Source organism: Mixophyes fleayi, chromosome 3 (assembly GCF_038048845.1).
Source record: "Mixophyes fleayi isolate aMixFle1 chromosome 3, aMixFle1.hap1, whole genome shotgun sequence".
NCBI lineage: Eukaryota > Metazoa > Chordata > Amphibia > Anura > Limnodynastidae > Mixophyes > Mixophyes fleayi.
In genome coordinates, this window is record NC_134404.1 from 264688066 (window position 1) to 264976423 (window position 288358).

The window sequence follows — 288358 nt, forward strand, 5'->3', positions numbered from 1 at the left end:
TCACATGACAGGGGATGCGGCCGCGTCATCATTGACGCGGCCACATCCCCTGTAATGAGATGCCTGTGTGCCCCCCTGCCTGCAGCATCCCAGCCCGCGCCTGGTCCCATATCTGGAGAGAGAAGAGAGTGGTGGGTGGGAGTAGAAAGAATGACGGGTGGTGCTTGATTGATATCTACAGTAGGGTGTAAGGTGAGAATAGGTGCAGGAGATTGGCCTCGATATTGACCCATAACCTCGTTGAGGATGGGGAATGAAATAGGACTAGTTGGGTCAGGTGTGTGGCAATGTAGTATTTCGAGATATTTGGAAGAGCCAACCCTCCCTCTGAGGTTTGGCAATGAAGCGTATAAGCTTGTACTCAGGGTCATCTGCCTGCCCAGACAAACCGGGCGATTTGCTTCTGAAGGGCCTGAAGTGCGAGTGAGGGTACTCGAATAGGTAGTGTCTGAAACAAATAAAGAATCCATGGTAACAGATTAATTTTCACCACTGTTAAGCGACCAAGCCAGAACATGTACAGCCGATCCCACTTCTCAAGGTCCCATTTAAGCGAGTTCAAGAGTCAGGAAAAGTTAGCAGCATATAGTTGATTATTGTGACCCGTTAAGTAGATCTTTACTTTACATTTCTATAAAGTGAGCAAACTTTTCATGTTCTAGTACAAACTGAAAACAGTGCTGTCATCAATTTAATTATTTTACCAATTAATTATTTTATATAGGTAAATGACTATTAAAAGACAATGTTCCACCATAGTAGAAAGTAGCATTATACGGTATCTAATAAAAATGTATCTATTAAAATGAAAAATGTTACAAGTGTAAAAATGTGTGTTACATTGGTGAAACTAGTCAAAAGTTACAGATGAGGGTGAATCTGCATGGACATGTTATAATATGATGTCAAGAATAATTGCTGTACCCCTGAACTAGATAACACAGCTAAAAACATTAAAATCATTGGTTCTGAAAAGGTATTTCAAAAACTCCCAATATAGGATCATTTGAACAGAAAATTATTGAATTATTTCACAAACAACTGTGGTCCAAATAATTACATTGGATTTCTCGGTGGTAATACAAGCACTTTGTTAAACTTTTTTTTGTTCTTTTCTCCCCCTATACCAGCCACAGTAATGTATCTTCCTCCACATGGCTGTATGTATACTAAGATTATACTACCTGTTTATTGTTGCCCACACAGCCTCGGACTGACCTGCCGGGCAGCCGGTCTAACCACTGGTAGGCCCCGCCGCGATTAAGCTCTGCCCCCTCCATTCTTAGGGCGGAGCTTATAGAACAGACTAACACTTGCTGCGACGGCGGCGGGGACATAGCCGGATTAAGTGGGGGGGGGCACGTGGAGCTGATTGGAGGCTGGCATCTCTTCAGAGACCAGCCTTCTAATTACAGGCGCCGGGGAGAGCCGCCCGCTGTGGACTTTGGTATTTTGTAGGGGCTGGTCCATGATCGTCGGGGAGCAACAGGCAACCAATCGCAAGGCTGCCTGTTGCTGAGTGGGGTGGGAGCTGCTGACTAATGATAGTAGCTGTTCCTGTCAGATGAGGGAGGTCAGCGGCGGGGGTGTGCTACAGGAAAAGCACGAGTTCCACTACAGGTAAAAAAAAGTTATAGGGAATATGGGAAGATGATATGTGACATGAGGGGCACTATGTATGTGTGACATGAGGGGCACTATGTATGTGTGACATGAGGGGCACTATGTATGTGTGACATGAGGGGCACTATGTATGTGTAACATGAGGGGCACTATTTATGTGTGACATGAGGGGCACTATGTATGTGTGACATGAGGGGCACTATGTATGTGTGATTTGGTGAAGTATGCAGCAAAATCTCTTGAAAAAGTATTCGTTATTGATGCTGGAATAGGTTTGTTCATACTTCGTCATGTACCTCTGGAAGCAGGTAGCTTCTCTCAATGCGAGTGGTATTTTGTGCAATGTAAAGAAGACATGACAATTAAGTCGATTTAAAAGAAAGATGGTCACTACCATTTATTTTCTTCTGTCATCATCTAGAGACAAGGTTTATAGAATGACAGTTTCAGGATTTTGCAGACACTCCAGGTGCTACAACACCTGCAGTGCCACAGGTTAGCCAAGCCTGGTCTAGTGGGACAATCCCGATTTTTTTGGTGACTGTTCTGCCCAATCTAAGGGGCAGGTCAAGACTGTGTACTCTTTATACACACTGCATTCTTTATATACTACTCTATGGTGCAAGCTGTCCTTCGTGGGCTGACCACTCCCCCTCTAGTATCTGGTCTCGCCTCTATGATGGCTGGCCACACCCCCTCTGGTGGGCCCCTAGCGTTGCAGTTTCCCGGTGGGCCCTTCATGCCCCAGTCCGACACTGTGCCCACACATGCAGCAATATTGGGCAATTTGCAGCGTGCATAGCAACAAAATTGAAACGTGTGTGGCAAACTTACCACTTGCTCTTTATGTTGAAGTCATCTAGATTCATAGTTTGTTTAAATAATCTATATTTATTACTGCTGGACATAAGGATAGGAGAACATCGTTTGAAAGCTTACCTTAAAAAATGATCTGTTAGTCCAAGAGAAAAAAGGAATTATCTAGCAGTGTAGTATTCATCTTTGTACATTTTACCTCCCTATAAACCTATATAATTAGGGGGGAATTCAATTGTCCGTGTTACTTGCAAAAGTAAAACAGCGTTAAAACTGTTACCGTTATTACAGTACCTTTAATGCCAGCTTGCAGCTCGCAGCTCAGGGTGCTGTGAGCTGAAATCCGGCTTAGAATTACCGTAATAACGGCAATAGTTTTAACGCCGTGTTACTTTTGCAAGTAACACGGACAACTGAATTCCCCCCTTAGACTTACATCTATCCACATGCCAATGACATACATTTATTACAATTTATCTATATCACAATGGTTCAGAACTTAAATGGTAAATTCAGTGTGCTTGTTTACAGGGTCACTGTTGCTAGTATTTTTAAATGGGGCATTAATCATTTGTGGAGAGAAAAAAGCATACTGGGGATTACTCACTTCTCTGTTCAAGCGGGATGGAACCCTGTTCACAATACTGGCTTCTTATACTGGATACATGAGGACTTAATGTGCAATTTCAAAAACCTGAATTTTTAAAATAGGAGCCCTCCAGAATTAGTCTATCAGTAGGAAAATATATATAGGTCTTTAGTTCTCTTTAAATAAAGATTCATGTGTTTGATGTTAACATGAATACATAAAATGAGCATTTCTTTTTAACACTCAAAATATCAAGAGATGTTGCTCTAATTGTGTCTGGTGCCCATGTATTCCAGACCAGCATTTGTGTAGATAGAGAGGGTATTGGCCCATGGACCCCAACTACTGTGGGGCCCTCTGGGCCAGCAATTGTTCTCATTTCAGTGTAAATTTCATGTTCTTATAAATATCCCTGATCATTAACATATGTATCACTGAGCTGAATAATAAATATTACATAACTGTTTATACTAAACTAAATATGTCAATCAAACTGACTTTCACTTAATTGAAGCAGGTTACCATGCTGAGGTGCCTTCAAATATGCATAGATTTGTTTTAATACAATGCATTCAAATGTAGAAATATTTATTCTGCATTTTATATGCTTTTTTAATGCACTTTTTTTTAAAAAAAAAACACAGTTATTTATTGAAGCCATTTTAGAATTGTGTGTGATTACATAATTGTTTCCTGGTTAACATTTTGATTTTCATAGTGATCAAGATGTGTTTCACTTTGACCAAAATGCCTTCTATGCCAATGATTATAATACCATTTACTGTGTTCTTGATGAGGCGCAGAAGGCAATGTCAACATTGGGTGCACTTTCTGTTTTTCTATTGTCAAAGTCGTATAATTGGATGAACGAAAGTATATTGGTTTAATATTGGTTTACCGTGCGTATTGCGAAGCGTACGCCACGTGTTACGTGACGTGGTGCGTTCGCACGGTAAAATACGCACGCACACACTCGCATTACAACAGTTAGTTATTTATATAATTTCATATTGGTTCTGTTACACTGTAATTCAGGAGCAGATAGTATTCGGTTTATTATTAGTCTATATATATATATATATATATATATATATAGATATATATATATATATATATATATATATATATATATATGTTGATTATATCATCATCATCATCATTTATTTATATAGCACCACTAATTCCGCAGCGCTGTACAGAGAACTCACTCACATCAGTCCCTGCCCCATAGGAGCTTACAGTCTAAATTCCTTAACACACACACACAGACTAGGGTCAATTTGTTAGCAGCCAATTAACCTACCAGTATGTTTTTGGAGTGTGGGAGGAAACCGGAGCACCCGGAGGAAACCCACGCAAACACAGGGAGAACATACAAACTCCACACAGATAAGGCCATGGTCGGGAATCGAACTCATGACCTCAGTGCTGTGAGGCAGAGGTGCTAACCACTGGGCCACCGTGCTGCCCCATTATATGTACATTGTAGTGTTATTAAAGGTTTAGGTAATAGGAAAGGTGTCATGCCTGATATCATATTGAAGTCCTAATCATCAGCAGCTGTCCGCTGCAGTCGGCGAAGAGATCGCACATTGCATACTTTAGTTATTGATATTAGAGAGTAAACCTTTGTATGATACTGGCTATGAAAAGGAGCAGACCCCCTGGACAGAAGACCCCCACCTTTGGATTCCTTAGATTGAATCAACCTATTACCTGTCTGGCCTGGACCCACCCAACGTCTGGACCTATAGAAACAATCTACGTCATCTCTATTGTTCACAATGAAACATTGACTGTATATATTAGCTGCATCCCCCACCAGGGTCTCAGTCTACTCTGACCAGTTATCTAACAGATACACTGTTCCATTGGGACCCATGGAAGCGCAGCGATTGCAGCGGTATGTATGTATGTAACTTTTGGTATTGGCTGTGCTGTACTGTACTGTATCATAATATAATAATGTATTGAATTGTTGACTATTTACATCTGCTAAAATAAACCACCATGTGCTTTGGACACACATACAATTGATTGGGCAATGCTTATTTTAAAACGATAGAATTACTTTAATACTATTGGTTGAGAAAGGATCAATTTGAATGCCTCGATACTGATTACCATTGTTTGACATATACATCGAGCCGCCACAACATTAAAGCCACTGACATATGAGGTAAACACATTGATTACCTTGTTACAATGGAACCTGTCAAGGGATGGGATATATTAGGCAGCAAGTGAAATGTCAGTTCTTTAAGTTGATGTGTTGGAAGCAGGAAAGATTATTCAGCTCAGTTATACATATGTTATTGTCAAATAGTGGCTTTACTTGCTGTTTAAGATGGCAATCAGGAGGCTGGAGATAGAGTTAAATGGTACCTGACTAGAAGTGGTGGTCTGTGGAAGACCCAAAACTTCTTAGAATGGTACATGGAAAAGAATAAATGTAGTGTGTGTAGTATAACTTGTATAACCTATATAACTTAAAAGCTATCATGAGGAAGTGGGAAGGACGCCCACAGAACATGTAGGACTGGCTCATTAATTTGAGAGGTTCACAGCCTGCTTTACACTGGACCAGCTTTTTTCATTCATCTTGGAGTTTTCCGCTGCAGAAAACTCTGTGTTTCATGTTAAAGCACAGTTACAAATTTTGTAACAAATTATGTATGTGCTTTTGATACTTTTATATGTACAAAACTACCCAATGAATGTTACATAATAAAGATGTTAAATACTGTCAGGAAATGGTGAATATCACATCTTTGCAGAGTGCTCAGGGTCCATTTAGTACATCTGCATGGTTAATGTGTTTCCAGTCATACACATATATTTATTTATTTTATTCTGAGAGCAACTTTGACAAGGGCCAAATTGTGATGGCTAGACGACTGGATCACAGCATCTCCATAACGACAGGTCTTCTGGGGTGTTTCCGGTATGCAGTGGTTTGTATCTACCAAAACTGGTCCCAGGAAGGAGAACTGGTGAACCAGCAACAGGGTCATGGGTACCCAAGGCTGATTGATGCACGTGGGGAGCAAAGGATAGCCTGTCTGTTCCAATCCCAAAGAAGAGCTACTGTAGCACAAATTGCTGAAAAAGTTAATGCTGGCTATGATAGAAAGGTGTCAGAAAACACAGAGCATCGCAGCAGGCTGCATATGAGGTCAGACCAGTCAGAGTGCCCATGCTGACCGCTGCTCCCCACCAAAAGCACTAAACAACAGGCAAGTGAGCGCCAGTACTGGACCATAGAGCAATGGAAGTTGGCCTGGTCTGATGAGTCACATTTTCTTTTGCATCATGTGGACAGCCAAGTGCATCATCATTTCCCTGGGGAAGAGATGACACCAGGGTGCACTATGGGAATGTAACGATCTGCTTACAGCTTGCTGCTTGTATTGGCAGCTCCTGTGTCCTGGAGTTTTGGACTGTATTATTGTGTTTCATTTTATGTGTTAGCAGCAGTACCTTTGATAACCAGAGGTGCTGCAATTGTGCCTGCTTCTTGGGTTTTAGGAGTTAACCTTTCTGTTAACTCATTATCCCATGCACCTGGGTGTGTTCCATTTAAACCTGTCTCTCCCAGCAGTCATTGCTGGTTATTGTTGTCCCATCCTGTTGTTCCTTCCCTGTGCTGTGCTTGTGGTTTCATGCTGCCTGGATCTCTCCATATCACTGCCTTCCTGCTATCAGGGATCGCTCCATATTACCACTTACCTACATCAGTCATCTACCCGGTATTTATTCCTGCATTTTCCTGTATATTCAGTATTACATCATCAGATTGTTATTCCAGCAATAAACTTTGAGTGTTTTCAACTCATTCCTGGCTCCTGAGCTGCACTTTGTATTTGAACCTTGACAGGGAAGAAGGCAAGCCGGCGGAGGCAGCGTGATGTTGGGAAACCTTGGGTGCTTTCATTCATGTGGAAGTTACTTTGACACGTACAACCTACCTAAATATTGTTGCACCCCCTTCATGGCAACGGTATTCCCTGATGGCAGTTGCCTCTTTCAGCAGGATTATGCGCCCTGCCACACTGCAAACATTGTTCAGGAATGGTTTGAGGAACATGATAAAGAGTTCAAGGTGTTGACTTGGCTTCCAAATTCCCCAGATCTCAATCCTATTGAGCATCTGTGGGATGTGCTGGAAAAACATGTCCGAGCCTTGGAGGCCCGACCTTGCAACCTACAGGACTTAAAGGATGTGCTGAAAACATCTTGGTGCCAGAAACCACAGGACACTTTTGGAAGTCTTGTGAAGTCCATGCCTCACGGGTCAGTGCTGTTTTGGCAGCACAAGGGGGACCTAATCAATATTAGACAGATTGTTTAAATGTTGTGGCTGATCGGTGTATATCTGTGTGATGCCATACAAATATTTGTGTGTCTGTCGTACTCTTTCTCTTTCTGTAACCACAGGGAATACAATCCATTTTAGTATATGCAAAATAATTACCTAATGCATTAAAAGCACATTGATCTTTATGTACATGTGGCTTCAATGTGGTTTTTAATCCCCTTATTATAAAATGAAGGCAAGTTCGCACATTAAAAACACCTGAAAGCATTGGTGTAAAAGGTGCTACTGAAAGCAATGGAAACTATTTTTGAAGCACTAATTAGCGCACAAATTGCCTGATTCAACAAGGAATGCCATTTGTGTTTTTCTAAAATGGACGGAAATTGTACTTATGTACACCTGTATTTATGTACAAGCGGATCTCAAGAAACGTTTCCATTTCAATACGGGTATAAGTACATTCTGGCTATACGGCACTTGCCGTAGGCAAATAAACACACACCCTACAGGATACGCACAATCAATATGAAGTTCCAGCAGAATGCAGAGAAAAAATAAATAAATACATCAACACCTGTTAATAATATAATCAGTAATAAAAATATATTTAAAAAAACAATTTTTTTTTAACATGAAAAACATATATCAGGATGTTATTAATGTCTATTGTACATAAAAAGCATTTATACAGTTGTTCTTAATTGCAAATACATGTTCTGCCTGTAGCTGGTGCAAGTGATACTGCTAAAAATCATGTACCTTAGAGATGCAAAGAGCTTCAACTGGACGTATGTACATGTGCTAGACCGAGGCACACCCTTACTCTGCATTGCCTATATCAGTGGATCCCAAACTTTCTCAGTTCGAGGTCTCCATAATTTTATCAAGGCACCCGTAAGATAAAATAATTACTAAGTAGTCCCACACCTTGCTTACCACCAGCCCTGTCCGTGGCACCCCTGTGAGATTGCTGAGGCACCCCAGGGAGCCACAGCACACAGTTTGGGATCCACTGGCCTATATGCATAAGCCCCTTCCCTCCCCCATTCCACTCTTCAAACTGTAGGTTGACGGAAATGTAATTTGAGTTCGGACTTGAATTGCATGCACCTGAGTTCACTGTCATAAATCTGTATCTGAGTAAGCACAGAGCAATTTCACGCAAAGGCCGCCAGGCAACGGGACTTGCGTTTCTTAATGAATAAGACCCAAAATGTGTATTTACAATGGAGTAGTATGAATGAGCCTTTAGATGGTGCTTGTCAAACACAGCATGCCTCACTTACAAAGCACAGAACGGCTAAAGCGTAGTGCAAAATGTTGATTGGTGGTGCTATTCACCTTCTTTTGTGTAAGATTGGCGGTGATAGTGGAGAAGCAGAGGTTTGTATCAACTGCTGGGAGGAATTTGACGGAACTAGGGCGTTCCCTGCAAATACAGAACAATTTTACCAGGCAATTTAAAAAACAGATTTAAGAGCAACATTATGAAATACATTATAAAGAATTGGAGAGAGTGCATTTAAGGGCATGCCTTCCTTCCAGAGGGGCTTATTGCTATTTTTATCTGATTTTTGCTTCAGGACTGATCGGGCTGAGATCAGGGGGAATATTTACTAAGCGGCGGTTTCGACAAGCCGCCAATTCTCTTTGCTTTGCCATCATTTTTTAAAATAGCTATTTTGTTAAAGACAAATACCATTAGGTTTTGTTTTTAATAAAACTGGCGTTTTTAAAAAAAATGATGGCAAAACTCCAGGAATCGGCGGTTCGACCGAACCACCACTTAGTAAATATTCCCCCTGTTCTCGGCCTTATAAGAGCAGCAGCAAAAATCAAGGCCTCTTGCAAAGTAAAAATAGAATAAGTAATTTAATTCATGAGCTAAAATGAGCAGCAGGGAAGTAATTAGACATTTGTAGGCATCAGGGTAACATTTTTTAACTGCCCCCATGCAACACTTAAGCAGTGTCAGACTGAGGCAGGAAGCGCCCACCTGGCAAATGTTCATAGAGGACACCTTCAAACTTTGACACCTCTGTGCACACCTAACCACATACTCCACCACCACCACCATAAAAAGGTGTCCGCACCTCTTCTATCAGTGTACTGATTCTAAGTATTGAAATGCTGACAGGCATGTAATTATATCATATTTCACCCAGCCCTCCTGGTGGAGGCTTAACCAAGAATAGCTTTGAAACCTACACTTTTAGGATAAGCTCAGCACTATCGTTATGAAGAACAATGCTCCTTTTACAATGGGCGGGACGACAATAACAACACTTGCAGTCAGTCCGGGCGTGTCTATATAAAAAAGTGGGCGGGGATTCAGTGAAAGGCCCTATCACTAGCGAGGAGTGCATACACTGCTGGCGGTGAGGGCGTTCCCATATGACGACATTAAGAGAATGGGTCTGCTGGGCGTGTCACCTGTCATCGTCTCACAGAATGGGGTGGGCGGGGAGTGACAGCTGTGTCTGGTGTAGTGGGCGGAGCAGGTTGTGCCCGGTGTTATGGCGGCGGCTGCGGGCGCTGTGAATGAATTCTCCGGGCGGAAGAGGAAGCAAGAAGAAACCGGTGACCCCAGCTGCAGACACAGGTCCCGGATCCCCAGCACCCTCCCCTCGCTCGGAGTCACCAGTCCAGAGCCCCCCGCCCTCTCTTCATAAGCGGAACCTGTACGTCTTCTCCTACCCCCTGCTCGCCGCCTTCTCGCTTCTCCGCTTCCTGGCCCTCCAGCTCGGCCTGCTCTTCGCCTGGTGCTGCGAGCGGCTCTCCCGCAGGGTCATGGCGGACAAGAAGTACCCGGCGGCCAGGACCTCTGTAACGACGGCTGGTGCTCGGGACAGGCCTGATCCTGACGTGGTGCGGGGCCATCACCAGCAGGCGTTCTCCTACATCTCTATGGCCTTGCGTATCGACGAGAAGGAGCCAGGTGAGAACTCGCAACATATGACGTCATACTGTTTGTAAACCACGGCCTGACGTCAGAGCTCCCCTGAAAGCTGCGCTGACGTCACTATACAATGTTTGATAACAACCAGTGACGTCTGCAGGGTCCCCGTCATTTGGTGCATATTTCGTAGTGCTTATCAATGATTATTGTGCTGTCATATTGCGCAGTGAGCTGGAGTATTATATGTTATATAGGGAATATTCCTGCATGGCTGTGGTCATCCTCATGCAGTTATTAGACAGGTGCACCTTAGTATGGGGTTTGGCAGTTATATATTACCACAACTGGTTTCATTGGCTGGGGTGAGACTACAGATGGCATTTGCTCTTCTGACATGATGCTTGGTTATCAGGACCATCCAGGCTTTTTGTTTGTGCTGATTCAGATCAGTAGTGAACTGTCAGCATCTCTTAACCAGTTGGTATTACTTGTTTTAGGAATAAACAGTTGCTTTAGCTCTTGTTGGGCTTTCCACATGACTAGGCACCTGACTGCACCGATTAACACTGTGTTTCTTACTTGTGCATTTTACATGTTTATGGTTTCTTATCCTTTGTTTTTTGCATATTAAAAAATAAAGTTACTGTGCATTTCCTCCTATAAAATAATAAAACTACTATTAATCATAAAATGTTTTGGCCTATTTCTAAAAGACTCTTTGCCCACAAATTCAGTGACAGCGGTAATTTTTCATAAGATTGCTACCCCTGTGTCTATAGTTCTTTCTATGGGTGCAGCAAAAAAGGCTAACATACGAAGCTCCAAAATGGTTAGGTGTGTTTTGTTTTTTTTGTTTTTTATAAATACTAATGCCGTCTGAGGATTGAATGAAAAGCCATGATGGCAAGTATGGGGAAGAATTGGTGTACGCGCAGACTTATGGTCGCGTATGTGCAAAGTATACTCCCTTGGACAGAACCTGGAAGTTAGTTTTGAAAGGGATATCTCTTATGTTTTTTTCCAGGGCAGCCGCTTTATCAGAGTGTAGTAATGGCAAAACTATATTGAAGCGTCGTTAGCACTTCTGCCTCACAGCGCTGGGGTCATGAGTTCAATTCCCGACCACGGCCTTATCTGTGTGGAGTTTGTATGTTCTCCCCGTGTTTGCGTGGGTTTCTTCCAGGTGCTCCTGTTTCCTCCCACACTCCAAAAACATACTGGTAGGTTAATTGGCTGCTATCAAAATTGACCCTAGTCTCTGTCTCTGTGTGTGTATGTTAGGGAATTCAGACTGTAAGCTCCACTGGGGCAGGGATTGATGTGAATGAGTTCTCTGTACATCACTGCGGAATCAGTGGCACCATATAAATAAATGGTGATGATGAAAAATGCTTCTCTTATCGCTGCAATAAGAGATGTTAAGCTAGGTCCCATCATATATAGAGATTTTTAGTGCCGTTATTAAGTCAAATGAAACTGCAATGTTCTTTGATACAATTAAAACACAATCGTGAGAGCGTACACACTAAATGCAATATCGAACCTAACCTTCATTTATCATGTGATTGGTACGGTAATCTGTTGAAGAACCTGTAGTGTGTACCCAGCTTTACTTTAGGGACTAAAATTGCAGATAATAAACATGCCCCTTAGAGTAACAAGTTATGCCAACACCATGAACAGCGTTGGCACCAAGGATAATAAACTATTGTGTTCTCCCCAGAAAATTTTGCCAGTCAGGTGGCATTAAGAAGTAGCCAGGTGCGGGCAGTTGTAATACTTTGAAATAATGAAAAATGTTGGAGGCTATTACCCACACCTGCTATGACTGGTCAGACTGATGGTCAGTGGTCTAACACAGTGCTCGAAAACTAGTGTGCCATGAGATGTTTGTAAGTGTGCCGTGGCACATTGCTTCCAAGAGGAGAAAAAGCACAAGATTTATGGCGATACATGCATCATACTATGGTTAACTATGAATGTATTGCGTATGTGTGACGTTCCTGCAAGTGTGTTCCTTATCTCTCCACTGCTGTCGCTGCTGTGCATGTGAGACGTGAGAACTGAGGTGGAAACAATAGTTATGCATTGAGAAAATATTCGGCAAGTGATCACATCAGCTATCTGTTGTCTTGCTGTCTTTTCTTATGGGAGTATTCTTTTGTGTTTAAAAACAATATAGATTTTTTTTTTTATTTTATTTTTTTATATTTTTGCTTATGTTGTGCCGCGGAGTTCGGTGAAGGGCTTGGGTGTGCCAAGGGTGAGAAGCGGTTGCTATGCATTGGTTTAACACACACTGTGGGCATTAGTGCTCACATGGTGCCTATTATAAAAGGAGAAACAATGGCTTATTCTATTATAATAGGGCTCTGTTGGGCTTCAAGGGCCATGGGGCAAGTAAAAACAGCCAGGTAGAGCACCATGGAAAAAGGTGCTCTATATTCCCTGCTGTCCATGCTGTTTGAAATATTATTAATTTCACCATTACTTAATTATTTTGTACCAGACTGGTTCTTCACTTGCGCAACTTATTAATATACCTTCTTCTACACTAGAAATCACCAATATGATGTACATAATTAAGAGTCAGAGCTGAATCTCAAACATAATGTGATCTTAGATCACTGATCTAGATGAAAAACATAGTCTGTATTGCATTAACCTAAATATTTTAAAATTAATTCCATTGGCATCTTGTGAATATAAGGAATGCCTTGTGTAAAATCTTCAAGCAAAATAAATTTAAATGAAAATCAACTTGTGGCTGCAATGTAGCCATTTGTTTTATTAAACCCATAAAATACAATAAATATTTACAGGTATTGTAAAGTGAAGCAGTGCAGCTGATGGGCTTCTAGGCTTTTCTCTACCCCAAAGCTTTCCTAAAAACTTCCAATCGGCATTTTTTTATATAAACTATTTTGTTAAATCTGCTGGTATGTTTGCTGCATGTGTTGAGCAAAATATTAAGAGCAGTGCTGAAAGTGTAATGTAAAGTATTTGTGCTATCAGCTGGCAAATATGATGAATACTTCTAAGTTTGGTCTACCGTAAGTTTCATGTGACATGGTCAAATGTACTGGAAAGGTGAGTTTGTTTTTTGTTTTTAATGCCAGTTCTGCCCTGCACTGTAATTGAAAATGTTGGGACACAGAACTGATTTGTTTTGTGTGCCACTCTCTCTCGATAACATAGCCCCTCTAAGTACTTATCACCTTGACGTCTCGCTGGACCATTATTTTATTACTGTTTTTTGTTTTTTTTGTCCCCAATTGTAAAGCGCTATGGAATTTGCTGGCGCTATATAAATGACAATTGCTGTGTTTCCCCCCCAATTATAAAGCACTGTGGAGTATGCTGGCGCTATTTAAATACATGTTGATGATAATTTATGTATAACTTGGTACAGGGCAGATAGATATATAAGCAAATTCCATGTCTTTGGACAGCCTGCACGTGATGTAGCAATAATTCTCAAACCTTTATGGTAACATTATAAAGGTTTAATATGTGTTTGCTAGATTGTATGCTGGCTGTTTTCAAGGGACCCAAAGAAAAACAAAAGGCAAGTTGCACTAGAACAAACTGGGCATTGTGTTCGAATATTCCATCATGCAATTTGTATAGCAATGCTGGCCTTTCCGTAAAAATATATATGTACAGTAAAATCTGAGAAAATATACAGTTTCGTATCTTAAGTTCAGTCTTCTGTTACAAAGACATAATTTGCACTGCACAGAATACTTATGATAATGCACAAAATAATTATTATGCAGCACCATGTTAGTCGAGAATATTATGTCTGGGTAAATTATGTGATATTCTGGAAAGTTAGTGTAAAGTCAGGGAAAGGGGGCCCTTTTACTGAACTAGGGTTTGAGTGCAAATTGGGAAATATTAAATGGGGGAGGGGTGTCATACTTTTTCTGATATAAAAGTAAAACAATATGAATGTAATATGTTTCTGTTGACTGATATGGAAGCTTCATTTTAGCTTTTGCATTTTTGTTAATGCCCCCTGTGCACTTGGCACTGCAGGTTGGTTGTGGCGCATTATAATATTAGTAGTGGAGTCCATTGTCAATGTTGCCTTTAGTTTCTAGAATTAATAAATCATTAAATCAAGCACACATGAAAGCCCTGTCAAAACCAATTATATCACTTTTATGGAGTGCGTCATAAATACCCTGCTGCTGATTCTTGATGTGATGCTGATGTGTTCCAATCTTTTGTTGTACCTAGAAAATTGTGAACCAAAGCCATATGTTCTGATACCAGCTTTTGAATTATGTGTTTAAATGTGTAAAACACCAGACAATTGAAGCCCATTCAACCAAAAAAACATTAGTCCTCTTTTAGTATAAATTAGTAACGTGTCTTCAAACAAAGTGAAGTCCAGACTCTGTATACAGGTCTTTCACGATCGGTCTATGAAAATGTTATTGCCCAGACTTGATGACATTTTACAATGCTACTAGCTTATTCTCTGATTGGCATTTACTTTACAAATGTACAGATGTTGTCATTTTTTTCTCCCCCCCCCCCCCCCCCCCCATGTCTGTAAATTATATTTGACTATATGTACATTAGGAATTTTACAAGTTACTAGATATTTTACAAGCATGCATATGAATATAAACTAAGAAAGGTCTTTAGAAATGTTAAATGATTGTGCGTTGGTCAGCTGCCCAGTAGCTGTCTATATGCAGATGTCAGCAGGATTTGGACAATGACGCTCCTTCAAATGCTATATTCTTGTTTGACCTCAGGGGAGCATGGTCCAGAAGATTAGTTTACTGTGTAGTGATGTTTGTAATTCAGCAGCATCATATGAAGATTTCCATTTTAATGTACACCTCAATAGATAATTGTTTTGGGTTTTTTTAGATCACCAAACAGTGTAGCTTTAAAAAAACAAAACAAAGCAAAAAAAAAAAAAAAAAAAAGATAAAAGGGTGAAGAGCTGTTCCCACAGTGATGTATTAATGAGCGTACTGACAATGCTCCATAAACTTGAAGCAAAAGGAAAATGTCTGTGTTCATGCTTGGATTACCACACCCAGCTGAAAGCTGTCATTAATGGTATCCACCCTTATTCATCTGCTCCCTTTAAAATTAATTTTAATGTCTTATGTAACTGCAGTTAACTGAAATAATATTGATATTTTTTTTGTTAGCAAAATAATTCTTAATTAGCCACATTGGTAGGTTACAGTTCTATTTTTGCTCCAAAATGTATTTATTTTGTGGAGCAGGTTGCATATGTGTGTCCTTGGAGCCAGTGTATAGATTGTAAGCTTTCGAGCAGGGTTCTCTCCACCTCTGTATGTATTACCCAGTATTGTCTTATTAATGTTTGTTCCCAATTGTGAAGCGCTACGGAATTTGCTGGCGCTATATAAATAAATGTTGATGATGATGATGATGTTTGTCCATGAGCCCCCAACTCATTGTGTGAAAAAAAAAATCTAATGTTTTGTGCAGTACAGCTGACAAGTATCAGTATCTCCTTGTTTGGCTGGCAGTAAACTAAATTAGATGATGCTGTGAATACATTCCCCGACCCAACGTTTTAAGTCACTATGGGATATTTTAAGGACTCAAAGGGTTAACTTGTGGTGAGTTTTGAATACTAGAACAAGCTTTTGGCTATAAAAGTGCCTTGGTTTACATGACCCTTCACATATTTTAGGGAATATTGCAATTGTTTTTGTTTTTTTTTGTTTTTTTGTCGGTCCGGGGGGGGGGGTCAGCATTCCAGGATGTTTAGTGAATTTGTTAAACCCAGTTGATTAAGGTAGTGTATTTTTAGTACAGCTCCTGATTGGAGAATATTGTGCCACCCAGAAATATATCTGACCACAATCGCATCTGCACTTGTGCCTAAGCATCCGTAATACTCTAGCAAATCAAAAGCAAACCCTTCCGCATCCATGATGGCTGCTGTGGTGATTTTTGTTGTTTTGAATAGATTCTATCCCTCAGTGCAGCTACTTCCTATTTGTGTTCCTTACCTGTTGTACTCACCATATGCGTGTGTGTGAAACACAACTTGATAGATTAGTGTCAAAATTGCTTCTGTACATGACTGTGTGTATACTTGATTAGTATATCTCAAGTTATCCTGTTGAATGAGGTACATTACTAGTTTTCTGCCATATGAAATGGTTGCATTACATTGGTAGAACGGATGTGGCTATTATAATTTCAAGTAGGTCACTATTATGCCTGAGGTGTGCGATCTCCTTTATGATTATGTATGCAAGCTCGGTAACCATTGTACTTTTATAACTGTGAAAAAAAAAAAAAGTGTTGAATTATCAATAAAGAATAAGCAGCTTCACATTCTGTAGTAAAAGTACAATAACAATTCCTCCAATAATGCAGCATAAGGGAACTACACAATGTCCATATATAAACGGGGGGATCACTCGCATATCTAAAGAAGGGTAAAAAGACACACACCTATTTCAGAGGGTGATGATGCTTATGATCCCCAATGGTAATGCATTATGATAATACTAATGGTTATCAGCAAACTTAACATGTTACATTTATTGGAAATGCAACTAAAATGTATAGGTAATAGGTAGTTTAGAAGAGTACCTTACTTCTTCGGCTATTTTCCGCTATTAAGGGTCATGAGTGACAGGATTATTTTCAATTGAAGTAATTCAAAGGTTAGGCGTTCTAAGTGTCCCTGCAATGGTTTCCTTGCTAGTGTAGCCAACGGGCTGCTTATGTCTTGGATAGACTAAACTGATAAAATAATTTCAATCTATTTTCACCTTGCGTGTCCAATGTCTAAGCATCTACATTTCCTGTTGTGTTAAATGTGAACTACCACCTAGGGAAGAAGCAGATTATTATATTTTTTTGTTAATTTCACAACCTATCTGAAAACCAGAGCAGTTTCGCGTTTGGTGAGAGGACCAATCAGAAGCCACTTTCGCGGACAATGCAGCTTCTGACTGGTTCTCCCACTGATGCTACTGTTCTATCACCATTTTTAAATGGTTAACAAAGATGTTTTACCATATTAAATCATTGTCTTCCATCCTATGCAAGAAACGTATAGAAGAGGGGATGTCCCTGGCTGGTTATCGCACCAAGCAGCTGCTCCAGATCATTGATTGGCTGTGAGCATGGTGCTCCTTTAACGCTCTTGTTGTGCTGCACATGCTTACATACTGACAGGCTGTATATAAGGATATTTATCCTTTTAGAATGCTCCTATATTTAGATGCAGCCAGATCAAAAATAGTGTCACTAGCACTGAAGTGTAATACAAATGATATATCTTAAGACCAACTGGCGCTCTTACTCAGTAATCTCAGGGATCAGCAGTTATCCTCTAATTAAATGTCTAGTGAATTATGTAAAGACAGCCCAAATAATCTCTCCATTCCCAGATTTTTCCTTTGGATGATGGGTGTCTAAACCTGGTTAACACCTATAATTGAGAGGATAGAAGGCTGTCAGAGAATTAATACAGATGGGTCTTGGATATATAATTTATATTACTGCCAGTCAGTGACCCAGAGCAACAGCATGGTGTGTGACATTAATCGGAAATATCCCTGTCTCTATCCCCCTCTTGTATAGGAGGTAAGAAGCAGTGGGGTTTGAATTATAGTAGAGGGCTGTAGGGGAATAACGAATTGCAGGAGAGGGTGATGGTCAATTAAATTCAATGGGGAAGGTGGTTGGAAATGATTGGAGAAATGAATCACAGGGAGGAATGCTTGGAAAGGGAAAGGAGTTATAGTAATGTAAACTGACTGAACTAACTGGGATGACCCCGAAAAAAACAAAAAATAAACAAACAATTACATGCCTTGGTAGCTATTCTGTGCCAGGGAGTGACCACTTCATTTGCATAAAAGAGCAGGCAGCTAGTATCATAGTGTGGTCTCTATTATTGTTTGCTTTTCAATTAATTTTACTTTTAACTTGTAGATCACAAGGATCAAGCTGTGGAATGGTACAAGAAAGGTATTCAAGAGTTGGAGAAAGGAATTGCAGTGCCAGTGGAAGGACAAGGTATTTAAAGTGCTCTGTATTTCATTTAACGTAAAAGTCTATTGTCTGAAGAATCTATTTGAGTTTCCTTGTTTTGTGTTTTTTTTTTTTGCACATCTTTTATAATGGTAAGGGATTTCATAAAAGAGCATCAATTAAATGGAAAAATGTTGTGTTTTGTGTGACACTCGACCAAAGGTTGTGGGATATGTTGCTTTTTTCCTTTTTCCTCCAGAATACATTAAACAAAATGACAGACAACCTAATACAATATTGTGTATAGCTTCTTTTTAATCACCTTTATTTTCATCCCTGTGCTCAGCCTATATGCCGGACTTCACAGACATAAATACTGGTACTATATTTTCTGGGCAGTACCCACACAGACCAGACTCTGTTTTTTTTTTTTTTTTTGTGTTTTGTTTTTCATGAGACCTTGCGTTTCAAAAAATACTATTTGATTGCTTTATAACCCAAGAATATATACAGCAGTTTGTGAAAAAATGGTGCAGAAGCTGAAAATAAAACCTATTTATTTACCACAATAAAGTTCGGCAAACAGTTGAAAATAAGTGATTGTCACATCTGTCTGTATAGCTACTGGTCTCCCTGTAAGAATGGTACACCATTGTTTGGGTTGATCTAACAAAATTAGAGGAGGGGGATCCCCTCTTTTAAACAAGACTGCCCCCTTTTTTTTTTTTTTTTTTTTTAAGCGCTATGGTGGACAAGGATACTCTAAATTGAAGGAGGGGATTTCCCTGTTTAAAATGAGACTGCTCCTGTTTTTTTTAAAACACAAGAGGTAGGGGAAGTTGGATCAAAGATACTTATCTATTTTATTCCCTGCTGATCAGAAGTAGACAGGGGCTCCTTTTGTTTAAACAAGGGTGCTTTCCAGGTGATGGTGTCTTAAGTTTTTCTACGCTAGCAAGAGAGAGAATGAAGACTCACACACCACCTATGGTGTTTCCACTGGTCGTTGCTGATTGGGCGCCTGTACGTCATGATGTATGCGCATGTGACCAACACATTAGACGGTAATAAGTGGGTTTTCTTGTAACCCCTTTGCCCCTACATGCTCCCGCTTGTCCAGCAGTAGTCATGCAGGGGCTAAACGTTATAAAAATTACGTAGAAGTAGAAACTCAACTGTATCGGCCTGAAAACATATGGCATCCTTGTGAACACCAGATCGGACAGGAACCTCCGATTTACTGTATGAGCCTTATGAAGAATAAGGAGTTAGAATTGTTGCAACAAGATAACGTGTGACTAAGAATATGAAGTCATGTACCCAGTTTTGTATGTGTTTTTTTTTTTGTTTTTTTAATCTGATTATCACAGTCGAATAAACTAATTGGAAGGAAAAGGCTGCTATTTGTATTTGACCAGAAAAATGTAGTTTTGGCTGTAGTAATTTGTAAACCAGGCTTCTGTCAACATCAACTGTGCTATTTATTACACTGCCTCCTATGTTTAATTAACTATTCAGAAATTGCCTATCCCATTTAATTAGTTATCAGTGCTTATTAACCCCGCAATCTGTTTTTGTTTTCTGTTTGTAGGCGAGCAATGTGACAGAGCACGCCGTCTACAAGCAAAGATGGCAACAAATTTACTAATGGCAAAGGATCGATTACAGCTGCTTGGTATTATTATTTTTACTTTTGTATCTAGGATAGACCATAATGGTCCTAAGTTATTTGTATTGTTTAAAACTAGCTTTTTATATATATATATTTAATGAGCAGATGACATGAGTTAGAATGATCTTGAATTATTTATCATTGTAGTAAGGGCAATTTACATTAAGAAAATAAAACCATTCTATGGAGCCTGAATTGAGTTTAGCCATCTTAGAATTTGTACCCACTGGTGGTAAAATTATGTGTTTTTAATAAGTTCAAGAGCATTTAAATTTATGTCAATAGTATAATCATTGCAGCAGATGGGCCTCTATATATTTGTATTTCTACATTAACATAGTGTGCTATTGTTTACTACTTCTTGTTCTGGTTCAGTGCATCTGATGCCTGTCAATATAGTTGAAAACTTTAACATTTTTCTCCATATGAGTGCATTGTAAATATCGTCACATGTGTTTGGCTTGGACAAGGTAACTTACTGTTTTGCTGTGATGCATATTTAAAAACATGGATTGAACGCACTTGTCAATGCATCAAATGCATACAGAAATGCAATGCAGGTTAATGAGTTGGGGTTTTTTTATTTCCATTTTATTGCAAATTCCAGTATGTACATATACTTACTCTATAAGATTATTAATATCTTCACATACATTGTATGTTCTGTACAAGGCCCTCATTTAAACCATTTTTTTTTTTTTATTTTTATTTTTTTTAAATCAGATTTTATTAATGTTAATGCGTTTTCTAGGGTTCCTCAATGTTCTGTAACTTGTTTATTCCAAAATAGGTGATAATGCATTCTTTTTTGCCTGTGCATCGGCAATATACCCATAGTCCACAAGATACCCATAGTCATTTCAGCAGGCCAAATTGTATAGATATGTTACAGCAACCGGCCACTGTTCGTTTCTCTATTTACAAAATAAATAGGACTGAACAGTATGTGATCCTAAGTATGTTACGTAAACTGTAAGGGGAGGGAATAGACTAAAAAAACAAAACTGTTATTCTAAATATTCTAAAGACTCTGTTTTAAAATTTCAAGTAGTAGAAATAAAAATGTGGGGCCTGATTCATTAAGGAAAGGAAAGCAAAAAAAATTAGTAACTTAAAATGTTAGTTTTCCATGTGATAGAAATGTGTGCTTTATTACCTTATCAAATAAAACGTTCACTTCTCATGTGCAGCTTTGCTACTGAATGAATGCATTGCTTTTTCTTCTAACCCATTGCTGTAAAAGGAATCTGTCATGGAAGTGTTTTAGCCTTGTAGCCGATGTACATTTAAGATTTCTACAAGTTGAGAATTAAAAATCGCCCTCCGCAGTTTGGTAACGATTCCAGAGAGAAAAGTTTAAAAAATAAAAATTGTTGTTTAAAAGGACTATTATGTTGCCATTGACGGATTCCATTTACTCTGGCTGCATGTGGTCCTTGTGGCACTGTTTTACCATAAATATTTTGATGGCTACAGGGATTTTTTTTTTTTTTTTTCTTCTGTCATGTACTCATGGTTGTAATGCTTCCAGGGATTTCCCTGATTTTACAAGCATGTTCAGTCATTGCTCTAGCAGGAGAAGATGCACTGCCAGTGGATTACACACAAATGTGTTCCAAGCAAGATGAGTTATAAATGTATGGAAGTGTTAACATATCACCAACTTTACCATCCAAGACATTGATAGGAACTTTGCTATCAGTGTATTTGGCCTGGATGATTATTATATATTTTAAGTTTTTATCCCTCTTCTAAATTTTGCTTGATGTCAACATGGCTCATCCACTTTAGGAAAGAATTTGGCACCTCTGCTGTGGGTATGGTGGAAGAATATTAGAACGCCACTGGTAGATACTTCTACATGTATGCATATCTGTGACCTTTGCAGATTGTTTTTGTGTTAAGGCTAGGCTACATTGACATGTGATTGCTCGCATGTGTCTGTCTAGAAAATATGTAAAAGATGGTTAACACTGTAGTATACTCCATGTCTCCTATGTTCCCAATGCTGTTGGAGAGTGACTGGTATCATGCAGTTGGTGCTTTGGACAAAAAAGTCTGAAGGAATGCGGGCTTAAACTGCGGTCACGTGTGAATGATTAAGTACGCCAGCGAAAATCTTTTGAAGTGCAGGTGTGTCAGTTGTGTACACACCTGCTCATGTTATGCCACACAATAGTGCCCCCAGTTCCTGTTATACCTTGTACTTGCTCTGGAGTCAGCATCTTTCGTTCCACGGGAGCTGCTTCACTAAAGCAGCCAAAGATAACTGAAACTGAGCTGCTGCAGATGTTGCCAGATGGTCCACGTGCCGGAGGTTGCCGAACCTTGTGCTAGAAAATAGTTTTGTATTTACCTTTTAATGTTTCATTGCCTGCAGACCTATACCCCCGGGAGATGAGTCAAGCCATAAGAAACCTTTTTATTGTAGTCATTAAAAGGGAGCGCCACACTTTTTGGCAATAGTGGCAGATTCAATTTAAAAAAACAAAACAAACAATCGCTGCGTAGTCGCGGAATGGCTGTGAGACACTATGCAATTTTTTTTTTTTGTTAATGAAAGTACTACTCCCTTTTACTCACACCCCATAGAAGTGTGAGCAAAAGTAAGCATTGCTTTTTACCGTATAACATTGTGGCCAATTGAATCTGCCCCAAAATGTTTTGCAATTTGATATTTGTTTCTGGTATTTTGTGATTTGGAGAATCGGGTTTTTTCCCCCCTTTGGTATGAGTCCAGGTTTTTACCATCTCCCTTCCCTAGTCAATGTAATAGTTTTATTTTTTAATTTGTAACAGTAATTAACCTTTGGTGCTGCAGATATGTTGACAAGTTTTCAGCCATAAATTGACATAAAAAACTTTATTTATTAAACCTAAATTTGGTGATATTGAGAATATACATTTAAAACCGAAAGATGCTCCTTATGCCATTCCACATTCTTCTGTAATACAGAAATAACTGCATGCTTTGCCATTCTTTTTAGCTCCTTACTCTGCCTATTCTAAAATCTGTACATTATTTTTATTTTGCTTATAACCTTTTCTACATTGGTATTCGAACACAAGTTTAGGCTGCATAAAATGCTTTTGTTCATAGGACTGCATGACTTTACAATTGGGTATTCTGTACTAATTTCACAAATTCCCTGTTTGGAGTCTGCTTAATATTTTGAGCACCTACTCTGTGTGGGAATCACTGGTGTATTGGGACAGGTTTGTGTTTAACAATACCAGGTTCACATGCCACAAGAATGTAGGTTTCCTAGAGGAAAGGAGTTCGTTCAGTGTTCTCCCCAGCACCTATTTCCCGGGTGCTCCACTGCTTTACATCGGTTAAGCATGATTGTCCAACTTTGGCAACAAATAAAATGTGCATATTAAGCTTATTCTCAGGTTAGTTATAGCAACGTAGTGTTTTGTTCACAAGCGTCATCCAGGGAGTGAGGATAAGATGATGTTTTAGCTTGAATATTCCATCACATTTTCTTTTGTACATTCTATACCTGTTCTGTAGTCTTCGGGAGAATAATTCTATGAGTATGTAAGTAAAACTTCTGGGTAAAATAAATCAAATAACATAAAGGGGTTTACATCAATTTTATATATCCCTGTCAACATGTGTAAAGTTATTTAGGCACCTGCAAACATGTTGCTGCTATCACCAGATCAATTTATTTTTGGTAGGGGTGTCAGGTTTGTCCTAAATTGACCAATTTAACAGACAAAATCGCATAAATGACAAGTTATAAATAAGGAGACTTCTATTTGTTCTGCACCTTGTAAGAAGATGTATTATTCATAGCCTTTTCTCCCTTTGTGTTGCTAACACATTTGCATGTGCTATACTTTATTTAAATGCACATTTTCTTGAGTTGCACATTTGTGGAAGGATTTCCTAGATATGTCATGAAAGTAATTCAATCTAAAGAAATGTAAATGGTCTGTACAAAAATGCCCTATTCTAGTAAACTAGGAGTTACACTACATTTAATTATTTTATTCACTGTTGATCGGGGTTCCCATATGCAATATGGGAACCCCGATATAAAACAGAATTTTTTATTGTAATGTTGTCTTACCATTTCACCTCCATAATCTCTGAGCATTGTCTTTGTATTAAATGTGATGTCTGTCAGATTTCCCCCAAAACAGACAAATCTACTGACCTAATAAAATATGTATTCAAGAAATCCTAAACCTAGACCCTTAAACCACAACAAAATGTAAGAAAAGTCTGAGGAAGTCTGAAATAGTGACAGTGGGAAACTATGCATTAATTACAACCTGTGCAAGTGTTCCGTCCTCTCCTTCTAGTTCATTACTACCTAAAGCTATTCATTTACCTTCACAGTTCTATAGCCATCACAAACATTGGCATAATTAAAGATATTTGGAATGTAATTGGCATGCAATTTTGCTCTATTTTTAGCACACTGCAGTTTTGCTTAAACATACATTATCCTGTTTCCCTTTTTATGAATAGCTTTCAAGATTTTTAGATTATTTAAGTCAGATCTTAAGTGAATGTCAAAGGAAAATTAAGTTTGCATGCTTTTCAGTACCAATAATAAGAGCAACACCCATATATCCTGCATTTACTAAAGTTTTTTAAGTACCTGTTTTGGTATGTTTTTTTACATGCAGAAAACTTTAAACCAAAACTGAACATCTCAAATCCTGTTCTGCAATAGAAAAAATAAATGGCAACAGAATTGAGAATTACAAGGTGCAGACACTATTCGTCTTATTGTACTCTGTTATTTTATAATTTGCAAAAGCCCAGCAACTGGAACAATTCCTTTGGGGTTGAACTAAATTTAAAAATACACTCTTCATGTAAATCTCCTGTGCGTCACTGAATCGCATCCCCTTTATAATCTCTGACCATGACCTTTTCATGGTCTCTAAGTGTTTGTTACTTTGTGTGTATCTATCTAAATTACATACCATTTGGCACAAAAACGTGAGTGGTTTAAAAAAAAAAAAAAAAGTGTAAACTGCCAACATTAAGTTTTAATATTGGCAGTGAAGGAAAATCACTGTAACTTAGTGACTCAAGGTCCTTGTCCCCACCAAAATAATTACTTTACCACCCTTTTATTTTAAATGAACTTGTGTGTTAGATTAAGTTGAAATTACAGTGGCAGTAGTTTGTCTGTTTGATCACTTTTTGTTTTTTGTTTTTTTGGTTCATTTTTATTTTCTCCCCTTTTCCTCTGTTTGCATAGCAAAGCTGCAAGCAGATATGCAAGGTCAGAAAACGCAAATGGAGTTGTGTAATGACAGTACTAACCTACCTTGCCGCAATGGACATCTGAAGCCAGGTGGGTTTAGTTTTACTGATGCCATGTTTTACTTACAAATGTTTTTTAGATTTCCCTTCACTTCTGACCTGTAACAAAACTGGTAACCCGTATCTCCCTTCTTGCAATAGTGACATTCTCTAAATAAAAAAAAATCTAGGACCGCAGTATTCTGGATGTGCTCGTTGAGTCCCTTTTATATAGGGGTGGGATGACTTTCAGGGTGGGAGTGTAGTTGCACCATCCATGGTAACGCACTGGAATACAAGCCCGTTGCTCCCACATCGTATGTGTTTGCTCTCCGTTTCCGCCGTACTTCTGTTCTCAGCCTACACATCCTTATTCTCTGCAGAGCCAGACAGTACGGGAAAACTAGTATCCATAAGTGGGTAAATACATGGGAGAAGTCTTGTATGCGAGGTGAGAAGTCTTTATCGGAGACTAAACGAGTATCATGTTGGAGGTAGATATAAGAAGGACTTGAGGGTAGAAATTAAATGAAATCCTGGTGGATTGGGGTGATGTTTTAGGAAAATCAGACTTTGCGCGGAATTTAGGACTGATGTGAAGCTGGAATAGGTTGGTGAGGCTATTGTTAGAGAGTAGACTTTGCTTTGAGTAGATCACTGGTCACTTGTGATGGCAGTCTCCATGGAATTTTGGAGGCAAAAGCCCAGTTGAGTAGAGTCGAGTGAGAGGAGAAGGTTAAATAGGTGGTTATACACAAGTCAGTAAAGTCGTTTTGGAGGAAGGGGAGGAGAGAAATAGCCTCGCTCTCCAACTACCGCTCTAAGTCAAGAGGTGTCTGCTGGATCCTGTTTTCCTGTGCAGGAGCACTTCTTCAGGTAGCAGGCTGTGTAAAGGATGGCTGGAGCTGCATTGTGTAGGGCTGAAGTGTTAGAGGCAGCTAGAATAGTTGCAAATTTCAACTTTGGCAACACAAGTGGTGCCAATCGGCAGTCATGTACCACATGACTGTATGCCATTATATCTAGCGAACTGCTCTTTCCATTGTCTCCAACTGTTGATTCCATATGGGACTAGCTCCGGGTGTTCTGCCATGCAGCTGTTCGACAAAACTGTAGTCGGAATGTTGCACGATAGCAACCAGTGACGCCTTGTCCCACTGGGAACTAGCATCCACTGAATGAGGAGATATGTGAGTAGCATTAGTGCCCTTGTGGTCACATGTTACACTGTCGTCATTATTGTCAGTTTAGGCCTAAACTATACACAAAGATTGTGTAAATAAATAGTCAAGTACTGCATGTTAATATTCTCTGCACCTCTTGTTTTATTTATACAGAATTCACCTGTGTGGAAGGAGGTATACGGATGGTCTCTTAATATTAGTGGTGCTGCTGATAGTTTGGCCCTGGTTTTGTACTCTGTCAAAAGATCACAAGAAGAGTTCTGATAAAGTCAAACTAAGCATTAACATTTGTTATTTAGCAAGATAATCTATTGCGTTCTCTGAATAATTTCCTATACGTAATATATATCCTCATTCTTGCAGTATAATACCCTAGATCATGTACCTCCATATTGTAATGGTAAAATACCCTGTATTTCATATTACCACACAGTGAGCTAATGTTATCACACATAAAGGCATCCCTGTCTCTACAAAATCCTGGTTGAAGCAGTGTCTGCTGCTAGGAGCTGGAGCCGCTTTTGGTAAGGATGCTGGAGCACTTAACACAAGTTATCTTGCTGCATCCTGTCTCAATATGGGTGTCACCCGCCAGTGAGTTAGTGATAATCATACCACTCTTTGGCTATAAAAAAAACCTCTTAAAAATATTGAGGACAAATTTTACTCCACAGAAGAAAAATGTAGTGGCGCCACTGGCTAGAAGTGCATTTTTAGAGGCAGTTAACCATGATTTTATACACAGACATCTGACTGTCTTGTTACACAGCAAATCTTGTGAAGTTTCATTTGTTTGGTATATCTGAAGTATGTTAATTGTTGGATGCTGCAGACTGTTACCATGAAAATAATGGGAATTGCCTGCAGTTTCCTGTGGGAGGCAAATGTCTTAAAAAATAAATATATATATATATATATATATAATATTTATTTTTTTTTCTATCTATTGTGATACATGAGGCATACAAACATTCTATATGTTGAATTAGGTGGGATTTCTTGTCATCTCTGGAGTTGGCTACATTTTAAAGGGAGTTTTACACTTTAATATTACTGTAACTAGCCCACCTACTGTTCCCTTTATAAATACTTTACCATTTGCTACGCTTTTAGAACTGGTTTGGCTCTCTGGATCTGATTTTTGCAGCGTTGTTAATGAAAGCCAGCTGCTGATTAGACGGGCCACTGGTTTTGATGGTGAGGGTCCCCCGAAAATATAAAAGACCCTCATGCCTCTGTTAAGTCTGCATGTGTGTCTCACAGGGGTATAGTAGGAGAGAAACACATCTGTGAATGTGTGTTCTGTTTTTTATTTTTTTTTTTATTTTTTTTTTTTTTTTTTTAGTTCTCATTCAGAAACTGTGGCTTACTCCCCGTATAGTCATCCAGCACAGTAGAATTGGTCTGCTGCCCTCTGGTAATGCTGTGAGCAGTAAATTTGTGCAGCACTGCTTTTCCTTCTGTGGGATTATTCAATTAGCCACGGAGTGTCTCTGGAACAGTTGCAAAGGCACTGCACTGCCAGGTTACATCGCAGGGTTTTCCTTTGTTAGCAACTGAAATTTACACTTTAGGTCACATTTGAAAGTAGACTTTTACATATCTTTAATAAAACATAGTATAAATATTTTAGTTTGCTGTATAATGCATTTATTTTTATGGCTTAGCATATATAATTGATCTTTCCATACTTTAAATACCCCCATTAGGTCTTTTGATACAAATCAGGAACTGTTTTCGAACCCAATAGCCATGTAAAGAACAGAATCCTGGACATAAAAAAAGATCTTGTAGTAATGTGATGTTCTCAACATATTAAATTGCTGTAAAAAGTACAATGTGTATTGTGTAGGGGGGGATGATGAACTCTATGTTCATGTAGTGTACATTTGTTCTTAATTTGTGGTAAACAACAGTGTTCTAATTTTTGCCTGCGTACCATATATGATTTATCTCGTGGCGGACAGCAGTCCACACCTGTTCTACATATACAATGGATTCAAAAGCTGAGGCTATATGTATTTAAGCATCGCTTTCTGCTTTTCACCATGTAAATATGCAAAACTGAAGCTTTCATAGGGCTCCTTGATCTCTGACAAAATGTATGTTGCAGCAAGTGGGCCTTTTTCTAAAATGTTTGCAGCTATATATATAAATACCCTTTTGTGAGCATCAATTTTGCCTCCATTCGCCTGTCAAAAGATGGCTAGCAAAAGTAAATAAAAGGATGCTCACGTGTTTCCTTTTCTGTGGAATAGTAGTACTTAAATGAGGAGACTAACACTATTCTCTAAGTTTTTCCCTTCAGTGTAACTGGTCTTACTGTAATGTTTTCAGGGCTTTGTATTTTGAGATATTGAATTATTAAAAACAAATTATAGGAGACAATTGTGGAAGGATGGCTTCACTACTTAGGTGAGGGGAGGGGATGATTGATTACATTGCTTCCACCTTAGACTTTTATTCATCCCAATGTGTACTGTTCTACTTGAAATTTTGTCATTTCACTTTAACTATATCTTATGTTGCAGTAATTGTAGCTTCAAAAAGAATATGCATACAATTTTTTTTGTTTCATTTGTGTGTGTGACCATGGTAGTAATGAGGAGGTATTGGAGAGCTTTACATATAGCTGGAATATTTGTGGTATGTAGAATTAATGTGTGTGTGTGTGTGTGTGTGTGTGTGTGTGTGTGTATATCTATATTTTTTATTTTTTTTTCCTTTCAGAAAAAGGTGCAGTTCCAAAAAAGAAAGACTCCATTACCAGCAACTCCCTCCCTCGGGCAAAGGTTCTACACAAAGCTGTGTCCTCGGGTTTCTCAAATCCACCTAGGATACCAAATTGTACGACTCCATCCTCTTCACATAGGCAGCCTGGTTCCCAGACTTCAGCTAACAGGGTATGCGAGAGCTGAAGTTGTATGTGTTTAATTCCTCGTTTAATCTGTGCACTTCATAAACTCACTGCTACTGGGGCTTGTTTTCCATTACTAGAAGCAACAGTGTAGAATCTCTACTATACACATACAGATGTGCAAATGGCACTAAAGTACAGATTAACAATAAGGAACTAAAAGGAAAGCATGCACAACTAATAGTCTTTTGGTAAATGTTCACAATGTGGCACCATCGCTCTTTGTGTCACTAGTCCAAGTACTTTATTAATTACCTTCAAAGCGTGTAGTAGACCAGAATAAAGGAAGAATTAGTATAATCCATATAATACATTCAAACCAGATAAATTGCCTAACTTGTCCCAATAATGTGTGCATGCACCCCACTGAACTGAAGGATAATATCCCAGCTGAAATAACTGCATGCAGACACGATGAGGTATATGAAGTCTTCTATTAAGTCTCTTAATGTGTTTCCTCAATTTTTTTTAAATTTATTTTAGAGTTTTTGCGAAAAAACCCCCCACAACAGAATAGTGTAATATAAAGAATACAGATATATATGGCCGTAGACCAAGTAATCAACTTTATGTAATCTTTGTAGATTTTCTCTCTCCTATTGAAACGTTCTCAGGGGGAATTCAGTTGCACACGTTACTGCTGAAAGTAACTGCCTGTGCACCATTAATATGGTCATTTTAAACCAGATTTCTGCTCGTGGCTACCTGAGCTGCTAGCAAAAATCTATGTTGAAAATACCGTGCTAACGGTAATAATGTGCACTATTGCCATGGTATCGGTAATAATGTGCACTATTGCCATGGTATCGGTAATAATGTGCACTATTGCCATAGTAACGGTAATAATGTGCACTATTGCCATAGTAACGGTAATAATGTGCACTATTGCCATAGTAACGGTTATAATGTGCACTATTGCCATAGTAACGGTAATAGTGTGCAGGCCGTGTTACTTTCGGCAGTAACTCTGTCAATTGAATTCCCCCCTCGGAGTCCGTAATGAAAAGGATACCCTCTGTCATGCATAATAAGGAAAAATAAAACCATTTAAACTCCACCACCACCTTTTAATATAGAATGCTTCACCGATTTGTCATCCTTGTGCAGGGGCCATGCTAATATTCTCCTTATTGTTCCAATTTCAGCATATGTGCTGCTGAGTCTCTACCAGTAGTAACTGTTTATGTGAACTGGGATGCAGAGCCTTCACAGTAGTTGTATATTGTTACTGCATGCGCCAAATAAAGTTAGTTAGGTCTTTATTCATCTTTATATAACACCTACATATTACGCAGCACTTTAAAGCGAATATTTAATCATTTGCATCACGCAATGCTCCAGTGGAGCTTAGTCTATTTTCTTTCACACACAAACACACACTATGGCTATTTTCATCAGAAGCCAATTAACCAACCAGTATGTCTTGAGTTTGGGAGGAAACTGGAGCACCCGGAGGAATCCCGCGGCAACATGGAGAGAACATACAAACTCCACAGAGATGGTTTCCTGGTTGGAATTGAACTTGTGGCCACAGCACTTTGAGGCAGCAGTGCTAACCACTATATTCGTGCTTAATTTATTGAATTTCTTTTGCGATGTTATAAATTTCTGTAGAATCATGCATATTAAAATGTTTAATAAGCAGTAATTTGTACTATACCAGGATATAGACACTTGTGAAAATTTAGAGCTTTTTAAATTTTAAGGAAGACCTAATTTAACTCGGATCGAATTTTGAGCAAATGTCTACACTTTTACAGTTTTATTGTTTAGCTTTCTGAAGAAGCGTGTGTGGTCTCTATAGCTTACTCTCTTCATAGCAATATTTGTTTTATATATATTTTCTTGTTGTGCTGCCCATATATTTGGTTGCTTTGCTTTCATTAATTGGCTTGTTTTTAATTGACCTTTTGCCTACAGTCTGGTAATGGAGTAAGCATTTTTTTTTCCTCCTTCCATTTAAAGGCAGCCGCAGGAAAAATTACTCGACCAAGCAATAAGCCAACAACACCAACTACAGGACTCAGGAAAAAAGATATGAAGAATTTAAAAAATGTAGATAGCAATCTTGCAAACCTGATTCTCAATGAAATTGTAGATAGGTAAGTGCATCTATTTCTGTGCCAAGTAAGCATGTATGCAATATATTTCATATAAATCTACTATGCCCACAGATTTGAGTCTTGATTTTTGTTCCACTTTTTTTTTTTTTTTTTTTTTTTTTTAAATAAATAAAAAATGCCCTGGACAAACATAACTCAAACACCAAATTACAGAGCGATATGGCAAACCTTTATTTTTGTTTTTCATTCGTGAATGTTTTATCGCTGGATCTTCATTAGAACCATTTGAAAACGTTGAATATCTATTGACCACTTGCTCGTTGTCTTGTTAAACTTCGTAATACATGACAATATGAAATGAGGGACTTTGCATGCCCGTTCCCAACGCCAGACCTCAGCCTGTGTCCAGCAATGGGGCCAGGAACAAAGCGCTGTCATATTGTGATTTGAAGACCCATTCCCGTCACTTGGTTGACTTCTTTGTTCTAGACAGACCAAGCTAGGTTCTTACATGGAGTATCTTTCCCAAGGGTCTTCTATCCTATGCAAGGCATTACTAATGGATCCATATGCCGTACTACTATTTTAGTTACTTTTCAATTTTCTGGAAGTGTTAGTGATGAAATGTCAGAGACCTTTTTAAGCCTCTGGTAGAGGTTTCTCCTGTATTTTTGTTTAAAAAAAATAAATAAATAATGGGGAGGACGGGACATTCTTCGCCCTAATTGTTGTCTGCCCAAATTTAAAAATGATTTCTGGTGTAACGAACATGGAAAAAGGTCTGGCCATGGAGCTGTGAACCACCTCTAGAATTGTTTAGTTCTTCCACTAAGACTAATGAAGAGGTGCACTATAATGATACATACAATTTATAAACTAATTTTATCGTTTCATGGTTTATTTTACTAAACATATACTAAAAGTGATATCTTGATGTTTCCTTAAGGCGTAACTACTTTGGCATTGATTAGTTCTAGTTCCCTTTGATGTACCATAGACTAACATATGCATGTGGGGACATGTTTGCGTAGTAGTATTCTTATACTGAGCTGTTGTGTCTTTTTAGTGGACCATCTGTCAAATTTGCAGACATTGCTGGACAAGATTTGGCCAAACAAGCCCTGCAGGAAATTGTTATACTTCCCTCTATTCGTCCTGAGGTACTGACTGCTTATTTTACTCTTCGATTGTTAACTATGACCGGATATGATTGATTTCGTTCCTACTACCACCACACTCCTGCACCCACTGTAGTGTATGATCCTATTCCACAATTAAGGCATACGCTCAGTGTGCTGCAGCCATGGTAACCAACGGTCGGTCAATTTCACTGACCTTAAATGGATGGTGAAAATCTTTAACAATAACATTTAACTGGCGCTGCAAAATGACATGTTGCTGGTATTGTTCCATAAAGTGCTGTACATTGAGGGGATCATGACACAAACAAACTAAATATGATGACCTGAAACAGAAGGGTAAAAATGATACATGGCTATGCTTGTGTGTAAATATAGTTGTGACTGTGCAGTGTTTTGTGGTTCTTCCCTCTAGATTATTGTATCTATGAGGCACATATGTATTACTAAGTTACCCTCTGACAGGAAAACATTATTATTTTTTTGCCAAGTCGTGCAGAGAAAGAGGGGCAGATCTGTACGTATTATATGCTTTGACTGCTTCCAGCTTATACCTGTACATGTCATGAAAAGAAAGTGATTTACAAACGTTTAAAATGCTGGATGGAATCTTTTTGGTTTATTAAGCGATTATTTTGAACTGTTGGCCAATGGCTTGAATCAAATTTACACATCCTTTTCCCCTTGCAATATAGGCTTTAACATCTGTAATTTGACAAGTTTTATATAAAGCAGAATGGTAATGGGTAAAACACCCCTTGACAAGAGTACAGCTAATTCTGTGCATGGTTCCACTGTACATAACATCATTTTATACAGCTAGGTTTGTTTTCAAGGTGTCCGTTATGTAAATGTTTATTTCAATGGATAGTCATGGGCTCTTATCTAGCTATGACTAAGCAGAGAACGGGTTAGTAATGCATTTCTGTGGAGGTGATTTAAGTATAAAAAAGCTCTAATTATGTACTTTGTTTGCTTTTAGCTATTTACTGGACTAAGAGCTCCTGCTCGAGGGTTATTGCTGTTTGGCCCTCCTGGAAATGGGAAGACTATGCTAGTGAGAAATATTACTTTATAATCTTTCTTGTAATACTGTTTCTATTTTTTTTAAATTATTCTTTTCCCTTGTAATCACTTTATATAACTTTTTTTTTTTTTTTTTCCCTTCTCAGGCAAAAGCTGTGGCAGCTGAATCGAATGCAACTTTTTTTAACATAAGTGCAGCCAGCCTCACTTCTAAATATGTAAGTGCCACTCTCCTGTTCAATCTGTACTTCAAAGCTGGGTTACAATATCGTATAGACTGTAAGCTTGTTATCAGGGCCTTCTCACCTCTTTGTCTGTATTACCCAGTATTGTCTATTATTGTTCCCAATTGTAAAGCGCTACAAAATTTGCTGCCGCTACATAAGCAAATGATGATTCTTACCAAAGCCAGCATTTGCCAAACCCCTCTTCAAATACCATCAGCAGGCATTATTTTAACTAAGCATAACTGGGTGGATGAATCGTGTTGTTTTAGGAAATTCCTAAAACCCTGACTTGCTCTGGGACAGATTAAATTCCCCACATTGTTCCGAACAACAATGCAGGTGCGTATAATTACCATTACTACAGTAAAATCTCAGTGGATTTTATCTCCCAGCTCTGTCTGCAAAATAAAATCGCATAGATTTTCTAAAAAGTTCCTCGGTCATTTTGTTTTTTCGGAACAATGCAGGGAATTGAATCTGCCCCATGTGTGCATGTCAATGTACATGTTCTGAACACCATGGCATTCAGTGAACGTTCGGTTATGTTGAAATTTCAACATAAGGTTCCTACTGGTGTGTGGAGGGGTTTGTGCCTCCCTAGTTATAAAGGACCTACAAAAGGAGAATTAAAAACTGCTAGATTTTGTTAGTAATGTAACTGAATTGCTTGTTGGTATTTGATTGCAAGCACACCAATGTACACCAAATCCGTCTACCCCTCATTCAGTTTTTGACCAATAAGCTGTGTGCCATAACCAAATCTCTATAAAGATCAGGGCCGGATTAAGGGAATGGAGGCCCCTGGGCTAAGGGGGCCTCCATTCCCCCGTGGGCCCCCCCCCCCCCCCGTGATCCAAGCCACCACCCCCCCCCCCCCTGGTGAGCCGAGCCACCCCCAATGCACCTACCTCCTCCTGGCATTGCAGTCCTTCCCCGGCGCACTGTACGCTCTTTACTGAGGAGATCTCGTGAGAGTGAGACTCACGAGATCTCCTCAGTAAGGAGACTACAGCATGCCGGGGAAGGACTGCAATGAAAGTGCTCAGCAGCATTGATTGCGCCGGGGGCACCCCTGCCCCCGACCGATCAATACTGCTGCTGAGCACTTTCAAGGGCCCCCTGGATGCCCGAGGCCCCTGGGCTGTAGCCCAGTTAGCCCTATGGTTAATCCAGCCCTGATAAAGATCAACAGTCTAAATGAGCAACTGTGTCTATTCCAATTCCTTCATTTAGTGTTTTATGTTTTTTTGTGTTGTATTTTAAGGCAAGACTGAATAAAGGTATTTGGGCACACAATGGCTGTTTGCTCTTGTAAAATATTTCACTGTTTAATTATTTGCAATATTGAGGGTTCGTAATAGATAACGCTTCTATTTTGGTTTGATATTAATGTCTGTTTATTTTCAGGTAGGAGAAGGGGAAAAATTAGTGCGGGCGCTCTTTTCTGTGGCTAGAGAGCTGCAACCATCTATTATTTTCATAGGTAAGAATAAGTTTAGAATTTTGGTTAGCATTTTACATCACATTCTTATTAAAGGGATTTCCAACCTTTAGACAGTCCCTACTATTTAGGGCAGTGTTGGCTAACTTGTGACACTCCAGGGGGTAAATGTATCAATCTCCGGTTTCATTGATACATTTACCCCCAGGTGTTAAACTACAAGTCCCAGCATACCCTTCCAGCAATAAGCTGCTATATATATTGGCAAAGCATGCTGGGTCTTGTAGTTTCACAACACCTGGACTGTCACAGGTTAGCCAACACTGATTTAGAGATTTATCCACCTCCATGCCAGTTCTCACTATTGTTAGACTGTAACTGTGTGCTGACAATCAGGAGAAGAACACACTGGCAGTGGAAACTTTATGAAAGGGCAGGGACTGATCAAAGCTGGACAACTCATGGTAAATGTGATCTACCCTGACCGTTTTCAGTCTTAAATTTGCTTTGAACAGTTTTGTTTTGGACTTGCAATAGTCTAATAATATAATCTTTTGAGTTTTGTTAATGTCAATTTAAAGGACGGTTGAACATCTTTTTTTATATAGAAGTGCTGCTAGTAACATTGTACAGATATGTATGTAAAGGTTGTAGTAGAATATTTGCGCTGTGGAATTAGTGGCGCTATATAAATAGCTGGTCTTGATATTAGAGTTCAAGATCTCTGAGATGCAGTGGGTGTGTGGGATTTGTTGTTTTTTGCAATCTAGACTTCCTTAATTTGTCAGAAGAATAATACAACCGGCCTCCATGAGGATCACTGGCTTGCACTGTAAATGTGTGACTAAATTGTTGATCTTGCTGTTCAGCACTCAGGCTCTGTAGTTGAATCCCTTCCATTACTAGGACCTCCTAGTGCAGTCAGGCTTCTTACTATCAAATTTACCAGTGAGTACGTTCATTATCTGATATTGTGGTCACTTTGGGGCCACACACAGTGATATCGAGCCAACGTCCCCTTCCCTGAATATCACAACATGTGTTGCCAGCACTAAATGGCCCCTAAGACAACACTAGCTTGCACTTTGGCTTGTTGGAAATGTAAATGCCATATTTTAGGTTTTAAGGCTTTTTCTCTATAACTTGAATTTTTCCATCTGTTACATCAATGATTCGCATATTTATTCACTTGTTGGAATTGGCACCATGTGTTCTAAAAAACCTTTTTGATATTTTTAGCTTGAAACTCGAACTCAAATCGGCTATACAGGTTTTAATTCTAGCAAAGCCTTACATTGGCATGTACCCTTTTATCTAGAGGCCTTCATGTGATTGTCACTGAAAGGAAATAAATAAATATGCTGCAGTGAATTGTACTTATGAAAACATATTTTATATATTGGCCCCCAGCCCTTAACTTTAAACAATACTTGAGACTCGGCGACTGTAATTCTGTTAGGCGACTATTTTCTGTCCTATTGTATAATAGCAGAAGACGATTCATTTGCATGTGAGACCTGACAAGAGAAACTTCCTTTACACAAGAACTTAAAGTATGTTTTCCCCTTACAGATGAAGTAGATAGCCTTTTATGTGAAAGAAGAGAAGGAGAGCATGATGCAAGCAGACGATTAAAAACTGAATTTTTAATAGAATTTGATGGAGTAAGTATTAGTGTCTCACTTGTTTTTTCTTTTGTACAGTATATTTAAAGCTTCCCATGCTGATGCAGACTTAGAACACTGTAGATATTGGGCACTGACTGCCATATTTCCCTTTTTATACATTCCTATGGCCTTAACTGTTTGGGCATTGAAGGCATGTTTCCTCTTATACAACTGTGAATTTTTAAACTTGGCAGTTTACAGAAAAAAACTTGACCTTGCTCTCAGTTTTATTTTAGAGATCATTTTTTGGTATTTTTGATTGTTTGTTTTCATATCCTACATACAATTGGTAAAATTAAAAGTTATGAGCTATCCATTGCAAATTCTAAATACTGCCAATAAGGCATTTCTCTAAGCTTAATGACATTTCAAAATTGGGCTTTTTTTTTTTTTTTTTTAACTATTTAGTAGATATTGATTTTTTTTTTTCCTCTTGTCCTTTATTGACTTGAAGGAGTCCCACACTACACCTTACGATGACAAGTTATAGCTTGTTTCTGGAGGTAACAGTACTGCAGCTATTTTGCTGTAAAATAACAGTTATATATACAGTAATGCAAACACTATACGTATGTGTGGTGATATGGCTTGAGTTGTTTTGCAAATGTACACCCGCTTTTTCAATTTGAAGTTTAAAAACCCCAACTTAAAGATTGCTGAATTTAGCATTTGTGGTTGAAAGAAATCCATATGTCTCTTGGTTGGGATGACGGCAATAATTTTACTCCTAGGTATATTTATTTTTTTTCCCCTCCATTTCCTGACTGTTTTGATTGGCTTAACACTGTAGGTACAGTCTGGAGGAGATGACCGTGTTCTTGTCATGGGAGCAACTAACAGACCTCAGGAGCTGGACGATGCAGTTCTCAGGTACCCAATATAGTGCAACTATTTTCATACCAGAATAGAGGCACATAATCGCCTTTTATGTGTCCACACTTTTTTTTTCTGCGTTTTTATAATTTTTTTTGTATCTCCAAAAAGTTACTCATCATGTTAGACTCTCAATTTACCCAAACTTAAATTAAAAACATGTCCAGATAATTTTAAAATAAAATAATTTATCTTGTTGATATGTGTGACTTAATTCTGGATCAGGGCATTGTCTAGTTCAGGGGTTGGCAACCTTTTCTATCAGTGTACTGGCTAAAATCTAGGCAAGCCCAGGTGTGCCAGTGTGTGTGAATATATAGGATATATATATAGAGGGGGAGACACTCTGGTCAATATATTTATTGTACAAATATTGTATTAAATATATTTATTGTACAAATAAATATGGTTCCTAATTTGCTTGGCAATTCACAGTAGTCTGGCAGTAGAGTCTGAGAACAATCCAAGTACAATAATAGAGAGGGCGCAAATAAAAAGTGACTTCGTATAATGTTTATAGCTCTTTCATGAGAAAGTAAGTAATGGATGCACACGGGCAGTTACAGTTTTGCAAATAGCGATAAGCCAAATGAAAAAAAAACCTCTTACCCTACAATACCCTAGGGAAGTCCCGGGACTTGGTGCATTTGTGTCCTCCGTGATGGCTGTAATCTTTCCTCCGTGTAGAATGTGTTAGCGGCGTCCCGCTGCACGTCTAATGCGGGAGTTCAGATTCCAAGATAGAACTACGGTGGCTGTGAATACGTAGTCACTTTTTATTTGCGCCCTCTCTATTATTGTACTTGGATTGTTTTTAAGAGGTGCTGCATATATTTAAGAGAGCGCTTTCCCCTTTTTATTCTAACAGTAGAGTCTGAGAGCCATAGGCAGGGCCGGATTAAGACACTGTAGGCCCCTGGGCTAGGGGTACTGTGAGGGCCCCCATTTGTCAAGCGACGTATGCCCAATGCAATATTACTGGGGGCCCCCCAGTAATATCTGTTTGGGCATATGTCACTTGACAAATGTTTAGTTTAATATACCCACTCTGTATTTTCAAAAAACAAAAAGGATATCTATGGATTAATGTACCTTATGTATGTTCAACAATTTGTAGGAGTGCAATAGTTTGAAAGCAAATGATTTTATTAAGGTTAAAACAATGCTAACTGGTTTTAGCATAGGTAAATAATAAATGGTTGTTACAATTATAACCAGTTAGCATTGTTTTAACTTTAATAAACCACTATTTGTTTTCAAATTGTTGCACTATTGCACAGCGTGTGGGCAATAAGCACTAAGAGACCAGCTAGGACCATGCACGGCATCTTTGGAACTAGTTTCCACCACATCCAGACACTGTTAGTCTCCTAGTAGAATTTGTCATTTGTTTTCACTCCCATTAAAAAAACACTAACACAACACCAGTAGGAACCTGGCCTGTATCTTTGTATTTTTATAAAATACAATTTTGATTAAATTAATATTGCATAGTAAGGAATATCATTTAATATATTAATGTAATCAAAGACAACATTTAGTCTTTATAATATAAACATGATATTGTTAGCACTCTCAATTTTTATTATATTATTTTTTTTTATATTATAAAACATTAAATAGTACTTTTTAAGAAATAAAAACACAATTTTCATTACATTGTATATTAAGGGATTTTGGTTAGGAATAACATACATGCACACAGACACACATGACTGTACTTTATGATGTTTTTTCTTCTATATTAGAGTGCTCTGGGACCCTTCTTTGTACCAATGTCTTTCTCCTTAACATATACAACTTACTTTTCAGACATTGCAACAGGAACAGGTCTGGTTACTTCCTGTGTCACATTCTGTCTGCTGTCTGCCTCCAACAGCTGCACAGGGAGACGCTGCTTCAAGTGCCGGGAAGGGGGAGGGGGACTACACACTGTTCCTACCAGGGGGCGGTGATTGGCAGCAGCAGAAACCAATTAGGGAGTTGCACAGTGACATCAGTGACTCCATAATTGGTTGCTTTTCCGGGTACCAGGGAGACAGAGGAAAAAAAAGTTTCTACAATAAGCTATACATCTTCTGGAGTGCCAAAGCACCAACGGAGCTGGTGCCCACGCTGACCCCTATACCGTCCCAAAAAAAAGAGAGGAGATGCAGTCTCTACATTGATACTGCCATGTCTGTAATGTACACACGTACAGTACAGCAGGCTGCAGTATGCCAAAGTTTTGGTCCGTGGAGGAGGGGTGCCTTCACTGACAGCGATCGCCGGCAGTATGAAAGATATATATATATATATAACGCTGCCGGCAGATCTTAGGGGCCCCCCAGCTGCCTGAGGCCCCTGGGCTATAGCCCATAAAGCCCTTCAGTTAATCCGGCCCTGGCCATAGGTAAGAATCCTTGGCTTAACCCTTGAAGCTTCAAGTTCAATATAGGTTAATCCATTTTGAATGCTTGTTCTGTAAGGATTGCATCTGCACAGCTATTAAACTCTGTGTGGTCTTCTATTGTGCTGAAATAGTTGACCACCTTATTTATATCACTTGGTGAACTAATCCGACACAAGTGTAAATTGTAGTTTTTACCGCTGGATTTCACATTTCAGAATGAAAAGAAGTCATAGTTTTTATGTATTCATGACAGACTGTAGTTATCTATACTTTTTAAATGTAATCATCATACAAAATTACTAATGCTAATTACGAATTATTTCTATTTGCAGGCGATTCACTAAAAGGGTTTATGTATCCTTGCCAAATGAAGAGGTAATATAGTTTTTCTTACTCTAAGATAAGTCATCAGAAGTATGGTTTTGATCAAGCCGTACAGTGAAAGGCAGGCTTTATAGATACAAAAATAGTTTTACCTGCATTTACCTAACAGTACAATACTGCTACAGCACATTTATAAACAGGGGTAGTTATGAAATCTGCCAGACAAATTTTGTAAACTACACAAGGAGTCTCTCTGTTGTCAGCGACATATATGAAACCAGTGCAAAAAACATTGTGGTTCTGTTTGTTGTAGTGTTGGTGTCCTCCTCGATCTCTCCCTCGCCATGCATGATCCTTGTGTTGGAAAAAGCCATAAGAAATTGGTTTGGCTGCTTGTGCGTTGCGTTATATTTACAGTGTAACCATGGTGTCTGCTGGAATTTTCAGCAGAAAATTATGTAAAAATGACCACCTGCTCCCAAAGTAGTATAGAAGCTGTGCCATGTTCTACAGATTATTGCTGAGCGTAGTGTTGCTTTACTGTTTTTATTCTGAGTAATATTTATAGAACACATTGTTTTGTTTTTTTAAAGTGTGCAAATTTCCACCTGGATTTTGCAGAACATACACAAGTTCATCAACCATACTAGTTTAATATATGTTCCTTGAGGACACTTTAAAGAAACCCTTGTATAGACCATCGTCTACACATCATTGTGGAGGCATCCATTTTGTTTGCTAAACTAATACTTCTGAGAATGTAGCCTAGTTATTGACGAAGATAGATTTTGGATGAAGCCAATTTAATAACATGAAAATATTTACGTTGTTTTATCTTATTTTAGTATATCATTTATATTTGATTTGGTTTTATTATGTCTATTGGATCCTTGTGTGTGAGCTGATGAGGGATATGAGCTGAAATTAAGGAGTTAATTCAAAGAACAGATGTTTCTAATCAGATTTGGTGAACAAAGAATTTGCAAGAATTTATCCAAAATCTCCATTGTATACTAGTGAGCCTAAAGGACCAAGACAGGCCTATATGTCGTCTCAGCCAATTGTAATATGACATTTGTGAACTGTATTACAACTTACTTTTGTTAATGATAAAAACTGTTTGGTCTGTGGAAAGGCAAAATTTCAGAGATTGAAATCTGGACTGATAATATTATCACAGCACAAGCTTTTATTTTGTAAATAAACAATGATATAATTTTTTATTTTTAAAGTAATAATTGAATTTCTTCAGCAAAAGAAACTTAAACAAAATTGGAGGCATTCACTGAGATTTCTCAACATATTTTGATTTGGAAAAGGACATTTGGATTTCTAATGTTGGAATGTATGGTGAAAAATGGACATTTTCTCTTTTATAAAGGATTGTAAGTTATTGGCAATCCTTTTGAAATAGAAAAAAAAAAATATACACCGTAGATTGCAAACTGGTTATTTTGTGTCTTTTTTTTTCCGCTGAAATTTGTGTTGCAGAAATGTGAACTTTTAGCTTATTATTTTTGTTTATAGTAACTGTTTTAGAATTTAAAAGTTAGAGTTTAAAGTGTTAGATTTTTCTGTCTGCCACTATGCTAAACAGTATGTCATATGTATTTCTGTTATTGGAATGTAGGAAATATAAATAATTTCCTGAGTTCAGGGGAAGCTGCTTTGTGAACTGCTTATCTGAGTATGAGTGTGTGTTAATGAGTGTTGAAAAGTTAAGAGATAAAATAGAGGTAATAAATCTACGTAGTCACTGAATACAGTGTTGAGATGGAGGCTATCTCTCAGACGTGAGGCCTAATGGACTTTCTGGATAGTGGAACTGCGGGGGCCACTATCGATTGATTGCGCACTGCGGGACGCATTCAACTGAGAAAATTGGACTTGCGTACTGCAGGTTCCAGTTAAATCGCTCATTTTATATATATATATTTTTTTTTTTTTTATGTACTGCGGGGGATAAATCCTCAGTGAAGTATAAGAAATAGATTGTCCATAGGTTTAGATCGAAAAAGAAGTTATATGTTTGTAGAACTGCGGGGCTACAAAACAAAAATATGTTTTGAGTGATTTGTGTAAGGCTCTATGAATAGGACTAATCATTGTGATAAGCAGTTTCCAAGTGCAGGGTCCTTTTGATAAAAAATATTTTGAATAATGTATAAACAGAAATTGAAAAATCAGAAAACAAAGTTATTTGTATACTGAAGTATTGTTTGACAAAGTGAAAGGGCTAAGAACTGACAAGGCCTAAATCTGATCTAAGTGATTCTGAAACAGATATGTCTGAAAAGATACAAATAATACAATACAATATAAATAATTTTAATAGGGAGTGGCTGCAATACCAGAAGTAACCAAAAGATGACGCAGGGGCTGCTTTAGTATATCAGAAATGGTTAACTGTAAATTTAATAAAAAAAACAAAAACCCATATTTGTTAGGTTGTCAGAAATTTAATATGGGTATTGGAAATTCCCATGCCTGAGGGACATTGTTCAATTTTGTGATAATAATAAATGCTGTGCATGAATGTCATTTTTAATCATACTAAAACTACTAATATTTGATATAATTGTGTAGCTAACTATGTATTTTCTCTGTGAGTTGATTAATACAAACTTGTCATGATTAAGCTAAAGAATAGTAAATGTTTTAAGGATTATTATGTATAAGATGTGGTTAAAATGTCACATTAGATGGGTGTAGGTATGTTATATATATATATATATATGTTATTTATATATATATATATATTATGTATATGTGTGTGTGGGGACATAGCAGAGCATTGATAAATGGCTGTTAAAGTTTGCTGAAGTGTTAGCAGAAACTTTGAGAAGAATTCTTCAAATTGCAACCCTAGAGTTGATCATTAATCATGATATATTAATATTAGTAAGAAAAAGGAAGATTTGAAGCATACATTAACTGTTCAATTCAAATCCCTGAGACAAAAATAATTAATAGCCCAATAATTTTAAAATATTCAATATGATTGTGAACCACACCTAGAAATGGCTGGTAACTATTTTACATGTCGACAAGAATTATTCCTAACATTGTTTTTTTGTTAGGACAGAAAAACACAGACCCATCCCCCACACCTTTCACTCGTAGTGGAATGACCCTTTGTGTCCAGCAGAAAGAGAAGGAAAAAAACACATCTGCAGATTTATTTATTTTTTTAACAGTCTTTGTAGACACTAATTTTAGCTGTTAGCATTCCTATATCAACATGGTTGCACGGTTTCCAGAAATAAGCTGCAATCTTGCCAGAGTCAGGTTAAGTATTTGGGTTATTGCTTGACCCAAGGACTGACACATCTTTTCTCAAAAGAGTGCAAGTTATTCTGCATATAGACTAGTCTCTAAATAAATCACAAGTGCACATCTTTCTAGGGGTGTGTAGCTGGAGTCTACATGGAAACTATCAAAGACCTATTGTTTATTATAGTGACGAATTTACACATAGATGCTCATTCATTGTCAATCTGTTCAAAAGTAATTGCAACTGTAGCATTATTCATTGATGAAGCAGAATATCTAGTACTTGGTCATGAATTATCCCTTTTCATACCGTAAGCTGTCATGGTCTTGATGAATTTTGCACAAACCTGCCAAGGCTTCACTGCCAGATTTGTAAATTGGAAATGAGATCTTATGGCTCTTCTTCATCTTACCATTTGTTGGTGTACAATCTTTAATACTGCTAGATTCGTATTTAGTGTGCATAGGCATGCACAAAGGGTGGATGAGAGTGCTGATAAGTATATGAAATTTTTGATGCAAAAAATGCCTATTTATGACTGTATGGAACTTTTGGATTAGAACCTTTACTGCTAGATCTGACATTGAGGATACACACTTACTAGAAGCAGATATAATTTTTTATACAGATGGTAGTTATTATATATGAACAGAGACTGGAAAGTTATGTATAGGATATGCAAGTAGCACTCACAGCAGTGTGTGAGTTGGCGCAAGGCAAAAGTGTTAAACATCTACACAGGTAGTAGATATGTATTCGGTGCATTGTGGTGGTTTAGAGATCGTCTAACTGTAGTAGGTATTTGGCACATTTTCAACATGTGAAGAAGATGCTATTCAGATGTCATTGCAGGCAGTGATTAAGTGTTAAGATCACACAAGTAATACTGATCAATTGCATAAGGTAATAAAAGGACAGATGAAGTTACAATAGGAGTAATAAGTCCATTACCAATTAACATTTCTTCACAGGACTTGAATTTGTTTCAGTTAATTACTGATCAGAAATTAATCAGAATGTAAAAGTTTTGTTATTCACAGGAATTGGCCCTCTGGTAGTTGAAGGGATGTGTACAAGATACCAATGGTACATGAAAAGATGGTAAAGATAGATCAGTGGCCTCAAAGGCTTACCTACCACCACTGGTAGAAGTAGCCCATGGTCTGACTTATTTAGGCAAGGATGATATGTGTGGACTTGAGGCCTATTGGTGTGCACCTGGCTTCTCTCATACAGGTTAAAAGACTGGTTCATGCTTTATTTGCCTGAGAAAGAATCCAGGTAAAGCCATATCTGTAGAACCATCACATATCCCTTCTGCAGAGACCTATTCCAGATAATATAAAATTGACTTCATCCAAATGCCAAAATGTCGTAATCTAAAATATATACTAATGTTTGTGCACATGTTTTCTAAGTGGGATAGAAGTGTAATACAACTGCAAGTTCTACTGCAGTATTTACAGCAAAGAAATTGGTATATGAATTTGTGTATAGTCGAAATCATATAATTGGATGAACGAAAGTATATTGGTTAATATTGTTTTATTGGTCGATTGCTACACGCGGCATACGGCGATCGCAAGGTAAAATACGCACGTACACACTCGCATTACAACCTTTAGTTATTTATGTAATTCATATTCATATTGGTTCCGTTACACAGTCATTTATGAGCAGATAGTATTTAGTTTATTATTAGTTTATATAATCATAGTTGCACCCCCACAAGCCTCGGTCTACTCTGACCACAGTATTCTAAACAGATATACTGTTCACTGGGGCCCGTGGTAGTGCAGCGGTATGTATGTATCTTTTGGTATTGGCTGTACTGTACTGTATCATAATATTATAACGTATTGAACTGTTGACTATTTACATCTGCTAAAATAAATCACTTTGTGCGTTAGAAACACAATACAATCGCTTGTGCAAGGCTTATTTGAAAACGATAGAATTACTTTAATAGTTTAGATAGATATGGTATATCACCAATCATTGAGAATGACAGAGGTACACATTTCAATGTGTAAGTTTTTTTTTACAAAATGTATTTTACTAAGAATAAAAAATAAGTTATTGAAACGATTTAATGGTATATAAAATACACTGAGTAAAGTGATGAAGAATACAGGGATGATTTGGTTAGAGGTTTTATAGCGAATATTTTCTAGTATCAGAACCACTCCCATTCAATTTTTTTTCCCCATATGAGATTTTGTTCTGAAGACAACCCAATATTATCAGCCCACAAGAGACTTTAAAAATGCATTCAAGATGTAACTGTTCAGTACCTGAATGAGAGGAGTAAGCAGTTACAAAAGCAACAAGAGACTTTGAAGCTGATTGTACTACAAATGCCTATTGAGAACTGTCAGTATATACAACCAGGAAAATGTTATGGTCAGAAGTTTTTAATGTTCTAGTTATTTGACAGATTGATGGGAATTACCACAGCATTGAAAGTTGCTGAAATAGATACTTGAATTCACTTATCCCACTGCAAGAAGGTAGTCGATCCCTCAGTGACCTGGAAAGATGCAGAGACTAATAAAGTTTTGCAACCAGATATAACAATTTAGTTTCAGAATTTGGACAATGATGTGGTTCGGGAAGAAGAATCTGACCCAGAAGTCGAAGGAAAATATCCTTATTGTTGTCACCGCTTTAGGCATGATTTTTTTTGTTATAACTTATATTTTAATTTTTATATGGCAATTTCTTTGAGGACCTGATGGTAAGATCCAGTAGTGGTTTTGAGGAAATGGGGGCATATAGTCGTAAAAAATACAGAATCAGAACTGTCTTCATCATTCTTTCTACTCATAACTAATAACACATTCAATAATGACACATATAAGGAAGAATTTAAAGATAAGTAATTGGAGATGAACCTGCAGATTGTAATGAGAGACTGTCAACTGCAATGTGTATATGTCAATATTGTAATAACCCTCCTGAAAATGTGTACAATGGTATGATAGGATCAATTAAACTAAGTGTTGGATATTTACACACACACACTACATAGACACCAATATATTGAATTGTTGCCAGAACCTTTAAATTTTACAAAGTTGCTCAATTTGCCAGAGGAAAGACCAGTTGCTGGGAAATATAATGAAACACGGCCTCTTTACTTAAAATGGCTGCCACATGTATTGACTGAAAGTGTTATATGTATAAATTTTACTATTAGACCTATAGATGATAGAAATGAACATTTAGGTAAAATTGGGAAAAGTCCTGCATTTAATAATAAATCTAAAATTTATATATGTTGGACCAAAGAGATCTTTGGGAATTATAGCATTAAAATACAATATTATAATGTTACAAGATGGTGATTGTAAAGAACAGTTAGAGGATAACATGTATGGAAAGTTTATAGATATTTTATACATGGATATATTACATGTAGTAATATCATGTATTTTATTAGATAATATATTACAAATGTGGAAGTAAGGCATAGAAGTGTATACCACTGAATTAAGGTAGAGTATGCTATCTTGGTGAGGTGATTCCAGTTGTTAATGTATTTACACATAATGATTTAAAGGAAATTGTATCGCAAAAGTATTTAATAGATAATTGACTATAAAAAAAGAAAAGAAGTGATGAAAAGAGTGAACAACCAGTATCACAACTTATTAGTGAATCAACTGGTGTACAAGTATGGATTACATTAAAAGTTATAGGCATTGCATATAGAAATATGAATTGGTTTCATATTCAAGGTTTAGCTACATTGATTGATAAAATACCTAATGTGTATGATGGAACCTTTTGTTATGTTGCAAAAGAGCATCAAGTTTTCAAAGTATAGTTAATAGAGCATAGATTGGTCTTAAATTATTTTACTGCACAAACGAGGTCATTGTGTAACATTACAGATGAAGTATGAAACATAAAGTTGTATCTTTTTGACAAATGAAACAGATAATCTAGAAAAGATAATTATATGGATGAAGTCGTAAAAGTAAAGAGATTTTGCAAACATATATAGAATGACATTATCTTCAGTAGATACAAGGTTTTCGTAGTTGGAGTAAAAAAAATATAATTTTTCAGGGTTTGGTACATGGTTTCAATCATTGTTGCGTTCATTAGGAAGATTTCTTCTCTTTATATTAGCAATACTATTGATTATTTTGAATTAAAATGTATACCACTACTGTTGACATTTTGTAAGAAAACATTGATTAGAGAAATTAAGAGTGAATAACACAGGGGAAGAAATTTATAGAACTGGATGAACAAATAAAACCTCATAATATTGTGTGAAAGTTTTAGATAAATATCAAATCGGGGAACTGTCCAAGATAGTTTTTGGATGAAGCCAATTAACATGAAAATATTTACATTGTTTTATAATAAAACCACATCAAATATAAATGATATACTAAAATAAGATGTCTATTGGATCCTTGCGTGTGAGCTGATGAGGGATATGAGCAGAAATGAAGGAGTTAATTCAAAGAACAGATGTTTCTAATCAGATTTGGTGAACAAAGAATTTGCAAGAATTTATCCAAAATCTCCATTGTATACTAGTGAGCCTAAAGGACCAAGACCAGCCTATATGCCATCTCAGCCAATTGTAATATGACATTTGTGAATTGTAATACAACCTACTTTTGTTACTGATAAAAATTGTTTGGTCTGTGGACAGCAAAATTTCAGAGATTGAAATTTGGACTGATATCACAGCGCAAGCTTTTATTTTGTAAATAAACAATGATATAATTTTTTATTCTTTAAGTTTCTTTTGCTAAAGAAATTCAATTATTACTTCAACATTATTCACAAAAAATCAATACCCCATTAATATAAGTGAAGCCACATGAATATCATTCAGGCAGTTCCTCCATGACTTCACTGGTTTACTGTCCACAAAACGGATGCCTCTACTGTGTATAAATGGCGACGCCTCCACTTTAGATCTCTAACATTTTCCAGTGCACCCTTACTTTTGCCTGTGCCATAGGCCCGCTATACTGGAAACCAGTGGTGGGCTTGCTATAATTATGAAGTCAGTACACTAAGCCATATAAAAGAAGGGGTGCTGTTGGTGCACGGACATGCCAGCAGCGAATATAATCCTGAATGTTAATATGCATTATGTTGGAAAAATCCTGAAACTCTATATGTTGACATGCTTTTCCTACATTTAATAAATGTTCTGATTGATAATTCACTGCTATGTATATCTTAAGTGTAGTGCGAAGCTCTTGTAACTTTACTCGGCATTGTCTGCTGTGCTGGGGTCAGGGTAGACTTGACAGGCAGTAAAAGCTCTTTCTTGACTTGGAATGTATTGTGGTTACGTTGAATAGATATCAAACATTGTATAATTGACTGTCCCTTAGCTGTTTTCTGAAAATTATAGTAATCTCTTGCTTTTTAATATACATTGTTGCTATATTAGTAACAACTTAACATGGCTTAATCTACATTTTTTTTTTCTTATAGACCAGGCTTCTGCTTTTACAAAATCTTTTAAGTAAACAAGGGAGTCCACTAACTCAAAAAGAATTGACACAATTGGCTAGGTAAGTCTTTTGCCTTAATTTGCATGTTGTAGTTTCACACAAGCCAATCTTTGTTGTTGGTTTATGATTCCAACATAATAAACCTAAAAGCAATTATGTACATTTCATGCTCTGACCTCTGTTTAACTGGTCATATTGGTTATGGTTAAGGAGATCAACTAAAATATTTATTAATTAGTGCAATTAATACTAGTTTGCTTGCTCCTAGGCCATGTTCATGTATGCGTAAGTGCCCTACTGATGTGCAGGCGGTAGAATTGTCTGCCTGGGAATGATTAAAAGGCAATAAATGAAATGTTCTCGACTTGGAGAACCCTGTTTTGTTTTTTTTGTTTTTGTTTTTATTTTATCCCCCTCTAAGTACTAGGCGACTGCTTAATGTTGATCTATCATCAATGTTAATCTGAAATTATTTTACATTTTGATGCTAGACTTGCAGAAGGATACTCTGGGAGTGATATTACAGCACTGGCAAAAGATGCTGCCCTTGGACCTATAAGAGGTAGGTAAGAGGTGTGGGTATATTCAGTACATTTTGCCAACGTTGTTAAGTAATATAAAATGCTCTCTAAAGTGAAACTAAACATACACTCAAAACATAAGTAAAAAAAATCTTCACATAGATAGCGAAGAAATCACTCTAACTCTGCATTCACAACAGTACAAAGAAAGCACTGCGAGCATGGAAGTCTGATGGTAATTGGGTGGGGAAACCTCATGTATATTTATACCTGCCTCACATGGCTCCTGTCACTGTATCCCGTGCAGTCCTTTAAAGGTGATTGTAAAGAAATGGCAATGTTTTGTATCCAGCAGCTAATGAAGAAATAAAGTATTGCATAGTCTGTTTACTGTTTAGCTGAATATAAAATGAGTGGCTCTGCATTTAACACACAGCATGCTGACAGCATTTTATCTCTCGTGACATAACACACAATGGGGGGGGGGGGGGGGGGAATTCAACACGTTCCGTGCACTATTACCGTCTGTACGGTAATTTTAACATATTTTTACTCGCGGCTTACAGAGCTGTGAGCAAAAATCGGCGTTGAAATGACCGTACTAATGGTAGTAATGTACGTTATTACTGTAGTAACTGTAATAGTGCGCAGACTGCATTGTTCTCACAAACAATGCGGTCAATTGAATACCCACCCCCCAATGACAAGCATTGCATTTGCGATTAAATTTGCACTAAACTATAGTAACCAAATGTTTTTTAGTGGAAATCAAATAAGTGATCAATCAACTAAGTGATTTAAAAGAACACTCTTTGGGGGGTATTCAATTGTTAGCGAGAACCGCTTAAATCCCGCGCTCGAAAAATATTATCGTTAATACGGTAATATTGCGCGTAAATACCATTAATACGGTAATTTACTCGCTGGATTTCAGCTCGGTAATATTTTTCGAGCGCGGGATTTTAACGGTTCTCGCTAACAATTGAATACCCCCCTTTGAGGCATATTCAGTTGGGTCCTGGGATCATGGTAATGCACCTCATCGGGTTGCAAAGGAAAATCTGCGTTATTGTGGTACCATATTATCTTCGACATTACTGCGATCATGGAACTTAACGGAGTATGCCCCTTTGTATTTTTTCTCCCAGGGTGTGTACAGTGGAATTTCCATACTCTAAAATTGCTTATGTGCATGAGCCCCATTTTAAATATATTCATTCAATTATAAGATTTGTGTTCGTGTTATATTCATATTGTTACTGGCTTAAGAACTTTAGAAGTATGCTGATATTGCAGAATTTTTAATTGTCACAATTTTTCCAGTTTTGTAAGGGAATTTGAAGTTAACTGCTAAGATTTTGTAGTCTTCAATATATTTCCATAAGACTTCAAGACCTTTTAAAACCACAAACCATTTATTTTTCTAGCATTATTTTTCTAGCTATATGTATTGTTTATCCCTACACTTTTCTGTTTCCATTTCTCATTTAACCCTTTTGCTGCAAGAGATGTCAGCCAAGCTTGTTCCCACGTTGTACCAGACCATTTTTCACACTCCTATTATGCATTGTTTTTTGTCGGGAATAACTTCATTTTTCTTTCTAAGGGTTGGGGGGCATGTAATGGCTTTCTTTTGGTATCTTCGTCCAATATAGTTTTAATTGGAGGCATTATATAGGGAAAGTAGGGAGAAATGTGAAAACAATCCATTAGTCTTACCTTAATGACTTAAACCCACAAAATATCTCCCTAATCTTATTTTCCATATACTACTGTGCATACTTCTAGAGGCTTAGCAAGACATAAGTTGTATGTAAATATTCTTATTTTTTTTTTTTGTCTTTTTACATTTGTTTAATCGAACAAGTTTTTTTATTTGCTAGAGCACGTGTTGGCTGCTGTCATTGACCTCGAAGTGTATGTTAAAGCATGTATATATGCTTTAACATAGACTTGGGTTTATTACATGCATTTATAAAACAAAACTATAAGACCGACACATGGAGCTACCACTGCCGCTAAAATTGACTTTTTAATGCTGTGCTAGTGAGATAAGAAAGATGTTTAATATGTCCAGAAGATGCCAAACCATATGTGGACCTCAGTTGCAGGATTATTAGATTCACGTCAGATGTATGCTTCAGTATATGTCTTCCAGTGTATCTGTAAATGTAGTAATTTTTTGGTCTTGTTACAGAACTGAAACCGGAGCAGGTGAAAAATATGTCGGCTAGTGAGGCAAGTCTACTACATGTTAAGAAATATGGGAGGTTCCTATCTGGTCTCGCACACAAATGTTAAATTGTTGAAATCAAACAATAGGAAAAAAAAAAATCTGCAAACCTTTTCTTAATCACATTTTGAACTCGTGGCTGCTGTCAGGAGAATTGGGAAGAATGCTCGAATTTCGAATGCTTAGGACAGCATTTGCGATTAATTTGGTGGGAGCTTAAACATAGAGGGATATTCAATTGTCAATGCGGACACACAAAAAAAAAAAAACTCGCCAGGTCATTTTAACGCTGTTTTTTATCATTTTTTTAACAGGTTACCGTTTCCCGCGTTTTTTTCATGAAACGGTCCTCTCGCGCTCCAGTAGGAAGTTCTATTGAAAGTATAGGGTGTGTGAGAGGCAGCCGTGTTAAAAGCTATTCAGTTGTTTTTAAAAAACACCTCTAAAAAAAAAATTAAACTTATGTTTATCACTAATGCCTAACTTGTAAAAGTTGCTTTTCTTGTGAAAAAATGACATAAAATAAACATAAAAAAATAAATAACATAAAATCACTAATTTATATTTATGTATGTTTTGGGTACAAATATGAATGTAGTAATGTGTTTTGACATGGTATCGATCGGGCCTGTCCAACCTGCGGCCCTCCAGGTGTTGTGAAACTACAAGCCCCAGCATGCTTTGCCAGTAGACAACCTGTTGATAGCTGGAAGGGCATGCTAGGACTTGTAGTTTCACAACAGCTGGAGGGCCGCAGTTTGGACAGGCCTGGTATAGATGATTCAATAGTTCAATTAAAAAATATGCTAAAGAAAGTACTGTAATGTAGATATTATTAATGTATAATGCAATCGAATGTATGCAAAACCCTTTTTTTTTTTTTTTTTGTGTTATACATGACCGCATTAAAACTCTGGGGGCAGCGTTCCCTCTTCCAATTGTACTGCACGAGTTTCCGCGCCGCGCTAACTCAAAACGGCGCTATTGCAGTTAAAAACCCGTGGGAGATTATTATTTTTTTCTTTGTCTTTTTACACTGCGGGCGGAAAAAAAACTTTTGTAGAATTGAATACCCCCCCCTCCATAGTGCGCAATCTATTTTGATAACTATAATGAACATTTGCAGACTTGCAACAATCTAGAGACGTGGTAGACTATTTTTAATCACGGTGAATTAAGGTAAAACTGTGCATTTAATCAAAGAAAAACATCACTGTGTAACAACATATCAGCAGGTCTAATGTGAGACAAACAAATGTGACGGGTCTCAAGGAATGAACTAGTGGACTGCAGGTGAAGGATCTGAGGGCTATCTGTTGCTCATCACTGATCTAGAGTCTTTGTAAAGCAATGCCATATGTGTCTCTTCTTCACGTTTGCAATTCATCACACTGCAGAGCATTGTGATATTAAAAACAAAAAAAATCCTTCAGCTAATACCAATATATCAAATAAAGATGTACGTGATTAACCTTTTACACTACAATGTTCTCTCATTCTGTATATTAAGAAGTTTTTTTTTTTCTCCCTGTTATTGCTAGATGCGGAACATCAAATATGCTGACTTTCTAAATTCCTTGAAGAAGATAAAGTGCAGTGTGAGTGCTTCCACACTGGAATCTTACATTCGATGGAATAAAGAATTTGGTGACACCACAGTGTGAAAGACAGAACTGTACATCCAGTCAGTCTTCAAACCAGCGTGCTAAAAGGCAGATTTCATTCTGGAAGCCTTTGGAGATTGTTACGCTTTCAAAAGGAGAAAGAAATGAAATAAAATCAAACCTCAAATGTGTGCACTAAACGTAATAAACAAGCTGATGAAAATGAGAACTTCTACAAATGGAAATTTGAACGAGACGTTTTTATGGGCCAGAGTGATTTTGGAAGTTTTTCACTTGCTCATCAATGACCTTAAACTGGGTAGTGGCAACTTTTTTTTTTTTGTGCTGTGTCATGAGCTCATGTGCTCTAACAAATTGGATGTAGGAAGACTTGTGCCTTGAGTTCACATTCCAGCATCTTTTTTTTATGCCTGCCCTTCTTAATAACTTGATACCTTATACTACTAACACTTGACTTTTTGTAAATGTGTATCTATTCCTGTTGGGAAAGAAATGGCTAAGGGTAATGATATGATTTGCAGAAGTAGCTGTCTTTTTGATAATGTGCCAAAGGAAACATTTTGGTGGCACATAAGATAAAGGTGATTTTAAAAGCACATGAACAAATTGTGAAGCAGCTGGTTTGCTGTGTTAATATACTTCCACCGTCTAGTCCTCTGTCATGTGAATATTTAGCCGGAAGCAATTGGTGGAGTGTCTTAGAGATTTTAATACTAGCCTCTTGGAAACCATGCATGAGACATTTGGTGCCCAAATATTTTGAACATAAAGACAGTTAATTGCTTCACAATTAGCTTCTAAAAATGTAACGTATGTTGTTTGTTTTGTTTCTTAAATTTATATTTGTTCAGTTTTTAATAAAACTTTGTTCTGGAATTTTAATGCCTAACTTATGCCCGGGGTCAAAATTTGGTTCTAGGTAGAATGCACTTCTATTATGCATATATTGGGTCTGTAAAGGGTTAAATAAACTTTTAGGAAGCCAAAACTTGTTTGTATGTTACTGCAGTTTCATTGCACTATGCGGACTTCTGACTGTGATTTGGTCTTTTTTATTGCTCTATATACTAACCTGAAAAAGAAACGTATTACACTGGCCAAAAAATTAATCTTTAGTTGGTTCCCTGGCAAGCTTCATACATATATTCCAGAAGGATGCTTAATATTTTATCTTCCAAATCCATCTTTAGCAAATATTTAATGTTCCTTTATTTATTTGGGATTAATACAATTGTGTTGTGTACTGTGTTTTTCATCACAAATTCTAGGATCAATTTGTCTGTATAAATTAATATATGCAAAATTTGGTAATACCGTTTTTGCTTGTCTAATGTAGCCCCATACTGGTCTAAGATCTGCCGACATTTATCAGGAGGGTTTAGAATAAAGGAGGGGGAATCGGGGAAATTAAGGTTTGTTTTTTTCTACTTTTTGAATTCTTAAACTAGAATTAGAGTTGGCTAATATATAGAAATCTAGCTTAATCTGTAATCACTGACTCTCAACATTCTAGTCATTGTGTGACTAAGCAAAGAAATATGTATAGTACACATAGTGGTTGAAGTGGAAACTTATCAGTGGTGGTATGGAAAATAAGTGGGTGGAATTTGATCGTTTTGCAAAGAAGGCACTATAAGTGGTGGTATGGCATACCACCAAATACCAACCCACTTCGACCACTTTGTATGTGTAATATAAAGCTGGAACAAGGCTAATTGGTTCATTGTAAAACCTGTCGTATTCCATTCACTTATTCTCATTACATATTTTATACCACCACTTCTAAATTTCCACTTTGACCACTAGGAAAGACTGGTAATTTGGTTGGTAGTGAATCCTTTATCAAATTACCAGTAAATAAACATGTAGTCTTGCCTTATTAAGAATATGATTGATCCAAAAAGACATTTCCTATAATGTTCATCTGAATGTTGGAATAAAAAACATTCTCTTTACCGATGAGGCAAGATAAAATGGTGTTTTTAATGTTTAGGTTTCACTAAATCATTATATTTTTGTTTTGTGCGACTGGTTTCTCATTAGTAATTATTCAGAACATCTTAATTCAAATCGGAGTTCCTGATCTATGAGGTCACTTTTTTTTTTTGCTGGTACTGGCTATTAAAATTTGATATGACCTAAGAAATAAAAAACCTATAAGACCAATTGTTTTTGCCTATTTGTAAACAATGTTTGTAACTATTCATGTATTGTTTTTATATATTCTCTTCTTGGGTGCTGCTGGATGTAGATTGTGTGATGGCAGACAGCAATTCAAATTGAATGAACACCATTTATAGCACACCGATTTGTGGGAAGAGTGAAAGTTCTCCCTGTGCGTAGGAAAAATATTTCTGGAATGGCACTCAAAATCTAAATTATTCAGCATTTGAGTTTGCTAATTATAATGCAAAATAAAAAAAATGATATGATATAGTTTACATTTAAAGACATTGCCGTTTTAAATTTGCCCTGCAAAGTCGCCAAATATCCACAACTTGCATAAATCGCAGCATAATACACTTGCCCCCTGATCTCAACATCAGATCTGTCTCCACTCAGATGTTTTGTGTCCCTCTCACTAGTTATGGGTCATCACACAATTTCGCTTCAGTTTTACTCGCTAAATAAGTTCACTAGATAGTTTCTATAAGCTAGCAGTCTGTGAGAACGTGGGATAGACTTCTTCCTAACAGAAAACAGACAACAGATCTACACATATTAGTACATACTGTAAAGGTCCCACATTAGGAAGTTGGATGAAGTCAATATGTTTAACCTGGAATGGGGGTTCTGTAGGTGGGAGATGAGAAAGTTCTGTGTGTACTAGTCTGCTTGGACTGCTACTCAGACACGAGTCAATCCTCACAAGGTTTACCAGCAAATGTGGAGAATCCAAGGGCATACTAGTAGATCTTTATCAGACTTGCCATGCCCATCTTACCTACATGGATTAATCCATATGACAGTTCAGTCAGTGCAGGTAGGAGGGACTTAGATGATACTGGCCAATCTTTTGGCATCAGTGATACATCTCCCATCCTTCCATTGAGATACTTCCTGTTGAGAACAAGCTGATATCAAAGATATTAAAAAGTCTGTTTGTCAGGTACAGTAACAACATCCTTTTGAAATGTGGCCTTGTCCTGAATGTGTTTGACATTTAATCACTGCTATTTGCTTAGGTAACTACAAGACTTCTAAGAAGTGTTATTTTGCTATATGCAACAGTGGTACCAGGTTCAGTACATCTGTGGCAACTACATCTAACATATAATGTCAGATTTATCGCTCTACTATTTGTAAGCAGTCTTATTATTATTATTATTATTATTATTATTATTATTATTATTATTATTATTATTATTATCTTTGACTTATAGGGCGCCACAAAGGGTCCGCAGCACCGTACATTACATATACAGAACCAAGACACAACATGATACAAAAATATATACAAACACAGGTTACCGGGTAAAGCAAATCAGATTATATCTGACAGTGAAAGGGATGGTAGAAATCAGCGAGAAGAAGGCCAAAGCTTAAGAAAACAAGGCTAGCGAAGCAGGCCAAGAGGTACAGAGGGTGAAGAAACAGAAGGAGCACACAAGGAAAGAGGGCCCTGCTCATGAGAGATTACATCCTAAAGGGAAGGGGAAGACACAAAAAGGGTGGTACTAACTGGGGGAGGACTGATAGACTTGAATAAAGAAATGAGTCTTGAGGGAACGCTTGAAGCCTTTGAGAGTAGATGCTAACCTGATGGAACGTGGAAGATCGTTCCACAGCAGGGGAGCAGCCCGGGCAAAGTCCTGAAGACAAGAGTGAGAGGAGGTGATCAGTGAAGTAGTGAGGTGTTGGTCACAGGCAGAGCGGAGTGGGCAGGTAGGAGTGTAGGTACAGATGAGATTTGAGATGTGGGGAGGGGAGGATTGACTAAGAGCTTTAAAAGTGAGGGTGAGGAGTTTAAATTTAATTCTGTAGGGTATGGGGAGCCAATGTAGTGACTGTTGGAAGGGAGACTGCAGATACAGAGCGGCGGGAAAGAAAAATGAGGCGGGCAGCAGCATTGAGGATAGACTTAAGAGGATCAAAGCGAGAATCAGGTAGGCCAGAGAGAAGAAGGTTACCGTAGTCAAGTCGAGAGATAACAAGCGAGTGAACAAGGGTTTTCGTGGCTTCCGTGGTGAGGGACGTATCTTAGATATATTACGAAGGTGGAAGTAGCAGGATTTTGAGAGGGACAGAATGTGAGGGTTAAATGAGAGGGAGGAATCAAGGATGACCCCCAAGGCATCAGTCATGTAGTGGGTTATCTACTCTCTCCCTCTCTAATACTGTCCAGCATCATTAATGGTCATAAGTGTGGCAGGGTTCAGTACATTGCTCACCACGCTGTAGCAGCAGCGTGGTAAACAGAAACTGATGTACATGACAGAGCTTCCATTAATATGATAGAAACGAGGTCTAAGAAAAAATTACAGGATTGCGCTCAAGGAAGATATTCTACATTATAGAATACCATCCAACAGCGCACACACGCATCAACAATAAGCCATGATCTAATGCAACAGTCATAGTGTGTTTTAAACGCAAGGCATACAAATGTTAATTAAGCACATATAGTTATTTAGTAATCTTATTTTATCAAAAGCATCTTGACCACACAGTGTCTCACAAAAATAATGAAACATTCACACACAGCTGCAATAGAACCAAGCCTCCGAGTTGGAATTCTATCACAGTGTATACTCACATGTCATTGTCCACTCACTAAAACAGGGAAAAAAGGTAACTGATTTGACTACAGCTATCCCAGCATGCTTACAAAACAAATACATACTGATCAGATTCAACTTAAGCTCTTGTTGGTAGTATTCCAGAGACATTTTAATTACTCTTGAATTATTGATTCATACATGAATTTTCTTCACATTGTTCCACATACAACAGAAAATTCAACTTACAAATTTTTTTTTTCCTGTACATTTTCTGTCACAGAGCACAATATTTGTTAATGAGAGGTTCTGCAGCATCAATCTCCCACACAACCCCACTCCTTTCTAACTGTTGCGAGCCACGGCGGTACGCCACATCCTGGGGTGATCTAACAGCCGGGCACGTGCATTAGTTACAATGCACTGTTCTTATTCTTTGGGTTATCTTTGTGGTATGGAGTAGGGGGGTGTAGGGACATCCGCCAACTCCAGGGGGAGCTCTTGTATGATTTTAATTTTTTTTATATATTTATTAGAGATGGGTGGGCTCGGTTCCCCGAGAACCGAACCCACCCGAACTTTGCCTATCCGAGTACCGAGCCAAGCAGGCTCGGTACTCTCCCGCCCGCTAGGATTCCAAATCGAGGCCGAACGTCATTGTGACGTCGTCGGGGCTCGGTTCTCGCGATACTTGAAATTTTAAATTAATTAGATTGTACGCTCCTCTGAGCAGGGCCATCTCTCCTCCTGTTTCCACCACTTCTAACTCTGCTCTCCAGCTACTTACCCCTCCACCCCATGTACACTCTCGCTCCCTCCTTCCCCCTGGGGGTCTCCCTGTCTTCCGCGCCCTCCTTCTTGGGCCCTGTCATTTGCGGATCCTCCCTCCCCCTTCCCCGCCCTCTCTAGCTGTGCATTGAGCTTATTGAGTTACTCTGCTTACTGTTTACTGTACTGTGCTGTCTCCCATTGTATTGTAATTTGTTTGTCCCTGTACAGCGCTACAGACACCTTGTGGCGCCTTATAAATAAATAAATAAAAATTAATAATAATAATTGTCTGCCTCCATCGCCATTTGACAGAGGGAGAGAGCAGGGTGTATTCACAGGCTGATTAGAGCAGGGACAGAGAATACAATTCTGATTACAATTGATAGAGAGGAGGATAGAGGAGTCTTTTTTTTTTCAATATCTGGCACTACAAGTGCTTTTGGGGTGTCCCCCATTCTTTTGCATTAATATTTCTGGCTGTCAAAAGTAGTATCTGTCAGCAGTATCTAAAACAATTTGTAGCACTACAAGTGCTTTGGGCTCAGAATGAATTCAAAGCAGTCCACCTATGAGCAGAATGAGCAACCAGGTTCTGTCACCAGTCCTGATGGTAGTGTTCCCAGTACGTCATCTGGGCAAGGCGATGTCAAGCTGCACAGTATTTTGAAATCAGTCCAAAAAACACACCCCAAAATTTTTTACTGTGTTGAAGCGAAAAAGAAATGTAACTGAGGAAAAGCTAACTGCCGATAAAAAAAAAATTGCCAACATGCCATTCTACCCACGCAGTGGCAAAGAGAGAATGAGGCCTTCACCTTTCTCTATTAGTGACAGATCCAAAAATGTTACCGAGCCTACAAGTGGTGCACAACTACTGTTACGCGTCAAAGCCGAGCTGCAAGATAACAGTAAGGCATTAGAGGATAATGTTTGCTCTGAATCACAAATGACACCAATCCCTGTGGAGAGTCCATCCAACAGTGGGATGTCTAATCGTGAGCATTCTGTTAGTGTACTCATAAAGAAGGGCCCTTTCAGCAGTTCTGCTGATGTGTGCCTGAACAGCCCGAGTGTAGCCAGTGATACACCAAGTGATGATGACACTTTGTCTTTAGAAGAGGATGTGGGGGAGATTTGGGTATCCGACGAGGGCGCTGATGATGATGTGGTTGATTGTGTAAGTCCTGCACCAGAGGCAGCAGTGTTGCACCAGTGGCAGCAATTCTGGTACGTGAGGTTCTGGCACCAATTTGCACTTTCCAAACACAAGCAGGGATGACGCAGATGGCAGACCACAACAGTTTGACATCGGGGCTGGTTTGAAGGGTTTGTCAAAAAAATGTGTGACCTTGACCATAACTCCAACCAATCCTACTATTACCATGCAATTGATGGTGGAGGGCCTATCAGGGATTAAACTGTATTTTTCCTAATTTGCACTAATAATGTTTGGGTGTAATATACACCCAAAAACGAGTGCTCATTTGCTAAAAGTCATTGAGGAAGAGGAAGACAAGCAGGCTTGTCTGTAGAATTTGCAGCCAAATTGTGCTGCGTTATATAGGGAACACCCAAAGAGAAGAGCTCCATTGTTCCATTGCTAATTGTAATTGCTGAAATAGAAATAATAGGGCTGACAGTCTTGGTTTAAATCTGCAGTTACATTTTATTGTACCATTGCTCACTCCGAAACAGGAGAGGTGGCAGAGTTTAGTGATAATCTTCCTCAAACAATACTAATTCATCCCACCATCATAGAAGTCTGTGTAGTATGATGTAATTGCCGATAATGGCCTTCCAAATGGAATTACTAGTTGATTTTAGGGCAGAGCTGTCACGATTTGTGGGCAATTCTTTTACAGCAGAGCAAATATCCAAATGTTGTGCGGACTCATCTGCATCACCACTAGGTGTCTTGGGAAAGCAATTTTTTTACAACAAGCAGTTGCCAGAGAAACTGAAGGAGAAGACGTCCAAACAAGATGTTGATAAGTCTGGGATCCTTGCGAAGAAAATTAAGTATTTAATCTACAATTAAAATATAGTTAGCACATTTACTTTTGTTTTATTTCACATTATAATTTTCTGTAGCACCTTTTCAAAATGTATTAAGGCAATCACTTGACTCAAGCTAACCGTGTTTGCACTTTCTTCACAGTTAACTACTTCGCTGGACTGAAGTATATTCCCCTCAAATGCTAGTCTTCTTGCAGCTGCTGCATTCTCTTACATGTTGATGCAGAAACCAGAAATTTACCCTAAATGTTTCTGGACACAAACAGCATCTCCTGCATGTCATTTTTAAAAAGTTCTGTAACAACAAGTTGATAGTGTGTGCAAAACAGGAAATGTGATGGAATTCAACCCCGCTGTAATGCTTGACCAATATTGGGGTCGTAATCAGAAATGACATATCCTCAGGAGAGTCCAAGCAGGATTAGCCATGTTTCAATAACATCCCTTAGTTTTTGGAACAGATTGTCAGCTGTATGCCTCTTAGTGAAGCTGCTGATACACAGAGTAGCCTACTTCTCAAAAATGTGACGTACCTGGGTACATGCTGCTGCTGTCCATGCTGGGGAAGGCGAATGACCAACCCAGTGGGCTTTCACAGTCATATAATCTTTAGTTTGCCCAGTTCCGCTTGTCCACATATCTGTGGTTAAGTGTACAGTGGGTAGAATGCCATTTTGTCGCCCAATAATTAAATTTTTAGGAACTTTCCGGTACAGGAGAGAATTAGCTTTTCTAGTAAAATGGTATAGTGATAACATTTGCGAACAGGGACAGAACACCTCAATTAAATGTCTTAAAACAACTGTATTAATAGTGGACATTGGACGCAGATCTAACACTAGCATAGTACCCAGGGCGCCTGTGATCCACTTTGCGACTGGGTGACAGCTTTCATTCTTGCTTCCTCTTGTAAAGGATTGTTTAACTGGCAATTGTTGGCTCAGGGGATATTGATTATGAAGGTGTTGGAGGGGAAGATTGCAGGTGCTGGGATGTAGATGAGAGAAGGAAGGTAGATTATGCTGGACTGCTTGTTGTTATTTTTTTTAACCTAAGTTTCTGATTTTCCCAACAGTTTTCCAAGAACTCGCTGAAAAATTATGAAACATGGATGAGGATCCCAGATGGTATGGGTCCCTACATCTACTGAGTGTGGCTTTAAAAACACTACATATGGGTAGACAACTCTTGCCAGGATTTGTGTAAAAATAATTCCACGCTTAAGAGGTGGATTTTTGGTCTTATGCCCAGGAATGGCAATGGCCTTTTTGTTATCACTGGCAAGAACTACCGCAATTTTTCATTTCAAGTGTATGAAAATCATATTGTGACATAGGAGGTGGTCAAAATTGAATAAAAAAAGACTGGAAATTAGTGTTACTGAGGTTAATAATAATGTAGCTACAAAATAATACTTAAATTATGTTATTTTAGCACAAACAAATGTAATTTTTTTTAACAAATTGCAAAACAAAACCAAAAAACCCCAAAACCAAAACGCGCAAGGGCGGTTTTGCAAATCCAAAACCAAAACACGAAGGTAATCCAGATCCAAAACCAAAACCAAAATACGGGGGTCAGTGAGCATCTCTAATGCTAACAAACTTATTAAGGACTTTTTTAAAAAGTATCCTGGGAAACCTGGAGGTCGGGGTGCCTTGACCCCTCCTCAAGGGGGGCTACTGTTACGAGCCGCGGCTCCCTGACGGGCCGCCGCGGCTCACTTCCAGTTCCCCCAGGCTACCCTGCCGTACTCCATGACGACCGGGACGTCACTTCCGCCCTTCGCGTCCCGGTTGCCTGGGCAACAACCGGGATGCTCTGTCTCTTCTGCTGCAGCGCCCGCCCAGCGGTCCTACAGCCGGGTGCATGCGCGCAGAGGTAATTAACTCTTTTGTTTATTCCCTGTTTATTTTTGCATGGCACCTTTTTGTATTAGCTGCACGTATATTCTTCTTCCTTATGTCCTTTATACAGGGCATTATGGCCTTACATAGGGGTTATTGGAGTTAGGGAGGAGTCTCGCTGGCACTCTGCTGCTATTGGTGTTCCTCCCTATTTGAGGCAGTGAGAACAGAGCCTCACTGCCAGTTATAGTTCCCAGTGTAGCTAGGCTCCCTGTTCCTGTTCCCTGCTCCTTGACTGTGTTTGCTAGACCTGATCTCCCGCAGGGCCATCTTTTCCATTGGGCACGATGGGCAGCTGCACGGGGGCCCCACGGGCAAGGGGGCCCCATAGGCACGGCTCTTAATGAGAATAAATAATCCTGCAAAAGAAAAAAACCTGCAAAAAAACCCTACAAGGGTCACTGAGCAAGTACATCTATCTATCTATTTATATATCTATATCTGTATCTCTATACATCTATATATCTATATCTAGGTGCCCCGATGCTCTGCTTTGCCTGGGGGCCCATAATGTTGTTAAGATGGCCCTGATCTCCCGTGTTTGACCCCTGGCTTGTTTCTGGATCCTGTTGTATTGCCTGTGACCTCGGCTTGTCTCTGGATACGTTGTCTGCTGCCGGCCCTCGACCCTTGCCTGGATTTCACTCTGCTCTTTGCCTTTACACTCTATTTCTGGGTTCTCCCCAGTCAGTGCACATCTCACGACCCTCTGTTTGTCTGCAGCCAAGTATGTCCCCACCACTAGGGGCTCCAGTGAACACCAGACTTTCAGAGCAGACTCCGGGTTTTGATATACTGGCTGGAGGGGTTCCCAACAATAAATACCACAAAATATGGTCCAATTGGAATTCTGCACACTATAGACTTTGTATTGATGATTCCAAGTCACTCTCCTACACCATAGGTTTTATTTTATTTTTTTCCTCTGTATACTCTGCTGGATTCCTGGATCGCCTGTCCCTGCTCGCCTCTCAATGTATTGATTCATGTATGCTATTTTAGTTATGACATGGATTCTCTGGGGGGCGGGGGGGGGGAATTCAATGAACAGTGTTACATGTGAGAATAACGTGGCCCGCGCACTATTACCGTTAGTACAGCAATTTTAATACAGATATCTGTTCACGGCTCTCAGAGCTGTGACCAAAAATCCGCGTTGAAATGACCGTACTGACTGCAATATTGGAATACCCGCCTCTGATTGCTAATTGAACTTTTTTGCCGTCTGAAACTGCACGCATGTTATTTGATTACCCCTCAACTTACATATCTGATTATCAGTTTCTGGATAAATATTATGCTGGTTGTATCTTTAATTTTTCTTTTCTCTTTTCTGCACAGTACATGACCACATGTAATCAGATAAGGAAGTTAATTTGAGCCCTCATTACAATAAGTTATGAAAGGTTTTCTTTTGTTTTAATTTATCTTATTTGTGTGCTTAACTTAATAAAAATATCTTGATTTTTAAAAAAAAGATGGACATATTCTGGAAGGCAAGATCCATGGGGGTTTTCAATTTTTAAAGTGACAGCCCAGACTTCTCCAGACACACATTGAACATGAGAAGAACTTTGCAACACCTTTTTCATCATTATGGAAAAAAGCTTCACATACTGAGCGAGATTTATGTTCTGTATTTGGATGACTAAAGTGTAATCTTTTGCTTATCACCTAAGTATGTTCCTGGAGGTAATATACTTTGACCAGGCAACCGTCATAATTTTGGCTACATTTCCAAAGAATATTTGGTGCTCCAAATCAGTGGTTGGAGTTTTAAGAAGATCAGAGGTGGATTAAGACTCCAAGCGGCCCTAGGTAAGATATTAGTTTAAGCCCACCTGAATTGTAATCTAAGCCTCTCTAGACACACTGCGTCCCCTCACCATCACACAAGAACACTAATATATATATATATATATATATATATCTAAATATATACTATACATGTCTATAAAATGAAAAAGTGAGGCTATAAAGTAAAGCTACAGAAAACAGAAAATGTATTAAACAGATATTTATTATAGTAAAAGCACACACACACATATTTATTTTTATTGCATTGTGAAGACCCATGTCTGGAACATGTCTCATAGGGACACATCTTTCCTAATGCCATAACAACAGGACAATAAAATGGGTATGTTTAAGAGCTGTTTGTCACCACAGTTATCAGTTGAGATTTTCAGCTTGTCCTAGACCAAAAGAATGACATTTCAATGCCATGTGGGGACAGTTTCATGTATCCGGCTGTCTGAGGATATCCATAAACACACACACACACAGACTCACACACACACCGTCACCTAGCCATGACTAGTCAAAAAGATTATAGTCATGGTCAACCACTGTGTATCGATTCAACTATGTTTATTTCTCTTTATAGCGGTTATTGAGTTCTTTATATAGAATTTCACACCAAACCAGTTTAGATCTTTCAGTGTAGATGGCTCATCCGTGATGCACGTGACACAGTCATGTTTTCTGGGCACCCTGAATGTCTGAATAAACTTCATCATGTGCTTCCCCACAGATTTGACCTCCTCACAGACCCAAGTTTTCTTCTGCACTTCATTGTGATCTGAAAAGAAGCAGAATTGACCATTAATGATTAACCTGTGAAACACAGAGAAAACAACATGATTTGAGTAACAAAATATTGTGCTACACCAACAATTGGAAGCCTTGGTTGTGCTTTGGTCCCATGTTGTTGAATCCTTACATTATCTCCCTTCTGAAAAGAAAGTGTTGAGTGTATGCATGCCTACTTGCCCCTTTGGTTCATCCTTTGACTCATAACTATGTAACTGGACCGGTTGAAAAGAAAAATGGAAATATAAACAACTGATTTAATAATCAGATCTTATATCGAAGATGAGATTCCAAACCTACCATCTGGATCAATGTTCATCTCTTCAAATTTTTGGCTTTGAATTCATCCAGTCTTGCCTGTACAGCCATTACAATTTTGCTGCTCTTGGTTAGTTGGAGGGTCCTTTCTGGGAGGCAGTAATGTTGCTGGTGCACCCAGATGTTGTGCCCAAGGAAGTCTGCCAAATGGTCCATTTCTGTGTTTAGGCTGACAACTTTTGAAAGATTACCAACATGCATTTGCAACTTTATGTAAGACAGTGTTTGTTGATATTTAGATCAACATTACTAAGCAAAAAGGCTTTTACAATCGGAACCTCTGAAATGTGACAAAGCAGCTGGTCTTGTAAACATGTAGACATTTTCAGTGACTACTCCACATTCGTAATACTTCTCTGCATGAAGTTTCATCATACTTTGCATTGCTGGTGTTAACAGGATTGTAACTTTGTAGATTTCATTCCTTGTGAAGTGCCTGCAGAGCTTCTTCTCAAGCTCAGAAAAGGGCAACATCTTTATGGAGAGCTAAAGTATCTTTAGAAGAAAAGGTAGTTAACAGTATCTTGGAAACCTACCCTTTCCATCTTCAATTGAATAAGATCACCTGTGCCAGAGAGACCTTTGCGAGCAATGCCCAGTGTTAAAGCAATAGTTCGGTGAATGAATTGCTGTGGCACATCTGCTGTTTCTCATTGGGATACAAGTGGATCCTTTACACACCTTCAGTGACAGGTAAAGGTAGATGCATGTTCCATTTTGAATCCTTCAGAGTTTTTAGGCCAGCCAATGGATTTAGCCCATTCCATCATGTCTCACAGATCCTAGTGAAATTGCAGGCATTTTCCACTATAGCAATGCAGCCCTCCATCACTGCTCAGCATTCCACAATACTTAAAATATTTTGGAAGCAATGGCCAACTTTCAGCGAAGGTATTTTTAATGTACTGATTTCATTGTCAAGTATATGTTTCACAGCGTTTACTACATACAGAAAATTGAATGGAATGGTAAAGTCTGATTTTCTCCAAAGTGTAGGTCTTCTGACATGTAACAGTAACCTTCTTATTTATCGAAGACGGATGTACTAATGTTTACTGACATCTGATGAGACATGATTGTAGATATGCTGCACCATCTGCATGATGCATCTGTCATTTTCAATTGTGAATAATAATAAAATTATGCTTAAATATTTTATATATATATATATATATATATATATATATATATATATAAAATTATATATATATTAGTAACTCCACTGGCCACAACTTTTAGCATCCCCCACATTTAATTAAAAAAAATAAAGAGCCGCCCTATAACATTAATAACCCCATTTAAATAAATGCCCCCACCAAACCCCACATAACATTAATGCCAACCCTAAATATTATAAATAACACCCCCACCCACCTTCATAACATTAATCCCCTGTTACTGACCAACATACTTGTATTACTGTAATCAGGAATAGAGACCCAGCCAACTGGAGGCCGCTTCACCATCCAGCATCCTGGTGCATAGATGGGAACAGGTAACTATAGTAAGCAAGATCTGGTATGTGCCCATATCCTACACACTACCGAGCTGACTGAGCAGGTAATAAATACAGGCCAAGTGCAGGTCAATAGTAGACAGGTTCAAGCAAAAATCTGTGGTCAGATACAAGACAAAATCTAGGACACAGGAATTCAGATCAGCAGTGGTCAAATGCAAACTGAGCATGCTCATGGAGTTAGTCTCTGAAACTGCTATTTTCTATAGATATAGTAGGCTTATTGACTGGCTCTGAAAGTTAGGTCCTCCTCTTGCAGGATTTCGATCTGTGATAAGATTTCACAGACAGTACGAGCCTGACAGTATCACCTTACTTTGAAGCTCATTCCAGATGCTACTAGGAATAGAATTTCTATAAGAATCTCCATGAAGGTGAGCTGAAGGAGTAATTTCACCAATAAAAGGCAATAGGTCATCAGTTTTAACTAACTCTCAGAATGGGAATCAAAGTCCAGGGTTAGAATAGGGTTCTTTCTGTAAAACACAGAGTTGAGATGAGTGATGGTCTTTATGGTACGAAGTTTCACTGGTTGTTTATGAGATGCCAAATCGTCAGTAGTGGCTATGAAACCAGCAACCAAGGTCGGAGACTGCTTACACTGGTGGGATGCAGAAAAGGCCTTTTTCTTTGCAGTTTCCCTTTAATAAGAAGCATATTGCAAGGTAGAGAAATAGCACAGGGGTGTGCTACTTGCCAATATAGATGTTGGCACAGGAGTAGGACCCTGGTGCGCACACAAGAGCAGCAGGAATGTCTTAATGTGTACCGAGTGACATTAAACCAAGTATCTGAAGAACTGCATTAATGAAAGCAGTGGAGATGTATGGAGTACTTAGTTTCCATGAGGGGTTTTGCCCATGCCATTGCTTTCCCCGTTAAACTCTGCAACATTGTGGCTATATGATTATATGAAGTAGCATCAAATTCAGGTGCAGCGTAGAAGTTGTCAAGACTTTGTTGTAGAAGAGGAACAAATTGACTTAAGTCTTAACCATCAAAATCAAGTGAAGGACCCTTCGCAGAATCAGGAGCAGAAGGCAGGGACCGACCACCTACAGAGGTTATCTGGAAAAGGGCAGGTCATGTTGAAGACCTCAGGCAGAGCAGTCCTCTCAAATAGACCTCAGGCACACAGGCTATGGTAGATGATTTGTCCTCAGAGCAAAAGCCAGGATGATAAATTTGTCCTCAGAGATGGAGGCCAGGGCAGAACGTTTGACAGAAAGTTGTCCTCATGCCTGGATGCCAGAGCAGCACATATGTCTTCACTCTCAAATGCCAAGGCAAAAATCTCAAACACCTTTCACTGGGCAGTCATCTCAGACACCTCAGATTGAGCAGTCATCTCAGATACCTCAGACTAAACAGTCATCTCAGACAGATTGAACAAGGCACTCTGGCAGTCAGCCAGTGACTGGGCACTCTGGAATTGAGTCCGTGTATTCTGCATAAGCCATATCTTTCTATATCTTTCCCTTTTGTACCCCACAAAACTGAGCTATATACTAATCTGAGCTACAAATGCATGAAAGCTTTACAAGCCTCTCCCCTAAGCCTACCCTCTCGCCCTGCCCATAGTACCCGGCCTTGACAGGTCCCCTTTTCCTTTTGTTCTTTCTTTTTCTCATTGGCACTTTAGTGGACACCAGAGAAATCTGTGTTATCTTTAGCTTTACACTGTTGATGAATTGGTCTGATACTTAGCTTTGCCTCAATTCTGTGGAAACTTAAGTTTTTGCCGGATTTAAGGCATAGCAACATTTCATAAACTGGCCCCCAAGAGTTATTACTTTTGCAAAACAGACAATACATATGGTAATCCAATCACAATTCAAATAACAATAAAAATTAAGATAGTATTAATAATATTGGTAGATATTTAAATATACTGTATATATTAGTAAAAAAATATAATTTAGATTTTAATGTCCCAGCCTCCACATACCTTAAATAGGCAGCTAATCACACTCCTTTTTTAAAATGTATTCTATAATATCTATGTAATATCGAACATCTTAATATCTAATATAATTACAAAACTAATATTGGTAGATATTTAAATATACTGTATATACTAGTATAAAAAAAATGTCATTTTAATTTTAAAGTCCCGGCCTCCACCTCCCCTAAATAGCCGGCCAATCACACTCCTTTTTTTAGAATTAATTTTATAAATTCTATATTAAATCTAATTTGAACTTCTTAATATTTTAAAAAAAATGCAAAAATAATATTGATAGACATTTTAATATACTGTATATACTAGTAAAAGAATGTTATTTAAATTTAAAGTTCCGGCCTCCACCTCCCCTGAAAAGCCGGCCAATCACACTCCTTTTTTAGAATTCATTCTATAATATCTATGTAATATCTATTCGAACATCTTAATTTCTAACTTCTAATATAATTACAAAAATAATATTGATAGACATTTAAAAATGCTGTGTATACTTAAATAGGAAAATGTAATTTCAATTTTAAAGTTCCAGCCTCCACCTCCCCTGAATAGCTGGCCAATCATACTCCTTTTTTCGGATCTTTTTTTAGAATGTTTATCTTACTATTAGTATTATTATTAATAATAATAATAATAATAATAATAATATCAATATTAAAAATAATAATATTTTATCTTAATCTTATTAATAATATTAATAATAATATTAATAATAATAATAACAACTATTCTTAACCTTAATAATAATATGTAATCTTAACTTTAAAAATAATATTAAAATAATAATAACAGTAGTAATAATAATAATAATAATATTAATGATATCTAAACTTGATAATGATAATAATAATAATAATAATAATAATATTATATAATATTATTTATAATAATATTAATAATAATAGTAATAATATATTTAATGATAATAATAATAATTATATCTAATATTAATAATAATAATATATAATTTTAAACGTAATAATAATAAAAATAATGTCTAATATAATTTTTTATTAATAATAATAGTAATAATAATAATAATAATAATGATAATAATATAATGTTAATAATAATAATATGTTATTTTTATAATAATAATAATAATAATAATATAATCTTAATAATAGTAATAATAATAATATCTTATTTTTATAATAATAATGATAATAATGATACTAATAATATATAATATTAATCTTAATAATATCAAATCTAATTTTCATATCTAATATATTTACGATCTTCTAAATGCCATCCCTCTCCTCTTCATCCTGGGCTGTATTGTAAGCAAAACGAAAGAAAAGTTATTTTATGTAAACATTTACAGTTTGTTTTCCTGAAGAAGCAGGCTAATACAACTATATAATATTAACAATAATGGTTCCTATGAGGTTATTATATGTACAGTAATTTGTTACACTGTGAAATGAGTTATTAGTAAGAAATAAGGGGGCCTCTGCTTTACTATAATGGTGGCTCACTATTCTCATAAACACTTTTATAGTCATCTTGTTTCTGCAATCCAAAAGATGTTGTTAGTGAATTAAAATAATTGATGATAACCGATGTCCTCATACTAACATGCTGGCTTTAGCCACAATTGCATCTGAAGTCTGGTAAGTAATTTTCACCACTCACCACAGGGGAGGTGTACTAAACAGAGTGGTCATTAGACTGTGATTTTAACCATGGAGGTATTGGCTATTAGTGGGAAAAACATCAATGTGGTCTGTTACTAAGGAAACCCTATGAAGGTAAGCCTGTTACTGAAATGTGACATGTACACCAGTGCCTTTGGTAATGTCACAACTATAAACTTCAAAGGTGACATTGAATGTCAGACCATGGTTTCCCCAGTGTCATTGGGGGTTGGATTATTGCTGCTTTCCAGAAGCTGTTGATCTACAAGTACTACAAGTACTACAAGTACCATAATACCCTCAACTAGTTACAAGAAAAAACTCACCCTCTTTTTATGAGTATTCAATCTTGTAATATCGTTCAATTAATTTTTACACACACCCATCCCCCAAAAAATAATAAGAGAATTGTGACACTAAGATGAGCTCTGAGTTCCCATCTTTCAGATACAGCAGAAGGGGTGGGAAAATACTTAGACTTTTTCTAAACTCTATTAATGCTGCAAGGAAAGTCCATATAAGAAACTGATCTGTGCTTTGGAATAGAGGGTGGGTTTCTGTTTTCTTTTTCTTTTGAAAAAGTGGTTCAGATTTAACTTAGTGAGTTCAATCTGTCAGTTCAAGATTGGTCACACATAGATCAAGGGTCGGTATAACACACATAAGATAACACACAACACTGCTATATAAAATATTATCACATAATGCAGTGGTTCCCAAACTTTCTCAGTTCAAGGCACCCTTAGGGTCACCATAATTTTTCCAAGGCACCCCTAAGCAAAAATAATTACCAGGTAGTCCCGTTTTTTAAGTATTTGGGTCAAAATGACGTAAGATGTATTTAGAGCCCTTCACTATCACATTGTGCCTCTTTGTCACTGCGCCCCTTCGCCATCTCACACACTGTGTCCCCCTCTTCGCCATTTCACACCCTGTGTGTCCCCCCTTCAGCGTCTCACTCTGCCCCCCTCCTTTAGCGTCTCTCTCTCTGTCCCCCTCCTTCAGCATCTCTCTCTCTCTGTCCCCCTCCTTCAGCATTTCTCTCTCTCTGTCCCCCTCCTTCAGCGTCTCTCTCTCTCTCTCTGTCCCCCTCCTTCAGCGTCTCTCTCTCTCTCTGTAACCCTCCTTCAGCGTCTCTCTCTGTCCCCCTCCTTCAGCGTGTCTTTCTCTCTCCCCCTCCTTTTTAAGTGTCTCTCTCTCCCCCCCTCCTTCAGCGTGTCTCTCTCTCCCCCTCCAGCGTCACTCTCTCTCTCTGTTCCCCTCCTTCAGCGTGTCTCTCTCTCTCTCTGTCCCCCTCCTTCAGCGTGTCTCTCTCTCTCTCTGTCCCCCTCCTTCAGCGTGTCTCTCTCTCTCACTGTCCCCCTCCTTCAGCGTGTCTCTCTCTCTGTCCCCCCTCCTTCAGCGTGTCTCTCTCTCTCTGTCCCCCCCTCCTTCAGTGTGTCTCTCTCTCTGTCCCCCCCCTCCTTCAGCGTGTCTCTCTCTCTCTGTCCCCCCCCCCTCCTTCAGCATGTCTCTCTCCCTCTGCCCCCCACCTCCTTCAGCATGTCTCTCTCTGCCCCCCCTCCTTCCTTCAGCATGTCTCTCTCTCTCTGTCCCCCCCCTCCTTCAGCGTGTCTCTCTCTCTCTCTCTCTGTCCCCCTTCACTCACCTTCATTCTTCATGTTCCGCTGTCTTCTGTCCTCTCTGCTGCCGCAGAGGGGTGAGAGCCAGGAGGTGCTGGGAAAGGGGGTGAGATAGCCAGGGGGTGCTGGGAGAAGGGGTGAGAGCCGGGGGGTGCTGGGAGAGGGGGTAAGAGCCAGGGGGTGCTGGGAGAGGAGGTGAGAGAGCCGAAGGGGGTGCTGGGAAAGGGGGTGAGAGAGCCAAAGGGGAAGGGGGTGCTGGGAGAGGGGGTGAGAGAGCCAAAGGGGAAGGGGGTCTTGGGAGAGGGGGTGAGAAAGCCAAAGGGGAAGGGGGTTCTGGGAGAGGGGGTGAGAGAGCCAAAGGGGAAGGGGGTGCAGGGAGAGGGGGTGAGAGAGCCAAAGGGGAAGCGGGTGCTGGGAGAGGGGGTGAGAGAGCCAAAGGGGAAGGGGGCGCTGGGAGAGGGGGTGAGAAAGCCAAAGGGGAAGGGGCGCTGGGAGAGGGGGTGAGATAGCCAGGGGGTGCTGGAAGAGTGTGGAAGAGCCATGGGGTGCTGGGAAAGGCGGTGAGATAGCCAGGGGGTGCTGGAAGAGGGGGTGAGAGCCAGGGGGTGCTGGGAAAGGGGGTGAGAGCCAGGGGCTGCTGGGAGAGGGGGTGAGAGCCAGGGGGTGCTGGGAGAGGGGGTGAGAGCCAGGGGGTGCTAGGAAAGGGGTGAAATAGCCAGGGGGTGCTGGGAGAGGGAGGGAGTGCCAGGGGGTGCTGGGAGAGGGGGTGAGAGCCATGGGGTGCTGGGAAAAGGGGTGAGAGCCAGGGGGTGCTGGGAGAGGGGGTGAGAGCCATGGGGTGCTGGGAAAGGGGGTGAGAGAGCCAAAGGGGAAGCGGGCGCTGGGAGAGGGGGTGAGAGAGCCAAAGGGGAAGGGGGCGCTGGGAGAGGGGGTGAGATAGCCAGTGGGTGCTGGAAGAGTGTGGAAGAGCCATGGGGTGCTGGGAAAGGGGGTGAGATAGCCAAGGGGTGCTGGAAGAGGGGGTGAGAGCCAGTGGGTGCTGGGAAAGGAGGTGAGAGCCAGGGGGTTATGAGGGTATAAAATAATTAATAGTTATTAAGATGGTACCCCGACAGGGTGCTGGGAGAGGGGGTGAGAGCCAGGGGGTGCTGGGAGAGGTTGTGAGAGCCAGGGGGTGCTGGGAAAGGGGGTGAGATAGCCAAGGGTGCTGGGAGAGGGGGTGAGAGCCAGGGGGTGCTGGGAGAGGAGGTGAGAGAGCCGAAGGGGGTGCTGGGAAAGGGGGTGCTGGGAGAGGGGGTGAGAGAGCCAGGGGGTGCTGGGAGAGGGGGTGAGAGAGCCAAAGGGGAAGGGGGTGTTGGGAGAGGGGGTGAGAGAGCCAAAGGGGAAGGGGGTTCTGGGAGAGGGGGTGAGAGAGCCAAAGGGGAAGGGGGTGCTGGGAGAGGGGGTGAGAGAGCCAAAGTGGAAGGGGATGCTGGGAGAGCGGGTGAGAGAGCCAAAGGGGAAGCGGGTGCTGGGAGAGGGGGTGAGAGAGCCAAAGGGGAAGGGGCGCTGGGAGAGGGGGTGAGAGAGCCAAAGGGGAAGGGGGCACTGGGAGAGGGGGTGAGAGAGCCAAAGGGTTCGAATTCTTAAGAATTCGAATGTCAGGGATGCAGCTATCATAAAACACAAGTAATAATGAAGAATGGAAATGCACAGAGGGGACAAGTGTTAAAAAAAATAAAAAATCAAGCCTTCATACTCCATTCACTTATATTTTTTATACCCCCACTCCTAAATTTCTGCTTCGACCACTGCCCTCTATTCCTGCTCCCGACTGCCTGTGTGAGCTGACAGCTGCTGATCCCTTCTCGCCCAGCACGCCCAGTAGGAGAACAGAACACAGGATGCCATAATCAGGTAAGTTCATATATTTTCTTGTGTGCAATATGTTTTTAACCATCCTTTCTTGAACTGGGGACACTACAGTGTATCCAATAATGTTTAACACTATGTATTTATGTATAAATATGTTTATCTGTACAGAGATTTTTAATTAAGAGGAGAAAACATTGCTTGTCATAAATTTTATCTGTAATTGTGTCAATATATCTATTTTTGTTTGCATTGTAAATGATGTATTAAGCTGCTCTTGGGACTCACACTTAGTATCTGATATGCTGTACCAATTTTTTTTTGTGAATGAGTTTTTGTCTGAGCTTTACTAATGATTTGGGGGCACTACTATGGCATAATGTTATTTGGGGTCACTATTGTGGCATAATATGATTTGTGGGCACTACTGTATGGTATATGTTTTGGGGGCACTACTATGCCATAATATGATTTGTGGGCACTTCTGCATGACCAAATATGAATTGAGGGTAATACTATGTGGCATAATATGAACTGGGCACACTACGGTGTGGCATCATATGAACTTCTGCCAAAGGCAAGTCTTTCATTGTTGAATATGATGGGAGCCCAAAGAAGTTGCTGTATCGGGGCCCAAAATTCCTCTTGTCAGCCCTGCCTGTGAGTCAAGGGGGTAGACGTCTCCAGGTAAATAATCTAAATGTTTCCTATCTAATCAAACTGATGGATCACATCCAATTATTTCTCACCCACCTCCTCTATCCCCCTTAATTTATATACTGTGTTATTTAAAATTAATAGAAAAGACGCATATCCAATTACTGTAGTAAAGCAAAAATATTTTTCTCTGACATTTTGCTGTAGATGGAAATACTTTTAATGTGGCCGTGTGGGTTCAACTGATCATTCAATAGTTATGTTTTTTTTAGATGTATGTTTTATTTCATGTAGAATGGAAAATTCTGCCATTAATATTTAATTGAGGGAAAAGGGTACCTGTTACCTATTTGTGTGTGTAAGTACTCTGTTTGTTGTTGCTATTTTGTGGGAGATTTGAAAAAAGCAAAACATTGTTTCCTACAGTGGCGTCTGTATAATTGGTGGTATTGCTGTAGTATGGGGTGGCGTGCTGGTGGCAATGTTGTAGTGTGTTTGGTGCTTAGTATTGCTAATAAGTAGGAGAGGGTATTGCTATAATGTGGGGGGTGATGCCGGTTGCTGTAATGTGGGGGGTCATGCTGGATGCTGTAATGTGGGGGGTGATGCTGGACGCTGTAATGTGGGGGGTGATGCTGGACGCTGTAATGTGGGGGGTGATGCTGGACGCTGTAATGTTGGGGGTGATGCTGGATGCTGTAATGTGGGGGGTGATGCCAGTTGCTGTAATGTGGGGGGTGATGCCGGTTGCTGTAATGTGGGTGTGATTATTGTAGTATGAGAGTGTGGGGGGGGGTTATTTATTGCTGTAAATTGGGTACTAATAATGTATTGTCATGGTATTTATTGATGTAATTGGGGTGTTAATAATGTAATGTTGAGGGTCATTAGGAGAAATAAATACCCCCCCCACACACACTCATACTACATCATGTTGTACTGCGCCAGCATCAGTGTGCAACAATATAGTGCATGGAGCCCACAACACATGGGCCTGTGTGCTTTAAATGCCAGGGCTGATTTTTAGTCCCAGTCCGGCCCTGGCCCTCCCTGTAATATAGTCACTTGTACCTATATAATTATACAGTATACAACGGCTGAATCAGGCCGCCCTTGGCTAACATTCTCATATCGCCCCCCTAATCTATGACGCCAGGCTAATGGTAGAAACAAGCACGTCCTTAATTTAAATCCAGCTTCCTTCACCAGCCCCCACAACCAATGTTGTGAAACTACATACGATGTTTCCATGAACAGAAAAAGAACACGCAGCAAAGCGAAACATTCTTTACAGATAAAACCCAAGAACTCAAAGCTGAGGGCAGCACAAAATATTAGCAGACAACCTGTAAAGAGATAACACAGAAAGAAGAAAGATTTGTTTGAACTTACTGGTGGAAAACTGCAATATATATAATTGTTAATTGACTTACTTTCATAATCTACTGTCTTGTAATTGGTTGTTAAGCATATATACCCCAAAACTTTTATGTATAAATAAAGACGCTGAAGCGGTCTCAGATTGGAACAGAATCAGAACTGCTCAGTATTATATCATACAGGTGTTGAGTGTTTTTCTGTTCTCCAGTCGAGTAGATTCAAGGAAGATCTGACTGATATTGAAGGTGATTGATAGAAGTATCTGTGAACCCTGGTACCCCAATACCACTAATTTACATCTTTGTCTTACACAGTCTGTAAGTGTCCCAAAATTTGCAGATCGATGATGCTGTGTCCATTTAAGAGGGCTTTCTACTCACTCCATATTATACAACCACATGTGTACATGCTCTGCTCTCTGGGTCAGTGGGCGATTCTGAAAGTAGGTGACAAAATTCCCTAGATAAGGTCGTTCACTGGCTCCTCATGAGTCAGGATAAAGGTTTTTCCTCATTTTCCATACAAACACACTCCTTTCTGGTCACATCAGGGACCTCCTTTCATTCAACTGGTGGTTCAACAATGCAAGACTTATAGTTTGCATTGGTACCTTAATAATTGCACAAACAGTAATACAGGTATCTGCTGTAGTGTACTAATAAAAGATCATTTAGATCTTACCCAGAGAAATCGGGGTCATTTTCCAGCTAAGGCAGCACCTCTCAAAGTCAACAAAATTTCTTCTCATTACACATGAAGTGGATAAAAAGCCAATAAATCTCACCTTTTTATTTGCGGCTGTAATCAATTGATGTCCTATGATTAGGAGTTATTGTTTTTCCCAACGAGCTGTATGTGGAATCTTGGGTTTCAGCACAAAGCTGTTATAGCTCAGATTTTACCAAACTTTGGGTAAAAAATCATAAGCTAAAGATCCAAATGTGAGATTTATTCAGGCATGTAAACATTGGTGCAGCATTCTAACAAGAATGTGAACAACAAATAATGCATTTACACAGTTTCATATACCTTTCTTGTTACTGGGCAGATTTTAGTAACCCACATTGTCTTGGGACTCCCCATTTACAGTGTTTGACCTTGCAGGGGTCCACAGTATCTCTGGTTTCATCTGGTTTCTCTTGTGTCTTGGAACACTCAGGTACAGGAATGCACCTTATCTCCCTCTTTGTTAGAAACCAACTTGAGAAGTCTAGTCCTTTTGCATACTATTAACTGTTATTAACTCTTTAAGCATATGCATATGTACACATTTAGTATTTGAATTTATCCAAGTTCCATGAAATTCATAAAACATGGCTCTCCATCCAGCAGTTTTGATCCAGAGTAAGTGGTGAGAAAATTTCAGCCACAGTCACCAGTAAATATGTGCCTGCAGAAGCTACACATGTGCCTTGTGCTAGCAGTGACTAATTTCCATAACTGGTGGAACCAGTGTGCAGTTGCTGCAGTTTGGAAGTGTCTGGTGGCCAAAAGGCACATGTAGCAGTGGTCAATAAAGGCAGGTTACTGATGGTAAGAGGAAACCAAAGACAAATCTGAAAAACCAGCCCACTCACGGTGGTAAATAATCCCCCCGTGACACAGTTGCATTGTATTTGATTTATAGCTTTTCAAAATAATTTTTCATGACTGGCTGAAACTAGATACAACTCTGCCCTGGTCACAGAGAAGTTATTTTAGTACAGTATAAATAAATAAGTGATGTTTAATATTTGTCCTGGTCCATCAGGATTGAGGACATGTCCGGGAGAAGTACCCAGGATGCCCCAGGCAATTCTCACTTCTCAGGTGCTTTAGTTTTGCTCCTCTGTCAGACTCACAATTTTTCACTGACATAGAGTAGCTGCAGCCAATATTATCACAGGTAAGAAGAGCACTGTGGGGTATGAAACAATGCAAAAACAAAAAACAATGATTAACACCGTCACTCATTCAGTGTTGTTTTAAATGAGCGCCAAAGCTTGGTATCCTAGATTTGTCTAGTGTCAGTGCTCTGAATGTGGGCTTACCATTAAACTTCTTAGCAATGAGATGGACTCTAAATAGTCTCTCTCTCTCAATTTCAACAAAATCTCACCTTTCTGAATAAACCGCACCAATCATATTATTCATGGCTCCACTAACAAACAAGCTCTTTCTCTGGCCTATGCAGTAATGCATGACTCAATATTATTGTGGAGGATTTATTTTTTGATCACTGCATTCCATTTTTTTCATGAACGGTCTTTGTCTAAGCAAATATGAATTTGATTGTAAGACCAATTTCCAGGCCTAACAAGTTTATTAATTAGTTACAAGTTAATTGCTATGTTTTAATGCAATTGTTCAATAAGTTTTTATTTGCTAAATTGAGACTTTCTTGTCTTAGTCCTGTGTTAGACTTTAGATTATAATGGTATTAATGTATGTTTTTACCCACATTCATTTAATGTTAGATGCTCTGTAAGGATTTAGGTGGCCTTTCTGTGTTTTATTCTATGTTAGGATATATGTGGCTTTTCTCTGTTTTATTCTATCTTATTTTTAATCTGCCATATCAAATCTATAAACAAAATAATTTGAGTTACATATTTTTTAGGTTTATACATTAAATTAAATTTACTTTTAAATTTCTAGTGCTGGAAGAATTTTCTGCATGTGTTCTACAACTGTGTTGCTCCAGGGGAAAGGCAAAATAATGTTAGACATTTACGAATAAAAACAAAAAAGACAGATAAAATATCCTGACCTCCTACATGGCAGTCAGATTCATTACTTGGATCATTCAGTAGTCCCTGGATCAATCAATGCTGTTTGTAGCAAGAACATTTCCTGTAAGAAATGCATCCAATCAGTTTGAAGTCCATTAATGAATCTATCACCTCATTCCTAGAACAGAACAGAAACAATAGTAATTTAGTAAATAAACCCTCCAATGTAGAACATCTGATTGGGAAACACTCCTTACTACAGTTGTATATTTGTATTGTCCCTGTCTACATTTTAACATTCATGTCACTTCTTAAGCTCCTCTTTTTTCAAGTGTAAATCCATTTTTAATAATGTAATCAATCTTCAATCCTTAACTTACAGACATTGCCTGCATTGTACATTGTCAAGGATTATTGGCAATTCCAGAAAACTTTTATAGAACTTTAAACTGTTGTAGAACTTTGCTGGAAAGCTGAATAGCAAATGTGGAAATCCAAAATTAAAAGGCAAACCATAGGCAAGATCAGTTAAGAGGTTGAAGTCGGCATCAGGAAAGTAGATGGAAAGCAAAGAAAAGATCAGTGAATAAGAATCAGACTCCTGTAATACAGATGAGGAACAAAGGAGCTAATCATAAGGGAATATAGCCCAATAATCTCATTTATGCTCTTATATTGTATTATTATATATTATAAGCGTGCTGTTGGAAATAATTGGTCAGGCTGAATGCCAGTGACAGAGTCGGCGAAGCTTGAGATCCCCACTTCTTCACCCAGCACAAGACCTTCCAGGGCTTAATTGGGAATATTCCTGGAGAGGGCCCATGAGAATTGATATTCTAGCCAGAGCAGGAAGAGGTCTGACACTACTATGTTTCTCGAGGTGTGAATTCCAGGTGCTCGAGGTTTGCCATAATTGCAAGTATAGAATTCAGCAGTTAGTCGAGCGTCATGAACCCTAGCAGCATGCTTCCACAAACGCTGTTCTCAATTGTAGCCCTTCCATTTAATTAAGTATTTCAGTGTGGCATTGTAGATCTTGGAGTACATAATATTTATGCATAATATTCCAGAGGCTCTGTTTTACAGCCTGAAGTACATCTTAAAGAAAAAAAATTGAAAATTGGGATGGATCCAGTTAAATTAAATGCAGTAATTGGAGCTGGAACATAAATGATGAGGTCTACAATGATTCAAAAAAGCCAGGTGATTTATTCAATTGCTAATTAAAGTGATAGTCTTTCCAAGTGGAGATCTTTTAGTAGAGAGCATGTTGCTAATAAGCATCTTGTACCTTTCTAAGGGAACAAATGAAAAATAACTACTTCTAACATGTAGCACTTCTGGGGTATTCCTAAAAATAGTGTATTTTTAGGGATCCGATACTAAGTCTTCACATTGGACTGGAAATGTTTTTTGAAATAAACTATAACTTTTTTTTTTTTTTTTGCTTCAATATTTTTATTAAGTTTTTCCAAAGGTATATGGGGTACAGAAAAAAAAAAGGAGGAGGGGAAAGGAAATACAGACATAAGGAAAAACACATAGGGAATCCCCGCGCAGGGGGAGAAGGATCACTAAATTAAAATAAGGCACACAGTATTAACAGTATACATTTTAAAATAGAAAAATGTAGCAAGGCATCTCAGCCTACATTTTGGCATTCTGGAGGTGTCTCAACCATAAATGGACAACCGGGATGCGGGCTGATCAACTGGCAGGGGGGGTTCTATAAGAACCGCTGGAGAGTGAGCTGCTGGGAAACCAGAAATATCCTGAGGAGACCCAGGGCCGTCCGTAATATACACCTGCCACCTAAACCACTTCATGGTGGGAGCTGATGCAGATGAGGCATAGGGCGTGTCTGTTGTTTCCATCTCAAAGCTGTACTGTATCTTTGAGATGATACGAGCAGTGGTAGGGGGAGCCTGAGACTTCCAATTTTGTGCTATTGCTGCTCTAGCAGCAATCAAAATGTGAACCAATATGTAGTGATCGTGCTTTGGAATAGAAGTCAGGTAGATGTGGAGGAGAGCTAAAGCTGGGTCTGGAGCAACAGGAGTCTTCAAGACTGAAGAAATCAAAGCAAACACCTCACTCCACAGCGGTTGGATCACTGGACATAACCAGAATACATGGAAGATATCTGCTGTGGCTTGGCCAGAACCTGTGTAATCATTCCGGGGTAAGGTATAACCGGTTGAGGAGTTTAACCTGCATCTCGGTATGGTTAATGCATTTAGACATACGGTAGGAAGTTACATAAATTCTTTCCCATTGTCGCTCAGTGAGCACTAACTTCACATTCGTCTCCCACTGGGTTTGTGCAGATGTTTTAGTTGGGGGGGATCAGGGAATAAATGTAATGGTACCAGAATGTTATTCCGCCTCACCCTTCGTCAATCTATCAATGACAGGTGTTGGGAGTGAAATAAGAGAGTAGGGGGTCCTAGACACAGTTCTGACCCAGTGACTGATTTGCAAGTACCTATATGTCTCTGAGGATGGCAAGCTATAATGAGCTTGGAGCTGAGAAAAGGGAAGAAAAAGGCTTTGGGCAAATAAATCCGACATGGAGGAAATCCCTCTAGCTTTCGAAGCAGCAAGATTTAGATCTGGAATGAGCTGACCCACTGCCTGGAGAGAGAGATTACGAGACGGGAGTACAAAGTTTAGATGCAACCCAATAACTCTATCCCACACCTGCATGGCATCCAAAATGGACCGTAGCCTGCATACAACAAATGGACGGACCGGCCTGGGTGTCCAGAGAAGGTCCAACAGCGGGTAGTTGGGGCACAAGGCTCTCTCCAAGTCCACCCATGGCTTAGAGGTGGGGGGGAGCACCCAATCCCGCAGATGGCTCAATATCCAAGCTTCTTGATAACTAGATAGGTTAGGGAGCATCAGTCCCCCACGTTGTTTAGATAGGGCCATGCGTTTATGGGAGAGCAGAGGGAGTTTCTGCCGCCACACATAGGACATCAGTAACGTATGGAAGCGGGCCATCAAGCGCCTAGGTACAATATAGGGAATAGCACGAAAAATATACATCAGTTTGGGTAATAACATCATTTTAAAAACAGCTATGCGACCCAGCCAGGAGACCTCGAAGTTAATTTATTAACTTAGTTTATTATTTATTATTAGTTTATTCTTTGCTAGGGAGACTATAACTTTTATTTTGTACCCATAAAAATAAAATTTAAATGTTTTTTTAAATGCCTAGGCAACCGGGGCGCTTGAGGTTTCCTGCCGCCGCGCCCGACCAGCTGTCAAACAGACGGGCGCAGGTCTGTTTAGGCTCAGCCATACTTGGCTGATTAGCTTAGTGTTGCAGTGTGACTGATTATGCAGCTGGAAACTGCATCTTCATTGGTCGCCAGTGCTATTAGTTATTTAGGCAGGTCCTGGGGATACTTTCAGGGCTTTGCCCTGATTGGCTCTTAGTACTATTTAAGGCAGTGAGGACTGAGCCTCACTGCTGGTTATAGCATTCTGTTCCAGTTTGCTACCTGCTTCTGTGCTGTGTTGGTGTAAAACCTTGGATTGCTTTTCCTGTGTATGACCTCTGCCTGTTTCCTAGACAATGAACCTTCTCTTGTTGCCCTAACCTTACTGTCTGTACCCGGACTCTGAACCTTTGCTCTGGCCCTGACCTTCTGCCTGTACCCGGACTCTGAACCTTTGCCTGTTGCCCTGATCCTGCATGTACCAGATGTCTCCGCATGTGCTCTGTCAGGCCAGTCAGACATTATCATCTCTGTCCTGTCCGCAGACCTCTGGTCTGTCCCTACTCCGTGTATTACCTCCCGTTCCTGTGTGCCGCTGTGTGACCATAAACTTGTACTACATTGAATGTAAGACCTGGGGGCATCCAAATACCTGTGAGCATAACCAGTCTCTACGGGAAAGACCTCTCCCGCTAGTTCTACAAGTTTATGATGCACTGTTGGCCATAGCAGGATGTCCTTAATTTCATACGGGCTAAAATATAATATTGTAGTACTTACTGTAACGGTGTAAATTAATAATAATGTACGCTATGATTCTGAAAGGCAAATGTAGTAAAAAAAATATTATTAATTGAGGCTAAGTTTGAAACCAGGAAAATTATTATTAATTGAGGCTAAGTTTGAAACCAGGGTCTTTTGTTCTGTAAAAACTTTTTGTTATTACAGTCCTTGTATACTTTTAGTGTGGTTTGCAATGCTCAAAGTGGGATGGTACGTGCCGATATGACATCTAAAATTAATTTCACACCATGAAAATCCCTAATGCTTCTGGGGGCCTAAGTGGTCCTCAGTCGTTCATTTAAAATTTCGATACCAGCACTTTAATATATCAACACTTTAAATAGTTCTTGGTACAAAATTGCTTTACGCTATCATCTGGATAACTATACAATTTTTCTTTAAGTCAGAATGGCGCTTAATGTCCATATAAACGTGCACACTTCATTTAAGTTTTGGTAAAGGGAGAACTGCCAGCCAAGCAGCCTGTGTAATCCATTGCATATTGGCTGATTGCTCCTTATACAATATCCTCAGCCTCATCAGGAAACCATAAGCTATACATTGAAGTAAACGTAGCTTCTACCTAGGGTTGTATCTACATCATCACCATTTACTTATATAGCGCCACCAGGCACGGGCTGGCAATTTCAGGCCAGGGGGCGCACAGGCGGCCGCATCACATGACACAGGATGCGGCCGCGTCATTGATAACGCGGCTGCATCGTGTGTCATGTGAAGCGGCCGCCGGTAAAAGTCGGCGATATTGCATCTGGGGGGTGGTCGGCTGGCCCTAAGAGCGGTGATTCTGAGGGGCCCAGGGGGCCGACACCCCCTCCCCCCTGGCCCAGCCCGCCCCTGAGCGCCACAGATTCTGCAACGCTGTACAGAGAACTCATTCACATCAGTCCCTGCCTCATTGGAGCTTACAGTCTAAATTCCCCAACATACACACTCACACAGACAGAGAGAGAGAGACTAGGGTTAATTTTGATAGCAGCCAATTAACCTACCAGTATGTTTTTGGAGTGTGGGAGGAAACTGGAGACCCCGGAGGAAACCCACGCAAACACAAGGAGAACAGCGCTGTGAGGCAGAGGTGCTAACCACCGTGCTGCCCACAGTTAAAAATATTGTTAAAAAAAACAAACTTGTGCTGTCTATCAGAAAAGCTTTGATCATCTCAGATGTAAAAATGCAGCCATTACTTTTTCAGGCTATAAAATACTGTCTCCACCTTCCTATATATAATGATAAGAAACTCATACAAAGCAATCCAGGATGGAACTGACAAGTAATAACGGCAACTTTTACTACATGCATTCCTTTATTGTTCTTTTAGCCATGTATTTATATCTGCAAACAGGTGGAATAGCTTTAGTTTTGTTGCCCTGTGTTATGATAAAGCTAGACTATGCTCCCTACATTACATAATTGTAACAAGCTAAATACATGGCTATAAAAATAAAAGCAAACTAGAAAGATACAGCTATCTATTCAGTAAAAGTTGCAGGAGGGTGTGTACAAACCAATTAATGAAAGGCATATTTTGGAGAAAAGGGTGTTTTTAAAGTTTTTTTTTTCTTCCTTACAACAGCTATGGAATTTTACACCTTTTTATACAGATACTATGAAATTGTTGAAGAAAAATTCTTATTGTTCTTTCTTGAGCACTTATATTCTCAGCAACTTCTCACCTATAAGATATATTTTTTTTCAATTGTGCTTGAGTTTGAAAAATATACTGTGTTTTAATAGAGTTTAAAGCCGCCACATTTTTTCCATAGTCGGCTGGACCAGGTGTTACACTAGATGGCACCCTCTCTCTTCCAATGGATGCAATACATCATTTCCTTCTGTACAGAACAGAAAAAGAATTGCAAAGGAAAGAACAGATGAAAAGGGGAAAGGCTGAGATAACTTCTGGATGTATTATGAGTAGTGTCTGGTGCAGTTCCACAGAAGGAATTTCTTGCATCTCGTCTTAAGCTCACTGTTCTCTGTTGCTTTCTCTTTTCCTGCCTGCATTCTCCCAACTTTCTTTGGGTGTTTCATGTCAAGGATGGCTCAAAGGAATAGGACCAGCCGAATGCCTGCTTTCCTCTCTCTCCTGGCTCTTATGCTGCTGACTCTTCTAGATTCATCAGCTGCAGCAACAGGTAAGACACAGAGACTAATTACTTTTTACATATTTTGTATGGTCATTTACATTTTGTAACTATGTTAGAATTTATAACCTGTTACTAAATTCTGTCATGTAAACAATGCTGAAGCAATATAGTCAGGAGATATCTGAAGTTACATTTCTAAACGTGCAATGTGCAAATTCTGCATAGACTGCAATTTGTCTCCATTAGTACAATTAGTACACTGACATATTATAAGGTTCATCAACACACACAAACACACACACATACATATATATATGTGCCATAGAGTAATATGTTCATTTTTGTGTCTTGATAAACTTCCCCAGGCATATAATAGACACTCAGCATCATGTATTCATGAGCGAATATTCTGCAATTCATCAGTTTCCCCCAAACCATATAATTTATTGGAATTTTGTTTTTGGATAGATTCCAAAAAAACTAATACAATGCTGTCAGGCAGAGACACGGAGGGGGTTGATGATTCTTGGGGAATTTTGTTTTTACCTATTCTATAAAGTAAGAGAGCAGAAAGTAAAAAGAAAAGTGACACTCCTTTACTTTTTCAAAATGAAGAAATGTGTTTTGTATGATGAATATACTGGATTAAAATGATGACAGCCTGTCTGGACCCGTACAGTCACTTCTAATCCAATTTCTAGTAATAAAGCAAATCTTTAGTAGTTTCTCCTAGACACCTTTGCTTGTCTGTGCATAAAGATACCAAATATCTTTCCATTATGCCTATCCACATACCTATATAATATGGCCTCTAATCACTTATCATGTCAAGTTACATTAATATGAAAATGGTGATAAAGCTAAAAGTTGTGTTTTTATGTATATTAAAATCGATTTTAAATAAGACTCAGTTCATCAACGAATAATAAAAAGTAACCCCTCATTCCATCAAGAATTTTTTTCTTCCCTGGTTTCATCTACTTGCATACAATGGAAAGACAAATTATAAACTGATTAAACTGTGCATTATTAAAGAAACAATAATTATTGTATGCTTAAAATGAACTATTAAAATTGGAAAGTGTTTTTTTGTGTTAGATAAAGTAAATGTACCAACAGAATGCTTTCAGCATAAGCAAGAGCGAAGAGGAGGGCAGGTGTCTGCACCCACTCTCACTATATCACATATCCATCGAGCTTGGTGATACTGAATACGTTGTTTCAAATATAAAAATGGACAACCATTTGTAATCCAGGAGAAGGATTTGTAGTCTTTTCATGGACAAAACAAGTTACTTACTAGTATAAAAGTCACATTTGTACAGAAAATATTTTGACTTTTGAACTAGGTAAAAGACAAACTCCACTGTGTGGAAAATCTGCTGCTTTCCACTATACAGCAATGGCACAGTTGCCAACCTTTTAAAATAGTTTCCAGAGGCACTTTGCAGCCGAGTGGAGGCATCAAATCAAGTCACGAGTTTACTTTGGAGCACTATAATCTCCATCAAGCCATTTTACACTTTTTCATTTTAAGTAGTCCTTTTATAAAAATATTAACCTATAAAAGTCACAGAATAAGGCTATACTGTATGGTAAGAATTGCCTCTAACATGCAGAAAGAAAGGCTTTTGTGTTGAAGTTGATCACTCCTGAATAATAGGGACAGACGGTAACTATGCAATGGAAACCATTTTTGTAGCTTTGCCATGTTATGATGCTTCATAGGAAATGAAGAGGAATGGAGATGGACTAGTGGCACAAATGGCTAGTCCTGACTCACTTATCGCCCTTTTTAATTTGACACTTTAATAACAATACTAGTCCCCTCACAGTGATATTAACTTACCACCAAGTCCACCAAGCATGGAGTATACTTAAAGAGCATGTGACTGTTAGGAACTCCTCTAGCCAGTACTGCACAACCTGGAGTCTGCTCTGCCAGTCAGGTGTTCATTGGAGCCCCTAGTGGTGGGGACAGACTTGGCCGCAGACTAACAGAGGGTCGTGAAGTGCGTACCGGCTGGGGAGAACCCAGGAAAGCGGAGTGAGGTCCAGGCAAGGGTCATTGGCCGGCAGCAGACAGGGAATCCAGAGAACAAGCCGAAGTCAAGGGTCACGAGCAAACAGGAGAGTCGATAATCACGCCAGAGGTCAGGGTCACAAGAAACACAGGCAGGGTCCAAATCCAGGCAAGGGGTCATACACAGGCAATCCGATAGTAATATCCACAGGACAGAACTGGGAACACAGCAGGTCAGCAAACTGGCAACAGGAAGCTATAACCGGCAGTGAGGCTGCAAACCTCACTGCCTTAAATGTACAGGTGGGCCAATCAGAGCCTAGCTCTACAACTACTCCCAGGAGCTGAATGATTAAACAATTAGAGCCTAATAGCCACCAGGCTATTGAGTACCTCTGCGCACGCGCCCGGCTGTCCCCTATTGCCGGGACGCGGCGCTATACTGCAGGGCGTCCAGCCGTTGCCTCGGCAACGGTCGGGAGTTGGGAGGAAGTGACGTCCCGGTCGTCATGGTTACGGGTGGGACGCCGGGGAGGACAGGAAGCGAGCCGCGGCGGCTGTGAGTACCGCCACGGCTCGTGATAGTGACATCTATGTGCAATGGAGGCAGCCATTTGTTGGCTGAGCCATTAGTCACTGAAAAGAGGACTACTGTGCTTCAAAGTCTGTGCTGTGTTAAGAATAATGTACCCAGGGGCATAACACTGAAATGCCAGTCCGCATAGCAAAATATGGAGGTGGGCTGCCAATACTGGTCCATCTGCTTCAGAGGACTCTGCTCTACTTTTCTGTGCATTTGCAGGGGCTGTCTTATGCGATGTGAAGCTCTGTTTGGACTTTCAGTTCCGCCACTGGCTATACTCCATGTTATTTCAGGAGTTTACAGACAATGGTCATGAATATTGGTTAATCCCACAAAATTTGCTGCCTGTATTGTGTGTAGGCAATATGTCTAATAAGCAGACAAACTACCCATTCAGTCAAGTTTATTTCTAAGACAGATTTGATTCTATTCATTGTGCTTGGACATGACACAGATAAGCTGAAGTCTGTGTATTGTTAACAGTTGTATGTAGACTGTACTCAGTAGATTATTTGCACAATTTAAAGGCAATGAAATGAAATAAATCTGCCCAGGAGGCAATTTTGCCTAAATTTAGATTTCCCTTTATGTTTTCTGGCCTTTTTTATGCATGCTGAATTTAGAACTAAGTACAATAGTTCTGTAGATAGGAACAATCAGATTTGAGGGAGGCCCACAGGCACCCTCAGGCCACTCCTCCAGTATACAGGGCCTGCCATGGAAGCCAGGTGGTGTGCTGCAGTTGGTGACTACAAGTTTGATTGGCTGGGAACTATATAAGTTGAGTTTGTGGAAATTCTGAATAGTGTTGCTAATAGTAGTGGAATATTAAGATAATCAACTGACCCATGGAGGTTCCGGGGCAAACACAAACTGAGATTACCAGCTGGGACTTTGTCTTCTGCCCCCTCATGTTGTATTATGTTTGTGCAATTAGGATGGATTCTGTCAAATGTGTATGATGTACAATGTCGGGAACCAATGGTACAGTGATATAGTGTGTGGAAGGCATAATGCATTACTTATAGCAAAGTTAATAGATGGTATAATCTTTTAATCTGTGCAGTGAAAAGCTTTATAGTTGTTTAGTTGACTGAATACATAGCTGGGAACCTATGGAGGTAGTGTATTACACTTGCTGAATAGAGGTAGGGCTTGAGCAATTATGCAGCAAACAGCTGGTCAACAACATTGGAATCTTTTGCAATTACCTTAATAAAACATGTGCTATTACTTGTAATTTTGACTAATGTACCTGCCCGTTAAATATGAATTATTTTGAATTCCTAAAACTTTCAATAGCCGTTGAATATTGTGGAGTCATGATGTTTCTGCGGGAGCACACATTTATTATCTGTGAGGAGTTTGTATGTTCTCCCCGTGTTTGCGTGGGTTTCCTCTGGGTGCTCCGGTTTCCTCCCACACTCCAAAAACATACTGGTAAGTTAATTGGCTGCTAACAAATTGATCCTAGTCTGTGTCTGTCTTTGTGTGTGTGTGTTAGGGAATTTAGACTGTAAGCTCCAATGGGGCAGGGACTGAGTTCTCTGTACAACTCTGCGGAATTAGTGGCACTATATAAATAAATGGTGAGGATGATGATGATAATGTAATACTGGTGTACAGAGGGCTTAAAAACATACTTATCTACATTTAGGACCTCCCCTTCAGTAGGGGTTTAGGGAGCAGTATAGAGATTCAAGGAGCAAGTGCGGGTCACCCCCTGTTGCACAGACATGATTAGCGGAGGCCTAAATACACCTACATACATGTGTATGATGTGAATCGCATTATCAAGGCCCACGCAAGTCACAAGAAAGAGTTGACAAGTATGTCTAAAATATATTTGTCTCGTACAAAGAGTGGAGGGAGCCATTTTGTGGCTGACAATATTTATGATATGCTAGGCAGGAAGTGCCACAATGATGTCACTGGTTCCTAGTAAATTGATGCATTGTTCAAACAGGTACCATATATTCCGTCAGGGTAATTTGCACACTTCCTCCATGCACTCTTTTTATGTTTTTGCATACAAACCAGTCCACTAGCCTACATGATATTGTATTATTATATTTATACTTAAAGTAAATTAGCATTGCTAATATCATTAAGCTCTTAGCATTTCAGTTTGTTATTTCATGACTCACTGCAAAACATTAGAATCTCTTGAGTTGGACCAAAATAATAATAATGTGTAGCAGGTGTTGGACATTGCTGACATTTTCCAGCTGTCACCACATGTTTAGTTTTTCCATAGGTAGCAGAGAAACTAAGTACTTGCTATGCTGTTAAAAAGAAATTAGCTTTCATGCTAATGGAAACATTTTTTCAAAAAAAAAAACAGAGCAAAATGTTTGGAGAAAATACAGAAATAAGCACAACCACTTACTAATGTCAGCAGGTTATGACTAGGAACAGGGCCGGACTGGGACTAAAAATCAGCCCTGGCATTTAAAGCACACAGGCCCACCTCTGTTGATTAGCAGGAAAAAAAAATGCATGCCGCAGTGCAGTGGCGGTGCCGCCAAAGGCGTAGCTACATTATGTTGGGGGCGTGGTCAAAATAGTGCGTTGATACATACATTATAATAAAACATTACATTTATCAGACCCTCCCCATCCACATTACGCCAGCCCCCCAGATACATTATGACACCCCCAGCCCACTGTACTTATCTATACTTCTGATGCTGCTGACATTCCTGTAGAGTGAACAGGGAAGCTCTTAGTCTCATGAGATTAATAAATCTCGTGAGACTTAGAGCTCCTCGGCTTGCTCTGCAGGTTGTGCCCTGTCCAGAACAGAGCACAGATCCTCCTGCTGACCAACTGGATTAAGGCTCGGGGGGCCCGGGCACTTAAGTCAGGGGGGCTCCTATGATGTAATTTGGCTATTAGACACATTTTTGACAAATACAAAGGCAATACAGTGTGCACTACTGTTAGGTGCACGCAGTTCTGCCTTAACAAGCAGTACAGTGTGAAGCAGGACATATCTCCCAACTGTCCTTGTAGTCAGACCAAATCCTGACTAAGTGGGACAGTCACCCACCAAATTTAGAACAGTTGGCAGACTGTCCTGGTCTCTCCTACCTGTCTTGTCATGGTCACCACTTGTGGCTGCTGGTGTCTTTAGATCAGTTGCTGCTTGTCTGGATCCTGGAATGTTGGATGCCCAATTTGGAGAAAAAAAATGAGCAGATGAAATTTAGCCCTGGTGTTAAATCAATATAGCATCCATGTTTTAAAATTAGGCCTCACTGCAGCCACAACATTAAAATACTAGTATTCACATTTGATAAATACATCTATTTCCCTCCAACTAGCCCTGACATTAAATAGTATTCCCATTTAATAAATAGAACTATTTCCCTCTCTCCAAAGCACCCCAGCATTAAATTAAAAATCCAATCACCCCATCTGAAATTCATAGGCCCCACTATTAAATTGCCCCCACCTTCACCCTACAAATAGAATAGCACCCAATAATTAACCCCCACCTGCAATTCCCTATTAGATTAACAGCGTACCTCCCACATTATATATAGAGCTACCCATACACACATTATTGTCATACACCAGCCCTCACACACACACACACACACACACACACATTATGGTCATACGCTGGCCCTCACACACATACTATAGTTATACTGTTACACACATACACACTAACATCATACCCTGTCACACACACACGCTATAGTTATACTGTTACACACATACACACTAACATCATACCCTGTCACACACACACTATAGTTATACTGTTACACACATACACACTAACATCATACCCTGTCAAACACACACTATAGTTATACTGTTACACACATACACACTAACATCATACCCTGTCACACACACACTATAGTTATACTGTTACACACATACTGTCACACAAATAAATAGATCCACTGTCACACAAACAAATAGATCCCCTGTCACACAAATAAATAGATCCCCTGTCACACAAACAAATAGATCCCCTGTCACACAAACTACCCCCCTCCCTCTTACCTTGTGCGCTCCGCGGCGTTGTGTACAGTCTCTCCTATCACATGGGACGGCACCTATCACATGGTACAGGTCCCATGTGACATCTCCAGAGCCATTCATAGGAGCGGAGGGGAGGAGGAGGGAACGCGCGCCACCAGGAAGTAAGTGTAGGGCCGACCCCCACCGCTCAGCGCACAGACTGTCATGCCGAATTCTGGCATGACAGTCTGTGTGCTGAGCGATGGGGCCGGCCAGCTAGCAACCGGCCCATCTGGCCATCGGCCCTTCTGGCATTTGCCAGAAGTGCCAGATGGCCAGTCCGGCCCTGACTAGGAAATAACATCAGTCCAGTTGATTCATATCCAAACCTTGCATTGCTTCCATAAGGACACATGGAGATAAACTCAGAATCTGCTTTAAAGGAGTGTCACATTATGTAACAAACAAGGTAAAATATGGGGGTGTAGTTATGCAAATCAGTGGGTGTGGCTATCCCAGACTATTTGGCAGGTACGACATAGCCGAGTGTCCTCATTTTGAGTAGATTTCTCATAAAGACACACCTAGATCCATAGGTTTGTATGTTTGATACCATGTCTGCGAAGATCCACAGTATGTTTCGTTTGGCTGTTACATGAAGCAAATCTGTCTTTGATGAACCTAATCCTTGGCCTTTAAAACAATGTGCGATAATGAAATGTTTTGCTATGAAATAGCAGAAGACGACTTTGTAAACTTACAATGGCTTTTCCCCTCACTGTACTTCACTGAATTTATGTTAAACGTCCAGATGGAGCCGAATAAACATTTGACTATTTGGCAAGAAGTACAAGTTTGATAAAAATGAATAAATACATATTAATTTTCTTGGAAGCGATTTGTGGGATTTTGGTGTCTTAGCTTCAAGATTTATTATTACTGTGTAATAGCACTGTATTTATAATTGAAAAGCCATTTCCAAAATGACTCTGTGCCATCCGAATGAAGATGAGGTATTATTAAGTAAGAAATTTGATGCTAGGTTATTTGTTTTGGGATCGTCAGAATTCTGATCAGAATATCTTCCAATTTTTTGCTTTGTACTTGGATGCATATTAAAGTTTAAAAGGGACAAACTAAAACAACTCTGAGTTCTTGGAGATGCTGAGCTTTCATTTCAGAAAGTGAATGCACTGTTTGGAAAGTTCTTCATTAATTGGATGTGTATGAGCACCAATCAGCCAAGGTGCAAAGCAAAATCAGCTTTGGTCCTACTGTGTGCCTCAATTTGTGTCTGCCGAGATATCTGCCAAATCACAGGGAGCAATTTAGCGACATTTGGGGAGGAGCAGAGGTTTGCACAGGCTGAGGAGAGAAATTGGTTACAGTTGAAAGCATACCTCACAACAAGTCAGTCCATGGCAGCTGGACATGGGGCTTGGCAATGTCAAGATAGGGGTGTGGTCATGTCACAATGGGGGCATGGCCACACCCCCAGAGGTCTGCCTAGCCCTGTAAAGCGTTAGGCTGCCCATTAGATATATCCCTTCCCCCAGCGTTCACACCTGCAGAAACATGTCCCCCTGGCAGGACAGTGGTACAGAGTCTAATCAGGACAGTTGGGAGGTGGGGTTGAGGGTGTTCCTTGTGAAGTATAGCATAGTAGTAGGCACTGCTGAGCTTATGTTTGCAGACCAGTTCATAAATTTCATTTAATTTTGTGGATCGGGATTAAAATTAAAACAGGGTGGAAAAGGTGCATTTCTAAGGGTATTCATTACTGTGCAGAAGGGTGTTTGGCAGTTGTCACTATACAAAAACAGGGGAATTTTACACCAGCTCAGAGAGGGTGGTCTTATGCTTTTAATTGGACCCATTTTGTGACACATGTAATATAAACAGTCCTGATAACACCTCATTTCCATGTTTAATTTAAGCCATAATGAGACTAAACTAAGCAGTATTTTAAAGCAAATGATAAAAACTTTAATGATATAATTGGTTCTATAGTAATAGGAGGTTGTTATGTTAGTTATGCTTTTGCACAGTGTCCCTCATGATATCTTTCTTCCTCAACACACATCTAATTTGGGGGGGCATCCCCCAAAAGTGTGAAATAGATATACACCTTGATTTGCAGTCAACGCACCATCCAGCCTCACCGATGCAACCAAGGGTTTTGCAGCGGGCTTTGTAAATGAGACTCACTGTGTCTGCTGCATATCAAATGACTGTCACTGTATGTAATAAGCTTCTTCCATGTACCGATGATGCGAGTAAATGTAGTGAGATTTATAGATGTTTCCATGGCAGGAAATATTATTTACTGTATAAATACCATAGGTGTACAGTACACTGTGGTTTAGTACAATATCAAAGTGAAGTGAAAAGGCAGAGGAGGAAAACTCCTTATGAAATCTAATTACAGATATGAGATATTTTATCTGGAATGCTTAGGACCTGGGGTTTTCCGAATAAGGGTGTTTTCCATAATTTGGAGCACCATTCTAAAAATATACTAAACTGCACGTAAAATTATGCCTGACTTTCTCCACACTGTCCTTGGCATCCCCTTCCTGATTAAATTGCATTACATAGCTTCTCACCACAACCATAGCAAAGCAGAGTGAGACGTACAACAGTTTGCGTACAGTATTTTGCGCTAAAGTGCGGAAAGTGAGTGAACCCATATGCACCCATGTGAACTTGCTCAATATTGGACTTTACGACCGTCTGCATCTGGAAAGGTAGAACGAGGCAGAAAAGGGTCGTATTAATATAGGTAAACTGCAGTAAAGATGTGTTTACACAAATGCAGGTCATGTAGACAGACTATATGGTTCTGTTCAGTGTTACTCGACTGATTAGGCCTTTGCGCACTACTGATCCCAGCATGCTCTTGAATACACTCTCTGCACCACTGTGTGGCTCCCACTAGAAACACTGCTTACTGTCTATTGATTGCATCTCTTGCTTGTGTTTCTACTTGCAGACCTTGGCTCAGAGTACCTCTGACCCAGCAATCAGACACAATCAACACTATCCAGCTGGTCTTGAAACTTGAACGCAACACAGATTTTACCATACTTGCCAACTCTCCCGAAATTTGGGTCGGTCTCACGGACTCCCGGGAGAGCTGGCAAATCTCCCGCATCCCGCAATTGCGGGGTTAAAATGACGCGATTCACTGTGTCCTGCCCCCTCCTGCACTCTAGACACGCCCCTCTCCCGGATACGACTTGCCAAGTATGGATTCTACTCATATTCAAACTCCCAGAAACATAGTTTGAGTAGGATGTTAAACTACTTGAATTCAAACACCCGCACCTGCACTTCTATCTCCACCTGTGAGGATTACTCACATCTTGGGTTAGCACCCAGTCATAGTCTATCACCCTCTGAAATGTATAGGCCATTTTTAGGTTTTTCGATCCACTGAGGTGGAGCTGAGTCACGTATACTAAGGGGTGCTTTCACTAAGCAAAGTACAGCCTAAAGGGCATTCCAGTGGTAAATGAGAGAAACATTATATTCAAAGCAATAGACTTGATTAAGGTTGCCAGCCAGGGGCTGGCTGGGCGCATGGGAAATCTGCCCCCCAGACCAGTCCCATAGTGGCCTACCTTGGGCTGGGTCACTAGGCTACCTGCATTTTGTTCTTTAAAATGTTCCTAATAGGCGGCTGAGCCGAGTCTGAAAATGCAGTCATTGAATGTATAGATCACAATCAGTATTACTTCTCTAACATTTTTCCATCATGTGTAACCTTGGTGATAGATGAAAACAAATCAAGAGGTGGGAATCTGATACACAGAGAAAAGACAGGAAAGAAAATTATTACTGTATATTCATAAGTTTGCAAACATACAACATGTTTTTGACATGCAGACTTTTTCCTTTTAGTTACATGTTAAGCTAATATGATATGTAGAAGACTTCACATGCTTTCATGTTATATTTACTGTGAGCAGAAAGGACCAGTTGGTAGAAATATGTACAAATGGTTGTAAAAGAGTGACACAAAAACAGTTGGGGTGTCTATGCTAAATAGTGGGTGTTGTATCTCTGGGCAGTTTAACAGTGAAACATGTCTGTGAGCCTGATCATAATAAAGATATTGTATATGAAATATTCTTCTTCAACAAATCATCGTATCCCACGCATGATAGGACATAACTAGCAGATTATATGCATAATAGATAAGAGCAGTGCTCCTGTTTTGTGAATCAAGGTAAAAACAGACCCTAGGAATTGCATTTAGCATACAAAACGGTAGAAGTGGTACTATAGTGTTGTCCATACACACAGAACATAGACTGAGAATTGCATCCACCATAAAAACAGGATGTTGATACTGGCTAGATGTCCATAAATACGGATTACAAACAGATAATGATAATTGCATTCAGTACACAAAAATGAGTGTCAATCATAACAGTGTTTTAAAGGTTTTTTGTTTTATGAGAGGTCAAAATGAACCAAACAGAATGCCATAGTCATGTAGCATGTACTATATAGAAGTAAAACACACCCAATCAATGACTTAACATTAGTTACAATATTTTTAGATATAATGAATGACAGTTACATGGATGACGTTTTTGGGCACATCAGTTCCAAAGCATAACAGGTCAAGCAGACAGTCAGTGGACTGGAAATCAGAGATTCTTGCACGACATACCCTCCAACAGGGACTCTCTTCTACTATCACATCCCAATATCCAGGGACTCTCCTCCATAGGCGCAAACCATCCCCTACACCAGGGACGCTCTTACTCACAGAACTCTGTTACTGGCAACACTACCCTCTTGGAGGAGTTATTCTAGGCTGCTTCTTAAGACCATCCCCAATATCCAGGGACTTTTCTGTCTATGGTAGCCACACTGCCTTAATGCAGTGATCCCCCCTCATAGTATGGAGCACTTTACAAGGAGGTTCTCTCTCTGTCCTCAGCATGGCCATGCTGCCCAAATGCAGCAACAACTCCCCCTCACTATGTAGGGGCACATTGCAAGGGGTCTCTTTAACCAGAGGCCTCCTTCCCCCACTTGCTGGACTCCTTCTCCCCCCTCTTTGCAAATATGAGTTATGGGATATAGGGGCTCTCCTTCTCTCTTAATGGGGACACTTTTACTTGCCGTGGCTCAGTCTTATTACTGACTCCTCTCTTCTTCTCACTGGGTGCCGGAGCACCCCTCTCAAAACTCAGGCTCTCTCTCAGTGTTACTCGAGGACATGCTTTGCTGCAGTCTCTGAGTCTCCCTCTCGGAAATCATATTTACTCACACTTGTCACTCAGTGGTTGCACTGTCTCTAGCCCAATGTCTGTCGTATGGTATTTGGGTAAAGAGTTTATGTCGGAAGTGAAAGGTTTAGACTCAAATGGAATTTCTGAAACCAGAGAATGACAGAAACTGTCTATAGTTTCATAGGGTTACATACACTCCTAACCCTCAAGCATGACAATATGTCCATCACTGTCCACCATATTACACAGCGTCACCAACTCCTACACTAAAACCTTTATGCAAAGTTATTCTCCATATATTAGACCCACTCTCTCTACTATTATTGCTATACACAATCATATTAGACAGATACACATTACACTATGCTCCTACTGTTTAATATACCCCATAACATTATTTTGCAACTGCAGTCCTTCATCTGAGTTGTACATCTGTGCCGCACAAAACATTGTACTTCATCCCTCCTTCAATGATAACCTGTCAATTGTCATGGTTTGTCATATTCCAAACTCTCTTCTCACCAGCTGCCATGTAACATTCACAGCACTTCAAATATGTCAGCTCACCAACAACTCGTTTACTAAACACTCTGCTTCCAAACTCTTATGCCAGTGGCAATGATTAGTTCACTTTTGTTAGTAATATAAATCGATCACAAAAAGTGTGACACAAACTGTAAAAAACAACTAATAAAATTGTAAAAACAGGATGATAGATGGAAAAGGAAATCTCTGCTGACCGCAATAAAATGTAAAAAAAAAATCATGAGATATTTTGCTTATGATGTCTTTGCTTTGTGTTGATTTCACAATGGAAATATTTAGATGTGGATGAATATTTTTATGGGCAGCATGGTGGCTCAGTGGTTAGCACTTCTGCCTCACAGCACTGGGGTGAAGAGTTTGATTCCTGACCGTGGCCTTATCTGTGTGGAGTTTGTATGTTCTCCCTGTGTTTGAGTGGGTTTCCTCCGGGTGCTCCGGTTTCCTCTCGCAATCCAAAGACATACTAGTAGGTTAATTGGCTGCTATCAAATTGACCCTAGTCTGTGTTTCTGTCTGTCTGTGCATGTTAGGGAATTTAGACTGTAAGATCCAATGGGGCAGGGACTGATGTGAATGAGTTCTCTGTACAGCGCTGCGGAATTAGTGGTGCTATATAAATACATGATGATGATGATGATGATGATGATATTTCATGGAGGCCCTATGTGGTCAAATGTCCACTACTGGATCTTCTTGACTTGACTATTACTTACCTAGGGGTATATTTACTAAACTGCAGGTTTGAAAAAGTGGATATGTTGCCTATAGCAACCAATCCGATTCTAGCTATCATTTATTTAGTGCATTCTACCCCAGACTTTTATCCAGCAAAGTGTTTTTATATAATCATTTTTATTATTAGTACTATGTATTTATTTAGGTTCCTAGCGTCTTTTCATTTCTGTTGAAATTCTGTCTACTAGGTTGTTTCTGCGTACCCAGACTCTTAAAATGTTCCTTGTTATTCTCTCATCACAAAACACCTTAAAAGTTCCTTTATGCAAAGGTATCACATTTAACAGCTAACATTTACTTCAGCACTTTTCTTAAAGTAGTTAAATTGCTTCACTTCTCTCTCCCCCACTTTATATTGAAGTAGTATAAAAATAAGAATAAACATTTACACTGCTGTTAGTGGGAATTACTGTGAACTTGATTGGTGCCTCAGGGATCATTGTAAAAGAAAATACCAGACCTCCCATAACATCACTTTGCAGACTAAAGTCTAACAGTTGCAATGGGCCAACCCACATCATTTGACAGTTTTCTGGAAGGTTGCTTGAGGGTTTCAATAGCTGTTGGCAAAGCTATCAATACTTTATTGTAACCAAAAAAATATGTGAATATGTGCCATTTCAAATTATATTATTACCGAATTGCAGTAATAATATTTAAAATCTAATTGTCAATATTTATTTCCAAAACAGATTAACACAATGCTATTATTATTTGACTTATATTCCAAAGCATCACTAAACATCTCACAATAGCGTTTATACGGACTTCCAATGATTTGTCGCTCTGCAGGTCAGTTACCAGATTTATATGATTTTCATTGGTGGTATCACTTATCATTCAGCCACCTAGTTTCATATATGTTTCATATATGTGGGGAGGCTGGGTGGAGCAATGTGGTTTTTCATTTGGGCCCAATAATATCTTAAATGGGCATGAATGTAGCAGCACGGTGGCTGAGTGGTTAGCACTTCTGCCTCACAGCACTGGGGTCATGAGTTCAATTCCCGACCATGATCTTATCTGTGTGGAGTTTGTATGTTATTCCTGTGTTTGCGTGGGTTTCCTCCAGGTGCTCTGGTTTCCTCCCACACTCCAAAAAACATACTAGTAGGTTACTTTGCTGCTATCAAGTTGACCCTAGTGTCTCTCTCTCTCTCTCTCTTTCTGAGTGTGTGTGTTAGGAAATTTAGACTGTAAGCTCCAATGGGGCAGGGACTGATGTGAATGAGTTTTCTGTACAGCGCTGCGGAATTAGTGGCGCTATATAAATACATGATGATGATATTGCCTTATTCCATAGCACAGCAGTCCAGATATCCTTATTATTACACAATGATCCTTTGTGTAGTCTTTACAATGCACAGTCTGTTCAAAACAAATCTATAATTGTATCTTTTTGTTAGCCAAATAAGGATGTTCTACATGTAATGAGCATTTTTGCCAAGATTATCATTGCTCTGTTTAATTACTTAAAATGTTGCAATTACACATTCATGTGAAAATTGTGTTCTCTGGCATATGAATAGGCTTATTTAAAACAATAATCTCCATTGCACATTTTAATTTATTCAGCATTTTTCTTATATCCTGAGGGTTGGAATCATGAATTAAATTGTTTGTTCTCTAATATTGGGTTTCATCACTTGAAGTAATCTGTCTCCTCTTGAGACTGTAAATACTTAATATTTTTATGGGAAAAGTGGCAAACAGTTTGTAAAAAATTATTTTTGAGGTGCATTCGACTAGGCTTAGAGCACCCCTTTCATCTCCTGCTCACCTGTTGTTCCCTATGCACTTTTCAAGTGCATGGAAATAAAACAACCAGATGGCAGATTACTGGAATGTTCACAGCAGCAGCAGTAGATGAATGTATGGTTCTTGTGGTAAGCAGTGACCTGTCCACATGTGGGATTATGTTAATGAGAAGAGGGCTACATGTGTCAGGTGCAGTGTCAGAATGTGAGGAGAGGAATGAGGGAAACAGGAGGCCACAGACTGAGGATTAGAGTGTAGAACGAGCAGACTCCCAAACAGTACAGAGTAGTGAGACAAGGATCCTGTCTAACTGATTCGGGAAAATTTTGATGTCAAATGTACCTCTCTGTGAAACAAACTTCCTACATTTATATGTTATACTGGTATAGGTTTACAGAATAAGCAAGGGGTTTAATAAGGATGATAGCCATTGTATCCTTATGTTCTGTATTGTATTCTTGTCAGTGAAAGAACCCAGTTAAAATCTGAAGTAGCTATTTTTACTGACTATTTTTATCCTTAACTGGGATCTCCATACAAAATAGAAAATACAATGGATCAGTGCTTCTGGAAATAATGAACTCTTGTCAGTGGCAGAACAAGGCGTGAGATGTCAACCAATGACTTTCCCTGATAATTCAGAGACCTCTGGGAAAAAGGCACGTTCACTGGTATTTGGTCCTCCGTTAAAAATACAGAGAAGCAATGAAACACTAGATCAAAATAATATTATTGTTTTCCTGCATTATAAAATGACAGCACGTTCTGTATTACTGTACAAATCAATGCTTATAATTCTTGGGATTTAAAATGTGAATGAAAAGGTATGAAAAATTACTAGATCAAGAATAGGCAAAGTTCAAAAACAGTGTGGCTTATTGTGGATGGTCTATCTTTTATAGCTAGCCTCCAAGGAATTTATTTTGACTAGCATTCAGGATGTTAAACTGTGGTACCCCAAAGCCCTGTTGAACAGCACAGAGAAGTGCATAAACGCTTTTAAAACGCAGGGCTACAAGGGGTTAATTGTGCTCCTGAAAACTTGTGTCCAGGAGTGATTGACAGGAGGAGGATGAAGGCCCTGATTGGCTGGGGGAGTAACAGGAAGAGGATGTGCAGGAAGGAGGAGAGAGAGAGAGCAGCATGGTAGAAGGAACAAGGGGGAGGATGTGCAGCCGAGCAGAGAGAAGATAAGCTGCTGCCAGAACTGTGACATTGCCAGCAAAGCGGACGGAGAACAGCTGGGGACACGCAGCGGGGTGCCAAAGACAGTCTCCACTAACTGCAGAAACGTCTCAAGGTAAAACCCTAGCCTGCAGTGTACTGCACACACCCCAGTGTCAGAGGGAAGAGTGATGAGAGAATCTATCCAAAACTGACATTGCATTCTTGTACAAGGAAGGATTGTGAGGGCTTTTCCCCCGGATCATACCTTTGCACAGGCTGCAGGGAACAATTAAGACGGTCGTTTCACCTATATCCTGTGTGTGTGCTGATATCTGGACATTATACCCTGTTGCAGAGCACATGTGCTGATAGAGATTCATTGACTGTTGAGAGAACAGCGCCATCTTGTGGCTGAAATGAGCAACAGCCCTGCTTTCTACTATAATACTTAACCCTTGATGGAAACCTCTGCAGGACATTGGAACACTACCAAATTCCTGTGCACAGGTCAGCCCAGGACTGAGTGGAAAATATGGTAACGTTACCGGGGATAATATTGGTCCACCAAATGTTTTAGATGATGTTAATGTTATGTGATTTGCCTAAGAATTGATTTATTAATATTGAAGGTGTGACATTCAGTTTTAGTGGTACCGCTGCAATTCAAGTTAACTCAGCAGTAGATGCTAAAAGTGGGGTGCCTGACCCATAGGGAATAGCACGGTACCCCAAACACCTGAATAAGAAGTAGCCCTCTAGTGGGCGCGGTAGTGACCGTAAGAGTCTTGATGGGTTATTATTGATGATTATTGCATCATCACCAGTCAGATATTGTTAACGTGAAAGTAGTAACTGTGATTACCAGTGTGCCTTATTAGACAATGTGCATTGAAGATGTTATCGTTATTCTGCCTTATACTCACCAGGTGTGTGTCATATGTTAAATGCTATTGTGCTCTATGCTGATCAGACACATTATTTTGTCATTACGATTGAGCTGAAGGGGTCAGTGGTGCGGTGTCTTACCGAAACTATCCTTACCTATTCTCAATAAACCCAAGTTGTTTGACCAATCCTTGTCCCTTTCATTGAAGTATTTATCTCCTGACCACCGGATATCCGAACAGAAAAGAACCTGACTCGTATCTGGAAGACAAGGTAAGGGAAGGATTTCCCATCAGTACTCGACCACCACAAAACTGTCCTTGACTAAGTACTTTTAATAAGTGTCATTTTGATAAAACTGGTCTAGTTCAACAGTTGCTTGCTGGAACTTAAACCAAACATAATCTCAATCCTTCATCCATTCTTTTAAGAAACAAATATATGATAATGGTGTTACCCTTTATATTTTGAAATGGAAATCAAATAAGTCACAAATAAGTAATGTAAACACTTATTGCTGCAGGAATCCATTGCATGTAAAACCTATATAGAAAATGAACTTAATTATGATTCTGCCAGAATTAAAGAAGCATAGCTGGAAACAAACCCCCCTTTTTTTAATAAGTCAAATATTCACTACAAGGATTGATGGAAAAAAATATGTTTTTGAAGTAAATCTGCCTTATGTGTTTTGTCCCTCTTGGTGACTTCTTCAAAATCTTATGTCCCCCCGGACTCCTTCAATGACTTACTGAGAAAGTTCCTGAGCCAGTCCTGCTCACTGATATAAATCTTTCTGGGCTGAGGCATTTGGATACTGAGTACAGCTTGGACAATCCATCCACAATACACTTCTACAGTTCTTTTCACGGGAACAGGCTTCTATCCAGACGAGAAGAGGTGCAGTTGACATGACACTACATTCCCAGAAAAGATTTAACTGCAATAGAAGATTGAGGCAACCTTTTTCCTGCCATTGTTTTCAGTTGTTGCTAACACCAAGAACAGAAATGAGTTATCCATTCAAAATCCCTCTCCATAGTCCTAAACTCTCTTTGTGAGCTTTTATGTTTGTAAGTGTCACATTTCATTGTTTTTGTTTTCCTGTTTCCTGCTATGTTTATATTTACTGCTTACTGTGTATGTATATATATATATATATATATATATATATATATATATATATATATGTACATTACATGTATTGCCCATCTGTTAATAAATAAATAAATAAATATATATATATATATATATATATATATATATATATATATATATATATAGTGGTCTAAGTGGAAATGTAGAAGTGGCGATGTGCAAATTTAGGAGTCACGGAATGAAGGAATGAAAAATATAATGGGAATGTAAGTGAAAGGAATTTTATAGTTTTTCAATGAATGCAGTAGGGGAAGTGGACAGTATGGCACCGTATACACCCCCATTTCGACCACTGTGTATATATATATATATATATATATATATATATATACATATATATATATATACATATATATATATAGAAACAGCTTGACAATAGTAAATGAACATTGCCATCAGTGCTTTTGTTAATAACTGATCTGATATATAATTTGTAATTATGTCTTCCAGCTATGGTCCTGTAATTCTAGTGACATTCATTTTAGTAGTATTGATCTTAAATCTACTACCAGTACTAAACGTTCTCTGATACAATTGTGTATATATATTAGTTACATATTTGTAGTACTTTATAAGACCCACCTTTATCTCCAGAACTACTTGAATTCTTATTGGCATGGACTTAACAATGTGCTGGAAGCATTCCTTAGAGATTCTGGTCCATGTCAACGTGATAGCATCATACAGTTGCTGCAGATTTTTTGGCTGTGCCTTCATACTGTGTATCTGCCGTTCCACCATATCCCAAAGGTGCTTTATTGGATTGATATACAGTGACTACGAAGGCCATTGGAGATCACTGAACTCATTGTGATGTCCATGGAACCAGCTTGAGATGAAGTGTGCTTTGTGATATGGCGCGTTAACCTGCTCGAAGTAGCCATTAAAAGATAGATATGATTTGGCCATAAAATAAGCACATGACCACAACAATATTCAGTAGGATGTTGCATGTAAACAACAGCCAACTGGTATTAAGGGTATTAATGTGTGACATGAAAACATTCCTCACACCATCAGCACAACCACTGGCTGTACGGTTGACACATGGAAGGATGGATCCATGGATTCATGTTTTTTTATGCCAATTTCTGGCCCTACCATCTACATGTTGTAGCAGAGATCGAGATTCGTCAGGCCAAGCAATGTTTTTCCAATCTTCAACTATCCAGTTTTGGTAATCCTGCACCCACTGTAGCTTCAGCTTCCTGTTCTTAGCTGAAAGGAGTGGAACCTGATATGGTAATTTGCTGCAGTAGCCCATGCTCTTCAAGGATCGATGTGCTGTGTGTTTAGAGATGCTCTTCTGCCTACAACTGCTGCAATGGATAGTTATTCCAGTCACTGCCGCCTTCCTGTCAGCTTGAACCAGATTGACCACTCTCATCTGACCCCTCTCATTAAGAAGGCTATATATATGTATATATATGTATATATATATATATATATATATATATATATATATATATATATATATCTACTATATAACTGCCTAGTGGCGTGTGTGAAAAAAAAACCCAACAAGCTGCAGCGCCACCTGCTGGGCAGAGTTATACACTGACCTATATATTTCTTGAAGGAGAAGTGACAGTTGGGAGTGGTTGGTGGTTGCCGGGGGTGACAGTGGGGAGTTTTTAACACCTTAAGTAGCTTGATGAAGGATGTGGCGATGAAGATGAAGGATGAGGTGATGGAGAAAAATGATGAGGTGGTGACATGTGGACAAAACCACGTTAAAAAAGGGCGTTTGCGTCGGGAAGTAACGCTCTTCCCCTGAGGAGGCCTGGGCTAGGCCCATATGCATGACAAGAACCTTTTTAACACCTTAAGTAGCTTGATTTGACTAGAATGCATGAGTATCATGCACAGGTTAACTTGTATATATATCTATAATATAAATGCTTAGTGACGTGTGTTAGTCTGTCTGTGTGTGTGTGGAAAAAATAAAACCAAGCAGCAGCGCCACCTGCTGGGCAGAGTTATACACTGACCTACTAAATTCTTAGTCTGTGTGGAAAAAAAAATTCAGAAAGGGCTGAAATTTGGTATATTATGATGTTTTTAATTTGTTCATTTAATTTGTTAATTGTTAAAAGTGTTTATAAAGATTTTAAAAAAATTATATATATATTTCTTGAAGGAGAAGTGACAGTTGGGAGTGGTTGGTGGTTGCCGGGGGTGACAGTGGGGAGTGGTTGGTGGTTGCCGGGGGTGACAGAGTGAGAGGAGTGTGATACTCAGGACCGCTGAGAGAGATCCCTGTGTCTGGATAGACATCTGGATAGATGTGGCGATGAAAATGAAGGATGAGGTGATGGAGAAGAATGATGAGGTGGTGACATGTGGACAAAACCACGTTAAAAAAGGGCGCTTACGTCGGGAAGTAACGCTCTTCCCATGAGGAGAACTGGGCTATGGCCCAAATGCATGACAAGAACCTTTTTAGCTCCTTAAGTAGCTTGATTTGACTAGAATGCATGAGTATCATGCACGTGTTAACTTCTATATATATATATATATATACTACTAGCCTGAAATAAATAATAAGTACCATAGTGGGTAGTATTATAATCTCCTACACAACAGAGCATTTTCTCATTTACTAGAGCACAGTGTGCTGAAAATCTACCACTAGATTGCTGTGTAACTACATTTCAGTGTGTTGAAGCACACCTGATAAAAGTAATTTATATCAGCAAAGGTACAAACCCTAAGACATTAGCAAATACTAAAGGCTCAATATTGTATTCCTATTGGCTCTTAAAAGTGAACATTGTTATGGTAGCATGGAGGACTCGCATAACCCTATATCTGTGCTTTTAAACATTCCCATTGATACAGCTAACATTGAGAGTTGGAAGAATAGATAGATGTGCTTTGTACCTCTGCACAAAGACTTAAAGCATCTATGATTGTTATGGCACACATTTGTTGTGTGTTTGTAGTGAATCGATTACTAAAATGTCAGCCAAGACAATCTTCCTTTATATTTTGCTATTTTGCACAATATATACTTTGCCGACTTCTCCTTGATGCATGACATATTATTTAAGAAGTTAAAGCTCAAGAAAGATGCCAAACACTATAAAATGATCTAATGCATAACATAATAATAGTTGCTAAGGTTCCCAGCAAAGGCTTGCTGCATCCAAAATCCCTTTTGGATCCCATCCTGTCTGCAGGACCAGGACGGATTTGAACACATGGGAAGTTTGAGTTGCTGTTTGGGGAGATCATAGTTCATAGCATTCCATTTAGAACCAGATGATAACTTGTCTCCTGGCCCTTAGGTTTAGCACTTTATATGGTATCATGACCCAGGATGAATGCTACATAACATAATGACTCTGGTAAATGGTCATTGATCTTGTAAATACTTGACTGAACAGCTTAGTTAATTACAGTAAGTTCCATACATTTACAGCACAAAGTACTACAAGTCTCAATGCCTTAATTTTATTTTTGAAACAATTTTTTTTTTCATTGTTTTAATATGTTATTTATAGTAACTTCAGAAAAAAAGAAATAAGTGATAAGTCATAGCAGTTCTCACCTCTAGTTGAGGATCTGAGTGTGAATCATTTCACAGGTATTCGTCAGTAATTGGGAAAGTCTGTGAGAAGCACACTCTACGGGTCTTTCAGTACACTTCAGCACAAAAAGACACTTAATACAATATTTAATAAAATCATATGAAAAACACTTTCCAAGATTTCAAATGGACAAAGTTGAACACTTAAGATCAATGTAATTAGACATACACCTTTGCACACACCTTGCAGTCTTCAAAGCACAAAAGAATATGTAACAGTGATTAAAATACAAGGTCTCAAACTCATACAATACATATTATATATTGTGTGGTAGAAAAATTGGTGAATATTAATGTTATTTGTTCTATTTACTTGTGAGCTCGTGATTTCACCAAACATATTTCAGTGCACATCACCCTTCCTTGTTCACTACAATATTTTGTTGCAAGAATGTTTCAGATCATTGCACTGTGCAATTTGCACAACATTTAGTGGGGAAAATCAATTCTGGGACCCGTGATGAATAGGGGCTTAATTATGCACATTTTTGCTCTCAGAGGTATTTCACTAATTCTCCAAAGTGCGTATGATGGTCATACACTCTGAGGTGGCTACACAACCACATGTAACATTAACTGACTTTATTTTGCTTAAATTGACCAAACTGGTTGATATAATCTCTGAATGATGATAAATTTAATTTTTTTCAACATCAAGAATGTGGATGGTGATAATGCGCGAACTACAAATCAATCTATGATCAATATGAAACAGGAGTTTTAAATAAAAATAGAGTGGACATCTCTTTTACCATTTCCATTTTCAAAATATGGATCTCCCCCTGCAAAATTGACAGCCTTTTGTTTCAGTGCTTTACCCACTGGATGTTAGAGTCTGTTTTGCCTTTGTCAGGATTCCTCAGTGCAGGATAGGATATTTTGGTAAGAATGCAAACCTCCATAGTTCTAGTTGCACAGACACAATGAGAGGCATTAAGGAAATGTTTAAGATACTTCCTAGGCACAATATACTAATGTGGCTACTTTATAGAACAGACTTCTTGACAATGTTATTTCTGAAGAAGTCTCCCATGCTCCTTACCTCTCCAACCTCATCTCCGCTCATACTACTTCTCGCCCTATACGGTCAGCCAATGACTGCTGGCTCACCTCCCATCTGGATACCACGTTACAGTCCCACATTCAAGATTGTTCCTGTGCTTCCCCCTTCTCTGGCACAATCTCCCTCGTTCTATCAGGCTATCCCAAAGCCTGCAAATTTCAAACAATCCATTAAAACCCATCTGTTCAGGAAAGCCTACCCATTACCCATTCCACTATCTAATCTCTCCCCTGCCCTCCTCTACTCCTCTTCAGGATCCTTCTTCACTAACTATACCTTACTCTCATTCTTTTTCCGTTCCTCTTACTACCATTTCTTTTCTCAGAGCTCAAGTCCCCTCACCCTATCTCCCCATTTTGTATTTCCTGTTAGTCTCCCCCTCCCTTTAGATTGTAAGCTCCTATGAGCAGGGCCCTCTAATCCTCGTGTCCTCCTCCTTCTGTTTCCCTGTTTCCCTTTGCCTTCAGCTACCCAGCCTCATTTTTACACCTCCACAGTTGATATCTTGTTTCGCCTCTTTCGCTTGCCCTCAAATCTCCATCATTGCCTTGATCCTATTAGTTGCTCCCCACTTTACTCCACCTATTTCCTATTTTCTCTTTTTTCTGTAGGTCACTTATAACTCTTTGCCCTGTGCACCTGTTCTCTGCTGAGTTTGTATTTTATTGCACTTTGGTTTTTTTACTGCCCAGTATGCCATGTTGTTTTATGCTCTAATTACGGCACTGTGGATCCTTTGTGGCACCTTATAAATTAAAGATAACAATAATAATGGGGCAACTCTTTCAGTGACTGGGTTACCCGGAAGGTGCAGAAAAATACCAAAAAATAAGCAGAGGAATCATAAAATTATTTATTTTAAGCACACTTTTCATGTCTTTGCGTTGATGATAGTTTCATACTTCCATACTTCCATTGAAGTGAATGCTTGCGTCTTACAAATAATCCAGGTTGTAATATAGGTTACTATCTATGTCATTGATCATTATTGCGATTACAGTACATTAAAAAAACCACAATGCTAGATGTCAGATTTTTGCTATGTATACTTCTGTGGCTTTCAATCTTGTCAATAGGGTAACCTGCTTTCAAGACATTGGCTGTTATCTTCTATCCTTGGAAATCATGTTTTCATTCTGCCCAAAAGACTTTTTCAAATGGTTGATGTTGAAGTAGGCCAGAAGCATTTTGAAAGCAAAACTCCAAATAACAACAGGAGCTTTATTTACATTATAACCACTATGTGATACAGTCATTAGTTTTACATTGCTATATAATTCAATACTGAGTAGCAGTTTTTCTTTCAGAACATCCTGTGCACTTTTTATTACAAAACATGTGTATTGATATGTGTTATTAAGAATCCTTGAAATGCATTTTTTTCAGCTTAAACCTTTATAGCAAAGTAGATTGTGAAACTGTAAAATGCAACCACAACAATATTATTATCACTGCAGGGCAGTTTTCTGAGTAGTAGTATTAGCAGTAATCCCTTGCATATGGAAATATGTTTTCTCATCATCTGCTTGTCATTTATATTTATATTAAAAAGAAGCAGAGATCAGTTATCTAGAAATGTTCTGTGCGTGAGACATGTATGTTAAGTCTACACTGGGCATATTGTAATGTTAAAAAGCTTTATTTTAAGACATAGCAGTATGGCTATTATAGTTACAGATTCCTCTTTTACATACAGCACATGTTAATATTTTTAAGGCAAAGTTGTGACGTAAAATGCTGATCAAAGGAAGCTGCTGTTAATTTTTTTTATGTTAAAATAGTATAATACCACTTATACCCCATTCATAGTGCACCAAAATCCCGGGTTTTTCCCGGGGCGAGCTGAAACGACCCGGGTCTTGGTGCAGTATGAATGGTAGAAGTGAAAAATCCCGGGTGTAAAAACCCGGGTCTTCAACCCGGTATTTATCGAGGGGTAATTCCCGGGTCGGACCCGGGATGCCTGGTAATTCCCGCGTCAACCCGGGATTTATCGAGGGGTAAGTTGCCTGCACTGTGAATGGTGCAACCTGGGGGGCGGGGGGGGGGGGGAGAGAGAGAGAGAGATATTTTTTTTTCATATTCCAGCTTTCAGACAATGAAAAGTGCTCTGGTGATGACTCCCACAAATTGCCAGGGCACAGACTTGTGGTATTACATACTGCCGCCCCGGCAATATACCGGGTTTTTCAAGCCGGGTTTTTGCAGGGGCTCTGAGCGTCCCAGCTCAGAAACACCATTCATACTGCACCTCGGACCTGGGAATTTCCCGGGTTGACCCCATTCATACTGCACAAGTCTGTGCCCTGGCAATTTGTGGGAGTCATCACCACAGCAGTTTTCATTGGCTGAAAAATGGTGATGTCATTGAAAGGTGACTGGTTAATGCTGGAACACAGCATTTATATGTCATAATCTGGGGATGTGATGATACACGCAATCAATATAATAATGTGTATAGTATTTGGGATCTAAGTACCTTTCTTCATCACTCAGCGACTAAACTTATCATTCGGATTCCTGCACAATATTTACAAAAAGGTATGGTAAGAAGGTGTGACCAATGTGTAGACTGCAGCAGAACATACTCTCAGGCCAGCCTTCCAACACGCCTTGACAATTCATTTTGGCAAGATATTGTGATTTAAAGGTGCAGGGATAATAACTATTGGTGCTTAGAATTTAATTTTACTCTATGGTAATAAAACAAGGCAGCAACTTGACATGTACATTGAGCTTTCTTCTTTGTGACCCCTCTGTGGCTGAAGAATGAGCATTATACAGCTGCAGGGACTGGGTAAATGACCTTTAATTGTTGATGACCTTTATATACTACTTATATTCCAAATTTAGTGTACTTGTAGCTCTAATCTGGTTGATGTTCTTAATTTTGTCACAATCCAAACCCAATTACTACATTTTACTCTTTCCCCTCTTAATAAAGAATAAAGAAAACTGAGAGGTCACCTTCAGTTACAAAAAATGTATGTACACAGCACAGTATAATCACTGTGAGATATGCTGCACAAAGATCTGTACTATAAAACATACCCCTCACCATTGCCCCACAGTTCTTCATGATTCACTGACAGGCAGACAGCCAATCATCTTGTTTTCTGTGCAACCCGGGTTGAAAAACCCGGGTTGCACCATTCATAGTGCAGGCAACCCGGGTCCGACACAGGAATTACCCCTCGATAAATACCGGGTTGAAGACCCGGGTTTTTAGACCCGGGATTTTTGACTTGTACCATTCATACTGCACCAAGACCCGGGTCGTTTGAGCTCGCCCCGGCAAAAACCCGGGATTTTGGTGCAGTATGAATGGGGTATATATAAGTATATATAAGTAGTGTTGGTAGCAAAAAAACTATCAAGAATAAAGAATAAAAAATGGGTTAGCACGTCAGCTGGAGGCCAAACTAGTTTCATGCTTCAATGGTATTTCTTAAGAGGCACCATTAACTCATTATAGTAAATGGATATATATACCATATACTAGACCCACCGGTCATGGGTGCTCATGAGCATCATGTGGCGGTCACCTGTCCTACTCCAGAGTCCTGTTTAATGATCACTAATGCCACAGAATGCTGTGCGTGCGAGTCGAAAATCAAGGGCTCCAAAATGAAATCTGCTCACAGGGAAAGGAAATCTGAAGTTCCCTTCCTCTCTATCCAGAAAGTGGCGTGGAATGGAAGAAGAGGAGGAGATGATCAGCCATGAAGGTAAAGGAGGGGGAGGGGAGAGGTGTCCTTCACTATAAATCTTGGTGGCCCCATCGAAAATTAGTTCTGGGGCCAACATACCCAGGTGTACTCGCATGTATTATAAACAGATACTATTGCTAATACACTAAGCCATAGCAAGTTGAATGTTAAAGACTATTTTACTGTAAAATACCTCTCTGAATGGGTTGAAAAATGGGACATTTCACGTCATATCTAAAGGCTTGTCGGATGTAGATCCAATTCTGCGTAGAGTTATTACATAGAGGTGTGATAATAAAGTGAGGCAGCAGGATTTATTGGGTAAGCCAAATGTAAAAAAAAATTATGGCAGTTTAAGTAAGGGAGGAGAATGAAGCCATTTCAGTTACCACTTTAGACAGCAAAATTATTATTACAATATACATGCCTAGTCTACCTAATGTGTTTTCAGTATTTTTTTTCTGATAAAAAAAGCAGTGTTTTCATTATGTACTTTATTGAAACCATTGATTTTGAAGGGCTCAGAGTTTCCCACTACTACATTACCTTCTAGATATATATTTTTAGATTCTGTAGTCTCTCTGGCATGCACAGCTTCTTAATGCAAACCATACTTTTTTGTCTGTTTTAGAAGGATACTTGATTATTTCAGGTTCTGTCCTATTTGGATTCTTTTGACTCTCTTTACTGATTAATATCATACACAGGTTTTCAAAGTCATTATGGAAATTGTAATATAATATTATTTGTGAATTCTGATAATAGTGCTTGATAAATTTAATTTTAAACTGAGAAAGGGCTTTATGTATGTTTATCTTTGGTGTTTTCTATCTGCTTATCATATTCCCTTCACTAAAATTGGTGTTGAATTTTTGACTATCTGCTGTCAGCCATTCTCTCCTTAATATTCTGTGTTTATGTGTTTCCCTTAGCTTGCAAACCCCCTTCATAATTTTGTCTCTCTGTGTTATTATATGGAAAATCCCTGTATCCAGTGGTTGGAGTGTGGGGTGTATACAGGGGAATGCCATACCACCACTTCCCATTATGCCTTTATTGCAAAACTATAAAATTACATTCACTTATATTACCATTATATTTTTCGCCACTTCTAAATTTCCACTTCGACCAATGCCTGTAACATGATTCCAAAGTAATCGGAGGCAAGTATAATTGAAAGTTATAAACAAAGCACATTGCAGATTTACTGAATAATAAATTCATACATAATAAATTACTGAATAATAAATTTGTTTATAAATTACATAAAACTTTTACTTTTCATAGTTGCATAAATTTTCTTTAATTTGAAAATGCAATCATTAACATTTCTATTATTCATGTATCACTCTGTTAGAAGACTACGTAATGCCCTTATAGCATTTTGTAATATTATTAATTAACCTATAACTCATATCAAGCAAACATATTCTGTAGACCTGTATAAATACATTATTTTATTCTGGTACATCAGTTTCTGCCCTAACATAAATTAAAATCTAAGGGGTCTATTTAACATTGGTGGCTAGTGGATGTCAGTAAGAGGAAAGAGGAAGTGACCGCTGTGTGGCTGTTGAATATACAACACTATGGTGCACATGTGCATAGTGATGGGACCCCGTGATGGATCAACAACAGCTTCTCTGGTGGTGCTGGAGTCTTATATACTCCATTGAAAAGCTAAGCTAACCCATTAGTTTTCTAAGGCTTGCTAAATTGGGTCACATTGCAGTCACCAGTGTAAAATAGGTTAAGGCAGGAGAACTCTCTGATTTATCCCCTTGATAAATGGGAAGAAGAGCTGCAATGACCACTCTCCAGAGAAAACAGCTGTGATGAGCCAAAAATCTGGAGAAAACAGTTGCTTATCCTATCTTTGGACTGTAGGGAATAATGGCAGCTAGGTTAAGTACACAGTCATACAAATAAGCAAAGGGTTTAAGCAGAGGCGTAGTTAAGGACAATCCAATGCCAGTACACAAATAGTGGATAACTGGAGGCAGAAATTCAGCAACAACAATAGGAACTAGATTTCTGGCAGGAGCACAATAATCTGGCAAGGACAACAGGAGCAGGCAAGGTTTTTCTAGGAAGTCAGGGGGTGGGGCTAGAACGTGCTGAAACATCAGGAGAACATTAAAACTGAGCTACAACTCCAGAGTAAAGAAAGGGAGCAGTCCAGCAAACAGAATAACTCAGTCAGCAGAGCAGCATTCTCCAGAGGGAGAAGATCCGAATTCAAATCCTGACAGTAGTCCACTAGTTCCCGAAAGCAGATTTCACATTTCAGGAGCAGTCTTGTTCAGATCTCTTATATGGGACTGCCTAGGTAATCTCTACATAAGTATTTTTTTCTGGACCATATCACCTCCATTTCATAAGATATTTATTTATGTGGATTCTAGAGTCCAATATCTTCTCATCCATAAATTCTTCTTCTCCTTCCACAATGACTGGTGGCGATGGGGCCTAAATTCTACCAGGAAAGGGGTTATCATGAAATGGTTTAAGCAGAGAAAGATGAAATACCCGTTGTATTTTCATTGAGGCTGGAAGTTCTAAGCGGCAAGCAACTTGGTTAATTTGTGATAGAATCCTAATCGGTCCAATACATTTTTGACCCAATTTTGGAGAAGGTATCTGTTGTTTGAGATGTGTGATGCAGTGTTCCGCAACCTTCTCACCCTCGGCACAACTAAGCCCTTCCCAGAATTCCATGGCTCACCAAAAGCAAAAATATATAAAAAAAGCAGGAATTACAAAGTGCATACTCAGAAATTACATTTGTTATTTTTTATGTGATAAATTTAACATCGCAGTCAATAATGTTTTTTCTTATAACTAATATTAACTATGTTAGCTTATAACCATAATCAATATTAACTTTTAACGTGCTTGTTTCAATGAACACAATTGTTTTATATTTGGCTCGATATTTGACACGCAAAATGACTACCTCCACTGTGTCTAAGGGACAAGTCCACTACAATTAACTACTGAAATTAAAATTTCAGACAGCAAATTATTTTAGGCTTGTGGTGTACAATTCATGCATTAAACTCCAATAGACATGGCTAAAAAAATGTAATTACAAACTACAATACATGGTAAATATGTTCAAAACACAAGACATACGTATCAATAGTTTTCATTAATTCCCAATACTTTCTCTAATGCATACTTGTGTATGTAGCCTGCAGGTTTTGTATGGCTATTTATACGCAGTAATAGCTGGAGACTCACATGCAACTGGTAAGTGTGATTTAAGTGATTGTCAATGATAATTGTTATACCATTATCATGATTAGATATGTTTTTTCCAATTAAATGAGATTATCTATGCAAAATAACTTTCTAGCAAAAGGATTAAATAACAAGACCCATGTTGAGATAGGTTACTAACTATAGTCTGTCTGACAGGTAAGACATGGCAACCAACTAAGTTCCTTGCTTGTGGTACCATTAATTACACAAATGCATGAAAATGTATTGATATTCTACAACTAGCATAAATATAGTACATTCTAATTAGCTGGACAACAGATTATTTGTTCTGTATAAAGTAAAAGACATGGTTCCCAAAAACAATAATATTTTATTTTGATTATTTTAACAGTGCCTAAATGATGATGATGATGATGAACTTCACGGGTCATTTCAGGCTGAACCTAGTTTATATAAACTCTGATAAGTACACCAGTTTCATTGCACAATATGAAACATTCTATAGGAAGTGACTGCAGACTTCCCTGTTCCGAAGAGCTAGCACTTTAAGCTAGGGGACACAGAGTGCTGCTGCTTGCCGATGTTGTTGTGCTGTTGGAGTTAATGTGAGAGAGAAAGAAAGAGAGAAAGAGAGACTGCTGGAGGGAAGAGACGGCGGAGATCAGTGGTTATAAGAGAGAAAGTCATATGAACATAAACTCACCAAAACGGGATAACCACAGCAAGTAACAGGAAAGGGGCAGTGCTAGCTTTATACCCAGGGAAAGGATAAGTAGGGAGGAGGGCGGGACTTCTGGGTATAGTGGGAGGGGAAGTTGGGAAAGCAACATACATGGGAGCGAGGAGGGCAGAAATTTTGGAGTGTCTCAGACTCTCAGACCGTACCTAAAGCAAGCGTGAGACAGACCTGAGCTCAACACACATGTAACTCTCCCAATAATCTGCAACCCTTGACTTGCAAAAAGACAAAAACTCAGCGTCCTTGTTGGAAGCTCGCGCCGCAGCACACTTAGAAACATCTCGTGGGACACCGATGTGCTGCAGCACACTGGTTGAGGAGCACTGGTGTAGTGGATAGCCAGCTTTGTCTCCAATCTGAAAATTGGGTACAGCTCTACGGTATCTGTATGCAGCCTGTTTATAATGTTCTTCAGCTTCTCTCAAAGTCGTAATTAGCCTCTCTTGAGTTTCCTTTTAAAATTGTGACTCAGTCACAGTTGGAATTGGTGTGGAAACTGGGAGATTCAGAATAAATGTTGAATAAAATCAAAGTTGTCAATGAAAGTACTTTGGGAAATTCATCTGTGTTCAGAGTTGTATGAAAATTCAGCAATGGGTAGAAAATCCATTCAATCATCTTGAAGGTAACTAAAAAAACATTGTAAGTGTCTGATTAGTCCTTTTAGTTTGCCCATTAGACCGTGGGTGGAAAGAAGAGGACAGATTAACCTTTACAACAAGGGCAGTGCAGAACCTCTTCTAAAACTTAGAAGTGAATTGAGCACCTCGATCAGAAACTATATCATCTGGGATGCCTTGAAGCCTCAATATTTCCTAAATCATAAGTTCTGCAGTCTGTTCAGCAGTGGTACCCCTTTGGCAGGGATAAGACGATACACTACAACTGGATTGTTGTCATCCCTTTTGAAGGAGGTAGATCGACTATGAAATAGATAGAGATAAAACTCAACTGATGATAAGGAATAGGAATAGGTTGGAGTAAACCCAGTGGTAAGTTTCATGGAGTTTTGTTTCAGGCATATGTCTGGCATGATAAAACGTATCTCTTGACATCCCCTTTAAAATTTGGCGGTGAAAAGGAACGTGCTAACAATTCTTGAGTCTTATATACTTCTAAATGTCCACCAGGTTTGGAATCATGGACTAATTTTAATACTTCTACTCGTACTGACTCAGGTACATAAAGGCGATGAAAGCCATCATGAAAAGTTAAATAAACATCTGTAGAAGTATTTCTGAGGAAATGATCAGCGTCATAACCATTTTTCAAAAGAGAGAGTAAATCCATAGAAACAGCGGCACTAAGAAGTTGTGCTCAGGTAGAATCCTTTCTTCAGATTCTTCTTTTTTATGGAACTGAGAAAACATTCTAGAGAGTACAAATGCTTTGCCATTCCTGGATTCAGGTTGGTAAGAAATGATAACAGTGAACTGGTACAACAGCACTCTCTGCGATATGACAAAATTATGTAGAGATTTGTGGATACTACTTTAAATAATTTTATTATACAACATATAAAACATCTAGGATAGTAAGAAATGATGAAGTTAAAACAAGAGAAAAATATAGTCCTTCTGGCCTGTCTAGAGAAGAATTGTTTAGCAGTGCCTAAAAATTCTAGATTTCTGTGATCGGTAAGAACTGTTACTGGATGGACAAAACCGTCAAGAAGATGTCTTCATTCTGAAAAAGCACAATTGATGCTCTGTAATTCCTTGTTTCCAGTGTCATCATTCTTCCCTGCTAATGTCACCTGGGAAAATAAATAAGAACAAGGATGCAACAACATCTTCTCACCAATACGTTGAGAAAGAATTTCTCCCACTGTGGAATCAGAGGCATCAACTTTGATAACAAAGGGTAGTTCAGGATTCGGATGTATCAAAATTCATATATCAATATCAAATAACCTTATGGCAAGAGATTAGCACAAGTGACAGCTTGCACTGATTCTGTTTCTGAAGTATGGAATCATACACTAGTAGCGTAATGAGCGAAGTTGTTTATTTAAATGTTTTGTCCACTATTCCTTTTCGAGCAACCCCAATTCTGCATTGTGGTGAGGCCCCAAACTCCACCACCTGCCATCTGTATAAAGTGAAATATGGATTTTGTATGATGACAATGCTTCACTACCCCTAAAATATACATAACATTTCAAATAAGAAATACAACTAAATTCAAAACAAAACAAACAAGCAAGGAAATAACTAAAAACTGTGGTGGCGTACATTTCTACAATATTGCTAACCTAGGCCCAAGCCAATGTTTTCTTTTCACAAATCTAGGCTGGTATGTGCATCTGGGACATAAATAATAGATGCAACAATGAAGTGCTAATTCTGGACTTCAATTACTGATATTTGACAAAGTCAGACTGTATCTTTGCCGTGCAGCTAGTAGTCAACCAAGACTCTTGTTTCATTTATACCTAATAATGCTCATTTTGCTTAGTTTATGCCCATATGCCTAAGTCAGCTTGCCAGCAGCAGGTGGCACTGCTGCAGCATAACTAGCATCATGCACTATCTGTGCATCATATATAGTGGACCTGTCTGGACCTCTTCATTTATAGTGTTGCTGCCAGCAGAGGAATCGTATAGAGTCACTAGGCTTGCCCAGTGTCAGATAGCAGTGCAGGCAGTCAAGACAAACTGAAAGAAATAAAGTCAGGGGTCAGTTTTGAAAGTTATCAAACACTAGGAACACACAGTAGCTTAATACAAAAGGTTTGCTCAGAAACACTAAGGATTACATTGACATGTGAGTCAAGAGGGAGTGTCCTGAAAGGAGCATCAATAAATCTTGGCCAAAGATGCATGCAAAAACTTTGGTTAGATGCAGTGACCGTGAGTAAGAATGTTATTGAATAAGTGCACGACATTAGGAACAGTGCATTTGGGACAGCAGCCATGGCCCACGCACGTAACAGAGAAGTGTTGAGTTTTCTACCTAATAGGATAATTGGATTTTCAAGTGTGGTGCCCTCACCACATACTGGGCCCTGTCACATTAGAGAAAGGGATTAACATTGTTTGATGTAACAGTTATTAGACAGTGGTACTTCTACAGTGTCCCAATTCACTAAAGATTACACACACACACACACACACACACATATATATGTATATATATATATATATATATATATATTGTGATAAGGGACAGCATTCATTGGAGTCTCACGCAGCTTGGCTGAACCATTTCACTGTTTATTGGCAGTTGTCAGGATGGCTTAAACAGCATCACAATTCTCACACAACTCTACGTCTGATTAAACAGCAGTTAGTTCCCTCACTACTAGCCGGCCACTAACTGGCATCAGTGGCCCCACCCACAAATACAAATAGTGTGTTTATCCTTCACCCCAGCAAACAACAAATTGATTACAGCCATGTGGAACACCTGTGTGTGTGTGTGCTAACAGTAGTGAAAATTGATTGTCTCCGGTTGAAGTGGGGCTGTACAGTGGGTTGCCCTGGTATGCCTTCGCCTTAAAAATTAAAATTGGGTAAAAGGTTGTGGCTATTTTCTCGCTACTGTTTGTGTGATGTCTTTTATTGTATGAGTAATGGTTGCCTGTTTGGGGGAATGAAGAAGCAGATAGTATCCCTGTCTCAGGTCATGATTTCCTAAAGCAATCTCTAAAATGCACTATAAAAATAGAGCTGGCCAGTTTCTGTGTGCAGTATGCAACAACATACAGGATTTGCCATAAATGCATTAAAAAGTTTGCATTTGCACCCCTTGGAATTCAGAATGGTTTGCTCTGCTTTAAATTCTGCATCAGGACATTTCAGACACCTAACTCTAAATCTGCCCCTTTGTGTGCTTAAAGATCAGTATATTACAGATATTTGAACAATTATTGGGGGAAGTCCTGTTAAACTTTGGAAAACTTTATTTCTTTTAATCTTATGTTTAAAAATGATTGGTCTGTTTGTTTGTCTGTCTGTTTATGCATTTGGACACCCCTGCACCGATTAGAATGAAACCAACCCGAGATGGTCCAGTTGGATCCTGGATAGGTTTTAGTGGGGTTAGGTTCCCGGTCAGACCTTCCGTTGGTGTATGCTGGGCAGAACTTTGACCTGGAGAGCCTGTTCTGAGCCTGCATTCAGACACCCCTGCACCTCTTGGGATGAAACCAATGCGAGGTGGTCCAGTTGGATCCTGGCCAAGTTTTAGAGGGTATAGGGTTCCGGTCGTACCTCCCGTTGGTGCACGCTGGGCAGAACTTTAAACCGGGGAGCCTGTTTTGAGCCCTCCAGTGGATGGATTTGGATGAAAACTTCATAGGCTGATAACATTGGATCCCAGAAGACATACTAGGGGGTCGAGGTCCTGGTCGGACCTCCTATTGGTGTACACTGGAAAGACTTTTGACCCAGGGAGCCTGTTCTGGGCCTTCCACTAGATGTATTTGGATTACATTTAATATAAAAACAAAAACAACACTGGGCAGCCACCTCCTTTGTGTGTTGGAAAAGCTGCTAAGCTGCTAATTATTTTTAAAAGGTTGACAGTTACATCCATCTCATTGATAACATAATAGCTTGAAGATTTAAATCCAGGCAACGCCAGGTACTTCAGCTAGTCTTTTATATATATTAATGAATACAATCAGACATAATTTGCATGCCGAATTTGCACCAGTTATTTAGTTTTTTGTCATGTTTTCATAGTAACCAACAAGAAAACCGAGGAAAGAATTATGAGCGAGCGAAGTGCTATTAAACTTACCAAGGGAATTGCAATGAGAGATCAGCACACTGATTAATATTGACAATTGTGAAGATTGTTAAATACTTTAAAGAGACTGCCTAAATTGAACATCACCCAGAAACAGGACAGAAGCAAAATTTATCCAAGAGTCAAATTAGCAATGTAGTTAGAAATGTTGAGAAATACAGTTTTCAGTAAAATACAGCAGATGCTGGATTAAAATAGAACCTTGCAATCCATAGTACAGCTCAGACTGTGAAAAATGTCCTTTATAAGTGTGACTTTACCCAATAACCCCAATAACAATGTCAACACCAGTCTTCTATACTAACGCCCATACATCCAAATCAGTGTTTTCAGGCATTTGGTTTTGTTTAGTGATAAAAGCAAGTTTCACTGATTTGGTAGTGACAGCCACATCAAGGTGTGGAGTTATACCAGAACACATCAGATAAATTGTGACGCATTGAGGAGACTCTGCTATGCTCTAGTGCTGGTTTACAGCAAATCAACATTTTCCGACCTGTTTTTGTGCATTCTACTAGTGTTAAAAACATTAGTACAATGCATGAAATTAATGCCAGTTGGTATGAGGCCTAAACTTACTGCTATTTAAACAACGTCAAATTGTAAAGCATGTTACTCATCGGGCTTATTTGAGCACCTAAATGTATTATAGATTGTGATGAGCCTCATATACATTTATTTTACATTGTATTTTGATTATTTTGGAATGTGAGCTGTAAACGATCCGACTTGTTTTCCTTCACAGTGAAACTGACAGTAATTAGATGGGTATTCAGCTTGGCACAAAATGCATGCGTCAACATGAAATATATTCAAGTGTCTGATTAGATTAAAGGTGCCTAATTTTCCAGTGCATGTTCCAAACAATAATTCACAGAGCAGCTGGGTAAAAAGCTTTGGGTAAAGTAGACCTGTACTTACATATTTTTAGTACTCATCGACCACATTATGAATAATTATTACGCATTTTCAAGTTAATTGGTTACATTTTTATATATATATATATATATATATATATATATATATATAAAACCATATATATATATATACAAGTTAACCTGTGCATGATACTCATGCATTTGAGTCAAATCAAGCTACTTAAGGTGTTAAAAAGGTTCTTGTCATGCATTTTGGGCTAGGCCAGGCCTCCTCAGGGGAAGAGCGTTACTTCCCGACGTAAGCGCCCTTTTTTAACATGTCACCACCTCATCATTCTTCTCCATCACCTCATCCTTCATCTTCATCGCCACATCCTTAATCTCCATCGTCTTACTGTTCTAAAACCTCTCGATACACAACGTTTCTGCTAAACACCTTATTGCTGTGCTCAATCAGTCTTCCTTGAAGGGCAGTATTCATAACCTGCACTTTCACATCACTGCTTCTCCGTACTCGTGAAAATGCGACATACAATTGTCCATGACCAAACACAGGCTCTGGTAAATAACTACCCACACGGTCAAGAGTTTGAGCCCTCAACTGGTAAATTTAGCCTTTACTACCCCTCCCACGGGGGGAAGGGGGGATGATGGAAGTTAACTGACTTCACTATTATAATTTTTTTGTCAAATAATGTCAGTATACCAAATTTCAGGTCAATTGGATGAGCCCTTTCTGAGAAAATAGTTTTTTCCACACACACACACACACACACACACACACACACATGCCGCTAGGCTTATATATATTAGATTGCAATATGGTAGTTTTAAGAGGAAACACAGAAACTGATGTAATATTATTTATTATGATACTTTAAGGGTAAGATTTTACAGCTCACATACTACATGCCATGAATATTGAATTGGATTTATTCACAAGTTTTTCACAATGACACTATGGGGGAGATTTACTAAAGTGCGGGTTTGAAAAAGTGGAGATTCTAGTTATCACTTATTTAGTACATTCTACAAAATTTATTTAACTTCTACATGCATGGAAAATGCCCTGAATTAACTGCTGATAACAGTTTATGGTCTCAGGGCAACAGTAAAGTAAGTAGCTTAAAAAATATGTTAATTAATGAATGGTTTACCATAATCATCATCATTTATTTATATAGCGCCACCAGTTATGCAGCTCTACACAGATAATCAGGGCCGCCTTCAGAAAAAATCGGGCCCAGTACGGGCCCCCGTGCCACCCGGGCCCCCCCCCCATGAGCGCCCCCCCCATGAGCAACACATACTTACCTGGGGCCCGCTGCTGGTCTCCGCTATTCTGTCTTCAGCCTGGCTGTCACCGTGACAGCCAGGCACCAGGATCCGATCGCAGGGGTGGAGGATTCATTCCCCCTGCGATCATGTGCTCTGCCTGTGACAGATCACATGATCGCAGGGGGAATGATTCCTCCACAGCTGCAATCGGATCCTGGTGCCTGGCTGTCACGGTGACAGCCAGGCTGAAGACAGAATAGCGGAGACCAGTGGCGGGCCCCAGGTAAGTCTTTGCTGAGCTGTTGTACCAGGCCCACTGGTGAGCCCGGGCCCGGTACAACAGTTCCCCCCGTACCCCCCTGATGGCGGCCCTGCAGATAATATTTGTCACTCGCATACACTGAGTGAGACCAACTTTCTTAAACTTTATTTGAACATGCTAGTATCCGTCTGTCCATGAACTTGGCGATACAAGGAACAAAAGTAGTAAAAAGTACACCAAAGTCCATAGTTTATGCAAAATAAGGTGCATCAATTGTGGAATAAAGTTGAACCCCTTGTTTCATCATACTGATGTGAATGATTATCCTCTGTAAAGCACTGCATATTATGTAGGCACTATATAAATAATTCTTAATAAATAACCCATTAACAAATGGTATAGCAGATTGAAAGACCCATGCTTTCTATGAAAACACCATATAGACAGTGGAACAGAAAGAAGTCTAACTTGCAGTATATTAAAATATTAAAATCAAGGCAGAATCTACATGTTACAAATGAAAAGTGTACCAAGTGGGAAGCTCATGCAAAGGAAGAAATTCTGGTGTGCTGCAGGGAGAGTAAACATGAAAATGTAGTCACAGTAATCCCCAAAGTTTTTATTACCTGTTCTCACTGTGACATCCTTCTGTTAGATTATACCTATTTAAGTCACTGAGTGAACATATGCTCTCTGCTTGACTCGGGCACCACTCCCTGTTCTCTAATTGTTTATTTACATTTGTTACGCAAATACTTGATTTTGTTGTGAGTTTTAGTTTCACTAACTTTAAATTTTGCAGTGTTAAATTTTTCAATGTTTTCAATTGTGAACGGGGGTCCCGTTGGTGCCCGGACAGATGTCCCATGGTCTCCTTTCACTGATTGGGTCTGAAAATTTTTCTCTAAGCATATTACACCGTGGTCCATCCTTCGGGGTACGCCGCAGCTCCTCTATTGGCTCACTCCCTGATGTGTGCCCCCCTCAAGGTTCAACATATTCCCTTACCTTTTATAACTTGTGCATTTACACTTACACTACACCAACACTTTGGTTGTTAGCCACTTCCTCTGCAAACCCCTCTGACACACAGGATGTGTCCTACTGACTCCGGTGTTCTGGAGGGAGGCCTTCTGCACCCAGGACACCTCCCCACCTACATTTCCTCCACCTTACTAACATCTCCATTATTAATCCTCCTCACTTTCTTCTTCTCTTATCGAGTTCTCTTGCATTTCATGCTCCGCCTCCCACCTCATCTGCCGACATAACTATTAAGGTTGTATCACTGAATGTGAATGGGCTCAACATCCCATAGAAGTGTACCATGGCGCTTCAACACATCAAGCAATTAAACGCTCATAAAATCTTATTGCAGGAAACACACTTTACCCATGCTCACCCAGGTCTCACAAACAAGACCTTTCCTCAAGCCTTTTATTCAACATCCCCCTGAAAGACTGTGTGTATTGTGTTACTGCAATTCTAATTCACTACTCGGTTCCTTTCACTGTGGACTCCACGGTTCTCGATGACCATTGCAGATATACAATTGTAAATGGATCACTATCCCAAACACCTGCCATGATTGCCTCAATGTATGTGCCAAAATCGGCTCAAGGTCTTCAGTCTGCCAGAGAGCACATTATTCTTGGTGGAGATTTGAACACCATACTAGACACAAAATTAGATCACTCTCCAGTTCCTCCTCCCTCTGCACGCCCATCTAGAGAGTCACGTCAGCTTGCCTCTTAAGCTTCATGACTTCAATGACACTTGGCGGGTCTTAAACTCATCATGACGTGCCTATACTCACTTCTCTCACACATGTATTGATATGATATTAACCAATAGGCTGACCAGCCCTTATTATGCTCCTCTGACATTTTACCTATACCCTGGTCTGATGACTTAGCAGTGTCATTGCAATTGGATATTGGTGTTATCTCCCCTCCTCGCTGCTCTTGGCGTCTTCAAGACAGTTTCTTATCTAAAAAAGAAGACAAACAAAAATCATGTAGGCGCTTATGGAGTTCAGAGAATTAAACGATTCCCAATATGTCTCACATTCTTTTGTCTGGGAGGCCAACAGGGCCACCATCCACAGACTGCTTATTATTATGTCCTCTGCTGTTAAAAAACCTCCAATAAATGGCATTCGCGAACTGAAATCCTCGTTAACTATCCTCACAGAGAAACATAATCGTTACCCAAAACGTAAGACCTACCTGAAGATCTTAGCCCTTAAAGATGAACTACATCAAATTCAGTCCTCTAAAGCTGCCAGCAGCCTACAATGGCTCTGCCAGAAATACTATGAAAATGGTGTTAAAGCGGACTCCCTGCTAGCCCACTGTTTGCGCTCTAAAAGAACGCGCAGTAAAATAGTCTCAATTGACAATGCGTTGTTCACTTCATAAGGAAGTTGCCCACTGGCAATGAAACACACAAGAGTGGTTACATATGTCCCTTTGTGATCGGATACTCAGTAGGCTGTTTTAAGAGTCTGGATACTTTAGGAATCGTTACAGTAATATCAACATCTACATGAGGTCTCAGATTGAGTAGATCGCTACACTAGTAGCTAATCTGGAATCCCTGACAAGTGCTGCAGAGTTATATCAACGGAGCTTGAGGAGAAACATCACTATATAGGGAACTGCCATATGATTTTTGGTAAGCTCTTCGGTGCTCTTTATTGGAATTACTTTTGGCAACACTGACCAGCAAGTACTCACAGAGTACCTGAGAAAACAGATCGGATGATCCACTGTTTATTCCAGGAATCTTGTAAGAGAGTGCTTTCAATGCTATATCTTGTGGATTGTCATCCCTCCATAATCGGCTATTGCCCGCTCCAACATTATAAAGCCTTGCTAGCCCAGGATCATTATATATCTCACGTTCTATTGATTGAGACCATTTTTGTATGAACTGTTTATACAAGACATTCCAACACACCATCGGATTTTTTGGAAGAACTGTAATAAGCTTAAATAAAAATGTAACATAGGTGCACCTATATATTTTTGTGGATTCTCTATATATAGACATTTTTAATCTGTATTGTGAATATATTGAGCAGCGATATCACATTTTTTAAGTATATACTAGTTTTAATAAATGTATATCTATTTTAATCATCCACAGTGCAATAACAGTTTTTGGTGACTTGAGGATTCATTGCAATATTTTTTTGAAACTTTAGTTGAGACCTGCCTCACACAAAGCACCTCGAAGGTGGAGAAAGGTCTAGTTTGGAGGAGGGAACTGTGAGAAGAGTAAAAATATTGAATTTAATAGAATTGACAAAAAGTCTTTGTGCGACAAGGTCCGAAAACTAGGTAAACAAGTGAAACAGGTTTCATAGGAAGAATTATGTAGAGTTAGTATTTTTTTTCCACTACTTCTGGGATGGCTCTGTAGCTTCCAGTGGGGCTAATTTTTCTATTTAGGTCTCAAATAGAGCAGAAAAACATTGTGTGACTGAATGCCATCTGGTCAAGGATAACTGTTGTGTCCTAAAATCACTAGTGGGCCCAGTTAAGAGATTCCACTGGTGGGCAGCCAAAACTTTTGCTTAACACACAAAATTGATACCAATGGACATCTTGTTAAATATTACATCTAAGGAGCGTCTTGCTGGACATCAAAGCTTTTATAGAGGATTTTACCGGGCATTACTATTGTAGATATTGTAGATTGCACATATTATTGGATGTAACTGCTATTGATGGGCCTATTACTAGATATTAGCATTTCACTGGACATTACTAATAATGTGTAAAATAGTATGGATAAACCAGCGCTTCTAATCAGAAAAGTGATCATTTATAGTAAAAAAGAACTATAGATAACCCACGTATCTCTGCCAAAATAACAGCAATGTATAACACAATCAATAAAAAAGATGTAGTATATTTAAGATGTGCACATATAAAAAACACATTTAAGCCAATTTCAGTCTTGTCATGACGATAATATCTTGCACGTGCCAGTACAATAAACCTGATAAAGCTAGCCAAGACCATACATATGACCAAGACCTCCAATTGGAATATGGACCCAAGTTTATAAAAATGTGTATAAGTCAGTCTGAGTTTGAAAAATGAAATGCCCCAATCTCAGTGGCACAGGGTTAGTTGGTAATGGCAAACACACAAGAACAATAAACAAATCTATTAGTACACGAATATGTGTACTACTGCTATTGATAGACACCTTACTGGCATTATAGTGGCTATTATTACTGACATATAAGGCCCTGGTATTATCATTGGAATATTACATCTTGCTGGTTTTATGACTGGTAAATTATTTATCATTCTTGGCATTAATACTGACATTGTGTATTATGCTGGTATCATCGCTGCTATATTTGATTTTATTAGATTTTCCCATTGGTATATTGGATGTAGTTCATTTGAAATGGGCTCAATTAGAAAAGTTGTCTAAAAAGACTTATAAAAAAAGTAAAAAAACAAGTTATTTATATTATAAATGTGTTCTTTTTATTGTTATGTTACCTTGTTTGAAATCATTTGAGCTACAATTTATATGAGAGAGAAACATCCTACATTTGATTTCTCACATTGATTATTATAGTATTTGCGAGGACCCCATCAGAATAACTGAAAAGTTGATCCTTAAATGCTTTAGAATATAAATCCTTTAGCATCAAAATCATATTTTATATATACAAACATGACAGAAAAAAATTCACATTATAAAACAGCCATGCTCTGATTCACCCAGCTACAGCCCTATTCTCTCAACTAGTTTCCCATTTAACTATGACCCCAAAGCAGAAAATTTCACCCTTTTGGCTACATAACATCTGAGTAATCTCATGAAAAAGGTAGGACACTGGGCAGAGACGGTGCTGAGAGCTCTGGTGCTCCGTATGCCTGTAGTTGGCGCATACGCCGTGAAACCTCTTTGGCACTCTACAGTGCATGTGGGAAAGTGGCTTCACTGCACATGCTTTGCTCTTCCATACCACAACGCGTGTTCCAATGCCTGCTCTGTTATCCACAGAGCTGGGTCTCAGAATTTAGGGTGCCACGTATTCTAGTGCGGCCCCGGTAAGCAAGGCGCCATCCTGCTGTGCTTATTGGGCTTACTGTGTTCCACTGGCCCTGCAATTGAGAGTATAAATATTTCAAAGACTGAATCATTTCAATATAATAGTTTGAAACAATCACAGATTATCTGACATGTGTTTCTAGTTAATTAATGCAAAAATTTATGAATGTATGAATATATGATTTCTCTATGTCTTAAAATAGGAGACATTAATCCATATTATTTAAACCCAATGTTTTGCCAAAGCCCTGTGCTATACATTCTTTATTAGCTGTTATGGTATAAAAACAGAAATCATACCTTCTTTGTTCCTAGAGAAGTTGGGAACTCTTAGTCATTGGTTTGGATCCTTCTTTTAAATAGCCAACTATTAAAAATACTAAATAATCTTAACAGTTAGCATTCCCATCTGTTTCTTATTGGAAGGAGGTAGAACGGAGAGAGGTCTTTTACTGCCACAACAATCTGCAAGTGGTGATCAACCAAATAACAATCTCATTGAATAATTAGAAGAAAATCTATGATTCTAGCATCAGGCTGAATATAGAGTGCAGGTATATAGTTGAAGTCTCAATGTTTGATCTCTCTAGGGTCCAATGTAATACTGTCACAAGAACTAAAGAAGAATTGTGACTAATTTTTAGCTGGACAAATATTTAAACTTGTCACCTGTAGTTGGCTGCACTCCAACCGCTTAACAAGATTCTTTATTAACATGATTTATAATCTTTGAAAATGTAATGTGTAATATAATTTTATTTAGTTTTGCTTGACTCTCATTTTGAGCAGCAGGATTGGCCCATGTGTGCCCAGTTTGTGGTTCTTGAGCTTACTGCCCTATATGAGGAAGAAATTAGCAGCAACTGTCTGGAATGGGGATTATTGTAGCAGTCATTGAATTATTCAATAACTGTTTGATAAACCAATGTCCCTAACAGGGATATTTTATCGTTTTGATATTAGTCCCTCCAAATAGTCAGTTACACTGTGGAAATCTCTGGGTAAAAAAATTTCACTTATGTTAATGGACTTCTTACAGGTAATAGTTTATGAGAAGTGGAGAAGACTTGCAATGTAAGTTGGGTAAGTGACTTCCTGACTGACACAGCAGTTGGCAAAGTGCTAAGAGAAGCATGCTACATGTGGGAACTTCTCATCTGTAGATTTTGGCAGTCTTCTAGGCATTTGGAGGCACAATTTAATAACCAAATTAATTATTTTGACATTGGGCTCACATTCATTGGCTTTCATGATAAGCCTCACCCTCCCCTGTGTGCTGTAAATCACTTTGATGTTAATCTCTTTGGGTGAGAATTTATTCTGTAAGTAACAGATATTCTTGTGCACTTTAAACTTTTGGGTCACATACCATAAATATATTGAGCATTGCTTTCAGTATACAGAAAACAATGCCTTTAGGTGTTTGTTTAAATAATAATAAAAAAAACATTTCCAGAGAAGAATCTTTAAAATATGGGATGACTACTGCAAAGTTGAAATAACTGCGACGGGAGATGAAAAATGTTGGTTGATGGGCAATATCACATTTTCACAATATCATCATGATCACATCTCCCATCTCCTTCTGGGAATCATCATATTATACATATTCTTGACATTTCAGGTGAGGAAGGCGTTTTATTGAGCGCAATATGCATTTTATTACAATGCATGCTGTACTGGAATGTATTGGATGATTAATATTATTAAAATCTAACTGTGCTATTTGTGAGGGACTCAAGCAGTGGGATGATAGGAAACACATGGTTTTGTAGATTTGAACATTACACTTTTTTGGGAATCTGATTATTATGTATGTATTCTAAGTGTTATATATGTCCTTCTCTTTGTGTGCTTAAAGATTACATTTTGTTATATCTCAATAAATCAGTATATCCAGGTAGAGAGACAATGGTTTAGAGCAGGGGATGGAAACATGGACCTTTTCCTAATGCCTTACTAAAGCAGCCAAAGATTGCTGAAACAGAGATGGTGCACATGCGCAGCAGCTGCATTTTGGTCATTTTTAGCTGCTTTAGTGAATGAGCTCCAAGGTTCCCATGTAGAATGAATGATGTGCGTGCTGAGACTCCAGAAGGTACGTATGAAACTTAATATGATCTGGGGGCACAACTTTGTGACACAATATAATCTGGGATCACATCTATGTAGCACAATATAAACTGTGGACACAGCTATGAGGTTTAATATAAACTGGGGACACATCTATGAGGTTTAATATAAACTGGGGACACATCTATAAGGTTTACTATAAACTGGGGACACATCTATAAGGTTTAATATAAATTGGGGACACATCTATAAGGTTTAATATAAATTGGGGGCACATCTATGTGGCATAATATAAACTGGGGACACATCTATGAGATTTAATATAAACTGGGGACACATCTTTGTGACACAATATAAACTAGGGGACACATCTATGTGGCACAATATAAACTGGGGACACATCTTTGTGACACAATAGAACCCAGGGACACATTTATGTGGCACAATATAAACTGGGAACACATCTATAAGGTTTAATATAAACTGGGGCCACATCTATAAGGTTTAATATAAACTGGAGACACATCTATGAGATTTAATTTAAACTGGGGGCACATCCATGTAGCACAATAGAAACTGGGAACACATCTGTTGTTTTTTTTTTTTTTTTGCAATATTACTACAACTGACACACCTGGGGGTAAATGTATCAATCTGCGGGTTCTTCAACACCCGCGTGTTCAGCCTCTTCCGCGATTAAATTTCAAGCGGCGCTGCATTGTAAAGGGAAGTTAACCCTTTACAATGCAGCGCCGCTTGAAATTTAATCGCGGAAGAGGCTGAACACGCGTGTGTTGAAGAACCCGCAGATTGATACATTTACCCCCTGGGCTTGAAAAGATCTTTTTTTTTTTTTTTGCACACTGATAGAAAAAGTTTGCCTAGTTTAGAGTAATATAGTATATACTCTTAGATTTCTTAGGTATAAAGTTCTTATTTCAAAACTGCACTGGAATTTACTGCAAAGGAACATTAAAACTTTGGCAGCCACCAAAAATAAGATCACTTTGCTTTGGAGATCAGAATCTTTAGATTGTAATAAACTAAATTGTTTCCTATTCAGTAGATCTAAAAATAATTGGGATATTGTGCACTTTCTGTCCCACTTATACAGAAGTTTATTGTGTCCAGCAATATGTATCAGAAATTATGCTCAAGGTATATTGATACCGGCAAACCAGTGCAGAGACAAGGTATTTGGCTCCCCAGGCCAATATGTCAAATTGCACACATTCCTGTATTCCTACTTGAGGGCTTAAAATTGTATCCTGCTGTTCGTTGGCTTAAATTAATCTAAGAAGCTAAGAAAATTCAGTGTTTCTTGTTTGCTGACAATGGTGAGGTGCAGACTTCTCAATGAAGTCACAGTTCTGCTGCTGACACTCAGAAACAAGAAACAATCATTGAACTCAATGCTGGACATGTGATGCCAATTTTTGTTACAATAGAGTCATCTGCCTTTTCTGGCCACCTCTCATCCAGGCCATTTGCAGACTTCTTATATAAATTATTATATAATTAACTAGCTAATATATGCACTAATGGTTTCAATGAACTATACATGATAAATCCATGATTGCCCATTTGTAAGCAAATGTATTGCGCACGGTCAAAGGAAAGGTAACTATTCAAACTCCGAGATGTTCCTTTCCTCTGCGAATTGCCACTGAGCTTCTCAGGCAGGCTGAACGGTTACTCTGTCCAGAGGTGAGGTAAACCAGAATAAGCTAATAATAGGAACCTCTTAAGTACTCTGACTGCCTCTGGTTTACATTGTATACAGTGTAAGTGAAGCTCAAACAGGACACTCCCATAATCTACTTGCTTCCCGAGTTGCTTAATTTGAATCCAAGGATAAAAATGTCAGAAAAGTCCTATACTATGGCAATACTGATCTAATGAGGTGGTTGGGCAAAAAGGATAAAGGAAGTCAGTGCTAATACTAACTTTGCAATGTAGGATGCACACATGTTCTTAGGACAAATAATTCACTAAAATACCTCTCAACATTCTTGTAATTACTGTGACAAGGTAACAGGATTAATGCATGAAGGCAGGTATATATCACCAAGGTCCCTAACCTACTTGTTTTAAAACCCCATGAAAATTTCTGTGAGCTGCTGAAGGGTTACAGGCCTGTTGAAAAGGCAGAAAAGGGTCCTGGGGTTTATGGCTGACGAGAGAGGGCGGGCTCCATCCATTACGCCCATTAACCTGGTCTTCCAAGTTACCAGTGATTTCGCTGGTAATCAACTGGCTCAGTCTGTTGCAAATGCAGTGTTAATAATGGCCACTTCATTTCAGTATCTCCACATATAGGGGGATTAAATACCATCAGGATATACTTTAGATATTGCTCAAGGACCTTACAGTGCGCTTATGAATCCTTGGATCTCTACTAACTGTGAGTCTATGTCAGCCTAAATTATCTACCTCCTGGACACTGTTATATGACACTGCTGGGTTATGCCCGGACCATGGATTTGTTTGTTTTGTGCCTTGCAGACGTTTTTAAACTTGTAGATACAGCAATACATTGTGACATCAACCTTTTCCCTTTGCAGATTTGTTTCAGTCTAGCCCTTTGTGAATTGGTTTGCTCTGTTTATTTCATATTATATATATTTTTTATTTGGCTATTTGTCATTATTCATTATTCATTATTGTAGTCAGTGACTCATCATCATCATCATCATCATTTATTTATATAGTGCCAACATATTCTGTAGCGCTTTACAATTGGGGACAAACATAGTAAACTAATAAACAAACTGGGTAAAACAGACAAAGAGGTGAGAAGGCCCTGCTTGCAAGCTTACAATCTATGGGTAAATCATGTGGATTTATTTAATTGTATCCGGCGCTATTGCGGCGCTGCGGAAACCTTGTGGCGCCTAACAAATAAATGATAATAATAATAATAATAATATCCATATATTTAAAGGTCCGGACCTTGTTATTGTTCTCTATTTTAGCCCTTTGGGCATGTTTTAATAAATGTCTATGTTTATTATCATCTGTTCTATATTGATCATACTCACTTTTGCGCCTGGGATTATTTGTTTTTTTTGGTATTTAATATTATTTGGAGAAGAGGACTCGCCTTCATATCACTATTCCCTTTGTGGCTGCATTTTACATTCTTATTGGGGAAGCGCGGGGATTCCATTTTCATTCGCTCTACTTCCAGACTTGACAGAGGTGCCATCTCAATAGCGGATATTTTGGAGACTGGCTCTTGTATCTCATTAAGTGATCTACAACATAACTTTTCATTTGCGGAGGAAGTCCTTTTTTAAAACTGCAGCTGGGGAATTTAATTACATCCACAATAAGACCAACTACCACAGGCAACTTGACCCAATTTGAGTCATTATTCTACTGTAGACCCATAACAAAGGGCATGATGTCTAATCTCTACAATTTTCTGTTAGCTGCAAAACAACCCCCCACTCCAAAATTTGAGCTTCAATGGGATCTGGTCCACTATAGGGGTAAGAGTCTCAACATCTTCAGTATCTACTCATTATCAAGGAAAATAAATACAAAGTACATTATAGGTGGTACCTGTGTCCTACCAGACAACATAATATCTACCTCCTTCCTCCTATGCCTCCCTGTGGACAAGCAACAAATTTGCGGTCCAAATTATCAAAGCTGCCAAATGCTTGGTAACCATCCATTGGAAGTGCCCAGATGCTCCATCCCTTGCTCATCTGCAAATTCTTGCACCTGCCTGCAGTTGAAAACATTACAGCCTACCTCAGTAATAAATACAATTAATTCTCACAATGTGGTGCCCATGGTATTAATAGACCTCTCTAACAGATTACCTCAACCCAAGAACTGTCAGACCTTCTGTCATAACACTACTTACAGAAGATTTCACTAAGATTCTTATAGTATAGACAATGCATTAATGCTATTGTACTCTTCAGACTTCCCGTATCCCCAAATCAGGGCTCTCCTTCTTAGTCCCCCACTTACTCACATATCTTCACCTTCCCTCCCTCTCTCCCCCTTACATTCTTCTTAAATCATTTGCCATTTTTTTGTGTTTTCTCAACATTTTCAGAACCACCATTGTTTTACTGACATTATTCCCTTTCTTGCAACTGAGATCTAACCCTACAAATAAGGACAAGAGACTCGTGACTTGTGCGTAAAACAAAAGTTAACCTATTGTGTCAATCTATGGAGTGCAAGGGACATGGTAGAGAAGTGCCAATGGCTAAACAATGAGAGTCCAAGTAATAAAGCTGCCAAAGTGGACAGTACACATTTACACTACTACGAAAAACAACACCCGTGAGGGTCTACATCATTATAACCTCATTAAGTAATTAGTGTTATATTCTCTCACTCATCTTAGTAAACTCTCACTCACCAGAAACCTGGGCATATCTGGCCTGTAAAAATATGTGAGCGTTGCATTCTGTGCTTTCTCATATCTCATTGTTGAATGAAATGATGTATGCAGCCACTGTTAGCCATGACCTGTCAATCCCTTACACCGTTGCGTATAAGGTGAGTAAAGAGCAGCAACGAATTGTATGTGTGATATATGTCATGAAACAAAAGTCATAATTTGACAGAAGGATTAGCATTCAGTGCACATTCTAAGGTGCAATACTATGTCACAGATAGCAGAAAATGCATGAAAATGTTTAATGAGTCGAGTGTTGTTTTTATTTGCACTCCAATTGGTAAAGCAATCTTTCTTTCTTGTGCCAGTAGATACAGTTCTATCCCTCTCCCCAAATTCCATATCCCCCCATGTCTATTTTTTCTGAAAATAAAATAGATTATTAATATATAACAAAAAGAAACACTTCTATTTTTTGCTTCACTCTCCAACCGTGTAAAAAGAGAAATGTGTTTTGTATTTTCATTTCACAACCCCTATACCATTCCTGGATTTCAACCTTCTCTTCCATAGTGCTTAAAATAAATTCAGGTAAAATAAATATTTGATTTGGGGTCTTTCTTGGAAAATCTTGGAAACGTATTCTATTCTCATAAATCTTCTATGATGTTTTCACCTGAACTGCATCTTAAAATGCTAAGAATCACAGGCTCTGTGAATTTTATCCAACCAACCATATAAACTGGGTTTAACCATCTGTGAAAGAATGTAGCTCGGGGTTCAGATTGTACTGGACAAAGAGACATATTAAGACTTACTCTCAAATCCTTATATATTATATCTGTGTGGTTGGTAGCTTAGTGCTTCATATTGTCTCCTCTTACCAAGAAATGGTAGAATAAACATGGACAAAGGATATGATTCAACTATGCCTTTGTATTTATTTCAGATGTTTGAGGGATAAACCCGCTTCAGAAGTATTATAAATGTGGTATTTTCATTTCTTCTGAGGCAGCAAAGAAAACATTAATTTTTCATATTGGCAGAAAACATTATTTGTTAGACATATCCAACTCGAGGCTTATTTTTAAAATGCTGACCTGACAACTATCGTGAGGATTTTGGATCCGTGTGATCATCTCATTTTCTCTGATCACAGATTTGATGACTTTTCCTGACTTGACCACAAGAGTTGGAAGAATTTACTGACCACTGGGGGCATCGCTGCCCTTAAACAGCAAAAGAAAAATTCTCATTCCATAATAACATCTAGGGCTAGATTTACTAAGCTGCAGGTTTGAAAAAGTGGGAATGTTACCTATAGTAACCAATCTGATTCTAGCTGTCATTTTGTAGAAGGTACTGAATAAATGAAAGCTAAAATCTGATTGGTTGCTATAGGCAACATCCCCACTTTTTCAAACCCGCAGCTTAGTAAATCTAGCCTTTTGTCCTATAATGAATGCAAGCTGATATATAATTGAGGAACAATTTATAGTACAAATAGATGCATCATTACAAACCAACAGCATAATGGAAATTGTAAAGGAATTTTATAGAAGTGTTTGTTAATAGGGACCAGCAAAAATAAAGTATACTGATAATGGACTCCTCTTATTTTCTGGGCCTGGAGTGTAGTGTGGGTATTTTAGCTTATGAAGAAAAAATGCAATTGGAGGTAATACAATATACTCACATGTATTATGATATAATTTCTTTATAACTATCAAATTCAATATTCAGTAAAGTGTTAAGCAGCAAAATGCTATTGTTTTTATTCACAAGAAGATCCAACTTGAGTTTTGCAGTACACAGACACATATGGAAGCTGAAATATGCTTATGTTGATATATATACTGTATATATTTTCAATATGAACATATATTAACCTGATGCAAGTATTGCACACCTTTTTTCTATACAAGCCCTATGTTAGGTATGGCTGCTTAAATGATGTAGTAACATGACCAATGCATATAAATAGGTTATATATGAATGATGCTTGATATTGTTTGATCCAAGTTTCATTTATTTTTGTCTTGTATTTTTTAAGAAAAGAAGGCCCCAAGCAGAACATTTCGGGTGCGAGCTCGCTCCTCAGATGACAGGTCACATGTACCCCAGTTAGCTGGAACGAGAAGTGTACGCAGATTTCGGGGTAATCCTTCCAATCCAGGAGAGAGTACAAGGAGGGTTAACTATGCTCCACTGAAACCCATTGTTCGAAATGAGGAAAATAAACACAGAGGTATGTTAAAATGCAATTACGTAAAGATTATTTCCAGTGAAAACAAAAAATATAATGTTAAATGTCTTGAAGTATTTTCCTTGGTGCTGTTGATTGCCTAATATTCACAGGGTCCTATCCTCTATGGACTTCATTTAGAGTCAGGAGCAAATCCAGCTAAAGGGTTCAAATTGTAATTGAAGGCTACTTATATACTTATGCACAAATACTTAATTTTTTTATTTTTTAAAAAAAAATCATATGAACACTGCAATTGTTGAGCTAAGATGCTTTACCCCAACTCTAAATCTGTCTCCAACTCTGAAATGTTTATCATCTTCCCCCTGGAGTACAAAATGGCTTTGCCAAAATTGCATCTTTTATTTGGATTTATTCCTAACTCTAAATGGAAAATTCAATTCTGAGCGAAGTCCCGTCGGAGTCTCGCGTGATGAGTCTCTGCAGGATGTTAGGGTACTAAAACACTGCTGATATTTGCTTTGCTAAGAATTTAATTCCCCCTAAATGAGGCCCTCTATTTTGCTTATGTAGAATACCGCTCACCCGATTCAAACAGGGAATAGCGGTTGTCGTTGCCGCTGCTCTATTTAGGGCTCCTGTCATTTTGAAATGAATGCTAAGGCACTTAGGTGACATGAATTTTAAGGTTCTAAATAAGGTAAAACAGTTACATGAACCTAATCCCATTTATTTTGTTAATCTAGGTGAAAGAGAGGTCAATTTATGTTTCAGTGGAAAAAATGGGAAGTGTCTTGTAAACACTAGGACACAAGGGTTGTCTACTTTGATGCATGTGCCACAAATGAAAGAGTGACAGTTACACTGGGTTTTATTCTTGCCAGATAGAATGGAGGAATCCAAAGCCAAGTGTATGGTAGTTACAGTTATGTCAAAATCACAGTGACAAATCATAAGGCAAAAGTCACATCATTTTTAAAGACCTTTGCACAGTTGTTGTGATACCATTACAAAGTGGTCTAACAGTCACACAGCCAGCTTGAAATGACCACTGAAATTACCAGAGACTCAGAGGAAGAACTAGTGAGCAGAGAAGCTGGGAGGAGGGAACCAGGGCCCACAGCTCCCTAGTTCCCCTTGCGGCGGGCCCCATTATCTCCATGCACCAATGGTAGTATCGCCCCTGCAGAGGGCTCCTATGGCATGTTTCATACAAGCCATACATTGGACATGGGATATTATTGCACAGTAATATCACAAAATCGTTTAACACACATGCAAAAACTGTAGATTATTGTGTATATGGTGTAAAATGTATAAATGCACAACATGAAACATATTTTGATGCAATAGTGGGACCTATAATTGGATTGACTGTAGACCCTGAATACCTAAATATGACAATGTTCAGAGCTGCAGATATATTACCATAAGGGAAGCTGTAAAGATGAAAAAGATAATCTAACAAATGTCTATAAGATCTCTGCAGCCCAAGTAAGGATAAACAAAGAAAACATGATAAAAAATATTGGCTCCTCTGTTGGAGTTTACTGCATAATTTACATGCAAAAAATTAGGACATAAAAAGAGTGTATATGCTTTCATATGCCGAGCACTCTTAGGATCCGTGCAGGTCGGCAGATCGACACCAGTAGCATAAGTGCCCGACACAGACACTTACGTCCTACTTGAGCCCATAGTTTATCCATTTGTCTCAAGTATGAAAAAAACAAAACTATTGCTTAAACACATAAACAAAAACATAATATGGGCAGGGCCATCTTTACCTTTGTTTTATGTATGTAATTTATGTCAAGATCAACTATATATAGTGCTGCATAGTATTTCAGCACTTTATAAATAAAATAAAATATAATAATAATAATAATAATAATAATAATAATAATAATAATAATAATACTATATGCCTGCATACAGCTAATTACAAGCGATATGCTAATGTAGGAGACCGTCGTCATGGTCATTCACTATTTGCACCTGACTTTCTCAGGGGTATATTTGTGTCTTTTAGCTGGTCTGCACTCTTTTGCAATTGCACGAACATGCCCTTACTGTGCTCTGACTACATTAACATGTCCCTATCCTGGCCCACCAGGCAGAGGCTGGTGTGAATGACAGAATCATGAAAATCTGCATGGGCATGTATTCATGTGCCCACTTTCTGGGCATGAACAGAGCGATTTCATGCACGATAAGCTACGAAAACCAGCATAGTACTCACTCTGCCCGATCCCCGCTGTGAGAAATTTCTATGTGTAGTTACTGATATATTGATATTGATTTACAATGCTTTTGGCTTTAGCTTTAATAGATTTTTATGTAGCAAACATAAAAAGGCATAAAATAAAGAAATAGAGTATAAGATAACTTACTAAAGGCAGATGCTGAACAATTTGCTTGTAAATTGTTGTTTTGCAACTGCTACATATTAGTGATACCATTGCATCTATAAAAATATATGTGATAAAATATTCAAGGTGGTGGCTCAGATGGAAGCAAATAATATGTAGCCACCATTGCAATGATATATTATGATGTTTAGTTCTGCTGCTTTTATTGGCCTTGATATCAGCTATAATTATGCCATTAAAATCCTTTTATTTTTTTCTTGCAGCATCTGAGTCTGTACATGTGGTCTCATTGCATTCAATGAATCCCCAAGGCAAAAGTCAGCCAGTGTATCGGCCAGCTGTTACAAAGCTTAAAATTCCAGGTATGAAGCTTGCTTACTTTGATAACTGGCCAAACAGTAGCACTAAGGCTAAATAATGAAACACAGAACACTCTGAGTTAAAATACTCAAGCGTTAAGGATTACTAGAAAGAAAGTTCAGATTGACATGTGAGTGTAAGATGTCCGTTGCTTTTTTTTTTAGTAGCATTTTTCAGTCTATTTCATTTGATACCCAATGCATGCAATAATAAAACTATGGGGAGATTGGTGAGCCAATGTGGTTTTTAAAATTATTACTTTCAAATTTATCTGTTGAACCATTTTTTAAATAGAATCCTTAAAAAACTGTGTTTACTTGTGGAATAAGACACTTTTTTTTAATGCTTTATAGACCATTGAATGATCAGAGATTCCTTTATTGAAAACAAGGCAAAGATAAATTCATTACAGAACAGTATGGCATATAGATCCCATGCCATGTTAAGATAGTTCTCTCCGTGCACCTAAAATGCATGGGTTATATATCTTTACAAACAAATATTGACATGTGCAGTACATCTTTAAACATTTAAACTTTAGCCTACATAATGAAAATAAAGAAAACAACATACAATTTAGCTTGCCCAGCAAATACTAAAAGTATGATTAAAAAACAATATGAATATATAGAGAATAAAGGACCTGTTTATGTGTAGTTCTCACATATTACAGACACTTGGCAGATTATTTAGTATAAATAACACATCTGTTTTGTAGCTATACCTTGTGTTTTTATGTGAAGTATACAATATAAACCAATTTGGTAAACTCACTGTAGGTTGGTAAAATGCATTCTGTATTATTAAATACAGGCTAAGCGGGTTGATGGAGCTATCAGTGAAGGCTAGTGCTGCAGGCACAGGTTTGTAAGGTCACAGAATTACATATCTCACTGTAAGTTTCTCCCACTAAAGCAGACCCTATGAATTACAAAAGAAGAGGGCAATTAGTTATGTACAACCAGGTTGTGCACCACAAAGTCTGGTTATGGGTAAATTGTTGTGACGCTCAAGCCAAAGATGCTAAACAGGACCCCTTCTATCATATGATATCATTATAGGATGGCTGCATACTAAAAGTATGAGGCCACAGTTTTATTCTTGCATTGTCTATTAGTAAATGAATCGATAAGGCATGAGAAAGCAGGCAATATGTAGCAGATAGGAAACTTAATGTGTTCAGTTCTGAATGTAATAGTATATCTACAACCCGACCTGATCTGTAACCGTTTAGTCCTATTATGATATGTAACTACTCCACTTTATAAATATATTGGATAACAATGAACTACCAACATATTCTTTCATCATATAGTAGACCTTATATGTTGTTTGCGGAATATATATGGAAGAACCTACCTTCTTAAGCATTCTGCTCTTTACTACAGTTTTATATTGTTTTAAGATGTTGTGTTTGATGTCTCTGGAAATGGCTTTAATGCTTATAATTATAATGCTAAGCATTATCAAGAATTGCATTCAATTGCCTGGTTTGCTTGATCCTCACCCACTGCAGGGGAGTATTGATGTCTGATGAACTCCAGGCAATATATTCTCAGACATTCTTTTAAGAAATAGTTTTTCTTACAACTTCTAGGTTGACAGGCTAATGGTAAATAGCAGTGCAGTGTCTACATTTTTTTTATATTCGACATTGAACACTGAATGGACTATTGCGTCATTCAGGATCTGTGCAATAGCTACAAAGAAGCTCTCCCAGATGACCTCAGCTTAAAGGACATTCATTTGAATTTCAATAACAACATATTTCAATCTAGTTTTATTACATGATAGCAAAATGTTATGATTCAAACTTGCCATTGATTTAAGGCAACATTATATTGAGAAACATCCTTAATGATCTTACATTTTACACAATAAATTGGATCTACAATAAGAACTTAGACATTCCACATTTGGATGTAATTTATTTAAGAGAGTTGAATATAATGTAAAACTAATTTAAGTAAATTAAATATTGGTAAGTATAATCAGTAATGTGTCCTATTATCTAGTCAAACATGAAATGACAAATTTGAGCATATTTTATTTTGGCAGCTGTAACATCTTACCCCTCCCCACCAATGTAAAACAGTTTGAGCATGTCTGTACTTCACTGACAAATCTGTATCTGTTTTGTGTTTCTTAGTAGTAATGGATAACATGATAATGGTTGACTGCTTGTGATGAAAACATGTATTAGTGAAACTGCATACACTATAATACAATACATCTACTTGTCCTCTCTCAACTGATCTGCTGTGTAGACCAAAGCATTTACATGTCATCCCAACATGTGTATTCATGAAAAGAATAGTAAATAATGCACAATGCTATGAGATGTATAAACTTCTGTAAATAATATCTGAATAAAAAACAATCAGTGCTCATGTCATAACTTATAAGTGGCGTGTTATGAAATCGCTTCAATGCTCATTAGGAACGCTTGAGTTTTATAAGGAATAATGCGTACTCTGGATGTTGGAAGCCACCTTTGACCTGTATAATAGTACTGAAGCCTACGGGCCTAAACTTATATATACTCACAGAACGCCTTGGGATTTAGAGTAGGGAGTGTGGTAATCTAAAAAAGGCAGCATATTTTATACGGGAAGGCCATGGCCTAGTACGTCAAGTTGATAACATATGTGGGGGTTGCAAAAGTTTGCCCATTCTGATGGGAGAAGCTGGGTGGATCAGGAAGTTCCTAGTCAAATTTGCCTATATGCACTTATGAATCTTTTGTACCTCCTTCATACAAAGATGAGGTTTCACTGAAATGAGCTTCAAGCGGTAGTGACTGCATTTTCAGGTGCACAGCTGAGTTCTCCTACTGCAAAATGACCTACTTTGATTTGGTTATGTGGAGGTGTTGTTAATCTGGAGATGTTCTATACTATCAGTGGCACACTGTAACAAGTAGCTTTTAGTGCTGCCTCTCACCAGCTCCCTACACCGTTCTCAATAAGAACGTACCTTCTCTTCATCTTTGCTTATTTGCTACCACATCTGTCTTCTCATATTCTTCTTCAGTCTTCATATCCACTCAACATCAACAGCTTCCTTGTGGTGCAATCCTGGGGGTCACGATCTGTGGGTGCATCACCATGAAACACATCAACCTCTTGCAGGGGTCCTGGTAAAAACACATTTTGCAATTGCCATGCAGAATTGTGGGAAAGTTACTTTTTAGACACACAAATATCAATGTAAGAAAAATAAAAAAATATTAGAGTACACACATTAATTAAGAGGCTGGCCCAAGAGTGCAAGTAGGCAATATTTTCATAAGAAGATTTTACTTTTGATGATGTTTGTATTCTGTAATGGAGAACACACTTGTGATAAAATCATCCTTGCAGACCAACATAAAAAGTGGAATTGGGTATGTGATCCAATGTATGTACTCAGCAGACAAATAGCCATATGTGATTAAAAATGCACTACTCCATGGGCTATTATACCCAAAGCACATTACTGATTTTCCGTTATATTTAGAACACCATGGTCTGATTAGTTTGTTTTTCTCTTGTGCAGTTGACCTCTTACAGGAAACCAGCATTTATTTTTTTTTACAAATAACAACAATTGTGTTTGAACCTTTAGTAATAAATTACCAGTCAGTTACCCATAGCAAACGATCAACAATAAGCTATGTTTAGTCTAGTACTAGATAGACCAATGAAAATGAATGCCTGATATGATTGCTGCAGATTTGCATTTTTAATTTTACCTGGTCTCCCCTTTCAATGTCTTATAACAATAAGTACAGAAATATTCTGTATCCTTATTAGTGATGTTCAAAAGAGTCACAATTCAATTGTTGAACCAATTGGGCAAACCAGTTCTAAAATTCATATTCTCACTTACACTTCTGAATTTGTTTAAACCAGTTTAAATAATTGTCAAAGTTGAACAGGATTGACACATTTGACAGTTCCTGTTAAATTTGAATAATCTTGGAGATTTTTTTTTTATTGCAAACAGTGACCTTTGAACACAAACCGCGATCCTCGAACGCAGACTATGAACACAGTTGTGTTGGCAGTTTGATTAAAAAAAATATTACATGCAATAAAATCAAAATAATATTGATTGTGTTTAAATTTTGTATTGTGAAAAAAAATCTCTAATTTTATGAAAATGGGTAAAGAGAACCTTGAACAGCAAACCTAAAAATTTAGAGGTGAATGTGAAACTGCAAGTTTGAATTGAGGTCCATTTTTACCACAAACATGTTTGGGGTTGCTGAACCAGTGAAATTTGATAGATTTTCAATCCAGTCAAGATTTGCAGGCGACTCAATTCCTAATAAGCACACACTTAAACTTAACTTACAACTCACTGTTTTTATGATTTTGCAGGGATTTCAAAATCTCCAGGGTTTTTTCTTTTTAATGAGTCCTCTTTTGATCTTTTAAGGCAAGACTCTAAACGTGATCAAGAACATTGGTTCACTTAAAGACGTTAGTGTGGGCAAAAGGCAAATGTTACAACAGTTGGCTCCATGTCCTTTGTACAAAACATGTAGGGCCTGATTCATCAAGGCACGTATCTGCCAATTTTGAGTGTTTCAAACGCAAAATCACTCTATGCATGCCCAGAGCCGGCATATACATGAATGCAGGCCTGTTGCCCATGCGGCAGTGTATGCAAAGGACAGGCACTATAATGCCCATGTTCAGGGAGTGTCCTTGGCGGGGAAGGGACATTTTGCCGTAGGCAATTTATAGTAGGGGCATGCCAAACACGCATACAGCCACAGCCCTATCCAGCTTTACGGTCATAAAAGTTACTTGTTTTACTGATGTATCTCTTACACCAGCTCTTGGGTAAGTCTAAGTTCAGCCAGTGGGCTCGGCGGCATTGCACCTGCTGGACCCGTAGGCTCTATACTGTTAAAAGAAAGAATTTGCATGGGTCCCTCCCTCCTAACGATATTATCTTTTGTGCTGCCAGCCTAGTACTGGCAGTTGCAAAATCCGGGAGTCCCCCCGATTTTATGATAACGAGCACTAGACAAGCCAGCTGGGGGTGGTGGCACTATGGCACTATAGCAGGGGAACCAGCAGCGTGGGGTCCCCTTGCCATAATGACGCACAGCCCCAGGCTGTTCAGGACAGGACTGGAGCCCCTCGAGAGTTGGGGTCCGCAAAAAAATGTGCTGTCTCCCCCAGGGATACCCAGCACCTTGCTGAAAGCACTATGGCTCCTCCCACACCACTAGGGGATTGGTGTGTGATAATAAAGTGTAAAAAAAAAGAAAAAAATGTTTAAGACACTATTTTAGTTTGTGGAACTACAATTCCTAGCCAGCTCGGGCAGCCATTAACAGTCTGGGCATGCTGGTGCTTGTAGAACTACAAACACCAGTATACCCATGGCAGCCAGGGCATGTTGGCACTTGGAAACCACAAGTGCCAGCATGCCTTGATACCTAGGGCCCACTGAGCCATGTAGTACCACAAAGTAAAATCTGAATTTAAAACACATACCTCTTTTAGACCACAATGTTTTAATAAAAATAAAAAAATTGCCTAAACTAAAATGTAAATAAATCACACTCCTCGTTTAAACCACATAATTTTGTAAAAAATAATAAAATCCCAGAAAAACTTACTATATGTTGTCTTCATCTGTAATGGATCCAGTCTTGTTAGCTTTTAATCTTTAATCTAGAATCCATAATAAAAATCAAAACATTCCAAGGTCCTGTCGGTGTCCCAAAAAAATCACATCCAAGGTCCTGTAGTTTTTCATTTAAAAAAAACAAAACAAAAATATATTCCATAGGAAGTGGAAATCTTCTTTTCTTCTTTCTTGAAGAAACCCAAATAATCCTCTAGCTAGTGCTTGGCAAAATAAAAAAACAGCACAAAGTAATCTTTGTTCCTCTACGGAGGAACACGCACCAGAGAATTAAATATTGAAAGGTGCAAGGTCTATTTATAAGCTGGAGGGTTTCCTGAGAATCTTCTTAGCTTACAAATGAGTACCTACTGCTGTTTTTCATAAACTCAGGGTCACCCCTTCCCCCCTCCCCCTGATTTTGCAACTACTAGCAGTAGACTGGCAGCACAAGGGTTAATATTGTTAGAAGAGGAAGACCCAACGCATTTTTTTAATTTCTATCTTTTAACACTGTATAGAGCCTGGGGTTCTGGTGGCTGTAATGCCACCCTGCCTGCTGGTTTTGCAGGAGCTGACAGGTATGCACGGGCATGCATCATCCTGTGTAGTAGAGCCCAGCAGCCCTGCACATGAATTCAACAGGGCGTGTGTCTTGAAATCCGTGCCTTTATGAGTCAGTTCTGTAGTGTCTTGCAACTGCCAAGATACTGACGCACTACTTGACCAATACACCCTGAATAAAACGGCTCTATGTAACAATCAACAGGTGCTCTGTATATAATAGATCATTGGCACTTTGTAATGGCAGGAGCAGTTGGCTAAACAGGAGATACAGATGGTTCTCACATGCCACGACAGGGAACAAACAGAAACCTGCTACACTGACAGTGTATTGTGGATGAGAGAATCAAGCAGATGCAAATGCTAAGTAATGACTAATAATGCTTACCAATAAATACATTGGCTTATTATATTTCCTTTTGTTTGAATGAAACCTTAGAGAAAATTAGTATTGTATCATTAGCACTACGTACATTATGGAACCTAACAGAAACATTACATTGTGGTTGGCTTTATTATGCTATCTACTTTTGTGTATTTTTACCATGAAATGTATTATTTCAGAGGATGACTACCTCATGGAACTCAAGGAGGTCAGTGTCAGAGTCCTGTCTTCGCAGTCTGTTCTAGTCACGTGGGAGGACCCGCTCTATGAAAAGTCTGGAAAGGTTGGCTCAAACAGGTAACCTATTGGGATCTGAGCATATGTGATGTGAAATGATGTCAACATTTATATGCCTAACATTAGTATCATATGAGATTTCATCTAATTATACTTGAATTCATAGTTTTAGTTTGTTTTGTCAAACTCAGAAAGCACCTACTGTGGTCACCTGATCCATCCGGGTGTCAGCTTCCAACTACTAAAACATACCATTGTGGGAAGAATAAACACTTTGCAGATCATTTATGAAGCAAACAAGGTGAAACATTATCATCATCATCATTTATTTATATAGCGCCACTAATTCCGCAGCGCTGTACAGAGAACTCATTCACATCGGTCCCTGCCCCATTGGAGATTACAGTCTAAATTCCCTAACATACATATATATTTGTATGTGAACAAATGCACCATTGCCATTCCACTCATTCCACATTTTCATGGTCTGACTCATCAGATGCTTTGCACAATATTTGTGGATGTTTGGATTTATTTAACCGTTAAATAACTCATAACATCAAAATTAGCATAAGGCTGTCTTTCTTTCAAGTGTTGCAATCTCTCTGTTTGAAGCAAAAGCCATCCTACTGAAAGCATCAATACCTGCCACCAAGTTAGTGGTCATTTTGTAGCCCTTTAGAGGTTCTGTGGACACTAGCAGAGTCAGTCACTAAACTGAATTGTTTCCTCTTTACCCATTGCAAATCAGTGGGACATGTCCTCAATTTAATATGAACTGTTTGGACAGAAAAAAACCAATGCCGTCATGTTGCATTTAACAAAGCAATGAGAAAGGCAAGTCAGATGCTTGGTTGCATAGGGAGAGGAATCAGTAGCAAAAGGAAAGAAGTAATAATACCACTGTATAGGTCATTGGTACGGCCTTCAGAACTGTGTTCAGTTCTGAAGGCCATAGGAAGAAATTTAAAATGGTCCTTTAAACCAGGGATTTTGATTTAAATATAATCAATTTTAGAGTCTCCAAATTTTGTGTTATGTGCCAATGTTCTATACTCCAACAAACATCATCATCATCAACATTTATTTATATAGCGCCAGCAAACTCCGTAGCTTTTTACAATTGGGAACAAACAGTAATAAAACAATACTGGGTAATACAGACAGAAAGAGAGGTAAGAGGGCCCTGCTCGCAAACTTACAATCTATGGGACAATGGGAGTTTGATACACAATGGCAAGTGCTACATCATATTGCATATTTTTCAGCTAGAATACAAAGAAAAAAAGTATTGAGTGAGTTGTATGATCAGTCACACAGCAATGCTGGTCACAGGGTTATTGTCTTGTGTTAGCTGTGTAGAGAGTTGCAATAAGGTAACCTAGGGAGATAAAGATGGTGGTTGAGGAATATTATAAGCTTGTCGGAAGAGGTGGGTTTCCAGAGAATGCTTGAAGGTTTGAAGACTAGAGGAAAGTCTTATTGTGCAAGGGAGAGAATTCCCCAAATTGGGTACAGGTTGAAAAAAGTCCTGTACCGGGAATGGGAGGATGCGATGAGAGTGGAAGAGAGACACAGATCTTGTGCAGAATGGAGATGTCGGGTTGGGAGATATTTTGAGACAAGTGAGGAGATGTATGTCGGTGAAATTTTGTTGGTGGCTTTTTATGGTAGTAGAAGAATTTTATATTGGATTCGTTGAAAGGCAGACAACCAATGTAGAGACTGACAGAGTGGCTCAGCAGAGAAAGAAGAATTTGCAAGGAAAATCAATCTAGCCACTGCATGCAAAATAGATTGTAGGACTTTGAGCCTGATTTTGGGAAGACCAAGGAGCGAATTGCAAGAGTGGATGCGGGAGATTATGAGAAAATGAATTAAAGTCGGCGCCCAGAGTCCCTACGGTACCTGGGGGTCCACATCACTAAGGAGTATAAGCATCTCTTTCACACAAATTACACTCCCCTCATTGACTCTATCAAACAAAACCTCATCAAATGGGCCACACTTTTTATCTCCTGGTATGGAAGCGTTAGTGTGATCAAGATGAATGTACGGCCTCTAGTCTTATACTTATTTCAGACGCTCCCCATAACGGTCCCGGGCCGTTCTTGGCCTCTCTTCAAATCATATGTGGCAGATTTATTTGGCAAGGGAAGACGTCATGTCTAAAAAAATCTTATCATCGGATCTTATCAATCTTGTCCTTGAAATAGAAAGCAAGGTCCTGGGCACTGATGGTAGTTGGAGGGTTTGGGGTGGGATGGTTTAGAAGAGATTTAAATGTGTTAAAAAGGAGGTTGGGGTTAAAAGCCTGAGCATAGATGAGAGAGTGGAAGTATGTTTGTTTTGCAGTGTCCAGAGCATTTTGATAGGAGTGGTAGATAGCACTATATGTGATGAAATCATTAGAGGCACAAGATTTACGCCAGTGACGTTCTGCTTTGTGAGAGAGTTTTCAGAGATTTTGTGTTACTTTAGTGTGCCGCGGTTGACAGCAAAGTCTACGCGACATATGAAGAGTCACTGGAGCTAATTGATCAAGGGCAGTTTCTAGGGTTTGGTGAAAATGAGGAACTGCCCTATCAGAGGAAGAGAATGTAGATATTGGGGAGAGAAAGTGTTGAAGAGAGGTGGAAAACTTTTGAAAATCAATAGAGTTAATATTCCTCTGGATATGTGGAGGCTTGGAAGAGTTTAACAGCAGGGAGGGTATAGAACTTGGGGTGAGTGAGGAGCTAATAAGATGATGATCTGAGAGGAATAAAGGAGTGTTAAGGGAATCAGAAACTAAAAATAATGTAGAGAAAAGAAGATCAAGCTCGTGATCATCCTGATGAGTGGCGGATTTAATTCACTGGGAGATGTCAAGCGTGGAGGTTAGAGAGAATAGTTTTGAAGCAGCTTTGGAACGTGGAGTAGCAATGAGGATGTTAAAATCACCCATGATGATGGTGGGGATGTCAGAGGATAAGAAGTGAGGGAGCCATGCAGAGAAATGTTCAAGAAATTCTTGGAGTGGTCCATGGAGGTGGGGGGGGGGGGGGGGGGGGCAAAGGTCACAAGAACAGAATGGGTTAAAAATCGGAACAGTATGTACTTCAAAAGATTTGAATGTGAGTGATGGGACATTTGGTAAAACTGTGAATGTGCACTGTGGGGAGAGCCATGGTAATCAGGTTACCGATTACCACAATTCCGACAACTGGGATTCCTACATAAAAAAAACCCGATGGCATAAGAAGACGAATGAAATAGGAGCAGACTTAACTGAAATAATACGAGGGAGATGTCCGATGGCAGCGCAGGCTGACAGGCGGCGATTCCGGCTGGAGTCCTGTCCGGCAGTGCAGTGTGACATGGGTGAGACTTACTTCAATCATAATTTAAAGCCGCAATGTCTGGACCCTGCAGGCTAAGTGTTCAAGCAGTTTAGGGAAACACAAACTCCATAAAAATCAGGTGATGAGCTTATCTGTAAACCCTGGGACACAAGGCCATCTTTCCCATTGATGATGCTGGGCAACTGCCTGGGGGCCCCTAGGGCAGGGCTCTGAAGTAAGCTCTGAAAACCCCCCCAAAAATACTCTTACCTTTTTGCGGTCATGCCTTGGCGATCCGGCTCCCTCTCTGTTACCCTCCTCTGTGCTGTGCTCGCACTGAATGTCAGGCGTGACGTTAGCATTTCCGGCATTTCCAGTGATGCGTGCAGCATGGAGGAGCCACGACGTGACGGACAAGCAAGCGAGGAAGAAAACAGAAAAGAAGAAAAAATAAGAAAAGAAGGCGATAAAAAGGTAAGTGAAGGCGGACAAATAGAAGAATAATGGAGAGCATAGGCATAGTATCTGATACAGGGGCGGGGGAAGGGGGGACCAGCAGGTGCACGATGAAGGGGGCAAATAAAAGAATAATGGAGGGCACAGTATCTGAAACAGGGGCAGGGGGGGACCAGAAGCATGATGAAGGGGGACAAACATGAGCATAATGGTGGGCACAGTGTCTGATACAGGGGGAGACCAGAAGCATGATGAAGGGGGACAAACAGGAGCATAATGGAGGGTACAGTGTCTGATACAGGGAGAGACCAGAAGCATGATGAAGGGGGACAAACAGGAGCATAATGGCGGGCACAGTGTCTGATACAGGGGGAGACCAGAAGCATGATGAAGGGGGACAAACAGGAGCATAATAGAGGGCACAGTGTCTGATACTGGGACAGACCAGAAGCATGATGAAGGGGGACAAACAGGAGCATAATGGTGGGCACAGTGTCTGATACTGGGACAGACCAGAAGTATGATGAAGGGGGACAAACATGAGCATAATGGTGGGCACAGTGTCTGATACAGGGGGAGACCAGAAGCATGATGAAGGGGGACAAACAGGAGCATAATAGAGGGCACAGTGTCTGATACTGGGACAGACCAGAAGCATGATGAAGGGGGACAAACAGGAGCATAATGGTGGGCACAGTGTCTGATACAGGGGGAGACCAGAAGCATGATGAAGGGGGACAAACAGGAGCATAATAGAGGGCACAGTGTCTGATACTGGGACAGACCAGAAGCATGATGAAGGGGGACAAACAGGAGCATAATGGTGGGCACAGTGTCTGATACTGGGACAGACCAGAAGTATGATGAAGGGGGACAAACATGAGCATAATGGTGGGCACAGTGTCTGATACAGGGGGAGACCAGAAGCATGATGAAGGGGGATAAACAGGAGCATAATGGAGGGTACAGTGTCTGATACAGGGAGAGACCAGAAGCATGATGAAGGGGGACAAACAGGAGCATAATGGAAGGCACAGTGTCTGATACAGGGGGAGACCAGAAGCATGATGAAGGGGGACAAACAGGAGCATAATGGAGGGCACAGTGTCTGATACTGGGACAGACCAGAAGCATGATGAAGGGGGACAAACAGGAGCATAATGGTGGGCACAGTGTCTGATACTGGGACAGACCAGAAGCATGATGAAGGGGGACAAACAGGAGCATAATGGAGGGCACAGTGTCTGATACTGGGACAGACCAGAAGCATGATGAAGGGGGACAAACAGGAGCATAATGGAGGGCACAGTGTCTGATACAGGGAGAGACCAGAAGCATGATGAAGGGGGACAAACATGAGCATAATGGAAGGCACAGTGTCTGATACAGGGAGAGACCAGAAGCATGATGAAGGGGGACAAACAGGAGCATAATGGAAGGCACAGTGTCTGATACAGGGGGAGACCAGAAGCATGATGAAGGGGGACAAACGGGAGCATAATGGAAGGCACAGTGTCTGATACTGTGGAAGACCAGAAGCATGATGAAGGGGGACAAACAGGAGCATAATGGAGGGCACAGTGTCTGATACTGGGACAGACCAGAAGCATGATGAAGGGGGACAAACAGGAGCATAATGAAGGGCACAGTGTCTGATACTGGGGCAGACCAGAAGCATGATGAAGGGGGAAAAACAGGAGCATAATGGAGAGCACAGTGTCTGATACAGGGGCAGACCAGAAGATTGTGAAGTACTGTGAAGAGGCAATATGTAGCTCTTTGAAACCTCCTCCCCTGGATACAGCAGCAAGGTAAGAGTTGTACTGATTTGGTAATTATTGTGAATATTTTAGCATTGTTGAATATTGTATTTTTCACTTTGCAAGATATTGTAAAAACAATATGTGGATTAATCTCTGCAGTACAGCATGTTTTTTAATGTTTAAACACTGACTTTTTTGCAGGTAACAATAAATATAAAGTTAATTTTATCGATAATTTAAATTTTTATTCCTGAGAGTAGTTGTATAGGTAGAGGCCCCGGTGCACTGCTTTGCCCGCGGGCCTATAATGTGGTTAAGATGGCCCTGCTGGGACACAGGCAGGGAGCTGTCCTGTATGCAGTACTGATATCTGATAATGTATGTTCTATTGTATCATAAGAAAAATGTGTATTACAGGTGCATTTTTTTCTAGACTTAACATTTTTATTATATTTAGCAATATCTGTTTAGAACTTTGGTGTGTAAATCACCAAGAAATCTAGAAATATTTTTAATTTAGTATAAAATGATGCAGTTTAGATGTCATTATTCTTTCTTTGAATCAAGTTATATATTCCTATATTATCCATTATCATAAAGTTATTGTTTTTACCTCTGTTATTAGATTTGATGGAGTGAACCAATAAAAGCACAAACTCACCATACATTTCTTGGCAAAATAAACACATAAACAAACGTTCAAAATAAACTAGATGATAAAATACAAGACATAACCAATTACGCATTTGCTTTCTTGCACCAGAGCTATCAAATATATTTTTCTTATTGCTTGCTCTGTGCTAATGCACATTTACACTGTTAGTAAATATCTCTGCTGTATTGATATTGCACAAAGAAAATGCAAAATTTGAGATGGGTAAAGGATTTATTAGTTTCAATTATATCATATGGGTTTCACAAGAGAATAAATGTTGGAAGTAAGGAATTCACGGAGCTTAATGTTTTACATCTATTTTCAAAATATAGTGCACCTACTAACAAACATTTTAATTTGTCAGGCATTACACTATTCGCTATAGAGAAAAAGGAGAATCTGCACGTTGGGATTACAAACAGATAAACACAAGACGTGCCTTGGTGGACAAATTAAATCCTGATGCTATGTATGAATTTTCTGTCCGCATTTCCCAAGAAGACCAAGACGGCCAGTGGAGCTCTTCAGTTTTTCAAAGAACCCCTGAATCTGGTATGTGCATTCTTTCAGTAAGAAAAAAAAATGTGGTGTTCACTGGGTTTGGTTATGTGTATGATTAAGTACAGAATTGTCTCTTTTCGGAACTCTTTAGTATAGATGAGAGATTGGAAGTATGTTTGTTTTAGTAATACATCAATAACATAACTCAACACGTCAGTAACATAACTTTAGATGTGTGGTGTCACTAATTTGAAAGATGGCCTGTCTGCTAGTAGAAAAATGGTAATATCAGCAAAGCTAATACCAACAGTTTTTTTGAGAAATTGGTATGAATGATTGTTTTGCACAAATTCACTCTACTGAATAGGGGCAACAGCCCCTTCAATATGGAGCCCTGTGGGATGTCACATATCTAAGATTATTTACACTCATTACAAAATTGTCAATGAAGACGAAGGGGTAAATTTATCAACCTGCGGGTTTGAAAAAGTCGAGATGTTGTCTATATCAACAAATCAGATTCTAGTTATTTATTTAGAGCATTCTACAAAATTATAGCTAGTGTCTGATTGGTTGCTATAGGGAACATCTCCACTTTTTCAAACCCACAACTTGATAAATTTATCCTGAAGAGTCATAAAAAATGTTAAACTGGTTGCTTCTTCTCATATCACACTCTGGTCACTCCATATTCTGTTAGATAAGATGTATGGGGGAATATATTGCCTATTTCAGTTGCAGCCAGAGACATAAACAAGTGTAATAGAACAACTTGCAGTGAGTTCAGGTGAAATATGTAAAGACTAGTCAACTTATTTGCATGATATGTTTTGTCTCCAAAGCTCCAACATCTGCACCTGAGAACCTGTATGTGGAACCACTCAATGGCAAAGGTACAGCTGTGACTGCAACATGGGATGAACTCTCAGATTCTGCTGGAAAGATAAAAGGTAATTGCAATAGAAATGGCATGAATTCTTCTACACATCATACACAGGGATTAGGTTGGCTGTCTTAAATATAGTTGATTGCCTATGTTGGTCATATAAGTATGTGGCAATAAGCCATATATAACAACTAATATTTTACACCAAGTATCAATACCACTACTCAAAATGATTTTAAAAATTATTATCCATTAATACACTATACATAATAGGGACATTTTATATTATGTTATATTATGTTCATCTTACAAGAATGTGATAATTCAACTTAAAAACAAATGCTCTAATACTATAGCTGTAGAGACTTGGTTCATCAAAGGTCCTGGAAAAAAAATAAAGTTGTTAGCAGATATGTCAACAGTAAGTCAAATAAATCAAAATTATGTTATTTGTAGATGACGTGCTGCTGACTATGACTAAGCTACTACTTTTTCTTCCCAATATGTACTGTCGTGAACATAGGGAACTTGCTAATTATAAGGGATGAAACATAACTGCAGTGTAAATATGTTATATCAAATGAATCCATTGATAAGTTCAGCTACTAAAGTGTAAAATGTGAAGACAGAAAGTCTGATGTAAATGTATTTGATGGCTTTGCACATTCCAGTGTGAAAAGATGGGAGTGTTACCTTTGGCAGCTTCAAAGGGCTCTTGCTGTGAGATATATCCTGACACAAGTTAGTTTTTGGGCTCCTGAATAGACTTTGTGAGGCCAGTCACAGTGGGACATCCTTGCAGCCCAAGGCAGCATTTTGAAGGCCTATACAGTTATATAGAAATATGAGCTTCAAAGGAAATTGTCTTCATAGTTCATATTTTGGGGAATCTGGGTGGCACTCCATACTGAGAAGCAGAAATCACACCAGGGTTGTGAATGACAGGTACGGGTGGTAGCTAAAATCACATATCTCTGAAAAAGGTATGTCATATTGTCAAAATATCATCATGTTTGGTATCAAAAGATGGACAGAGTCATAGCGGATTTATTAATGATAAAATCACATAGTAGAATTGGTTAGTAAATCAGACAACATGTAAATGGTGATTGAAAAAAGTGTCACAGGCCATAACCACCTGGGGGGAGAAAGAGGTGTGGAAGTGTCTTTAAAAGGCTGAGACCAGGTAAAGCAGATTGTCAGACTTTTTTGGGAAATCAATTCGTACTGATAAGCTGTCCATCTTCCTAACCAATATCCCATGGCACAGATTATGCAACTCAAGTAAGTGCTATTCTGAATGTAACCCCTTTCATTTTAAACTGTTTTGCTTGTGTATGTCAAACTATTAATCGTTTATTAATTATCTTTTATATCTGTATGCCCTGTACTTTTGTATTTTAAATCTATAATTTAATATGCTGTGTCCTTGATACTCTAACGAATCCATTAGCCTGTTAAGAAAAAAATAGCTCAGCCAAGTTAACCCTTTGAATGCCAGTGTGTGATTTGTTGATACATTTGATTAACAAGCTGTGTGTGCTTGCATTTACATTTGTGTAACAGTCTGGAAGTGTGAAGATTTAACCCAGGGTTGTCCAACCCGGGGCCCAGCACTCCTGTAAATGTGGCCAAGAAGGAGTTTTGATTGTGGCAAGGGGGAAGCACTGTTAATGGAAAAAAAAAATCCTGCAAAAAGAAGAAAAGAAAATACTTACCTTGCGGTCACGTCAGCTGGAACTCCGGCTCCCTGCCTTGTCTCCTCCTCCGTGCGGTGCTCGCAGTGAATGTCGGGCGTGATGTCATCACGCCCAACATCCCCATCCATTTGGGGTCACAGTGATGTATATGTCAGGTACCGCAGGCCTAGTCAGGGCACCCTGATATACAATGCCTGGCTTAAATGCACTTTATTGATATTGCATCGAAACAATACAAAAAGTGATTATAGTATAATAACTAGACAGGATTTTTGAACAGGGCGATTGAAAGGTAAGTATAGGGGGATTTGAAAAAAAAGTTATATATATATATATATATATATATATATATATATATATGTTAACTATGTTTTCTATGGTTTTTTGGATGATCAGCTATCGTTATTGTTAGTGTATCTTATGTGCGGCCCAAACCAACTTGTCGTCTTCCAATGTGGCCCAGGGAAGCCAAAAGGTTGGACACCCCTGATTTAACCCTTTGCTTGCTGGTGTGGGTCTTGCTAGTCTATGGAAAGCTAGAAGCCTTGTGTGCCAGTGTGGGACAGTATATTGGGGTCCTATTGCCCGTATTCAAAAGCTGGTGGCAAACCTGAAGTGTGTGAGGGGTGAGCGCTGTTTGGGAGCGATTCAGTAGTTCTATAACCAGTGTGATAGGAAAAGAGAGACTGCGGGCTGGAATCGTGTGACCTTATACAGCAAACACCCACAGAGTCACGGCAGCTGGGAGCGTGTTTGTGACATGTACCAAAATATTTACACCCCTATATGAACAAAAGGGGAGGGCTCAGAAAATAACTCATATACCAAGAATGGACCAACATATGGATAATGCATACAACTCATCAATTTGTGCATTGTATAATAGTAAAATAATAAAATCTTACAACAGTGATACCACCTACCAGAAATATGTTACAGGATTTTCCTGACAACTTCTGTCACTACTTGAGATATAGATACGTTGGGTGGCTCACTTTTTTATTAAAAACCTTTTGTTAAAAACCTTTAATTTTATCATTCTAGCATATCATGTCCTCTTTTTTAAGGTTTGTTCCTTCCATCTCTGGCTCTGTAAAACCATTGACATTATGTTTATACAGATAAGCCAATAGATGAATGAGTTAAACAATGATTCAAATATCTTACTGTTTAAGAAGGTCATTAACCATTATGATGACAGCAAGAAATATTATTCCTATGGTCTGGTAAAGGTACCAACACCCATCACAAATTATACTGTTCCAACATATAAGGGATATGCAATGCACAGAGAATGTTACAGCCAAAAATTGTACATGTTTCAGAACCTTTGCATGCTTTAGTATTGTCTTGAACTTCATTTGTCATTCCATTTACTGACATATGTTACTTAATTAACCTTTGGTCTTTGGCCTCTCAGGTGGTAGATTAAATGGACATTTTGTGGATACTAGTTTGATTTTGTTTCTCCTACTGTTCACCTGTACTCTCCAGGAGTAGGACAAACTTGCCACAGTTAATAAATAAACACGCACATATATTGTCAGAGATGTCAGGGATTGTGTCACAAATGAAGCCAGATATCTGTGTAGAATTCATTGTTACAAGATTTGCCAATGGTTGGGACCCCCTAGGCTGGATGAGTATATCAGGATTTCTCATTGTTAGCAGCATGTCAGGTACTCAGGATTGCACAAGGGTAGCAGAGTGTCAGGAACTCATGATTTCACAGGGGCAGCAAAGTGCCAGGAACTCACAAATGATTGTAGCAGAGTGTCAGAAACTCGGGATTGCACTTGTGTAGCAGATTGTCAGGAAAACACAGATAGATGTTTGTCATGAACTAAGGATTGCACACTGGTAACAGAGGCACAGGAACATAGAACTGCAAACTAGTAGCAGAGACACAGAAATTAAGGATTGCACACTTGGACCAGAGGAACAGGAACTCAGGATTACACATTGATAACTGAGGCACAGGAACTCAGTATTGGGACAAAATTTACAGTAGCTTTATAACAGCATATTCTCACCAGTGATCTGGCCATGACTGCAGGGAGAACCATAGGCAACAGGTGAAGCTTGTTAACTACTGGTGAATGCTATATAGGGCTTGGTTGGTAAATATCCTATATCCTATATCCTATTCACAAATTGATTGGTATCCTATTAAATTGGAAATAATCAATTCCTTGTGAATCCTTTATTTCAGAGTCTCCTCTGGGTTTCAATAAATATATCTTCCCACAACTTAATCATCTGATAGTAATCAGATCCCCAGGAGTCATTCCCAATTCTTATCGATATATGGAATGAGCGTGTTTTAATATTATTGTAGGACTAGAATCAATTGCAAAACCTATCGCAGCAGCTTTGATTAGATTGAATATATTTACATTACTTTTGGGAGCATACGTGGCACTGCCACTCGCTGGCCCCACTTCCGGGTTGTGACGTCACAACTGACGTCAGTTACCCAACGTACATTTCACCAAAAAGGTGCTTTCTCAAGACCTTTGAGAAAGGGCCTTGAGAAAGGTTAGGATATTTTTGTATTCTTCTGTATTTTAATTGATTATTAATAAAGATAAGGTTTTAAAAACATGAATCTTTTGCGATATGGGACTGGAGTGCCTTCTATAGTACTAGCTCTTGTTCTCTGTTTTCTAATGAATATTAGTTGGAAGAGCAACCTCTCACCTTAACCCATAATTCGGATATACATGTAGGGATGAGATGAGTCCGAACTCTGTGGGGATCTACTCTCTCTTAGTCTTGATATAGGTCTGGCATCTAAAAGGACAGGACTTCTCACCTCTTTGCTTTGCCTGGCTGGTTCTGTAAAGACTCAGAGATGTTATCCGTTACACTTGGTAACTTTCAAAAGACTCTTGACACTTGCTCAGGTCAAACTCATGTCATTCAACAAAGCACACTTTGACATTTTTTACAAGGTTACATACAAAATACACACGGGCATACATAAATATTCAGGGGAAAAGTAACAATCAGTGATTAGGCGCAATACATAATCGCCACACAAGGCAACAGTTGAAGCTTATTAGCTGCTGGGGAATGCAGCAGTACTGATTAACTGCTGCATTGCAGGAACAGCAGAAATCCATATACAGCAGCACCTCTTGTTGAATATCATATTGCAACTACAAAGTCCACAATCAGCAGGGACTAGAGCTGCAAGCCCTGATATAGATTTAAGCACTGAAAGAAAACACTAACAGTGTAGTAGTTCAGATACCAGAAATTAATTTATTAATTCAAACTGCATACATAATTATAAAGTCAAGACTCCTTTATGGATGAAACCAATGGATCTCAGTACTTCCTTGGCAGTGTTTCAAGTTTGATAATGTGTAATATATAAAAGTTATGTTATTCCAATACAGTATATGAAACTCATACATTAAAAATATATGTTTTGATTTGACTGTACCTGGAATCTTTGGGCTGAAGAATATCATCGGAATTCATACTAAAAACCCTGCTAGGGGCTGAGAACTATCAATTTCATTCATATAAGCTATTTGATTTTTAATAAATTAAAGTACACAGGTTGAATTAATCTATTTCTGTTATCTGGTATCTATTTCTTGTAGTTCTTTTAGTTTAAGATCATCATCATCATCTGATGATGATGATGATGATCTTAAATGATTTCACTATTAGTGCTCTCCGTTTGTGGTTTTACCATCATCATCATTTATTTATGTAGCACCACTAATTCCGCAGCGCTGTACAGAGAACTCACTCACATCAGTTCCTGCCCCAATGGAGTTTACAGTCTAAATTCCCTAACATACACACAGACAGAGAGGTCAAGGTCAATTTGATATCAGCCAATTAACCTATTAGTATGTTTTTGGAGTGTGGGAGGAATCCGGAGCGCCCAGAGAAAACCCATGCAAACACAGGGAGAACATACAAACTCCACACAGATAAGGCTATGATCATCTCTACTTACAGATTAATTTTTTGCTGGCTGAGGATTCAAGAAACAGCAGCTATGTAGCAAAAAAAAAGTCCCCACATCTATAACTATCCCACTCAGTCCCACATAGGACTCAGGACAGTAATGAAGGGTTGGTCACAATACACCCAAAATCACAGGCACAATGTGTTTTAATTAAAAAAGCAGCAATTGCAGCTGTATGCAAACCACAACAGCAGCTAATGAACCTGGTTTACATCAGGCATATGTCACATAGAGTGCTAGATCAATCAACAACTGTGTCAAAAAAGTCTATACTTTGGTGTGAGTACAATAAAAAAAGTTAAACTTAGTGTTCCCTGGGTCTTTTTTTGTAACTAAATGATGGATAACTAGAATAAAATTGTAAACTCTCCTAAGGTGTGTTTTCAAACAAATTCCAGATACTTTTCCAAGTGGGTTGGTTTTATCCATAATGTTGTGAACTCATGCTCATTATATTTTCACATGTAGAATCACTGCACTCACATTGATTTCAAATAAATAGGTTTATCACACAATCCTTTCGCTACAATTCAGTAAATGTAGCTTAAGCCTCTTTAACATGTTTCATGAAGGTCTCCTGACTTCTTCAGCAAAAGTTGTGTGTGAGGATTACTGTCGAACATATTACACTGCATCCATTCTCAATGGATAATCAGATGACAAACATTTGTCACATACGTTTATGTCCCACTTAGGTTCATATTTTTAACCATTTATTTTATTGTTAACAGACGCATTTGCTATTAGACATCAATATAACTGCATCTTTTCCCCCACATACCACCCACTACCCATACTCTTTTCTACCACATACCACCCCTTCCCACCATTTTTTTCTTCACATGCCACCCCCCAGCCCACCAGTTTTCCCCTCACATGCCCACCTGTCCACCAGATTATTCCTCACATGCCACTCTGCCTATTTTCCTTCACATACCCCCTGCCCACAAAGATTTCCCTAACATACACTTCTGTACACCAGCTTTTTATTCACCCTAAGACATCACTGATCAAGAGAACAAAGAGGTAGAAGAAAAGGGAATCTGCAAAGATTAACTAGGGTGGCAAAAAGTAAAATCACACTATTCTAACATATAAATAAACAAACACACTTGTCACACATGTACATGGACAGACATGTGCATGCACAGACAACTGAACATGTGCATAATCATATTCAACAAGAAAGACACACGTACAAAAACACACAGGCACATTAATGTATGTTAGTTTTACTACATTATATAAGAATGCCATAGTAGTAATAAGTTCTATGGAGACAGTTCTGGCACTTACGCTCACCTGTGCCTGAACAGGCAAGGTGGGGAAGGAACAAGCGCTCTAATGTTGTTCAAGAGCAGTAAAGGTATGTTTACACAAATGCGGCTCATGTAGACATGCAGAGACATGCATATATGCCTGTTAGGAGATGTATGTTTTGATGCAGAGACAGACACATCTTGAGATGTGTACAGCTCTGCATATGGACAGAAATATGCTATCTTTTATAACAGTAATTTACTCCCATTTTGCAACCAACTCTGCAGCATGCCCTGTGTTTGAGCCATTAAGCACAATATTGTTCACCCCTTTCCCTTTAAATTCATTCAATGATTGAAATTTTGACTTCAGTTACCACTATTCAAACTGCTTATCTTTTGATTGCTAAAACGTCCACTAAATCGAAACTCTAAATTGCCTTAAAAAAGACACATCCAATATGTTTCCTTTTTTATGTTTTATATTTATATGTTATGACCCAACCCCAGAGTTCCGGACACATTGTAGCACAACTCTGCCCTATGACACTTGTAAATTATTACTAGAGATGCTCAGGCTTGGTTCCTCGGAAACCGGACATGCCTGAATTTAGGGGATCCGGTACTTTCGCACTTTTCGGATTTGAAAATGAGGCAAAACGTCATTGTGACGACGTCGGATCTCGCAAGTTTTGGAATCTATAAATACCGACCTCCTAGCACCATTTGAGAGAGGGATACAGAAGGGGTACCATAGAGTATAGAGCAGTTGGGCAGGCAAAGTTAGAGATTTGAAAGAGGAGGGTGGTAGCAGTGTTAAAAAAGTAATCAGTGACATTCAGGAGAGCTCCATAGCTCCAGTGTTAAATCTCATTGCAGAACAATACAAATAATAGTGCTTACAGGGTTGGTGTAATTCTGCATTAAAATTCTACAGTGTTATACAGGTAACACAAAAAGGAGAGCTGCTTTGCTAATTGTCATTGCTGAAATAAAAATACTAGTTCTTGCAGGCTTTTCTTCTGAATTTGCACCAAAAAGTGTACAGTGTTATATACACCCAAAGACAAGAGCTCCATTGCTCCATTGCTAATTGTCATTGCTGAAATACAAATACTAGGCCTTGCAAGCTTTTCTTCTGAATTTGCAGTCAAAGTGTACAATGTTATCAAAATGGATTCACAGCAGTACACAGAAGAGCAGGAACACCAAGCAGCTGCTGCCACCAGTCATGATGATAGTAATCCTTGTACGTCATCTGGTAAAGCCTATGTAAAAGTACATAGTGTTTTTAAGTCAGGGAAACAAAAAAGTAAAAAAACACTTTTTACCTTGGTCAAGAAAAAAGAGCTGTAATTCAGGCAAAATTATCTGCAGAACAAAATAGAATTGCCAACATGCCATTCTACACACGTAGTGGCAAAGAAAGAATGAGGCCTTTGCCTTTCTCTATGAGTGCGAGTTCTGCAACTGTTACTGAGGCATCTTCTTGTAAGGTCAGTCGTGACCAAGCAAGACTTTGGTCTCCAAAAGTGGTGCACAAATACTTCTACGTGCAAAAGCCGAGCTGGATGAAAACAGTAAGGCATTAGAAAAGGAAAATGTATGTTCAGATTCAGAAATTACACAAATCCCTGAGGAGAGTCTATCCACGAGTGCTATATGTAATCGTGACCATTCTGATAGTGTACCCATAAAGAAGGCCCCTTTCAGCATTTCTGCAGATATGCCTGAACAGCCCAAGTGTAGCCAGTGATAAACCTAATTGAGAATGACATTTTGGAATTGCAACAGGATGAGGGGGATATTTGTGTAGCCAACGAGGGCGCTAATGAGGATTTGAGGCTGAGGATGATGACAACAACATCTTGCCACAGTATTGTTCATTAACAGCACTGTTACCTTAGGTGCCTTAAGGCCATTGTTACCTTGTTTTGTGGGGGACGAAACAAGCCAAGCACTTCAGCTGTAAGGAGTGGCACTTTTGTGGTTGAAATGCTTGGTTTGTTACTAGTAGGTTAATTGGCTGCTATCAAAAATTGACCCTAGTCTGTCTGTGTGTGTGTGTTAGGGAATTTAGACTGTAAGCTCTGTTGGGGCAAGGGTTGATGTGAGTGAGTTCTCTGAATAGCGCTGCGGAATTAGTGACGCTATATAAATAAATAATGATGATGATAAATGTGAAATCTAAACTGTTCATAATAAAAGGCCAATGTGTTTGCTATATCTAAAGGTTTGAACAATTTAGTACCTTGCTTACTAAACATGTTTTTCATTCTATTGTTTATTATCCTTTCTACATGTTTGCATACTAGGAGCTTACTTGTCCTATTTCCTAGGGTGTAGGATTTTTGATTAAGGATAAACAAGTTGTTTAGGGGAGGCTCAATTTGTTAGATTTTAGGACAAAGCAAAAAAATAATCACTCACCTGTTACATACTGTCATGTCCCCCGCTGCCCACCAGCTTTTCTCACACATGCCCCCTGCCCACCAGTTATTCTTACACATGCCACCCATACCCATCATTTTTTGTCACACATGCCACCTCCATTCCTCCAGATTTTCTCACATACATCAAGGCCAATGTTCAATGTGACAGGACTGCGTGGAAACTCTTGGAGGGCTGACCTCAACCTCTGAGTAGGTAAGGGCACCTGCTCCCTCCAGGAATGTCCAACTGGCCTTTAGGTATTAAATCTATACAGGGCTTAACCTTCCATTTGGAGTAGTTAGGACCAATTATATTGCGGCTTGCCATGTGGTGTAGGGCCGAGGTGGATTAGCATGATAAAGACAATCTTGTAGATGTGTAGAGAATATATATATTCAAAATGTTTGCATTGGGGATGGGAGATTTTAGATGCAATTAAATTTCTGTGGGTATCAACATTAGCTAAATACATACATGTCTTTCTGATAGGGTTGATAAGCAATGCCCGCTGACACTGATAAATTAAAACTAATGGTATTCTGATTAATTATACTGCGTGACTCTTTATCTTAATTATTAAAGTAGAAATCTCTTTATTATATACATTTTGCACAAGATTTTCCCTGAACAACACACCTGAGTTGAATAATACTTTATATATTTTAGGAAAAGGTTCAAATATATAAAGTACACAAGTGCCATAGAATAATGACATCAGTCAAAAGGCTATTTTTAAAAGCCTAAAAATTATGATGGTTTTGTTAAATTTTCTTTTAATGTGTTTACTTTTCAAATCTTTACAGAATACATTCTTTCATATACTCCGGCAATGAAACCATTCGGGGGCAAATCCCTGTCATACCCGGGAACTACTACATCTGCCGTTATTGATGGTCTGCAGCCTAGTGAACGGTACATTTTCAAAATCCGGGGAGCAAACAGGAGGGGACAGGGCCCTCAGTCTAAAGCTTTTACAGTCACTATGCCAGTGGGTAAGCATTGCTATTTTAATTGATTTACTCATCTGTTTTCACTGTTACTTCATGCTTTTTTTCTTTTTATTTTCTAGTTCCAGAAATGTCCTACAAAAACATGCCTAGATTTTATAGCTCGTAAAAACAGTAAATCAATTAACTCCTGTTTAATAAGAGCTGATGTTAATTTTATAGCAGATTATTTAACAATGTAAACTATTCAAATTCCCCTTGTGCTGGATAGGTCTTTGAAAGAAAGCCCGTACATGAATATGGAAAATTTAGACTGTGTGTGTAGACAGGGCAACACTGATGTATGCAAACATTTTCATAGCCCTAACTGGCTAACTGGCATGTCTGACGAATGTTAGAAGGGCCACTGTGGTTCAGTAGAAAGTAGACTGATTCTCTATAGTTACATTTTTACACACACACACACACACACACACACACACACACACACACACACACACACACTGTAGTTAAATGAAATATTGATGCAAATGCCAATAAACCAATTTAAAGAATTGTATTGAAGTTTTATATAAAATTGACAGAGATAAAACTGTTCTTCCGTTTTTCCTGAATTCAATGCTTCCATCACTGGTTTTGCTTGGATATTTGGACTATGCTCTTTATATAATCTCATTGGTTGGATTGCTAAGGTACATTTTTTTCTTGATTTTTGAGGAATTATTATACTATATTTGATATTCTTTACAATTTTGTTTTAATGAATGTATGAGATAATATTTTATTCTGATATGTAATTAATTCATATTGATTAAATCATCATTATGTAATCATTATGGATATTCTCCTTTGCTGACCTGCTGTTTTAATAAAATTCCCTCTTTTTGTTTTTGGTGCCAATCTATTGATGTATGCCTATCCAGTTTGCTATATTTGTAAAAGAGTCCCATGCCCATCACAATGTTCTCATTTACCCAGTATTCAGGAAAAAAAATAGTCACTTATTTTTCAACTGGATTTTTATTTTAAATCACTCAGAAATAAAAAGTTAAAGATAAACAGTTTATTTTTTTAAAAACATGATATGTGAACTAATGCACACTGATGGGCGCACCTCACCATCATAGTTTTTTGTCAGATTTTTGTGATGTAAATTGTGTTGTTAATTTACTATTCTTTCTTTTTTTTTTGCTCAATAGTGGTTTCCTTCCATATTTTTAGCTTTTTGTTATTTTTTCTTGGAACTGATTTAATATTTTCCTTCGGTTTTACTTTTGATGACGTCGAAGGGGCTCTTTATTTTATTCAAATGTTGATCAATTTACATGTTAACTGACACTTGTGTGCTTTTTGCAGCTAGTACTGCAACCAAGAATCGTTATCATCAATCTCAAATAGAGGATTATGCAAAAGCAGAAAAGACTAAGCAAGAAAAGGTTCCTGAAAAAAATGTTCCTTCCGAATCCTCTGAAGAAGATATTTTGGACTCTTTTCCCCAAAAAAATTTTAAGCATCATGAGGATAAGTTATCACATGAAAAAGTTGACAACATACGGATAGCCAGTAGAAAAACAGCATATTCAGAAGAGAATCCTCAATCAAGTGAAGTGACTGACAATACTGAGACTACAACATTAACTCCTAAACAGTCAACACCAAGTCCAAGGAGACGATTCCGTCCACTCTTAAATAATCGATATAATCCAAACACAGCTAAAAGACCATTTAAAACAAACTCTTTAAATTTAGGGCGAAGGATAGTTGATTCAAAGCCTGCTCCACCTACGGTAGTAATAGATGAAAATAATGAGACCAAGGATTCAGAATTTGATGAGTCAGATATTCATTCTGCAAAAGAAGATAAACATAAGTCTAAGGATGTTGAAGAGTTAACCAATGAAAGTAAAGAGGTGGAAAGTTTAAATCTAGATTATGATAATTTGGCATCAAAAGTATCTCGAACAGATTCAAGTACAGGAGATTCAGGGATCAAAATGAATGTACATAATGTTGACAATTCACATAATTTAGAAAAAAGCAAATCTATACCAATCTCACCATTATCTAATCCATCAGTGAAAGGAGCAACTTCTATAAATAATAGGAAAGATACACGTAAGACTTCCATCATGACAGGGATTACAAGGTCTTCTAATCTAGAAAAAATGCCCACATATCACAAGCCTCATTCTACTCAGATACCTTCACCAAGCGAAGATGAAGAAGACAAAGACTTACCTGAAAGTGATAAATCTAAATCAATTCCTGCTAGACAGTCTCCAAGAAAGACTAATGATAGGTATCCTATTGCTACAATACCAAGACAAACTCAGTCTAAACTAGTTCCATCTTCTAAAGCTAATAGCAAACAATCCCATTCTACTCTTCGACAACAGACACTAGTCAGAGGTGCTCTAAGGACAGTTTCTTCAACTACTATTTCTCCTACTTCTACTACAACCACTACCACTGCTACTACTACTATTGCTACTACTACAACTACTGCAACCACTACTGAAGCACAAACTACTAGTAAATCATCCAAACCAAATACAATGGTCATTGATAGTAAAGTATCATCTTCTACTAAAAAGCCTTCTGTCCCATCTTTTTCTGGAAAATCAGCTGTAGATATATTAGAATACTATAGGAGACGGAGTGCTCAAGTCAGCGCTAATGCTGGACGTAAAATAATGTCTAATGGACGTTCAAAAATTGGTCCAGTGGCAGCTACTCAAACTACAACATCAACAGCAGTTATATCGACCACATTACCCCCAAAAATTATAACAAAATTTAATGAAGATAAATTACTAGAGGTCCCTTTAAAGAAAGAAGATCCATACTTAGGTTCATCTGAAGTGTCTTCTAAATCTAATCAAGGAATGCACACAAAAAAACCTAAAGAAAAGCTTTTACCAATTGTGCCTGCCATTCAGAAATCCAAGAAAGATGATCAGAAAACATCTTCAACAGCAGTGGTATCCTCTAAGAGGAAAACTGCTGATATACCAGTTAAGAAGGACCATAGTAGTACAAAATCTAAGCAACTGAAAAGAGTAACAACATCGAAGGAGAGTCAAAATCCTTCTGTTGCTTCCCATTTATATAATGAAAAATCAAGTAACTCTGAGGAGGAACATGAAGAACAGCCAGAGGAAAGAAAAATGACACCGAATATATACAAAAAACAAGATTCTAATTTAGCACTTTCCTCAAATCCAACATCTGCATCTAGATTAGGCTCAGCAATGCCTATTCCTCACTTAAAGTCAAGCAATTCTCAAATAAGACATAGGGATGAAAATCCTCAAAGTAACACTAAGTTATCACATTCATATTTACCAGGGAACAGAAATGTTGGACTCAAGAAAACATTAGTTAAACAAGGATATGATTCTTTAACATCATTATCAAGTGACCCATTTGTTCAGCCTGATGATAGCTCTGACAATGAGGAAGAGGAAGATAGTCAACGTCAAACAAAAATATCACAGAGAGAGTCTTTGCCTTTGTCTAGAACAACGCACTCATCAATGCAGAGGCCAAATTATAGGACAAATGGCAGAATGTCTCCTGAAGGTGAAAGGAAATTAAGCAAGCCATATATTTCATCTACAAGAATTGAAGCCCCACTTAAGCATACCCCCACATCTTCAACAAAATCTGAGTTTTCAATTTCAGAAATTACCACTAGCCAAAGCATTCCTGTAAAACAGCCCTTACCTGAAAAGGTAGAAAATCCCACAACACCTTTAAGGACAAGATTATCTTCCTATTCTAATGTTCGTTTGCTTAAAAACAGAAATAGTAATGGAAATATTAATGATAACAAAAACACCCTGGATACAACTTTTTCTCAAAAGCAATCTACAAAGCTGGAAGATGAAGAAGAATTAAGTGCCCCCCCTACCTCAAAAGAAATTAGTGATAAGTCATCTAGAGCTTCTTCCTCTTTTATGAATTCTAAACAATCTGTTATATTAAGGAGAGCAACTACAACTGTTCCCCCAACAACAAGTCGACCTCAAAGTTCCACCAGAGCATCACCTTACCGATTACTTCCATCAATATCAAGACAATTAAATTATGGTAGATCATCATCGTACAGGACCACACCTTCACCAACTACATCTCCTGTACGTAATGCATCTCCTACGTTTTCTTCTACCTTGCTACGTCAGAGAATGCTAAATTCGAGATTAGGATCTCCATTACGAAGGCAATTTACAAGGCCATTATACAGACAAGGTAACTGACTCTTTTCTTATATCAAGTTTGTATATACCTGCACATAATAAAATTAATATTACATTTTATGTCGCAAGCAATTTGTTTTTCTGGCACATACTTACAAATGCAGGAATGTCTATACTTGGTGAAAAAAACACGTGTGTTGTGTAACATAACATGTCCTTGGTACAGGTGACTGACATGACTGACAGTATATTAGGATAACGTTGATATGTGGAATAAAAGTGAATTGACCATATCAGTGGATTATTGCTGGACATTAAATTGAATAGTATTCTGCCTAATTTATAGAGAGATAAGCATATATTCTAGTAACAATTCTTATTAGATATTTTCAAGTAATCCATGTAACTTGCTTTGAATGGTTTGAATTCTTGTTGCCTGAATTGCAAGGGAAATCTTTTACAACAAGGCAGGTTTTTTCTCTTAGTAAAAGGCAGGTCGGTGATTCAGGATTCCTATCTATTTTATGTGTGGAAACAACCAATAATTAATCTTTGCTTGCCCTACAATTTAATGAGTTGTGAGGGAAGATATAGGGTAAACTTGGCACCGTTTTCTGATTTCTGATTCATCACCAAGGCTTTTCATCTGGCAATAAGTCTTGATCTGGGGTGGCTTTTAATGGGGCATCATCTATTGTCTAAGTGCATTAGATACAGAAAGCATGCAGTTCTACTTATTTGAACAAATGCAAATGAAAACATAACAGAAAAACACATGAAACTTAAAGTAAAGGCAGCATATTATTTATTTTAAGAAACCATTAATGGGCATAAGTTAAGAAAATTGATAACTTAAAGAGAGAACAAAGCCATGATGGTTATAGGAAATGGCCATTTCTAGACATAGAAGCCAGGTTCGAAAAAGTCACTATGGGTTAATTTAGAAACTGTAAACAACTTTTGTTCAGTCCATAAATCCTGGGTATCAGATACTGTAAACAGCTGAATGAAGCAATACCCACTAACGTTGTTAATCTGATCAAAATTGCAAGGTAATAAAAGTTCACTAAAATGAAAATTGCCCTTTCTAAGAAACATAATTATCCTGGAGTGTTTTAACTGGTTGTTGACAGCCTTTTATGTAAATTTTTAAAATTCTTTACTTTTTATATTTAAATAGATTAAATATATGCTAACATTTGTTGAATTTGGCACAGTGGTTAGCACTTCTGCCTCACAGCACTGGGGTCATGAGTTCAATTCCCGACCATGGCCTTATCTATGTGGAGTTTGTATGTTCTCCCCGTGTTTGCGTGGGTTTCCTTTGGGTAATCCAGTCTCCTCCCACACTCCAAAAACATACAGGTAGGTTAATTGGCTGCTATCAAATTGACCCTAGTCTCTCTCTCTCTCTCTCTCTCTCTCTCGGTCTGTGTGTGTGTTAGAGCATTTAGACTGTAAGCTCCGATGGGACAGGAACTGATGTGAATGAGCTCTCTGTACAGCACTGAGGAATTAGTGGCGCTATATAAATAAATGGTGATGATGATGATGATTGATAAGTGTGTGCCTGTAAATATTGTGTAAATATAGCTTTTTACTTCATGCTATATTGACATAACGTTTGTAGTTATGCTATTAATATTTACTTTATTCATGTGTTTGCCCATATATACAGGCAATAATGGAAGGCCCAATCTGACTCCAAGGCTCAACACTAATGGAAACACACCATCTACAAGTAATGACAAACTCAATGGACAGAGGATGATTTATGGTCCTGAAGGAACAAAGTGGGTAGGGCAACCTTCTTTATAAATTTTATGTTACTATTTTTATTACCTTTTTCAGTGGTCGAAGTGGGAGGGGGGGGAGTGATTACGGTGGTATGCCATACAACCACTTCTCCTACTGCCTTCATTGTGAAGCTATCAGCTTCCATTCACTTACATTCCCATTACATTTTCCACACCAACACTTCTACAGTGGTTGGACAATGGATAAGGAATTTTTATTTTGTGTATTTTTAAGGTTTGTGCTTCAAAAACAGTTAATATATAGTAAATACGTTCTGATTTATAGTCTATGTCTGTAAACCATTGCACGTGCTGCTAACATTTCACCTCGGAGTGTAGGAAGAATTGAAAGGAAGTTGAAGTTAGGAGAACCAATAACGCCAACAAAGCATTAGAACTGCAAAAGCAGTCATAAAACTACGCCCAAATAGGAAAGACTGCTTCAGAAGATTGCAACCGAGAACTGAAAATTGCCAGCTAAATATGTGATGATGTGGAAGGAGGCAGGAGCTAACATTTTTTTAAAAACTTTTTGGAGATGACTTGCAGAATTTGGGTTCAGAGGTTGTCGATCAGTCAAGATGCCAAGTACTAGCAGAGGTATACACTAGGGTATGTGTACTTGCCATTATTTTATAAAAATTTTACAACAAACTAAAAAATTTCTAATTCATTGTCCAACTACATGTAAATTTACATACCATCGCTTCTAAATGGTACTTCAACCAAAGACTTTGTTTTTAACTTTTAGCAACAATATTTACTATTTTAGACTATTCCTTATGTGAGAACTTGCTTAAAGTCTAAACTGCATGTAATATATGTCACTGTAGGAGAGGGATAAGATAACTGGATAAAAGGGTAAAAAGTGCAAAATTGTGAGATCCTGCATCCATACATGCAAAGATAGTGTCTAAGTGCACAAAGAAGGTGGTTTTGCTGGTATATACTGAATTTAACTAGACAGTGTGAGAGTTATAAGAGATAAGAGATCAGCCCCGAGGTGATTTCTACCCTAATTAACCCCATTCACCATCTCACAATATTTTATATATAAAATGCCAACATTTAACTCAGCACTTTACTTTGAGGAGATCATGCTACAAACATGTGATGTTTAATGTCATGAAAAAGAAGGCAAAGATGGTCTTGCCTGAATAAACTTACAATCTAAGAGGTGTAGGGAAGAATTGATACATAAGGTAGCGGAATAACAATTGTGCTGTTGGTGGGGATTCATGTTCAAGGGTACAGGGGATGTGCTAGGCTCCTAGACAGTAATGCTTGTAAATGGATGCTATCCCATATGATGCCATGTAAATGAGAGAGCACATTTTTTACACTGCACTGTAGATGCACAAATATACATCTACCTAAAGCTGAAGAGTGTTGGCCTTTCCCGGGACAGTCTAGTTCTTCCCTCCGTCTACTTGGAATGATGAATCTCTACATTTACATAATTAGGGGGAATAAATTACTATGTTTGTTTTACCTTATTTGTCACAATTGGTTGACTTTAATCTTTGTCATAGATATGTCCCAGTTTGCTGATTTTCCATCAACTAACTGGGGCTATACACATACATCCAAACTAGTATCCCTAGTAATTGATGACCTGGCAGTGCATAATTCACCCCCTCTCCTCAATAATCCTAATTCCCAATTTCCAGTTATCAGTAGGTATGGGGTATCTCAGATTTAGATGTTGCCACAGCTAGACAGGCTTGGAAGGCACAAGGGTGTTGTCTAGTTTTCTTTTGCTATATTTATACGTATGTACGATTATTTCTAGGTTTAATTATTTTTTTTAATACTTCATGCTTATTTTTATACAGCTAGTTGTGGTATAACCCACTCTGAAATCAGTATCATAGCTACATTGAATTGTGGCATATTGCTTGGGGTGTGCAGAAGCTGTCAGACACTCTATATAACTTATTCTAGAGGAGGTTTGATCTTCATTAAAACAGTAAATGTGTAAGAAAAAGGCTTGTCACGTTCATTTTTATACATACTTTCTGCAATCTTCTAAAGATGGTTAGCTTTTATTATACATGTAAAATGGTAAAATGTTGTTTTCTCTTTATTCACTTATAATTATGCTGTTGTGCTATCATCTAAAACAGCAATGTATTTATTTGAACAGCGGGAAATTTATGGTAGAAGGACCCAGTAATTGCTGGTGTTTTATTTCGATTGCCCATGTTGTAATAATGGTGTATTAGTACACAGCATGTATTTAATCACTGCCAGTCTCGCTGCTTTCAGTTCCTGTACTTCATCTGGCTTTCATCACTTTATAGGTATTAGGAACATTTTATAGATTTTTTTGTGCCATGTTGTACACAATCCGTTTCCTAGAAAATAATTTCTAAGAATGTAAGCTTCATGTACATTGTCTACAATACATTAATGGAAGGCAGAAGGTAAAAGTAGTAGAATAAAGGTGTGTCTTCTTCATCATAATCATCATCATCCTCATCATCAATGTACCTGTGAATCATCACAGTGTTTTAAGCAATCATTCCCAATCAGCTAGGTGAACCCACCTAACTATACATGTTGAAATCATATTTGAATTCTCCAGGGAGCAATGAAGGTAGTGGACAGAGTTAAAATCCAGCGGTCTGCATCTTGGGAGATCTCTACTCTCCAGGAGAGAAATCAAATATCAGAAATAAAAATGTGAGCTAATTCCCCTATGACGTGTATTTGGAGGTTAATTACTGTGTATACTATTCAATCACATATGTGTATCATTTGCAGAAGATATACGTTGCCATTACAGTTTGATTAATTTCAGGTTGTAGATTTAAATCGTGGACTGGTTCTTAACCCTGAAGGACGATATCTACAGGATTCCCAAGGAAAGCCTCTTCGCATAAAATTGGGAGGAGATGGTCGGACCGTTGTCGGTAAGTAAGTACCAGATTTAAGATAATAAAAATACTAGCATTGGGCATTCAAAAAGTTATATTTAGAAATGTTTGTAAAAACTAAACCTTGATTTTTAAGTGTGATGTTACCAGAAAGTTACTCTGAAGATAATGCTGTATATTAAATATACTAGAGTACTACCGTATATGCAATAAAACACATAAAAAATGTAGATTAGAATTACACCATTTTATTAACAACTATACTATTTGTGGCCTAAACTTACACTGAATTTCATACAACTACTTATGATTGTAATTATATGATTATTAAACAGTACGTTGTATAGGAATGGAAATTATGTGCTATAGAGGTTACATCACAAGCTAATAAAAAATGTAAAAAAGGCATATAAAGACATTTATATTAAATTTTAAATGCAGGTAACACTAAAGTACTATTATTAATTTCAATGCAAATCAACAATTACTTTCCTAAAACTCCATGTTATCCCTTGTAAATATACATATAGTACACACATAATATATATACATATATCTATGTAGTGCTATTAGTCTCATCTAGTAATGTTTCTTGTAATTATAGATTTTAATGGCACTCCAGTTGTCAGTCCTGATGGTTTACCTCTGTTTGGACATGGAAGGTTTAGTAAGCCTGTAGCAAGTGCTCAGGACAGGCCAGTTCTGAGCCTAGGAGGGAGACCTCTAAGGGGCCTTGAAGTCACAAGAACAACCAGACCACCTACAACAAGGATTACAACTATCCCTACTACAACAACTATACCAACAACAACTACAACCACCATTACTACACTTGAACCAACTACTGTTGAGCCCACTACTGAAGAACCACTAATGCCTACCTGTCCACCAGGCTCTTATTCACAGTATGATGAGGAAGGAAATATGATCATGGGACCTGATGACAAGCCTGATTGTTACTCAGAGGGTAACACAGAATTGTGTATTTTAATCTGTTCGTTTGTGTAAATGTGCAAATGAGGATAGGGCTCCATATAACCGGGACATTGTGTTAGGTTACGGAGACAAGCAGTAAGCCACAGACTGAAAGTTAAATAGTGAAAGAACAGGGTCTTCAATAGCACAGAGTAATGATGTGATGCTCCTGTATGAAACAAAGATAATACATATAACTTGCTTCACATGGTAAAAAAAGCAAGTCCATTCTGATGGTGATGGTTAAGTTGGCAATTGTACAATACAGACCCCTTTCTAGTGGCTAGTGGACAATACCAACCTGCTTTCTCTTTCAGCTAATACAGACCCCTTCCAGTATTTTATATTGACAAACCAAGTATTCCACTTAATTCAGCCATGGGGATAATTTGTAAATATCTTTCTTTTTCAATAAATATACATTTTTAGTGTTGGATAAAGTTAGAATTCTGTTGGCCGCGAAGTGACGTGATGGGTCCCCGCAACAGTCCATGGATACACATTGAGTTTTTGCTCAAATCTCCACTCATTTTCTCTCATGTCTCATAGACATGAAAGGGAAAATGAGCAGAGATTTCTATACCTTAATAGCAGGCAATGTGCGCTGCCGGACATCGATTCAATGTCCGCCGGCACCTTGAGGCTAATTCATGCTTCTTCCTAAGAATTTTAATGATTGTAGTTCAACAGCAGGAAAGTTATTTTTTTTTCACTGTCTTTAGGGGATAAACTATTGTGTTATAATGTCTTCATTTCACCCTCTCCTAACAGATAGCTACTCTGGTGAAGACCTAATTGTTACCACTGCAGCTGCAAAGATTATTACGTACCCTGATCTTGATCAAGGTAATAATTATTGACCACACAGGAAATCAACTATTTCATCTGGTGATGACTTGGGTCACTTACCTTCATATATTTAAATATAAGCCAATGTGGTTCAGTAATATTTTAATGAAATTATGTGAAAAATATAATTGTTATAAAGCAAATATCATATTTCTTGGCTTTGAAGGTGCTAGCAAAGAATCATGAAGTTTGTGGGGTCCTTCAGAGAGCATGTATTTAGGTTTGACACTGATTGCATAGAGAACTATGAGCCAATATTTTTCCTTTTATCAGATTAATTAAAATGTCTAGTCAGTGATAAGTCTAACCTTTCTACTACTGAGGCACACTTACATGCAATAAAAACATGTCAATTGCATGATTAAAAAATGCATGAGTCATTTGTGTATGACTCTTTAATATTGCTATGTTATATAATATCTGAAATAAGCATGCTGCTGCTGTTTACTACATGGAACTGTTTCTATATCCCCATGTGTCAAAATCTGGATTGTGGTTTTAAACCTTTAAAAAATCGCTTACTTTACAAACCACACATCAAAACAATTGGAAACCTGTGGTTTAAACAAACCACAGGTTAGTAAATTTACCCTTCTGTCATAAGCTGTATTTTTTATCTGAAAAAATTATTAAATCATGCAAATCAGTGATATTCATATGACACTCAAAATGGTCCAAAACAATATATGCAAAATGGTACTTTTTGTATAATAAATTAATTAATATCTGTAGATTGAAATGTCTATATTGAAAAGTTAGCAATATGTTCCTTTGGTTTACTTTTTAATATAACTTTATAACACAATATTTTCAGACTATGAGCTATTTGAGACCACACAGCAACCAATACCAACAACAACTACAGCAGCAACAACAACAGATTCTCCCATTCTTACTGAAGAATCAGAGATAAAGTCATTTGACCACAACATAGTGTCAGAATTTGATGCATCTGGAAAGAAAAGATTTTCTGGTATGTTAATTATTTTTTTGCCTGAAACTTTTTGCCTCTTTTCTGATCTTCTATTTAAATAATACATACACAAATTAGTTACTTATAGGGTTTGATTTAGAGTTAGCCGCAAAAATATGCTCTGAATGTTGGAATATTATTATTATTATCCTTTATTTGTTAGGCACCACAAGAGTTCGGCAGCGCCGTACATTGCACAAACAGTAGACTATACAGGATAAAACATTACTGAACAATAAATAAAAAATACTAAAACTTCAGAAGCTCCTGGCAGGCTAAGGCAGTAAAGACGGAGCAGAAGAACAGGTATGGAGACAGGAGGGAAGAGGGTCCTACTCAAATGAGCTTACATCCTAAGGGAGGGTGAACAAACCTCAGGCACAAAGGGAGCTGATGATGATGACGTATGTTGCGGAGAAAAGGGGCCAGGAGGAGAGAGGGGAGAACGGGTTAGGTGGAAGGTTGGTAGGCTTGGAGGAACAGGTGAGTTTTAAGTGCCCGTTTGAAGGAGCTTAGATAAGGAGAGAGAGGGATGGAGCGAGGGAGGTTGTTCTAGTGAAGGGGGCTGCACGGGAGAAGTCTTTGATTCTGGAGTGGAAAGTGGTGACCAGAATGGAGGAGAGGCGATGATCATTGGCCGAGCACAGGGAGCGGGCATGAGTGTGAATGGAAAGGAGGTTAGAGATATAGGGAGCAGTAGACTGGGTTAGAGCCTTGTACGTGGTGGTCAGGAGTTTGAAAAGGATTCTGTAGGGGATGGGGAGCCACTGTAGGGTAAGGGAGAGAGGGGATGCGAAGGAGGAGCAGCGAGAGAGGAAGATGAATCTTGTAGCCGCATTGAGAATAGAGCGGAGAGGGGCGAGATGGGAGAGGAGGAGGCCGGTAAGGAGGAGGTTGCAATAATCGAGGCGGGAGATAATGAGTGCGAGGATGATAGTTTTGGTGGCATCCTGAGAGAGTAAGGGCCGGATGCGGGCAATGTTGCAAAGTTGGAAGCGACAGGCTTGGGCAAGGGATTGAATGTGGTAGACGAAAGAAAGAGAGGGGTCGAAGGTAATGCCCAAGCAGTGAAGTTGGGTGACAGAGGAGATGGTGGTGTTGTTAACAGTGATAGAGAGGTCATGGTGGGAGGGGAGCATGGGGGGAGGAAAGACAATGAGTTCAGTTTTAGAGATGTTAATTTTGAGAAAGCGCGAGGACATCCAGGAGGAGATGGCAGAGAGGCAGTCAGATACACAATAGAGGAGGGTGGAGGAAAGATCGGGCGAGGCGATGTAGAGTTGGATGTCGTCAGCATAAAGGTGATACTGAAGACCGAAGGAGGAGATGAGAGCACCAAGGGAGGAGGTATAGAGTGAAAAGAGTAGAGGGCTGAGAACAAAGCTCTGAGGGACTCCAACAGGGAGAGGGGCGGGGAGTGGGGGGAATAAAACTATGGTTGGAAAATTGCTGCTTTATGGTTATATTTTGAGTTGAGTAAGACATGTGAAACTTTAAATACAGCATGTACGTGCAGCCGCAGCAAAGATACGCTCTGGTGTTTAGATGCGGCAGTCATCATCATCAACCTAATAATGATGAATATAGAACAAGGGCTATGTTTGCTTCCTTCTTTGGACCAAATTCAATGATAAGCGCCAAGGGGCTGCTTAGGTAATAATGATGTCTGTCATATCTTTTCTGTTAAAAATAAAATATTGAAATAAAAATAAATAAATAAAAGTGATGGTGTGGGTCCCCTTCGCCTTAAATGAATAGCCAGCACTATCGTTAAACTCTATGCTGGTTAAAGAAGTGGAGACAACGAGCGTGGGGACTCACTTATTGTTGTTGATTTATAAGGCGCCACAGTACCCTACACCACCGGATGGTGAGGAAAACAAGACATACATAAAACAGGGACATACATGGTAGACAAAAATAACTGTAGACATGAGAACAAAACATATTGAGGGCACTGCTCATGAGGGAGCTTACATTCTAATTGGTAGAGGGCACAGCTGAGACAAGAGAAGCAAGTGTGTGTTAGAATGGAGATTGGAACAGTTATGAGGGTGCACTATTGTGGTTAGTATGGGTGGGAGTAGGGTAAGCTCTAATAAAGAGGGGTTTTCAGAGAGCGATTAAAGATTTGAAGGCTGTGGTAGAATGTAATGGGACATTGTAGGGAATTCCATAAGTGGATAGCAGCAGTGGAGAAGTCTTGTAGGTAGGAGTGAGATGTGGTTTCCAGAGATAAGGTTTATCAAAGTGTTAAAAAATTGCAGTGGCAGCTGAGAAATACTTGTCTGAGCAGTAAGGGTTAACTTACTGCCTCACTGGGCGGTCTCAGCAGACACACGCATCCAGGGGCAATCTTTCCAGATTGTGCATGCGGAGGGGAACTGGCAGCCCAGATTTAAGCTGTCCGTTACAGGTGTATGTATTCAAGAAGTAAAACATAAAAAACTATTTTTACAAAACATAGAAAATGAAAAAAACACCTTTACATATTAAAACAGTGTTTTATTCAAAGAATAAACTATATATCAATTATTTTGATTGGTTTTCACTATCCTGGCATGCAATAACATAAGAGTTACAGAGATTGTACAAATACTAGTGTGATACTTGTTAAATAGGCTTCCGCATGCAATTGCCATCTCCTGCAACAGCCGACAAATCCTACTTCTTTACTTTTTGGAGGGGGGGGGGGGGGGTTACCGCTGGCGATAGCAGTGTCAGGTAAGGCTGAGATTGCATAACTAATTATACTAACAATATGATAAGTTATCGATATCACAAGTACTAACAGATAAATCAGTGATGGCATTTTAAAATACATGCTTTAATTGTTGCATTTTAATAACCAGCATAATGGTTTTTTTTAATACAGTAACTGACTATGTTTTGTATATAGTTGCCATAACAGGAAGAACAGGAAAAAAAAGACTACTATTATTTCTAGCACACATTTACAATACAGTTAATCCTACTTTCACATTCATTGCTACATTTGTAAACAAATATTTATATATAATGTTTTTTTTTCTTATCTTCATAGCTCCTTATGTGTCATATATAAGTAAGGACCCAAATACTCCATGTTCTCTCAACGATGCCCTGGAACACTTCCAAGTGGAGAATCTAGCAGATCTTATACCTAAGGAAATAAAAGATGACGTTTTACCTCCCCAAAAGATCTCATATAATATCACTGTTGTGGCTGTAGAAGGTTGTCATTCCTTTGTCATTCTAGACTGGGCTAAACCCAAGACAGGAGATTACATCACAGGTAACAGTGATTCAGTTTATCTCTAAGTTTTATGTGTACAGCGTACAGGGTACGTGGCTTGTGTGGTTTAATGGTTTAAGACTAGTGCTACACTAGCAGTTATTACTTTCTTCATTGCACAATTGTCTGAAATGATTCACATTAGACTCTTCAGTTTGTGTCCATTGGTTACAGATCATGAGATTTGTCTCATGCTACTAATCTCACATAAACACTAGGCTAAAAATGGCTTGTGTTATCCTAGCCTTAATGGAGACAGGCAGGTGCCCCTGTACATGCAGGATTTGTAATAAGAAAGTTAGGTGTGGAGCAGACACTGGCATAGTATCCTAGTAAAGGTATAGTGCACAAATAAATAAGAACCAGATCATCTCTATGATGAAATTAATAATCACTTGTATGACATCTTTTCTCTTAGTACAGTTGTTGGCTGAATAAGTCACCGTTAAGGTATATCACAAAAATGATCCCAAAGCTGGCACTCTCAATGATTGGGACTGTCACTGTGCATAGTCTCAACGCTACCAAGGCCATCTCACTCACCCTGCTCTCACATTTCTTCATGGTATCCCTTCTTGCTCTGCCACTCTTGGAAAATACAGGTAGATCGTCTCTACACACACTCACCTCTCAGAATGCCTCTCAAAGTGAACAACCATACTCCTAACACATATTTTTCTGCCAAGTCAGGCTGACAGCACATGGTTTGATTGCATCTCCTGAACCCTTACCGTGACTCAGATTGATATAACTATCTACTCTTTGCCTCTCACTGGGTTCCACAGACTCCCTCTCTGAACTTAGGCTCTCTCTTTCTCTCTTTCTCTCTCTCTCTCTCTCTGGCACTTTATTACACTTCTCGTACCAGTGAAATTCTGAAATCTACCTTTCGAAACCCATACTGAGTTATAATTAACACTGAGTGGTTGGCACTATCTCTAGCCCCAGTGTCCAGAGGGAAGTCAAAGGAATCACTCACCAAAAAGAAAATTTATGCCAAAACTGAATGAGTTAAACTGTGTTCCAGGTTTTCCCTTTTTCTAACTCAAAGCTAGAAGGTTTCAACAGTTACCGGAGAAATTGAAATGTTCCAGTCCTGACACTCCCCCCACTGGCACATAACAAAAGTGGCGTTATTCACTTCCACATCACTCGGGTGCATTACTCGGGCACATCCATACAAGTGGGAATTACACTAGAATAGAGCCATTGGAAATTAATTTATAGAAACAGTGGAACACAGAATAATCTCATTCATACTATTAGTGATGCACAATATTTATTGAGTAAACTTTATGCTGGCCACACAACCAGTAAGAACAGCACCATATTGGCAAATTGCTCCAAAATATCTGCATATACTACATATGTGCTGCCACATGGTTGACATTTCCAAGGATGAACCAATTGAAATTGATCTGATAATTTTTATTCACGCCTGAAATTAAGATGAGCCCTGTCAGGCTATGTGCGCACTCATCTATCTCTCATGTGGCTCTCTAGCATGCAGGTTAGGAGCAGTTGTATGATTCACATGACGTCAGATGCAAAATTGTGAGAAGAAATACGCCCGTGCTTGTTATATCCCATATTATATATGGTACCAGCTGTGTGCCAAAATAAATGCCCATATATGTATACAAAACAAACAGTTGTTGTCAGTGCTTATCCTTAACACTGCACTGTGCTATTTTAATCAAAACATTTAAGCCTGCATCCCAGCATCAGGGGCACCTCATTATATGCAGGTCCTACACTGACCTATATGCTTTAAACACTATTAAGATGCAGTTAAAATCGGATGCACTCACCTCCCAGGTACAGGGGCTTGCATCTAACTAGGGCTGGCTTGTGAGCCACATATGCAAAAATGTGAGATGAAGTAAAAACATTTAACTGTCCAAAGGTATCTAGAGGAAGTGCACAGGAGCATATTTTTACACGCTAAATAAATCACTAATATTCTTGTCTAAACAATAAATGTCAAATACAATGTCATATATAATAAATCAACTGTAAATTGATAGTTAAATAATTATGACAGTCTGTAGGAGTTAAGATTGTAGAGTTTGTGGCCAATATTTCAACGTGAAAAGGGCTTTATGCTGTGCTGTAGATCCTAACCTCTCCTGTACAGAAATAATCTTATAGAGAAATTCATCATTATCTTGGTGCAATAAAAATGTGTCTTGGAGACATTTCTGACAGCTGTTCAGGAAACTGCCAATGGACCTGTGCCATATAGAATTTGTCAAGGACATGCTCATAGTTTACAAACTGACAACTGTATGTAACATACTGGATTTAAGTTATGGTTAGATGTTTCTCGTGTGTATATATATATATATATATATATATATATATATATATATTTATTTATTTATTTATTTATTTATTTAAATAGATTAGTATGTTTTTTTAATATTCACCCTAAAAATCAGGATGGTGTTCTCGAAATTTTAAACCTTGAGAAATCAATTTCTAGAAAGGAAAGGAGCGGGTAAAGTCTCTAGTTAGAAGGATTTATCCGCAGCTTTGTCACTGACAAGACCCAACATCCATCCATATCAGAAAAGTACTGTTTTTTAGATGTTTAGCTTTATTACCATGTGTATTTGATGTTTATTCCTATAGAATTGTATATAGACAGCTGTAAGTACCACCGCAAATACTACCTACTACCAGTATATTAATCTAACTGTTACCTGACAAAGGTCATGATTTTTATTACAAAGACAATATTACACACGTAGCCATGCTAATCTTTTACATTAAAAAAATGTAAGATGCTGCAACAGACAAGCAACTTCTGGACTTCATGGTAGATTATTTAATTTGCTTGCAAGGGCCCCATGTAACAGCTCCATGCAACAAATTCCAATACATTAACAGCTAAGGAAATAGCATGGGACTGTTCATAGCAAATGAAAATACAAATGTAATCTCTGGCATGTAACAGTGTTGCCTCATTCTACAGAATTTATTTCAACCAAGTTATCAGATGAAATGTGCTTTGGAGGATGGAGCCGTGGATCATTCTTAGTAATTTATAATATCCATATATTTCACAGGAGAGGGTTAATTATGCCATGTATCTGTGCTATGTGCAGATGTGGTTAATATTCATTTTATCTGATCAAACTCAGAGGAGTTCATTCAAAAATGTTTTCCCCATGCCGTTCACTTAGTTTCTGATGAGCATGAGAAAGAAGGGTATGTTTGGAAAGTAGCCAACATGTCATATTTTTTCAATTCCGAGAAGAATGTTATCTGGTTCGATAAGCTGTACTTACATCCAAAATATGAATTTTTGAATGTTATTAGCTAGCATTATGTAAAGGAATATGTGAAAAATATAATATTTGAAGCAATTTGAAGGCAGTTTGATTGTTTTGATTTGCTGCCAAACTGTTAAAGTCATACTTGCCAACTCTCCCGGAATGTCCGGGAGACTCCCGCATTTTGCTAGAGTCTCATGGACTCCCTGGAGAGTGCGGCAATCTCCCGGCTCTGCCCACTTCCTAGTGAAGTAGGCAGAATTAGGTCCAAAACGCTGCGATTCACCGGGAATCGCTGCGTTTGGTCCCGCCCCCTGCTGTAAAAAGACGTGTTTGCATCATTACGTCACAGGGGCTGGTCCAAAATGACGCAAATTTTGGAGCCCCGCCCCCATCACGCCCACCTTCCCCAGCAGGCTTCATGAAGCCAACTTTAGAAAGTTGGCAGGTATGGTTAAAGTTGACTTGAGAACTTGAGTTTGCAAAACCTAAAGGCAGGTGCCAGAAGATGTATGTAGGAATGTATACAAAATGAAACAGCAAATAGTTATTTGTTATATTTACTGGCCTGTAATTTGAGAGGACAGAAGTGTGAATGGTGACAGCATCACCAATCATAAACCAATTTGAGTCACATGCTTTGACAGGAAGCGTAATAAATAAGCACAAATTATACCCTTATACTGGCCATGCAAGGTAGGATCCTGTCACTCTGTTGGTGGGATTCATGCATGATGAAAAATAATCCGTTCAATCTCAGATATGCCATTTTGTTTAAAGGTCACACACATTGATGTTGCTGTGTGTTTGGACAGCTTTATTTTCCTTACAGTAGAAAACCAAGATTATTTTAGGGGCTTATATGGCAAACATATCTGAAAATCAAAATCAAATTCTTAACTAGTCTTATTCCTGATCAGTGAAGCACACACTACAGTGTTACTAAAGCTTCTTTTGTTAGTAAGATGTGGACAAGTGCTTTCAGTATAACTCATATAACTTTTTTATAACAATACTTTAGAACCATATGGATAATTTTCAAATGCAACCACAGAGCAAAATGCATAGCGAAAAAAAACCTGTTCAGGCATCTGTGTTGATGTTACTGGGTCACAGTTGGATGGAGTCTGCATCCAGCTACGGCAGATGGAAGCTGGAACTGATCCAGATGTGAAGCACATGTCTGTTACTTGGGATAGTACATTGGTTGGGGAGGAAATATAGTTAACACAGGTTGCTCCAAAACTAACTTACCAAAGAACATTTTGTAACATTTACATAAGTAAATTTGAGATGTATATAATATACTATTAGTTACATAGCTGGTTTGCTATGTATGAAAATATTTCTCTACTTGGATATACATCTGAGGATATTCGGGTTTACTTAAACATAACTATGTATTGAGAATAGATTCTATGCACCCAATAAACTATAGACAGATGGTTTACATCTTATGCCTTAGTATTAAGCCGGGTGTCTGCATGCATTTTAACTTGAAAATAAGCTTTTGTTTCAGTATATTATAAGAGTTTTAATTTTATAGTGAAATTAATTTAATTAGTATGTGTACGTGCACTATAAATATAGCATAGCATATTACAAATAGGCAACATTGTGGAAACTTTTTTTAAAATAAAAATAAATAAATTCATATTGCTATGGGCCTTTGATTGTACATGATTTTTCAAAAAGTCTAGTAAAGTGACTTGTTAATTCCTGTTATGGGTACTCGAGACTGGGTGTTCTCCCAGAAATGTTGTTTTTGGAAATGCTTTCACTCTTATTTGTGTTTAGCGCTAGTGCACAGGGTTTTCCTATGCCCGCGTCACATAATGTTATGCTGTCTGTAGACCAAGGAGCTGTAATTGGCTCATGCCAGTGCAGTAGCAATGCTGCATGAAAAAGCACTGATATGCATATGAGCTTCTTTACATAATGCAGGACAAATGTGACTGAAATGGACATACTGATGGCTCTGTTACCGAATTTTCTCTACTGTATGCCAAAGGAAAAATAGCACTCAGCACATTGAATTAACATTGCGTAGTACAGTGTTGTACATTATGTTCTTGATGGTGTGAATATATTTCTTGTAGCAACTGATATTTCAAACAGGTGTTGATAAGGAATGCTATAAATAAGACATTTTCATTGACTACAATAGAAAGGTAAATGTGCTGTTAAAAAAGATATGCAGTGCAAAGCATTAGGAGTACATATTAAAAGGACAAGTGGACTGACATGCAGTTCAAACATATAACCAGATAATATGCTGGTATCCTTGTTTCATGTTGTTTGGTTCATATTCCTGTTTCATCCATATCAAAGTATCGGAAGTAACCTTTCATAAATCACAGGCACAAGATAATCTTCAGAAGGTCTTTCAAAGTTTGGACTTTGTTATAAAGGATACGAAAAGTCATCACTTCTGTCAGTTTACTTTCAATCCTAAATCATGAAGGATCACCTCTGTATCTATGTATAAAACTCAAGAGAAGTGTTACATAATACTTTCCAGATGCATGAAGCTTATGGACTTAATCATGCTATTCTTACTTTCTTACTATTGTGATGTTATGTCTTCCAAATTGCGGGGACATTGGGTCTGTACTGTCAAAAATGTGACTTAGGGGTAAATGTAATATGTAGACATATTTGTCCATATGGAACTCGAGCAAATATACAGTATTTAATGTAACATCAGGGTACAGATGGTATACTGCTGGCCTCTAAGCAGTGTTATGTTGAAGTGATTCCTACATCTGTCCCACTTGCTCATCCCTTTACTAGGTAACTTTAGACTAGTATAAAATTTACACCACTGCTCTTTCCTCCTAAGTATAATATTAAACAACTAGTGAAAGCAAAGGGAACAAAATGCATTTGCTTCTTTCAAATCTTATGCCTTTATGTAATAGTAGACTTCATCTTAGCATACACATCTTGGGCAATCATGGCATTTCAACTTGGATGTGGTTGCACTGCTTTTAGCAAATGCCCCTGAATATTCATATAATGTTTAACTTTAAACCTAATAAGAGGTCAAAACATGGTGTCATGAATCTACTTGAACTGAGGCCTACCTGCTGGTATTGACACTGTTAATCTTGAAGGAGCGGAGTCTAAACGTGTCTCTGGTCTTTGCCAGGGACCCTAGCAAGGGAGTTTAGAGTTTGCTGCAGAGGGTGAACAGGCGTGGTCATACAATCCGGGGTCAGAACCGTACAGGCATATAGGATACCAAGTGAACAGGCAATAGCAGAGTGAGGGAGTCAGAGGTCAAGCCAGGAGATCCAAATAAGCCAGAAGGAGAATCCAGGAGCAGGGTCCATTCTGATTGATTGTTGGAGGAGAAATACCTCAAGATTCTGATTTACTCGCTCGTTTTACCGTTGGTTTGGGGATGGTAGCCTGAGGAAAACTTCAACCCGACTCCCAAAAGCTTACAGAAAGCTCTCCAGCTGATCGAGATACAAATTGAACTCCACAATCAGATTTTATCTCTTGTGAACATCCGTGGAGGCAGAAGACTTCCTTGATAAACACTTCAGGCAGAAGGAAGACCCTTTAATGGAATGAAATGAGCCACCTTCGAAAATCTATCAACGACCATCCAAATTGAATCTAATCCATTTCTGGGAGGTAAGTCAGTGATGAAATCTAACCCAAGGACGTTTTGGGACTGGCAGAGGTGAGAGCACTCCTGCCGGACGATGTCTGGAGTCTTGCTCTGGGCACAGACCACACAAGGTGTGACACATTCGTGGACATCAGCCCGAAGAGTCAGCCACCAATAACACTGGGACAGTAATGCACGGGTCTTCTTGAACCTGGCATGACCTGCAAATTTAGAAGAGTGAGCCCAGCAAAGTGCCTTCATGCGGAGGTGTGGATCAATGTACGAACAGCCAGCTGGGGGAGTCCTGGGAGAGGATCTAGTGAGGGCGATGATGCTGGAAGGTGTGAGAATCCGTTGAGGTTTGGAAACAGGAAGCAAATCAAATTCAATGAAGGATCGGGATAAGTCATCTGCTCGGAAACTCTGGACCCCGCAACAGTAAGTGTGTCTCAAGTTGAAGAACGAAGACCATTGGGCTTGACGAGGGTTCAAATAGTAGGCATCCCGGAGGTAAATAAGGTTATTGTGATCTGTAAATAGTGTGATTGGGTGGATGGCTCCCTCCAGGAAGTGGTGCCACTCTTCTAAAGCGGACTTAATAGCAAGTAATTCTTTATCCCCTATGCCATAGTTATGTTCTGGAGGGGAAAACTTCCTGGAGAAAAATCCACAGGGACAAAAGACACCAAGAGAGATTCCAGCAAAAGCACTGCTCCTACCCCGAAAGAAGAAGTGTCTACTTCTAGGAAAAAGGTCTATCTTGGTGAGGCTGGAGCAGGACAGGTGCAATTTTCAGAGAATCGAATGCCTAGATGGCCTCAGGGGTCCATTTTCTGGGATTGGATGATTTTCTGGTAATCGCTGTAATTGGAGCTATTAAAGTGGAGAATTGCTTGATAAATTGCTTATAGTAATTGGCAAACCCAATGAAATGTTGCACCGCTTTCAATTCCAAAAGTCGAGGCCAATTGATGATTACAGACAGTTTTTCAGGATCCATCTGCAACTGTGAGCTAGAGACAATGTACCCCAAGAACGGATTCCGGGAAACCTCAAGATCAGAGGTGGGAGAGAACTTCTCTCACATGAGAACGATGTGAAGGGAGGTCAGGAGAGAAGATCAGAATATTGTCCAAGTATATTACAACTAAACTGTAGAGAAGATCCTGGAAAACTTTGTTGATGAAGGACTGAAACACAGCTAGAGCATTACAAAGCCCAAAAGGTATAACAAAATACTCAAAGTGTCCTTCGTGGGTACTAAAGGCAGTCTTCCATTCGTCTCCCTTCCAGATACGGATTAGATTATAAGCTCCCCGTTGGTCCAGTTTGGAGAAGATTTTGGAGCCGCTAATCATATCAAACAACTCAGGGATGAGTGGAAGGGTATACCTGTTCTTGATGGTTATGGCCTTTGTGAGGATACAGGGTTTAATGTAACCTTCTGTGCCGCACAGCTGGCCTACCCGGTACCTATCCAAGGTTTAACATCACCCAGGCAAATATCCGAAAATAACATAAATAAGTTTATTTAACAAAATGGTAGCACAAAACAGCAACAACAGATGTAAATAATAATAACTTGCAACAAATATCACTACACTACAGTCTGGCACAGACAACATACAGGGTATAATGAAAACACCTCACCCATATCCTTGTTACTTTCAGGGACTGCTGCCTCTCTCCTTTAAGACTACCAGCAAATGTAGTGGTCTTATGTCACTGTCACTCCGCTTTCGGCGGACACACAGCTCTCCAAGACCTGGAGAGGTAGATCAGGGCACGGCAGTACTCAAGGGACTGATTGTCCCTTTCCTGTCAGGGGCAGAGCTTAATACATCTCAACGCCAGCCTGACCTCAGCTATCACTCTTAAGTGAATGCCAATTTGTTGTCCTCTAGAACTTTCTTTTAAACCCAGAAATGTCCTCATCGGTAATTCCAGGACCAGCCTGATTGGTCCTTTCCTTTCTCTACCTTTTCACAGGTAAACATACCGCCCAGGGGATCGCAGATGAATCATTCCTGATTTAATTAGGAACAGATATTGTTATGTGGCTATACAGGAAAGTTTGTTTAAACAGAGATCAGTATCCAGACACCTTTACATTTAAATACACAATGCAGTCCTCTGCCATTAAACATAGAGCTCTGTCTCTGGGCCTTTTTTTATGCTAGCACACACAGACTCACAGCTAAAGGAAGGCAGTAACCCCCCTGGTGTAATATACATTCATACAGGACTGGTGGACAATAACCCTTTTTGCCTAGACTGAAACAATGGCCTGGTCTGCATGCTAACTATACAGGCTGCAAGTTACTTCAAAACAGAATATACACAAGCTTAAATATGACTGACAAATATTGGGAAACCAGAGGGCTATAAAAAGTATATGTTTGATAGTCCGCAGTCACCTCATTACCTCACAGCCTTCAACTGCCAGTCAATACAAGAGCGCAAAGACTCATCCTTCTTTAACAAAAAAGAAACCGGAGCCTGCCGGGGAAGAAGATTTTCTCATAAAGCCTCGTTGGAGATTTGCAGCAATGTATCGAGACATTGCCTGATTTTCAGGGAGCAAGAGGGGGTAAATATTGACCCTAGGATTAGGTTTATCAGGTAATAAATCAATAGGGAAATCCCAAGGGTGATGTGGAGGAAGAATTTCAGATGCAACCTTGCAGAAGGCATCCTGGAAGGTGGCTTAAGGAGCTGGGAGCTCCAGCTGAGAGGAGGAGAAACAGAAAGAAATGGAGGATTTTCCTGATTTGATACTAGAGAGACGTTTCTTAAAACACTGAGATCCCCAAGAGATAACTTGGGGGAACTCTAGTTGAATTGAGGTGCATGGAGTCGGAGCCACGCAAGAACCAGAATGACAGAATTGATGGATTGGGGAAGAACCAGAAACTCAATAGACTCCATATGTAACACCCCTACCGTTGGTAACTTGATGCCCATCCCTGGCAGTAAGGAACAATGGCTGAGGCAAAATTCGGGTAGGTATATAAAGTTGCCTAGCCAAAGTGGCGGAGATGAAATTTCCTGCAGAGCCGGAGTCCACAAAGACAGACGTTACAAGGGGACCGACAGGAGTATCCAGAGAGATGGACATCAAGAAGTCTGGACTAACAGAGGTGTATGGAGAAGTACATTTGACTCCCCCTTGATTGGCCTCTCTGTCACCGGCTAGGAGGAGGCATTTCCCGGGCTCTTAGTGCAGGTAGATAACATATGGCTGGGTTCCCCACAGTAAGGACAGAGATTTTAGAGATTTTGCTCGAAACGTCTCTCTATTTCTTCAGGGGAGGGACGAGATCGACTTATCTGCATAGGTTCATCGGGAGGAACTGGGTTTTTGGAAGCAGGGGACAAGGTGTGGAGTTAAGTGTTTGGCGAAGGACATTTTGTGTGATCGTTCCCGAAACCGTAGGCCAATCCTGTTGCACGGGTAAATAAGGGAATCCAGACCCACAGGAAGCTCAACTCATCCTTCACACAATCTGCCAGGCCTTGCCAAAAGGTTGCCACTAATGCTTCGGTATTCTACTACAACTCTGATGTTAGAGTACGAAACTGCACTGTATACTGGCCTGCAGTCTGAGAGCCTTGGTGCAAATTCAAGAGGCTGGAGGCTGCAGAGGAGACCTGCCCGGGCTCATCAAATATCTTGTGGAAAGCTTCGATGAACGATGAGCCGTTCTGCCGGAGGGGATCGTTCCATTCCCATAAGGGAGAGGCCCAAGCCAACGCCTGCCCAGAGAGCAAGGAAATGATAAATGTTACCTTGACCCATTCAGAAGGGAAGGATCCAGCGTTACACTCAAAGAGAATCAGACATAGATTCAAAAAACCCAGACACTTCTTAGGATCTCCGTCAAACTTTTCCGGTGATGGGAGGTATAGCGATGAAGTGGAGACTGCTGCAGGGGTGGAAAAAGGTACGGTAACCATGGAGATAGTGACGGCCACAGCCTGAGACGACCACAGCCGACTCCAGTCTAGTGGCGACTCCCTGGATGCATTGAAGCAGGTGGGCCTTTTCATATTCTTGTTTCTCTACCCTGTGAGCCATGTAGTAGCAAATCACGAACAGACGGTACACTAGATCCTTCAGTAGACATGGACAAAGTATACTGTCACGAATCTACTTGAACTGATGCCTACCTGCTGATATTGACACTGCTAGTCTAGAAGGTGCGGAGCCTATTGCGCCTCTGGTCTTCGCCAGGGACCCCCGCAAGGGAGTTTGCTGCAGAGACGCACCCTCCCAGGTAGCCACCAGTGAAGCAGAGGGTGAGGGAGAGTCAGGGAGTCAGAGGTCAAGCCAGGAAATTCAAATAAGCCAGAAGGAGAATTCAGGAGCAGGGTTAGTAAAGCCGGGTCAGTAACCAAGGAGACAATCAGGGTGCTGGGAATCAGACTGAAGTGCTGGAGCATAAGGGGATCTTGATACTCTGGCGCCCAAATGGTGCCAGCGAATCCCTAAAATAATACATCATGTTTCCTGATTCGTGGCAGTGGGATCGACGTTCAGGATTAGCTGACCGCCGACAGGAGGAAGTGAAGAGCGTCCTGTTGCCTGGCAAGGAAGACACGGGAGGTCTGCGAATGCGCCGGCCGCTGTCTGGATTTTGGAGAAAAGAAGCGTCCCATTGCTAGGCAACGGGGCGCGGTTGCCCGGCAGAAAAAGGAATCCATCCAAGGCACTTCCTGAATGTGCGGGGAAGGAGTCTGACAATGGATTTACCAGTATAAATGAAGGTCACAGTGTAGTATGCTTGAAAAGCAATAACTTCCAAATAACACTCAAACATGCTGAGTGTAGTTGATAATAACTTTGGCTAGTATTGGTTTAAATTATGTATGAATCTCTTAATTGATTATCAGAATGCAATTTTAAGTGACTAAAACATATTAGAAGGTTTTATGCACAACCTTTCTGTACTTAGCATCATCAAATCCAAATGATTTGATAAATTATCATTACATACACATAATGAAACAATCACATTTGAGCAACATTGAACTGTTTTTGAAGAAATATTGTTGCTTGATCTTTCTGCTCTTCAACTTGGACTATGGTCTTGTAGTTAGTTATTTTATATATTCCCTTTGCATTGTTTTAGGAAAGCTTCAAAGGCATTAAGCACCTCTACGCTTTTCTTACATATCAAATCCCCTTACCTACTCGCGTCAAAATACATGCATTTACTAGTGTCTAAAATGCATGTAAACTAGTATAGGAACTGAAACCATGAGTTCCCAGTAGCATTTGCACTTGCAGTCTGGAGCACTTGCATTGCAACATCATTTCTGTCATACGTAATGCTTCATTTGCGTGTGTTCACTGCAAATTGAATGGATTGGGGGTCAATGAATTGTCCTCCCCGACCATCCTAAACTTGTCTTGCCCGACCATTCCAAACTTGATCATAATCAGCCATAGCTATACATACTTTTAAATTTTAATGCTACTACATGATAATTTCCATATACAACATTAAATTTTGTGTGGTTTACTATCATATGCAATTTCTTCAAACTGCATCTTCTAAATTGTTGCTACCTTGAGTTAACTTTTTTCACCTAATAACATCAACTGAAAAATAATTGAATGGTCCAATAACTGAAAAATGTAAACTTATCTTTTTTTGTGTTGGTTGTGATAGGATACCTGGTTTACAGTGCATCTTATGATGACTTTTTACGGAATAAGTGGTCAACACGGAATGCAGGAGGCACCAATTTCCCTATTGAAAACTTGAAACCAAACACGAGGTATGACCCTGTTGTTCTCGCACAACTCTGTCCTGATTGATTTATGGTTAACACCACATTTAAAAAAATGCTTTTTCAGAACCTTTTGATCTGATTTGTTGCAAATGGTAAAGAGAACGGTCTGCAATAGTGGAACCATGAGAGGTGGTATGATAGAAGTTAACGTGTTCAGTATGTATAAGACTATAACCTGTTTGTATTTTATCCACTGGTCAAACTTTTATTGGTCTAAGCACTAAGTGCAGACATATACACTATGCAGTGTTGCATTTACATCCTAATTGCTGAATGAATAAGGGTTTTAGGTGTAGTTGCTTTCTTTGAATTTGACCGACACACTAAGTTTTATTAGTTTGACTCCTAAACTCCTCTGGCTTTTACCGCCCCTCTTCCCCCCCAGTTGTGTTTAACAAGTTCATTTAGAGATAGGAGCAAATCAAAGTGATGTAAATGCAATTTTTTGGACTGCTTCTGCATATGGTAGCGCACAAATACTGGGCAGCTTTATTTTTACACTGAAATTTAGAGTTGCGCTGTAACGCTTCTAATGCTCAATATGTACAAACATATAGTTTTAACCATTGCCCCCATAGTGCAACATGGATTTGCCAAGGTACAAAATGGTATCTTCTAGCTGGATTCGCTCCTAACTCTAAATAAGGCCTTATCTATTTTACCTATAGCTCAGACTGACTGTGCAACTTCATTAACAGCATTAGTGGCAGGGACTAGCTGGGCTGGGAGGCAGGAGGGCCAGTCCTATAATGGGCTACCTTGTGCTGGGTCACTTGCATTTTTCTTCCTTTAAAATGTTCCTAATAGGCCGCTGGGTTGAGTATTGCCCCCCCCCCCAGGCTAAAATTTGCCAGCCCTCTCCTGATTAGTGGAAATGAGAAATTTATGGAAGCCCTATCATTGGCTGAAATGAAGATTATTCTGAACAGTTAAATTCAAATTAGAATTTATCAGAGGAAATTGAAACTAAAGTAGACTGTTGATGTGGAGGTGGTAGGTCCAACCTTTCACTGTAATTGTGCTGTTCTTCTCAACTCCAGAAAGATTAGACCTATCTAGTCCAGCCTCGTATATGTGTTATGAAAATGTTCACAAATCTGGATGTTTAATAGATTTTCTGATCAAATGAACCATATAGTGTATGGATGGTTTTATTTAAATAAATATATATATATAAATATATATATATATATATATATATATATATATATATATATATATATATATATACATATAAATATATATAAATATATGTATGTGTATATATATATATATATATATATATATATATATATATATATATATATATACATAATTATATATATATGTATACATACATTTATTTACTACATTCTACAAAATGAAAGCTAGGATCTGACTGGTTGCTATAGGCCACATCCCTTCTTTTTTAAACCCGCAGCTTGATAAATTTAACCCCTACTCTTTAACACTAACAAAAACACTAACAAAAAAATGAAATATTGTACATAGTTTGCTAAATTAGCATTATTTTACTTTTCCATATTTCCTCCTGTTTTGCATGTGCTTCTTTTGTTTAAGTTTCATGTTTTTCCGTTTGCAGCAGAGTAAATTTTTATAGCAGCTTAGACTGTACTAGAAGTACCTAATTGGAAACAGAAAACAGTGACGCTCTTCAGACATTAGATTTAGCACACACAAAACAACCTATAATTCCATTTGCATAAAAGAGTTATATGAACACATGTTTATTACTTATATTCCTTTGGAAGCATTTAGTGTTAACTATCCCAGGAACAATGATACAAAGCTGGGATATTTATCTCAATCAGCAATTAATTCTGATCAACCTAGTGCAACTTAGACAATGAAAACAGATGTCTGGGTTGCAGCACATTAATACAACTAAAAGTGGAATTATTCTGAATCCAAAGTAAATTTCTTTAGATTGTGTAAGGTACAGTAAATCTCTACCATTTAAAAGATTTAAAACTTACTATCTGTTTCAATAGTAGGAAATAATGCTGTTGTGTGCAGTTGGGATAGCTCTGTGAGACATCTGTGCACTAGATAATCGGGAAACTCCACTTGGTGTAAAATAAGTTATAGCGAGTGCAATAACAACCAGACTGGAACTGTTTGTATAATAGCTGGGTAAAATATATGTGGATAGGGATTGCAGGGGATTAATGGATATTAAAGGGGTTTCATCATATATCACATATTCCCACACTTACCTTGGCCCTCTGTCTGTTTTGTGCGCCTTGAGACAATCCTGCAGTATATATATTTTCTCATGAGATATTACACATTCATATGTTAGGGAAGACATTGTATCATCATCACTGTCACCTGCTTTCAACAATAAAAATCTAATAGCAGAACAAGGTTACAGGAAGTTCAGTCATGTCTGCTAAAAGGTTTTAAAATATTCAGTGCATCCCAGAATCTACACGGTTCTGAAACAATTTAAAGAATTACCTAAAGCACAAATAACAGATGTTGGAAGGCTTACTTAGAAATTGGTATCTCTGGAGAGATATTGGTCCTACTGGTGAGTATAGATGTGATATTGTTCTAACAAGTTGAATTATCATATAAAGCCTGGTTATAGGTCATAAATAAAGGTTCATAGTTAAAAAAAGTTAGACTTGGCAGAGCCCACCATGATATCAGCAGATGTAATGTGAAATAGCCAATGCAAATGTGCCAGAGATACAATAAATAGTCCCATGTAACTGATTGTAGATGACACTATCAATAGATGGCATGTACATGTTGGCTGAAATATCCAGTTCACAAGTACATAGGTTAGAAGTAACTTATTTTATCAAGTAGAGCAGGAAAGTTTATAATGATTTTTTGTAACTCATTTATTTTCAGTTGCGGTAACATATTCTGACATTAGATTTCTCTAATAAAATACATCCAATAATTCTATTTATATAAAAGAGTTATAAGAACACATATTCATATAGAATTGAGTGAGTTCTCCTGTAATAATACTGATGATATCCCTAAGATCATCATAAATGCCTAGTTGTGTCTCGGCAAGGCTTTATCGGAAATCTTATTTGTGTGAGCACTCTAACCTGATGCTCCACTTGGGGATTTATGTTTGCACTGTCCAAAAGACCACCAATGCTTTTAATTTGCTGAAAGAATCCTTACCTGATAAGTAAAGTGCCCCATGCTTTAATTTTGAGCATATTTACTGTGAGGCAAGTGAGACATCAGACTGTTTTGAGGGGGTGACCCCTTCATTAGGTGTTAGCAGTTACATTTTACAAAAACTTTTTATAGATAAATCTAACAATTAAATGGCATCACAAACTTATTAGGAACCAATCAAAATATATGAACCAAATACTCAAAATTTGGAAGAATTACAAACAAAAGCATATACAATTAAATACACAAAATTATATTGTACATTACCATCTACTTAAACAACTATATCACGTAGGATTTTGCATGTAAATTTAGAACTTTAGCATTAACATTCATTAGTTGGTAACAATGATTATGCTTTACTTCATTTGCAGACCTGTGAAATTAAAAGTATTTAAAAACAAGTATGCTTTACAGGGGCGCACGGAGGATTTCCACTCCACCCCCCCCCCAAAAAAAAAAAAAAGCGAGAGAGCTGCCGCGCATGCGCAGCAGCTCAGTTTCGGCAGCACTGTACTATACAGCAGCCGCGGCGCTGTCAAAGAAGCGTCCGCGGCGGTGCTGTATACTTTTTTAACGGAGGGGAGGGGTTTCCCAGAAACCCCCCTGCGTGCGCCCCTGCTTTACATTAGGTAACAGCGTGTGTGCCAGATGTAATAAGCACACATAGACACATGTAGGGGAAAGGTAGTAATCTAACAGTTATGAGAAATTTTCTTCTCACAGTCAGTAGTTCAGATATAGATTTTTTTCATTTAAAATATTATAAAATCCAGGAACTAGGTGATTTAAATATACTGCATACCATACAATGAAACATCTACCAGCATGTTAGACAATAATCTTATTACTGTAGTCCCTATATTTCGCATGATAATTAAAAGAAGCAGCTCAAATCAAATATTCGATTTAACCCTCTAGGAGACATTGTACCTAATATATAAATCCATTTGGCTTCATATCTAAGGAGGAGTACATTCCCCCCCCGCCCCCTCGCCCACCCCCGGTATCTATATTATTTCTATAAACTGTCAGCATAATTGAGACACTGAATGCTTAAAATCAAACTATTGTTTAGCCAGAAAGATTCATATTAACTGGAGGCATCAATTAATTCAGAATTGTAATTTATAATCTTACTTTTATGTTTAGAAAGTCAGGTTTAGATCTTATGGCCATCTATCTGTCCGGCATAAACTAAACCAGAAGGATACTTGATCAGGACTCACTCACCCTAATTTGTAAGGAATTTGTAAGGAATCCATGGACCTTAAAAGTAGTACCATCATTAGCGTGAGTTACTAATTTACCCTTAATGATGGATTTACAATTGAAGCACAGTGATTTCCAGCACCTGGCAAGAAGCCTGGATGTCCTAGTACTATTGATATGAGCTAGGGTCAATGGATATGTTGTGGTTTTACTTTTTCCTCCTACTAGTTCACTTAAGCAAAATGAGTTGTATTTTACATGTTGACTTAATCTATAAAAACCCATGCTTTATAATTAATTGCAACAACATATCAATCAAAAGAAGGGTTTCAACCCCCTTCATTACATTGTAGTACAATTTGCAAATGTCTATATAAGTATATGAAGAACTGAATGCAATAAAGTTATAATACATAGACACTCGTTACTTATTCGTTAGAATTAAGTATACGTTGATACAAGAAATACAAGGCTGACACATTCTGTTTGCGTCCTAATTATACAGAAATTAGGACTATCATTATAATATTTGAATATTCTTTACCCTCAGCAGGTTTTTAATTTTCACTATTAGTATTTCACTTTTCACTTAGCACCAGGATATTTAACATATCACAGTCTTTTTATCCAAAAATGGTTTAATGAATTAACAATAAAGTTTTGTCTTTTAACTAGAGATGTTCACTGACCCGCGTGTTCTGGTTTTGGTTTTGGATCTGGATTATCTTCTTGTTTTGGTTTTGGCAAAACCGTCCTTGCGTGTCTTGGTTTTGGATCCCGATTTTTTTTTTTTGCTAAAATCACATAATTTTGCTCTTTTTTTTCCCTACATTATTTTTAACCTCAATAACACTAATTTCAAGTCATTTGCAATATTATTTTCATACAATTTCAAACAAAGATTGCAATGACCTGGCTGGATGCTAAGCGACAGAGCAATGTCACAAACAAACGGCAGTTCATAGCACATCTAGGAAACATAGCCACACATTAGTGGCAGAAAAGAAAAGTGGTGCAAGATGGAGTTGTCCTTGGATCATGAAATCAGTTATGGTTCATTTGATCGCTCTACCTATTCCTTGGATAGCTGCAGCAATTCTACAGCTAATACATGGTGACGAGCGCTAATCCCCCCAGGATGCGTGCTTTTATCAGGCCCAGACCAATCCAGGGTGCCAGACAATGCACTAAAAAGAGCCATTGTAATTCACAGAAAATGCAAGTTCATCAGTGAGCTTCGAATCAGCCCCAATTCACAAAAAATTATAATAGAGTTAGGTACCTTTGACGTAGAGTGCAGCTTACAAACACTTTGTGCAATACTGATGAAACAGCAGCAAAGTGGAAGGTAATACATATACACGTCTGATTAGACATCCATGCTTACATTACTTCTGCAAGCAACGTTGTTCTTTGTTAATAAAACTGTTGTCTTTATACCATTTAATTTTTTTTTAAAATAATCCTCCACCATTCTTTGGATGTTGATAGTTGATAGTAGGATCAGGTGCAGTTACAGCAGAGGTGTCACTAATTTTGGTCAATTCTTTAACAATAGACAATAACAGATGTCAAAATGTTGTGCTGAGTCATCTGCATCATCAATGGGTGTCTAAGATTTTTGCAATGCGTACAACAGTATATAGCACATGTAGGTAACATTGGCACACAGCGGTAGCTGAAATTTAAAGTGGTGCAAGATGGAATTGTCCTTGGGCCCTCCCACCCACTTTTATGTTGGATCTTAAAAAGGACATGCACACTTTAACAAACCAAGCACTACAGCATCAAGGAGTGCCACTTTTGAGGCTGATGTGCTTGGTTTGCTTGGGCCCCCACAAAACAAGCTAACGATGGCCATAAGGCACCTAAGGTAACAGTGCTGTCAATGAACTCTACTGTGGCAAGATGTTGCTGTCATCATCCTCAGCCTCATCCTCACCCTCATCAGTTTGTACATCATCTTCACACATTATTAATTCATCACCTCTGGAATACAACATTACAGAAGTATCAGTATTTTGATGTAATTGGTGGGAAAGGCCTTCCTGGTGGAAATTGAAGTTCATTTTTATGAGCATCAACTTTTCCACATTTTGAGGAAGTAGTCTCCTATGCCGATCGCTGACCAGGTTCCTGGCTGGGCTGAAAACTCTTTCCGAGTACACACTGGAGGGTGAGCAGCTTAGGCAGTGCAAAGCGAGTTGGTACATGGGTCTCCAAATTCCCTTTTTCCTCCCAGTATGTAAAGGGACAGTCTGATGTGTCTATTTCTATGCTGTCGTTAAAATAATCCTTCACCATCCTTTGGATGTTGATAGTAGGATCAGGTGGAGTTACGGCAGAGGCGTCATGTTTTTTGGTCAGTTCTTTTAGACCAGACCAGATGTCAGAATGTTGTGCTGAGTCATCTGCATCATCCCTGGGTCTCTTGGGAAATCTAAGATTTTTCCTAGCGGCAGTTGAGTGAGAAACTGAAGGAGGAGACGCTGTCCTGTCACGTAACACTTGAGCTGTCATCTTGCTCACCAGGAGCTCCTTGCATCTATTCAGATCTGGGTCAGTTGGAAACAAAGAGAAGACATAGCTCTTAAACCTAGGATCAAGCACAGTCGCCAAAATGTAGAGATCCGATTTCAAGATTTTGAAAACTTTTGAATCCTTGCCAAGCGAATAAACTGCTTGATCCACAAGTCCACATACTTAGCGTAATTGCTTTGTTTAATCTCCTCCTTCAGTTTCTCAAGCTGCTTTTACAAAAGTCTAATTAAGGGAACCACTTGACTCAAGCTAACAGTGTCTGAACTCACTTCACAGGTGACTACTTTGAATGGTTTCAGCACCTTGCACAACTCAGAAAGTATTCTCCACTGCGCTTGAGTAAAATACATTTCCCCTCCTTTCTCAATGTTGTGGCTTGTGGAATAAGCGTGGATGGCTTTTTGCTGTTCCTCCATTTGCAGAAGCATATACAGGGTGGAATTCCACATTGTCACCACCTCTTACTTCAGTTGGTGGCAGGGCAAATTAAATTGCTCTTGTAGCTGCTGCAATCTCCTACATGCTGTTGCCGAATGCCGGAAATGTCCAGATATTTTACGGGCCACAGACAGCACATGCCTGTCATTTTTTAAAAAACTCTGCACCACCAAGTTTATTGTGTGAGCAAAACAGAGAATGTGATGGAATTTACCCAGCTGTAATGCTCTCACAGTATTGGTGGCGTTATCAGAAATGACATATCCTGAGGAGAGTCCAAGCGGGATAAGCCATGTTGCAATTATTATTTATTAGTTATTGTAACAGATTGTCAGCTGTATACCTGTTAGTGAAGCCGGTGATACACAGAGTAACTTGACTCTGAAAAATGTGACGTATTTGTGATGTTCATGCTGGTGAAGGCGAATCACCAACAAAGTGGACTGTCACAGTCATATAATCTTTAGTTTGCTCAGTTCCACTTGTCCACATATCAGTGGTTAAGTGTACAGTGGGTGGAATGGCATTTTGTAGCCCAATAATTAAATTTTTACGAACCTTCTGGTGGAGGTGAGGAATAGCTTTTATAGTGAAATGGTATTGTGATGGAATTTGGTAACGGGGACATAAGACCTCAATTAAGTGTCTAAAACCAGCAGCATTAATAGTTGATTTTGGACGCAGATCTAATACTAGGATAGTCGCCATGGCATCTGTGATCCGCTTTGCGACTGGGTGACAGCTTTCATACTTGCTTCCTCGTGCAAAGGATTGTTTAGCAGTCAATTGTTGTAAACTACTAGTAGCCTTCTTTTTGGTCTGCTTCTGGGATGAAGATTCACCCCCAGCAGCAGCAGCAGAAGCAGTGGTACTAATGCTCAAGAATTCTTCTGAGGAATCCAGGATAGTGGAGGAGTCATCTAGCCTTAGCAACTTGGATGCAGGACTAACTCCAATCACTACTGAGGATATTGATGAGGACGGTGTGGTGGGTGTAGATTTCAGGTGTCGGGATCTAGCTGAGAGAAGGGACCTAGCTAATGATGGACTGCTTGTTGTTTATTTTTTAGCATAAGTTTCCAATTTTCCCAACAGCTTGCCATGAACTCGCTTCAAATGGCGTAACATGGATGAGATTCCTAGATGGTTAAGGTCTCTACCTCTATTGACTGTGGCTTTACAAACGCTACAAATGGCTAGACAACTGTTGTCAGGATTTGGGTAAAAATAATTTCACACATAAGAGGTGGATTGTTTGGTCTTATCCTAGGCATGACAATGGCCTTATTCTTAGCATGTGCAAGAACTGCTTTCACTGGTGCAGGACTTACACAAACAACATCGTCTTTACCAACCTCCTCATTAGAGCCCACGTCAGCTACACAAATATCCCCCTCATCCTGTTGCAATTCCAAAGTGACTTCCTCAATTTGTGTATCACCGTCTACACTTGGGCTGTTCATACACACATCTGTAGAAATGCTGAAAGGGGCCTTCTTTATGGGTACACTATCAGGAAGGTCAGGATTACACCTAGCACCCGTGGATAGACTCTCCTCAGGGATTTGTGTAATTTCTGAATCTGAACATACATTTTCCTCTAATGCCTTACTGTTTTCTTCCAGCTCGGCTTTTACACGTAAAAGTATTTGGACAACACTTTTGGAGTCCGAATGACACGGTCTTGCTTGGTCATGACTGACCTTACAAGAAGATGCCTCACTGACAGTTGCAGAACTAGCACTCATAGAGAAAGACAAAGGTATCATTCTTTCCTTGCCACTGCGTGTGTAAAATGGCATGTTGCCAATTTTATTTTTTTCTGCAGATAACTTTGCCTGGATTACAAAACGTTTTTTTTGTTTCCCTGACTTAAAAACACTATGCACTTTAACATAAGCTTTAGCAGATGAAGTAGAGGGATTACTCTCATCATGACTGGTGCCAGCAGCTGCTTGGTGCTCCTGGTCTTCTGTGTACTGCTGAAATCCATGCTGATAACACAGTACAATGTGACTGCATATGAAGAACAACACTGCCAGCCCTATTATTTGTATTTCAGCAATGACAATTAGCAATGGAGCAATGGAACTCTCCTGTTTGTGTGTTACCTATATAACACCATACAATTTGACTGCAGATTTAGACCAAGACTGCCAGTCCTATTATGTGTATTTCAGCAATGACAATTAGCAATGGAGCAATGGAGCTCTCCTGAATGTCACTGGAGACTTTGAAGAACACTGTTACCCTTCCTCTTTCTATTCTACCTATGATGCTGCCCAACTGCACTAGAGACTGCCAAGAACTGTGCTACCCCTTCTGTGTCCCTCTGTGAAATGGCGCTGGATCACCATGGAGGGCGGTACTTATAGAATCCAAAACTCGCAAGATCTGAAAACGTAGCGATGACATTTTGGCTCGTCTTCAATTCCGAGGGCAAAAGTACTGAGCACTCGGATCTGCTAAGTTCGGGTGTGTTCGGTTCTCAGGGAACTGAGCCTGAGCATCTCTACTTTTAAAGTTTTACTTTGAGGAAATTAGTCATGTTAGAAACGCTACATAAATTAACTGGATGTGAGTGTACTACACTAAATAAATTATGCATCTCTTTGTAACTATCAATTAAGTGGAAGCACCTCTCTAGAATATTTACAAAAAAAATTGTTGCAATTCGCTATACGAAAGGAAGTTCACAGACTTAATGTCTATACAGTATTTGGTGCGCTAGTTTTTTCTATTCTTGCATAGGTGACCTATTGTGCCACAGAAACCCCCCCACATATACTGTTAAGAAACATTTTATTAAGATAAACAAACCCCATCACACCCTCATTTGCCAATTTATTGCACACCTAAATCCATGGAGGGATTCTCTTCAGTATTCCAGCTTGTAAAACAATGGGAATTTAATTAAATAAAAACACATGGACTACGCTGACTTGCCAGGATCTGTGATGAAAATGACAAGCCTTTTAGAAAAAAAATCTTTATTTATTTATTTATTTTAAATGATGATGCTCCTCCTGACTGGCGTATCTGCCGATGGTTCTCCCTTTAAATGTGGCACAATTATTACTGTACTTTGCCCATGCTTGCTCGCCCTGAGTCTCCTTCATTACGCCTCTTCTAAGCAGAAGCATCACAAGAGTAAGATACGGCTGCGTAAAGGATGTATGCGTACATATTTGTTGGGTAGGTTTTTTTGCCATTAGTTTTTAAACATAACCATCATTCTGTTTTTTTGCTATGGGTGACTTAGGGAGTCTGGTTTTAAAGGTTTTTAATCGTGCTTCAAATTGCTTAAGAAGTTGAGGTTTAAAGAAAGTGTCCTTGTTGCCAGCAGGTGGTGATACATAGCCAAACCATTCTTTCAGGAATTTATATAGTGGACCCTTGAGTTGTAAACTATGTTAGGGCAAGATGTATTGATGCTGTAAACCAGGCCTGTCCAACCTGCGGCCCTCCAGGTGTTGTGAAACTACAAGCCCCAGCATGCTTTGCCAGTAGACAACCTGTTGATAGCTGGAAGGGCATTCTGGGACTTGTAGTTTCACAAACATCTGGAGGGCCGCAGGTTGGACAGGCCTGCTGTAAACTGTATACGTTTTTGGTATTTTTATGTCTGTTTGTATTATATATATGCTATGCCTGTATACAATGTAAACATTAAATTGTTAAGGCAAAGCCCTCCATTAAATCATGTATGCCCCTCTTTTTCTTGGCCCAGTTTCACTAATATCTTTATAGGTGCGCTCTCCCGTGTAGAGTAGGGGAATGCAAACCATACTTTCTAATTTTAATATTGCAATACAGGGACCTACTTCAGTATTAATCTTCTCATGTAGTTAGAGAATTTCAAATAAATGTAATTTCTATTCCCAGAAAACCCCCTCCCAGCAACACTGGTCTGGTCACAATTAAAAGTATAACTCCCCTCTGTATAGGACATGTCTGATATATTCTTAACTGTCTTTGCCAAGCATTATATTTTGCTAGACTGCAATTAAGTCAGGCAGATAATCTACAAAAATATGTAGAGAACCCATAGCTATATTACATTTGTAGACTATGTCATAGAAAATTGTGATAGAAGAATCATAAGCATATAAATAAAGTCACATATCTTGTCGTATTTTTTTGTATTTCCACTTTAAATGGAGATAAAACTGTTACCAAAGCAATGAAATGCCTTCTGGCTAGCCACTGCCACGTTGTATACTTTCCTAATACAAAAAGACTGCAGTCAGCTGTCACTGGCACTGTAAAAAACATGTTTCCCAGGTTGCAGTGGGATTAATAATTTCTGTACATTTAGAGTATTTTTAATTCTGGCTTGGAGGATGGAAAAATATTAAACATTATAAAACATAATTGTTTACAGAGTCAATATAGCATTAAATTGTAGCAATGATTATGCTAGTAAAGTGTGTGTGTGTTTTGGAGGGTAAAAGGGAAGTTGGGCCTAGTCCAACATCTCTACTCTTGTGTTAACGCATATGCCAACATTTATGTTAGATCTTTCAGCACATCGGGTTGAAAGCTGGGTCATACAATTTCTACTAGATGTGCTGTGACTTAATTCATACTGTATAGAGTATGAACAGAGCCTAGAATAAATGTGGTGTGCTGCAGCTGTGAGCATTGAACAACAGGAGAAATAAGCAGAGGGACTGGGTAACTCATATTGTGGACATCTGTCTTAAATGAAAAAAAAACAATGTCTAAATATTTTGTCAATTACTCTTGGCACAATGATCCTGTTATCCAAAAGCCCCAAATCTAGTACTAACAGAAAAAGATACCAGCTTCCCTTCATACAGTGAAAATGACATCACAGAGGTGTCATTTTTTAGCGGTCTGCTATATGTTTCCATCTCTCTGTCAATGAATTGAAAAGAGATAAGATTGATGAAGATGATTAATTCACTTCTTTCAAAGAAGTAAGTTAACTGGCCCATTTCTAATAAAATGCCGACAGTTGAAGTGACTTCATGTAAACGCATCATCCAAATGGAACATCTCCAGTTTGAGGAATAATAGACTGAGATGACAGAATGTGCCTAATAATCTGAGAGAGTTGGAATATTATAAGAGGCTGTTTAACAGATTTGGACTTAACACCAATCTTAAACCCATCTGTCTTGGAGGGTTGCCATGAAAGCAGCTATAAGACATTTGACTGTTTTTCAGCACATTATTGGGTATCTTGATTGTTTTACCATTTTCTGTGTGACCTGTTTAAAGATTGTGACGCCACTCCTATTCCAGTTCCTGGATTGTATTTAGATTTTGCTATTTAGTTTAATATTGGACAGAGACAAACCTTTCCAACTTCTGACTACCTTTTCATTTAATTTTCTTTCACTGCTCAAATATATACATTTGTGTTGTGGTTTACATGACAATGAGACATTGCCCTTTCCCATTACCAGTGCCAGAAGCACTGAGCGGTAAGGCTTGCCCATCTCCAAGTGTTTTATTGAGCCCCGCTCTCAAAAAGCATAAAGCTGTGGTTTCCTCCTCATGAATATCTGCTACTATCAAGAGCGCACATTATGTGAACTAATGCGTGATATACCTAATGAGTGACATACCTAATGCGTGACATACCTAATGAGTGACATACCTAATGAGTGACATACCTAATGCGTGACATACCTAATGTGTGACATGCCTAATGCGTGATATACCTAATGCGTGACATACCTAATGCGTGACATACCTAATGCATGACATACCTAATGCGTGACATACCTAATGAGTGACATACCTAATGAGTGACATACCTAATGCGTGACATACCTAATGAGTGACATACCTAATGTGTGACATACCTAATGAGTGACATACCTAATGTGTGACATACCTAATGCATGACATACCTAATGAGTGACATACCTAATGAGTGACATACCTAATGCGTGACATACCTAATGCGTGACATACCTAATGAGTGACATACCTAATGTGTGACATACCTAATGAGTGACATACAGTTTTTATTGGATTTTAAAGAATTGGAACTAATCTATACCTTGACTGATTTTAGTTAATCACCAAATCACAATAATCTATGGGTCAGCAATAAATGTTGGTATGGAGAAGTACATAACAAATTGTGTCACCATTCATTCAGGTTCCTGTGACACTTAGATGCCACTGAATTACCCTGGCTGATTGGCCTGGAGAATAAAGCACATGGTTTGTGTTTGGGATACTTGTATAGGGTGAGGGCACCACCACAGTGCTTGACAAGGGACAATAGCCTTAGTATAACTAATTTACAGCTTTAAAGACCCTAAAACTGTTTTATATTTTGCAGTGTCTGGTGGAACTCTGGGTGATTTTCTAGCATAAACAGATCCAGGTTATGTCATACAATAAAACACAGAAATGAATGGCCTTCTGTGCGGAAAGATGTGGCACTGCCAAGGCTGCAGGACCATTGTAAAAAAGCATGCCTGGGTATAATTGTGTTGTGATGAGGCTACAAGATATGACTTGTTTAATTCATTCACTAATGCATTCATGTGGGTGGCCAAATTAAATGAGGAAACAACATATTAGCCTCTCTCACCACAGTATTTTCTCTCTGATGTATGGGCTATGTATGAGCAAATGGGAGAAGGTAGGAGCATAAAAAAGCTTGAAAGTTGCCCACATTATTGAAAAAAACCCTCACTGTGGATACAAGTTTGATGTGATTTTCATTTCATTGGTGTAAATATAAGAAACCATTGAAAATGAAAAAGTAGAGGTGTTGTCTTTAGCAACCAATCAGATTAAGCTATCATTTATCTAGTACATGCTATAAAATGATAGCTAGAATCTGATTGGTTGCTATGGGCACCTCCTCCACGTTTCCCTTTTTTGCTGGTTTGATACATTACCTCATTGTCTGAGGCCCATGTTCTTTTTTTTCTTCCTGAGAATTTTGGTCATTTTATATTTTCAGTCACCAAATTTGCTTCTATTTACCTTATTACCATTAGTGTGTGAAGAAACTTCAGTATTTTGGATAATTCTATTCATTTGCTATTCAAATATGTTTTACAAGTTTAATTTTTTAAATTGCCATATTTTAAGCCACTCTTTCTGCATTATATCACATAATATATTTAATCCAAATGATTTACCCTATTGTATTAAGTGTTGCAAAACTTTACAGAATATTCCAAATTTTCCTTTTCTTTCTTTCAAGATATTACTTCAAAATCCAGGCAAAAAATCCACATGGCTTTGGACCTGTGAGCCCCTTCGTGTCATTTGTTACAGAATCAGGTATGAGCAAAAAATGAAGGCTGAGTCTTGGGAGGCCAATTGGTTCACTCTCTACAGTAGTGTATAATGAAGGTACAAGTAGTTAACCAGGATGTTGCTCTGCAAATTTGGTCAAATGAAGTTAAGGCAGGTCTGACCACAATGCAGCCTTTTATCTAGTAATATGAACCTAGATTATAAAAAAGCTAAAGACTTTTTTATCTGGAAATCCTCAAAATGATGTTAACTGTAGATATACCATCTTTCCAAAACCATAGAAACTGATTTTTTTTTCTTAATATTGGACAAACAAATTTTCAGAAACTTCTGAAAGCTTTAGTCCTACAGTATCAAGGTGTATAATGTCACTATCACATACAGCTTCTGAAGTTTCTTTTGAGCGTCATCATGAGGATTGTGAAGAATTCATTCTTAATTAATGTTTCTTTTGAAATTAATACAAAGTCATCTGAGAATATTGTGAGTTCTGGTTCTCTGTATGCTAAGGTCTGTGATTCTCCAACTCTCTTAATAGGGTTTTCTTGGATGAGTTTCGGTAAAATGTCTTTTAACTGTTTATGAACCAAGTTTTGATGCCACATAAGTAAATGTGGCTTTATTATGGTTTTATTGTCTTCCTGATATTTTTGACTGCTTTCATGTATCTCTTAATTAGTGGTTGATTTGACAAATTTGTGCTGTAAATCTATAGAGAGCTGAAACTTTTGGGTTTTAGTCATTTGGCAAAACATTTTTGGAGAAATACTCAAATTACTAATAGTGGAGGATCTGGAGGTAAATGATATCTGTTATTATACCAACTCAAGATGTGCCTGACTCTGAAATAACAATAGAAGTTGTTCTTGAAGGAAGAGGAGTCTCTATTAGGCCAGATAAAAGGACTTGTAGTTGTAGGCTTACATTTTCAGCTTATGAGCATTTAAGCCTTATGAGGTCTTGGTATTTGAGTCCTCTATATACTATGAGTTTTTATTCTCATTTTGAAAACTGGACCTTCTTGCCCACTTAGGCATTATTGCCAGTACTGATGCTCTGTCTCTTCAAATATCCTTTAGTACCTTTGGCATTATGGCTACCAGAAAAAAAGATGTATGCTGTGGCTCCAAGTATGAGACTGCAGCCAGAGTAACTAGGTTTCCTACATTACTGAGTAGAGTATAAGATCTATTTGTGGCTGTGAATGATTGGATTGAAGCCATCTGGATTTAATTCCCATTTCTCTGGTGATGCAAAACTCTTTCTTAGTAGGCCTGGTTTCATATTTTCAACAAGGGTCATCCTGTTCAAACCTCTCTTAAATTTGAGGATATATTCTGTCCAGGTAGGCGCCTGCGTGATTTTGTCTTCCAGGTGAGCTGGAAGACAACTGCCTTTTTGCTGAAGTATATGTCCTGGTGTTTTCCTTTAGAATTTTTAGTATTCAACTGTTAGTGTAGAAGATTCAGTTGACAAGCACTTGTAGAATGAGGGTTTGGCTCCACTTCTGTAGGATCTCTAACTGCAGTTGTCTCATATAGTATTTTGCTACAACTGTTTCTATAGAAGAAGTCATTAATTTCCAAACCTTCATTGCCTTTTTGACATTGGAACAATCTGTAAATCCTTCAACATCTTTATGACCTTTACAACTTTTTCTAAACAAAGATGCACTGTTATCTGTCAATAGTGTTTAGTATATATATATATATATATATATATATATACCTAAACATTTGATAATATTCTACAATTGAAGCTATTTAATAGAAAATGTTGTTACCTACATGTATGTGTGAGAATGAAGGTTATATCTGCTGTATTATACAAAGCCTATAGCAAATGCATTTACAAGCTGGTTAGGTGTATGGTGTTGTAAGTACGTCTGCCACAAAATCTGTGCATATGCTTGAGATGCGCGGGACTCACCATATGGCCTTAAATAACGTTTTTAGCGTGAACACTTTTGGGTGGTAAATTAGGTCCAGGTTGTGTTCAACTCTGCATCAGGCCCATAATATCTATCTTTCTATATTTATGTATGCAGAAGTTTGAGTACCCATAGTAAAATTGTATGTTTCACAGGATCTCTAAGTGGAAAGAAGTTAAGAGAGCCTAGAATAAACTTAATTATGACATATTTCTGCACATTCTAATGCACAAATACTATTTGTTGCCTGAATTGAAAAAACTTATGTGGTATGTTCAAAAGCTTGGTTGTCCGTCTAGTTGATTACGCATAGATTTTATATATATATATATATATATACATTTCAAAGCATCAAAAATGTATTGACTCATTAAGCTTTAAGTCAGGTGCAGACAATTCCAGAGTTCTGACCTTCTAAACGCTCAGGATGTTGGGCCTATTCTCAAAAACCCTCAAAAAAATTGAATTGACTGTTACAACCTGCAGAAAGGCTTAGTTGTAGTAGTGGTAGACAGCACAGCATTGCTTACGCAGAATTTTTTTTCTATGACCTCATCACAAAAGTCAACATCTGAAGTATTAAAAACAATACGTAGATAAGCCAGAAGTTTACATGTTCTGTCGACAATAAAATATTTGAAGAAAAAAAAAAATGAAGCATTGGAAGACAAGGACATCTTACCAGCTGCTAAGCATGTGGTTGGATCGATTATATTTTGTGGATTTGTGGTAACCGGTAATATATGAATTATTGTCAAAATAAAGAATGGATTCAATGAAATATCAAGAAATTCTAGAAGAAAATGTAACAGAGTCAGTGAAGACATTGAAATTTGAAACGTTTAAAATAGGTTGGATAGTTCAGCAACACAATAGTTTAAAACAAACATCAAAATAAAAAATGAAGTACCTACAGGAAAGAACGGGCAAGATTTTGGAACAACCTTCACAGTTCTTAGACCTTAATTATATGGGGAAAGCGTACACATGCTGTACATGCAAGAAGACATAAGTATATTTCCAAGCTAGAATGACAATAATTCCTAAAACAAGAATAAAAAGACTGTTAGCTGGCTACAAGAAAATGCTTAGTAGCTGAGATTTTAAATCCCAAAACAAAACATTACCCACAGTAAGCATGTGCATAAGATTCCAAAAGGTACTTCCATCTTACAGACCTAGGGTGGTGGGGAGAAGATCACAAAACCTGAGCAATGCAACATAGTAAGCAGTTAGGGTATAAGCACAGGGCACCCTCCAAGCCTGTACAGATGTTAATATGGATCCAATATCAACTCTTAACACCTTCAAACTGGAGAGGGCTACATGCATAGTCGTTATAATTGGCTTGAAGACATCTCTATTTGTAAGAAATTCAGTGACACCACTAGTTAAACGTGAACCTAAGACTGGATTCTCCTGGAATTTCACAGAACCTCTGTAACTGCCAAATGGCATTCCGATCTAACCAGTATCTGGACTTTTTTCTTCTACATAATGTAAGTCAAACTCAAGGATTGGAATGTGAGAGGGAGTACTTATATATCATTAATCATGCTGATTAATCTTCTCTTCAATCTATCCTATATATACTTTAGGAGAGGTGCTAAATATCTGATATGTGGTGCCTGAAAGAAATGAATACTACATATCAAGTTTTTGTGTACAATTCAACTGGTGTCTTTTAATTGGAGTGTACTTTAAGTGCTTACTGCTGTAACTGACAATCATAGCTTAGATCAGTCCCCATTGGTCAGGACCAAATTGCTATGAATGCTAATTTGCTGTGGTTATATGTTTAGGGACAGCCAAAATTTAAGGCAGCTGGCTATTGCTATGCGTACTGTGATCATCTGATAGGTGGGAATAGTCTGGCAGCATGCAATTTTTATTTTGCATACCAGGAATGTACTGTGTATTTTGCATAGTTACCTCATTTTGAAGCAGCTGTTTGGCACTTGAGGTCCTATCCTGCAGTCAAGGAACACAGAGAATTCTTAACTGCAGTGTTAAAAAAACTGTGTACCTGGCAACAGTACTATTTTTATAATACATTCCAGATATTCAGTGGCAAAAGTGGTTTGGCATCACTTCAAAATGGTATGGTTTTGAAGGACCTGGGTGGTGTTTGGGTGGATAGTGGCATGGCCTAATTTGTCATGATTTTCCATTTGGCAATGTTGGCATTTATGGAACAATGTGAGGACCTAAATATAAATCAGTTGTAGTGATTTTGGGAATATTAACTAAACCTGAAGGATCATCAGAAAATAAAAACTCATTGCATTTAGGTGAACATGTAAAACAAAATTTACATGATACAACAAATCATTTCCACTTTCTTCTTGCCCCCTTCCTCCCCCCTGTCATTTTATAATGTGTTGGAAGAATACTACTAACAATAATACCAGAGACATTAGTGTTTCCTTTAATGTGATCATATAATATGCTGTTCATTTAATTTACTGGATACAATATTCCCTTAATCATTTCTAGGGAAGATATACACGTCATTTTCTCAGTAGCTTGGTATCAGATGCTAATAATTAAATTAGCTGAGTATGACATTCTTGTCATTATTGGATATTATGTGTTACATTAGCATTGTGTGCAGTGAATACATATATTTTTATTAAAAATACAGATAAAAACATGCCTATAATTTTGCATAGCCACACAATGCTTTAAATTTTCATTTCAGATACACGCATGAATACTTTTTTCAGAAATGAGAAGGATCATTGATCATGAGACATATTTGAGATTTGTGTTTATTTACTAACAGTAACATATGTTTTTGAAGCGTTTGACCAATGTCAGCAACCATTGTGTTATATTGCTCAGTCTGACAGATTGATGCCACCCACTTATTTGGCAACATTCAATCATTTCTATTATGGATTTCATACACTAATGTGATCAATGTAATAGGAGCCCCACATCACTATTCTGTTGGAGAACCATTCTCCTTTTACTAGTTAACTGGTAGTCTGTGGCTTTCTGATGTCCCCTCATCAAATCATGACACTAACTCTGGTGCAGGCAGCACTGTCCTCTCTAAAACAATCTCACAAATGGACAGATCTCTGCCTCCCACATGATCAGCACACTCATCTCCTGCTGTAAACATGATCTAATGGGCTACAGATATATGCCAGCTCATTTGAAAACTTGGGACATCTGAACAAAAAGCATAATGTTGATAGCAAAAAGGTGATTTGACAGAAGATGTATGTCCTTACACTGTACGCCCCTCTGAGCAGGGCCATCTCCGCTCCTGTCTCCACCACTTCTAACTCTGCTCTCCAGCTACCTAGCCCTCCTCCTCGAGGACCCTCTTCCCCCCATCCCCTCTCGCTCCCTCCTCTCCCTGTCATCCGTGCCCTCCCTCTTGGGCTCCGTCGTATGCGGATCTTCCCCTCCCCCCCAGGCCTTTCTAGCTGTGCTTTGAGCTGAGTTACTGTGCTTATTGTTTACTGTACTGTGTTGTCTCACCTCGTATTGTAATTCGTTTGTCCCTGTACGGCGCTACGGACACCTAGTGGCGCCCTATAATTAAAAAAAAAAAATAATACTAATAAAAGATGGACATCTTTTCAAAACAAACCTAGATGTGAAGAACCTCTTATTGTTCTTCATTGAATGTGAGATTATTTTTGCGGCACATATCTCCAATAAGTTTGAGACAAAAAACATGTGACATTAGGTATTCTCAGTCATCTTTCTTTTTGTGTGCCAAATGCAGTAAGAGCCACTGAATTGTATATCACTATTTATGTTATTTTGGGTGGAACATGTGTCATTAGAATATGGTCCACAAACATCAGTGTAAATTAAGTCGCATCACACAAAAAACTTACCACTGTCTTACTTATTTATCTGTATATGTATGTAATATTCTATGTGCTTACATGTTTTGTTTAAAAATATTTTCTAAAAGGTCATTCGTACTTTTATATTTTCCATCTTTTTCCTCCACAGATAATCCATTGCTCATTGTAAGGCCCCCAGGTAATACAATGTTTATGTTTCATACATTTTTACATAGAAAGATGAGATGAAAGGTCTGTCATGAGTTCTAGAAAATCATTATACTATCACTGTAACTTTATCAGGGTTTTCTTTTACTCCAAAGGTGGTGAACCCATTTGGATTCCTTATGTGTTCAAACATGACACAAGTCATACTGGCTGTCACGGAAAGCAATATGTTAAACGTACGTGGTACAGGAAATTTGTGGGCGTTGTCCTTTGTAATTCATTGAGGTATAAAATTTACCTGAGTGAAAATCTAAGAGGTAAGGCTATTTATTTGTATTACATATTAAGTATTATTAGAAAAAATAGTTATGTAACAATACATTTATTTGATAATGATAATACTGTAATTGTAGTCATGTCATGTCAAGTGACATCCTAGATTTGTCAATACACATGCTAGATTTTCAACATGGCCACTTTTAACTGTGTAGGAGCTGCTACCTTTTAAATTAATGCATCTAAATCTACACTTCAAAAACTACCTTTTTGTCATAATAAATCCAGAATTTTTTCTGTCTCCTTACTCATTGATAGTAATCCATGTCTGGTGGCAATAGAAGTATATGCAAATGGCAAGAAGAAGACAGATTTATTTCATATCATGTCAGCGGCGCACGGAGGATTGCCGACCCCCCAAAAAAAACGAGAGAGCAGCAGCTCCGTTTCGCCAGCGCTGTCCTATACAGCAGCCGCGGCGCTGTCCTATACAGCTGCCACGGCGCTGTCCTATACTGCAGCCGCGGCGCTGTCTAAGAAGCTTCTGCGGCGGCTGCTGTATAGGACAGTGGACACTTAGTTAGCGCAGGGGGGGGGTTTCTAGAGACTCAGAAACCCCCCCTGCGTGCGCCACTGCATGTATTTACTTTTTCTTATATAATGCATATCACTTTACTTTGCAATGTACACAGAATTGTCCTGGCATATTCTCCTGCCCATATCAGCTTTTGGTGTAATGTTAGTTCTTGGGAAAAATGGATACAAAGTAAATTGTCCTAGAAACCAACTATGTGATTTAAACTAGTGTCTCCCACAAGTATAATGCCATTGTTAAATATATGGTCAGTGCTCTTAACCACTGATCAACTCCTTCTCCGGATACAGCAGGCACACATGAAAAGGCAGACATTCCAGTAATTAAAATGTAATAACAACTGTTCCTACTGTATCTGCTTTTTAAACATAGTAAACTAAACACATCTTTATAATACAAGTATGCCTTGAAAAGTCAGTTGGAAAACTGAACATGTAACCCTATAACACAATTAATTATGACTAATAACTTGATTTACAGCTTTCTTTTCTAAGTATGACTTTTTCTAAGTAAAGATTTGTAAAAGTTTAAATTGAAGTATACAGTAAATACCATGAGCTATGGTCTAAAGTAGTATTTTTGTGTATCTGTCTTCAAAATCATATAGCTGTCACTTGCCCATTTATAAAACTGCATTGTAGTACACTTTACATACATTACACACATTTACCGGATTAATTGCTCTTTATCTTTTTCACCAGAATATTCCATAATTTGTCCAGTTTGCCCTTTTAGCTATATTTTGACCCATTTAAAAAAGCATTAATGCTTCACCAATACCCTTTTAGCCCACTAAATTCCCTGAAATATTTTGTAGGCTCAGACAAGGCACAATCTATTGCTTTGCATGGGGAAAGTATTGTCATTGATTTCAAAGGAATCATTTGTTTCTATGGGTTATTGGGTTATTACTGAAGTCAGCAGGGCAATGGTTATTGCAATGGAGAAGAATTTCCATTCCGTGTATAGATTTTTTAAAATGTTATTGCCAGTGCAATGTATTATATTTTTTCCAATTGTAATAAACAAGTTACCTTGGCTAATGATTAATTTATTCATTTTAGAAAGTGGCCTCTACTTCCTGCTTATTTTTGGGTTTTTTGTTGCTTGGTTTATACCATCACAAACTGACACCATTGAGGAAGTCAGAGGAGTAAATTTATTAAACTGCGATTTTATGGTGGGTTTGAAAACGTGGAAATGTTGCCTATAGCAATCAATCAGATTCTAGCTATCATTTATTTAGTACATTCTACAAAATGACAGCTAGAATCTGATTGGTTGCTATAAGCAACATCTCCACTTTTCAAACCCGCTGGAAAATCGTAGCTCAATAAATTTACCCCAGAGTCTGTTTACCCTGAATCCTAGGGGTATATTTACTAAACTGAAAAAGTGGAGATGTTGCCTATAGCAACCAATCAGATTGTAGCTGTCATTTTGTAGAATGTACTAAATAAATGATAACTAGAATCTGAATCTGAAATCTAGAATGTAAAATACCCCTTAGGGTAAATTTTATTTCACTAGATTTTGAGGAAAACACTTTTAATGCTTTTTAAATATATAAAATAAGGTATGTAGTTTTAGCTGCACTAAAAGGAGAATAGAATTCAGTGTGAAAACTCCACAAATTTGATCTTAAATATATAGGTCCCTAAATTTAGAAGTATATTAATTACTGTAACAATGATTGTTCATTTAACAATGTGATGCTTGTAATTGAAAGATTAAAGGAACAATTTATTATTTAGGTAGAACCTTCAAATTTTATTTGGAAACATGTTGGAACTAATTTCATATTTTGTTGTAGACACATTTTATAGTATAGGGGATAGCTGGGGAAAAGGAGAAGATCACTGTCAGTTTGTGGATTCTTACATGGAAGGAAGGACGGATCCATTATCTGAATTCCTGATACTGCCCACAATTAATGGTGAGTTTTGTAATTACGCACAGTAGTGGTAATCTAAGAGTGCAACATGGCTGAGGTGCAATGCAAACTTAACTTTGTCTCTGTGTGAACCTTAATTTACACAAGTACACCTAGATGGACCAATGCATGGGTTGGTGGAGGAACAGGAGTTTGCATATGTAGAAGAGGTGAGATGGGCAGGGTGGGTTTTTCCTTGCTAAGTAACAGCAAGTCTACTCAAATAAATTAGATTTTATTTTGTGGGGTGAGAGTATTGAAATGAGATAAAGGAATGCAGAGGTCACATTTTTAGCGGATTAATTGTTGTGCAGAGGAGTGCACATCCATCGTCACACTGAAAATATTTTGAAGCAGTTAATTATTATTATTATCATTTATTTGTTAGGCGCCACAAGGTTTCCACAGCGCCTTACATAGTACAAACAGTAGACCATACAGGGTAAAACATTACAGAACAATAAACACAAAGTACCAATGCTTCAGAAACTCCAAGTGAGAGCGGAGCAGAAGAGTAGGTATGGAGACAGGAGGGGAGAGGGGCCCTGCTCATGCGAGCTTGCATCCTAAGGGAACAGTTAATAGCTGTTGTTGGGTCTTATTCTATACTTTTAATGGAATCCATTTGCTCCTTCATGTTTTATTTCAATAGAGAAAAAAAAAAAACAGAAACAAGTGCAATTTTAGGGGCAGGCTACAAAATGATTCCTTCCGCTGGAAGTCAGTTACAATGCACAAACCAACCACTCTGCAGCAAAAATGCAGCTTTGGAACTGCTGTGTGCCTTGTTTTGCACTAGTGCACCTAGATTTTCTCTGGACCACATAGGTTTTTGGGTAATCATAGGCACATTTGTGAGGAGGAGCAAATTGCATAGGCAGAGTGGAGGAGTTGGGTGGAGCTAAAGTTTTCCTAGTAAAGTATGGGTCAAGAGCACATTAATTTACAGAGCCATGCAGAAACATTATTGCAGTTTGTGGACTGAGATCATTGAAATGAGACATGCAAAGTTTCATGCCCAAATGTGGAATGAGGGGAATATTTTTTGATTTTCCTCGGTTATGAAAATTTTAGTTTAGCCGCATTAAGTTTATTTATTGCTATTTTTAACTGACCCCATAAACAAATCTTTAGGCCACATCCCAGAGTCTCAGGATTGGCACCCGAAAAGCAGGACAGATGATAGGTGGCTGATTGTTCATTGCACTTGTTTATATATATAGTATTAATTGACATATTAAGTTCTAGGCTGTCAGATTTTTCAAAAACCATGATTTTAGAATAATTGTCCGTTTTTCAAACCCTATATTACATGGCAAGGCTGGCCTAGGGTTTATACTCTTCATAAGCCTGTCCTTTTTTTAAAGTATGTTTTGACGACCCCTGGGTATTTAGGGGTTACCCAACACCTTATAGCTAGTGTAACTCTACACCACACTGGTAAATACAAATGTAAATACTGTCTTTTATTTACAGGTTATTACCGCCAATACACCCAGGAGCCTGTGATGTTTGGACAAATAGGCTACGGAACTCCTCATAATTACGTGGGTTGGTATGAATGTGGCGTGCCCATACCTGGAAAATGGTAGTGCCTTGACCATCTTATTCCAGAAATTTCACAGATTATTCACAACTAAACTGGTGCCATTGATGGACTTGTATATAACACAAAGGATTTATGGCACTGCATTGAAAGGACAGAAAACCATGATAAATCTACAAGCTTCAAGAGCAAAACGACAAAAACACTGTGTAATACTAGAAATGTGGTGCTGCTTCTAAACCGTCTTAGAAGTCCAAGTGGGACACTGCTGTTGTGATCTATTGTTTCCGCATTGTCATGCATAAAGAAACAGTGGCCTAGGTACTGCTCATTTTCAGTGAAACCCCTCAAAATAAAGCATAAACTTGGAATAAACATATTACTTGCAAGAGCGACTTAAGCTTGCTGTGCATGCTTACTTGTAAGTTAAACACTGACTGTTGTTTTGGACGGAAATTTCCTCCATCATTACCCATTGGCAGACCACTGTTCGTTTCAGAGATACACATGCTAATGTCTCTAGCTAGCATCGATATAGGACACTATGCTTTTAAATAAGCATTTGTTGGAGCTTATTCCTAATGACAGTCCAAGGGATTGTACTTCCCTCCACCTGTGTGGTATGTACTCACTGAGCTGAATTCTCCAATTGGTAAATGCAACTTAACTGACACTGCAAATATACTTAATTAAACCCTATGTAGGAAGCTCTAAGGTTGGAGAAAAAGCCATGCGGCATGTCGTTATGTTTTTTGTGTACTGTCCAACTGTAATTCACTATGAATGCTGGAGTGTACTGTTGATACTTTATTCATTAGATTCAATTAACCTTATTTGTAATGATGAATAAGTGGTGTTTACCAAGTGGTGAATACAGCTCAGACTACAAACATATTATAGATGCAGGGGAAGCCCCCATGTGTATTTGTTGTCTTACCTGTACAAAACATGATGAGGTCTCATATGCACTTCTTAAGTGGAAAGAGATGGTATTTAGAGTTTTAGTGGAGTTCTCTTTCCATCTTCTTTAATTGTGGCATTATGTGGTGCGTAAAGAATGATTGGAATATAGCAATAATTTCTTTCATATCCCGGTCGTATTTTTCAACCAAGTAAATTAGGCTTCACTGGATGTTATATTAACTCTACACATATCAGTATTATAGCCACTGTAGTACAAATATAGAAAATGGTTGATTCAGCTGGGATAAACTTGTAGTTACATTGACTAAAGTAATACTAATACTAATGATACAACAAGTGCATGTATTGAGAACAGTTAGCAGAATCAGTGTCCCGATATGTTATGTAAAGTATAAGCCTAAAACAAAGCGTGCTTTCCTGCAAATGCTACTTTTTTTTTTATTAATATATGATCAAACAAAAACATTTAATTAGTAAAGATATTTTTGTCAGATTTCAAACTGGATTTGAAATAAATATGGGTGTTAATGTAAGCAAAATAAATATGACAGGAATCAAATGTCATCACACCTTCCCATGCCAAGATTTTGGTGACAACAGTCTATGTAGGATGATCACCCCAGTTCTTTGCTTTATTGAAAATGGCTCTTTGGATTGACTACTCATATTCTATTATCGAGCTTAGAGTAATGTGCCACAAATTCTTGATTCTATTTTATCTTCTTGAAAAACTTATACCTAACAGATCAATTAGTTTATTGAGTTACCAAAGATATTAACTTACCAAACCAACAGCCAAAGTGGGACTTTCCATAAAGTACAAATATACACTTTAAAATATTCTAACTTGAGCAATATTTAATAACCCCAGTTTTTGCACTAAGCCAAGCAAACTGTGCCCTATCTCAATGTGTATCCTCACAGGGCACTCTTTGTGATTGTGCCTGCTTCTCATTATCATTCTGTAATATGCATGGCTAATGACCACCATTGATTGTCGCTAGTAGTAGAGATTTTCCTGTGACATGTCATTCTTTTTTTTCCACAGCATCCTTTAACAAAGCATGCAATAGGTTATCATCAACTGTTAGCATAACATCTAACTGCTGTGACTATAGTAAGCCTACAGTAGATTAATGGCTCTATTAATGACTGTCTAGTGTCAATAATAAATAAGCAGATCATTAAGGGTCATGTATTAGATCATGAAGACACAATCTAGTTCCTGTCCTGGAAAGGCTATGACACCTGTTTGATGACCATATGATGAGGCTTATAGAAGGTAATATTAATAATAACAACAACAGTATGGAGTAGGAAATCTATCCCTAAATGTATTCTAGCCCTCAACTGAGCAAATGATATTCCGGGCTTGAGGTTACTTTTTATTGACATCAAAGCACCCAACATGGACAGTTGCATCTCCTGTGCAGCAATGTCTCGCTTGACCAGTGATGTCTTGTTACCTAGTGACCAGCATGACAAGGCAACCATTGATTAGCTTGATGCTTTGAAGATAGTGGGGGATAATGTGTACACACAAAGGGATTATTATTGCATTGGGACTCAGCAATCCACATCTCCAAGTGTACCTTCTTGTGGGTAATGAAATGAATCGCATTTCCCAGCAGTGTGCTAGAAGAAATATATAGCACAGAGCTTTCTTGCTCACTTATCCTACAACTATTTGATTTTTCTGTGGAATATCAGAATTATTCTCCCAACATTGCTTTATCTTTTTTCAAGTTCATAAAATTAACCCTGAGTTTAAATAGGGTAGCTAGGGGCCTCTTCTCGGCATGAGCACTGAGTAACCACCATAAAGGCCATATTGTAACACATTCAGGACCTAGCAAACAGACGGAAAGAATATTTTCTTTTAATCTATATCAATTTATGGAAGAGTACTGCAAGTAATGCAGTGGTCTGGTAACAACCAATATCTCAGAACATCTTGTATGACCTGCTGTAATTGTAGTACTGTGTGTTAAACGTCTGGCATGGATATAGAGAAGGAAAATTGTGTGTCCATGTGCTATCAATAAGACAAATGTTATATATTGTTATTCAGATGCTAATAATCTGCAACAGTTTAGCGACATTTTGAAAATATTGACAGGTTACCTCCTAGATACATTTTAAAAATGTATGTTGGTGCTGGCTTCATAATCCACCAAAGTTACACATTATTTGTTTGGTGCTATAACTTGTATTGGAAAATGTAAATCTTACAAGTATCCTGTCTATTTTCAGGGATTGGACAACCCAGTTCACTTAAATGCACAATAATGTTTGTTCTTTATAATTATGTGAAATTAAACATATGTCATATAAAATGAATCCTTGTGGTTTTTTCATTAATCATATGCACCTATGTATTCGTGTCCTGCATAGATAGATGCATACCTACACTCTGATCTTTAATGCTGCCCTTCAAAAAGTACTTTGCTCTCCAGGTGGAAATGTACATGGTTTAATGAAAATAGCCTTGCTCCAAACCATAGTCCTCTGGGACTTTTGCCATCCACCCATGACCAACGCTACCTAGGGATCCAAGGTTTGTGGGGCAAATGAGTGACGTTTTACTTTACCAGCGACGTTCCCACATTGAGCGCTGGCCACTGACATAGAGGAGCTGACACCTTTTCACCTGTCAAGGTGCCGGCTGCTTTGCCTTCGTGTCAGTCTTTCCACTTTTCATTAAGATACTGCTTAGTGAAGCCTCATTTATGGCTTAAATAAATCATGAGACCGAGGAGATGATGGTATTGTCTTTTGTTATACATATGTGGTTGTTGTTCCTTCTTACAATGGTGGAAATACAAGATAAATACGCTATACCATCTAAAATACACATAGTGGGTCTAATTCATTAAGGCACGCAAAACAAATGTAAATTGAGATTTTTTTTCAAAATGCACATAAATCAGGCATACATACATCTGTATTCAGGCAGGAGCGGACCTGAAGAAATGACTCTTGTTGAATATGGGTCTTGGTGCACTCTGCTATAACAGTCAGTACACTAAAGGATATGTTCAATAACACATGTGGAAAATAAAATCCCAAAAGAATGCACAGAAAAAGAACCTAAAAGTATTCAATGATTGTCACGAGTCAATAATATAATAATTAATTACAAACTTGTTACAAAACAAAAGTTTTTTAAAAAAGTTTTTTCACTCTAATGTCCACTGTACATAAAATGCATTTTTACAGTTTCTCCTGATGGCAAACATATATTCTAGCATACATATATAGCCATCATCACTAGTAATCAGCACTTACACCTGACCTGTAACTAGTGCAAGTTATACAACAAAAAGACATGTACCTTGAAATGCTCAAAGCTTGAATCGGACGCTGTGGCATGTGCCCTTACTGTACATTGACTCCGTGCATACGCCCATTCCCCTTACCATTCTGCCCATGAAATTGCCAGCTGCCATAAGGGTCATTTATGCTGGAAGATCAAACAGATGATGTTGCATTCACTGGTTCGGTTCTGGGCATGATCAGAGTGAAATTACGCAGAATACAGCACATATCGGCATTTACATTCATTGATAAATCAGGCCCAAGTGGGTAAGTGTTAAGGTGTAAGGGTGAGTCAAAGCCTGACTCCGGCCATCTCAAAGGGAGTGTTACAAAACAAACCACTGGCTAAACATGGAACAACCCCAGTGGCGCACGCAGGGGGGGTTTCTGAGTCTCTAGAAACTCCCCCTGCGCTAACTAAGTGGCCACTGTCCTATACAGCAGCCGCGGCGCTGTCAAAGAAGCGTCCGCGGCGGTGCTGTAGTGTATACAGCACTGCCGCGGACGCTTCTTAGACAGCGCCGCGGCTGCTGTATAGGACAGAGCTGACGAAACGGAGCTGCGCATGGCAGCAGCTCTCTCTCTGGTTGTTTTTTTTGGGTCGGGGGGAAACCCGACTCCGTGCGCCCCTGAACCCTGGAAAACTGCCTCCACTTGAATGCCATTTAATTATCCACTCCAACATAAAAAAAATTTTTTTATATGTGGGCGTAAAATGACATGTATGATTACTACTAACCTATATCTATTTAGGAATTCCCTTGATCCACCCAGTTCCTTCCTTCTGAACATGCAAAATTTTATACCTCTACAGATGCCACCATTTTGCCATGTGCCACAAAACAAACATATTATTTGCTGTAGTTTACAAAAAAAAAGAAGTTTATAGAAGAAATTAAAAAATGATAATTGAAACATATGTGTGATGCTACAGTGTAAGAAGCAAGTTGTAAGTTTTGCTCTTTCATAAATAAACATCTTTAACTTTAACACACCAAGACAATGTCGTCGGTTATCTACTGCTAACAGGTTATAAGCTCAGGACAACGTCAGAAGCTAAAAATGGCTACTAATAGCAACTTAATAAAGTTCACAATCGCCAATTTGACAAACTACTGGACATTTAAAGTGAATATATCACCAGTAGGGCAAGGTACACTGAAATATACACAAGAGGCAAGCCTATACCAATCTAAGGTGATTGGACAGAGAAAGATCAAAAAGATCAAAAATTCCTAAAACCATTTCCCTTAGCATAGATCACATTATTCACATATGCAAATGTGAAAGTTAAAAAGAAATATGGTAGGACCTATAGAAAGTGCACAAAACAGCAAATCTCATCAATAAATTGCATTTAATTGTATTTAATCAGAAAATGATGTCAATTAAATGCTTGTGACTGCACTTGGTGCTCAATCAGACAATATGTCAATGGCAAACCTGTGGTTGTACACAAGCAGAAGTAATGCCATTGTGCCCAGAGCAGTATGAGCATTAAATAAACAGGATTGGTGTTAGAAAGGTAGTCAGCGGTGTAAAAACACATATAAATATTTTGTATGCAAAAAAACCTAAAAAATGGCAAGTTTGAAAAGCTAGAATGAATTAGCTGTAGAAGCCAAATGATCACCAGTAATCCTAAAGTGCTATAAAAGAGATGATGATACTTCAGGTACTGATCCTCAAAGAAGAAAAAGCAGAAACCTTAAGCACTAAAAAGCAAATAGTTCATCTAAAAACAGGGAAAAACTGCTGCCGCCTACAGGGACTGAGTGATCTCTAATATTAGTACATGAAAGAAAAATAGGCTGCTCTGCTTTCTCTCTGTCAAGCTCACTATAATTTAAATAGTTATATTGCAGAAACAGCATGGTGGCTTAGTGGTTAGCACTTCTGTCTCACAGCACTGGGGTCATCAGTTCTATTTCAGACCATTGCCTTATCTGTGAGGAGTTTGTATGTTCTCCCCGTGTTTGCATGAGTTTTCTCTGGGTGCTCTGGTTTCCTCCCACACTCCAAAAATTATTATGGAATTTAGACTGTAAGCTTCAATAGGGCAGGTACTGATATGAGTGAGTTTTCTGTACAGCGCTGCGGAATTAGTGGCGCACGCAGGGGGGGTTTCTGGGTCTCCAGAAACCCACCCCTCCGCTGAAAAAGTGCCCTGCATATCGGCACTGTAGTATACAGCAGCCGCGGCGCTGTCTAAAAGCGTCCGCGGCGGTGCTGTATTGTATACAGCACCGCCGCGGACGCTTCTTTGACAGCGCCGCGGCTGCTGTATTCTACAGTGCAGCCGAAACGGATCTGCCGCGCATGTAACATGATAAGTTTAGCAGATTGCCCACTCACTACATAGTTAGACATATTATAGTTAGTTGCAATAGTACATGTTTGGGGATTCACTAATACATTTTAAACAGAAAACCCCCCCAAAAGTATAGTGTCATAGAGACCACACATACAAAACAATGTTTAAATCACTACAAAAAGACGCTGTCTGCATGCCATGGATCTACCGACCAATGCATATCAATATTCAGTAAAGCAGAAAATCAACCAAATATAATTCTATTGTTTCGTGTAAACCTTCAGGAAGCAAAGTTTTCAATACATGAACCTAGTATGACTCTCTCATGCAGAGTTTTACAAATCGTTCTGCCCCTCTTATTGTAGGTGACATAAATTATATTCCAGTCAGTCATAAAGAAGATGGATTATTCCTATTCATCTCTATAAAGAGTTGTGAAATACTTTTGATTTACCGTATTTCCCCATGTATAAGACGCACCCATGTATAAGACGCACCTTAATTTTGGGGCCCAAAATTTAAATAAAGATGTATTACAATAAGTTACTGAAGCAGAAGGCTTGTCTGGTTGTGATTTTAGAGAGAGATCTCACATCAGGTCTAGAGGAGCAGAATTTACAATAAAGTCCCACATTCAGTTACAGGAAGGCAGTGCTGATGCACAGCGCTGTACATACCATATTACATGCTGGGCTAAATTATCGGCAGTCAGCGGAGACTGGGAGGCACCTGAATGACCTGATGGTCTTTTTACCTGAAACTGGCAGATCTGTTCAGCGGGGACTCCTCTCTCATACCCTCACAACAGGGGTCATCTGGGCTCAATTATCGGTGGTCAGCGGAGCTGCCGGTCACGTGACTGACAGCTCCGAGACATCAGAGACTGTGGGAGGCGCCTGAAGGTCCTGCAAGCGCAGATCTGTTCAGCGGGGACTCCTCTCTCATCCCCTCACACCAGGGATCATCTTCTTCATTCAGGTAAGTGTGGAGGACTTACCTGGCCGGGGCCGTCGTCATCCCTCGGGCGGCGGTTCCCTCGGTTCAGCCGGGACGGTGAGCCAATCAGGGCTCACCTCCCGGCCATTTCAAAAAGCAAAATGGCGACGGACCAATCCGGGCCCGCCATGTCATCACGTGGCATCGCGTCGACGCTACGTGATGACGTTAGCGCGGCGCCGACTATTTAAGTCGGCGCGCGCGCCGCCATGTTCAGTTCGTCGGCGGAGAGAGCAGGAAGAGGACGTGTCGCGGAGAGCTGCGGGGTCAAGACCAGAAGAGAAGACAGCGGAGACCAGCAGTGGCGGCAGAGAGCCCTTGTTAGGGCTAAGAGCGCCTCTGCTGCCTGAAGACCGGCGTGATCAAGACAAGAAGCCGGCGGCAGAGCGTGGAAGCAGCGGCAGACGGGGAAGGAGTCCAGGAGAAGCTCCCCGAAGACAGCACCAGGTAAGGCCTTGCCAGGCAACCCCTCTCCCGGGCCCACGCCCGCAGCACATTCGGTAAAGTCGGGCACAAGGCCCGTTGGCACTAATTTAGGGGCACAAGGCCCAGGGACCTGGGCACTAGGCCCCAACGAAGTTAGTGGGCCAGTAGGCCATAGAATTGATGATAAAGGGGACAAGCCCCTATTAGTTAGACAGGGGGCGTGGGAGCCCCAGTAACAAGGGCACAAGGCCCTTAGGTAGTTAGTGGCCTAGAGGCCATAGGAAGGCCAGAGGGCCTGGTTAGAGGCTGGTAGCCTGTAGGCTATTAAGGGCACAAGGCCCTCAGTCAGTCAGGGAGGCTACAGGCCTCAGGCAGGGGCTAGGACCCCTGGGTAGCAGGGCACAAGGCCCTAGTTAGTGGGCTCAGAGCCCTGAGTTAGAGAGGGGGCTGAGGCCCATGAAACAGAGCAGAAGGCTCTGTTTGTAGCTGGGCTGAGACCCATGGTGTGTAGGGCATAAGGCCCTGGTGGTGATGAGGTAGAGGCGTGGGAGCCTCGTGAGTGTAGGCGCGGTCCTGTGTGAGGTGAGCACACGTGGTTAGGAGGTACAGTAGAGCGGAGGCTCCTGTGGTGCTGTAGCAACCTGCTGGTTGGCTAACAGCGATGTGTTCGGGTAAGTAGCGTGCAAAGTACCGTATACTGTATTTATTCTGTCTGTGTGGCGAGTGTAGTTTACATTACGGTATTTTGGGGTGTGCTACATAACTGTGTCCAGGGACAAGACGTCAGGCCCCCATTAAAGGTAGGCTCTTGTTCCTGTGGTTTCCTGTGCTAACCCGTGCTGTGGGGACAAGTGTAGTTACCAGCATACACATAGTCAGGGGAGAACACACTAAGTTTTCCTGTCCCTTAGGTCCCCGGGGTCACACTGGTACCCAGAGGGGGTGGCTGAGTGAGTTGGTGGCAGTGCAGCACACATTGAGGCAGTTCCAGGGGCGGCCGTGGTTCTGATCAAGGGTCCTCAAGGCCGGTTCCGTGCAGGTGGACCTGTGGTTCCGGACGTAGGGACACGTGTGAGATACCCGAGTACAGGCAGTCGGGCGGTTCAGTTCGATCGGCTGTTCCGTGCGGCAGTCGGCCCGCGGGTTAGTGTGCTGTTCTACTGAGCCTCAGCCAGGCTTAAAGAACCGGTCCTTAGGGTCCGTGGGTGACCCCATAGCAAGAAGGCAGCTTCTTGGTACGACCTGGGTGAGGGGGTTAGGAACCGCCCTCCGGTTTAGGCTGTGAACACCGGCTGGTGTTCCCCGTAGCGTGTAAGTGAGCAGTTCCGTTAGTGCACCACACCTAGTTAGTCATAGTGGTTTGACTTAGTTGCGTTGCCGACCATTAGAACGTTGTTAGGGTCGGGTCGCTGTTGTAGTCAGTCCAGTTTTGTGGGTGCCATCTTAGTCTCACGGAGAGCGTAGAGGGAGGCTGTGTGTTCTTGTCATCCGCAGGAGTCGGGAAGGTGCAGGAGAACCGGATCGGAAGTGGGAGTGTCCCGGTGAGTATCACGCTCGATTCCCCCTTTCGGTTAGGCCCTCACCGGCAGGTGTGTGAGGTACTTGAGGCGGGATTAGTCCTCGGATTAGTCTTGGCCTTCAGTGCCTGTAGTCCCCCGCGTCTTGGCAAGAACAAAGTGAGGAGGCGGCAAGGAGCTTGGACTGACTGTGCCCTTGTTCTTTGCCGTAGTCTCGGACAGCCCTTACTTGGTAGACTCGGCTTAACTGTGTTTTCCCTCTTAGGTGTTACTTGCGGGCGTCCGGAGAAAACCCAATCAGGGACCGAGGTAGGATCCAGTCATCCACGCGGATCGTGGTAAATTCGGAGGTATTAGGAGTTAGTCGCCCTGTGAGGCACATCTCCGATAGGGACCTTACATAAGTAGCGCTGGCAGTGTATAAGATGCACCCTTTTTTTAGACCCAAAATTTTGGGGAAAAAGGTGTGTCTTGTAAATGGGGAAATACGGTAATTTAGTAAATCTATGTTCTAAAAAATGCATTTTCAAAGTTTGGCTAGTTTGCTGTATGTATTAGTATCCACACATGTATTCCACAAATATATAGAACATTTTGTATTACAATGGATTAAATATTGTATCTGCTATTTTGTCCTATAATAAAAGACTTGTCATTTTGTTCTGAATAAACTAATATGTTATATTGCAGCACATTTATAGCACCCACTCTCTCTTGTGGAAAACAGGAAGTTCTGGGGGGCACTCCATTCACAAAGATTCTGGTCTTTAAAAAAACTTTATTGTGATTGTTTACATTGTGTATCCTCCTCCTTGTCCCCTTTTTTTTCCTGTATCCCTTTATTTACCTTTGAGAAAATTCAAATAATAATCTATTGATGATAAAAAAAAAAATAATTGTGTGATAGAATGTAAAATAAACTCTTGCTGTTCCTCTTAGATATCCCTATATTAAAGAAGAAAGGCCTGTATCAATTTTTCGCGAGGGACATTAGTATATAATGCATGAGCAGCACAGGTCATAAAGTAGTAACTGGGCTTCCATTTTCTAATGTTAACCAAATTGATAAAATGTGCCATATCATGGATGTGGGATCTCAGGGAAACCACATCATCATCATCTATTTATATATATATATATTTATACAGTGCCACTAATTCTGCAGCGCTGTACAAGGAACTCACATTAGTCCTTGCCCCGTGAGAGCTTACAGCCTAATTTCCCTAACACACACAGACTGAGAGAGACTAAGGTCAAATTAATAGCAGACAATTAACCTACAACTATGTTTTTGGAGTGTGGGAGGGAACCAGAGCACCCGGAGGAAACCCATGCATACACAAGGAGAACATACAAACTCCACACAGATAAGGCCATGGTCAGGAATCAAACTCAGAAGTGCTAACCACTAAGCCACTGTGCTGCACATGTAGTTTTTAAAAAATGATTACTATGATAGTTGAAATTCGAAGGAAGGGAACTAGCATCAGAGATGATGGGGTGGACTGGTGGATTTGTGAGTGATTTGTATATTTTCTGGTGAAACAGGGAATGTAATAAAAAATGTCTCTCTTGCCCTTTACACAAGCATGTTCTAACAAGTTTTTTTTAGATCTTTTTGACAACTGAGACTGAGATTAGAAGTTAATGATTTATAGCATCTTCAGTCTGTTAATTGGTGCAGAGCTTCTGTTAGATAGTCTATAGTATTTTGTATAATTGTAATCTTACTAGCTGAGCTCTCTCACCTCTTTGTTTGCCTGTTAATACCCAGTTTTGTTTGATTAGTGTGTTGTCTTTAATTTTAAAGTGCTATGGAGTATGCTGGCGCTATGTAAATAAATCTTCATAATAAATATTAACAGCTAGTCCACCTCCTTTATCTGCAGGCTTAATAGTAATTTTGCTGTCAGCTCACAGTAATTTGAAGGCTTTCTGTTCTTTGGGGGTCAGGTTACTAAGTGAAATTTTCTTATGGTTCTTCTTCTTACACAGTTTTCTCAAATCCTCCTAAAGGATAAAGCTGGAATTTATGTTTGAATTTAGAAGATTTTAAATTCTGTTGTGATAAATTAAAAAATATTAGATGGTTGATTATATGCTGAATCGTCATTTTCTTGTAACAAACCTTCCATGTCCTCAACACATCTCCGGTCAGCATCATCTAAAATAATGGGTAATGCTAGAGTATTTTCTGCTTTTAGTTGTTTAGTGATGAAATACCTCTTTATACAGAGACTTGTGATATAAAGATTTAACTCTAGAAACAATTCAAGAAAGTTGGTTTTGAAGCAAGAGCAAATTGCAAGTCTTCCGTTATAAATTTATTCTCAGGATTAGTTAAGGTTTTATATTACAGATTAAAAATTCCACTTGGTTTTAAAAATTCCTTGTGATTATTTTTTTTTTATATTTCATGTCCTCCCCTTGTACCTCTTTATCCAGATCTCTGTTTCTGTTTTGGATACCCGGACACAGAGATCCACAATTATTGACTATCTTGTGATGTTCTTTTGGAAGCTAGTTTAAGTCTGTCTGTGGGAGCCTTCAGATCATAACTCATTGCTAGTGGGTGTCATTATTCCGGGAATGGTTGGTTTAAGTGGGAATTTATTATTATTAGTTTTTGGACTTGTATCATATTGAGAAGGTTTTTGTTATTTTTATTTAGCAATTACTGTTGAATGGTCTATTTATACTGTGTTGAATAACTATTCTTGTAATACTCAATATTATGGATAAATTTTATCTCAGCTAGATGGAATAATTAAAATTACCCCCCCCCCCCCAGAAATATATGTATTGTAATAGAGAGTGCGTTTTGTTGTCACATTACGAAGACTTGGTGACAGCAACACCTTTCTCTCTAAAGCTATAAGAGATGCATCTTATATATATGAAAAAAATAAATTGAATATATTTTAAGACTAGCATGATTATTTTATTGATTTAAAAGATGTTTTTGTTTTGAATGAATGGTCTCTGTGACACAGAGATTTTGGTTTCTTTGGCTGTTAGATTACCCTGCCTTAATATTATTTAACTCTGTGAATGAAACCCACGCCTGTATCATATAGTTGGTGATTCCATTGCATCTAAGGGGTATATAGAAACATAGAAGCATAGAATTTTACGGCAGATTAAAACCGTTTGGTCCATCTAATCTTAACAATTTTTAAACTAAGGTAACCTCAAAACTTATTGATCCTTTATTCTTTGTAAGGATATCCTTATGTCTATCCCAAGCATGTTTAAATTGCTCTACTGTATTAGCCTCAACCACCTCTAATGGGAGGCTATTACGCGTATCCACTACCCTTTCCCTGAAGTAGTTTTTCCTCAAATTTCTTCTGAACCTACTTCCCTCCAGTTTCAGTGCATGTCCTCGTGTTCTAATATTTCTCTACTTTTGGAGCATGTTTCCCTCCTGTACCTTGTTAAAACCATTGATCTAGTTGAAAGTTTCTGTCATGTCCCCCTTTCCCTTCTCTGCTCCAAACTATACATATTAAGATCTTTTAGTCTTGTTTGGTTGTGTTTTGTGCTGTAGGCCATGTACCACTTTAAGTGCCTTACTTTGTACAGTCTCTAATGTATTTATATCCTTCTGGAGATATGGCCTCCAGGACTGAACACAGTATTCTAGATGAGGCTGCACCAATTACCTATACAGTGGCATTATTACTTCCTTTCTGCTACTGATTCCTCTCCCTATGCAACCAAGCATCTCACGTGCCTTTCTCACTACTTTGTTACATTGCTTACCTGCCTTTAAGTCACCTTAAAAATAGTGACTCCTAGGGGGGTATTCAATTGTTTCTTTTAACGCGCTAAAACAAAAAAAAAACGAGCGCTCTAAAAATATTACCGTTAATACGGTAATTACTCGCTAAATTTCATCTCGCAGCTCCCTGAGCAGCGAGCTGAAATTCAGCCCGCTGGCAGCGAGTAAGTACCGTATTAACTGTTTACGCGCGCAAAATTACCGTATAATATGAAGTTTTTTTCGAGCGCTCGTTTTTTTTTTGTTTTAGCGCGTTAAAAGAAACAATTGAATACCCCCCTAGATCCCTTACCTCCTCAGTAGTTTCCATTATAGTGCCATTAATTCTGTATTTAGCCCTTGGGTTTTTGAGACCCAAGTGCATGATTTTGCATTTTTTGGCATTAAACTGTAGTTGCCCCTCTCTTGACCACTCCTGTAGTCTACCTAGATCATCGATCATTTGTTTTGCCCCTCCTGGTGTGTCTACCCTGTTGCATATCTTTGTGTCATCCAAAAACGTCATACTTTCCCTTCAATTCCATTTGCAATGTCACCATTAAAGATATTGAAAAGCACTGGTCCAAGTACAGATCCTTGTGGTACTGCACTGGTAACCTTTACCTCCTGTGAGTGCACTCCATTTACTATAACTCTCTGTTTTCTATCCTGCAACCAAAATCTTGTCCATTTAACTATCTTAGAATCCAATCCCAAGCTTACGAGTTTATTAAACAGTCTGCGATGTGGGACAGTGTCAAAAGCCTTACTTAAATCTAGAAAAGCTATATCTACACCACTTCCCTTGATCTATTACTTTAGTAACCCGGTCAAGATATTCTACAACTCTTAAGAGTGTTTCCATCAATTTTCCTACTTCTGCTCTAAGGCTCACTGGTGTGTAGTTGCTTATCTCCTTGCTCCCACTTGTGTGCAGTGGTACTAGATTCGCTCTTTTCCAGTCCTCTGGAAATACTCCTGTAGCTAGTGACTGGTTGAATAATTCTTCTCTAATGATTATTAAGATGATCTGCTATTACGTTGTCTCCCTCAACAAGACTCTCACTCTCTGTCTTTAGTCTTATTATTCCTCCTTGTGTTTTTCTGCTTTCACTTATATACCTAAAAAAAGTTTTTCCCCCTTAACCTACTGAATGAGTCATTTTCTCTGTAGCTTATGCCTTTGCACATTTGATTACCTTCTTAGTATTCTTCTGTCTAACAAGATACACCTCTTTGTCTTCATTATTCTGAGTCTGCTTATATTTCCTAAAGGCCATCTGGTTTTGTCTTTAATAGAAATGTAGTTTTAAAAACATTATGGCAAAGCGCTGAGAATCAGCGGTTTTCTTATATACAATATTGTTACATATATTGGTATTCATACACTTTTATCACCAAAAATAATCACCAAAACATGAATGTTAATGAAATAATAAGTGTTTGCAAAGAAGACTGGTGCTCATAGCATACTTTACATATGATTAAAACATTCACCATCCTACTAAAATGTATATGCATTTTATTTTATTCATACAATACCTATTGTACAGCCTCCATTTTGACTGATGCCCGTCACATTTGCCCACGCTTGTGATGACCAATCATTTTTCTTTGACAATAGTTTTTCTAATATGAACAGAAAGCATTCTATTGCTAGATTTCATAAATTTCTATCATTATATACAAATGAAAACTGATACAATGTAACATTTTTTTCATTAACAAATGTAACAAGGCTCCAGTTATTTGTTAGACGTTTTTTACTCAGTTATAGCAAACTGTCTAGAATTGTAAAATAAAAACATAAACTTGCTTTTTTCTGTTTTGAAAAAAACACCTCCCAAAACAAATCCGCCACTGCATTGTTTCTGCCAGAAAAGCATGCTAATGGGAAGGAGGGATCTGCAGATGTTCCTGATTCTCAGCCAAAAAGAAATTAATTGATACAGGATGGTAAACTGAACAACATACATTAATTTTACAAAAGAGACTAGAATTTAATTAAAAAAAGGCTGTTGTTTAACCACAAGGATCGGTTTAGACACAACAAATCTCAAAACTTTTTTAGGTTTGGTTTGTGGCACATTTGCATAATGTTCTGACAATCATATACACAATGTGCTGACAATATTCTGTGGGACTGTTAATGCACGTTTCATCTGCTGGGATGTTATTTATTTATTTTAATTAAAGGGAAAACATACCATTTTGGAATTAATGATGATTTTTCCTTTTTTTTTTCTAACAAAAGTTCAGTAACAGCACAGATGACCTTTTTTGGTCTACATATATGCGCATTAGCTTATTGACATAATTACCATGAAACATAGTTGAACACTTCTTTGGCATTGTTAAGCTGCAGCTTTTGAACAAAGCATGTGTCTGGCATATGGGCGCTTTTGTTTTGTTTAGGATCTACTAAGTACAATAGAAATAATAATTTACTTTCGTATTTTTGTGCCGCAAATCTATAACTCTTTGCATCATAGAATGGAACACTTTTCAAAATAGAGAGCAATATGGATGGAGCAAGATATAGGTACAGATTAGAGGAAAACCTACTGCAGTCTGCAAGAGAAGAGATATGTTCCAGCGGTACAATGACCCATAGCACACATCAAAAGTCACATTAGATTGGCTTAAATATAAAAATAAAATACAATGTCCTGAAGGATCCCAGTTAAAGCCCATGCCTCAAGCTCATCAAGTATGTTAAATGATTTGAAAATTGCTATTAACTATTGGTCCCATCCCACCCAATACAGAATGGATGGACATTGCAGACTCCAGGTGTAAAAGCACACTTGCCCAAGAGACACAACAGAAATTGCAGCTAAAGATGCTTCTATTAGTATTAAATCAAGTGATTGAATACTCATGTAATCAAATTATGCTGTGTCTTTTATTTGTAATTAATAAGCAGCTAATATTAATATATACTATTAAAATATAATATAAATAATATTTATGAATACTCACACCTACTGTGTACTTCATATGAAGATCATAATTTGACTTTGGGTAAGGAGGACACACTCACAGAGGGCCTGATTCATCTTTGGACGCAAGTTCTGTTGCGTGCTCTATTTTGTGTGAAATAGCTCTGCACATACTTGGAAACTAACTTTACGCCTGTGAATGCAGTGCATGCAGTTCAAGGTCAAATGCAAATGACACATAATACTTTCGATGACTTGAAGGGCGCTCCAGAGGAGGGAAGGGGTGTATGCATGCAGGAAATGTACAGTAAGGGGGTGCCGAGGTCGAGTGCACGTACATTCGTCCGATTCAAGCTCTGGAAATCTATTAGGTACGTGATTTTTAGCCGTATCACTTGCACTAGCTACAGGGCAGGTATGAGTGCCGATTTACAGTGATGACACATGCCTGAGCATTTTGAAATATGCATTTTATGTAAAAAAAAATATAAATATATTTATGATTAAGAAATGTTGATGTATTTAATATTTTTTGGGGACTTTATATTGCACATATGCATTGTGTGTATCCTGCAGTCTGTTCTGTCTTTGTGCATATGGCAAGTACCATATATCCAGTGCGTACTTATACTTGTGTTCAAATGGAAACTTTTCTTGAGATTCTCTTGTACTTGAATATGGACACTCGTGTGTGCAACTTCTGTACGATTTAAAAAAAAAAAAAAAATTATATTTGCTTTGTGTTACTTGATGAATCAGACCCAGAATGTCTGTCTGTGTGAGGTAGCTCCTTCACTACACTTGTTCCTGCCTACAATGTATATGGTGGGAGGTGGTGCGACAATGTGTAGCTGCCCTGTTCAATCACAGTAACATCTTGAATGGATGGAGGACATTAGTAGTGACTCATAAATAACTACAAGTCTATCTATCTACCCAAAACAATCTGAAGTATCGGGAAGGAGGGGAGGCTCTCAAATCAATTGTGTTTGGGACACTTCCTCACTGCTTAGTCCCTCTCTAGCCAGTGGGCAGCTAGGCCATTTACAACTCTTTCCTATTGGTTAAACTTATGAATAATACAGTTGTTGTATTTCAGAGGTTCCTTCCTCAGCCAGTTAGTTTAAATACTCTTTCTCTCTCCTGCATTCTGCAAGTCACATGTTGACCTCACCTTGGACCCTCGGCTCAACCCCTCTCTGAGCTGTTCTCTGGCATCCTACCTCCCGCAGGTAACACACAGTTCTTACACTAGGCCTTTGCTGAAGCCTATAACGAGCACTCCAAGTTCTACATTGGGCTGCTAATAGGTGTGGTCACACCTCTTTTCAAACCTGTAGAGGAGGAAAACTGCAAGGCCTGAACAGGTGACCAACTAGTGCCACCTAGACTGTTACCACCATTTGTCTAATAAATTATCAATAGTTTCATTGTCCCTTCATAGACACAGTCATTTTTGCTAAGTTTTAAGCAGGGGTTGAACTACAGATATCTGTCACCTTAAATCTGAACAAAGTGTATTTTGTATGTGAAACAGCTGTAGATGTCATGAAGTTTCACATATTTCACCACATCTTATTGCTCACTGCACACTATAGTACCATCTATAACTCTGACATTTTGATTGTGATGCAAGATTGCTACTGTTATGCAGTACCACATTTCTCCCATAATCCTTTGTCATATAGGTAATTTCATATTGGTGCCTTCTTAGTGACTGACATAACCCAACCCCTCTTTGCCTGCTGTGTCTTTCATAACATTGTCAAACACCGTCCCTGATTTTCCTCACTCGAGCAGGGATGGTCAGCTATCTTCTCGTCCCCTGATGCGCCTGGTTGCTCAGCAATGGGACACAGTTCTGAACCACGGCATTGTCCAGTGACACCACCGCCACAGGGTACTCATGTTCCCCCTCTCCTCTATATAAAGAAGGCTCTGGCACCATTAGAGTGCCAGAGTATTTGGTTTCCTCCATGCTCCAGCATTTCAGCCCTTCTCCCTGAATATTGGTTCTTATTATGATCCCGTTTTGGCTTTGCATATACCTCCTGGCATTTGACCTCTGGCTATTCTGACTATTGGCTTCTGCTTTTGTACCTCACATCCCGAACGGTTTGATGTGTCTGACTGTCCTTTCTTACCTATTACTTTGCTGGTAGCTGTCTTGGAGAACCACAACCTGTGCATCCATTGCGGGAAAATCCATACCTCCTTGCAGGTGTCCCTAGTGAAGACCAATGGGATCTGTTGTGCCAATCCCAGGAAGTAGGCATCATTCACAAACTTGTTTGTGACAAACATCCACACCTTTCCCCAATCATAGTTGCCCCATTCTCAAATCATCCTAATTCTTCAAGAAACTAAAACCCTGCTGTGGTGTCATGTATGTTAGTATCTCAGTAAACAGTACCTCTTGAATACTTGTTCTTAAATCATAGTCTAATTCCATGAAATGTTTTTTGGTCATTTCATCTTTCCCAGACAGAATAATTTTGTTCATGCTTAAAAGACTGAAGGGTCCTCCCTACACCCTACCTGAATCTTTAATTTAAATGTCTGCATCCCCAAATTGTTTAATAAGAACATGGTAATTTATTGCCAGAGGATAAAAAGTGGATAGAGTTTAGACAAGACTTTGAATCTTACCACCTATAGATTATTTAACAAGCATGTATTTGAGTTCCCAAACAGTGGGGCCCCAATACAATTTTACACTGTCCACAAGCATTAATCAATTTATGCAAATTGTACAAATGGTGCAAAAAGTGACATGCCTATTTGTGCTGCTACAGGACATTGTATATACCTCTAGTGTTAAGGGGTATTCCAAGGCAATGAGGGGCTATCAATGATACAATGGTACATGCATCAAATTTGTAAACAATATAATTAAAATAGTTCCCAGTTTTGCTTGTTGAGGTTGCAAATCTAATTAACATACAGATAAATGTCAGTCATTACAAAAGTGTTTCTGCATACCATACACTGTGGAGGCAGTCATGCTGTGGCTTAACTTATATTAAACAAAAATCAATTCACAAGACATACAGTACATACATTCTGTACATACAGAACTATTTTAACAATAAGCTGAATAATGACATTTGATCCTCAATTTTAATTGCAAACTAAAATATATATTTATAAAATTATAAAGTGATACATATTTTCAATTGCTGACAATTATTTAACAGTATTGTGTGATAAAAGAACTAAACCGTTTTATTATCCTGTTTGCCAATATAGAGCTTCTTGTATTTCATGTTCACTATTTAACTCAGTGTCTCCAGGCACTATAAACATATTATGGTATTTAGTATATCTCTGATACCACATGTGAAAGAAAATAATTGCGGCATACACAAATAGTACCCTTCATACCATGCACATACTTTTCGCATTTCTCTAAATTGCAAATGTATCCTGTCTTGGTTAAAACTATTTACATTCCCTATGGCAGTTTGGGTTATTTTTCTTCCTAGACAATGACAATGTTTATAAAGACAAGATGATTATTCTTTTTGGAAAATGTGTACTGGATGCGAATGTAGGAAATTAATTGTAGAATTCAGATTGAAAGACAGTAAGTGTATTTTCCAAATATGCATGAATGTGCCCCCACAGTGTATATGCCATTTTGATCACCTATTTATGGACAAATACAGCTGTTGTTTTGCGTAAGAACATGGATCTTGTCGAAGTCAGCAAATTGGATAAAGTCATTCTAATTAAAGTCTAGCAAACTTGGTTGTCTTTGTCTGAAAAGATGCGTACGGTACGCTATGTCGTACAAGGGCACGCTACGGCGTGAAAGGGCGTACGCATCCACTACACGTGGCAGCAACAGTAATTGGTCTTTTACCATACATTTGCACAAACACGCATACTTATAAAATAGTACACATTATTGGTAGTTGCAACACATAGTCAGTTATGTCGAAATATAGTAGTATTTATATGTTATATCAGAGTTACATGCATATTAGTGAAATACACAGAACGGGTTAAAGGAATAACATCATGAGTGGTATCATAATGAACCTTGTTACATATCCTACTGTTTGGTGCGCTCTGCGAGGGAATCGCAGAGTGCATACGCAAGTTATGAATGATAGGGAATTATGAACTACTTAAGAGGAAGGAATTCTGGCGGGAAGAGCAGAGCATACCCCCTGCAGAGATGACCCCCTCCTTTGGATTCCTTAGGATGAACCAGCCAATGATTGACGACCCCTTGGACATTCCTGAGACCCGGACCAATAGATGCAAGCCATACCATCTTCATTGTATTACTGTACTTGATTGTGTATATAAGCAGCAGCTTGTGATCCAGAGTGCAGACTTCTTGTCCCCAGACTTCAGGATTGAATGACTGCACTGGATCCAGAGCGCCTGCGTTAAGTAACGGCTGTATTTACTATTACATCGCTTGAGCATATTTTTTCCACTTATTGCGAATAAATCTTTGTGCGTTGGAAACACAAATCGAGGTTCGACAATCGTTATTGGTTAGCGACAATACGCACATTACAATTTGGGGGCTCGTGAGCTTTGGAGGTTTCGTTGCCGATGATACGCAAGACCAACGGATTTCGGTTCCTCAACAAAGGGTGGAGACGCGTCATAAACGGGTAAGAGCGCATGGTGTTCAAAACCTGAATTTTACTCTGTGTTGCGAAACCGAATGTCCGTTTTGCATTATCTAGGGCACGCTAACTAGAACCTAGGGACAAAAGAGAAAACTGTTTCTTTTTTCTGTCATTGTGCGTTTTAACTGTATTGCATTGTTTAGCGTATGTGTACTTCCTGCTGTGCGTACGCGAACTTCCGGTAAACTTGCCACGTGGTTAAACAATCGTGTTGATAGTTATTATACATGCATAGTATAATTACTTGTGAAAGCCTCTGAGACATTATTACTATTGTTGGGAACTTTTGATTTTCTGCGCAGAAAAGGTGTATAGTGTGTGATGTTGTAACGTAGATACACTGTTTTATTGTTGAGGTGCTCAGTTGCTGTCTGACGAGGCGGATTGCCCAACTGAAGGACGGTATACAGGGCAGGTATACCGAATGCGAAAACTGGGTTTTCGCAAAGCGCTACCAATAGATCGCAAGGTTTGCTAATAATTAGTATTGGTAGGCAGTGCGATCCGGTCGCACCGTTAGTGCGAATTGGTGAAGCAGCTAGGAGGAATTATACTGGAAAGGCAGGTTGATTGTATCGACTTTGCGCTCCCAGCGATAATAAACTCAGCAGATTTTGTGGTTTAGCCAGGGTATCGAGGAGCTGATAGCCCTTGGGGCCCACAGTGATATTTCTGTATTAGGGAAAAGCGAGTGAGCGCGGCTAAAGGAAATACGTTCACCGAGGATTATAGATCTCTAGCGGTGAGTATAGCAACAGAGTTGAAATTATTAGGTGGAAAGAACAGAGCATTGCGGTGTGTCTGTATTTCACATTTGGCCGGAAGGAACAGAGCATTGCGGTGTGTCTGTGTTCCGGGTAGAAGGTATATTGTTCAACATGGGTGCTAAGCATACGCTAGAGATGGTCAGTGTACTGCCTAAGGAAGGCCCTATTGGTTCAGCGAGGTTTCTCATGTGTAAGAAGTATGGTGCATATGCAACTGTGTATTGTGACACGTGGGTCGGGATGACCAAAGCTTGTGATAGGCCTTTCCCAACAATAGGGAGTTTTAATGCAGAGGTACTGAATACTGTAAAAGATAGAATATGGTTGATCAAGTCAACGAAAAAGAGAAATAGACATAATGATTGTTTAAAATTGTGGCAAATGGAAGGTAACACGTTGCAGAGCAGCGAATGCAAACCGGAAATAGGCGTGGCGAAAAGCGCGCGCAAGGCGGATGTAACCATTGAGAAGCGTGGCGAACTCAGCGCAAGCGCGCCCCCGCCACCTTATGTGGCGGGAGGGGTAAGTACAGCCGTTGTTAAAACTGAAAATAGAAAAATTACTAAGTTGTACCCTGTTTTAAATCAGTTTCAATCAAGTGTATCTGAAAACGAAGATGAACCCACTGTGATTTCGGCCATTGCCCATGCTGTTAATGTACTAGAAGCTCAGCGCAAGTATGAGAAAATGGCTGAGATAGGTGAGAGTAGCGTGATCACTAGGAGTGAAAGTGTTCTAAATCTAGGGCCTGTAAATCCTGTAGCGTCCCCTGAAGTTAGTGTACCAGAGGGTGTGTTCCCGGTCCGCACAATATCAGTTCCCAATGGGTAACCAGATAAGGATGGTATAGTTCCTTTAAGAAATGTTACAATGCATTGTCCCTGGACTAGATCAGAATTACGTTCCATTATGACTGAATTCCCAGATCCTAGAAAAGAGTTAGCTAAATGTCAGAAATTTGTTAAAGACTTAGGGAATGCTCATGAACCAACCAGTAAGGATTGGCGGGTAGTGTTGAGGGCGTGTCTTCCTCCCAATACTAACATACAAAAATTTATTGGAGATTGTTTGTTGGAGGAAGATGACACCCTGACTGATGAGATTAACCAACGGAATATAGAACAAATTGTCAAACACTTAGCCATCTGTTTTCCAGTAGTAGTAAATTGGAGTAAGATTTTCACCATTAAACAAAAGGATAGTGAAACTGCCTCAGATTACTTTGCTAGAGCTATAACAGCGATTGCACGATTTACTGGGATATCCAACATAAGTGAGGACCCACATCACAGAGAGGTAGCTGTAGGGGTACTGATGGATGGCCTTAGGGAAAATTTAAAGACGAGAGTACAAACCACATTACCTAATTGGAGAGGCGTCACGGTAGACTTCCTTAGGGAGTCTGCTGTGGAGCATGACAAGAACCTTTTTAGAAAAAGGGAAGAGAAAAGTGATAGGTTAATGACGGTAAGTATACAGGCTCTAGAAGGGGTGCATACACGACCACCAGCATACAACCCATATAACAGGAAACCTAAAGTGATCAGGTGTTTCAACTGTAACGAGGAAGGACATTACTAGAGAGATTGTAATAAAGAAAGACCCAATACACATAGGGGTGGGTCACATAGATATCCTCCAAGAAAGGATTCACATAGACTAGAAGACTCACATCTACCCGCGCATATTACGGCAGCAAATGCTGCGCGGGAAATCAATAGTCAGCGCTAGGGGTCAGGTCATACCTGTAGTCTACAGCCAGTGAGGTTAACTGAGAGTCAGAGTGAAGAACCAACAATGATAGTTGACATAGCTGGCAGGAAACAAACTTTTCTTGTAGATACAGGGGCGGCCCGATCTGTGATAACCTCTCCTTTCAATCTACAGGTGACCAGCAAAACTATTCCAGCTATGGGGGTGACGGGAAAAGTGTTACATTATCCTCTAACTAAACCCGCCGAAGTTACTATCGGGCCTCTGCATACTAAGCATTCGTTTCTCTTGGCTGCAGCGGCTCCTACTAACTTGCTAGGGAGAGACTTGTTATGTAAAATGGGATGTGTCATATACTGTACTTCAGATGGTGTGTTCCTAGATATACCCGAGAAGGTTGCACATGAGGTACAGGACATATTGGACACCCCTCCTAGGTTAATGTTACACTCTCCTGTTATAGAACAAAGTCCATCTCAAGTAAAGGGGATGTTGCTGGAAATACCAGGTTCCCTATGGACCAGAGATGGACAGGACACTGGACTGATGGCAAACGTAGCCCCTGTCATGGTCAATCTAAAAAGTGGTAGGATAGCTCCAAAAATCCCACAGTATCCATTAAAACCGGAGGTGGAACTAGGGGTATATCCTGTTATTGAGAGGCTGTTACAACAAGGGATTTTAATTCGTACAGCCAGTACAGCAAATAGTCCCATTTTCCCTGTGAAGAAGAGTGGGGGGAGGGGCTATAGATTAGTCCAGGACTTAAGGGGAATTAAAAAAGTTGTTGAGAGCCAATTCCCCGTAGTGCCGAATCCAGCTGTCATCCTCATGCAGATTCCACCGTCTGCCAGTCATTTTACTGTCATTGATCTATGTTCTGCTTTCTTTTCAGTCCCTCTTCACCCTGACTGCCAATACCTTTTTGCATTCTCCTACAGGGGAGTGCAATACACATGGACCAGACTACCCCAGGGGTTCATTGACAGCCCCAGTATTTTCTCCCAAGCCTTACATGACTGTTTGCAATCCTTTCAACCCCACAATGGGTCTGTTCTAATTCAATATGTGGACGATTTGTTGTTGTGCTCTGATTCTTTTATGTCATGTTTACATGATACTAAATTGTTGTTGCTTCATCTTTCACAAACAGGGCACAAGGTGGCAAAGGATAAATTACAGCCATGTCAGACTAAGGTCAAATACTTAGGACACTGCCTCACTAAGGGGCTAAGACACCTGACAACCGACAGAATTGAGGCCATACAACACATGACCCTGCCGCAGAGCCAGAAGCAGATTCGTACTTTCTTGGGGATGTGTGGATACTGTAGGTCCTGGATCCCAGGTTTTTCTATTCTGGCATTACCATTGCAGGAGCTAGTCTCTTCCTCAAAACCAGAACGTGTCATACACACAGAAGAGTCGGAGCAAGCGTTCTTTAATCTTAAAGATAGTCTGACAAGAGCACCTGCATTGGGAATACCTGATTATGAAAAGCCTTTTGAGCTATTTTGTACAGAAGCTGATGGCTGTGCAGCAGGTGTCCTCACACAGAAACATGGTGACGCTAGCAGACCGGTAGCATACTACAGTGCACAATTAGACAATGTGGCAAGGTCACTCCCAACATGTCTCAGAAGTGTAGCAGCAACGGCCCTTCTAGTAAGTAAGAGCGAGGATGTAGTATTAGGACATAATTCAACCATCTATACACCCCATGCTGTATCAGCTCTGTTAAATTCAGCCCAAACCAGACATGTTTCTTCAGCTAGATTCACAAAGTGGGAACTAGCCCTGATGGCACCCTCAAACATCACCATCAAACGATGTAGCACCCTAAATCCAGCTACATACCTTCCGTATGTGTCTCAAGAGACACTAAGGGTGGGAGGTGAGGAGACCCTGGTTGATGATGAGTTAGGCAAGAATACTGACACGCATGACTGTATGGAACACCTGAATCAGACCTTTACTGCAAGGCCCGACATATGTGACACCCCCTTAGAAAATGTAGATTTTACATTTTATACAGACGGAAGTTGCCATAGACAGACAGAGACAGGAGAGCTATGTACTGGTTACGCTGTTGTAGACGATCAGGATGTGGTAGAAGCTGAACCCCTTGGTCCACCTCACTCAGCCCAGGTGGCGGAACTAGTAGCACTAAGGAGAGCGTGTGAATTGGCAGAGGGTAAATCAGCCAACATATATACTGACTCTAGGTACGCCTTCGGGGTAGTGCATGATTTTGGGGCCCTTTGGCGTCTTAGAAACTTTACGACAGCAGCAGGTACACCAGTGGCACACTCACAACACATAAAAGGACTTCTGACAGCGATACAGTTACCCAGAACAGTAGCCGTCATAAAGTGCAAAGCCCATACCTTTGAAGAAGACCCAGTGTCATTGGGCAACAACAGGGCAGACGAAGCTGCTAAATGGGCAGCAGGGCAACCTATGACTGTATCGACCGAGACTATGATGGTTTTTCAGACATTAGACACGCAGAAATTAATTGAAATGCAAGATTTGTGTTCCCTGCAGGAGAAGGCGGTCTGGAAGGCGAAGGGATGTGGTCAAGAGTCCTCAGGACTCTGGAGGGATGGACAAGGTAAGCCTGTAGCTCCCCGAACATACTATCCAAGCCTGGCTGAAGCAGCACACGGCCTGACTCACCTGGGTAAAGAAGGTATGTGCAAACTGGTGAGAGCATACTGGTGTGCTCCCGGATTTTCCTCTCAAGCTGGTAAGAAAGCAATGTCATGTCTTACTTGTTTGAGGAAAAATGTTGGGAAAACTATTCCAACTGAGCCATCCCACATCCCTCCTACAGACGGACCTTTTCAGGTAATACAAATTGACTATATCCAACTACCACCGTGCAGGAATCTGAAGTATGTGTTAGTGTGTATTGATGTGTTTTCCGGTTGGGTAGAAGCATATCCGGCAGCCACTAATACTGCTGTGTTCACTGCAAAGAAAATTGTACAAGACTTTGTGTGTAGGTTCGGTATCCCTAGAATCATTGAAAGTGATAGGGGTACCCATTTTACTGGTGATGTCTTCCAAAATATGTGTAAACTCATGGGAATCAGTAGCAGACTTCACACCCCTTACCGACCACAAGCCAGTGGTAAGGTGGAGAGAGTAAACGGTACTATCAAGAACAAACTGGGTAAGATAATGGCTGAAACTGGGTTGGCATGGCCTGAGGCTTTGCCGTTGGTCCTCCACAGCATTCGAACCACTCCTAGACCTCCTCTTAATCTGTCCCCCTTTGAGATACTGTTCGGACGACAACCTCATTTGATCGTGAGTCCACAAGACGACTTAAAGTGTAATAATGAAGTGACTGTACAATATCTTATAAGAATGAGTAGACAGCTGAAACAACAACAACAAAAACTAAAAATGCCGTCACCTGGTATGCCAGAAACGAACTGTCATGATGTTGAACCTGGAGACTATGTTATGATCCGCAATTTCTTACGTTCAGGTTGTTTAACAGACCGTTGGGAAGGCCCGTACCAAGTGCTGCTGACCAGTACTACATCACTGAAGGTTGCAGAGAGAGACACTTGGGTCCATTCCACCCACTGCAGGAGAGTCCATAATCCGGAGAAAGTGCAAGACAAGACTCAGACCGACGACATAGAGCTGTCACTTGTGAGCCTGTTCCGGGAGACCTAAAGCCTGCAGTTAAGACACCTGAACCAGAGACGTTGCCTCAGAACTATCTTTCCAGCGATGGAGTGGCGGTTTTTGTTTTTCTTTTGTTCCAGGATTTTCCTTGTTTTTACTTTTTCTAGGACATTCTATTTTTGTGAAGGAGAATGGAGGATGGAGGAGAGTTCTGGGAGTGATACGGATGAAATGGAGGCCGAAGAAAAGTTAATAGGATATCCTGAGCAGCCCATTATCAAACTTGGTCCAGGGGTTATGAAAAGGTCTGCTAGCTCAGGAACTCGGAGGCAGTGTGAGGGGCTATTGTCTGATGAGTATTGTATCTGCAAGTTCTGCAACTCCCTAGTTGACGAGAGATGCATCCAACGATGCCAGTCCCCCAGTACTCTGAATATAGGCGGGCATCCATTGGAGGATTATCACTCCCTGGTGGGTAAGGTGCTAAACCAAACTGAGTGTTGGGTGTGCTCTCACGTGCCTCAAGGGCAGCATAACATAGGACTAGTGCCATTCCCGCTAAACATATCCGAAGTACTCGAATTAAGGGGTGGGAGGCCCATAGAAGGGAGGTACAATAACACTAGGTCCCCTAGTCTGACGCTTCGACAATACTCCATAGGCAGATCTTTGCTGTGCCTAAACATATCTCATGCAAAGCGCCTGGAGAATTGGGAGGCTGACCTATCAGATCAGACAATGGCTCGCCACACTCATTTTAGAGAGAGAGTCACAAGGTCACTACTAGGCAGGAATGCTGATGGAAGTCACAAGTTAGGGCGCATAACCAAACATAAGAAGGTATCTATTGGAAAAGTCTCTACAGATAAATGTGAAAATATCATTAATGCCGACACGTGTCTAGAGCAGATGGAGACACTAGGTATGGGTAGTTTTATCAAAACTCTGTGTGATATAATTCATGGGCATACTGTTCCTTATGTTCTCCCTGATGATGTGTATTTTGTTTGTGGGAGGAAAGCTTATTCCTGGGTGACTCCGAGTTCCAAGGGCTTGTGTTTCTTAGCTAAACTGGTTCCTGAAATCATGACTATTACTCATGAAGAAATGGTAGATATTCACAAGACTACATCACCACCATACATACACACACAGTATGAACACCGTGGCAAGAGAAATATGATTCCTGGTGAGGAACCCATAGCCACAAAATTGATTAGTGAAACTGCTGGTTTCCAAGTTATGGTTGCTCTAGATCTCACCAGGACCGCTCGGGGAACATTAAACTTTAAGTATATCCAAGACCTAGCTAAATTAATAGATAATATCACCGAGATGTATGATGACACTTTCAGGTATACTGGAAGGGAGCTACAAGCGTACAAGAAGGAGTTGGTGCAACATAGACTGGTACTAAATTATCTCACCTCTATTACTGGTGGGTACTGTGTGACACTGGCCACCCAGTTCGGTGTCAAATGTTGCACGTACATTACTAATAATACGGAAGACCCTAAAGAGGTTATAGACCGGAAGATGGATGAAATTTTGCAGCTGAAATGGGAATTTTGAAAGAGCCATAATTCTTCCTTATATGAGGTCGGGGAAAAGGTGGCGGGTTGGTTCTCATGGTTGAACCCAGCAAAATGGTTCTCCGGTCTGGGGGAGTGGGTACAGGAAATGATTGCGAGTGTAGGTAAGCTCCTTCTCCTTATACTGGGTGTCATCTTAGCAATTGGTTTAGTTGTCAAATGTGTTCCTACTGTGTTGAAGTGTGGAAAACGGTCCCATAAGAGTAACACTGAGAAAGAGACTGAAAGGGTGGTACCAGATACCGAGATCATGGTCTGTGAAGAAGTATTGTATAATCCTGAACTTGAAACGGTGATTGGGTGATAGTTTATTACACTATCAAAGGGTGGAACTGTCGAAGTCAGCAAATTGGATAAAGTCATTTCAATTAAAGTCTAGCAAACTTGGTTGTCTTTGTCTGAAAAGATGCGTACGGTACGCTATGTCGTACAAGGGCACGCTACGGCGTGAAAGGGCGTACGCATCCACTACACGTGGCAGCAACAGTAATTGGTCTTTTACCATACATTTGCACAAACACGCATACTTATAAAATAGTACACATTATTGGTAGTTGCAACACATAGTCAGTTATGTCGAAATATAGTAGTATTTATATGTTATATCAGAGTTACATGCATATTAGTGAAATACACAGAACGGGTTAAAGGAATAACATCATGAGTGGTATCATAATGAACCTTGTTACATATCCTACTGTTTGGTGCGCTCTGCGAGGGAATCGCAGAGTGCATACGCAAGTTATGAATGATAGGGAATTATGAACTACTTAAGAGGAAGGAATTCTGGCGGGAAGAGCAGAGCATACCCCCTGCAGAGATGACCCCCTCCTTTGGATTCCTTAGGATGAACCAGCCAATGATTGACGACCCCTTGGACATTCCTGAGACCCGGACCAATAGATGCAAGCCATACCATCTTCATTGTATTACTGTACTTGATTGTGTATATAAGCAGCAGCTTGTGATCCAGAGTGCAGACTTCTTGTCCCCAGACTTCAGGATTGAATGACTGCACTGGATCCAGAGCGCCTGCGTTAAGTAACGGCTGTATTTACTATTACATCGCTTGAGCATATTTTTTCCACTTATTGCGAATAAATCTTTGTGCGTTGGAAACACAAATCGAGGTTCGACAATCGTTATTGGTTAGCGACAATACGCACATTACAATCTATACATTATGATGATGGTATATAGAAGAGGGGACATCTTTAATTTTCTGATGGGAGGAACTGAACAAACTGAGATGTAAGAGATGCTGGGAGCAGCATATGTCTCACATTGCACCCACTTGCATAGATGAGATTTCATTTTGCAGGAACACATATTTGTCACAAGTCGCTGGACTTGCCTACTCCGTGCCACAGGTCCAGCAATGCCTTTCACTACTACACCCACTATAAACAGCAGACACGCGGCTCTTCCAGATTGATATGCCCAACGTCATGTGACTGCAGTTACAGAAGCGGTCTTTACAAATCAGAAACACTATTCAAACCTGCTCTGAACACTGTGTCACAGCAGCAGGTTTTCTACCATAGCCTTGTTCCGTTGTACTCCTCCCCTGTGCTTCATTTTGGAATTCCTGGTTTTGATATTGGCTGGTTACTTACTACTCTCTTCGCTTTTGATTAGGCACCTCGCTAAACTGTTGACATTCTCTACTGCTTTCTTCTACATGGTTACCTTCTCCATCACGCCAGAAAGCATAACAAAGTGCCATGACCTTTGAACTCCTGGCAGTGAAGCCCATACATCTTGCGATGTAAAACCATGGGTCTCGTTAGACTCCATGCCTCTGTTCTGCTAGCGCACATTCTGGCTGACAATAGGAATCCACCTCTTTGGAAATTGTTTGTGACAGTTTGCTCTGATCATTAAAATATGAACTCCACCGATAATCCCTTTCCAAGGGGTCTCCTACAATACCTTGTGGGAAGAATTGAGAAACAGGAGAAATACCAGGAGCATCTGATGAAACTTCTACAAGGCCTTTCAACTTGCCTGGATACCCTTCTTAACATTCTGAACATTGCAGGATTTCGTCTTTGGAAGTTGGAACCAGCTGTTCTTCCTACAGTGTCCTCTCCAATTCGTACACCTGATCCCGCTAAATTTGAAGGTGATCCCAGGTTCTGCCGAGGATTTTTGAATCAATGCACCAATCAATTTGAGCTCCTGCCAGGAAATTTTCCTTCTGAGAAAGCAAAAAGCCGTTTACATAATTTCACTTTTGTCCAGACAAGCCCTTGCCTGGGCTCACCCTTATGGGAATGCAATGATCCACTGTTATATGATTGCACCACTTTCCTGGACACCTTTAAGAGGATTCTTGATGAATCAGGTAGAGTATCTAAAGTTCCTTTGGGTATACTAAGCCTCCTGCAAGGGACTCTGGGTCAATTTACTGTTCAATTCAGGATGATGGCTTCCGAGCTGCAATGGAATAATAAGCCTTTTATTGCTACTTTCTGGCAGGGATTACATGATCGTGTTAAGGACATGCTGGCTTCATGGGATCTTCCATCCACTCTTTATAATTTCATTACACTTTGCAATAAAGTTTTAGAGAACAAATACAGAAGAAGCAGTCCTGCTGCCTTTTTGCAAACCCTGACTGCTTTTCCAGAAAAACCCATGCAGCTTCTATAGTGTCTGTACACCATTCTTTGGAATAAGTGTTTTCTCGTGTTAATGCTTTAAAGAAAGCAACCAATGAAGAAAATCCCACAATAAATTGTTGGTAATAATTAGCAAAGCCCAGGAAATGTTGGGTAACCTTGAGGCCTGAAGGCTGGGGCCATTCAGAAATGGCCTAAAGTATATCTGGGTTCCATTTGGAGCACAGAGCCAGAAACAATGTAATCTAAAAATAAGGTAATTGAGGTTTATCAAACATACATTTCCCCAATTTTGCAAATGTTGAGACCTAAGTGGAATAAGGACCTCTCCCACATGTTCCTGATTAGTATTAAGATCTTGTAAAAAGATCATAACATCGTCCAAATATACTATTACATAATGATAAATCATCCTTTTTGGAAATTATTTGTGATATTGGAATGAGCTTCTAAGGCTTTGAGAAGGTGCAACCATAGTGACATAGTTCGCCTTCCCAAAGCCCTAGGAACTCATTCAAATATTGTCACAAATAATTTCCAAAAAGGTAGATTTTATTCTATTACTAGTCAAAATTTGATAGATAGATAGATGAACGGAGCCTTACAAGCCCCCCCACTCTCCCACCTCCGGTTTTCACCAGGAACTACTGCAACGTGATATAGGCTTTGCTGACGGGAGCTCGCAAGTAGCAACACTCCGTACTGCTTTTTGGCATGCCAGAGAAGGTAACCAAGTATAAAGAAGCAGCAGTGAATGTCAAAAATCCGGTATATGGTACATGAAAGGTGAAAGGCATTGCTGGATCTACGGCACGGAGAAGGTAAGTTCCAATTGTTACAATAACACCCCCTAAAGGGTTGACACTGAACACCCTAAAATGGTTTGTCAGGAAATTTTTAGTGATAATTTTTAGTTTAGTTTAGTTAACTGATTGGTACAGACATAATTTTTGCATATTGAGCAATTTACATATCAATAGTAATAGTTATTTCTAGTTTCTAATTAAGGTTCTCCTTTCAATGACTTGCATTTGTTGAGCTTGCACATTAGACCTTCTGGGCATTGGCCACAGTAGTAAAATCCACTGGGCTTTAATGGAGTATCTATCAGTGTCTGTCTGAGTTGTGTTGGGGGAATGTGGTTGCGCACAAAAGTCGTATTGAGGCTAGGTCCTTTTCTGAAGACGACTTTGGGATTTGATGGTAGGATGCGATGTAGGATGGGGTCCCTTAAGAGTATTTTCCAATATTTCTTGACTGCTTTGGTAATCTTGCTGGCTGACGTGAAGTATTTTGTGATGAAATATAAGTCATTGGAGGATTCTTGGCCTATTTGATTGTCTTTATATGTGAGTAGGTCATTTCTATCTATCTCTTTGACTCTGGTGAATGCTTGTTCTACCATGTAAGCTTTATCCAGGAGTTGGGATTGAAGTTTCCTACCCTGCTCATCATAGTCTAGAATGTTTCTACAGTTTCTACGTATTCGGGTGAACTGTCCTAGGGAAGGTTCTAGCGACTATTGAGTTGTTCTGTATCGAAATCTCTAAGTCCAGAAATTTTATCTGTTGTTTGCTGGTTTTTGTTGTGAATTTAATGTTCCTGTTATTGTAATTCAAGTATTCCAGGAATGTGGTGAGCGAGCTGGGGTCGCCTTTTCAAACGAAGAAGAAATCAAGAGGATGTCCTCTTGATGCCTGAAGAGGTTGGCGTAGCTTGGTGTGAACCTGGTGCCCATAGTGGTGCCTGTGAGCTGGAGATAAAAAATGTTGTCAGACCAGGTGTAATTGTGTGTTAGTATGAAAAAGTTGACTTGCTCCTGGTGTAATGTGCCATCCACCTGTAAGAAATGTTGTACACTATCCAAACCAATTGTGCGGTCAATGATTGTGTATAAGGATGGGACATCTGTGGACGCTAGCCACATGTCGTCAGTCCAGACTATGTCCTGTAGTGCTTGATTCACCGCAGTTGTGTCTCTTAGGTATGAGCATTGTTAGGTGACACAATCCTGTAGGAAGTGATCAAGGTATTGCGACAGATTTGAGGTGAATGAACCTATATTGGATATGATGGGTCTGCTTGAGGGGTTGATAGGATTTTTGTGCAATTTGGTCAAATAGTAGAACACCGGTATAATGGGATGTTGCATGTTAAGGAAGTCATATTCCTTGGGATTGAGAATACCGATCTCTTTGCCAAACTTTAGGAGATTGGATAGTTATTTCTTGAATATGGGTGTAGGGTATGTTGTTAGCCTGCTGTAAGTGGTAATGTCACTCAGAATATTGTTGGTCTCTGTCTTATAGTCATGTTGGTTTAGAATGACCAGGCCTCCCCCTTTGTCTGCGGGTTTAATGATTATATTGTTGTTTGTCTTCAGTCTGTTGAGTGCTTCTCATTTTTTTCTTGTGAGATAGGGTTGTGTTTTTCTGGTCAATCTCTTGTCCATGATCTCTATTTAGCCTGTGAGAATCTTCTCAAATGTGTCAATATAGCTAATTTTGACCGGAATAGGGTAGAATGAGGACTAAGCTCTGAGTTGAGTATGTCTTTATCGATTGTCAGGTGTGGGGGTTATGTCTGAGTTCCGTTTGTGCAAAATGTTTCTTAAGACAAATTTTACGAATTAATTGTTGGGTATCTAAATATGTTTTAAATTTGTTCAGTTGTCCGGTAGGTGCAAACTTGATACCTTTTCCTGGTAATGAAGTTTCGGTGCCAGATAGTTGGTGATTACTGAGGTTGAAGATACCTAATTGTTTGGGGTGGTGGACGGATGATTTGTGCTTCTTGGTGGTGTAGTTTTCTACCTCTCCCTCCTCGTCTAATATTGCCAGACTTCTTTTTTTGTTCTATGTGGGTGTGTTCTGTGTCGGGTCTGGTGCTGTGGGTTGAGTCGGGCCTGACCCTAAAAAAAACTGAGTGTTTGCGGAGAGATCCGGGGTAGTTGGCTGAAGTAATGATGGGTTCGTCCCACCAACCTTCAGAGGGGGTTGTGTTTCTAAAGCGCAGTGTTCGGTAGCCTTTTTGTCACACAATGTTATCTAAGTGGTTTGGTCGCGGTTTCTGGAATTCCTGGGTCTGTGTGGATGTGGTGTCTCCTTGTTTGAGTTTGCTGAGATCCACATCAATCCAGCCTTGTTCAAATGAGTGGATGACTAGAGAGTCATATCTCGTGGTGTGGGGTGATTCTACCTGTAATGTGCCCAATGGTGTGTCAACATTGGTGATGAACAAAGAGTCGTCGCATTGCACAGGGGATAGTGGTAACTCCCCGTTGGGTCCCATGACAGTGTTGTGTTGTGTTGTGTTGTTATAGTGGTATTCCTGGTGTGGACTGGACTTGGTGCATATATTGTTGGTAGGTGAGTCCTAGCTTCTTGTATATGGGTGTCTTGTATGTTCTGGTAGATGGGCTAGAATGCATGGATGGTCTCATGGACTGGGTCATGCGGTGGATGGTTAAAGAGGACTTCCTGATCCCATATTTATCCCTGAGAACTTTTTTCTTTTTCATATCAATGATCTCTGCCTCTTCCCTCTCTAATCTTTGATCTGTAAGTAGTTCTAGACTACTCAGATCCATGTGGGATCTGAATTAATCTATAGCTGAGTCGAGTGTAGAGATTTCCTGACCTATACATTCTAGTTCCTTTTTCCTAGTGGAGAGGATGAGTTCCATGAGAGATCTGGAGCAATGTGTGTGTATGAGTTCCCACTCTCTCATGAAAATAATTGGTTTGTTCTATCCAGCCTATTGGATCTGTGTTTGGTTAGACCCCTTTTAAACATTATTATGGCTGCACCAATTTTTAAAAAGTTGAGTTTGTGGAGCTAATGCAAGACAGTAGATAATATCAACTGTCACCTGTATAAATAGATGCTTGTTACATTCAGTCTAAAAACAAGTGTTTTCATGTTTGTCTGTTTAGCTCCACTTTGAGGAACAATGTTTAATCCTTAAAGTTCTGAAAAACAGAAGTTTCATGCTGGATGATCTGTTCTATTGTTCCAAAAGAACATTGCTCAATGTTATATCATTGGATTGATGTTATTTTCCACAATGTTTCCAGTGGCTGGCTGTCAGAATTAGCTACAAGTAATTGTGAATCAGCATGGCCTAATTATCCAATAAGCTGACTGGGCTGCAGCCTTTGGCTAAAGGATTAAGGGAAGGGGGATCGCAAAATTGTGACAGGGAGAGGTATAAACTGAAATTCATTTTGAAATATAAGAGAACAGTAAAAAGAAAACATAGAAGAAAAATGTAGTAAGGGTTTCAACTATTACCCACTGTAATGGTTGAATACAAGGAGTCATCCTTAGGTGGTCGCTCGAGGATAAGTGACAAGCGCTGGTGTGACAGTCCTCTACCCCCTTCACATCTTCACCCTCATTAGCGTTTGTTCATGTCTCCATTCTGCTGTAGAGTTCTGAGTTTAATGAAAACAAAATGAGTGACAAAGATTTCTGTGATCGTTTTTAACAAGGCCAAGTGGAGCATAAACCTTGATGTGTGTGTGTGGGTGGGGTGAAATGAAATGAAGGACAAGTTCATTTTAACCTATCGCTTATTAGCCTGGTGTGGAAGGTGAGGGGGCGCTATGAATGTATTAGCCTAGGGCGACCTGAACCCTTTTTTATGTCCCCCACTAATCAAAGAGATGATGAATAGAAATTTCATCTAATTTAAACTGACATCTGTATGGAACCACTTATTTTAGACAGCTGAAATTTCTATATTTGCCATTTGCAATTTATTGTTGAAAATATATTTAAACGTTAGAAAAGGATGTTATTAATGTGCATACATGGAGACCATTAGTAGAGAATTAATCAGCATATATTTTCTAAGGAAAGCGTAAAACATAACAAGCAGAAAACATTCAATCATTTTTGCATGGTACAATGGAAAACAGATGCATCTATTTCTTTATTTAAAGGAAAATCCCACATTGTACAAATGGGCACCAGTGGTGTATTCCAAGTGGTGAATGTACACATGAGCGTACTGGATAAAACATGACACAGGACAATCATCCGTGCTGTGTCTATGTCTGGCCAGGTTTCAGTGTAAATGCTTGCATGTACTATTGGGTTTAATGTACCCTATATGTAGGGTCAATTGAGCTGCATTCAACAAGTGGACAGTGAAGCTTGGACTAAATATATTGCTGATGAAAATCCATGTGTACAAATCCTAAAGGAGAATCCACCTAAACACACGATTTAGACATGTAATACTTCTTTCCACCACAACGCAGACACTACCACCAATGTGCAAGTCTCTGTGAACATCATGTTTTCTCCTCTAGATAGAACTGATATAGGTGTTGGCTCTTGCATGTGCTAAGCAGGCTACTATGCTACTGTCTTCTTTCAGATTGCGTCTTGAATGGGTAAAAATTTGTAAAATGTTGCATGTTGCGAAGCAGTGCCATTAGGTGCTGTTATGTCCGTATCTTATCATTTGCAATTAAGATTCTCTGATGCAATCATTGTGGTTCCAAAGCACAAAGAGTTTTATTCACAAGAATTACAAGGCAAAGTTTGGCATGCATATGCTTGCACCTGTTGGCACCAACACAAGCTTCTAATAGAACGCTCTAGTATCAAAAGCCAAAGGTGAACAATTTATACACTGTACAGTGACATCACAAAGACATACAGGTACATTATTAAGGTCCACATTCATAGGTCGATGGGTCATGATCTTTCAAGAATTTGACATGCCATTGGTTGATTCCTCTGGTCATTGTTCCTTGAGATAGCCAGGTGTCCTTCCTCAGGCTAATGCCCTTGGACCTGTATAAACCAGTTATTTTATGACCTCTCTAAATTTTCTATTTGTTATATGAAAAGTAATATTAGTTAAAACTGGCATTCGCAATGTGCGATTGCTGCAAAATAATACCTGAAACGTTCTCATGTGATTACGAACAGATTGAGACCAAACTTGATGTAATTAATATATTCTAAACATTAATTAGCTTTTTCACCACATTACGTTTTATATTAACTAAAATAAATAGACCAAATTTATTTGCATGTTGTTATTTGCTAATATAGTTATTCCATTGCATACTAATAGCATCGCAACCAGTATTAGTGTACAAAAAATATTAATTACCACTTTCATCCAATTTTGAAACTTCAACAGTGTCAGTGTGGAAAGCAAACATGTTACATGTCAATAATAATAGTAATAAATGCTGTACTAATGGAGATATTTACCATCCATTTGTAAAAGTCATGTTTGAAACAATTCTGATACTGGCAAAAATTAATGAATTCATTTAAATTGTCAAAGAATTATTATACATATATATATATACACACATATAGATCTATCATAACGTTATGTGATTCTGGCTGTGTGAAAGGAAATTTGTGGAAGTGTGAAATTGTTTCCAGCAAAGCACATCTAATATTCAAAGACTTCAATGAACTGGAGATTTGCCAGGTGAGCATAACTTAGAGATGCAAGATCTGTCAATCATAAAAATACATCCAATTTGTTTCATAGTCTTTGATAAGTTGAAGTTTAAACTGGCCAAGATGGAGGCATTCCAAGTAAAACAAGTCAGATATGAACTTTTTGCATATGCAGACACGTTGCACACATGTATTTTGTTGGTGTTTCTATCACTGTTGGCTCAGTTAACTCTTCTGTTGTGAATAGTCCAATCATCTGATAGGTTACTCTAGTCATATGAAATTTCTAATGTTCTGATTGGCTGTAGGTTAAATTATACCTACAAATACTTTAATGTACTGATTGGTTAGAGGTTGATCTAGTCCTGAGAATGTTCTACCCCCCTGCTTACTAATTAATAGCAGGAGTTCACAAAGTTTTTTGGGAACCAAAATATTAGTGTTCCATTGTTATAGAATACCAAATTTTAATGTCCCATTTTTTCTGACTCACAGAAGTGGTGTATTACAACAGAACGTATTGTATTCTATCTGACAAACAGGAGACCCCCTAAAACATATTTCAGGACCCCTAATGCATATCTGGACTACAGGATGTTTTAGCCAAATAATCAAAATGGTTACAGGTTGGTCTAGGATTGTGAACGTTCTAATAATCTGAATGGCTATAAGTTTATTTTAGCCAGCCTGTTTAAAAGTTTAAGTTTAAAATAGGTGCTCCTAAAGTGACGCACAAATTTGGTGGACTAAAAAAGGTAAACCAGAGCTGGAATAAGGCTCTGGGTGGCCCGAGGCTCTTTAGACAGGGGGGCTCCAATGATGTAACATAATTATCATTTTAGACAAATACCCAGGCAATACTGTGAGCACTACTGTTAGGTGCACGCAGCTCTGAATTCACAAGCAGTACAGTTTGAAGCAGGACATACCTCAGACTAAATCCTAACTAAGCGAGACAGTCACCCAAATAATGGACTGCCCCACCAGATTCAGGACAGTTGACAGACTGTCCTGCTCTCTCCTACCTGTTCTTGTCACATTCACCACCTGTGGCTATTGGTGTCTTTATATCAGTTGTTGCTTATCTGGATCCTGGAATGATGGGGACCCTGTTTGGAGAAACAAAAATGGGTACATGAAATGTAGAAAACTCCAACCAGCCCCAATAGCACACACGTTTTATAATTAGGCCTACTTTCAGTCCAACATTAAATTAATAATATTCCCATTTGCTAAATAGATGTCACGGCAACAGGGTTTCTGGGATTCGTCTCGGGACCCTAGGGACTAGCTGTGGCAGGAGTGTATTGGAAACTGGGGGGCTGGATAAATGTCTTGCTCATAGAGCTTGCTTGCAGGTGCAGAGAAGGCGAATCCACACAAGGAATAACTACCAAGGTATTTATTTCAGCAGTAGATTGAAGCTGAATTCACACAAATGGTTAATGTTTGCAGTTCATATAACAGCAGCAGATGAGTTGAATTCACACAAATGGTTAAAGATTTGCAGTTCATGTAATAGCAATAGATGAAGATGAATTCCCACGAATGGTTAAAGGTTTGCAGTTCATGTAATAGCAACAGAAGAGGTTGAAATCACTGAGAGAGGTCCATAATACAGCAGCAGGTTGAGGTTGAATTCACTCAGAGGTAATGGTGGAGACCTGTACACAGCGGGAGGATAGAAGCAGTAATCCGGATGAAGCTGAGTATACATGAAGGATAGATCTCTGTATTCAACAGGTAGTTTGGAGCTACAAAACTACATCCACTGTAGATCTAAAACCAGGAACTAGGAAATGTTGCACTGGCAACTTGCTGACTGTAGGAGGGGACTCTTATAGACTGCAGAGGAAGCCAATTGGGGAATGGGATCACCTGATCAGACTCAGCAGGAAGCTTAGCAAATGTCTCACCCAAGATGTCAGCCTTCAGTGCTGCAGACAGAAGTCACGCTTGTCCCAGGATAACATTATGCATATGACCAGGAGGAAGATGTACGGTAATATGGTACCGCCGAGTGGTGTAAACAGGGCTAAGACCCCGATTCGTGACAATAGATCTATTTCCCTCCAACCAGCCCTAACATTAAATTATTAGTATTACCATTTAATATATAAACCAATAGTCCTCCCTCCAAACAGCACCAGCATTAAATTAAATAGCATTTATGTTTAATAAAGATAGCCTTTTTCCACAACCATCCATGGCATTAGGTAATTGATATTAGATAATTCATTAAATTAAAAGTCCCATCACCCTGTTATGTTCATATAGTCGCTACCAATAAATATTGTCCAGTGCGATTATTGTGGTTCCAATGCACAAAAAGTTTTAAAAGCAAAAGATAGTAGGATAACAGCTGATGATGATGCATCAAAAAGGTATAACAATATACAGGAAAATATAACCAAATATATTACACAAGAGCCCCCTGGGCCCAGTTCCAGATTCAGTCTTGTAGTCTGCAGTCAAAGAGGATTTAATACTGGCCCAGGGACTTGTTTATATACAGTTTGAGGTATCATAAATAGTGATGATTGCCATGGTCTCAGGCGATAGCAGGTCTTTACGATGCGAATGCTAGGGTCTGCACAGTTTAGCGCTACACCAACAGATTGCGGAGTCTAACGAGCAGACGGTGTTCACCAGGATCTGCCGCAAAGCAGTATGGTCTTAGCTGCGTCTGCTCGCAGGTCGCGGCCCCTGCCAGAGTACTGAGCGAAGCCCTCTTGGGAAGTCAGGAAACCAGCAGGTAGGATAGCAAGTATTGGAATAGAATGTCAGCCTTGCAGTTGAGTAGAGTAGCAGGTACTAGAATAGAGTGTCAGCTTGCAGACGAGTAGAGTAGCAGGTACTAGAATAGAGTGTCAGCTTTGCAGACGAGTAGAATAGATAGTCGGTACCTGAGTGAAGTGTTGTCACGACTGATAGTGGGTGTATGACTGGTAGTGGGTACCTGCTGTTGTTGGCGCAACTCAGAGGAAGGCGCGGAGTCTAACGTGCCCCTGGTATTCACCAGGAACCCCCGCAAGGAAGTATGGACTCCGCTGCAGGGACACGCAGGTCGCGGTCCTTCCTAGAGTCCACAGCGAGATACAAGGGGGTGTCAGACAGGCCGGTTCAGCAACGTTCAGGTAGAGGAGGTACAAAGGGAAATCCAGAAGAATGGTGAGGCAAGCCGGGTCGGTAACTTTCAGGGAGTGCAGTACAAAGGCAGAATCCAGATAGGGGTGGTCAAACGGTCCGGGTCAAAAGGGTCACAAGCAGCACGAGGAATGTCAGGAACAAATACAGTAACTGGTACACACAACGCTGGAGACAGGAAGACCTGATACTCTGGCACTGATTAGAGGGCAGGAAGAGGTTTAAATAGTGTGGTGATCCAATCAGCATCAGCGCTGCAGCGCTGTCATACCTGCCGCCGGGAATCCTACATAGCGTCCCGTTGCCTAGCAACGGGGCGCGTCATACAGCAAGGGGAATCCGGAAGTGATGCGTCTGGTTGCATAGCAACCAGACGCGCGGTCAGGCAGTCAGGCGGCCGTGCGGACGGCGCCTGACAGTATACCCTCCTCTTCTTCCTCCTGTTTGAAGGAACTTTTTGAGAATTCTAGGAGCGTGAAGGTCCTGCTTGTCCACCCATGATCTCTCCTCTGGGCCAAATCCTTTCCAATGGACAAGAAATTGCTGTTTGCCACGAAGAATGCGAGAGGCCAAGATCCGATTGACTTCGAATTCAGTTCCAGAAGAGGTTTGTATTGGTGGGGGACGACAGGGAGGTCGATAGAATTTATTGAGTACCACTGGTCGTAGTAATGAGACATGAAAAGTATTATGACATCTCAGAGAAGGAGGAAGTTTCAATTTAAAGCATACAGGATTAATGACTTGCATGATGGTGTACGGGCCAATAAATCGAGGAGCCATCTTCATAGAAGGAACCTTTAGTCTTAGGTCCCGGGTGGATAGCCATACTTGGTCTCCCACCTTTAAGAGAGGAGTGGCCCTCAGATGACGATCTGCAAAGATTTTGTGATGCTGAGTAGCCTTGAGTAAAGCCATCTTAGTCTTAGCCCAAATGAGAGAAAACTCCCGATAAAGAGTATCTACGGCTGGAATCGGTGAAGAGGACACTGGAAAAGGATCCGGAAACACAGGATGACTTCCATATACAATAAAGAAAGGGGAGAATTCGGTAGACTCATGAATGTGTTGATTATGGGAGAACTCCGCCCAAGGAAGGAATTGAGACCATTTATTCTGGTTGTCGGAGGTAAAACAGCGGAGGAATGTCTCGAGATCTTGATTGATTCGCTCCGTCTGTCCGTTGGTTTGGGGATGGTATCCCGAAGAGAATTTCAATTCTATGTTCAATCTCTTACAAAAGGTTCTCCAGAAATGGGATGTGAATTGGACTCCACGGTCCGAAATGATCTCCTTCGGGCAACCATGTAGTCTGAATATCTCTTTGATGAAGATATCTGCCAGACGACTGGCCGTGGGCAGTCCAGTTAGAGGAATAAAATGTGCCATCTTCGAAAATCGATCAATAACCACCCAGATAGTGGTAAACCCTGCACTGAGGGGTAGGTCCGTGATAAAATCCATGGCCACACTTTCCCAAGGAGCATCGGGGATAGGGAGTGGACGAAGAAGGCCTGCCGGAACTCTTCTACAAGTTTTGTGTTGAGCACAAGTGGTACAGGAAGCAATAAATTTACCAACATCGGCACGTACATTAGGCCACCAGAAGCGTCGGCAAAGCAGCGATGTTGTCTTCTTTATTCCAGCATGGCCGGCAATGCGGGATGAATGAGCCCACTGCAGGGTCTTGAGCCGGAGATGGGGTTCCACGAATGACCGGCCTGGAGGAGGAGAGGACGTTTTGGTCCTAGTAAGGGCTACGATATTAGAAGGGTCAATAATATGCTGAGGAACCAACGGTCTTAAACGATCGGAATCGTCAAATGAGCGAGATAATGCATCGGCACGTCCGTTCTTGGCTCCCGGGCAGAATGTGAGCTTCATGTTAAATCGAGCGAAGAAGGATGCCCAGCGGGCTTGTCGAGGATTAAGGCAACGAGCCTCTTGAATGAACACTAGGTTCCGATGGTCGGTAAACACAGTAACAGGAAATATAGCCCCCTCCAACAGATGTCGCCATTCCTCCAGAGCCGCCTTGATGGCCAGTAACTCCTTGTCCCCTATTCCATAATTACATTCACTTGGAAGAAATCGTCTGGAGAAAAACCCACACGGGTTGTGTGAGCCAGCCGGAGACTTTTGAAAAAGCACCGCCCCGATGCCTACAGAGGATGCATCTACCTCTAAGAAGAAAGGTCGTTCTTGATCTGGCTGGGACAGAACTGGGGCTGAAGAAAATGCTTTCTTTAACGTTATGAAGGCAGACATGGCTTCCGAGGACCAAACCCTGGGGTTGGCAGTCTTCCTGGTTAAAGCTGTAATGGGGGCTATAATGGTGGAGAATCCCTGAATAAATTGGCGATAATAGTTTGCAAAGCCGATGAACCTTTGAATAGCTTTAAGGCCTTGTGGCTGAGGCCAGTCCAGAATAGCTGACACCTTGGTGGGATCCATACAAAGACCTTGACCCGACACAATGAAACCAAGAAAAGGTACCTGGCTAATCTCAAACACACATTTCTCCAGCTTGCAGTAGAGGTGATGTTTCCGGAGTCTACGTAAGACCTCCTTTACTTGTTCCCGATGAGTCTTCAGATCTTTAGAAAATATTAATATATCGTCTAAATACACTACCACAGAAGTGTACAACAGGTCATGGAAGATATCGTTAACAAAGGTTTGGAAGATGGCTGGGGCGTTGCAGAGGCCGAAGGGCATCACCAGGTACTCGAAATGTCCATCTCTGGTGTTAAAGGCCGTTTTCCATTCGTCTCCTTCTTTGATGCGAATCAAATTATAGGCCCCACGGAGATCTAGTTTGGAAAAGATTTGAGATCCACTGAGTTTGTCAAAGAGGTCGGAGATGAGGGGTAGTGGATATCGATTTTTGACAGTGATGCGGTTGAGAGGATGATAATCAATACAAGGCCGAAGAGACCCATCCTTCTTCTTAACAAAAAAAAAACCTGCACCCGCTGGGGAAGTGGATTTGCAGATAAATCCCCGTTTCAGGTTTTCTGAAATATATTGAGACATGGCTGACGTCTCTGGACGAGATAAAGGGTAGGTCCTCCCTTTGGGGATGGGTTGGTCAGGAGATAAAACAATAGCACAATCCCAGGGACGATGAGGAGGCAAGATCTCCGCTTCCACTTTACTGAATACGTCTTGGAATTCTATATAGGCTTCAGGAAGGTGGGTTAGCTCGGAATGAGCCATTACTTGACATTTTGGAGGCAAGACTCTAGACAGACATTCAAAGCGACATCCTGAACCCCACGACATAACTTGAGCGTGGTCCCAATCCATCTGAGGAGAATGTTTTCTCAGCCACGGTAGCCCCAAGATGAGGGGATTAATGGACCTCGGCAACACCAAAAGTTGGATCATTTCGCTATGAAGTACTCCTACCATCAACCGAACAGGAGACGTCACGGAGGAGATGGAGCCGTGAGTGACACGACTTCAGTCGACTGCCGTCAGAGATAACGGTTGGGGCAATGGGTTTAGAGGTATTTGGAGCTGCGAAGCTAGATCTGCCGAAATGAAGTTCCCGGAGGAGCCGGAGTCCACAAAGGCCGTGGTGGAAAAGGTACCCTTGGGGGTGCTCAGGATGACAGCCATCTGAAATTCTGGGGAATTTTCTTTAGAATAGGGAGCAACTGTGGATTCTCCTAAAACGGCCTCCCCGCCACCGTTTAGGAGGAAGAGTTTCCCGGTTTCTTGGGACAAACTCTTAGCAGGTGTCCCGGATCTCCACAATACAGACACAGGCGTTGTTTGAAGCGTCTCTCCCTCTCTTCAAGGGATAATTTAGAGCGTCCTACTTGCATTGGCTCGTCCACTGGCAGGATGGGATTTTGGAACTGGGGTGCTAGCCGTGGTATGAACCGTTTGCCAGGAGAGCGTTCTTGCGTGCGCTCTTGGTAGCGCAAATCCACCTTGATGCACATGGAGATGAGAGAATCTAACTCAGCCGGGAGTTCTCTGGAAATTAGCTCATCCTTAATCCGGTCCACCAGACCTTGCCAAAAGGTTGCCACCAGTGCTTCGTTATTCCATTTTAACTCGGAAGCCAGGGTTCGAAATTGAACTGCGTATTGCCCCACGGACAGGTCACCTTGGCGGAGGTTTAACAAGCTGATAGCTGCAGAAGCAACTCTTCCGGGATCATCGAAGACTTTCCTGAAAGCTTCAATGAAAGAGTTGGAGTTATTAAGAAGTGGACCCCCTTGTTCCCATAAAGGTGAGGCCCAGGCAAGGGCTTGACCACTGAGGAGGGAGATGAGAAAGGCTACTTTGGTGCGTTCTGAAGAAAAGGCCCCTGGGTTGCACTCAAATTGAATGGCACATTGGTTCAGAAAGCCCCTGCACTTCTTGGGATCACCGTCAAACTTTTCGGGTGTCGGGATGCGTACACCGGAGGCCGCTGTAGAGACCGTAACCACACTGGATGCTGTGGATGCCGCAGAGGTTATGGCTGGTGTAGCGGGTGCAGCATTCTGAAATGTATCGAAGCGGGAAGTAATCCCTTGGACACATTGTAGAAGATGCGCTTGGGCTGCTTCTTGTTGCTCCACTCGTTGAGCCAAATGCAGGAGTAGGTCACGAGCAGACGGTTCACCAGACCCCTCCGTTGTCATGGCCAGAGTATACTGTCACGACTGATAGTGGGTGTATGACTGGTAGTGGGTACCTGCTGTTGTTGGCGCAACTCAGAGGAAGGCGCGGAGTCTAACGTGCCCCTGGTATTCACCAGGAACCCCCGCAAGGAAGTATGGACTCCGCTGCAGGGACACGCAGGTCGCGGTCCTTCCTAGAGTCCACAGCGAGATACAAGGGGGTGTCAGACAGGCCGGTTCAGCAAAGTTCAGGTAGAGGAGGTACAAAGGGAAATCCAGAAGAATGGTGAGGCAAGCCGGGTCGGTAACTTTCAGGGAGTGCAGTACAAAGGCAGAATCCAGATAGGGGTGGTCAAACGGTCCGGGTCAAAAGGGTCACAAGCAGCACGAGGAATGTCAGGAACAAATACAGTAACTGGTACACACAACGCTGGAGACAGGAAGACCTGATACTCTGGCACTGATTAGAGGGCAGGAAGAGGTTTAAATAGTGTGGTGATCCAATCAGCATCAGCGCTGCAGCGCTGTCATACCTGCCGCCGGGAATCCTACATAGCGTCCCGTTGCCTAGCAACGGGGCGCGTCATACAGCAAGGGGAATCCGGAAGTGATGCGTCTGGTTGCATAGCAACCAGACGCGCGGTCAGGCAGTCAGGCGGCCGTGCGGACGGCGCCTGACAAGTGTCAGCTTTGCAGACGAGTATAGTAGCAGGTACTTGAATAGAGTGTCAGCTTTGCAGACGAGTAGAATAGATAGTCGGTACCTGAGTGAAGTGTCAGCTTTGCAGACGAGTATAGTAGCAGGTACTTGAATAGAGTGTCAGCTTTGCAGACGAGTAGAATAGATAGTCGGTACCTGAGTGGAGTGTCAGCTTTGCAGACGAGTAGAATAGATAGTCGGTACCTGAGTGGAGTGTCAGCTTAGCAGACGAGTATGGTAGCAGGTACTTGAATAGAGTGTCAGCTTTGCAGACGAGTATAGTAGCAGGTACTTGAATAGAGTGTCAGCTTTGCAGACGAGTAGAATAGATAGTCGGTACCTGAGTGGAGTGTCAGCTTTGCAGACGAGTAGAATAGATAGTCGGTACCCCATCTAGAATCGGATAACAATAGAGTGATCTATTAACCACGTGTGACTTCTCTACAGATGAAAGCACAAAAGTTTTTACTTCTGGTACGCTTACACCCACATCATTATGTTTGGGTGATATTCCCATTGTGTTCTATAATTCACTCCAATATTGGTGTTAAGGTTCCTGTTTGGGATTGTTTTATGACCCAAATTTGTTACTGTACTACACTATTGTGCGCCTCCTCCCCCATTCTTTGTTTTATAAATATATATATATATATAGGGGCCTCAGTGCACTGCTTTGCCCGGGGGCCCATAATGTTGTTAAGATGGCCCTGGACAGCCATAGGTTCTATAAATCGCTGGTCTGCGCATGCGCAGACTCGAATCCAAGATGGCGGCGCCCGGGACCTAGCGAAGCGCCGGAGCAAGGTAAGATTGCCGGGGGTCGGGTGGGCAGCCCGATACCCCGGCGAGTGACAATGATGTCACGAATATACAAAGATAAAACTAAGAAAGTTCTTAATTTATCCAGGGTTTACGATGTTCCAGTAGACAGCTGGTCATAGGTCAGTTCATTTCATCTCTCTCCAAAGTTGGGGGCAACTTATTCCAATTATTGCCTGCGTGTCCTCCCGCCGAAAAAACTTTAAACTGACCCATAAACAAAGTGCTTTTGAGTATTAATCTCATACTATTCATATCTTATGATCGCTTCCCTATTGACACCGGATTTCAGATAGTCAAATATGGATAAATATGAGACCAAACTCCACACATTTCTGTGGAACTGAACTATAGTTGCTTTCACTGTAGTATTATCTATGTTAAATAATCTCTATTACATTTATTAATAAAATATATATGGATTGGAACTGTAATAAATGTGTACTATTTTACTATTTACAAAATGTGAGTATGAATGTGTGTCTTGTTTACCCGTGCGATTGCGTTATTAACCCTGTTATGACATAGCGTACTAATTGCAATCACATGGTAAAAAAATATTAATCAATTTAGCCTACTTAAACCAATGATTTGACTTCCACAGCCCCATCTTAAAATAATGGCCTCCACCTTTAAAATAAATAGCCCCAGCAATAAATTAAATTGCCCCACCATGAGCCCGCAAATTAAATAGCACCCATTAAATAATTCGCCCCCACCTACACTCCACTATTAAATAGCCTACCTTCCACACTATATTAACATACTCCCCTCCACACACATTATATTAACATACCCTGACACACACACACATTATATTAACATGCTCCCCCCACAAACACACACACATTATATTAACATACCCTGACCACACACACATTATAGTAACATACTCCCTCCCCCACACACACACATTATATTAGCACACCCCCCCCACACACATTATATTAACATACTCCCCCCCACACACTTTATATTAACATAATCCCCCACACACACAAACACATAATATTAAAATACTCCCCCCCCCACACACACACACACACATACACATATATTATATTGGCATACCCTCCACACAAATTATATTAACATACCCTGACCACACACACATTATATTAATATAGTCCCCCCCCCACACACACACACACACGCACTATATTAACATACCCCCCCACACATTATATTAACATACTTGCTCTCACACACATTATATTAACATACCCCTCACACATTATTTTAAGTTAATCCCCCCCACACATTATACTAACATAATCCCCCCACATACATCAGACACACAGACATTACATTAACATACCCCCCCAACTTACATTGTTCCACCCACGTGCTGTGAGGTCTTGCTGCTCTTCACACGTTGGAAAGCACCAGTCCCGTGGTGTGCTTTCCATGTGGAACTGGGTCTCTTGAAGGCCACACATAGAAGAAGGGAGGGAGGGGGATGATTGGATGTATCCGCGGCCAATAATGGAAGGTGGCTTGTCCTGGGCGAGGAGCCAGCCAGCAAGTAATAGAGACTTGGACCAGTCCCTGCAGCTAGGGCCGCCAAGAGGAATTTGGGGACTCAGTACAGCAACTTTTTGGGGCCCACCTCCATAGAATAGAAGGTAAATAGGTGTGTACCGACTCCAGGCTGTGCCATAGAAGGGGGCGTGAACACATTTTTGGGGGTGTGGTCACCATGGAGCAAGGCTGTATAGCTTTAAACATATTACATAGTTAAACAGTGTTGCTGTTACCTACCTGTTATTGTAGCTTGTTACTGGATTCTTGTATGCATCCTGGAATGCTGGAACCTGTTTGGAAAATGTATACGTAAATGAAATATTGAAAACTGAACATTAAGTGAACACAGTACATAACACAGGTCACACAGTATATAATACATAAATTATAATAAAACATTACATATATCATGTCATCCCCAGCCACATCACGTCACCGCTCAGCCACATCCTCCAACCCCTTAAAATCACGTCACTGCCTAGCCACATCACACCAAACACCAGACACATCACAACCCCCCAGCCACAACGCAACACCCCCCCAGTTACATCTCAAAACCACCCAGTCACATCACAATCCCTCCGCCATATCACAATCAGCCCCAGCCACTTCACGTCACCCCCCAGCTACATCACAACCCCCTTTGACACATCACAACCCTCCCAGCCACATCACGACCCCCACAGCCACATCACGACCCCCACAGCCACATCACAACCCCCAAAGCCACATCATAGATCCCCCAGACACATCATGACCCCCAGCCACATCACAACTCCCTCAGGCACATCACAGACCGCCGCTAGACATATCATGACCCCCAACAACCTCAACCTCAACCCCGCAGCAACATCAAAGGCATCAAAGAAGCCCCTAGACACATAAGGAGCCACCAGCCACATCTCAACCCCCCCAGCCACATGACAACCCCCCCCAGCTACATCACAATCAACCCCAGTCACATCATGCCACCCCCCAGCCACCCACATCATGCCACCTCCCTGCCAAATCACGCCAAATACCAGCCAAATCACAATCCCCTCAGCCACATCACAATTCCCCCCGACTCACTTCACAACCCCTCCAGCCACATCTCAATCCCCCCAGCCACATCTCAACCCCTCCAGCCAGAAAGTACTACAATGGTACTTGCCTCTCTGCTCGGAATCCAGGGAAGGGTTTCCTTATCATGCTTTTTTAGAATTTTGGAAGGAAAGTGCCACTTCTCCGCAGCAGAGAATATTTTAATAACTAAGTAAATAAAATAAAAAAGCTGCAGGACACAAATGTATTTTCATTTGCCAGGAAAATCCCTGCTTACAACAAATGCAGTGCCAAAAGCAATGATTGCATCTAACACACATTGCAAACATTACAGAGTCAGGGGTGCAAGCTAACGATGATCTAATTGTAAAGTTTGGTTCTGTAACTAACCACCAAAAGAAACAAAATATGAAACATAGAAAGTTGAATGGAATTTAGTTTCACAGAAGTAAATAAAACATTGACTTATAAAGGAAAAGGTTTGTTACAGGCTTCACCCGAACAAATATAATGTGATAATATTGAACACTTTATAAGTACATAATATTATAGTTATAAAGCAATTTTATGCTCAGACTAAGGACGAAAATAGATATAAAGATAAAGAAGAATATTTAGCGAACGTGGAGTTGGGGTAAAAAGAGAGTAGCAGATTATATATATTGAAAAGGAAATCCAATATACAGTAGCTCTTGCAAATCACAAAGTCATATCACCAGATAACTAAAGCAAAGCCCATCAGCTCAGTTCAGAATTCAAATGAGCATTCCCAAAGAAACTTGATTTATCTGTTTTTAGTTGTTCTTAGCAGCGGAGTGCTACTTGTAGTATGTTGCCGTGGTGTTGTAAGACTCTCAGTTGAAGTTGAGCCAAGAGGTAGCTGTTTTAACAAATCATGTCTTCATTGTGAAATACCAAAATAAAATTTAAATACAGCTCTCTGTAGTACATAGCTCTACTCATCAGCCTGTTGCTGTGCTGGAGGCCAATAACTGTTATGGACATTGAGGCCTCCTACTAACTCCATTGGCAGGATTTCCCTGGACTCCTCCTCAAAGGACTGGTATTCAACACACAATGGAGGGCCACCTCCTGTGGCTGCAGTAGTAATTCTTTCTTCAGTCAATTTCTCTTTGAAATGCCTTTTGATATTACTGTATCAGACTGCATTCCAGAAGTTGGGTTGGGAGCCCGGTGGTGTTTTTGGAGCCTGACTCCCAAAAATGTGTTCATAGCAGTGTATTTTGTTTATGATGGTACCACAGGTCTCATCATAGGAAAAACTTATGTTGTGGCCAGATTTGATTTTGGCCAACCGGCCATTGTCATCAGCCCCTACCTCCTCTATACCCTCCTGAGCTTTCTCCTCAAATTCCTGACCTATTTCCCTATCTTCTTCACACACTACCAACACCTTCCCCCTCCATATCCTCCCTACAAAGCAAAACATACACAAAAAAGATCACCAAACTTGACTAGATGACCATTCATACACAACTCACACACAAATAACACTAACAGAGCTTAAAGTAAAAAAACACAGCAAACAGTAATAAGAACATACCAAAAAAATTAACAAGACAACAAAAAAATCACAAAACAACTTTCAGAAATCACTCAATAAGTAAATTACAAAATTATAAACCAACTATATGCTCCTCTCCTATCACCACCCTATTCATAATCCTATCAAAGATAATAAAGATATAACTATCTTTTTACAGATGATCTGAGATCACAATTCCACATGTTTTGCAAATAAATTAAAAAGAGGCAGAGTAAAAAGGAATGCTTTAAAGACAAACAAGTTTTGGGCTAAAATCCAGTTTGAGGTAAACCGTATGCAGTTTGTATTAAGCTGCTCACAGTTTGGAACTTTGCAAACCACCACACATCACATGTGGTTTGATTTTTTACCCACTTAACTGCAAGAACGTACATATAGTGGTTTGGGCCTGAAAAAAGAATGTGATCTGGGGCGATTAACGAAGCCTCATTCGAAACCACTGCCTAGTCAAGTCCCCCATTTGTCTACTCTGAGACTGACATTGCTTCTCCATAAAATAGTAAATGACACTGTAGATGTATGAGTTTGTTATAACATTATCAGCAAACATGTTTACCAGGATTTTGATCCAATAAAATTGCATTCAAGAAGAAACTTTGAACGAACCTTGGATTAGATTCAAATTTATTTGGTGCAGATGAGAGTACACTATTACACTTGGCTATTGTGGGAGGTAGTGAGGTGGTGTTTGTGTGCTGGAGAAATTAACTGCTCCACCTAGTAGATCTAGAAAAAAAGTTAAACTTATCTGTCTGTGTGACAAAATAATAGTTTAAAGTCTGGTTTAGCTTTACATGGTTTGAAATGTCTTTTCCCACAGCAGGCTGACAGGGTGTGTCTGAAGTCAGGGCAAACAGAACAGCTGATGAGAGCTCCCTATTAAAGGGAATGTGGGAGTGTCACCTACCCCTCAAACTAGGGCTGTAGGAGAAGTGTCCAGTATAAAACCTGTTTGTGACCAATGCTAGAGAAACTGGCCGATGACTAGAAAGCTGGTCTCTGTTTAGCTAATGTTTAGGGTTAAAAGAAACTGTGTGGAATATTTATATTGGGAAATACTTTTACCATCCTGACATTAAAACAAAGTAAAAGGCAAGAAGTTGTTCACGTGTGTTTCACTAGAAGTGTTTCCACAAGTGGTGTCAGAAGTGGGACACTCAGTGACTAAGTTTTCTCTACCCTACTCACATAGACATTAACATGGAGGAAGTTATGAGAGCCATCATGAATGTGACCGTTGTGCAGAAAGAGCAGCAAGCTCAGATGCTATGAGTTGCAAAGACACAGGAGGAAAACACAAGACTTTTAAGAGAAGAATTAGTCGAGGTGAAGCATGACAGAAATGTACCACCTGATCCGGCTCTGCAAAATATGTAGCCAGCTGATGACATAGAAGCTTATCTGGTGTCCTTTGAGAGAGCTCCTAAAAGGGCAAAATGGCCTCCTGAAGTTTGTCCTGAGAGCTTGGCCCTATATCTGACTGGCGAAGTTCAGCGAGCTTATGTGGACCTGAATGAGGACCGGGCCTCTGATTAAGCGTATCTAAAGTCTGAGATATTGACTTGCATTGGGATTTCAGGGGTCAGGCCGGACCCAGCACTATCACGAATGGCGCTATGAAAAGATAAACCGGTCAGAGCACAACTGGCTAAGCTCTCCAAAATGTTTTAAAAAATGACTGCAGCCCGAGGCAATTTCGTCTACCCAGATTATTGAAGTCCTGGCGATAGATCACTGCATCTGGGGACTGGACCGTTGTCTGCAAACATGGTGCTGAAATCAAACCCACAAACTTATGAAGATCTTGTCACAGTGCTAGAGAGGTTTTGTGCGTTACAGCAAATGAACAAAGCACCTGTGTTTAAGTTTTGCCATTGGGAGAAGTTATGATAGAAGTGCTGTAGTTGAACCTTTCAAGTCTGGGGACAAGGTCGTAGGCCTTGTTCTAACCCAGGAAAGCAAACCTAGCAAGTCCGAGAGGCTGTCGGTTCTGTCAATTACAAGATCCACCAGTTGGGACGGAGAAGAGAGGAGCAAATATACCACGTCAATCTCTTTAAGCCTTGGTATGATGAGTTCACCTCTCCTCGAGTAGTGAGTATTGTCATTAAAAAATCTGAAGTGCCCATAGAGCCAACTTTGCATTTTAATCAGAAACAACAGAATGAAAAAATGATACGCTGAAACAGGGATGTCTTCTTTTCCATTCCTGGGCACTACCTTCATTGAACAAGACTTTGTTACCCCACCAGGAGTTGTTGTAAAGCAGAAGCCGTACCGTATTCCAGAAGTCAGACGGGCTGACTGTAAAAAGGAAATTAAGAAGATGCTCCAGAAGGATGTAATTGAAGAATCCACTAGTGAGTGGAACAGTCCTATTGTGCTATTTCCAAAGCCCAATGGGTCTAATAGGTTCTGCAATGACTTTAGGCGGCTAAACAGTGGGTCCCAGTTCAATGACTACCTGATACCACGTGTAGATGAACTGGTAGGAAATCTAGCAGACAGTAACTACCTAACTACTCTTAACTTAACAAAGGGGTATTTGCAAGTTCCCCTTACTTCCTCAGCCAAAGAACACATTTTCCACCTATGATGGTCTCTTCCAATATAAAGTCTACCCTTTAGGTTGCATGGGGCACGTTCTACCTTCCAAAAGGCCATGAATAAGTTGTTATGACCCCATATAGCTTATACAGCCACTTATTTAGATGATATAGTGATTTTTACCCTTGACTGGAAATCACACATGGCCAAAGTCTAGGTGGTCTTGGCTTCATTAAAGTCTGCAGGAGTAACAGCTTATCTAAACAAATGTGCCATAGCCATGAGAGAAGCCAAGTATTTAGGGTACATTGTTGGACAAGGGAGAGTAAAATCTCAACTAGACAAAGTGGAGGCAGTCAAAAATTGGCCAAGACCGGAAAAGAAATCGTAGCTAAAAACCTTCCTAGATTTAGTAGGTAGATTTAGTAGAGGTAGGAGTTTGAAGAAAGACACCTGGCCACCTCAGGGAAAAACGACCAGAGGAATCAACTAATGGCACATCGAGTTCTTGGGAAATCATGACCCATAGACCTATGAATGTGGACCTTAATACTGTAACTATGCCTATTGATGTCACTGTTTGTTACTGATCGTTACAACTGTACAGTGTATAAATTGTTGTCAGACTTTGCCTTGTAATGTTTTTGGAATAAGACCGTTGTGCTTTCAAACTACAGAGATCGCATTGGAGAATTTTTTATGCTGTTTTGAAGGCAAAGGGTAGTCACCTACGAAAACATGTTCTGATAGAAATCTGCTGGAAAATTAGCTCTTGTTACTATTTTTCTAGATCTGGTAAGTTAGAGTCTAGTTACAGACCTCTTCCTGAACCTGTTCAATCCTTGGCCCTGATCAACATTAAGTGAATGCTTATTCTGAATTATAAAAATGCAATAATGCAACTATTTTTAAAATATGTGTCAACAATATGCAAATAAAAATCCTACCCACAATTTATTGCCAAGAATCGTTCTACATGAGATTACAGTATAAATATGTTACTTGTTACTTTTGCTGCATTATTAAATGCTCGTCTGTGACGATTTGGGCCCAATATTAATAATTGTTCGTCATTTATTTGTCACCACAAAACTTGGTTTTACACACATTCAACTAGAAGATTTGCCAATGTCCCATCAAGGTGTATTCCTAGCCTCTGCTGTTGAGAGACAACCTCTGCAAAACTGAAGGGTGGCTACGTGTACAGGTGGTGGAGAAATCTCAGATGATGGACAGTGCCTTCCCTGTCCAATTCCAAGCCATCGCCTAAAATACTGCTCATTGTAGCCTAATGTATTGCTTAAATTAATCATGAGTAATAAGACATCAAAACGGTCTACATTCAGGGGACTTATCTGTGTCTGAAGCTTTTTTTAAAAAAATTGGGCAAAATACATCTATTAAAGCGTATAAGTCTAATTGCAACTGGAAATTGGAAAATGCGTCTCATTAAAAGTATGGAATAGATCTGTATCCATCAACTCACAAATGGTGCAAAAATCTATTGTAAAAGGATTACTAGGGTGTGGGGTTTTAATCTCCCTAATAGTCTGGCAAATGTGTGGATGACCATTTAATAACTTATGACTATTACCGTCAACCAACTCCTCGCAAAGGTAATTCTGATTTAACCTAACAAATATCATTCTTATTTTTCCTTAAATCCACAGGAACAATATTCATATATTAATTTACGCTTATCTCTCCAAGAATAACCATAGACCAAATATAGCTTCATTTAAAACGTGTTGTATTATTAATTAACATTCTAATTATAAAACGTATGCATATATTATAAAACAGTAAGCAGCGTATTTATACAAACTCAACAGATTTTTTTTTCCTACATTGCAGTCAATTGCCTGTTTTATAAATATAGTGATTGTGTCTGTGTTTTGACTAACTAATGTCTAATGTATATGGATATGTGTGTTTGTGAAGGTGGAGGAGGGTGGAGACCTGTGTGTGGGGGGCGGGGGGGTGGGGCACACAGGCAAGACTCTATATTAAAACTCACTTTCCAAACATACATTCCACAACCAAATCTTTTCAAAACGTATACCATTTATCCATCTATCATTTCATTTCACTTATCTCAGTCAAAGTCCAACAGTCATTATTCACTATCCACATTCCCCCTTCACATGGAAGCTTCTAGACATTTTACAAACATGGTAACTTCTAGATCCATTTTCTCTATTGTCTGAACTCAGCCTGCTCTAAACACATGGTATTTCACCTTGCTGCCATATTAACTACATCAACCTTTCCAGCAATAGACCGTATTATTTCAGAGTTTCAGAGTTACAAACTACCTTATAAACCAACAGTCTAACAACACTTTATATTGAACAATCTGACCACTTCCTGAACAATTCTATCATTTGCTATGCATCTATGTCCTGATGTCAGCCACACTCTTCAACAGCAGCATTTGCAATTTCCATTGCTTTGGAGGGGGGAGGCATATTGCAAAAAAAAAAAAAAAAAGCACATCCTCTTTCTCCCCTATCAGATACTATCAGAAATGTGCTTTACAATTTGAAGGCCAGTGGAATGGCAACTTTGTCGATCCAGTAGTCCCAGTATAATGGACAGATGTCTTTAGGCCCCCATTATGTCAAATGTCTAAACAAAAATGAAACATACACAATTATCAGTGTTTCAACTGTCCAAAAAATCTTGATGCCCAAGGCAACCATGGTGGTACTGACATTAGTCTGACTTCATTATTTCATCATATCAGGTGGACACCATGTGTGTGGTCTACCTGTTATAGTGGAAACCAGCCTGGGATGTCTAGTGCTGGTTGAAGCTGTAGGAGTAGGGATATGGGACCTGTTTGTTGATTATTTATTTAGTTAATATTACACATTTTACATTTGTACTATTTTACATGAGTGACCGTGACTGCAAGTCTACTTCAAATGGGTCTCATTAAAAGTATAGGCCTTTGTCAGAGATGTGCATTTTAGGTGCTATCAGAGCAATGTAAAAAAAAGCTTCAGACACAGAACAGTGACCCACAATAATGTCCCCTCAATTTCTATGTGTCTCAAATACAGGTAAAGTGAGCAGTATTTTAGGCAAAAACTAAACTCATTCATTAGAACTAGGTGGTACAAATGTAGGAGGTTAGACTTTGATGTGACATATACAGTGGCCCTCTGAATGATTCTGACTATTGATTTGCTCTGCTCCAAAGTGTTTTGTGGTGTGCTTTGTAAATGAGCTCCACATGCTTTGACACTAAGGGTCATGTGACAGAGATGAGCCTCTCTTACTGGACCCAGATCATCTCTTTCATACAGGAAACACTGGAGATTTTATCTACTATTGCATGGGCATTATTACATGAAGGTTGCAATTTCTATGTGACTGATTTTCCAATGAGTTTAATTGAGCGTTTCCAAGAGGACATACAGTCACTATTTACTTTTTTATATGTGATCTCACCTTGTTTATTGAAGTTTTAATCTGTTGCTGTTGGCCACTGAGGGAGAGAGTGCCATGTAAAGTAGGCATATGGGACAGACTCTCATGTATCCTCTGTTGATCATATGCTGATAGTAGTAGGGAGGGTTCATAATAATGTTCGCAGATCTGGACTATTCTTTTCATACAACATTACGGACAGCACAGTGGATCAGTGGTTAGCACTTTTGCCTTACAGCGATGAGATCTTGAGTTTGATTCCCAAACAGGGCCTTATCTGTGTAGAGTTTGCGTGGGTTTCCTCCCACACTCCAAAAACATACTAGTAGATTAACTGGATGCTGACAAAATTAACCCTAGTCTGTGTGGGTTAGGGAATATAGGCTTTAAATTCCAATGAAGGAGGGACTGATGACAAATAATCTCTGTACAGTGCATCAGAATTGGTGGCGTTATATAAATAAATGATGATGATGAATGGAAATGGGAGTAAAGCATCCTCTGAGTCATATAAGGAAGCTAGTAAAATGCATACAAATGCCTTTTGAAAGGCAAAATGTGACTTGTAATTTATTATTCTTATTAGGTTGAAGTGAAGATGTAAAAGTGGTAGTTTGGAAAATGTAACTGAATAGCCTCTATCCCTACCTTGTCTAGCCTATTGTTCACTTCCCCCTCCTTCTGTGCCTTGTTATTGCCTGTCCAATCTCTTCCTCCCCCATATACCTTGAAACCTGTTAAGGCGCCATACAACCAAAGCATTGGGGAGAAGTGTGACTGATTATTATTTAATAAAAATTAGCTTCTGTGTAACCTGATATTCTTCCACTACCTCCCACATTTCTTCAACCAGTCACCATATCCTCACTGAGTAAACACACTGGTCATCAAATTCTGCTTCCTCCATCAGTCAGGGTATGAGGGTGTGGAGACTGTGGAACTAGAGAAGGCACTGAAGAGAGAAAGGCTCCCCAGTATCTCCTCTACTCCACCGTTACCAAACTTCTCATAAATACAGTGCTAGATACATATCTCACAGTTTTAACGAGTTATGTTGATTTTTATGTAATAAAATGTATTATTATATGTATGTATTACTATGTCTAGTTAATGTTTTGTTGTTAAACGAATCAAGTAACATTTTAGGAAAAGTAAATACCTTTTTATTATAAAGCTGTCAGACACACCTGTGCATGTCCCTAACTCCTACACCTGTATATTTGTTTTCCTGAGATTTATTTGAAATGATCCCCAGTTATATTAGGCAGTGGGATTCGTGTTCATGCATGACGGAGACAAAGGATTAAACAAGTTTGCAGTATGTGTATCAACAGGATGGTATTCCATTTCACTTCACAATGACAGATTAAAGCCTTTGGGCTGAAAGTGTAAACCAGCATTTCAGGTGTTACCTAGAATAAGTTTACTTTACCATATGAAGAACATATCACACTCACAGCTCTTTCAATTAACATGCATATTATAAAGGGTTTATTTATGAATGGGGGAAGATGGGAGTTTTTATTCTGGCGATAGGGCTCGTTATCGCAACGCCCTATACATCAAAGGGGTTACTGTCACCAATAATATTGTCATTGTACCTTTGCATGCGGAAACCTATCTAACATGCGCCACCAAAAAGCCAAACTATGCTTTGCTTATACTATATTAGTGACTTTTTTTTCTATTTCTGTAATAGGCAGAGATGAAAAAAACACATACTTTTGTCAAGAGTCGTTTCTAATAATAAATAGGCTCCTAAGTTTTATATAACTCTGTGACTGGATCACAGATAAATAACTTATGGTATAAATTTATTTAAAAGAATTAGCACAGAGCGCTTATTTATATAAATTGCCAATGCACTTATTTTTCATATTGTGTATGGTAAGGGAAATCTTTAATTTCTGAGACCAGGGTACAAAATTAGTTTTTTCCGTTTAATCTTTCTAAAGCAAATGCCTTTTCTGATGTATATATCTGATACAATGAGTCTTTGTTTACAAAGCCTTTTATGTATTGTGATGTGAGGAAATGTCTTGTTTTGAGGTTTGTACTTTTCTTCGGGAGTGTGTATTCGGCGACTGTCTGAAGTATTCATGCCAGTTAGACCTTTCAACTTGATAGTGGGTCTCCTGAATCTGAAATGCAGGATATCACTGCAAAGTTTTTAAGAATTTCATAGCTAAATGTAAATATTATTGGCTTTAAAATGCATGTTTGTGTAAACAGGTTATATCCTGATGCTAAAAATAGCCTGTGTCTGAACTGTATAAAAGGCACTAGCTTGTATTGGAAACTTGTTCTTCTGATTTCAACTGACCTGATCACTGGGACCTTTAACCAGTAGGGAGCAAATAAACATCTTGCTTCAAAGACCTGCTTGGAAACATCTTCAATATTGCTGTATTCCTGTGACCTGCAGATTAGACCATAAATCTAATCCGTTCTCCGGCTGTCTCTGAGGTTTGGATCCAAGCTTTTCCAGTACCACTGCTCTGCCTGCTACTCATGCAGCACTTGTCAGTGTGATAGGCCAGTGGGGATCCATCCACAGCAACCCTGATCCATAGTAAGATGTCAGGAGTACCAGTCCAGGTACACCAGTAACGGGGTACACTTGCAGCGTCAGTTACCCAGAAGAAACCCGGTACTGGATGCCGGTAAGGAGTCCAGTGATGGCAGCACATGTAAGCCCCTCCTACTGCGGCAAGAGGGCGCATTTGGGATAACGAATTGGAACGGAGGCAAAGTAAGCCCAGCCAGTTCCCAGCAACAACAGAAAGGGTGGCATAGCCGGTACATCCTGTCACATACTCCCTTCACTTCTGGTATCAAAATGTGCTACACAATTCATTATCTGCTTCATGGCTTGAAAGAGAGTTCTGGCCGCTCTAGGCTAATACGCTCTAGGCTAATACGCACCCCCTAGCCTTCTACACCCAACCTAGCCAGTCTAGAAATCTGCGTCAGACATGGATTTATCTGGTACAATTCCCTCCTCTAGCACAATCAGCAGTCTGCTGCCTTTCACAACACCCCTCTCTCTCAAAATTCCAGACTAATGTTGCCGGGACTCTCATGTCATGTTGCCACCCCCCAGATTGTGTTTTAAGTGTCTACGTGATGGCTTCCTGACATGTGATCACTTTAGTTGCTCATGGAACAGGGTTGTCAGTTCTAGCATTTATATGTCAGCAGTATTTCTGTATCTAGGCACCAGTGGGCCAGTCCACACAGCCATTACAGCCCACAAAAATCATGCACTCTAGACTGCGGCATAATCAGCCTATTGGTTAATAAGGCACTGATCTGCTTTATATATCCCCTTATTCATATCTGGTAATACCACCTCTCATAATAGCTGCATAAATTTATTCTGTAAATCTAATTCATATTTACATTCATATACAATGCATAAATTTATTTATCCTTATTCTCTCTGTTTTCCTTTGAGCGCCGGGGATTTTATTTTCACCAGAAAATGGGTTTGTCCCTGAACCTCCTTGGAGTCGAGAATCCTCTCTACAATAAATTCATGAGAACCATGCAAGTTGACTGGACGAGGTTTGGATTGTTTTGGAGTCTCAAACTTGGAGGACGAGACAACAGGTTTCAAGAGGGAACAGTAAAACATATTAGGAATTCTCAAAGAAGGTGGAATCTTCAGCCTGAAGGCAACAGGGTTAACTCTTTTAACAATAGAAAAAGGTCCAATAAACCCAGGTCCCAATTTCTTGCAGGGCTGTTTGAGCCTAATATTGCAGGTGGAGAGACAGACTAAAACAGTTCCAGCCAGTGCCACCATTCTTCAAACGCCCATTTTATAGCTAAAAGTTCTCGAATTCCCACATCATAATTTCTTTCAGCAGCTGAAAACTTCTGTGAAAGGAAAGCACATGGGTGCAATTTATGATCTCGAGGGTCCTTTTTGGGACAAGACAGCATCAGCACCTCTACCAGAGGCATCCACTTTGATGATGAAAGGTAATTCAGGGTTGGGATGTCTCAAAACTGAACCAGAGGCAAAGGCAGACTTTAGGGCTTCAAAAGAGGCTATAGCTTCAGAGGTCCAATTAGCGGTATCAGCCCCTTTATGGGTTACGGCAGTAAGAAGAGATACCAGATCGAAGAAGGATATGGATAAATCTCCAGTAATAATTTGCAAAGCCCAGGAATCTTTGAACGGCCTTCAGATGGGTTGGCCAATCTAAGACTGTTTGGACCTTGCTAGGATCCATCAAAAACCCAAGGAGATAATATATCCTAAAAATTAGACCTTTTGGACCTCGAATTCACACTTTTCCAGTTTGGCAAAGAGTTGATGGTGCTGAAGTTTAGAAAGGACTTGTTTCACGTGAAGACGGTGTTGGTCCACTTATGAAGAATAGATTAGGATGTCATCCAGGTATACCACGAAAAAGTGTCCCAAGAACTCTCATGGTCATCATTAATTAGATCCTGGAAGACAGCAGGTGTGTTGCATAAACCAAAGGGCATGACCAGGTACTCATAGTCACCTGAGTGGGTGTTGAATGCGGTCTTCCATTCGTCCCCGTCTCTGATAAATACAAGGTTGTATGCTCCTCGTATATCAATTTTGGTGAACACTGAAGCACTTCTGAGCTGATCGAAGAAAACCCATATGAGTGGAAGTGGGTAGGTGTTTTTAACGGTGATTTTATTTAACCCACGGAAATCAATACAGGGTCGAAGAGAACCATCCCTTTTAGAGACAAAGAAGAACCAGGCTCCTACCTGGGATTTAGACTAGGGGTGTGCACTGGACACTTTTCGGGTTTTGGGTTTTGGGTTCTGATTAGCTTCAGGTTTTGGGTTCTGATTGGTTTTGCCAAAACACCCCACTCAAGGTTTTGGTTCTGATTTAGGGTTTTGGGTTCTGATTTTTTTTTAAAAAAGCATAAAAAGTGCTAAAATCCATATTTTATTTTTTTTTCACTCCTACACTATTATTAACCCCAATAACATTAATTTCCACTCATTTCCAGTCTATTCTGAACACCTCACACCTCACAATATTGTTTTTAGGCCAAAAGGTTGCACCGTTTTTTTTTGACTGCAGGAACAGTGAACGTAGTTAAATATTGCAGTACTAATTTTTCTGGACTGCAGGAACAGTGAACGTAGTTAAATATTGCAGTACTAATTTTTTTTGACTGCAGGAACAATGAACGTAGTTAAATATTCCAGTACTATTTTTTTTTACTGCAGGAACAGTGAACGTAGTTAAATATTGCAGTACTAATATTTCTTGACTGCAGGAACAGTGAACATAGTTTAATATTGCAGTACTAATTTTTTTTGACTGCAGGAACAGTGAACGTAGTTAAATATTGCAGTACAAATTTTTTTTAACTGCAGGAACAGTGAACATAGTTAAATATTGCAGTACTAATATTTCTTGACTGCAGGAACAGTGAACATAGTTTAATATTGCAGTACTAATTTTTCTTTACTGCAGGAACAGGGAACGTAGTTAAATATTGCAGTGCTCATTTTTCTGGACTGCAGGAACAGTGAACGTAGTTAAATATTGCAGTACTAATTTTTTTTGACTGCAGGAACAGTGAACGTAGTTAAATATTGCAGTACTATTTTTTTTTACTGCAGTAACAGTGAACGTAGTTAAATATTGCAGTACTAATATTTCTTGACTGCAGGAACAGTGAACATAGTTTAATATTGCAGTACTAATTTTTTTTGACTGCAGGAACAGTGAACGTAGTTAAATATTGCAGTACTAATTTTTTTTGACTGCAGGAACAGTGAACATAGTTAAATATTGCAGTACTAATATTTCTTGACTGCAGGAACAGTGAACATAGTTTAATATTGCAGTACTAATTTATCTTTACTGCAGGAACAGGGAACGTAGTTAAATATTGCAGTACTCATTTTTCTTTACTGCAGGAACAGTGAACGTAGTTTAATATTGCAGTACTAATTTTTCTTGACTGCAGGAACAGTGAACGTACTTAGATATTGCAGTAGAAATTCCTTTTTACTGCGGGAACAGTGAACGTAGTTAGATATTGCAGTACTAATTTTTTTATACTTTTTTTATAAAAAAAATTTATAATTTTTTTTATAATTTTTTTATACCAATGGACTTAGCAGGACAGAGCACAGGACACAGCACCACTGGACTCAGCAGGACAGAGCACAGGACACAGCAGCACTGGACTGAGCAGGAAACAGCACAGCACAGCACAGCACAAGAAAGAGCAGGAAAGAGGACCACCTAACACACCCTCCCACTTCCCTGATCAATGCCTGAGTGAAGATGGCGGCGGCAAGCGGGGAATTTATAGAATCCGAGTATCGCGAGATCCGATGGCAGGATTTGGACTCATAACCTCGTTTTCATTTTTTCTCAGCGCCGGAAATACCCAAACAGTGCTCGGATCGCCCTCGGATCCGCACTGTTCGGGTGGGCTCGGATTGCGATAATCCGAGTCCGCTCATCCCTGATTTAGACGGCCTAATAAAGCCTTTTTTTAGATTCTCCTTAATATACTCATTCATGGCCTGTGTTTCTGGTATCGACAGGGAGTATAAACTCCCTTTAGAGAGTTTAGAGCCAGGTACTAGGTCAATAGTGCAATCGTAGTCACGATGAGGAGGTAGCCTGTCAGCCGCCTGTTTAGAGAATACATCACGAAACTCATGGTAGGGTAGCGGCAGCTGATCCAGATGAAACTGGAGCAGATGAACAGGCAGGATGAAGAACAAGAAGAACTCCAGTGAATGATGTCTCCCTTGTTCCAAACGATGACTGGACTGTGGAGCTGCAGTCAGGGGTGTCCCAGGATCACTGGAACGGAAGAACAATTAATAAGGTAAAAAGACAAGGCTTCAGAATGTAGCGCCCCCACGGTGAGCTGCAATAGTGGTGTCTTTGAACATATTCTCCCGCCAGGTAAAGGACTACCATCCAGGCGACTCAAGCTTAATGGCTGTAATCCCCAATGAATGGGCGAAATCCGGACAGATGTAGATTGTGCGCCAAAGGAAATTACTGCAGGAACCAGTAGTGAATTTTTGGAAGATATTATCTGCAGAGCTATATGAACCTCATCCACATTCTCTAGGCCTGCTCTTTTCCCAACTTGTCTGACTTCTTAGGACAGCTTCGGAGAAGATGGCTCCTGTTACCACAATATAGACATAGGCCTAAGGTACGCCTCCTTGTCTTTTCTTCCGACGTGAGACGATAAGCACCTAGTTGCATGAGCTCAGCAGTTTCAAATGGTGCAACAGAAAGAGTCAGAAAAGAGCATGAGGAAACGGAGGTATCTCTCTGGACTTTTCTTTCTTTAAATCTACGGTCAATTTTGATGACCAATTGCATCAGATTCTCCAGTGTAGCTGGCACAGGGTATTGCACGAGAACTGGCTCCGGAGTGCCGGGTCATTCCACTCGCTGCCCGTGGACCAGCGCCTGAACTCTGCACAATATTCCTCATCAGTGCGACGACCCTGTTTGAGAGCCCTGAGGTGAGTTTCAGCCGAGGCCACTCTGTCCGGATCATCATAGAGTAGCCCCAGGGCATTAAAAAATGCATCAACGGACTGTAATGGAGGACTCGTGGAAGCAAGACTAAATGCCCAGGATTGAGGATCACCCTGTAGAAGGGACATGATGATGCCAATCCTTTGAAGCTCCGATCCAGATGAATGAGGTCTAAGGCGGAATACAGTTTACAACTTTCTTTGAAGTTGCGAATAAAGGTTCTATCTCCGGGGAACCGGTCTGGCAGGTTCAATTTGGGTTCCACAGTAGGGGTCAGGGAAACTTGTTGGGCTTGTGAGGCTCTAGCAGCTTCCTCTTGTGCAGACAACCGATGCGCCAGAACTTGGACCATCTGGGATAGAGTCTGGATTTGGATGCCAAAACTTGAGCTGGAGAAGGATTCGTCCCGCTTTTACCCTCTTCACTGGCCGGTTATAATGTTACAGCTAACGGTCTAATCATAAACCCGTAGAACCAGATGGAGAGGTCCTCACCTTTAGCAGATGCCTTTCCCGTAGAGCTCGTTATGCTCACAGGTACTCGGATGCCCCCAGGTCTCATACTCAAGGTAGTACAGGTATATGAACGTACTGTAGCGCAGAGTAATGGGATAAAAGCGTCTAGCGTGGACAGGAAACAAGCCATGGTCTGGGTCCGAAGCAGGTAACGTGGTAGGGGTCAGGAAAGATGTCAGGGCTGGCAGAAGACAAGGAGAAACCAGTAATGAAGCAAAAGGTCAGGGCAAACAGGCAACGGCCAATTGCATCAGATTCCTAGGCAACGGCCGGGACGAGACCCGGAAGTGATGTCCCGGTCATCATAGCGACTGCTGGGACGCAGGTGAGAGAGTCGCAGCGGCTGAGCACCGCCGTGGCTTGTAACACAGAAGATGATAAACCAAGGCCATAATGAAAATGGTGCAAGATGGAAGGCTTACCCACCCACTCATATGTTAAAAAGGACATGCACATAGTTTAACAAACCAAGTACTTCAGTAACAGGGGCTGCCACTTTTGTGGCTAAAGTGCTTGATTTAATTGGGCCCCCAAGACAGCAAACATTTGGGTTGTTGGTAGTTGAACTAGAGATAGGAATTAAAAAATGTAATAATGGGCATTTGGCTAACAGTGGTCATCTTCCTCATTGGTGAAAGATAATGTCATCATCACCCTCATCTTCACCCTACTCATCATCTTGTTCAAGTACAACACATTAATTTTCAGTTCCACAATTATCCTTATCATCCTCTTGAATATTTGCAAGTTCCAAAGTTGAGGATGCTTCCTCAATTGTTATGTCTAAATCATCATCATTACTACTCATTCACAAATTTCTAAATGGTTGAGAAATTTTGAAAGGACACTGCTCTATAATTACAGTGTCAGAAATTGAAACGTTAGGCTCATATATAGCACTCATGGATACTCTCCTTAGACTGTCCTCAGGATTCTGTGAGTGCCCAAGTTGTTCTTCAAACTTGGAGATGACAGACCTACACTCTAAGCGAGAACGTGGTGCATGGAAAGTTAAGGAAGATGTATGTTGGTCATTCTGCTTTGTAATAAGCATCCTAGTATGCCTTTGTATGCCTCTGCCCACTGCCTCATGGCAATCCCTTCACTATATTAGCATATGCCCCATAATTTTGCCAACCTATGCAACCTTATTTTACCAACCTGTGTTCCTTTATTATACCAATCTATGACCATTTATTATACCATCCTGTGCACCCTCATTGTACCAGAATATGCCCCATTATTATAACCCCCACTCCTCATCATTAAATTAGTCTGCACCTTATTGCACTGAACAGTGCCCCTCATTATAACAGTCTATGTCCCTTAATATAACAGCCTCTGAGTCCCACCCTCTTTGTATCCCCTAGAGTCCCTATACCACTACTGTGTGTAGCAGAAGATAAGTCAACATATTGGTATATTTTTGAATCTTTTATCTCACATGAACACTGCGATGATATCAGGGAGGAATGCTTTTGTTCAGGGACAATTTATGCAGATTGCCAGCACTACTGAAGCAGATAACGACAAGCCCGGCAAGCATAAATAAACAGTAGGGAACGTGCCAAAAAATTTGTAGCTTATAATTATTATATTAAGAGTTCATATGTGCAGATATTACAGCTGTCCTTCATACAATCAGATCTCTTTAGGAACCCCTCGGTTCCACATAGTCTTTCTGGCTCATTGATATTAGAACTGCATTATACCACAAAAATATAGTTCATATTAAAAAATTGATGCTGGGTCCCAGAGCTTGACACTGGGGCTGTGGCTGGTAGCAATGTAGTTGTCAGAAACAGGAGTGTGCCAAGATTATAACAGTAGATGGAATTAGGACTTGAGAATCCTCAATATAGAATGTCTATATTAGAATCAATGTCAACAAGATAGCACTGGTAAGTGGAATAACACTCTTCAGCGAGTAGTGTGCTATGAGTGATGAAGAGGTGTCAAATATCACTGTTTGAAAGTATACTATAGACCTGTGCTCCTCAACCAGTGTGCTTGGCACACCAGAGTGCCACAAGATGCTGCTAACTGTGCCGCGGTGCAATGCCTCCAACAGGAAAAAAAAGCGCAAGATTTATGGCGATACATGTGTCATACTATGGTTAACTGGAAGACCTTGTCTTAAGGAAATAATTTCCCCATTTGTTCCATATGTTTTGTTTGTAAAATATTTTAGTAAAATAAAAAGAGTTCATTAATTATTATTATTATTATTTCTACAGGGGTGACAGTTATGAATGGTTTCAGATCGGGCGGTTTTGGTTCTTGCGCTTGTAGCAAATCGCACGGTTTATACTCTGCACATCAAAGAGCATGAAAACCTCTGGTTTGCTCAAACTGCACTTCATTAAAGTTCCCCCTAAAGCTTGGATGATAGCTAATATTTAAGCTCCAAGAATTAGGTGCTTCATAACGATGGGGCCATTGTTATGAAGAATTTTATAATTGCGGCCAATGCAGTTTGTCGAAACACAATTGATAAGGCTAGTTTTTAAATTGAAATTTCCCATTAACTCAATTGTCACATGCAAAATAAAAAATGTTCTATATCTTTTAGAATGTGAATGCTCCAAACAATTTATTGTAAATTATATATGTCCACATAACAAACACATGGCAGAACTTCTGAGGAGTATTAAAATTAGCTACCAAACAGAGTATCAATAGATTTTAAAAATAGTATAAGCTAAACAAAAAGTGAAAAAATATATATTATAAATAATGAACCTCAGCAGATTTTTGAAGGGTGAAGGGAGAAACTAACCCTGAAACATGTTGGTTGTCAGTAATTTGTGTTTTCACTGGCCTGCAGGGAGCATGCTTACTGTCACATTGAAGCAACATGGGTTTGTGCTGAACTTTTTTCTGAATCATAACTTATAAGGTTTACTGTAATATTGCCTTCACTGTGGAACTGACAACCTTGCATTCACTAACACACTTGTGTTGGTTGGTACATATTTATATTACTGGCGAAATCCAATACTTGGACTTAAAACAACTAAAGCACAATAAATAGCCAATGTACTATTGTGTTAATTGTTATCATCACTGAAGACAACTATCAATCAGGACTGGCGCAGGCCTTCCTGAGGCGCAGAGTCTAACGGACCCCCCGATCTTTACCAAGAACCGCCGCAAGGCAGGATGAATTTTGCTGCCTGGAGCCCGCAGGTCACGGCCCTCAGGGTAGCCCCCTGATGTGATAGAGGGTAGATAACGGATGCAGCTGGATAAATACAGGCAGGTACTGAAGTCGTGGTCAAAATACCAAGCCAGGTCGGATACACTCTGAGGTACACGGAGCTGAGGACAATCCAGAAAGCGTGATCAGTGAACAAGCCAGGTCGAATACACATTGAAGTACGTGGTGCCAAGGATAATCCAGAAAGTGAGGTTAGTAAACAAGCCGGGTCGGATACACACTGAAGTAAGCAGCACAAGGTTTAATCCAGGAAACAGACAAGCCAGGAGAGATTCACGAGGAGCCGAGAACCAGATAGCACAGCGGGAGCCAGAAGCAGGGGTTAGCAACTTGTTGCTCTGACACAGACAGTGTATCAGAGTGAATCTTATATAGTGCAGGGAGTTTCAAACTCCCCTCTCAGTGTCACAAGATCGCAGCACCAAGCAGGAAGTAAAAAAGAGAGTGCTGTGATCAGGAGCGTGGACAAGGTAAGTTTCTCACATTCATATATTCAAGGCCCTTGGGTACTTTTTGGTACATTTTTTGGCACTAGGCCCGTGGAGCATATAGTTGGGCACAAAGCTTTAGGTTTCATTCTTTTCTTTTTGGGGCCAACATTAATTCAGGCTTAAAGCCTGTCGTGCAATGTGCTAGGCCTAGAGCCTAGCCGGGGCACATAGTCCAGGCCTGTTTGTCCTTGTGTGTTTTGTCCATGTTCCTTGCAAGGTGTTGCTGATCGGTGTCTACGGAGGAATCCCTACAAGAACAATTGGTACAAGAGTTCAAGGTGTTATGTGCGTATTGTCGCTAACCAATAACGATTGTCGAACCCCGATTTGTGTTTCCAAAGCACAAAGATTTATTCGTAATAAGTAGAATAATATGCTCAAGCGAAGTAATAGTAAATACAGCCGTTACTTATCGCAGGCGCTCTGGATCCAGTGCAGTCATTCAATCCTGAAGTCTGGGGACAAGATGTCTGCACTCTGGATCACAAGCTGCTGCTTATATACACAATCAAATACAGTAATACAATGAAGATGGTATAGCTTGCATCTATTGGTCCAGGTCTCAGGAATGTCCAAGGGGTTGTCAATCATTGGCTGGTTCATCCTAAGGAATCCAAAGGAGGGGGTCATCTCTGCAGGGGGTATGCTCTGCTCTTCCCGCCAGGATTCCTTGGTCTTAAGTAGTTCATAATTCCCTATCATTCATAACTTGTGTATGCACTCTGCGATTCCCTCGCAGAGTGAACCAAACAGTAGGATATGTAACAAGGTTCATTATGATACCACTCATGATGTGATTCCTTCAACCTTTTCCGTGTATTTCACTAATATGCATGTAACTCTGATATAACATATAAATACTACTACTATATTTCGACATAACTGACTATGTGTTGCAACTACCATTTTATAAGTATGCGTGTGTGTGCGAATGTATGGTAAAAGACCAATTACTGTTGCTGCCACGTGTAGTGGATGCGTTTGCCCTTTCACGCCGTAGCGTGCCCTTGTACGTAGATGCATACCATATGCATCTTTTCAGACAGCGACAACCAAGTTTGCTAGACTTTAATTGAAATGACTTTATCCAATTTGCTGACTTCGACAGCTCCACCCTTTGATAGTGTACTAAACTATCACCCAATCACCGTTTTAAGTTCAGGATTATACAATACTTCTTCACAGACCATGATCTCGGTATCTGGTACCACCCTTTCAGTCTCTTTCTCAGTGTTACTCCTATGAGACCGTTTTCCACACTTCAACACAGTAGGAACACATTTGACAACTAAACTAATTGCTAAGATGACACCCAGTATAAGGAGAAGAAGCTTACCTACACTAGCAACCATTTCCTGTACCCACTCCCCCAGACCGGAGAACCATTTCACAGGGTTCAACCACGAGAACCAACCTGCCACCTTTTCCCCGACCTCATATAACGAAGAATTATGGCTCTTTCAAAATTCCCATTTCAGCTGTAAAATTTCATCCATCTTCCGGTCTATAACCTCTTTAGGGTCATCCATATTATTAGTAATGTACGTGCAACATTTGACACCGAACTGGGTGGCCAGTGTCACACAGTACCCACCAGTAATAGAGGTGAGATAATTTAGTACCAGTCTATGTTGCACCAACTCCTTCTTGTACGCTTGTAGCTCCCTTCCAGTATACCTGAAAGTGTCATCATACATCTCGGTGATATTATCTATTATTAGCTAGGTCTTGGATATATTTAAAGTTTAATGTTCCCCGAGCGGTCCTGGTGAGATCTAGAGCAACCATAACTTGGAAACCAGCAGTTTCACTAATCAATTTTGTAGCTATGGGTTCCTCACCAGGAATCATATTTCTCTTGCCACGGTGTTCATACTGTGTGTGTATGTATGGTGGTGATGTAGTTTTGTGAATACCAACCATTTCTTCATGAGTAATGAGTCATGATTTCAGGAACCAGTTTAGCTAAGAAACACAAGCCCTTGGAACTCGGAGTCACCCAGGAATAAGCTTTCCTTCCACAAACAAAATACACATCATCAGGGAGAACATAAGGAGCAGTATGCCCATGAATTATATCACACAGAGTTTTGATAAAACTACCTATGCCTAGTGTCTCCATTTGTTCTAGACACGTGTCGGCATTAATGAAATTTTTACATTCATCTGTAGAGACTTTTCCAATGGATACCTTCTTATGTTTGGTTATACACCCTAATTTGTGACCTCCATCAACATTCCTGCCTAGTAGTGACCTTGTTAGTCTCCCTCTAAAATGAGTGTGGCGAGCCATTGTCTGATCTGATAGGTCAGTCTCCCAATTCTCCAGGCGCTTTTCATGAGATATGTTTAGGCACAGCAAAGATCTGCCTATGGAGTATTGTCGAAGCGTCAGACTAGGGGACCTAGTGTTATTGTACCTGCCTTCAATGGGCCTCCCACCCCTCAATTCGAGTACTTCAGATATGTTTAGAGGGAATGGCACTAGTCCTATATTATGCTGCCCTTGAGGCACATGAGAGCACACCCAACACACGGTTTGGTTTAGTACCTTACCCACCAGGGAGTGATAATCCTCCAAAGGATGCCCGCCTATATTCAGAGTACTGGGGGACTGGCATCATTGGATGCATCTCTCTTCAACTAGGGAGTCGCAGAACTTGCAGATACAATACTCATCAGACAATAGCCCCTCACACTGCCTCCGAGTTCCTGAGCTAGCAGACCTTTTCATAACCCCTGGACCAAGTTTGATAATGGGCTGCTCTGAGTATCCTATTAACTTTTCTTCGGCCTCCGTTTCATAAGTATCACTCCCAGAACTCTCCTCCGTCCTCCATCCTCCTTCACAAAAATAGAATGTCCTAGAAAGAGTAAAAACAAGGTAAATCCTGGAACAAAAG

The 288358-nt window shown here is 39.5% G+C and overlaps 2 protein-coding genes and 1 pseudogene across 3 annotated transcripts; 2 read left to right on the top strand and 1 right to left on the bottom strand.

The window, feature by feature from the left end:
• The first annotated feature begins 9776 nt into the window (after window positions 1-9776).
• On the top strand, window positions 9777-55760 carry SPAST (spastin). 2 transcript variants are annotated; one of them, XM_075203557.1, is made up of 17 exons: window positions 9778-10284; window positions 18208-18291; window positions 19838-19921; window positions 25150-25245; window positions 29108-29280; window positions 31260-31396; window positions 32424-32517; window positions 33479-33553; window positions 33669-33740; window positions 35157-35232; window positions 36763-36854; window positions 37648-37727; window positions 40455-40497; window positions 49196-49275; window positions 49707-49777; window positions 51934-51974; window positions 53511-55760. In XM_075203557.1, the coding sequence occupies exons 1-17, from the start codon at window positions 9888-9890 to the stop codon at window positions 53631-53633; spliced, it is 1818 nt and encodes a 605-aa protein (XP_075059658.1). In that variant the 5' UTR covers window positions 9778-9887; the 3' UTR covers window positions 53634-55760. The 2 variants fall into 2 exon arrangements, with proteins under 2 accessions (XP_075059660.1, XP_075059658.1); XM_075203559.1 differs by lacking the exon at window positions 25150-25245 and having other exon boundaries at window positions 9777-10284.
• Window positions 30361-30459, bottom strand: LOC142147613 (U6 spliceosomal RNA; annotated as a pseudogene).
• Window positions 55761-85158: 29398 nt separating the features above from the next.
• FNDC1 (fibronectin type III domain containing 1) lies at window positions 85159-219919 on the top strand. Its single transcript, XM_075203560.1, has 20 exons — window positions 85159-85425; window positions 136542-136736; window positions 139330-139428; window positions 146183-146300; window positions 152802-152989; window positions 153781-153888; window positions 164011-164199; window positions 165511-168405; window positions 170032-170150; window positions 172953-173064; window positions 173633-173995; window positions 174775-174849; window positions 175667-175825; window positions 178869-179099; window positions 191675-191783; window positions 206344-206423; window positions 212311-212340; window positions 212465-212626; window positions 214994-215116; window positions 216590-219919. The coding sequence occupies exons 1-20, from the start codon at window positions 85320-85322 to the stop codon at window positions 216703-216705; spliced, it is 5577 nt and encodes a 1858-aa protein (XP_075059661.1). The 5' UTR covers window positions 85159-85319; the 3' UTR covers window positions 216706-219919.
• Window positions 219920-288358: the final 68439 nt, after the last annotated feature.

Excerpts from the sequence above, each read along its gene's own strand:
- SPAST (XM_075203557.1), top strand. The coding sequence starts at position 9,888 with ATGAATTCTCCGGGCGGAAGAGGAAGCAAGAAGAAACCGGTGACCCCA. Across the intron at positions 10,285-18,207 it reads TATCGACGAGAAGGAGCCAG|ATCACAAGGATCAAGCTGTG; the intron begins GTGAGAACTCGC and ends TTTAACTTGTAG. Across the intron at positions 37,728-40,454 it reads CTGGACGATGCAGTTCTCAG|GCGATTCACTAAAAGGGTTT; the intron begins GTACCCAATATA and ends TTCTATTTGCAG.
- FNDC1 (XM_075203560.1), top strand. The coding sequence starts at position 85,320 with ATGTCAAGGATGGCTCAAAGGAATAGGACCAGCCGAATGCCTGCTTTC. Across the intron at positions 174,850-175,666 it reads GTACCCTGATCTTGATCAAG|ACTATGAGCTATTTGAGACC; the intron begins GTAATAATTATT and ends CAATATTTTCAG. Across the intron at positions 212,341-212,464 it reads GCTCATTGTAAGGCCCCCAG|GTGGTGAACCCATTTGGATT; the intron begins GTAATACAATGT and ends TTTACTCCAAAG.